The sequence below is a fragment of the Psittacula echo genome, assembly GCF_963264785.1.
Source record: "Psittacula echo genome assembly, chromosome: 2".
NCBI lineage: Eukaryota > Metazoa > Chordata > Aves > Psittaciformes > Psittacidae > Psittacula > Psittacula echo.
The window spans coordinates 57,655,481-57,933,109 of record NC_137737.1 but is presented as its reverse complement, the minus strand read 5'-3'; the positions used below and the strand labels follow the sequence as shown (position 1 = coordinate 57,933,109).

The window sequence follows — 277,629 nt, the reverse complement described above, 5'->3', positions numbered from 1 at the left end:
TGCAACAAGCCTTTTCAAAATTGGATTTGGAAGGCAGTATCCAGTAATCTGCCATTTTTGAAGGTTAGTCCCTGATATTGAGAAATATCTGAATAACTGACTTATTTTCTCCTCTGGTTTTAGTTTTCTACATACCCCTGTCACCTGTTTATTTCTGCCGGTTAGCTTCCCAGGTAACCCAAGAAGGCAATTTATAGAATTCTGACTTACTATTACGCACTGGTTTCAGAGAATTAATATCAGTGCATCCTGAATGAGCTAGCCTTTTTCAGTGTGCTATAAATTAAAATGTCTGTAGGTAAGAGTTACTAGAAGTTTTAAGTCAAAAAAAGCCAAAAGAGTGTTTTTTCTTATGTTTGATTTATCATGCCAAGAAAAACAAGAAATAAACAGGAAATATTTATAGTTTTAAGTCAAAAAGCCAAAAGAATGCTTTTTCTTATGTTTGCTTTATCATGCCAAAAAAACACCAAGAAATAAACAGGAAATATTTATCCTGCCAAGAAATCAGAGATGAATACCTTCAGCATAGAAGTAATAGTACTGTGCGGTGCTGTTATTTATTGTTATGATAGATGTTTATGAAAAGTGTCTATGAGTGATGCTCTGTAGCAGTGAGTTCCTGCATTTTTGTATGGTAACTGGCTGCAAAAAGGCTTTCTTCTAATTTAGTTCAGATGTTTTTTGGAAAAAAAAGAACTTTGTCAGACAGGACTTTATGTCAATAGAAGTTATTTCTGCTAATTATAAAATGAAGCAAATATTTAGCTCTGATCATACTTTATTTTAAGCTTATAATATGTCCCTTCAGAGAATTGTTAATCTGCTATAAGCCTTTGTTCTCACCTCTGAACCAGAGAGGGAAGTCCTATTGAATATTTTTTTTAGTCTGTCCCTGCCTAATGCTATAGTTCAGCAGTGTACCTCAGATATACCTAATGTCACCGCAGACACTTCTTACAGTTGGCATAGGATCATATAGAATCCTAGAATGGTTTGGTTTGGAAGGGACCTTCAAGACCATCTAGTTCCAAACCCCTGCCATGGGCAGAGACACCTTCCGCTAGACCAGGTTGCTCCAAGCCCTGTCTAACCTGGCCTTGAACACTGCCAGGGATGGGGCAGCCACAGCTTCCCTGGACAACCTGTGCCAGGACCTCACCACCCTCACAGTGAAGAACTTCTTCCTCAGATCTCATCTACATCTCCCCTCTGTCAGTTTAAATCCATTCCCCCTTGCCATGTCCCTACCTGCCCTTGTCAAAAGCCCCTCTCCAGGTTTCTTGTTGGCCCCTTTAAAGCTGCTCTAAGGTCTGCCCAAAGCCTTTTCTTCTCCAGACTGAACAAGCCGAACTCTCTCAGCCTGTCTCCATAGCAGAGGTGCTCCAGCCCTTGGGTCATCTTTGTGGCCTCCTCTGGACTTGCTCCAACAGCTCCACATCCTTATGTTGGGACCCCAGAGCTGGACACAGGACTGCGGAGGGAGATTCTCACCAGAGCGCAGTAGAGGGTGAGAATCCCCTCCTTCGACCTGCTGGTCACACTGCTGGTGGTGCAGCCCAGGACATGGTTTGTTTCTGGTCTGTAAGTGCACACTGCTGGGTCATAGAATCATAGAATAGTTAGGGTTGGAAAAGACCTTAAGATCATCTAGTTCCAACCCCCCTGCTGTGGGCAGGGACACCTCACACTAAACCATGTCACCCAAGGCTCTGTCTAACCTGGCCTTAGAACACCCCCAGGGATGGAGCATTCACAACTTCCTTGGGCAACCCATCTCAGTGCCTCACCACCCTTACAGTAGCGAGCTACCTCCTTCTATCCAATCTAAACTTCTGTTTAAGTTTGAACCCGTTACCCCTTGCCCTACCACTACAGTCCCTAATGAAGAGTCCCTCCCCAGGATCCTTATAGGCCCCTTCAGATACTGGAAGGCTGCTGTGAGGTCTCCACGCAGCCTTCTCTTCTCCAGACTGAGCAGCCCCAACTTTCTCAGCCTGTCTTCATACAGGAGGAGGTGCTCCAGCCCCTGATCATCCTTGTGGCCCTCCTCTGGACTTGTTCCAACAGTTCCATGTCCTTTTTATGTTGAGGACACCAGAACTGCACACAATACTCCAAGTGAGATCTCAGGAGAGCAGAGTAGAGGGGCAGGACCACCTCCTTTGACTTGCTGGTCACGCTCCTCTTGATGCAGCCCAGGATACGGTTGGCTTTCTGGGCTGTGAGCGCACACTGAAGCCCACTCATGTTAAGTTTCTCATCCGCCAACACCCCGAAGTCCTTCTCCGCAGGATGCACCCATCAAATGCATGTCTCTGCCATTTAGAGACAAAGATGTTGTGCATTATTTTAATGTAGTTGTCTCTGAAAATCCCTAAAACTCCTCTAGTCTGTTTGAGGGTCCTTCACTGCTCTGTCAGCAGCTATTAATTACCATGGCAGAATAGACAGTTACAGCCTTGAATATTTTCCAGTACTTAGCTGGACAGCACAAGAAGCAAAATATTTCTAGTAATGAGAAATAATATTTGAATCTTCTGCTGTCTTTAAAGTGCAGTTAAGTCTTCAGACAGCAGATTTCCAGCAGGTCATAGATCTTTCTCTCCTAGCTGTCCATCTCAAGCAATGGTAGATAGGCAGAAACGTCTGTCTCTGGAAAACTTGTCTCATATCTATGTCTGGAGATACAGTGTGGGCACAGTGATGTGTCTGCATGTCTTCTGGCCTTGGCAATGCTCAGGAAATGACTGCACATGCTCCTAAGTGCTCTGCTCAGAGTTGGGGCCTTAACTCCCAAGGTCTCCTCAAACCTCAGCTGTTCTGCATTCTCTGCTGTTCCTGGTGCAGTTTACTGTTTATCCAGTCCAGTACTAAGATCCGTAGATTGCATCTGCCTTGTCCGGCCTGGCAGCTGTGCTAGTTTGACACTTGATTGGGCAATGGGATGATAGTAGGAAGATGAGCTGTCCTCGAGGTCTTTGTCCATCTACATAGTAACAGCAGATCCTTAGCATGCAGCCTGGGCGAGCAGGAGCGAAGGAACCAGGAATCAAAAGGGCATCAGTGTGTGGTAGGAGCACAGGACTCGCCTGCAGGTACTGTAATACCATCAGTGCCTGATACCTTTGATACTGTTTATCTTCATGCATATTTATATTTCAAATTTTAACATTATACTGATGGAGTTCCACTCTTATTTCTTCCCAAATAAAATAAATGTTGAAAAAGTTTCTAAATACAAAGAACTGTGCAAGGCTTTTGGAAACAGTGAATGCTTTTGGTAAATGCATCTGTTGGCTTACTCCTCAGTTGTGATGATCTGCTTGCAGAAGTTAAAAGCCGTCTGCATGCATAGAAGATAAGATGTGATTTCACAGTGTGCTCAGTTTCGTACAGAGGGAGAGAGTTTAGTACATACATGTTTGCATTTTATGTGAAAGAACAGAAGCTGTATCTGTTGTACTTTGGAAGAAAAAAAAGATCCATTGAGATAAACCTGTTTAGGTGTAAGTTTTTTGTTGTTTTAAGAGGTAATTCAGTGAAAGCAGCAGCTTTCCCATGATTTGCAGGGTGGAAAGGATGAAGCAAAGCCCTACTGAAGACTGGAGTTGTCATTGGTTGCTTTTTAATTTATTTTTAACTTTTTCTAGTTTTGAAGCAGCATTTCATTCATTCTGAGTGAAACACCTCTGTACCTCTGTAGTCAGTCCTTTCTCTGCAAAGCCATTAGGTTATTAGATGTTGTGACTGCCTGAAATTCAGTGAAGAATTTTGAAACCAAAGCAAGCTGTAGGAGGCAACACACTGTTTTATCCAACTCTTTTCCTTTCACTGTATCTTGTTAGTAGTTCATATATATACATATATTATATATATATACATATATTCATATATACAGCACAGATGAGAATTCATCAGTTATTTTGAAACTCTGCATGACTAGGTAGAATGACAGACTCCTGTGGTTTGGAAGTGCTGAACGGTGAGGCTGTATCTCGGATACATAGAATCATAGAATAGTTAGGGTTGGAAAGGACCTTGAGATCATCTAGTTCCAACCCGCCTGCCATGGGCAGGAACACCCCACAGTAAACCATGTCACCAAGGCCTCATCCAACCTGGCCTTGAACACCGCCAAGGATGGAGCATTCACAACCTCCCTGGGCAGCCCATTCCAGTGCCTCACCACCCTCTCAGTAATTTCTTCCTTATATCCAATCTAAACTTCCCCTGTTTAAGTTTGAACCCGTTACCCCTTGTCCTGTCACTACAGTCCCTGATGAAGAGTCCCTCCCCAGCATCCTTGTAGTACCTGAAGTACCTCCTTAGCTGATCCTTAGTCGTGTTGTCCTGCACAGCTCACATTAGCAGTGATTAATGGCTCTGAAAATAAATAAATAAATCAATTAGTTGCAGATCTTATCTTTAATTTATGCAAAAGTATTTTCTACTGTAACCAAGGAGCGTAATTTATCTCTGTGTTGCTTCTTAATAGACTAAACAAAACCAAGGCCCAGGCATTGTTTTGTGCTTGTTGATACTGCTAGGTTGTTGGCCTTGGTCAGATAGTGCTTTCCTAAATGATACTTGTATGTGGTTCAGGAGGCATTTGTAGCAGATAATGTGGGTACCACCATATTCCTCTACTGCAGGGTAAGGGCACTGTTTAGTCTCTGGGCCAGGAAGTTGTTCTTGTTTCTTACTTAATAATGCAGATATTGATAGTGTGTTTTTATGGAATGTTGCAGAATATGTGCCTAACCTCCGCAGGGTCATAGGAGTCAGTGCCTCCTGCCTCAAATTAGAATCATAGAATAGTTAGGGTTGGAAAGGTGTTAGGGTTTCAGGTGGGATCTGAAAAAATCAATAGCTTGACCTAACTGTGTCTGCTCTGAGCAAGGATTTAGGCTAGATGATGCCAGAGGTTCCTTCTAACTCAAAGCAGGTTTCTGATACTCAGCCTAAACCTTTGTTAATCACAGGTTCTGTCATAGCAATGAGATACTGCGTGAGGTGCGGTTCCCCATGTTCTTTAGATTCCCTATTGCGTATTCTTTGAATAAATGTCTTTTTTGGACCATCACTTAAAGACAGATGGCTTTTCTTACCCATGTTTTGCTCTGTGAAGTTCAGAAGTGTCTCTTTGTGCTTATTGTGGGCACTTTGTTGGAATATTTTATGTTTTCAGGGATAATTTTTCTTCCCTTTGTTTTCTCAGAAGGGATGTGTATGCCTGTGATAAGTGCATTTCCAGTCATATAGGCCAGAAGATTCTGAGCTTGTGAACGTGACATGCAGACACGTACAATGTGAAACCTGTAGAAAAATTCGTGTTACTGCATAGTAAGTATTTTTTTTTGTAGTATTTATTTTTAGCCTACTTTAAGGCAGAGGATGCAACAAGTTTATACTGTATCCTTTTATCATAGCTACGTTCCGTTTTCCTGACAAGTTATGTAGCTCAAGATATAAAAGGAAGGATTTGCTTTGTTGCATTTACTGCTCATTTATGTAAACATCTAATGTTAAAAATGTTTCTTTCTCTTTTCAACATAGGTAAATAGCAAGAAACAAACAATGGACACTCAATTATTTTCCCCATTATTAGGAGCAATTACTAGTACGCCACCTCCGCTAGAATCTTCCCATCTATATAGTAACTGGTCAACATGTGAAGAGGATATTGGCTCTAAAACTTCTTTTCAGGACTGCGCAAAGAAACGGTATGAGCATTCTTGGTGTAATCTTATGGTGGTGTTCTGGAATACCGATATTATGGAGCAGAACAAATGGAATCCGAATCTTTTTAGGAAGAGTTTTGGGGATAACTAGAAACTCAATGAATTTTTTTTTGCTCTATAATAGTTATTATAAAGGTTGTGAAAAAGGTAGGGGGTCTGTATGTGTATAGATGTGTATGTTTGCATGTAAAACATTTTAAAATTTGGGAAGAATTCTACATTTAGGGAATGAAATGAGAAAATGCCATATGTAATTGAAAACTCCTTAAGGAAAATACTTTCCTTCTGTGCCTCCCACCCCTCAGTGCCATAGCTCGTTATGATCCTTCTTGATATATAGAGCATTTCCTGGAACATGAACAATGCAGAGGGTGTTAGAGACAGGTCAAGTGTGGGTGGTGCCTCTGCCACTGAAAGCATAAATTTGCATGCAACTACTCTTGAAAATATGCCAACCTTCTGTCTTCCCATGATATAATGCACTCAAGTTTGATTTTATATATATATAAAAAAAATCAATTGCAGTTTTGGATGCTGAATGAATGCAAAGGGTCTTCGTTACTTGAATCATGAAACATTTTTATTCCCTTGGAGCTCTCCGCTCTGCCCAGGTCCTGACTATTGCAGGCAATTCTGATCATCCAGTCTTAATAATGCGGTAAAATTAGTAAAGGTGCAGAGCAGGGCAGTGAGGCTGGAGAGGGGTTTGAAAGTTTCCACGTCAGTGGAGAGTAAATAAAACTTCTCTTCAGTTTTGGTAAGTCAGCTCTGCTGAGGAATGATTTTTATAAAATCATGAATGATACAAGGGTTGCAAGGAACAGGGAATGATTATAGAAACTGAGAGGTGCCCACTGGTTGCCAATTGGTTCTCTCCTTCATATTGGTGATTTTATGGCTTGTGCACAGACACTGAAATTGTAACATTAGAACTATTCCAGCCTTAAAATGTAAACCATGATTTCATATTAGGCTTCCCTCTCTCTTCTTTCCATCTTAATGCCAAGTGCTGGCAACATAATATTGCTTTTGGGGGGTTGGTTTGTACAGACTGGCACAGCAGCTTTTGACACTGTTGTGATGCTGTTAGCATTGATTATGTCAGTCTCACTGCAGTTTTTTTATCACTTGCCTAGTAAGAAAGAGGAAGTTTTATGTGAGGAGAAAGAGGAGTCCACTGGTTCAAAAGGTGCTGAAAGGGTACAGTTAAAGAAGATACATGCACTACATATTTTTTTTAATAAAAGGTTATATAGCTTTAGTACTAGCTGTAAGTGCTGAGTTTAAGCTCTGAGTGGCAATCCACTTATAAAAATATACAATCTCTTCTTAAAAGCAGCCTTTAGATTATTGTAAGGTAGCAAATGCAGTATGTCCCCAAAGGAAGACAACACATCTAATGTCTCTCCTCAAAGGCTATGGACTTGTCCTCAGCTTCAGTTCTTAAGTTAATCACAACAGCTGGAACAGCACACAGATGTGGCAAAGCTACCATTTCCATTTGCCTGTTGATCTTTCATCTTCTGCAACCCTCCTCCTCCCACCCTGGAAGGCCTTGGAGGATGATCTTGGGTGTTTTGGTGAGGAGCTGCAGGTCTTGCTTCATTTGTCCTGTTGTTCTTTGTCTGCAGGAGCAGGCTTACTTGCTGCCACAAACACGGTGCCAGGCTGGAAATTTGTGTTCTGTTTGGTATAGTTGTAAGCAATTTGGCATGGCTTTGCCTTTCCTGCGTGCTGGTTATTTTCATGTATTCTTTTTATGTTGCTCTGCCTTGGTAGGCAGTAAATTCTCATTTTTGAATTCAGTTGTCCTGTGATTGATGGAGGGTAGTTTATTCAGAGACCAGAAGGCAGGAATGTAGTTGACTTCTTTTCCATGTGTTTTGGTGGGTTTCATGGGTCGTATCTTCCTGTCAGGATATACTGGGATGTTACCTTACAAGATGCTTCCTGACATGTCACATTACCAAGAATTTTCAGGTTGCTGGTAGCGAACAGTGCTGGCTTGAGACAAAAGGCAGGGGAAGGTGTTTCTAGTCCCTTGTTTGAACAAGTGATCGCATTAAGAAATAGAATTTGTCAAATACTCGGTTTCTCCTGCCTTGAATTGCATTTTAATGTTCCTGGTGCCTGTACCAGAAGGAACACACAAGCATTTCATGTCACTTCCATCTAGTGTGTAAAATCTGTTTGGGCAATTTTAGACTTCTGCTGTCCTGTGCTTGTTCTTTCCTACGATTATCTTTTTCATTTATAGTCATTCCAGCTTCCTTCTGACCTGTGTGTGGTTCTAAAATGGCCAGTGATTTTAATTTCTATGCCACACTGTAAATTGACCTGTCTCTTGCTGAAAATCATCATCTAGATGCAAGCTTTCATTTCTGATCTGTGTTTGGTTGCAGCAATTGGAAATAAATAGGCCTCCTTACGAAAAATGAGAAAAAGAAAAAAGTTTGCCATCTGACAAAGGCACAGAAGAGATCTTGACCACCTGGTGGTCAAGGAGCAGTTGCAGTTCATAATACATTCATAAAACATTTTCAAGAATTCTTGCACTTACGCATATCCTAAACAAAAACACACACCAGATTCCTTCTGGAAGGAGCTGTATGGTCAGGAAGTAAGTAAAAAGGTAGTTAGGAGTCAAAATGTGGTGAGGTCTTAAAAGCTAGTAAGGCGTAGCTGTCTAATTTTCACTGTGGCAAGAGATTAACAAGGTGATAGTTGTGGTAGTTTATCCCACATTTTATAGTTGTTAATTAGCAAAATCAGCATGATTATGAGGTAGCATTAGCAGATGATGTAGTTGTTGGGATAAATTGACACCAGGGAAGACTGAGAGATCTTCAGGGACACTGAAATGAATCAGCCGAGTGAGAATAGGATGATGACTGAAATTTATTGGAGCAAAACAATGTGTTAGAGGGAAGGGGATCTTGATGATGTTATGTTTAATTAACTGCTGAGTAAGAGTTAGATGTCATTAGACAGCTCTTTAAAGATCTCATTTTGCACCTGAAGTAAAAGTTGGGCTTGTGTAAGAGTAGTGATGGTTGAGCAACTTTGGTATTTATCTGGAATATTTAATACAGTTTTGACCAACTCCTTTCTAAAGGGGATTGAAAAGTAATTCAATTTAAGTATAACTTAAATGTTTGGAGATTAAAATTACAGTTATTGAATTAAGGAAATAGATAATTTAGAATCCTCAAGATTTTGAGAAGATTGATCATATTAATCCTCTGAAGGAGACACTCAAGGTCTGAAGAAATGTCTATAAACTAAGTTATGTTGTTTGAAAAGAGAGAAAAATCTTTTGCTGCTCCTTACTCTTCACTTAACAGCTTGAGAAATGTCTGGTGAAGTGAGAAGTTAGAGAAGTTGTTCTGCTTCATTTAAGCTATAGAATTCATGAGTGCAGGAGGGGTTTTCTATATATGTGTGCTGAGATTACATTAAATGCAGAACACTTAGCAGATGCTGCTGAAATAAATCAAAGGTTTAATCCTTTACTTTTCCTTTTGCCTGTTTTGTTTAGGAGAAAAAGACTTTCTAAGCTTTTTTGATTTTGTTGGTTTTTTTCAGGGCACCAGTAAACCTTTCTTATTCTGGCAGTGGCCCTGATATGTTTGGGCTAGTGTCAAGCATTTTAGAGGAGCCAAGCAAGCCAGAACCAGTTACAGACTGGTAAGTTTGATCTGAAAGTTCTTATATGTGCGTATTGGGTTTTATGTCCTTTGTCACAGAGATATACGTTTTTAGTTACTTCACAGTGTTGAGTAATGAAGGTTTTATAAATCCCCTTGAAATGTAGAGGTGTTCTTCTTTACTGCAGTTGCCAATAAAAAAAAAGGCAACAAACTGTTAGAAATGCAAATTTTCTAGTCTTCTATCAGTCTACAGCATTTGGGCGGAGAGCGGAAAATCTCATTTTAGCCGGTAGGGAGTTGACTGAATACAGTCAAATCTAAAATATTTAATAAATCTGAATAAACTCTGCAGTTCTCAATATACAGATTATAAATGTTAGAGAACAGCATTAGTAGTCAGATTTCACATAGCGTTTTCTCAACTGCAGTAGGAGTACTTCCACAGCTTATGTTTTAGAGGAGGGCTGTGTATGATTAGCCAAGAATGTAATGGGGGAAACATGCATGTTGAGGGAATGACAGTGGTACGTGAACTGTTTTAATGTAAGAAATTTCTTAAACCATTACAGGAGGCTTGTTTAACTTTGTTACAGGAATTCTCTTTCGAGATTGTTTCCACCTATGTGGGCACCTGACCTTGGAAGCAATGGTGAATTCTCAGGGCTCTCATCTAAGCACTCTGTTGAAAATCAGGATTTTTCAACCCTGATGGGTACACAGAACTGCTATCAGGAGCACTTGCAGAAGTCACATGATGTGGAGATGTTACACAGAGGTTTGGAAGATCTTAATCTCATACAGTCTTGGCTTTCTCCGTCTGGCCCTTGCACTCAGCCTGATAATATTCTGAAGAACAGTTACCCTGACAATTCCTCTTTGCAAAATAATAATGCAATTCATCAAGAAGGGTTTTCATTTCAAAATGTACACTATAATCAGCATTTGGGCAGTTATGATCATGCAAGTTTAAATGGAGACTATGACAAAAATGGTTCCAATTTTAGCACTTTTTCTTCTCAGAAAAGAGTTAAAGAAGGCACTAGCATTCAGAAAGAGTTTTGGAAAGCTGAAAGAGCAAAAGGCAGAGCTCTGAGAAATTGTACTCAAGAACAAGCTAAGTATTCCCCTGCTATTTCCAACCAACCTGTTGATGACTCTTGGGATAAAGTGTCTCAGGACAACCACTTGTTTTCTAAAAGATATGGAAACTTTACAGCTGCTCATAAATTACAGTCATCTGTTCATCCATCACCATATTTTTTCAATCAGCCCCCTAAAGAGAATATTTTTTCTAGAGGAACAGACAAAACAGCACAGGAAAACCATGTGCAAAATGGTCGTCATAGCTTTACTTCAGGGGATGCTCTTAATAATAATGACTGTAAGATCCATAGTAGTCCTAAAGAATGCTCTCATAAGGTATCAGAATATGATTTATCTCTAAAAAATGTTATGCAAAATGGGAGTTACTCATCGTACCATGGACGTACGTGGCTGGATGGGCTGGATGTACAGGCTACATCAGACATCCTGCGTGGAAAGCAAGTGGTAACAAGTCCGCAGTTGTCTTCAGGGGTTTCAGCCATGTCTGTTGGTTATCCCACACATCAGTCTGTAATGCAGTCCTACTACCCACAGATCTTACCCGTCTTCCCGTCAGGGAAGGATGGAAGGTCACAAATACCAAATGGTGTTTCTAATAATTTGGGAGTTTCTAATTCCATCTCAGAAAATCCAAAGCAAATGAAAGCCATTGGACAATTGCAGCACAATTCATTGCCTAATAAGGAGGGGCAATACCACAAATGCCCCATTGATTTTCCATCTGACCAGTTAACTCAGCAGAATGCTGTAAATGAAGACACTGAAAAATACCACAGATTTCAAAAAAAACAGACCCAAGGAAATAGTAATAAAGATGATAAAAGAGGCAGAAGGAATTGGACTCCTCATTTTGGAGATACAACCCCAAATCATCAGCAATTCAATATGTTCCGAAAAAAGCATGAACAGAATGGTGGTAACATGTCAGATTTCATCAATCCTTCTTTTTTTCCTTCTTTCCCATTAATGTCTGATTTTAAACAAAATCCTGGCTTTCCTCCACTTAATCCTCATCTCTTTTCATCAGCAAATAACTTCAGTTTCCCTCCATCACCTTTTCCATTCTCAGAACTTGTTGATCTTTTTCATTACGATGACTTGAGCCACTTGTATCCCTTTATCAATGATCTGTTTTGTGGAGAAATAGCTGCACCGTACTTTCCATTTCCAACATCATTTAACAAGTACAGACCTCTGAGAAATCGCAGTGGACCTGCTAATGAGCTTCACATCCGACTGGAGGAGTGTTATGAGCAGTGGAGAGCTTTGGAGAAAGAGAGAAAGAAGGTAAAACACAATTGACCAAATTTCCCATCAAAGCTGTCACTACTTTGGAGGAGGCGAGAATTCTGGTGTCATGTTGTTAGTTTTAAATACCTAGAACAACATCTGCAGCATCTGCTTTGAATACAATGCTTGTATTGTTTGGCACAACTGGGTTTAAATCGTGTGGCTTTGAGTTTCAGTGTCTAAATCACTTTCCCTTAGAATACAACATTTCCATTAACCCACAATATTTGCTACATCAAATGTAGTAGCAATGTCACTGGCCAAAGCTCTGAGTTATCGTTAGCTTGGATGGTTTTTATTAATATGGTCAATAAAAAGTCATTAGCTAGTTGTTATTAATTCCATAAGCCTTTGCTATGACTCTAGATGATATGATGATATATCAGGGCCCTCACTGCCACAGGTGGTTTTTAAGTACTGTCAGTTTATGGCCCTTAATGCTCTTAAAGGTTCATGTTGCAGGGTTTGGTTAGATGGATTTATCTTCTTATCACATACTTGTCTCTGGCTAAATCTTTAACTCAAGTAACTCAAGTATTACATACCCAGGCTCTCCATTTAAGGAGAGAAATTTTTGTGGTGTGTTTTAGTTTTGTTGGTTGTTTTTTTGTTGTGGGTTGTTAGGGGTTTTTTGTTGTTTGGGTTTGTGGTGAGTTTTTCTTTCTTTTTTTTTTTTTTGTTGTTGTTGTTGTTGTTGTTGTGGTTTTTTGGGTTTTTTTGTTTGTTTTTGTTTTTTTTTCCTGGCAGTGATATAATAGTATCTTTCTCGTATTAGACTAACTTGGATCAAGTCCATTCTCAGTGATCCAACTTTAGCCTAGTGATCTACACAGGCTTTCTCAGTCATTAGGTTTTGTAGTTACAGCCTACTCCTGCAGATAGCTTTAACAGTATAAACTGTTCTCTGCCCCACAAGCCATCTGCCATAGCAGGGCTCGCATTCCCACAGCCAAAATATTTACGCCTCAGAAGGGGATGACTGCATCTTGACTGCCTGAAAAGAATGTGCTTGGGCTGTGTTAATCCGTTGCTTGTAGGTACAGTTTTGGAGAATGCTATAGGTCAGCTGTACGTATGTGTATGGGAAGGGTCTGTCTTCTGACATTCTCAAACTTCTGATATTCTCACCCTACATTAATTTATTAAGAGTGTTGACAGAAAACTCCTCCCAGCGGGACTTGCATATAATTCTATCTAATCTATCTAATCAGTCAACCCTTTCAGCTCTCAGAAACCTGTTCAGTGCAGCTGCTTTGGAGTGCACAGCAACAGTGAACTTACCTGTTAACTTGTATAAATCTCACCTTTCTAGGCATCTCACATTTAAAAAAACCTCATGAATTGCCTGTGATATTAAATGTGCATAAAGATTAATACTGGTAATTGCTTATTAGTTGTTATTCTTAAATACCTGGTGTCATATGAATTTATGTTTTTTTCTGAATGTTAGGCTTCTGAGATGAATGCAGGTGGAGTCAGATGGCTCTTCGAATTCATGTTAGGTGAGGGCAGAGACTAAATACTATGGATGTGTCAGTAAACCAAAAAGAAAAGAGCTTAAGCACATATTTTCAGTCTGAACGTGCACATAGTATGAATATGGACTTAACCTTGCCTTGAACTGCAGTGTGGTACTAATCTTTCTCTCCTGAGTCTGTTGTACACTGAAGAAGGAATGAGATAGAGAATCACCTGATAGTTGTGTCTTTTTTACTTCAGGTGTAAGAAGCTCCTGTCTAAAAGTAGGTGATGTTTAGTCGCTTTCTGCACTGTATAGTGATTTGGCCAGTTCCTTTCTCAGTGGGGAATTTAGCGGCTGTGTTGCTGACTTTCTCAGAGCTGATACCTATTTATGTTAAATCTGGCTTAATCCTGATGCACTTCAAATACAGCTTACGTTGGTGTGATCACCTGTTTCTTTTGATAATAATCATAGTATGTGACATTTGAAAGGAATACCTGGGGTGCTGCGTAAGACTTTTTTTGCCTGTGGTCTGTGTCCAAGATGCATTAAAATACATTACATTGTACAGCTTTGTAAAGCTGCCAGTGAGCATTGTACTCTAAGGTGGAGCTGAATTACAGAAGTGTTTTCATTCTCACGGCATTGTACATCTAAACAGGTATTTGGGAGCATTTTTCTGCAAATACTGTCAGAAGTAAAGATAGAAAATGCACTTCTAATGTATTTGAAAATTCTAAGTGGCCCCAAAATATGGTTTGTAATACTGTAGTAATTTCAGACATGTACAATGGCTATTTATTTCCCTTTCAGACTGAAGCTGACCTTGCAAGAAACTTCCCAGGAAAGCGCATATCTAGCTCAAATACCACTCCCGTGTCCCGCCTTCCTGCTAACCCATCACGAGTTGATCGCTTGATTGTTGACCAGTTGCGAGAACAAGCCAGGGTAAGTCTTCTTGAGCTCCAATTCCTGATTTCTTTTCAGTGTTCTGTTTGTTTAATAAAGATTTATGTATGTTTAGTGATTTTTTGGTGTTCTCAATGTCTGGCAGGTGCTCAATTTAGTAGGAAGGATGGAAAGGCTTCGTGGTACCCCTGTACACAGTAACATATCCACTACATTGAAACACCATATGGAAGCCATTCATGTAACACAGGCAAAGCGTAAGGATGAGATTGTTAGTGCTGCTAATCCACAGAGACAACGAGCACTGCGTTATAGTAATGAGAAAGGTAACTGCTTTCCATTCCTTTGGTTTTAAAAGCTTTTTGAAAGTTTTAATTGAAGACATAAGCCATTTGAAATACGCGAAATAGGCAGCAATTATTGTAACTGCAGAAAAAAAAAGTGTAAACCTACACCTGTTACTTTTTAAACGACTTTTAAACGATTTTTTTGTTCTTTTCTGCTTTTCTATTGGTACTTTGAAACATTTTCCTCTTCACTAAGAGAGCTGTAAAAACTCTCTGGTGATGTTATATAACTAAGTATTTGTCCTAAAAGTGAAAATGTATGTGTTTTTAGCAAGTTGAATTATTTTTTTTTTTTATTAGTGTTATTCCTACTCTTCATCTTATAAAACACACAGAAAAAATGTTGGTGCTGTGTTAATTGGTTATGTCTAATTACCTAAATCACAAAAACACCAGAAATTGCATTTTGTGAATCCCAGTGTCTGCTGAAGTAAAGCCAGAATAATTTGTAGCAGCAATATGTACTTCTGTAGAAGTAATGCAAAATGAGGGAAGTTGCTTTCCCTTTCAACACCACAGTGTGAGTGATAGCTTGCTATTCAGTATAGTGATCATACAGCTGATACCTGTAGGAATTCAGGGTTTGGAGGTAAAGATCATACTATTTTTTCTTCAGAAAACACCTGTGTCTCAGAGAATTATTTCCAAAGAGGAATGCACATCTCCTGCCTCCTCCCATCCGTTTTTTGGATCCTTACTCAGCACTGTCCTGTATTGTCTTATTTCCTGTTGCTGCCATGATGTGTTCCTTTGGCTTCCAGCAATGTGTATGGGATAGTTCTTCCTTGTAAGAAGGAGAAGATAGACTGTAAAGAGAGTCAAGATGTTTTCCTTTCACAAGTTAGGTGTCAATCTTGATGTTATATCCGTAAAAGTGATAGTCCTAGATGCAAACCAGCTTCTAAAATTACTCCTAAAATTGTGTGACATTTCCCAAGCATAAGCCAGGAAACAGGTGAGCGTTAAAAAAAAAAAAAAAAATTTCCTACAAACCGTGTTTTTGATAATGCTTCATAGTAAAGGCATATGGAAGCATTATTTAAACCATCCTGTATCCTACTTGTAGTTAGAAAAATTGCAATTAGTCATTTACAATTAGTGGTAACATCTGCAGTGCAGTTACGTTTCTGAAGAAGAGCTGTGCTGCTGTTGGGTGTCTAAGCACAATCTAAATCACATGCAGAAAAGCCTTCAGTGTGTTTTCTTCACTGTGAAACATGTTTGTTTGAGTTCTGCTGTTAGTGCTTATATACACCAAGTTCAGCATTGAGCCCTTCCTTACTGTGACGCTGGGTGGGAATCAGTATCACTGCAAGGAAGATAACGGAGTTAAAAAGGATTGCATTAAGCTTATCTGGCTGGAATTGAGTGGGCAGTTTTACTAACCGTGCTTGTTGAGTAAAAGTGTGCAGCTGCGGGGAACAAAAGCCAGCAGAATGCTGGGTTACATCCGCAAAGACATCTCCAGCAGAGATAAAGATGTTATCCTACTGTACTCAGCGCTCATCAGGCCACATCTGGAATACTGTGTCATGTTTTGATCCCTGCTGTACAAAAAAGATGTGAACAGGGTGGAGAGGGTCCAGAGAAGGATCACAAAGATTATCCAAGGACAGGGCAGCTGTGTGAGGAAAGGCTGAGAGAGATGAGTTTGTTCAGCCTTGAAAAAGAAGGGTCAGAGGAGACCTTACCACCGTGTTCCAGTATTTAAAGGGTGGATACAAAGAAGGTTGATACTCCCTTTCTACAAGGGGTCACATGGGAAGGACAAGGAGTGATGGGTACGAATTACTTCTGGGGAGGTATCAGTTGGACACCAGGGGAAAATTTTTCAGAATGAGAACAATCAGCCCGTGGAATAATCTTCCCAGGGAAGTGGTGGGTTCCCTAGTGTTCAATACTTTCAAGATTTTGCTGGGACAGGGTGCTGGGCGATCTGGTCTAGGTCATGCTTTGCCAAGAAAGGTTGGACCAAATGATCCCTGAGGTCCCTTCCAACTTTGGATCCTACATTAATTAAATAGGCTTAATTATTGCATCACAAGTGTGGTGGTTATACCACTCAATTCTGGACACAGGTATGGTTGCTGTTAGTGTGAGATGTTAACAGCTAACTGATGGAATTCAACCAATGCAACACCAGTGTATTTTGTTAGCTGTTTCTTTAGCACACTTCGTGTACCAGTGATGGGTTGAACAAACTTACTAATTTTTAAAATATATTAATATTACCAGGCCAGTGTATACAAGCGTAACCTGTAACATATTTTTCCATTGTAGATGTTCTGGCTCTGGCAGCTGCCATTAGAGACTTGGCTGCTTCCACACGCAAGGCTCGTACCGCTTTATGGTGTGCGCTGCAGATGACCTTGCCAAAAAACTCTTCAAGCAGTCCAGTAAAACCAGAAGTTGTTGAAAGGGCATTGCAGGAGCTTTGTCCTCCAAACACAAGCACACAAGAAAAAAAGCAGCATGGAGCATGAAAACAAAAGATGCAAAAAAGAAAAACCTGAGGAACCCAGGAAGATTCTGGAATAATAGCTAATAATAATAATAACAACAACAAAAGGGAGGCTGAGGATGGGGAGGGAAGGGCAAAGTGTCCTGCCCGGTACCATGGATGGTGTTTTTGATAAGCTATCAAAAGCTATCAAAAAAAGCAAAAGGGTTACCATGACTGATTAGTGCTGCAGTTCTGTTACTGTGATTCTGATGTTGAGACACACATCTTGTAATAGTGTTAATGCAATTTTAATATTGCTGGTATTGCAGAGTCTGCTATGTAAGAATTTTGTTATTAAGACGAGTTAAATAGTAGCATTTCCTTGTGTGCTTCTCCAAAGCTATGTATCAGCTGTGAGTCAAGCCATGACCTGAGAAACCGGAGTGTGGAAGAACTTAATTCTCTCTCTCTTTTTTTTTTTTTTTTAAATGTTAATTATGCAATTTAGCATGCTAAAACCAACAAACAAAAAAATCCATTAGAAAGGTATTTCAGAATTGTTCAGGGCTTTTTTTGCACCATTATGTGTTTCTTTTGAGTGCCAAAAGTGATCATGAAGTAGTTTGCATCCCGTCACTGTGCAGAGCAATCCACGTTTCTGTGGTGTTTCTTGTGGCAGGGAGTCAGATAATTCAGATTAGCGCTAACAGAGTTTGACAAGAATAATCAGTGTTTAATGGTGGTTGTGTGAGATGCTTCAGCAGTCACGCTGCCGCTTCAGTTCCTAGCTAAATCAGTGTAAACCAAGCTTTTCCACAGCATAGTCCATTTAAAATTCTCCATAAAAAAAGAAGAAAGGTTTTGTAGCTTTGCAGTGAGTACTGCATTGAAGTATACGTTAGCAGGTGATATAAAGTTGTCACTCAGGATTAGAAATTAGATTTACTGATTCCTCAGTGGGTTAAAAACCAGTAACTATATAACATAGTATGCACTTAATTAAAGAAAATTGCTGTTTGTTAATATAAGTTCATGGTACTATAATTTTCAGAAACATTCCATATTTATTTTAATATGTTTATTGAATGTTTATTTAAAAATCTATTTTAGTAATATGAAGTTGGATATTTTGCCAAATCTTCCGAATAATCAGATTTAACGATTTACTCAGGAAATACATATATTATTATATAAATGTACTCATAGTATGTAGAGATTTTTTTTGGGGAAGGGGTATTTGCAAAATATTTACACAAAGCTAACTATATACTAGGTTACCAAAGCTGTTTAACTGATTTATTTTTTGCATGGAAGATTTAGTAAATTTAATTGCTGTTAACTTGTCTCTGTTCTGTGGCTTAGACAATCAGAGTGTTATGTATCTGTGTGAATGTTCAGGGGGAGAATTAGAAAAGAGTAATTCAAGTTTTGTTCTTAGGGCACTTATAAGTATTTTAATGTTTTACTGTCACATGATCTCTTAACATGTACTAATAACCAACTAAGGTTCTTGGGTATCAGTATATTAGTGAATATATTTTGGACAGTAGTTCTTATTTTAAAATTGAATTAAGTTGGGGATATAAGCAACATTTGAAAGACAAAAATGAAGATTTTTCTGTTCCGTAGTGTTCAATGTTGAATTTGACATTTTGTGGATAAATCTGTGCTTGTTTGCCAAATGTTCCAAATATGGTTCTGTAGTTTTGGATCTGTGGATTTTTCTGGAGCAGATGTAGTCTCAATAGTGCCATTGTTAACTGTAATGAGGCAGCAGCTATATATAAAGTTGCACAAGCCTCACTGATCCACTGAATAAAGTTTAAAACCATGAGTCAATAGAAATCAGAGTCCTAGTACAGTAAGATTATGTTTTTTCTTTCCTAAAGAAAGTTAACTCAGCTTAAAAGAATATTTTCAGACTAAAGAGCAGGTAATGGAGACAACTATCTTAGTGCGAGTGGTTCCTCTGTGCTCACGTGCAATTTGCACAAACTAGCTTAGGAAAGCTAAATTTGAATTTGTGAAACTGATTAACTGTACTCCATGGTTTAAAAAGTGGAGTCTACAGTATTTCAGTCAATGAATGATTTTGGATTTTAATTTTGCTTTCTGTGACAACAGGAAATGAGAATTTTGCAAGTCTTGGTCAGCTTTTCTGTTTACAGAACAATTGTTGTCCTGCAGGATTGTTTTGTAGTGGTGAATGTATAGGGTGTAGTAGATCCTTGTTGTGTTGCTCCTGCGTTACTGTTGTGAAGGAATGTGGTGTTAAATGGTTCATAATATAGTTAATGTGCCTTTAACAGTTAATTTTTCAAAAATGGCAACTAAGTGTATGCTCACATCTGTTTTCAGTTGCAGTTTCAAAATGCATTTTAAAACAGTTACGCTGTGGCTGCATTTGACTACAGCTAACAATTGGCATACACTGTTAATGAGGTTCTTGCATCCTGTTAGTCCCGTTACAGGCTCTTTAACTAGCATGAAGCACAGTAGCTGTGGAGAGTCGCCGAAGGCCAGATGTGTTAGATCATATTTTCCTTGTTGTACCCTACAAATGCAAGTAGCTTGTGTTTCATTTTGCCTTGCTCTGTTTTCTTCATAAAAAAATTGGGGTTTCATATCACCATGATTTGTGCCCTTTTCTTTAAATGGTTTAATTATGGACAGCATGAGGCCTATAAAGACAAATGTCTTTTCAGAATGCCTCAGTTCTTTTCCTTCATTACACACCCTTTTATATTCCAAGGGAAAAAACACTGTATTTTGTGAAGTAACCACCTGGAGTTACAGCAGCTGGGTTAGTCATAAAATTTTTTTTTGCTGCTTAATTTGGCAGCAGTTTACAAATTCTTCAAGTATTGCACTGAATTTTTGGTATGAATAAGTATAATGCTTCTGATTTAGGGACTGATTGTGTTCACATTTTAGTGACGTTGGTGGAAACAGTGTTAGGATGTTAGGTCACACCTAAGCCAGAGAGGTGGTTTTCTTTTGGAGTTAGATCTAATTTTTGAAATTTCCCCACCTGATTTGTGGAGCAATCAGGTAAAATTTAGTTTTTTTCCTCCTCCTTCGTCTCCCTTCCCTCCTCTCTCTTCCCTCTTTGTTCCCTTCCCCAGTCCCCTCCTCCCTCTATTTTGAGATGTAATTATCTTCTTTTTTTTCTGTTTTGATTTATGCAGTTTAATTTTGTGAATGAGATGAAGATTAGCAGGGTTTTAGCTGGTCATGGTAACAGTGATATTAGACTGCTCCATTTTAAGGAAATAAGATACTTTAGAGTCCCTTCTCAAGTCAAAGTTGTTATTAAGGGTGTTTGTTTTGCTAGTTGGTAGTGAATCTTTAATGCTTTAAAATCCCCAGTTGATAGTCTCATACAACATAGATTTACGGTGATTTCTGTATTCAGTATAAATAACCAGAGGCTTCTGGTGATTCAGCCTTACTGATTCCCAGAAAAGAGGCCAGCATTCAGAATAAGAACTTCATTTTACTTGGTTATATGTTTGGTATCTCTGCTTTTCTTCTGTATCCGTATCAGCCCCCTTGCAATCAAATTAGTCTGATGGTATCAGTATAAACTAAAACTAAGAAATAGGTATTAGTTCATCATTATTTTAGTTAGAACAGCATACAGGGAGGTTGTCTGGTTCATGGTGCTTGTCTTGCTGGGGTCTTTCAGAAATGTAAGACTGTCAGTTCCCCAAACTAGGCAATTTTCTTTCCAGACTGAATAGTCTTCTTTTTTCTTGGTATTGACCACCACCACTAGTCTTTAGTCTTTACCTGGATACATGTAATTTGGAAATTACTTGCCTTGCAGCTTGGAAACTGATGCCCTCTTCTCTGTAAGAAGTCTCACTGTTATTCCTGGTACTTTTCTCTTTGGTAAAGTAAATGAATAGTAGAAGATTGTGGGAGGCTTTGCTGAGGTACTTGCCTTTTCGGAGAAGTGTTTTGGAGATACTCTAATTTTGTGGAAAGCTTCCTAGCTTTCCTGTGCACTTTTCTAGACGTGACCTTGAGCACAGCTTCCTGGGGTCATGTTCAATCTGCCACCCAGGCCTTCTCCCGTTCTGTTTGGGGAAATAAGGCAAGGGGAGCTATTTAAAGGAAGCAGACACTGAGCCACTGGAAACCCTAGGTCAGTGGAGAGGGTCACTCCTCCTGGTGGCTTCTCTGGTCAGAAGGGTGTAAGCCTGAAGGGTCAGTAGTCTTCCTTTGTTTAAACTGTGTTTCCCTTTTCCCTGTCTGCTCACAGATGCCATCAGGGTTCAGCTGTTGAGAGTTGTGGCAGAGTTGGCTAGTTCTTGCCCTGGTAGCAAACTTGTCTCTGTTAGCCATCCTTCCACCTTTGTGTGATTTAATCCTATGGAATCAAGCTTGCATATGAGCTTGAAGTACTAGAAAAGGTCTTAGGAACTGCTGGGTCAAACTGGCCGGGTATGGTCACCCTCTTGGATCATGATCACAACCTCTTGCCTCTTAACTGTGAGAGAAGAAAATGAAGTAGGAGTAAAGCTCAACTTTTCTAGATACAGAAAATGATAAATGGCAAGGAGTGCTTAGCATAAAACTTCCATTGAGCTTGTCTGGGTTTTAAATCTGCTCTTCCTCAAGTGACAACATTAAGCTTTGCTTGGTACGATATTCTCAGATACACAATTTATATTGGATCACAGCTCTAATTCCATAGGTAGTTGGATTGTTTTTGTTTGTTTAAATGCTTTAAAGACTAACAGACCTTAAGCCTATATGTATTTTTTTAAAGTTACATTGTTCGCTGCTCTGAAAGCTGGGTTTTGTTTGATCATTTTGGGGTTTGATTATTTTGGAATTTGTTTGATTATTTTGCGGTTTTATGCAGGGTTTGTGTGGTTTTGTTGCTGCTATTTTTATTTGTTGTTTATTTGCTATTTTATTTGTTGCTATTTTTCCTGTTCTCTGACGGGGAGCTGTGATGTTAAAACACTTCATGTGGGAGCAGCCCAAAGCAGTAGGGTTAGCTATCTCCTTTAACAGTGTACGGTGATCATAGCTGTAAAACTGAATTTTACCTTATTTATGGCTACAGTCATCTATAGGGTTGGGTTTTTTTTGGGGGGGGGGATTTGTTTGTTTGGAGGTTTTTTTCTGATTTTTGTTTTGGTTTGATTTGGTTTGGGTATTTTTCCCTAATAGTTAATAGAATCATAGAATGGTTTGGGTTGGAAGGGACCTTAGTGATCATCTAGTTCCAACTCCCTTCCACTAGACCAGGTTACTCCAAGCCCTGTCCAGCTTGGCCTTCATTATATCTCATCTAAGCGTACCCTCTGACAGTTTCATTAAAATGCAAAAACTTGACTTCCTGTTTGTTTAACTCTTCACGATTGTAGATTCTGTTGAACAAGAACAGGGAATCCTGCACATCAGTGAATATGAGAACAGTTGACTTTGGTGTATATATATATATATATATATATATTTATTTCTAATTAGGTGCATTTGCAATTAGTGAGGCAGGTGTGGTCCTGCTTCCACTGGAGCCAGTACCTTTAACAGATTTATCTCTTTATCTGGCTTTGTTGCTTTACTGGCATAATATCCTGGGTTAAGTAGGCTCTTAGTAAATGCTTGGTAGTTCACCCTCAACATTTGTTATCAAGAAACTCCGAAAGGATGCATTCCCAACCTTTTAAATAAGGTTTCTCACTAGACTGACAACTTTGAATTAGCAGGATAATTTTGCTTTCTTTTAAAGCTGAGGAGTATGCCTAGTGGAGAAGCTTTGAATTGAATTTGTAGCATTCTGAGAATTTTGCACCTTGATTTATCCTGATCTGCTTTGCTGGAAATACAGCCTTAACCATGCTAAGAACTTGATATATTTCCTGTGCAGTTTATCCATCTAGGTCGCCAGCACTTTCTGATTCTGTAGCACATTATATAAAAATCAGCCATCTTAATTTTTGATATTGCTTATTTTTTGATAGATATTGCTTTCTAATTTGTTTGTCGTTTGTTGTTTTTAGATAATAACTTTGCCAAACAATTTTGTCAGTTATATGGAATGGAAAGTCCTTATTTTTCTTCATTAGCAATACTGTAATCAGAGGTGCAAAAAAGAAATAGATGCATTTAATGTATGTAGCCTGTGCTGTTAGAGATTGAAAATGTATCAGGTTATGGAGGAACTGGAGCTATAAATCCTCTTTGCTTATTTGCAAGACAAGCTTTATAAAGGAAGATATTTGCATAAGGGGGGGGAAGCTTGTTAGAAAGAATAAAAGAATACATCAAGAGTCAGCTTAAAATCATTGCCAGAGAAAGACTGGGAAGATTGCATTACGGTTTTTTTACTGTAGAAAATACAGCCAGTTTAAAACTTGTTAATGCACAGTAATAACTTAATGAGCATAGTTTTTTTCACAGAATTAGACTATTTCCAATATATATATGGGAAAAATAAGTTTCCTTTTATTTTTTATGACAGATATACAAAGATTAAGAGTGTCTATATTTTAATATGCTATTTGATGTCTGAAGTATATCTTTTACATGTTCGTTGGTCAAGCTCATTTACTTAAAATAGCAAATTTTACACTGCTAGTGAGATATTACTGAAGGAGGATGTTGTGAGTTGATCCATTCAGTAGGCCCAACAGAAAGTTGTGAAGGTCTAATTTAACTTAAAAAGAAGTCATTTGTTCTCTATACAAGATTTAATCATTAATCAGTTCAGGCTTGATTAAGTGTTTCTGTAAAACCACTGTGGATGTTCAAACGCTGCAGAAATCTTACTTCTACCTCTTGTGTAACATTCTTAAAATTACACTTCACAGATGTCTTTGGGATGTACTTTGATGTTACACGGCGTTGGTACACCTTAAGTTGCGAATTTTACTTGCTTTTCCTTCCTGTTTTTGTCCCTGTTAGTCGCTTCTGTGGAACACTGGGATGCCTTGTGGCTGCGGCTGGGTTAGGTCTGCAAGTTCAGGCAGGCTGTTCACACCAGCATGTAGTTTCTGTAAAGGTACAATGGTCAAAAGATTGTAAGGTTGGTGTTACCTGTATGAAAGTCTCAAAAATACGATCATTCTGTAATAAATCATGGCCAGTGTAATTTTCTAGTGATTTATGTGATTTGATTCTTTTTATTTAAATAATCAACTGTGTCATATATATGTCCCTAATAAACAGTTCCAGCTTCTCGTTCGTTAAATTCAACTAACTGTTTATCGGCTGCTGTTCTCCATGTGAGGTGAATTTGGTTTTGATAATTCTGCCTTGAAAAGACATGTTACTTGTTCTGCTTTAACACAGTTACAAAAATTAAAATTCTTCATGTTTTATGTAACTGTTTTGTATTACTTCAGCAAATTCTGTGGAAGAGGAGTGGGCAGTTTGGGTTGACATTTGTTGTTCTTGGGTCTGAGGCATATCCCTTGATCTGGATGCAGGGTCACACGGATGACTTCTGAAAATGCAGAATTGCCTCAAGTAGTCGGAAACAAAGGATAATGTTTAGTACGTACTTCACAGAGCATTTCCGGGAGTGGAAAATTTTGGTGACTTTGGCATGCTTCTCAAACTGAAAAGTGTCAGAGGTCTGGTTTTATTGACATGGAGGTTGGAAGCTAGAGGCAGAAACAGAACTTTTCATGCCAAGTGTCCTAGAAAACACTGAAAGACAATGTGCTTTGCAAATCACGGACATCCAGATCTTGATTCTCCTCTCCCTTCCTTCAGTGAGATGAATTTAGGCAAATCTGAGGTATATGGAAACTCTTTATAGTCAGGAATTGCACATAGTGTGTCTGCATGTGCACAACAGGTAGGTATAGATGGTCCAAAAATACACTGTTGATACATTGCAAATGCTTGCTTAGTTATTTGTGCTGCTCTTTGTGGGCTTCTGAGGATCCCTTCTGCTCTGCATGTAACATCCATTGGTTTATGTATGTCAAAAGCACTGGGAAAGGTTCCTCTTGGTAGCACACAAACATATGGTGCCAGTCCAGCAGGTCTGGTGGGCTGGGATTGCCTTGCCTTTTTTCCACTAGTAAAGGATGGAGCACAATCTGACTGTTGTTACTGGCATTTTCAATGGGATTCATCCTGTCCTGCATAGTCTGTGAATGCGTTACCAGTTGCAAGTCAGGCACTGCATGGGAATTCGGCTTGTAATTTCTCTGGAGTCTGGTGTGAAATTTCAAACCTGATGGGGGGGAAAAAATGTTCCTCAGTTTAGAGTTCACAATTTCAAAGCGTTTCCTTTTCTGGTGACTTGCAGAAAAAAAAATCACAGAATCATAGAATGGCTTGGGTTGGAAGGGACTTCAATACAGTAAAAATAGTTGATAAAATTCTATCAGTGAAAAATTAAAAAAAAATCATGGTACTTTATTTAAACAATGTAATTCCCTACTCAGCTGACCTATACATGTCAAATATCTCAATATGAAGTTACATGAGCTCTTTTTCTGTAGCTCTTTTTCGAAAGAGTTCCTCCCAAATCAACATCCCACAAATTTCAGGTTCCCTTTTCCCTTCACTCACGTCCCAAGTCCATAAGTTTTTGCATTTCCCATATCATGTAGGTGACAGAGGAAGAATGTAGAGAAGCTTTAGCGTGACAGCACAGAGTGCACGCATCCCTACCCCAGGGAACTGAGAGCAGAAGCATCAGGGGTGGCTCACGGAGAGGAGCATGGGGGCTCTGGAGAAGTCCATCCCACTGCTCCTTGGGGGATTTGGGATGCACATGCTTTTCAGTTGAGGAGTGATCAAGGGCTGTCACCTTTGGGAAACCATGAACGTTGTGGTTATCAGATAGCCTCAGTGCCCTCCTAGCCCTGCATGATAACTAAATCTGAAGTCTTTCTATAAAAATGCCTAACTAGGATAATGGAGGCAAATCACATTTGTTGTTTTCTGGACATAAGCTGTCTTCATCTGCTTTTACCAGGTTCCTGTCCTTGCCTGTGGCAGGGGATTTGGAACTAGTTTATCTATAGTGTTGCTTCCAACCCAAACCATTCTGTCATTCTAAGATTCTGTTATTGCTGGTTTGGACCTGTGTTTTCTAAGTTAATTTTTGGGACACTGCAAGAAGCTCCCCCCCGCCCCCCCTTTATTTATTTTTCTTTTATCTAGAGAAGAGGACTTCCAAAGCATTGCTATTTAGCAGATCATTTGAGAAACATCCCTCCACTGATGGGTATCTCTGCGTTTATTCAGATGCAGCTTGGTTGCTTTGATACTTGTTCCAAAACACCTGTAATGGAATAGTTGCAACTATTTTAGTATAACTATGCTGGCGGCTTGCCTGTGAAGTTACTTTGGAAAACAGTTGCAGTGAAATGTTTTCCTTGTAGCTTATTACCCCTGAATTAGTCTGATAACATCTGATATCTTATGTTGATTTGTACCTAATGTTGATTGAAAGTATTTGAAATGCATATTTGATAGGCTGGCCTTTGTGAAGCCATGTAGTTTGGTTGTACTGTTCTGATTTGAATAATAGTTCCATATAAAAAATGAAAGCACTGTGTTTCCACAGTGCTAGCTCTTTAATCTGACTGAGGATACCTTTGATTTCTAGCTGGTGAATCATGCTGTGCATAGGTCAAGAATGTTGGGTTGCAAAAGATGCACAGCCTCGGTAAGTAATGAATTCGGGTAAATGCTCTTGAAGAATTTGGAATCTCAAAAGAAGCAGCGTCTGAAAAATCAATGTCACTGCAAATGGATTATAAACAAATGTAAACCAAAAAGGTTTGCTGGGGGAATTGCTTTAAACTGGCAAGAGGGTAGGTTTAGATTATGTTCTTTTGTTTGAGTTACTGTTGCTGTCCAAACAGGGCAGAGTTAGTGTAGTTCAGTTGAGGCCACTTTTCAGCTGTGAGTGTATGGCAGCAGCAGCTTCTGTTTTCCCTCTGCTCAGCAGAGGCATCACTTACCAGTAAGTTATATTCCATTTTAATCAGAATCAACCCAAAATTCAGTCCAACTATTCAAGTTAGATTCTGAAGGCAGGTGCTGGCACCAATTCTAAAGAAAAGCTGGTCTGTGGATTTATAGCTGTGTAAGTGAAGGCTTTTGTGGCTACTTAATCACCTTGTAAATAATTGACCTGGCTTCCAGCGGAGGAGAATTTAAGGACTGAATTCTGCTGTGATGTGGAAAGAAATTGCCTTACTAGGATTATAAATCCTTTGTGCACACATTTGTTTAAGCGTGGATGTGCAACCTCTTGGGACATAACCACACTAAAGTTCTGTAAATGCCGCTGACTACAACCAATAGTGGTATAAATAAGTGTATAAATATCTAGCATTAGGTAACTGGCAAAAGTTTTTCCTCAAAGTTTAAGGAAACACTAAAGGTACAAGAGCCAAGCTTACACTGACGTGCAGATCAAAGCACACAAAAGCACACCCCAGGTATTTTAGAAGTGACTGCAGGTTTAGGGGAGTAATAGATAATGCGATGACACCCATCCGTGTTCACAGGGAGAATTATAGAAACACAGACTGGAAATCAGAGGTTAGCCATCAGAAGCAGCTTCTCCAGCATGTCCACAACAAGTAAATAAATAGGATAGGCACTCAGTTAGGTGATCCCTGGAAAGCAGAACTCACCTCACCCAATAATAATGCAGTCATGAAAGTTTTATTTTGGTCGAAACAGTCATTGTCACTGATCAGAGGGCAGTGTATTAACAAGAAGGAAAATGCTGTCTCTGACACTACGAGCTCTGCTCTTGGTAAAGTATGAGAGGAGTGAACTGAAAAGGCAGAATAAAAGCTGAAGTGACACCCGGGCATATTTTTTGGGCACCTGTCTATTTGGAGCCAGACAGTAGGCACTGGATTTGTAGGCACTGGGATGAGCTGAGTCATTGGGCAAGGTCTGGAGAAGGTCTGGGATGAGGAAATGGGACAATTTTATCAATGCTGACACTACTTTCCTTTACTGTAACCACTACTAAGGAAGAGATTTATGCATATGACTATCTTAGAGTGTCCATGTAATCCCATTAACATCAGTGGTACTACTTAAGCACTTAAAAATAGACATTACTTTTAGGTAACTTCTTGTATAAGACGTATTCCATAAGGCAAATCAGCTTCTAATGTCTTCTGATGTCCTACTATTGTCTCAAAACCGAAAAATGCTTTAAAATGGGCTGGACTTCACAAACTTTTTTGCAAAGTACTTGTGATATTTCAGCTGGTGAGGAGATCTGAGGTAACATGAATGATCAAGTCCCTGATGGTTGCCAGCATGCCAGGAAACCAGTGAAAGGCAAATGTACTTCTGCCCTTAAAATAGGGGGAAAAATATAGGCCAGGAATTTGGATTTCAAGTCACAGAAAGATATTGAAACAAAAAGTAAATATCTATCTTGTAGCACTGAAAAGATGCTAAAGAGGAGAGTTACAGTTAATCTGTGTGGAGCTCTGTCAGTCCAGTTCCCCTCCATGACAGTGTTATAGAACACTGTCTATAAGGTAGAAACTAATGTGCATCGGATTAAAAAATAAATAAACTTGGTCCTGTTTTCTATGACAGCCTTGTAAATAGCTTTGCAATGAAATCTAGAATGAGTATTGTGGAATGGGTACAGAGCTTTACTCGGTGTGTACCTACTGAAGATTTAATGGAAGGATTTATCAAGCAGGTTGTGCTGCTGTTGCACTGATGATAATTTTACCAAACATATGATTTTGACAGGGTCTCTTGAGACTTTGGTAAGTCAGGCTTAGAGTTCCATCATTGCAAATTCATGAATGAAGAAAATACAGCAAGTTCTCTAAGCGTTAAAAAGTAATATACTGCTCAAGGACAGGATAAGAAAACACTGCTCTGCTGCAGTTCTGTGAAGGATTACTGGGAAGCCTGAGTAAGATTTGGGATCAACAATGCCTGGCTGCTTTGGAATGGGCAGAAGTCCATAGCAGGATGTACAAAGGCGGCGGTAGGCAGCAGCGTGTCCCAAGTAATCCTTGTGATCTTCCCTGATAAGGCAGCAGCCAGAGGGGCTGGCCTGGATTTGGTGCTCGCTTGTCAAATGTATGTAGACAGCTGGAGTCAGTCCAGCTGGGAGTGACGGAAACCATCAGCAGGTCAGAAATGAATTAGGGGCGCTCATGCCAGAGAGGAGGAGGCAGCGAGTGGAGACAGTGGTCTCCAAACGTCTCCAGGCGTCCTGCCAGCGTGGAAGGGCACCACATGTGTCCCCTAGTCAGGGGGTATAGGGTTAAATTACAGGAGGAGTTCTACAGGTTAGGCATTTGGATTAGCTATGTAGAGAAAAGTTTAATGTTAAGAGCAGGGAAGCACATAAGAATATGTAGGAACCTGTATAAGTTTTTTGAAGCCTTTAATACCGGGCCAGGCTAGCATATGCCGTGTTACTTTTGCCTTTTGTTCTTGTCCACAAATCAGTTTTTCCTAAAATTCTGAAAAGCTGCGTTTAAAAGAAAAAAATATTAATACAGTACCTTTTTTTTTTTTTTTTTTTTTTTAACTGACTGTAATAATTGTGTTGGTAATATCTCCATTTTCTATGTCCTCTTTGACTCTGACCCATTAATAACTGCCTTGTATATGTGGCATTTTGGGGGAGAATATGTTCCCTTACATTAGAAGTGCTTTAGGGAGCTGCTCGTGATCCAGTGATGTTTCATGCAGAACGAGGTGGGTTTACTTATCATAATTAGACAGGGTAGGAAAAATATCTCACGTTGTCTGTGGGTCATTTGGGTGTGAAATTGTGATTAGCATTGGCTTTTTGTTTTTTGAATTATTCTTAGTGTTAGATGGGGAGACAAAACATCAGAGTTTTTTAGTTTTCTGTAAAAACTCAGAGGAAAAAATGGTGCCAGCTTTTAAACTTTAGTTCAGTATCACATGGGAAAAAACACCAAATTAAATTCTCCTGTAGGGAAAAGGAGGATTCTTTTTCAGCTAAACACCTGCCTTTTTATGCAAAAAATCTGGCACTTAATAGTAATATTGCAGTAAGACCTGATGGCTTAGGCCTTACCAGTTACAGTAATTCAAAGAATTTAATTTATGTCTTGGAGGAAAACCAAGCACAGCTTTTTTCAGTGTCTGTAGACTATGGTTAAATCCATTTGGTATCTTTTTACTTTCAACTTCAGAATTTAGAATTTTGGAGTTCAAAGATACAGCTTTCAAGCGCAAGGAAAGATATTTCTCTATTTTAAAGCCATGTAAGTAGCTATTTACCATATATTTCCCAGACATTTGGAATGGGAAGAAAACAGACCTATAGAAAAGCTGTCTGTTGGCTTTTTGAAGAATAAGAGACTAGTATTGTGCCTGGTGACATTTAATTGTTTTCATTCAAATGCAGGTTCCTTCAACCCTTTCATCATTTTCTCTATGAATTCCAACTTTTATTAGCTCATCATACATAGATTTTCCTTTATTTTAAACCTGTGACATGTTGTAGGTCCTGCGTAGATAAATAACTCATTGGTACTGTAGGTATTTCATCTTGCTTTTAGTGGCCTTTCAGGGTATCTTGGGTAATCCTCTTCTATCAGGGTAATTAGGGCAAGTCCCAGCATCCAAAAAGGGGGAAACAGAAGTGATTATCACTCATCTGCAGGTTGCCCAGAAGATGCTAGTGCTGAGTGCTGGCATACACCGTAAGATGAACTGCAAGGATCTTAAATGGCAAGATAAATGCTCCATGACCTTATGCCAAGGTGGGAGGCAATCCCAACAAGGATACTTTTTCCCATTAGGTGAAGAGGTGACAATACGTTGGGACATTAAACACAGTTTGGGCAACTTTCTCCTCTGACCACAGGAAGGATTATCCTCCCAGTGTGAAGGGATTGCACAGATTTGCTGACCAGAGTACACTTCAAGGCCTTCCTTAAAATAAAACCCACCTTCCACATGTTTCGCTTGCTGGCTAAAGATGAAATAAAAGTCCATCTCTCTGAGAGGCACGAGGTGAGCCACAGAAACAAGCTGCAAGGAAGCCCTTCCATGAAATATGCCTTTGTTTCAGAAGTGAGCCGCATCAGAGCTTGTGGTGTGGAAACCAGGCAGAGGCTCTTGTATCTGCATTGCCAGGGTTGCCGAGTGGAGCTGATGCGCTTCCATTTGTCTTAAAATTAACATCTTCGAATAACGATTACTGAGGTTTAGAACTGAGCAAAATGGCCTGTGTCTTTAAAAGGGGAAAGGAGTTTCACAGAGCTGTCCTTAAACATTCAGTGAAGTTACTCAGCCAATGCACAGGGAGTTCAAATGTCACCTGAGATCGCTGTACCTTTTTTTCCCCTCAATCCTGTAACTTTATGGTTGGTTTTGGTCCACGCTATGTGAATTCTGACTGTCTTCTGACTGGAAAGGAGTGGGCAGCATGAGGCAGTAGCATGCCAGCTTCCGTTTCCTTCATCAGAGAGTCACTGGTTGATGCTACCCTTTCCCTTCCCCCTTCAAGAGATGGTGATAGATCTTACACTTGCTGCGGCTGTTTCCCTTCTCTCCTTTAGTCAATTCTCCAGCAGGTGACAGCCCTGCTCTCAGCAGGTCATCTGAAAGATGATCTGCTTTTAGATCAAACCACTGCCCAGCTTCTTCCCTGTGGAGAAACCAGTCCTGGGTCAGCTTCAGTGTCTCCTGCTGGCCAGCATCCTTCTCCTTGGTTATACCATTGCATGAAGTTAATGGTGTCCCACTGCTTTTCATCCTTGTCAGCTTCTCCTTGAGCTCTGCCTTCAAGGACATCCCACTAGCACTCAGGTCATGCTGGATCTCTTCCACTTTTTGTTCTTCAGTAGCCAAATGCCCCGCTAACTTAAAGGCTTCAAGGGTTGAGATTCCTATTGAGTGCAAGGCAGAAACAGCACTTCCTCTGCAGCTATTGCACTTCCCCATCTTTGGTCCCATTGACTCTTTCCAACTCCTGCTTCCAAAATCCCTTTTCCTTCCTTAACTGTGTTTTTGTGCCCTGAAAAGTGAGTAAACATAACATGCTGTTGTGTCTTCAGCTTATCCGCATGCTCGGACTATGCAGCACATTATCTGCTTTGTTTACTGCCAAAAATAAGCCTATCTCATAGTTCACTCCTGATCGCCACGCAGTGGTAAAGTGGTTGTGGGAGAGCCTCTGGACTCTGTTCTAGCACCTCTATCGTTAGCAGAAATGACTTTTAAATTCAAAATACTTTGATTGCTAATAAGAGTTGGTGTTGGTTTCAACAATTTCCCGAACTTTATGCTCAAGAAATTGTTAAAAAAGTAGCAGTTTTACTGGCGAATATAGAAAATGTGTTGGTGATTCTCTGAGACATGATGTGTGTAAAACTCATGCCATTTTTGCAGTTGCTTCAGATTCATGTGGTGAAAAAGTAGGGTGACATGCACAAAGGTTAAGAAAGGGAGAGATGCAGTTAGGTTTGTTAACTTGCCATTTATTCACCATTGCCACCACTCTTGCCTGGGAGGTTATAAATAAACCTACTATTGATCTGATGCCTTTGGAAAAGAATTTCTGTCCAATGTGCAATGCTGGTAAGTTGGCAGCTGCCTGTTCCTGAGTCTCCACACCACATTCACCACTTTGGGATGGACTCTTGGTGAGCGGTTCTGACCCACGTGGTCATTGCAGCCTGTCCCCTGCGCCACCAAACACGTATGTGTCTGATGCCTTTTTCCCCCTGCAGTTGCAGGACCATCCCAGTGAATCCCTCAAATGATGCCCTTTTGCCTCTCTCCTGCAGGAAACCTAATCTCCCCGGTAAATGACACCCAGAGCTATTTTGGAGCTGGGCTGCAGAGGGAAAGCAAAGCACGTCAGCAATTTGACTGGAGGAGGACAACCCAGAGGAGGGGTCGGGCAAGGGGAGGCACAGCCTAACCCTGGGCAGCAAAGCCACTGCTGGGGGACTCGGGGGGACCTTCTGCTGCACGTCACTGCCATCGCTGGGGTTTCTGTTTTATTTTACTGGAGGGGTAAGGGGGGGGAACCAAACCCAACATGGTATCCCCATGTCCTCTGTTCCCCTTTTCCCCTTTCCCCCTTCTGTCATTTCAGTAGGAATCGGCTTTTCTTACCCTGCCCAGAGCTTTGTTTCTCCTCAGACTCACACAAGACTCCAGGTAAGACCTAAACCTTCAGCTAAAGAGAAGTAGACTTGGGGACACTGGTGTCCAGCGGAAAGTGGAGACTGTTGTTTGTAGCTGAGAGAGGAGTGAGGTTATTTCTATGTCAAGCTGGAGTATGTGTTGCTTTATGAAACGTATTTGAAGATGGAGATGAAGGTATAGGGAGTTAACCCAGTCCTCTTCTGGTCTGAACTGAGTGTGGATTGCTTTGCTTAGTTACTTTTGGACATGTTACTAAAAGAGCAAACACCAGCCTCCAGAGGAGAGGAGAAAAGAGAGGAAAATCCAGATTAAAGTTGTTAATTCTGCATGATACGTTTTGTCCCCAAGTTGGAGGTAGGACTGTGCATGGGGACCCTGGAAAAAATGTGGCTCCTGAGGAGAGGTGGCAGCAAGGAGTGGAGTTTTATTTCCAGGGCACGATCTTAGTGCTGCTTTTCTCTTCATCAAGGGCTTTTTTAACTCTGAGCTCCTCTCTGGTGTCAATACCGATTCACACTGCAACCCCCCCTCCTGCTCCTCGCGTTTCTTCATATGGCTCTGACGAGAGATGAAGAGATATGGAGCCCAACAGCTGAGACTATTTTCAGCCCTACAGCTCAATGGGGTGGAGTGGCTGTAATGACAATGACATCCACTTGTTAAAATACAAGGGCTTAGGCTGGAGTCTGGCTGCTAATTGTCACCAAGGGAATTCTTTGTCCCTATGGAAGTCATGATCCCGCAACTCCCTAGTGTAGGAAAACACGTGCTAAAACTGGAAGCGGTGTTTCTAGCTTCATATAAGTGAGCTTATTTTTCTGTGAATGCAAAGAATTGAAGAGTTGGGATGGACTGGTTCAGTGCTGGTAGGAGCCTTTTTTATTTGTGCATGGGAGAGAAAGGTGCATGCACTTGTGCATGTGTGCGCATGGGGAGGAAACATTAATGCAGCTGTAGCATAGTGCTGCCAGCTTCAGACGCTAAAGGTCTAGCCTTCTAAACCATGAGGCCAATATAGTAAAGTAAATCTGTGTGAATCCAGTGTTTTTCTGAACATTTAAAGCTCACCTGGCTCAAGCTGTCACTCTGTCAGGGTGTATGTACAGCTGGGATTCTACTTTAGCTGCTTCTCTCCAGGGGCTGTACCTAAAGCAAAATCCAGTTGGGTGAGATTTATAATTAAATTGTTATAATTCACATCTTTTCTGTCCCCAGGGAAGCAAACCCAGAATTTTGTCTTTTCCCTCCATTTGTCTCCTGACTTCTGACCCCCATGGAGCTGGAATGAGCATCACTGTGTGCCCAAGATCTCCCTCATGCTGTAGCCTTTCCATATACACTGTCAGAGAAGCCTGGGTACATTTAGGGAAAGATACTGCAAAGGAGTCTTGATGGGCTGATCCAAGCAGTATTAGCCCTCTGGAAGCTTCTGAGTTGTTATGTAGCTCCATCAAGGGGAGAATCCAAAGTGAAGCCCATATGCTACAGTGAAAACCAAGTAGAAACTCCCTTTGCTGTGTGGAGCTTTTTCCTGTGAAGACAGGTTGTTCAGCCTGGGGAAGAGAAGGCTCTAGGGAGACCTTAGAAAAGCTTCCAGTGCCTGAGGAGAAGAAAGCTGGAGAGGGGCTTTTGACAAGGGCAGGTAGGGACAGGATGAGGGGGAATGGCTCTAAACTGACAGAGGGGAGATTGAGATGAGATCTGAGGAAGAAGCTCTTCCCCGTGAGGGTGGTGAGGCCCTGGCACAGGTTGCCCAGAGAAGCTGTGGCTGCCCCATCCCTGGCAGTGCTCAAGGCCAGGTTGAACAGGGTTTGAAGCAACCTGGCCTAGTGGAAGGTGTCCCTGCACGTAGGGGATTGGAACTGAATGAGCTTTAAGGTCCCTTCCAACCCAAACCTTCTGTGATGCTTTACGCTATTGATGTGGTGATGGAAAGTGATTGCTGGCCATATGGTTAAACGAGGAAAGAGCTTTATGAGTAGTAAGTCTTTCTCTATATTGAAGAGAAGAGATAATATGTGCTTTACCATATAAATCATCTAAGTAGCTTCAGTCTTCCATGTTTTACTTGAAGTGCATGCTTAGTTATGTGGTTGGAAGGTGATCTGACTGCATTGCCTGGTAGCGTGCACAAACCATGTGATTTATTTCTTTTTCTTGTTGGAATGTTCTAATATTTGTTTAATTCTTTTGTTTGCTGCCAGTCATTGGAAATATTTCAGGTTATTGACAAACGATTAGTACTGCGATCACAAGGTGATGCAGGTCCCTTCCTAGAGAGGTGGTGCATGCTTAACCCTACCCTGAAGGTCAGGAATGATTGTCTTGGCTTGATGTTACCTATCTAGTTGTTGAGGACTACTCACCATGTTTAACACCATGTTACCCGCAGACCTGCTGTGAAATTTCCGTTAACATGCCTGGCAGACTTTGACTTGCTATGGAGGCAATAGATGACAAGGAGTGCAAACAAGCCTTATTCTGAATTGAGTTAGAAGCTTATTTCAATAGGCTTAGTTTATCACAGGTACTCTGTGTCAAACATCTCTTACAGACCATGGAGACTGATCCTGCAAACCACCACGGATAGCTCTTCCATCTGCTCATCAAATGACCTTTGAACATGCCAGAATCTGTTGTCCCTCACTGAAGTGGAATTCAGACTAGCCCAAGCTAAGCTCCAAGTGCAGCTCCTTGGTGACAGATACTGTTCCTGCTCTGATGAAATGGGCATCAGATAAATTCTGCTATCTCGTATGAGTGCATTGGCGCAAATCTCTACTTACACCTGATTTAGAGATGTAATGGGCATGCAGCACTGGATGTGCTGGTGTGCATTTCACCTTTAAAGCACGACGTCTGGTGTCATGGCTTGTAGGCATCCATCAGTGCCCATCTGATGTCACTAATCTTGCAGCTGACACGGAATACTCGTGCTATTTCAAAGTTGTCCATTCCCTGGGAGGTTGTTAGAAGTAATAGGGCAGCAGGGTTGCTGCTGTTTTCCCTCAGCAGAACTTTAAACATCAAAGGAAACCCACACTTCCCATTTGATGACCCATCAACTTCCCTTCCCACCCACAGATTCCGTTTCCTGATGTTTTTAGATGGAACAATACATGCAGATATGTCATGTAAACTGCAGTAATACCAGCACTGCCTTGATTTTTATCTGGAGCTTCTGTTTTAGTGATGTTCTTTGAAAGCTCAGGACCCAGAGGTGGGAGGTTCCTTGTGAATCTTGGCTTTCCCATCACGAGCAGGAGTGCAAGGCTTAGCAGTTGGCATTGCAGAGTCCAGGAAACATGAACTCTAAAGGCAAGCAAAAGACCCAAATCAACTGTTTGCTACTTGGGCAAAGAAAGGGTGAAAGAGGATTGAGGAAATGAACAAGCAGGCATGTGATAGGTCTAAATGTGGTGTCGAGAGAATACATGTGCTCCTGATTTTGGATTTTAGTGGTCTCTTAGGTTTAGATGCCTGGCTTTACCTGCACTTTACGTCCTCAAAATCTCTGATTATACCAGTGATTACCTATGGCCACATTTGTTTTGGGAGTATTTTGAGATGGATTCCATGGTGCTCTTTGTTCTTTTCCCAGAGTCATGGTGGACAGGATTCCCTTTCTAACCACTGTATTGAAAGGCTTGGACAGAGAATAATCTGCCACCTCGTCTCATGCCAAAGAGCATCATCACAGGCTGCTGACTGCTTGAGAGGCAATATCCCATGGTGTGGGACCTCTGTCTTCTCAGAAGTTGTTGAAGGCTTTCCAGATGCAGCTCAGCATTGATGAAGCAACATAAGACCAACCCATCAGTCAGCGCAGCAAAATAAATCACAGGAGGTAGAGAGTGATGGCTCTGCCATCAGGATCCTCGGTCTCTTGATGGATCTCCTGATGAGCATCACCTCAGACTACTCCAGCAGGAACTAGAGTCATTTGTGTTCTTCTCACTGCAAGGCACTTGCTTACTTGTCTGTGGAGAAGCAGGTATGGGGCAGAGACTGAGAATGGTGAGGACAGGAGTGGGTAGGAGGCCTTTACCAGCTGCATGGCTGTGTGCTGGTGCCTGGCAGTGATTTGATGTATTTGCATTATCGGGCAGGTCTGAACACTTGTGCCTCTTTCCCCCAGACATAAACCAGTGAAAATCTGAATGAATAAAGACATAAGTAAAATTACAAGTGCCGCTACTTTGCCTTTGGCGTGCTCAGAAATACCCAGATGGGAATGTGATCTCTGCTGCAAATGATTAATCACAGAGGGATTACAAGGAGAAATATGACACTGGTAAATGCCTGAGATTAATTGGAAAGGGCATTTGCACTGACTAGGTTTATTCATGCTTTGTTGTCAGTTCTATCACTTCCAAGGGAGCTGTCCTGGCCCTTGCAGGGAGACACTATTTTTTAAACCTCTTGAATGTACATATAAAGAATCTGAATTAGAGTGTTTACCAAAATGGTTAACAAATTATGCTGCATAAATATTAAATCTCATCCTTTCAGTATTTTCACAAGGCTATTGTTTTCCTCTTCCTCCTCAATCTATTTATCAGTCGAATCTAATGCAATGCATTTTATGCCCTTTAGACTTATAAAATGTGGTTTATCTGGTAAAGCCTGTCTAAAGTGCTTGATCTGTCTGAGTGTTAGTTACTTATGCACCTTCATCCTTGCCACAGGTTAGGATTTCTTGCCTGTTACCGAGTTCATGCTCTTGACACCCATAAGGCAAGGTTTTTACCCTTCTTTTTCAGAGAGGGACTGAAGGTATGAGAGTTTGAGTGACTTTTTCATGCTTGTCAATGTAAGCCAGTGGCACAGCAAGGAATAAACCCTGTTGTGCTTTCCTACCATGTTGGAAACGAATCTAAAATAATATTGATGAGCATGCAGTTCTTTCTACTGATCCCTGGATTTTCTTCTGGCATCCCAGCCGTTCATAGACTTATAGAGTCATAGAATCAACTAGGTCGGAAAAGACCTTTAAGATCATCAAGTCCAACCATTACCCCAGGACTGTCAATTCCCCCACTAAACCGTGTCACCGAGGGCCTCATCTGCATGTATTTTGAACATTTCCAGGGATGGTGATTCTACCACTGCCCTGGGAAGCCTGATTCATACCAACATAAGAACCATTGAACATGATGGCACGTGGTGAAAGCTGGTAGAGAGCAGGGTGTGGTGTAGATCACAGCACAGGACATGGGTGCCTCACCTTGCACCAGGAAGTCTGCGGACACAGTGGCTTGTACCTGACAGAGAGAAGCGAGTTGCAAACACCAGGCGAGTGTCTGGAAGCCATGGGAGAGGGATGCTGAACCTTGGGGCTGTGGCCACTGGAAAGAAGAGTCCTGAGTGGATTTACTGTACCAATATGGTTCAGGAGCAAAACCAACAGGCACCTGATACAGCAGCTTCCGTGTGTTTTGACTGTTCTTGACTACCAGAGATACTAGTGAGCAGCTGGGGGTTGTTTGGGCACTGTTTATCACAGGAGGGCAGGGGAAGAGGATGCACAATTGCTTTAGGAAGTGAGCAGCATTCCTGCTCTCCCCCTTGTAAAAGCCAGGCTTTGAGAGCCTCCACCACACTCCCACAGAGCAGAGCTCTCCTCCAGACATGGGTACGTCTCCTGGGGAGCAGGAGGATGTTGAAGAAAACATCAGGCAGGTGGTTTGAGGGAAGCCACTGTTTGCTGAAAGGTCACCAGTTGGCTCCCAAGCAGGCACCTCCTGTGTCTGCAGCCGTCTCTGTGCTCCAGGCATTTCTCCGTGTTAATGCAGAGCCCACTTTGAAGGAGGACTTTATGTTTAGCCCTTTTAGATCCTATGGATTTGAAGGTGGAAATGAGTCAGAGTGACACATCTGTCAGAAACAATTCAGGATCTAGGAAGGATGAGACATGGTAATGTCTTCTGAAGATGGATGAAAGTGCTTTGATGACATAGTCCAGGCTGAAATTCAAGAAAATGGCTGAGAAAGATAGGACATGAGCTCTGAGTCCATGTTTTGATTGTTAATTCTTAGCTAATGTTGTGATTGTTACTGCTGGATTCTCCAGAGTTGAACTTGAATCCCAGCATCCACCTCTGAACATTGAAATGATCCTTCCCCAAATTAGCAGAAGACTCTGATTGTCAATCAATTGACATCAGTGGAAATTTCCACTGACTTCTATGTACTTTGGCTCAAGCCCAAGGCTTGTATCTGTGTCTTCTAACCATTCATGCAGCTTCTCTGCTTGCAGCTTTGCAAGTGTTTATGGAAAATACATTTTAAAGCTCAAGAGAGGACGGAGGTTGAAGGTAGTAAGAAGGTAGTTGTTGGGATAGTTGAGGGTTGATGTAGTAAGAGGGACAATAAGAGTGTAAACTAGTTCACAGAGTTCTAGACCAGCTTGAGGTCAAGGGAAAAATAGTTCTGAATAGTCATTGCAACTAGTATTGAAGGTGACCACTCTATAGAAAGTCACACTAGTGACCCCAAGTCAATCATTCTTTACACTCTTAGTGTATACAAAGAATGATTTTTCCCCATTACTTCCCCCCTGCCCCCAGATTTAAGCTTTGTAAGGATTTCTGGTGGAATAAGAGTTTTGTATGTTCTGTGGAGGGGGAGAGACAGGAAAGAATAAAAGGTAGTGTGTTTTTCTGTTAGACATAGAAAGAAGACTATGTTTGGTTTTGTCTTATATCTGTGGCCCAAATTAAGCTTAAAGGTTTACTAACCATCAGCCAAAAATTGTAATCTGTTAAACCATCAAAATTATAATCTGTTATTAATTTTCTTAAATGATTTGTCATATATTTCAGTGAGTACATTGTCATATATACACTATGCACATAATTATTTGCAACACCATCCCTGTCTTGATATGAAGAAGAAATGGGAGGGGAGCCAAGACACAGGGAAGATCAGTGATTTTCCCAAGGTCAATCCAGTCCTTCCAGGTGCCATCAGTGATTTGCACATTAAAGTTAAGGCACTGCAAGAGGAGCTGGAGGAGGATTGAGAAAATAGCGAAACCTCTGCTCAGATGGTGACTCAAGAAATGAAAGCAGGATTTTGGCTGCTCCTGCTGATTTCTGCTGGAGGTGGAGGGAGACTGTGAGAGCATCTGCCATTGGGTGAGAGAGTGGGTGGATTTGTGGCCAGCGAGGAAGCCAAACTGCTGTAGGATTAAGCAGGATATTTCTGTCACGGTCACTGGTTATTATTTCCTTTCTGAGTTACAACACGCAGTGCCCTGGTTGTTTTGCTTTGTGTGGCATTTTGCAGGTGAAAAAGCACCGATGTGAGAGTAACACTACAGTCACCCGGAGTAGACACCATTCATATAGCTCAGCTGCATGAGCTTGCTAAGATAGGAGTGCCTGGCGTCACAAGGCCAAACAGTTGCTTGGAGAGAAATGGTGCACTCAGTCTTCTGAGTAGGACTTCCAGAGACGGCTGGAGCTGGGAAGCCTGCTTTCCTTACAGAGCACTATCACCATGACTAATCCTGCTCCCGGAGAGAGGCAGCTGGTGCATGGTTACTGGTGTTAATGGGGTTGAGACCAGGTCTTTAGCTGTGCTATACTTATCAAAGTAAATGCTAGCCAATTCACGGAAAAGGTCTTCTTGAAGGATTAGGAGTAGATTCACTCCAGCAGAAGGCAAAGTACACTCAGGGGTCCATGTAAGGAGTAGTAGGGAAGCAAGAAAAGTTTGTGTGTTATGTGGACTTTCAGGGGACCCTGAAGGTGGTGAGCGCTGTTGTATTGCTCTCCAACTGCACAGGGATGGGTCAATTCTGTGAACATAGCTGCAAGGATTAGTGCCACTGATTGCTTCTGACTTTCTCAGGACACAACAGCACCAGAATTGTTCTGAGATTCGGTTTTGAACACTGTTTAAGACTCATCCCGTTGGCTGGTCCGTGTCATCAAACAGCTTTAAGTTGGTGCATAGCCCCTCTGAGAGCAGTTGCAAATAAGCAGGCAATGAGACATCTTTCCTGTAAGCCCTAAGCTGCGTGGGGTCTTTTTGGAAAAGGCTGGCACTATCTGGATTGCTACACGCATTCCTTGTAGTGGTTCCTTCGTGTGGCTTTGCACGCTTAGGAGCATGATGCATGTGCACCAAGCCATACTTGTGCACAAATGCCCATCCCCACTATAGCTGTGTCAGGCCGTACACCACCTGGGTGTGGCTATCTATAAACCATAGATACTCATTATCTACCATCACTATCAAAATAGCTGCATCTCAGTGGCTGTGTTGAATAGAAGCTGGGAATAAAGAGAAATATCCACAATAATATGACAGGCTTATCTGTGTGTCCTCCTGAAGGCTGGCTTCAACAGTAGAGGGATTTACTGTAACGTTTGTGAGAACATGATTCAGGGAACAAGACATAGGGATGGGTAATGATCAGAGAGGGTGAGAGATGAAAAAAAGAAACCCAAAGAGAAAGACAAAAATTGAACAGAACAAAGGCAATGAGATAGAAAAAGAGAAACGAAAATGAAGAGATGAGCATGATGGAGGAGGTATCTTGATGCTTAGACGCATCTCTCAGAATTGAATGTCTGTTTCTCTGTGGCTACAGAACCAGCCCATATGTTATATAGCATTAGTGCAGGTCGCCTTTCTAGTGACAAAGCTGACAGGGACCACTGTGTTCTTTCTGTATGAGCTTCCCTAAGACTTGTATTTTGCATAGTGACTTCCATGCGGAAGTGAATTACTTTCTTCATCAGCAGTTTATTGAGCTTAAATCTAAGGAATCTGCAAGACCTAAAATATTCCAAGGCCTAATGAGAAGGACAATGAAACCATGACTGTTGTAGCTGACAATCATCCTGATCATAGAACCACAGAATAGTTTGGGTTGGAAGGGACTTTAAAGATCATCCAGTTCCAGCCCCTTATACAAGGAAGTACAGCAATTCATTGCCTTTGCCATCTAATCTGCTTTCTCTTGATATTTTTCTTTGTCACCCTTTAGGAAGGAAATCAGGATGGATTACAGCTCATTCAGTGGAGTTCCCCGGTTCTTGACCCGGCCTAAGGCGTTTATAGTGTCTGTGGGGAAGGATGCCACCTTGAGCTGCCAGATCATTGGAAACCCCATCCCGTCTGTGAGCTGGGAAAAGGATAAACTTCCAGTCCAGTCTGGGGGAAGGTTTAAAACCACAGAAGATGGGGATCTCTATCAGCTAACCATCTATGATCTGAGCCTGGAGGACAGTGGCCAATACATCTGCCGAGCCAAGAACACCATCGGTGAAGCTTTTGCAGCTGTCAGCATCAAAGTTGGAGAAGAGACCACAGTAACAGAGTCAGCCCCATACTTCATCCAGAAACCCTCCTCCATCAAAGTAACACTGGGAGAAGATGCCATGTTCAAATGCAAAATCCAGGGCAGCCCTCCTCTCTATGTGAACTGGGAGAAGGATGGGAAACACGTGAGGAACCGGGCTGATGCTGGGCGCTTCCAGATTGAGTCTGCTGGGGAGTCAAACGCTCTCACCATCCAGTGTGCCCGGCTGGCTGACAGTGGCACTTATACCTGCCGGGCAGAGAACCCCATTGGCTCTGCCAGCGCTTCGGCTGCGCTGGTAGTGGAAAAGCAGGGCTCTTCCAACCCGGGCAGCAGCAGCCACTTCGACACCAGCTGCGGCAAGACGACATCCTTATTGTCCCACTTGCAAAAGAGGCGGGAGGAGATCAGGAAGATGGACATCTCCCATGGGACTCTTGATTCAATGTCTGCCCAGTCTTACTCCATGCCAGAAGGGCTGTCTAGCATTGGCTACAGCCTCTCCCGGGATTATGAGAGGGCTGCTGGACTCACCACCAAAGGGGCTCGCAATGCAACTTTTGGTTCTCTGACACGCGTGTGCAGTGTGACGGAGGGGAAGCATGCCAAGCTGAGCTGCTATGTGACGGGTGAACCCAAACCAGAGATTGTGTGGAAGAAGGACAATGAGGTGATTGTGGAAGGGCGGCGGCATGTCATCTATGAGGATGATCAGGAGAGCTTTGTGCTGAAGATCCTTTTCTGCAAGCAGATAGACAATGGGCTGTACACCTGCACGGCCTCCAACCTGGCAGGCCAGACTTACAGCTCTGTGCTTGTCACCGTCAAAGGTAGGTGCTTGTGTTTCTCACTGGGGTGGACAAGCCTGCTGGTGGACAGCTCCTGGGGTGGGAGCATGAACAAAACTTCTGCCACCAAAGTGCTGCAAAGAAGTGTGTGTTAGACATGGATAAAACCCTCCAGCTGTAAACAGGGTTAAGCACTGGAATAGATGATCTAGGGAGAGAGTCGCATCACTAGAGGGGGTTAGGAAGGGGACTAAACAAGCACCAGTCATAGAACCATAGCATCATAGAATGGTTTGGGTTGGAAGGGACCTTAAAGGTCATCTAATTCCAACCCCCATCTTCCACTAGACCATGCTCCAAACTGCATCCAACCTGGTCTTGAGCATTACCAGGGATGGGGCAGCCACAGCTTCTGTGGGCAACCTGTGCCAGGGCCTCATCACCCTCACAGTCAGGGATAGATGTTGTAGAACTGGCTGGTTGTGGGCACCTAGGATGAACCAGATCTCTAGTGTTCCCATCCATCCTGATTTTATAGTAACCTAGGAGACGTGTTACCACCCTCTGGATCAGTGACTGCTAAAGCCCCGTCTTACCCTCCAGACTTTAATCACATCTGCGTTTATATTCACCACCTGACTTAGTTAAACTGTCATACACGTGCCATTTAAGCAGCAGTAGAGGAAACTCCTCCCTGCAAGCTGAGTGTGTCAGACTGCCTTGGATCCCTGGGGGGACCTACTCCTACTCCAACTCTAGTTACAGTCCATCTCAGTTTTCCTGTACAGTGACCCAACAGCAGCCTTGTTCTTGCCAGGTTCTTCTGAGTTTTCTCAGTTTGTGCTGCTGGATAGCCTATAGTCCTTGTATGCTCCCAGAACTCTACCAGGACCAGGATGCCCCTGTTTCCTGTGGTCAGTGGTGAAGAACTTGCCTTCAGAAGGTCCCTCAGTGCTGGTGGAGGTCAGGCCAAGTTCTTCAAAATAGTGACAAAAAGTGTGACACACACATTCTCACAAAGGAAGTTCTAAATTTTTAAGCTGCTCTTCCATTTGGCAAGGTTACTGTTTGCAACCAGGTAGCACCTGTAAATTAACCCTCAGACTCAAAAGGCTTTGCCACTCGAGTGGAAAGTAGTGGGTTTTGACTGGCAGCAAAATAAATTAGAAGTCCAAATGAGTAGGAATGGTCTGTGTTTCGAAGTCTCAGTTTTTACTTCTTTTTCTGGTTTCCCTTTTCTGGACCTCTCTTTTCATACTTGCCATCTTTCCCGTCAGTGACTCAGTGCCCATGTCCATCAGTGACACCTGATCTATGGAACTCACTGGCATTCTTCCCACTCATTGCTATCTGTTGGAAGTGCTGAGTGACGTTGGGAAGGGCATTTGTCCTCTTCCATAAAGCTGTGATTACCTCATGAGTAGGGACTCGGAGCTGAAGACCGAGCCTGGCCCTTTGGTGGATGTTCGCTTTGAGGATGGTTCAAGCTCTGTTACTTGCCCAGCACCTGTCTTGCAGAGACAAACCCCTCCCCTCTGCCCATGCTTATCTGATTATTCTCCATTGGTGCAACCTGTTCCAAAGGAGATGGGGAAAACATGTGAGGCAGCGAGTCTGGGAGTGAGTGCCATGGGAAAAGGTTATCGATCAATGTCCATTGTCAGGATATGCCTGTGAGTCAGAGGTCTTAAATGGAAATGTTTGTGGTTTGTTTCTTTGTTACGCTGTGCCATGTTTGGCTTTCTGACCAAGGCTGCCATGGAAAATCTATGTGTGTTGGGTATACTTAGGCCCTGAATGATGATTCTCCTTTGTGTCACCAGAATTCCTTCTCAGCCCTCCAAAGGCAGCTCAGAATGATGTAGTAGTGAAGTGAGCTTTTAATTCTGTTGTTTATGCCATTGGTGATGCTATTAGCTCATTTGGCATTGGGTTTAGGGAGACAGGTCATCTTGCCATATAACCTCCCTTTGCTCAGTCATGGAAATTCTCTAAGCAGCTACCCCTGGTGAGCACCATGCTGCTGTGTTGGTCTTTCTGCAGGTAATCCTGTCATGCTGCGTCTATAGCACGTGTCTGTACACACATGTACCAAGAAAGATAAGTTAAATACGATCTGACATTTTGCCTCACACATTTTCAACACAAGAATGCAAGTGAGAATATTTATGGGTCTTTTAAAGGTAATAATAGAAAAAGACTACCTAGCCCAACATCCTGTCTGTAAGTTGGCTCTTAGAAGTGTCTCAAGTCATAGGACTTGGGCACAGGTCAAACCTCTAGAAAAGCCACCTATTTTTGTCAATCTAGATCCTAGATCTAGAGGCCCAACCCATTAGTAAGCACTATGCTGAGCCCATGCCTTAAAGAACATAAAGCTGAAATGAAAGTGATTTTTGGGCTGTTCTGACATGAGATGTAGTGAATCAGACATAAATCTCAAAGGAGAGGCTTCAGGGCAAAGTGTCATTTGCACAATTGAGGAAACCTCAAAGTGTATTGCTCTGATTCAGAAAAGCGTCTAGAGCAGGGATAAAATCACAAGCCATGCACTGAAAAATTCCCAGATAGCTGATGAACAAGATGTAGAATAGATGTAGAACAAGTTAGTAAATGGTTCACAAGGGTAAACCTCTTTGACGAAGAGCAGAGATAATGGAAGAAACATGAATAACCAACTTGAATATCCTGAAGGCTTTGGAGATGTCCCTATAAGCCATGTATAAAGTTAGAGAGAACAGTATACAGGTCTCCATCCTCGGACCTGGGCCAAGCAATGTTAATCTAAGTCCTTCAATACAGTAATCAGATACTGTATGAAAAGGTTAAAGGTTGCAGGCCAAATAGGATAGAGACTGGAAAAGCAGACTCCATGAGCTGCTCTTGCTCCATGCTATCTCTGACCTGGAGTGATTTTGGATGACCACTCTCATGACAGTCACATTTGAGATCTGAAAGAGAATTGCAACTTGAGAAGTTTGGAGGCAGAAAGGAAACTTGGAAAGCACAATAGCTAGGAAAACCAAAGTAACAAAGTGGTGGAATCTTGTCTGTGCACCTTTAGAGAGCTCCTGTTGGGAGGATTTTCCATGTTCTTACTCTCACCGGACCGTTTTTGCTAGGCAGAGGGAAAACTTGCCTTTGGAATAATAAAAGGAATGCCTGTGAGTAGGCCAGAAATAAGCAAGGGGAAATGTAGGCGAGTGAGAAGACCAAGTCAAGCAGGCAGATATGCCTTGAGAAGGTTAAGAAAACATTGGCTTCTTTGCAGGCTGCACCTATTCTTAGCAAAATATGTGTTAGCAGGACCTGCTTTTAAAAAATAACATCATCTCATTGCTAGTTTGCTTGGTATGGACCAAACAAAAAGCCTATGACTCTTTGGAGAAATATGTTCTCAAGACAAGCAGCCAAATTCATGTCTGATCTAAGCTCTTGCAGTTTCCTGCTAACTCCATAAGCTGCTCTTGCTCTGTGCTGCTCCCTCAGGGTTTTGCTTTGCTGTTTCTATCTCACATTTTTCCCAGTAGGCAGGCATTTTGAGACTCTTATTTCTTATGTTTCCTTCTTTAGAAATGTTACTGCCTTCGTTATATGCCTTAATGAGAATTTCTGTTCTGCTTTGACTAAAACCAGATTAATATTAAAAACTATATGCAGCAGCTTTTTCTGATGTGCCTGTAGTAGTTACAGCCCAGAATATTTCTGACTCGTGCTGGGTGCTGTGCAAATAGGTAAGAGAGGATGCCTACGTTAGAGAATTTGCAATGTAAATGTCAAAATCTGACAGACTGCATGACAACATGGGCTGAAAGAGAGTAACAGAGGTCTCTTCTTAACTCGCTATGCTGGCCAGTGGTAGAGTAAGTATATTTGTTTTCACATTTAGCTAGTTAAGTGAACATACACTGAAAGGCTGGTGTAAAGTTTAGTGCTTCCTTCCTCAGAATGTCTTCTTCGTGTAAATATTATCTGGTTATTAATCTGTGTTGATTAGTTCATTAGCAAGGAAGATGAGCCACCTGCCTTTCACAGACCTTTCCTTGAGATCTGGGTTGCCTGTTCATTAGCTGGAAACTCTGTTCCCTCCTGGCCACCAATCTGAGCATCTCTCTGACCTGGGTAAGGGGCTGGTTATGGGCCAGATGAATTGCTTGGAACGTGGTGCTTCTGTAGTCCTCTTACAAAAATTAAACCCCTCTCTCTGAGCAGGTACATATTAAACCATGTAATGAGCATGAAGATATATTCAGGAAGAGGAGGTTTGTGGGGTTTGGAGCCTCTCTCACATTTCCAAAATATAAAAAACAGTGGGCTGGGTGAATCCCAGGCTTTGATTCAGTTTATCAGCTGCTGTGTCTCTGAAGCCCCATTCAGAGTGAGATAAGATGTGTGCACATGTCAGAAGTATGAAACCAAAGTTGTTTTCAGAGAATATCTCTGACCCCAAGTTGTCAAATACAGCCTTGCACCTACTTTCTCTGGTTGGAAAGGTAATGCTGTTACCGCAACACAGACTGAAGAGTCAACCAACAATTCTGCATTTGTACATTTAGGAGCTATTTCCTAGAGTAGTTTTCTTTTTTCTCTTTTTTTATTTTCACCTTAGATACTGCTTAGTGGCTGTAAAGGGAGAGGGGTTAATGATATCGTCAGTTGCTCCAAGTATGAAAATACACTTCTGTGCTTCTCAGGTGCATCTTGTGTTACTTTTTGGCCCTTGGGCATGTCCGTGTGTTCTCAGTGTCAGCTCCAGACTCCTTCCTATCTCATGCAGCAACATTGCATCCAGCTCTCGGAGGCTGACATCCTTCTGATCAATGCTTTCTTGATCTCATCCTCTTGCTTGTTCCAATGGCATGAGAATTACAACTGCTTAATTCCCCCTGATTGCATGGGGCGATTCCGGAAATGATTTATGGGATTGCAGGGCAAGAGTCTGTGTTGCTTGTTCGTTAAAGAGAAAAAGATAGTTAACATGTGGAGTGTGGGTAGATCAGGTCTGTGTAACTGTAGTTAAGGCTTTTCAAGGTGACTTTGACTTGCCTGGAATTAAGGTGCAGTGAGGCAAAACAGTTTTTAAGAAAATAACCAAGTTGTCATGTTTTTTTACAAGGGCAGGTAGGGATAGGACAAGGAGGAATGGCTTTAAACTGACAGAGGAAAGATTTAGATATTTGGAAGAAGTTCTTCCCTGTGAGGGTCTACTCCTGTTTGACTAACACTTGGCATTAGTGACTGCTACTCACTAGCTAACTACAACTCTTAGTAAACATATGCAATTACCAGCCTGGGAGAATGTTTGTGGTCAGGGAGAGGGAGAATGGAGTCACAAAAGAGGGCTGGGAGCTGGTACCGTAGTTATTAGAAGACGAAGGTACATGTCAAGACATGATCTCTCATGAAGCATGAGTGGTGATGTATCAGCACTGACTCATCCAAGTCTGTGACATGACCACGATACCAGTCCTGTGGCTGTGACCACTGGCTGTCCTCTTCAGTCCAATCCCCTTTCTCCAGTTTAGTGCTGGGGTGTCAGGGTGATTTCACAGTGCAGCTGTCAGTGGAATTAAACATTGTTCTGTTTGCAAAATGTCTTCCCTCACTGCCATGCAGCTGTTTCACATGTTTGATCTACACTCTGGTTTCTCTACAAGCCAGAACACAGCAGCTTCACTGCTGGAAAGCAAGGGCAGGAGGGAGACTTGGGCTTTTTTTCTAGTTCTTTTATTGTCGCTGGCAAAAGCTGATGCAGAGCCTTTGCTGCAGGTGGGAAGAACAGAAACCCCCTCAATTAGTTACTCCTGTGCTTTCCCCCGTATCTGTCTTGTACACAGCCACTGCTCATCTTCCTGTGCCTTTTAGATCACTCTGCTGAGCTCGCTTCTGCTGCAAGACCCCTAAAAACATTGGTTCTTACACCAGCTGACCAGTTCAGATGCTCACACACTCACCTAGAATTGCTTTTCCTGTAACAGGTTTGTTTGCCATTTACCCACCTGTAGCATGATTACTTTAAAGGCTTATACTTTGACATGAAATGGCTGTTGTTACCTGTAAAGTTAGGTTGGGAGGCCCTTCCCTTCATCTTACTGGCATCAGTAAATGAGGAGGTGCAGTGCAGAGGTGTTTGTGCTAGAGGTCAAGCAGGCCACAAGAGAGGACTTTATTTACCTGATACTTCACCAACTTGTTCACATTGCTTTGGATTGGAGCAAACACCGCTCTGTGGTGTTGTGGGGCAAGTACTGCTGTTCAGACTGATACCACACTGTTTTAGATAAGTCCTTAGAATACTTCTTCTGGGATCTAAGATTTTTTTTTTACATTAGAGCAGTACACCTGCTGTAGCACGGCTTGATTATAGGTTTAGATGGTGGCTCAGGACAAATTAATATCACAAGGAGTGTTATTGTTTAGATTTTCTTTATTGACTTATTTATTTGCACAGCTCTTACCACAGACCATCAAACTCTCTTGTTTATCCTTTGTGTTTTTACCCTCTTAAGAACCCTCTATACCCTTCAAGGAAAAACTGAAGGATCTTGAAGTGAGGGAGAAAGAATCTGCTACCTTCCAATGTGAAGTGCCCGTTCCTAGTACAGAGACATCTTGGTTCAAGGAGGAAACCAAACTCCGGCAGAGCAAGAAATACAACATTGAAGAAGAGGGCACATATCGCCGCCTCACTGTCCAGGACATCACTGCAGATGACGATGCTGTCTACATTTGTGAGATGAAGGAAGGGAGCAGGACCATTGCGGAGTTGTCAGTTCAAGGTAAGAAAGACTCTCACCTACCAAGTGTGAGATTCACACGTGACACTCCAGACTCAACCTTATGAACGGCATTCACTCTGTGCATGTGTGCAGTGAAGGACAGCAGACTCCCTTGTGGTGCAAAAGGAGAGCCATGTGTGTCAGGCCAGTGGGTCCCTGGGTCTCCTTGCCAGGGGTTTCTGGGACACAGGGGACAGACGGTGTTGCTGCAGAAGATATGTCACCTGGTTGGGGACCTGCTCTTAAAGGGGCTTTCTATAAGGCCTATAAGCTTTAGCCTCACACTGTAGACTCCTTAACATGATCCCAAGCATCAGATGCATTCCCTGGCACTATCTGACACGTATCTTATCTGGTGTCTGGTGAACACAATAGCCAATCTTGTCCAAGAGCGGTGCTGACCACACTGGGAACCTGGTTTACAAGCTGTGGTTGATGGTCTGATATGTGGTGCAGGCTGCTTCCAGGGATGGGGCAGCCACAGCTTCTCAGAGCAACCTGTGCCAGGGCCTCACCACCCTCATAGTGAGGACTTTTTTCCTAATATCTAAATCTCTCCTCTGTCAGTTCAAAGCCATTCACCCTCGTCCTATCCTTTCCTGACCTTGTCAAAAGTCCCTCTCCAGATTTCTTGTAGTTCCCCTTTGTCTCTTGTTGCACGAATTGGAGACTTGTCATAGCTGCAGGATTATACTTCTCCTGCCCCATCTGAAGCCTGACTTTACTCCCAGGGAAAGCAGAAGTTGTTCTTCACTGCTTATATTGGTGCGAGACAGCTGGGTGACACGCATCTTTGATCAGATTCCTTTTTGTCATCATTTGTTACCATAGGCAAACTGTAGAGGGTGCATATGGGTGGAGGCAGAAGGGAAAATTCAGTCTGGACATGTGGGAGAGTTCATGTAGACATCTTTCTGTTCTGCCTTCTGTTAAGTTGAGACCAATCAAACTCTGTCAGTGTGTTTGGCCCCAGTAGGACAGCTGGTATTTTTCACTTGTTTGTGCTATGGTGGCATGTTCCATTAAAAAGAGAGTGACTGAGCCAGGTGGAGCTCCCGGCAGGGAAAGGAGGCAGAGCCTTCCTGCGGGAGCCCTGTGCCTGCCAGGGGGGAGAAGATTTGAGAGAGCAGGGTGGGGTTGGGAGAAAGCGAGAGCTTGGCAGGGTGCAAAGGGCTTGTGGGGATGGGGACACTGCTGAGGGCAGCAAGGAGCAGAAATGTGAGCAGAAAATTGGGGTCTTGAATGCTGCTGATGAAATGTGTGTCTGGTTGCTTCATGAATGGGTTCAGCATTGCTTCTCATTAGATATCTCTAGGTCCTTTGCCTGGGTGAGGGCTCTTTTGCCTCACAAGGACTATTAACAGGGCTGGAGCTAGTCACCATCTGTCACTAGGTGTGGTATCCTGATGAAGAAGTCCAAGCTTTCTTGTGAATAGTTGCAAGGAATAACTTTGAGGTTGTTCCAATAAGTGATAGTCATCATAGTCATTTGGAAAGGACACAAATAAATGAAGTTCATTCCATGTCTATTTCTGGGTTGACTCCAAGAAGACATCTGAGGGTTTTCGAGTATTTTCTATCAATTCAGGTGACTGGTGTGTTTGCCATCTTGGTTTTCTAACTTACTGGTGAATCTGATAGAGGCAAAATCCCAAAGACAGATGAGACAGCTGTGAAGTTTAAGACTGACCCACTTCAGCAACGTTTTAATTTGAATTCCCAGCATATGTGAGTAATGAAAGTTGTATCCCTGTCAAATCTGTTCTTGGCAAGGCTACATACCTGGTGTTTACCCAACAACAGACTCCACATGGTAGGCTGGAAACATGAGTGACTGTAGTCAAACAAGATGGCTTTTCCCTCTTTGCAGGCCAAAATGAGTCTTGGGGATTATCTGTTCTGTACAGCTCAGAGCCTAGGAATTCATTCAGGGGTGTCTGCATAGTGTCTACAATGTTTTGATTAGGTGAGAGCTGTTTGACCAGTCCTGTAGCAGTCTGTTGCCAGAGACTTCAATATCTAGTATTTGCTGATCATAGTTACTTTCTTATTTAAAGGGAACATCATTAAGAAACTTCCGCGAAAGACTGCGGTCTTCTTAAATGATACAGCCATCTTCTGCGTGGAGCTGGACAATGATTGCCAGAATATCCGATGGCTGAAAAATAAAGAAGAAGTGAAATCCAGTGATCGAATCTCCATCACACGCTCTGGCAAGCAGCATACCATGATCATCCGAGAGTGTAAAATGGAAGATGCTGGTGAAATTGTGTTCCTGGCCGATGAAAGCAGGACTTCTACCCAATTCACTGTGACCAGTAAGCTTCACTTTTATTTGGCCTTGGTGTTGTGCTTTCCCCAGCAGGCAGGTATTCCCGTGGTAGTACTGTTGTTTCAGGTATTGCCATGGTGAGTTTGTTGCCCAAAGACAGCAGAAGGTTTGATGTCTGCTGCATAAAGCCAACAGCCTGATCATGAGTGTTATGAGATGTTATGGAGGGATCAAAACAGGGAGAGAAGAGTCCTGAGGAAAGAGCATGGCACAAACATGTATCTTCTCTGCATCATTCTTATTTCATGCTGGAATGAACATAAAATGATAACGGAGTAAAGCATGGGATAAGAGACATGTCTTCTCCCTGCCAGGAGGTGCTTAAAAAACCCAATGTGTAAGTTGCACATATTCCAGTTGCTTTACTTCATTGTATGCAGAGTGCTGTAGGTGCTCCATCTACATGCTGTCATTTTCCAAAATCATTAGTTTCTTTGAGGAGCATTTATCAGTTCTTGCTATTGGGATAATACCTCTCCTAGCAAATAGGGGCAACTTACCTCTTCCTCTCTCTTCACTGAGTATTTGGAGGGGAGAGTTAGTCAACATTCTATTACTTCCCCAGGACTTGAGTCAACAGAAACATGAAGGTGGCTTGCAGGTGTGCTGGATTTTAAAGTAAAGTAGATAGGTGCTCTGAACATTTTTGTCAGAATATGAAGCTTATTACCAGTCTAGCAAGGAAAAGCATTTATGAAGGAACATCTACAAACATGCAGATATTAAGGATTTTGGGCAGTCAGACATCCACTGAACTTGAAACATTGAAACATCTTGCTTTGATTTTAGCTTCTTGAAGTTTTTATTAAAGTTATATGTATAAAATATATAAACCAAACCAAAACTGCAAGAAAAAGGGGAAATGCTTCTTCCTGAAAATATGGTTTCCTTCCTTTTGTGGAGACCAGCAAAGCTATATCCTGTCTCATCCTCTCTTTAACATGACAAAGTTGGGAGGACCCTGTGAATTGATGGTAACTATGCTGAAAGAAGGAATCTTTGTCCTGTTTAGCTTTGTTACGTGTTATTATATGACATACAGGCTGGAGAATTCCTTCAGCTGGCACACCCGACCTGAGCAGGTGCAATTTATTTGAGATCAGATCTGAAATGAAGTTTCTGTTAAGTTGGCTAATTTAATTAACTTTACAGTGCTGCATTTCCCAGGCAGAAGCTACTTAATTTTAAGATGGAGAGCTACATGTACTTTCTGGCTCTGATCAAATTCTGGTTTGCATATGAACAAATCATCCATTGTAGTCAGTATCTGGGAAGAATAATTCTTACTTTCTCCTACTACCACCTCCAAACTGCAATTAGTCAGTGGTAAAAAGAAATATTTAATTAAAGGTTTATATCTGCTGTGCTATCTAAAATTGAATGGGCCATTCTGATCCTATTGAGCTAAAAAGAGGAAAAAAAAAAAAAAGAGTTTAACTGTCACATTTAGCATTGTGGCAGTTTTTAAGGTGTTTGGAAAGCTGTAATGTCCAACCAAGCTGTTATTAATTAGGAACGACAAAGTTCAGTTTGATTTTGGATTCTGCAGTCTAAGCTATGAAGGACAGTATTGATTGATGGAATAGAAAGAGGTAAGAAGCTGTCTTCCCACAAACAGAATTCTCTCAAAGAAAATTACATTACCTTTCTCATGGTAAGGTCAAGATATCTGATTCCAGGGTCTGGTTTTCAGCTTAATGAGACACTAATAGGACCTTTGGCATCTAGCTCTGACCCACAGTAACTGACAGCCTGGTAACTGTGCACCCCAAAACACTTAGGTGACTATTTATGTAATGAAATAAAAGTGTATTGCATTGAGATTTCCTGTTTTTACACTTCATGTGTACTTGATTGATTAGCTGCTTGAAGACCCCTGTGTACTATGTTCACGTTTTTTTCAATTAGCTAGACAAGATTGGTGTTGGCTGTTCTAATAGAATTTATCAGGCAATAGATATTTATATATTACTTGCTTAGTTGCATTGTTACTATGCCCATTTTAAGGATGGGTAAGCTGAAGCAGAGAGAATATCAGTTGTCTCCAAGTTCAGTTTTTAGTGTAGGTTCATCATACAGGCTCCCTCTGTAGTCATGAATACTTGAGTATCTGTAATGTGCAATTTGTTTCAGCCACCTTGTGCACCTTCTTTAAGTTACGATAAATTGCTCCCGAGCATGCTGTTCTTTGTGGGATTACAGCTGACGTCTGGTTGAATGCCTTAAACTGGACACCTTTCAGATAGCCGTAATTAAATGAAATGAATCCTTTACCACGTCAGTAGATATGTAACTAGAGCGTATCAGATAATTCCTGGCCTCTTGACTGTATTAGTGGCAGTACTCAGTGAATAACCCTCATGGGACTTGAGCCTCCTCTAAAGGGTTTCAGGAAGAATGAGAGGGTGAACATAAATCTTCATTTTGCAAATACCTACAAGGATACATTTGTCACCTTAGGTACCATAAAACAGCCACATCGCCTCAATGGTAAGGTGTTGCAGTGGAGACACGACTTTATGTAATTTCTTTTTAAAGTTAATTCCTCAGCACCCAAAGTTGGCTCTGCATAAATTACTAAAACAGAGATCCCCAGTGACAGCTATCACTCTTAGGAGGCAAAGTCACAGCACACCTTCTAAGGGGGAATAACATTATATTCAGAAGCAGGACAGAGGACAGATACCCAGATGAAAGTGGCCACAGAGAACAGCCAAGCCTGTGTAACAAGCAGCTGAGGTCTCCATAACTCTAAACCCCATGCACTGCTTATTCACATCTATCTATCTATCTTATCTATCTATCTATCTATCTATCTATCATCTAATCTATCTTTCATCTCTGAAATGTCCCAGTTGTACGATGTTTAGCTGCTCTGTGCTGAAACCTGTTGCGGATCTAGGCTGAAATGTTTTAGTGTATGGTTGGAATAGGTACTCAAGAAGAAATGGCACAGGCTGCCTTCATGGAGTGGATTCCCACTGCTGCACAGGATGCCACAGCTGTGTGCAAAGCATGGCAAAATATTGCCACGCTCTTCCTGGATGCAGTGGTGCCCTGCCTTGCATTGGCTCTCACAGGCACATCTACATTCCTGACTTTCGGGGATGTGTAAGGTTGAAATTCTGACAGAAGATACATACCAACAGACTTAGAATATTAGTGCCACTATCCCTGTACAACAATGTCTACTAAGCATGGCAAAACTGTGTCACCTTGCCAGTATAATCCCACTGAGGAATTTTAATTCTATTTCTTTTAGCCCGAATTCACACCAGGGAGGTGGACTAGGGATTTAGTGCACAGAATTTTGAACAGCTTCTGGGTGATTTTACCCATCCTCTGAATCATAGAATCATAGAATATAAATAACCATAAATAGAATATAAATAATCATAGAATGAAAATAACCAGCTGAGTATTAGCCTGCTTTGCCCAGGAGCTGTACAGGAAGCAGTGTGGGTCTGTGTCTAGCACTGGACATCTTTGCCTGTGAATTGTTCATTGTAGATGCTTTGTGCAAACAATTGTAATATTGTGTGGAAATCGTGTATGTTTAGCTGTAGAGGTAGGGCTATTGTATATCTTTGTGTAATGTAGCCTAAATGCATCTTCTAACCATTCTGTTGCTTTTCCATCTCACATCAGTGTTTTATGGAGGTTTATTAAGCAAGAATAGCTCTTAGTCCAGTGTAAGCTTTTTTGGTGAGGCACAGTGGCTTTTCCATTCTGACATAAACTTCTCACTCTGTTTTTCCTTGTGCAGCTCCCAAAAAACCTCCCACCCAACCCCCGTCTGACCCTGTGGTGAAAAATAAAACAGAAACCTCAGTGACGCTAGCATGGTCCCCTCCAAAGATGGACCGACCCATTCCAGTTGACGGCTACATCGTGGAATGCAAGAAACTAAATAGCTTAACCTGGGTGATGTGCCATGAGTCTCATGTCACTGTCTCAGAGTATACTGTAAGCAACCTGTTGGAAGAGGCTGACTATCAGTTCAGAGTGTCTGCAGTCAACGCCTATGGACAGGGCCCCTACCTGGAGTTCCCAGGGAGCATGCACCTCGGTGAGCATAAAACCATTATAGAATCACAGAATGGTTTGGGTTGGAAGGAACCTTAAAAAAATCATCCAGTTCCAACACCCTGCCACGGGCAGGGACACCTTCCACTAGACCAGGTTGCTTCAAGCCCTGTCCAACCTGGCCTTGAACACTGCCAGGGATGGGGCAGCCACAGCTTCTCTGGGCAACCTGTGCCAGGGCCTCAGCACCCTCACAGGGAAGAACTTCTTCCTCAGATCTCATCTCAATCTCCCCTCTGTCAAATTTAAAGCCATTCCCCCTTGTCCTGCCCCTTGCCCCTGTAAAAAGTCCCTCTCCATCTTTCTTTTTGGCCCTTTTAGACACTGGAAACTGTGTTAAGGTATTCTCAGAGCCTTCTCTTCTCCATAGAATTACTGTGTGCAACAGGATTGCTTCTATCTTTGGTTCGTTGCACTAGACAATATCCACACAGACTTTGCACAGATGTTGTGTCTTGTTATCGCCATCCTTTTCCCTACCTGTCTGAGCATGCCTGTGTTTTCCTAGAATATCTAGAAGTGACTAGTAGGCTGAGTGGCCTCCTTAGGCTCTTTCTGTAATCTAAGAATAATAGTGGTTGTATAAATAGCATACTTTTTGGGAACTGTTGTGTTTCAGACTTGTTATGCCTTTAAATATCTTAGGGTAAAATAAGTAATATATGCCTGTTCTTTTCCTGCAGAAACTAACCTTATCTTACCAGAGGTCAGCTACTTGCAATTATAGAAATCAAACCCTGCTGACCAACTGTGTATTGCCTTCAGTGCATAGAAATAGTCTAAGACTGCACAACTTCATTCTTGTGTCTTGTTTACACCAAGAACTTGTGTCCTTTGGCCTCAGAGATATATGTTGCTCTTCCCTAGAACCAGTCCCAGCTGTGAAAACACCCCTGACAACTGTTGAAGTTGTACCTGGAGGAGATGCCGTGTTTACTCTTGACCTTACAACAACATGTTCTGGCACTTGGTACCTTAATGGTAAAGTCTTACAGGAAAGTGAGACCTACATCATTAAGAGAACCCAAACTACTCACACCCTAATCATAAAAAATGTTACCAAGAATGATGATGGAGCAGAAGTGAAATTTGTTGCCAATAGCATTAACACCAGCACCAAGATGAGAGTGAAAGGTATGTATTTTCACCAATTGTCCTTATTTCTGCTGTGAAAGGGCATTTCCTGTGACCTGATGATTACGTCTGGGGCAGAGGCTTTCACGGATGCCTGGTCTGTATGATGTGTCTGAAATTGCATCATGTGAATTAACGTGGATCATAGTATGATCTATGATAGTACTGAGTTCAGAATGAGTCGATCTAGCCAGCTGGTTTGTATCTGAACTAGACTGCCTAACATCAGCTCATGAATTTCTGTAGTTCGCAGCGATCAGTCAGTGCATTCTGTCACCAGATCTACCACTGAGTCACCTTTAGCCAGTAATTTCAGCTCCAGGTTTGGCTAGGCTTTTTGACTGTAGTAAGGTCTTTCAAAAGCAAAGCAGTATTAATTGCTAACAGATTTCTTTTTCCTTGGAGTTTTTTTAGTCTACCACAGATGTGTGTGATGTACAAGTTAGTTTAATGTAACTTGACTTAGCATTGAGAGTTGGGTGCTTCAACTGTCCTCTATGAAATGACAATAACATTTGTATGTGCCTACATTGCATGGCAGAAGGTTGTGGAAGGATGTGTTTGACTTTGTGTGAAAATCCCTGCAGAAGCATGTTTAGAGTATTATTATTCAGCAGAAAGGTGTGCGTTTTTTTCCCCTTACTGTCTTTGGCAGTAAAACCAGATCAAATATCCTGAACCAGAAAAAAATTCTCAGTATTGACATGGGTGTGAGGGCAGGAACAGGACTTCATGCTTTTTCAGAGATATCTCAGTCTACAGCAGATTTGTATCAGGGATGTGTTATCTCAAAACAACTTGAAATAACAAAGCCTTTTTTCCTGACAGCTGCTGCAGTGAGATTTACCAACAAGAGCAGAGATGTAGAAAAAGTCTCTGCTCGGCTGCAGGAGGAAGTCAAACTTCAGGCTGAGCTTTCAGATGCAGACGCTACTGTGAAGTGGATGAAGGATGGCAAAGAGCTTAAGGCCAGTGAAAAATACGAACTCCAAACTGTGGGGAAGAAGCACATCCTGAAAATTCGCAACACTGCAGCAGAGGACGCTGGAGTTTACGAGTGTATCTGTGAAGGGGACAAAATGCTCTATCGGCTTTCAGTGGAAGGTATGTGACCGTCTGGGCTGCTTTGCTCTAGTGGCTTCTTCCTACCCTAGGCTGATAGTCATCAAGGGACAGAAAGGGAATGCTCAACAAGTAGTGCAGGGAGTTGTGATAACTCCCTTGGACATCTAGCCTTGACAGTGTCGTCCCAGAGTGGGACTTGGGAGTGAATACAAGATCTCATACTGTCTCAGTGGTAAGAGCTGTGTGTTCACAAAAATTGGTGTCTTGATATTCCATGTGAACTTGGAGTCACTTCTTGAAATTGAGGGCTGGGTAGTGAAAAGGTGCTCTTGTGGTGAAGAAATTCAGCTGGAGGGGTAGGACGTACATGATGCCATGTCTGTGCTATACTTGCTACATGATATTGGATAGGTCACTAAAGAGCTAGTTCAGCTCTGATTAAAGTTCTGATGGACCAAGATCGTCTTAGCATTGTGGGACTTTTCTTTTCTTTTCTTTTCTTTTCTTTTCTTTTCTTTTCTTTTCTTTTCTTTTCTTTTCTTTTCTTTTCTTTTCTTTTCTTTTCTTTTCTCTTTTCTTTTCTCTTTTCTTTTCTTTTCCTTTCTTTTCCTTTCTTTTCCTTTCTTTTCCTTTCTTTTCCTTTCTTTTCCTTTCTTTTCCTTTCTTTTCCTTTCTTTTCCTTTCTTTTCTTTTCTTTTCTTTTCTTTTCTTTTCTTTTCTTTTCTTTTCTTTTCTTTTCTTTTCTTTTCTTTTCTCTTTCCTTTTCCTTTTCCTTTTCCTTTTCCTTTTCCTTTTCCTTTTCCTTTTCCTTTTCCTTTTCCTTTTCCTTTCCTTTTCTTTTCTTTTTTTCTTTTCCCTTCCCTTCCCTTCCCTTCCCTTCCCTTCCCTTCCCTTCCCTTCCCTTCCCTTCCCTTCCCTTCCCTTCCCTTCCCTTCCCTTTCCTTTTCTTTCTTTTCTTTTATTCTCTTCTCTTTTCTGTTCTTTTTTTTTTTTTTCCTTTTTTTTTTTTTTTTGCTATTTGTTTGGTTTTTGTCTGTTTAGTTTTGTGGTAAATACCTTTCCAGATTTAGATGAGATCTGAGGAAGAAGTTCTTCCCTATGAGGGTGGTGAGGCACTGGCACAGGTTGTCCAGGGAAGCTGTGGCTGCCCCATCCCTGGCAGTGTTCAAGACCAGGCTGGATGCAGCTTTGAGCAACCTGGTCTAGTGGAAGGTGTCCCTGCCCATGGCAGGGGGTTGGAACTGGGTGAGCTTTAAGGTCCCTTCCAATCCAAACAGTTCAAGAATTCTATGACTGTTAAGTTTATTAAGTTAAATTCTATGACTGTAAGGTCTTCAGATGGAAGGCTGTATAAATAGCAAAATATAATTTTCTTTTAATGTTTCCTGCTTGTTAGATTTGAACCAGTGCTGTTTTTACAGCTATCCTGTTGTTCAGCTGTTCCAGCCCTTCCATCCAGATTGCCTGCTATCTATCTTGCGGGCACTTCATTCCCAAAGCAAAACATGGAGTTTTGAACCTTTTTACCCTGAAACCACAGCATTAAGCTTGCCTCTTACAAGCCTTCCCATCTGGACAAGCTTTTCTGAACTAGTTCATACAAGTTTTGTCTGCCTTGAATGAGACCAGATTTTGGCTGAAAAGCCCTAGTGTATCTTTAGACCCTTCCTCATGGGTATCATCTGGGTATTGGCTGAGGTTCACAGTGTACAACCTGTGAGGTCAGTCTAGCCTGTTGTCAGACATCATTTGGGGTGAGTTCTGTAGCAATTTTGCTTTGAATTGGCAAGTTCACTTTGGAAAGCCATTTGATTTCTGTGTTCCATATCATACCTCACCCTCTTCCCAGCAATGATCACACTGTTTATATACTGAGTAAGCATGAGGTGCTTCATCATTGTATTCTCCTGGCTTCTCACCCTCCTTGGTCTCTGTGGAAACAACAAAGCCCCTGAGTAATCTGTGTGTTTTACATTTGACAACTTACTTGGTTATTCTCAAAAAGCAAACTCAAAAGAGCTGAAAAAAATAATTAAAAAGTGTGACTAAATCAGTGGAGGAAGTGCTGTCTACGCTTGGCAGCTGCTCTTCATTTTGGTTTTCTTCTCACTCTCTCTGCCTCTCTAGCATCATTTTTCATGCTGGCAGGTCTATCCACAGATTTAGTTGTATTAGCGGTTGGACATTTCCATGTACTTTTCACTGTTATGTGACCATAAAATGAGTAATCAATGCTATAATTTTAAAATCTGTGTTAAGTTGACAAGCTGTAACTTAAACAACTGCTGTTTGTAGCTTGATTCCTGGAGAATCAGCTTTGATGCTTCTCATCCTTGCAAGATGAGGCTCACAAATGCTGTTTCACTATTTTGCATTTCAGCATTGCCACCTTTTATCTATTCCTCCTGTAAATCAGACACAGGTAGCTGGTGAATCATTTGATGAGCAGGTCAGCTGTGTCTGGCTCGTGAGCATCATGTGGCTGCCGAGAGGCCACCGTGCCAAGCCATGTCCAGAGATGTGTCACTCCTGCCCAAATGCGCCCCGCTAGAAAATGCACTTGCCATTTATCACTGCGATCCCTCCACTGCCATGAGGCTTCATGTGCCAGGCATCCCCCAACACGTGATCTCCTGCATTAAAACAAGACATCTGAGAAGGCTCCTTCAGGCTGCTGTGGTTGTATTTTTCACTCTATTTTTCTGAGGAAGTGAAAGGTGCATGAATGAACCCATCACCCTCTTCTTCATCCCCAGGCTTTTAACCTGTAGGCTAAGTTATAGTAATGCTAATGGAGCAGTACTCTACTAGGCACTTGTCAGTACACACCTGGAATACTGTGTTCAGTTTTGGTCCTCACTATGCAAAAAAGATGTGGAAAGACTAGAGAGATTCCATAGAAAACCCACAGAGATGATCCAAGGACTGGGCAGCCATATGAGGAAAGGCCAAGAGAGCAGGGTTTGTTCAGTCTATGGATAAGAAGGCTCAGGAGAAGCCTTATCATCACATTCCTGTATTTGAAAGGTGGCTACAAAGAAGATGGCAACCCCCTTTTTACAAGGAGTCACATGGAAAAGATGTTTTTAGCTAGGATATTGGAGGGTTTTTCAGTCTGTGCTTTGAGGCAATTGGTAGCTCGTTTATTTCACTACATGTTAGTACGGTGCCAGATTTATTGTTTATCTTTGCTCCAGTTAATTTCCAGGAAGAAATTGCTTTTGATTTCAGCCCTATGTGATATTTGCATAGATTTTTAATTTAATATATCTAGATTACATTTTAGCTTCTTTTAGATTCTTTTCTTTGCCAGGTCGTTACAATACAATGATTGAATAACTTTCATTGCTTTCCCTCCAGTTTGCTTGTTTCACTTCTTTCCTCATCTTTCAGATATTTTCTTTAAGCCTTTTTGCTTAGGGCTTCATTGCCCCTTCACGCAACCTCTAGTTGTCTACGTGCTCTGGTTTTTGGACATGTGATAATCAGATATATGGTTTATAAAGACTGCTCTGAATTAGAATCTAGTAATTGGATCCATAATTAAACATGCACATTTGGTCTTATGATAAATTAGTACCTAATGTATATGTAAGCATACATATTTACTAATGTCCCCCCCAATTATTTACCAGCACTATGCATCTATATTTTTTTTAGCATTTGCAAACTTCATAAACAAAGAGAAAAGCGGAGGAGTTATCAGGGCCATCACTGGAAAAAAGGCTGAATTTGTTTCTGAGACCTCTGAGGCCAATGTCATGGTTAAGTGGTACAAAAATGGCAAAGAAATCACAGCCAGCAAGAAATTCACTGTGGAAGATAAAGGAAAACTGCATAAGCTTGTGGCATCAGCTGTGACGAAAGAAGATGAAGGAACATACACATGCAAAATTGGAGATGACACTCTTACTTTTGATTTAAAAGTCTCAGGTAAGTCTGTGATGCAAGTATGGGATCTGAGTCTATGTTAGAAACTCAGGAATTTGTTCATTATATTTGTCTTACCTCGTAAATTGCCAGATTTTGGGGCCAAGATTGCACAGCTGTATTTCAGAGGCTGACCCTTAGTGTGGTCCTTATGCAAATTCATAATATAGGCACATAATATAACGATGCTGTTATGTATTCAAGCCAGCATAAGCTTTTGCTATGTCAGGAGTCATGACTCAAACACCATGCTGGCTGAACAGGCTGAAAGCCACATTCGGCCTTTATTCTTTTAGCTCAACCTGTATATCAAATTTGAACCTCCTGCCTGGGGTCATCCTAAAATATTACTATAAAAGTGCTCTTTTGACAAGTTTAACTCCTGATTCTGAGAGTTAAGCGTCTCCAGCTGTTCCCAAAGGACACTGTGATCTCTGAGACATCTCCCTGTGGTACTGTAAGTGAAGCTGCTAGTCCATGACACGTGCCCATCAGCATGAAGCACGTGCTAAAGCACATGGCTGTCAGGTCAAGCCTAGAGAGAAATGTTTGTCGCTGGTGCGTTCCAGTCCAGGATGGAGCCAGAGTATCAAATGACACAAGAATTTATCTGTGAAATTCTATATCTGAGAAATTAAACTGATTCAATTTGCATAGCCTGGTGGGAGCCTTACTTCTAAAAGTGGGTTAATGTCTGGAGCCTCAGGTATTCACTCTGCATCTCATTTCCAGTTCTTTCTGGTCAAGAATCCAGCATTATGCAATTTCATTTTGAGTGTAATTCATAGTTCCTGACTTTACCCATTGAAAAACTGGTCTAAAAGAGCCAACTAGTCTGAACTGACCCCCTAAATTGAAATTTATGTAATCTAATCTATACCGTCCAATGAGAGCTATCTAAGATGTATTTAAAACCCATTCTGGACCTGCCTTTGTCTGAACATCAAGTACAGAGAAAGCCTGCATGTTTACCTGAGGCTGGATACCTAACTTTGTGATGACCATGTGCAGATTAGGTGAATCTCACCTATGATAAAACTTTACATGGCTCAGGCAAAGGAAACTGGTATCTGCTAAATCACTGTGTGCCCCAAATAACTTTCTGATGAGCAAGGATTAAGTTACAACCTGTCAACAAAACCTTAGCTAGGGCAACTTCCACCTTGTTTCACATGTCACCATAAACATTTTCAAGAGATAAGAAGCAACACTGCACAGTCAGGGGATGGTCTTAGGGCAGGGAAGTAATCTGTCTTTATGGTGATGAGTTACCCCAATAATCTCGAACAGCATTGTGGATGGACTACCCTTCTTTGGTCATCTAATTTTTTAAAGAATAGATCAGTCTTAATGCTTGCCATTTTTAATGAGATATTTGTTCTCTGATGCCATAGACGTGCCTGGCATGGGTGTAGCATAGCAATTGTCCTTGGGGTACTCAGTGACTGAAAGCAACAGTTGCTGCTAAAAGAAATGAAATACTAAGCTAAGGTTGGTTATAGCTCACAGCCATTAGCTTGCTCTTCAGGGGCTGCCTTGATGGAATGAAGGGTATGAAAAACCTGACATGCTCATCAAGTGCTGCTCGTTAGCGTAGGGGACAAGGTGTGTTGGCTAGGTTTGCTCACATTTTATATGCAAGGTGCCTGTCTCCACTTACTTAGTTACCTTTGCTTTTATCTCTATGAATATGCTTGCAAAAAAACTGAATTGATAAGAATGCTGTATTGTTGCTGCATACATGGTTCACACTCTGTGTGTGCACAGCTCATATGTGTGCAGTCAGCAGAGCTTGAGCTGAGGTATCAGAGCAGGAACCTCTTCCGCTTGAGCTATACGAGCTGTGAGCAGTTGTGAGTTCTCTACTGTGAAGACCAGTTTCAGCAGAAAGATGTGACACTGTTGGCTCATATATTAACTTAGTCCTCTTGAAGTTGGAGAACATCATGTCAATGAGATTATCCCATGTGTGCCCTGATCCAGGCTGGGGAAGAATTAGTTCAGAAATTGTGAACATGGGGCTGCAGGAATGGGCTTAGAAACATTGAAAGGCTCCTCATCACTTCTAACACTGCTGTACCTCAGGAGGGACTTTTCTGACTCATCAACACAGTTTATTGCCATAGCTGTTAACACTCTGTCTTAGTTATGTTGCAATAGGATCATGCACATGTATGTACATTTATACCTCCAGAGGTGAAACTTGATCACCCAAGTGGGACTAGCAATGAAATAATGACCAGTAATTACTGTATCTTAACTTTGTGCTGATAAGCCTGAATCCAGCTTTCTCTTTTTCTTTTCAGATGAAGCTGTTAATTTTGTCAACAAGCCCAAAACAACCCCAGAAATATCAGTCAATTCTTCTGACAACCTTGAGCTGGTGTGTGAGGTGTCCGCTGCGAGTGGAACTGTGGTATGGAAGAAGGATCAAAGGGAGGTGAAGCAGGACCAGAGGACAACAATTGTCTCCCAGGGGACACACCGCAAGCTCATCATCAAGAAGGTGACACAGCAAGACCAAGGGAGCTATACCTGTGAAACGAAGGATGATAGAACAACATTCCAAGTCAAAGTCAGAGGTGAGAAAATGATAGAAATGACAAGGATAAATGAATATTCATTGGGGTAGTATCTTACAATCAGAGGACCATCTCACAACCTCATTGTGATAAAATATTTCAGCTGTAGGACTTGCTTTTTAGACCAATTGTCATATCAACATTTTATACACACACTTTTGCACCCATGACTAGTTGTAACCACAACTAGTTGTAACCACAAAAAAAGATGTGGGCAAGAATGATAACTTTTGCACCTGTCACAATTAGCTGGTGTGTCTGCAGAAAATCTGCAGGATCTCAGTGTAAGGACATAACAGAAGTCCAGGGAAAGAGGTGTTTGAAGAGCTCTGTTTAGATGGAGAATGACTGAATTTGAGTGACTCAAATAGGCAGAAAAAGAGCAATGGTTCCTGCATATGAGGATATGAGAGCTGTTGTGTTCTAATTCACTGGAAGCTTAGAGAGACGTAGGAAGACAAAAAGAGAGAAAATGGAGGAGGATTCAGGCACTGTGTGTTGGTGCTGGAAGTCCTAGGTTCAAACCTGTGCTCAAACAGAGATTTTTAACTTTATCCCAGAATTCCTATACACCTATTCACCTCCTATCAGCAAAATAGAGATGAAGGTGCTTTCTGTTCTTGATGGGCCATCATGATACTACCTGTCAGGACAAGAATAGTGAAATACAGGGAACTTGACTAAGCACTGAGAAGACAACTGCAAAAAAGCTATGTGTGGCTATTGTGGCTTTCTTACAGAGACAGAAGATGTGTTTACAAACAAGGACAAGGTGCAAAAAGAGGTGAAAGCTGCACTATCAGAAAATGCCACGCTGAGCTGTGAGGTGGCCCAGGAGAAGACTGATGTGAAATGGTACAAGGAGGGGAAGCTGATCACCTCCAGCAAGAAGTTTAAGGTGGAGTCGGAGGGCAAATGCCGTCGCCTGGTGGTGGGTCAGCTGGAGAAGAAAGATGCTGGGGAGTACACCTGCGAGGCTGCTGGCCAGAAACTGACCTTCAAGATCAGTGTCACAGGTGGGAGACATGTTGGTTCTCATCACAGAGCAGTCCATGACTTTCGTTTACTACAGAGCAAAATGAATCACTCTCTAGACTCCAGGGCCTGTGTAGCAAATTGAGTAGTGAGGTTGATCAGGCAGCCAGCTTGTGTACATCCACTGTCACACAGATGCCTATGGCTGGATGTCTTCATCTGTGAGGTCAGTCCCACTCAGCAGTCCGTGGTGTTTTCTGATTTCCCAGTAAGGACAATATAGACAAATTTACATATGCTGTTGTGATTTGTAACGATAATGGTAGGGCCATCTCCCAGATGTCTAGGAAAATAGATCTGGAATCATTCTCAAGACGTACCTAGAGTGGGCAAGGCTTACATCTAGGTCTGTGTGGCAGATGAGATTGGGTGCTTATTTGTGTATTGCATTAAGAAACAAAGAGTCAGATATCTTGTGGGGAAGGGAAGAAGCTGAACTCCAGGGCATTGATCCATTTTCCTCAGAAATGGCTGATGTGTTGTCCTCAGGTGGTACAGAGACTGTGTCCTGTCTGAGTGTATCTTAGCTGTGGGTGAGACCATTCCGAAATGACAGAGCTGTGGAAGGTGGCATAGTTTTCATTTGGCTTTGTGCACTTTGGACAGTGTAAACACACCTGTGATTTTCAGATTCCTTCTCCCACTCCACAGAAGCAGAAGATGCATTTGTCAACAAAGACAAACTGAAGAAAGAGGTGAAAGCTGCGCTATCAGAAAATGCCACGCTGAGCTGTGAGGTGGCCCAGGAGAAGACTGATGTGAAATGGTACAAGGAAGGGAAGCTGATCACGTCCAGCAAGAAGTTCAAGGTGGAGTCAGAGGGCAAATTGCGTTGCCTGGTGGTGGGTCAGCTGGAGAAGAAAGATGCTGGGGAGTACACCTGCGAGGCTGCTGGCCAGAAACTGACCTTCAAGATCGATGTCACAGGTGGGAGATGTATTTTGGTTGATATTTCATTGCCATTGTGAACTATGAGCTCACTCCTCTAATAGAGATAACAGGGTTTTATTGAGGGACAAAGTCAATAGAGCAAAAGCAACAGTGCTGAGCACGTGACCGTCGCCAGAGGCACACTGATTAGCACTTGTTACAGGTTACTTTCACTATTGCATTAGCCATATACATATTCATAATTCCCACATATAGGCGGGGAATATTATAACTAGCTCCAGGAGCTTATTATCATAAGTCTCCTCCTCTTGGCATCTGAGCACTGCTCTCTGGTAATTGTGGGCAAGGGTCTTGAGGATGAAGTAAGCAGTCTTCCTCATGCAGGCAGGGGTCTTCAAGATGAAGCAAGCAGTCTTCCTCATGGTGTACTTTTCACCTTTGGCACACTTGGATGCCCCAGTAATCACAAAACTAGCTGAAACCAGCCATATCCATAATTTTTCTGATAGCTGGCAAGGATTCACAACAGTGTGACCTTCCTGCAAAATTTATTGCAGGATGGGCAGACAAGGAGTATCGCAAGTTAGCAGATGCTCAGGAGGCACAGTCTCTAAACTAACTGATAAGTAGAAGGATGGTGTGAAATAATTTACTCGTGTTTAGTGGATCCACTAAATTCCACAGACTTACAACATAAACATTGTTCTTTATCTTTGACCTAAGTTAAGCTAAAAGTACTTTAACTATGTTTTCCAGGCACTAGCTTTCCTCATATCAAGCCCCCCTCCTTTTCTTTTAGCTTCACGAATTCTTTTGCTATGTGACTCTGTTTTGCTCAAGAGTTGTGGCCATTTTCAACTTGTCTAATCTTGTGTCTTTAGCAAGCTTTGCAAACTCATACAGTTATATCCACATAGCAACACCTATGATTTGCGAAAGCCAATACATTTATGGGTTTATCACACCTTTTCTTTGTTTCTGGGTGTTTCTGCTTTTTTTCCCTGTCAAATTATTAGAAATGCTGTTAAAGTTCTTTCTGATGTTGCCCTAATCTACCCTTTCAGTGAGGTTGTGTAGGACTGAGCAGAGGCTACATACAGAAATTCTGTTATCAGCTCCTCAACTCTCTGTTCACCTCCTTAGGCTCAGATAGTGAATGAAGATTTTTCATTAGAGGTCACTGTGTTACAGAACCTCTTCCAATCTGATTATCACTATTGGTATTCCTCCTCTTGTTATTCTTCCTTGAAAGTCATTGTATTCTTCCCTTTTTGTTTCATCTTTTCTCTACACAATGTCCTACTTCCCAAAACAGAGAATTGCTTCAATTATTCCAGTCTGGCTGTGCAAACACAGGTGTGAGCACAGCCTCATAACTCCATGCAGCATGAAAATTTTGCGCATGATGAACAGAAATGCATACAGATCTGTGCAATTTGAACTATAATTTCTATTTAACAACATTTCCCCCAGATTTTCCTCTACCTTTTTTTCTTATCTGTCCTTGGATACCCAGTTGTGGTTTGTAAGGCTAAGAGTAGTGGTGAAAATACTTGTCTACCAAGTGCTACTTAAACAGTATTGTTTACAAGACCCCTAATTTATTGTGGCTGCATTGAGAATGTTTTGGAGTTGATACTAGTGTATAATCCTTGAAATTTGGCATCAGCTGCACCACACATATCTGCAATCTGCTGAACCAAAGGTGATGACTGTTCATTGCAATTTCTGCACCTGTAATTACCATTCAGAAGTCCAGGAGTGTTTATTTGTATTTGCATTTCCCCATGATTAAAAACATGACTTAGAGTCTGAGAATTTAATATTGAGGTTGTTCTTTCACTCTAACCACACTAGAGATTTCTTTGGTCTCAGTTTGTTTTGCAAGAGGTTCAGTAAATGTTAGCTCAGGCTCCAGGCAGCCATGGACGCGTTTGGTACATTCTGAGTGATCATTTCTGAACTGGATAATAGGAAAGGGTTTGATTTTGTTTTGTTTTATTCATATTCGTAACACTTCACTGTCTTTGCAGCCAAATACCTCTCTGTTAGCATTACAGATCAGAATAGGGAATCTATTTTCTCCTCTGCTTTCTTACAGCATGCAACACACAATGCTGACAAAGGTCTGGCATTTTATCAGCTATGTAGAAGAGCGACTGTGTTGGGAGTCTATTGACTTTCCTGTGTGCAGCCTTGCTCCAGACCTGAAGCCCTTGCTTCAGGGCATAGCTCAAGTGCTGTTCCCTTGTAAAAGCTATACTGCTCTCCCACTGTCTTGGGGCATTCTCCTCCTTCCATATCCTATGTCAATGTGCAACTGCTGCTATAGCATAAAGCTCTGCTTCTCCCCGTGTCATATATTGTAAGCCATCAGATGTTATGCATCCCAGCTCTGAGTGGTATACATAGGGTGTCTCTTTGTCATGAATTGTGGCACCGGGAACTGCCAGTTTCAGTGAAAGATGGATTATGGTAAGGATACATTTGAGAGGCATCTTTCAGAGAAAATGTACCATGGGCTTATACCATTTTTTTTCTCTTAATGCCAAGCTCATGCTCAGGGGCTGAAATCAGTTCATACATTACTGCAGAGGTGTAGTCAAAAAAACATAGAAATTTGTGCTTTTACACTAAATTCCTCTACCTGAGGGCTATTCTTAGCTATCTGCCTCGGAAACCAAACGTTTTCAGTTCTTTTTCAAAACAGATGACTTCATGACTGAGCAGGGTAATGTAACACCTTCCCCTCTGTTGTAAGTGGAGAGTGCTTGCCTAGCTACCGTTGCTGTATTTCTCATGTGTACAACTGTAACATGACATGCAAGTCCTGCACTCACTGGAAAATGATCTGGTGTGAAAGGCGGGAGGGATTATGAGTACTCTGAGTGTGTGGCTCTTTTGCTGCAGAAATCCTTATCTTACCAGATTATCCCAAAGTGCACTGGCTTTCTGGGTCTTAATTTATTCTGTTACCATTGCACTCAGAAAGTTTTCAGGGTTCCTGTACTCCAGGGCTCCACTAGTAGCACAAAACCTTCCATATATAAAGAAGGTTAGATGCTCAGTGTTTAATACTAGAATGCGGCCATAGATTTTTTTGCTTAATACAAAAAGAACCTGTTGCTGCACATCTTGGGACAGGGCTAGACGTGTAGCCAAGAGCTGATCCTGAAATCTTGTTATTTTAAGATCCATGGTATGCAGTGAAATTCTGATTTGAAATTGGCAAAAGCTCTGTGTCCTGAAAATGGCTTTCCTCAATTTCAATGTAACTTCACTAACCAGTTTCAACAGAAGCTGGAAATGTCATCCACACTGACAGCTTGTTTAACTTTAAAATAAGTTTATAGGACAAATTACTGGCTAGTGTAAGTCACTTTATAAGCTTATTGAAAGTTTTAGTCATATTTCCTATCCCTAAAAAAAATGCAGAGGACAAGTAAGCAACCCATATGGCATATTCCTGCCCTGCTAACATGAAATTTTAAATACAGCCCCCATTGAAACAGACTAGTTTAACTTGTTTAGTGCATTCTGCGTATTTAGTGTCCAAGCTGTAGATGGAAGTTAAAATGTTTATATTTTTGCAACCAGTTTTGAATACAAGCCGTGGTGTGTCCTCAAGCCCTTTTACGTACCAAAATGCTGCTTAATCTGCAATGGGCTGATATGGCCTTTGAGGAATTTTGCACCACCCAGCACAGGCCATGTACACTACCTTGTTAATGACACCTTAATGACGACGATCTCTCCTCACACCCCTTCTACAGCCAATATAAACAGAGAAGCTCAAATTTAAAGCGTATAAATTGTGTTCCTGCTTTGGCTTGCTCCCTGCAGGACATCTCTGCATAGACTGTGTTTTATTGATGGCAAGCCTATGATGTGGCTCCCAGGGCTGCATGTAGTGCCATGATCAGTAGTGTAGGAACCTGACCTGGACTTACCCCTGCTCCTTACCCTCCCAGGCAGCTGCTGCCAGGGTACAGACATAACAGAGATGGTATGCAGAGCAGAAAGTCATCAAGGAGTGAAGTATGGCATTAGGAAGCTGCAGAGAGTGACTGTGAGGAGGAAAGCTGTAGCACAGGTTATGGAAGGAGTTCACCATGACTATCAGGGAGAACAAAGAGCCTCCCAGGTCATGTTAACCAGGTAACCCAGATGTCTGAAGCTGAATGTAAGAATTATCTTTCTTTATTGCGTTGCAACTGGATGGCAATGGAAATCCCATACACTTGCTAGTCAGTTTATCTTTGGAATTTGTGATTTTTTGTTGCACTGAAATCGTGTACTTCAATGATCAAATGCAATACCAAATCAGCATAGGGCACTTATGCTAAGTCCTGGATGCTTGTTGCTATGTGATATCTATCATGTAGGCATACCAGAAATACTTTATATTTCCTGTGCAGTAAATCAGTGGAAAAAAATATGGCAGACGATTTATTTAGAGTCTGTTTGTCCTCCCACATGTCAAATGAGCACTGATATAAAAGCTAACAGTGCTCATGCCAGTTGTTGGCAAAAGGAAAACCATTACAGTAATTGCTAAAAGATGCAATTTATCAGTCTTACTTAGCAAGGTGACAATTGAATCTTTTCAATGCATATGCTTAACTAAATACTAAATACACGATATCCTTTTGATGCCAACTCTACTGGTTGAAATGGAAGTTCTAAGTGGTACTGTGGAAGAAAATGATTTTTAATACTTCATTCTTGTCGCTTATGTTCAGCATTAAGAGAAGATGCCCTATGGCCAGTTTTCTGAAAAATCAGGTTTCTGAGGAAATAAAAGTATACTTCAAATTTTATATGCACATCTTATGTACAATGTAGCCCAAGTATTGCTCCATATTATCTTTGTTATATTTGGGGAATTGAATTAGAAGATATTTTCTGAACAACACCCAGTCTTGATCTAAAACAGCAGATGTAACTTCCTGTAAATGTGATAGTGAAGATGGCAACTCATGATATATTTGACTACTTCTAAATGTGGGGTGTAGAAATATCATAAAAACATGAGGGTTTTTTGTCTTTGTTTTCACTATAAGAAATATGAAAAAGAGGTGCTCAAGCTGTTCATGAAGACTAGTCAGAGAGGTATGATAACTATATAGACTGACTATGTTTTGAGGGTGCATTGTTCTATGTGATAAAAAAAACTGTAAGGCAATGTTACTTACAAGAACCCTGACACAAAATACATGTAATAGCTTCTTGTTGCAAGCCATTTTTATCTTAGGTATTTTTTCCCTGATGCTTCCATATTTCAGAAGCAGAAGATGCATTTGTCAACAAGGACAAACTGAAGAAAGAGGTGAAAGCTGCGCTATCAGAAAATGCCACGCTGAGCTGTGAGGTGGCCCAGGAGAAGACTGATGTGAAATGGTACAAGGAAGGGAAGCTGATCACCTCCAGCAAGAAGTTCAAGGTGGAGTCGGAGGGCAAATGTCGTCGCCTGGTGGTGGGTCAGCTGGAGAAGAAAGATGCTGGGGAGTACACCTGTGAGGCTGCTGGCCAGAAACTGACCTTCAAGATCAGTGTCACAGGTGAGAGAACATGTTGGTTCTCATCACAGAGCAGTCCATGACTTTCATTTACAACAGGTGAAACTGAATCCCTGTCTGGGCTCCAGGGACTGTGCAGCCTGGAGGTTAAGTAGTGAGGTTGATCAGGCAGCCAGCTTGCATGCATCCACTGTCACACAGATGCCTACAGCTAGATGTCTTCATGCACCCAGCAGTCCTTGTTGTTTTCTGATTTCCCAGTAAAGGCAATATAAACAAATCTACATATGCTGTTGTGATTTATAAGATAATGGTAGGGCCATCTCCCAGATGTCTAGGAAAATAGATCTGGAATCATTCTCAAGAAGTACCTAGAGTGGGCAAGGCTTACATCTAGGTCTGTGTGGCAGATGAGATTGGGTGCTTATTTGAGCATTACATTAAGGAACAAAAAGTCAGATATCTTATGGATGCATGGGGGTGGGTAGAACCTTAACTCCTGGGGCATTGGTTCATTTTCCTCAGAAATTCTGATGCACAGCCCTAGACTGTAGAGAGAACTGTGTCCTGTCTGAGTGTATCTTAGCTGTGGGTAAGACCATTCCAAAATGACAGAGCTGTTGGAAGGTATTGTAATCAGGATTTTGCATTTGACTGTGAGTGTTTTGAACAGCCTGAACAAGCCTGTGATTTTCAAATTCCTTCTCCCTCCTCACAGAAGCAGAAGATGCGTTTATCAACAAAGACAAACTGAAGAAAGAGGTGAAAGCTGCGCTATCAGAAAATGCCACGCTGAGCTGCGAGGTAGCCCAGGAGAGGACTGATGTGAAATGGTACAAGGAGGGTAAATTGATCACCTCCAGCAAGAAGTTTAAGGTGGAGTCGGAGGGCAAATTGCGTCGCCTGGTGGTGGGTCAGCTGGAGAAGAAAGATGCTGGGGAGTACACCTGCGAGGCTGCTGGCCAGAAACTGACCTTCAAGATCGATGTCACAGGTGGGAGAAGATTGTCTGGCCTGGCCTTGTTATTTCTAGAATAATTAGGAAAAAAAAAATTATTATGTATCTTCTACATAAAGCAATATAAAATATTTAAGACAGGAGGTTCCATCCTGGATAAACTTAAGAGACGATGCATCTCTGAAAGAACAGGACCTTGAAAAGGAAAGTGTTGATTGCACTTCTCAATCCCCATATGCTGGTGCAGCATGAACAAGTCTGCAGCGCAGCTGATTTTCAGTGAATTTCAGAGCAGGGCAGGGGCACAGTGGAGAGCAGTAGGGTGTCAGTCCAGTGCTTGCACTCACCAAAATAATACACAAAAAAAAACTTTGAAAACCAACCACCACCACTCCCCCTCTTCTCTCCCCCCCAAAAGCACTCACCAAAATAGTTTTAATGTTTTTCCAATAGCTTTATATGTACTATTACCTGTAAGTCAAGGTAAGAGGATTGGGCAACATCGTATTTTTAAGGAACTCTGATTTTCTCTCTCTTTTCAGAGCCAGAAGTTGTATTTACAAACAAAGAGAAGGTGCAGAAAGAGGTGAAAGCTGCACTATCAGAAAATGCCACGCTGAGCTGTGAGGTGGCCCAGGAGAAGACTGATGTGAAATGGTACAAGGAAGGGAAGCTGATCACATCCAGCAAGAAGTTCAAGGTGGAGTCGGAGGGCAAATTGCGTCGCCTGGTGGTGGGTCAGCTGGAGAAGAAAGATGCTGGGGAGTACACCTGTGAGGCTGCTGGCCAGAAACTGACCTTCAAGATCGATGTCACAGGTAAGAGGAGATTCTTTGGCCCATCATTCCCATTTCTAGGTTATTTAGAAAAATTAGTATTATTTCATGAGGTTTTTTCCTTTTACTCTTCATATTTTTGGAGACCATCATTGGTTGGCCTAGCTATAATGTGGAAATCAGTCAAATAGTTGCAAATACAGTTCTCTTTATATGTATGTATGCATGTGTGTATGTCAAACTTTATAAAACAAACATGGAGCTGCATTCTTGGGAGCTACCCATCACTGTAGGAAAAGGGCTATGAAAAAGGACTCACTGATTGCACATCTCTATCCTCACATGTTGGTGCAATGAGAACAAATCTGCACTGCAGCTGATTCTCAGTGCATTTTAGAGCAGGGTTATGGTGGAGAAAAGTTAGGTATCTGCTCAATATCTGTACTCTCTCTCTTTGTCTTGGCCTGAGGGAAAGATGTGGCAATAAGGCTTGATACATGTTAAGTTCTTTAAGGTGTCAGGAAAATGGCAATTAGAGAAGGAATTTGTTGTGGAAACTCATTCCAGATGCATAACCTTACTGGGGCTGTAGAGTGGTAGAATGGATTCAGCTTTCTAATTCCCTCTCTACCTCCTGAACCTCTTTCAAGTTGGATGACTAATGTGTCTTCTGGAGAACAAAAGGAATTTCAACATTTGGATGTAACATGAGCTGAGCTTTTCTCAAGGTCACAGTAAGGAGTATTAACATAGTTCTGAACATGTCAGTCCTGGTCTAGCACCCTTCTCACTTAACAAAATGACCTAAGAGAAAACAGAGGCAGCTATTGAGAACCAAAGAAGCCAACGATACAGTTCTGTGAGACAGCATAGGACAGCTCTTGCCTCTAAAAATACGTTACACTACATTTAACTTCAACCAAAACTTTTCGTGTCTTGACTGGATCCTCCCATACAATGCTCTTATGAACCATCCAGGTGATCTTCTAGCTTACTGATGTTTATGTACTAATCTTTGTGTGATTCATGACAAAGCAACAAGAAGCTTTAAAAAAAACCAATCAATCAGTCAAATGAACAAAAAACCACTGAAACTCCAGCACAAAATGGTTTGCATGTTCTTCCAGTAGCTTTGGATGTTTACTGTCAAATCACAGGGTTGATTTCCAGTGTTACCTGTAAGCCACAATAAGGGGATTAGGCAACATCATATCTTGGAGACACTGATTTTCTTTCTCTTTTCAGAGCCAGAAGTTGTATTTACAAACAAAGAGAAGGTGCAGAAAGAGGTGAAAGCTGCGCTATCAGAAAATGCCACGCTGAGCTGTGAGGTGGCCCAGGAGAAGACTGATGTGAAATGGTACAAGGAGGGGAAGCTGATCACGTCCAGCAAGAAGTTCAAGGTGGAGTCGGAGGGCAAATGTCGTCGCCTGGTGGTGGGTCAGCTGGAGAAGAAAGATGCTGGGGAGTACACCTGCGAGGCTGCTGGCCAGAAACTGACCTTCAAGATTGATGTCACAGGTGGGACATACTTTGTCTGAATTACAGAAGAGGATTATAGAGTAATAACTATTACACATGACACATTTGGAATAATTAGGGCCTTGTTTCTGCCTGTAGAGCTGAGACATCATCTGATTTTCTGTACCTTATTGCCTGGATTTCTAGAAATTGGAATATTTGGCTTTAGCATGACACAAAGGCCTATCTCATTCTCTGTTTATAATAATAGTCACAGATATAAATATAATAGAAATCATAATCAACACATTATTCATATTTCTCCAATTTCTGGGATCCCAAAGGGTTGTTCTTGTGCACTGAACTTCTTAAAAGGAAACAGCCATTCAAAAGTCCTTTTCCTGTTAGACTGCTGATCCATTTCTTAAAACTGAGAGGCTGGAATATGTTTTGTCATTTGCAGTTTTGGCAGCAGCATGCCTTGAGATGGGTTGAAAACTCAGCACTTTTTATGAATTTGGGCTGTTGTCTGTTTAAAGTATCAGCCTTGTGAGATGCCCTGATATTTCTGCCAGGTGCTAAATATCCCTTTGTCATGACAGATTCTCAGCAATTGTGCTTTGGAACAGTATTCACAAGGTGCCCAAACTGCTTCAAGTGTGTGACACTAAAGGGAGTGTTGATGTTGCAACAGTCCTGGTTACCTTGCCAGCCATGATCCTGAAACCTACCTGAGCACTTGCAGGGAGTCAATATTTCCTTTGTCGTTTTGACAGTCATGTTGTGACAGTGGAAAAGACAACGCAGAATCTCTTCCAGAAGCCAATATTTCTATGTTGATGTCAAGGACCGTTTTGGTTCTTTCCCTTCCTTGGCTCTTCCCTGTTTTCACAGGAGGGTAAATATTGCCCAGTGAAGGCAATTGGTTTTAGCAAGTGGCAATCTAATGATTTCCCAAGCCTGTGTACAGAAATTTGTAAGATTGATCTCATTTTAATTCCTTAGTCATTATTTTCTTCCTTTCTGCATTCAGAGCCCAAACCTGCATTTATAAACCAGGAACAAGTCCAGAAGGAGGTTAATGCTGTCCTGACAGAAAGTGCCACCCTCAGCTGTGAGGTAGCACAGGATGCAACTGAAGTGAAATGGTTCAAGGATGGAAAACTGCTCATTAGTTCCAGGAAATTCAAAATAGAGTCTGTCGGCAAAACCCGGCGCCTTGTCATAGGGCAGCTGGAGAAGAAAGATGCTGGAGAATACATCTGTGAGGCTGCAGGCCAGAAGCTGACTTTCAAGGTGGAACCAACTGGTGAGTATTCACTTTGAGGCTCTAAGAAGAAATCTGTATGGCTTAGAAGAAAGCTGGATATTCCCTACCCAGTGGCCATAGTGCAACCACCATTTTCCTTGGAGCAACACCAGTGAACCCCATCACACATCAATTTGTGCTTTTTAATCTACTGGTTTTGGCTATGGAAATGCTATGTAGGTTTCTGCTTATCTCCTTCATACACCCCATTGCCCAACTTGTTACAGTGGTGGGGAGCTGAAAGTATAAGAAATCTTGAAGAGCAGCAATTGAGATATGAGAAAGGTGACTAAGAAAAGCTCATCTGCTGCTTGCGTGTGCCCCAAAACTGTCTGGTTTTGTGGCCACGTGTTGTACAAGATAGAGAAGAAGCCAAGAGAAAGACAGTAGAGAAAACAGAAAAGAAAACAGGCCATAAGTTCAAGGTTAGCACATTAATATTTCTTTTTAATTTGATCTAAAATCCTAAAAATGGAAGAGGAAAGAGTTATACAGGTCATCTTGCTTCTGAGAAGCAATTTTTTTTTTTTTTGGCAGTAGATAAAATGTATATTTACATTTCCTTTCCTTTGCTTCTTTTCTAAGCAGAAGCTCTTGGTTGCCTGGCAGATCATTTTCTTTCTTCTCCCTCAGCAAATTATTACACTAGCCACAAATATTTAGCCATATTTCCTGGGTTATCACAAATTATGGATGAGCTGGTGTTATGAGTCAGGAAAAGAAAGTAATAGGAAATTGCTGTGTTAATGCTCAAATCCTTAAGTTGTTAATTTTCCCATTTTAATGACTTTCCTAGAACCAGAGGCTAAATTTGAAAATAAGGTTGTCCAGAAAGAGCCTCTCATTGTTCAAGAACATGAAAATATCACACTGACTACTTCAGTAACTCCTGAAACTGCTGCAGTAAGGTGGTTCAAGGATGGAACAGAAATCAAGGCGAACAAGAAATATGAGATCAAGAGTGAGGGCGCATCCAGGACCCTGACAGTGAACCTGGCTGGCAGCACAGACACAGCCATATACACATGTCAGACAAAGAGTGACAAGCAAGAATTCAAAGTACAGGTGAAAGGTAAGCTGAGAGCAGCACACAGCTCATGTCCCAGCCCAACAGCTATGCTTCTCTCATGGTACAGTAGAGGTAAAGTACAAACTCTTTCTAAAACTGTTCCAACCTCAAGGCTTGAGTTGCTGTTGCAGCTGCTGTGGCTGCCCTACCATAGGCCAGCAAAGTTCTTCTGCTCCAAAAGCCCAGTTTTATCCTTTGCTGACCACTCAGGGCGACAAGGAAGCCTATGATGGGTACTTCTCCTGGCATCTGCTCTCCACTCTCATCACACTGCTCTTCCTCCTCCTAACCACAGTAGCTGGGGCATGGCAGAGCCTTAGCTCTTCTCCACTGCTCACCAGCATGACAAAGGTGATGAGGATCTAGAGGGGTGTTGTGTGTGTGAGTTAGTCACAAGGGGGAATTGGACCTGAATTGTATCTTCCTCTTTTTGTGGGATGGTGCACCTGGGATGCTGTCCTTTAGTCAAGGCTAATGCTATAAACTGACAAGAATAGTGAAGTACAGCTGATCCATGTGTGGGGATGACAGTGGTGACGTTCCAGAGCAAAGTCCTGCTTTCTTCTCTTCAGACACACTGGATATGTCAGCAATTGAGATGCATTCCCTCAGCTCCTATTGGAGTCATTGCAGAAACATAGTTTCTAGTAGGTCATGATCTCTTAAAGTGTCACTTCAAGAGGAGAGAAATCACACCCTGGATTTCTCTGAGTCCATTGGCTCTGTCTCCAATGATGGAAGAGACAAAGGTGGCTGGGGCTTATGCATCTTTACAGATTTTCAGTCAGGTAAATCAGGCTCTGACATAAAGAACCACATGGTCTCGTCAGGTAAAAGATTAGAAAGGCAATACCTAATCATGTTTTCAGACACTGTGCTTGCTTTACATAATTATAGTTATATTAAAATACCATGCTAAAGGAAACTTCCTAAATTTAAACCTTTCTGGTTTGTTTCTGCCTACCCTGATCCCCAAAAGTCTTCTGGGGTTGTGTATTTTTTTTTAAGGTGTCTGGAACTAGTTTCTTAGAGTACATTTATTATCTTTTTCCTTTCTCCTCATTTTTCCTCCTTCGGGATCTCAGAAATCCCAGTGAAGTTTGTCAAAAAGCTTGAAGCTGTTAATGCAGAGATTGGAGGCAGCGTCACTTTGACCTGTGATGTGAGTCATGCCAAAGGGAGGGTGATGTGGCGCAGGAACAAAGCAGAGATCAAGCCCAGCAAGCGTTTCCAGATTCATGAGGAGGGGGTCAAGCGAACCCTGACAATAACAGGGATCCGGGCTGAGGATGAGGGAGAATACTCCTGCGAGTCCAGAGACGACAAAAGCACCATTACCATCACCCCCAAAGGTATGTCTCCGATGGTGACAATGTAGAGGGGTCCTTGGGTTTTGTCCTCACCTATTGCAACTCCATAAAGCTGAGGTATTTTCAGTGTTTGTGCTGTCTGCTGTGTTAACAGCAAAATACAAAAAATACAAAAAGAAAAACAGTGTCAGTGACTCTCTACTTGTGAAGAACATAATAATTTTGAGACATTGAGCTCAGGTCTCCTAATATGTAGGTAAATTGACCTTCATATTGCATTTGAGGCTGGAATTAAGTATCCCAAATTTAAGTTGTGATTTTATCCCCTGTTTGTTTGCCTCTCTTTTCTGGCATCTTCAGACACAAAAGTTAGACATGGGAAACATGATGATCCATTATTATGATCACTCACTCTAAATAAGAAAAATTGATGCTTCCAGTAAAATTGTCAAAGCTTTTTGCTCTGTGAAGGTGTTTATGCCATGTCTCCTAAATGTTTTATTCCTATCCATCAGCTCCCAGAGTGGTGAAATTTGTTACCAGTCTCATTAGTGTGGTCTCTGAGGAAGGAAAAGAGGCTGTGTTCAAGTGCACTGTCTCTCCCAGTGATGCCGTGGTCACTTGGCTCAGGAATGGTGTCAAGATTGAAGCCAGCAAGAAGTATGTGATTTCACATAAGGACACTAACCACAGCCTCACCATCACTGATCTGACACTGGAAGATGCAGCTGAAATCTCTGCTAATGCTGAGGGTGTAAAAAGCACAGCCAATCTCAGAGTCCGAGGTAAGAGGTGATCATGCCCCTCTCACTGGTGCTACAACCCCTCTTTTCATGTAGACTTCCTTCTGATTATGCTGGTAGGGAAATTCTGCTTTTACATCATGAAATAGGGAAGCCCAGAATGCATTTGGACTGGAGATATATGAGCCACTATTTAAATTTTCTCTGAAAGCCTTTTTCTGGATCCTCTGCATTCTTATTAATATTTCTTTTCCTTTGGCAGAGGCCCCAATCTCATTCAAGAAGAAACTGGAGCCCAAAACAGTTGAAGAAAAGGACATAGTGACCTTGGAGATAGAGCTGACCAAGCCTGCAGAGGTGAAATGGATGAGGAACAACATCGTATTGAAGCCCAGTGAAAAAATAGAGATCAAAGCTGAGGGGACAAAACATATCTTGTTAGTTAAGGACATCTCCTTTGAAGACCGGGGCTTCTACTGCTGTGAGAGTCCTGATGACAAGACCCAAGCCAAGATCAATGTGGAAAGTAAGTTGAATGATCTCCAGTTCTATAAATACCCTGGATAGGGTTTGGAGGTGGATGCTGGTCTCTTCTATTTTCATAATGACTGCTGCCCAACCCACTTGCTATGAGGAGAGAGGGACACAACCATGGGCTTGGCCACAAGTCAAATGACTGAGAGGAGGTGAAAGCAAGAGCAGGAAACAGAGCATGGCTGTGTGGTTCCTATTGCCTCCGTCTCATCCCATCAGCTCTCAGTCATGCTGATGATCTCAGTCAAGCTTCTTAGCTGATTCTTCTCTTTGCTCTGAAATTTCTCACATTGTTCTTTCTTTTGTATGTCTTTTAGCAAACCATTCGCTATTCAGCCACCCATTGCCCTAATTCTGCTAAACCACCTCTTTCAGAATATCTCGTTATAGTCAGTCAGGGGTTAAAAACCTACAAGAACAAATCTTCTACTTGAGAGTGCTGCCCTTTCAAGTAAGCTAATGGTGTCTCAGCTGTAGCCCTCTACTTCTGTCCTTTTTCCAGCATCCTTTTGTCATGATTGTCATAGGATAGATGAAGATAGGATTAAAGCACTTGAGGACTATCTAATTTTGTGTGTAAAGCCCCTGCCACAAATTGGTACTGTGTAGGTCATACATAATAGTTAAGGAGGACTTGATAACAGATTTCAGGTAAACTGAAGCCTGTTATAAAGTGGAAGGGAACAATCTGTTCTCCATGTGGAAATAATGATGGGAAATAATGGACTTCAATCACAAGAAAGATCCAGGTTATACAATGAAAGAGGTTTTAATAGTTGAATGATTTAATAGGTTGTCTGAAGAGGTTTTGGAGCCTTCATCATGTGTTAAAGAAAATGTTAGTGAAATATCTGTTGTGATGGTGTGAAGAGCTGTGTGTGTCCTAGAATGGGACAGAAGAGCTAGATGATTTTTCTAGGTCTTTCCAGCATGATAATCTTGTGGTCTTCTGATGGAATCAAAGAAATCAGAAATTAATGACAGACTGTCTCATACAGAGCAGGGTTTGTCAAATCACATTCATGCACTGCTAAGACAGTTTAATCTTCAAAATCTTCCTGGCTGACAGTTGTCAAAAAACCATGGGTTTAGTATTCATACAGGGATCCATAACACACAGGGCAGTTATCACTTCTGTTGGTGGTTACACATCTTTATTTCCAAACTGAATGGCTCTATCAAAAACCAAACAATAGCTGTGACTAGTAGCTGGTAGATTAGTGTTGGATTCATGAAGCCTTAATCTAGCTCATTACTTTCAGCTCCTTTTGTAGCTAACAGAAAGAAGAAACCCCCGGAGAGTGTTTAATGATTTGAATTATCTTCTGGAGTGTCTAAGATTCAAGGAACGTTGCATGACTATGATCCTGATTTACAGCTAGATTCAGGTTTACTGAGTCAGTTAAATCAGGTGAAGAAGATCAGCAGAAGATAGAAATATAGCCTTTCCGCAGTAACAATGTGTTGGAAGAATGCAGTGCAGTTTGCTGCTCTATCCTCTTTCAAACATTGCATCCCAAGGCATTTTGTTCAGACTTTGGGTGATACTAATTTTCCTTCCAGCAAGATGTTTCAGCAATTAGTTATAATCCAGTTACACCTGGTTTTAAGCACTGACTGTTTCTACAGCCAAGTGGTAGAAACAAAAATGATGGAACAGTGTTTATATAGGAAGTAATTGGGTAGTCCTGATAACTGCCAACAGTGTTTTGTGTAAAGTGAGTTATGCAAGCATAAATGTGTATCTGTTTCTGGTTTATAAACTTCCTATTCTGATGGAGAGAGAGAGAAGATTTTGCTGTGTGCTTCCTAGGTAGCCAGCTGCATTCTCATCGCTTGCTTTTAGTGTCACTCTAAAAAGTAGCTCCTCTGTTGATGAACCGAGATGGTTTCATGCAGTGATGGAAACTCATGGGCCATGATCAAAAATAGGAATCAGCTTGCTGTAGCAGGGAATTCTTTTTGCATATGATTATCCAAGCCTTATTTAAGAGATGCAGCAGGAAAGGGGCCATATACAAGAACCTCACTAGACTTACTGTATTCTGCATCCAAGTCCTCCAACTGAGCTGGCAGTGAGCTCTCACTCTGCTTTACAGGAAAAGCAGGGCTCTAAAAGTAGAAGTCTAAAATTATGCTCCACTTTTTGGCATATAAGCAAATAACCTCTTTTCAGTAGAATGTGTAAGAGCTTACATTGAGGTCAGCAGAAGTTCTTCAAATGCTTACAGTCTGGGGAATTAAGCTACCATTGTTTGATGCTCAGCTTTAGTCTAAGAAGCCTGATTTCAGAGGACCTTTTTTAAAAAAGAAAACCATGAAGCTGGACTGATACTGTTTGGTTTGGGATTGCTTTTGGAGCAAGGTAAATAATGAATAGCTATGTGAAAATCTGTTGATTTACTCCAGTATAAAAGCTGCTTCATCAAAAGATAAGCATTTGTAATGATCTTAAGATGCCAGGAGATCCTGAAAACAACTGAGCTGCTCAAACCAACAACATATCTGGTTGAATATCTGTTTTCAGTTGTGACCAAGAGGAGATGTTTGCGGAAGACTTAAGTCAAGTCAGTCATGGGTAAAGTGATCCTTCCTCTGATTCACCTCTAAGTGTTCAGCAGGGAACAGCATAATTAGGTCAATTAATTATAGTAGAAATTATACTGGGAACATGAGTATGAAATTTCAAATCTCTTGACATAAAATATTGTCTATTAAAGGAAAATTAAAAGAAAAGCTTTACCATCTACTGTTGCTGCCTTATGACAAGATTTTGGAAAAAGTAGTTTGTTTTTTTTCCAATACTATGTACAGGACCAGGTGAGGATAGATCCAGGAGGCCACCTTCTGAGTTAGAAATTGCTATGCTATTAAGGTAATGCTTTTGCAAGTCCCTTTCACAATCTCTTTGGAATAATTTCAGTTTGATCTTTGGTCCATTCTCTGTTTGAGTGGTTGGAGTGTCTACTAACTTAAGGGAAAGGTTAGATGGTAACAGGTCTAAACTGAACACGCTGTGTTTACAGGATAAGGTCACTTGGGGGATAGGAACTGGCCACAAAATCAGATGAGAAATCAGGGGCTGATGCAGCTTCTAACAAGAAAAGCCAGGAGAGCTGCTGTTTAAGTTTGCGAAGCAAAGAATAAGCTGCTGGAAGTGTCCGTACTTCCATCATTTATGTGGTTAAGACATGTTCTTGGTGCAAATTTAAGTGGTTGTGACCTTGGAGAAGACCATGACAGGGGAACCAGTGTGGTTTGCTTGAGAGAGGAATTAAACAGGATCCTGCAAAGGACGTGTGTGTTCCTCCCTAAAGGTGCTATGACGTATAACAGGCAACAGGGGGACACACAAAAAAAAGTAAGAAGATGGCATTGCATGGAGTCTGCTGCCACCCTCCTGGAGATAGCCATAGTGTGCTTTTTTCTATCCAGTTTGCTGATAAGGCCATAGTATATTCACATAGCCTCTGTTGGACCTTTGGAGAAATAGTTTATTCACTGTTGTCACCATGTAGTGTAAGGACAGGTGCCAGTAGGAGATATTTGAGCCTCAGAGAGGCTGTGGTGTCATCAGCTCAGAAGCTGGGTCTAGACCATGACCACAGAACAGAGCCCACAGCCCACTCCTGGTGATGTTTGAATTCAGATCCTGGCTGAATGGAGATTATCTCTGTTACACGTGCACTAGGAAGGTCAAAATAGGAGACTCAGAGAATTATTGTGAATTTATGGGTCTGCAGAGGGTTTTTGGTTGGTTGATTTTTATAATTGTCAACTGAATTTCTTTTAAGGGTGAGAAAAGCTTAAACAATAAATGCATTTTACTGGCTGATGGAATATTAATGTCTTGTAGTAGCAACAGGTAATATTCACTCAAAACAGATGCTGTGAGAGGTCACCACACTTCACACCATGTCATGGGTTAGTTTTTGTTTGGTTTTTTTTTTTTTTTCCTTTTACTAAAAGCTTTTTCTTCTCCCTGCTGTTCCCCTCTCTGCCCTTTTTTATCCTAGTCGAAGAACTGCACAATATTGTGTATTTCTTTATGCTCTGTTAGTGATCATCTTTCTCTTGAATCATACCTGAAGTATTTTCATCAACATCTCTCTTGTACAGCACAGAGATATATAAATAATAAGTTTTATCTTATTTTGGAGTGTTTCTAATGGTTATTGGTGACCAGCTCACCCAGCACAGGAATGTGTCTAGTCCTCTTTGTGTGTGCGTACAACTTCGGAGCTTATTTCTGGTCTAGACAGGGAGTGTGGTGGACCTTGATAGAAAAAGGGACAGTTTGCCCTTTTTCTGCAATGTTTGCTTGACTTGTTAGTCCCAGCTAAAAACACCCATTTTAAGAATAGCAGCCATGCAAGCAGTATAGCCACAGACAAGTTTTATTTCCTGCAATGGTGGTTGTTTAATTAGCAGATACCAACTAATTGGCAGGTACCTGCATGAGAAACAGGGAAAGAACCTGTTTTGGAAGTCCTCAGAGTATTTCACAGCTATCAGTGTGAGATCTCCAACCTGCCTGTGTTTGTTTTCCAGTGAGGCAGATCAAGCTGGTGAAAGGTCTTCAGCACTTGGAAGTCTCTGAGAAAGGGACTGTCACCTTTGAAGTGGAGGTGTCACATGAGGATGTGGAAGGGACCTGGCAGAAAGATGGTGTTCGGCTGAACCCTGCATCAAATATCAATATTGGTGTTCTGGGGAAGAAACATTCACTGACTCTTTCTTCGGTGACTCTTGAAGATGCAGGACTCATCTCTTTCAAAGCAGAAGGCATTTTTTCATCAGGGAGGCTCACTGTGACAGGTACACAGACCTGAAAATCTCAGGCCCTGGTTGGTGTGGGGCATGGCTGTCTTCTCCTGTCCCAGAGAGAGAGCTTCTAAGAGGGCAACAAGCTTTCCTTGTAACTGCAAGGGATGTTAAGCAGTAGACTATCATCTGTAAGGTATCCTTCTAATGTCAACAGGATTATTGTAACATCATTGTCCACAGAATAACTTATGATGATGTGCTCAAAACAATGAGATTTTGTTCTCACAAACATTATTAAGCATGGAAGCTAGGCTCTGACTATATCCATCATTGCTTGTGCCAGATGGCCCAGGAGACCTAATTCCCCACTAACTGGACTTCCTCTTCTTTTGCAGAATTGCCTGCGAGAATCAGCAAGCCTTTGGTAGACATCAGTGTAACTCAGAAGGACAAAGTCACATTTGAGTGTGAGCTGTCCAAGCCCAATGGGATTGTTAAGTGGTTCAAGGTACAGCACTTACTGTAGAGTGGTATTTTAATTTCTAACTTCTCTGGAAGGGAATGGGAGCCTTTGATTTCACTTCCAGGGGGTGTGAGTCTCCACCTTTGCTATACAGCTCTTAGCACTAGTCTTTTGTCCCTACATTCATTTGCTTGCCCAGTTCATCGCTGTTATTTATTTACTGGGTGTGTTTATTGGCTTAAAAGTTAATGTTTTCTATTCTTGGAGTCCTGAGCTTCATGCCTAGCAGTTCTCACTCAGGATTTATAGCCTCACTGGGAACTGTGGTTTAAGGTGAAGTCTCAATTGCCTTTACAGCTGATAGTCATTTTGGGGATCACCTTAGGCATTTCATGTACCTTCCTTTGGGCTCAGCTGATACTTCCCTTAAATAGGGATAACAGTATTTCTTCAAGGTAATGTCTGTGAAGGGGCTTATTGATGACCCTTTACAGTGCCTTAAGCCTTCAAGCAGGTGTCTAAGGTCAACCAAAAGTCGTGCATGTTCTTCAGCCATTCCTACTTCATGAAAACTTTGCACCATACGTAAGTTTCAGCATATGCTCCAGTAAGCACAATTCCGTTAAATTCAATGAAACAGGTGAATTAAGTACAGATCTGAGTGATTGTTTTGTTCACTGCAGACACAGAAGAGCTGACAGTGATATGGGTTGGCTTTTTCTCTTCTAGGATGGGAAGGAGCTCCGGCAAAGTAAAAAAGTGGGGATTATTTCCCAGGGAACTAAGAGAAGCCTTATTATTCACAAGTGTGAATATGAAGACCAGGGAACCTATATATGTGAAGTAGCTGAAGAGAAGACATCAGCTACCCTAAAGGTTCATGGTATGTTTCACTGAAGTAGGGCATTACATCTACTGGTACATTTTTGACTACACAGCAAGAAATGCTTTGTGGACAGTTCATATATCTCACAATTACTCATTTTGGTCTACTTCATCTTCTTAGTGAGAAAGTGCTGGCAGAGCTGTCCAGTGCTTGCTCTATCCTTAGAGGAGCATTTTGGAAGAGGTGCTAGCTTAGTTTTTCCATTTTTCATAAGTGATTCCTGTTCTCTGGAATTTGAGTGGCATTTCTAGATTGTCAAGTTAGCAAACACAGAATAACCTGACATAGAGCAGGTTTATAATGGCTGGTGCTGACATGGTTTGGTTTAGGTTCTGCCATTGTCACAGGGGGACTTTGCCTGAATAAGTACTGGAAAAGCCTTGGGTATGATTTCAGGAATTGCTCTAATTTTTATGTTGTAAATCCTAAGGAAAGGATTGTGATTTATAACTCTGCATCTCCTCTTTATGCTCAAGACAGTTTTTTCCTTTGTGTCTTGCACTGTGCAACTGGTCAAGCATTAGACATACTTTGTCACCAGGCTCTGAAGCACCAGAGAGAAACTAGTGCTAAAGGCCAGATACTAGACATGTCTGCTGTGCCCTGCAGTTGTTTTTTTTGAGCAGGACATCTGAAGACAGACCAGCTTTTATTGCTTACTAGATGCTGTCCTCATGTGGCCACTTAGGTTTAGCAACATCTTCATGAACATCTGTCCTGTTCCACTGCTCTGTTGGACTCCCCCTTTTCTCCATGATGTTGTGATTGGGATGGGTTGCTATTTGAAAGCTGGCTGGTTTTCATTTGAACCCTGCTCCTGAGGCTAAATTGAGATGTATCAAGGAGTTGCTTTTCAAAACGAAAGGGCTGCAACAGCATGGAAATATGGGTTAGTTCTTGCATAAATTAGTGCAAAATTGCAGATTTAAAGAGGATTATACTGAGTTCGGGAGACCTTGGGTAAAAGATATATCCTTGTTAAACATGTGGCAGAGATTGTAGACTCCTATTTAGTTTTCATTTGTAGATTTTCTTATTTAATGTGTTTAACTTCTTTTAAAGCCTGTATGAAGTTCTGGCATCCATAAAACAGTTTTGAAATGAGCTCCACTATAGCTTGTAATTTTACTTGTAGGTTCAAGCAAAAGAAATGTATTTACTGTGCTGAAGAAAGAAACGACTCAGGGGAGAGAGATTGATCTAGGATAAAACACAATCTCTGTTTTTTTTTCCATGCAAGTATGCAGAAAGTAAACATACCACACTCAGTTATGGAGAAACCCCAAATAAATATTTGTCTCTGTGATTTCACAGCCCGAGATATCAAGATTGTTAAACCACTGGAAGATGTGGAAGTGAATGAATTTGAGAGTGCATCTTTTGTCTGCGAGATTTCACATGATGAGGTCCAAACCCAATGGTACAAAAATGACAGCAAGCTGAAGGCTGCTGACAATATTAAAATGCGTCAAGATGGTAAGATGAAAAAGGGGGATCTCATTCTTGAATGGGGATGGGTTGGAATAGGTGCTGGTATGGGAGACTAGGCAAAGAGGTCTGACCTCCAAAACCGAGTTAAAAAGGTTCAGCAGAGAGTTCTGCTTTTGTTCCGTGGCTGCAGCTGGGCTGGGATAGTGACATAGGGGTAACTTTAATAAGGCAAGTTCGGTGTCATCCTACCATCCCATGCTGCCAGCAGTGAGGTAGGAATTTCTATCATCTGGCAGTGGGTGGGATCCTTCTGTTTCAAGTACTGTCCCGATGGTGGTGAGGGTCACATTCTACCAGTCCTTGGAGGGGCTGACGCTGGGTTATCCTTTGATGCAGGGATGTAGACATAGGAGAATGGTAGGACTTGTTGCCATGAGAGCGGGTGGTGATGCTGAAACCAGATGGGTGGTGCTCAACCTGGCAAAGTATCTTGGAGAGCGAAGCTGTTTGCTTGGGTGAAACTGTCTGGTTGTGCATCTCTTCCCAGGAAAGACTTATTCACTGACTTACACGTGTGTCCAAGTCAAAGATGCAGCAGAAATCAAATTTGTAGCAGAAAAGGCAGAATCTCGTGCTCAGCTTACAGTAAAAGGTAATTGCATCTTTCATGCTAGTACTGCTTAAGCTCTTATATGTCACAAACCAACCAACTTCCCTCACTTTTAAAGTGAAGAAGGTTAACCAACACCTAGAGCTTTCAGGGAAAGCAAAAGCTCCTGCCTATCTTACTGCATGTTAAATATCAGCCTGGGAATTTACTTTTGCTAAATAACACAGTTTATTTTATCAGGAAGTTGGTTTTGTACCCAAGGTGTTAAAAGTCATGTTTGAACTTCAAGGGACAAAAAGCTGTAGCTTGACTTTCTCCTGCATTTCCTCTTTCTGGTGTGTGTTTAAAAAGAGCACAGCATTTTTTGTTATTATTTTTTGTTTTGGTGTTAAACAGTGTGGTAGAGACAGAGAGAAGGGAGATGTTTGAATTAAACCACTGAGGAGCTCAGAAAATCCAATATCGGCCCTTGCCATAACGGTGCTGTGTATTGTTGAGTAAATTACCTATTATGTCTACAGTTCAGTCGCTCAAGTGGTAAAATATGTCTAAAAATTTTCCTTGTGTACTTGCTGTGTGTTAGTTGAGTGCTTAGCACAGTGAGGATTCCTGTCATCGTCCAGACAACTGAGTATAAAAGAAATACAGCTAGTGGAGCTTTTGATTGTCACCTTTCATGGAAACTGTACTGTTTATTCCATCTTTTTTGACTCCTTTCAGAGCTGCCTGTGAAAATTGTGAAGCCTTTGAGAGATAAGATTGTTCTTGAAAAACATCGGGGATTCCTGGAGTGCCAGGTGTCTCGCGCCAATGCCAAAGTTCGATGGTATAAAAAGGATGTTGAAATTCACCCTAGTGACAAATATGAAATCGTGAGCGATGATGTCTATCGGAAACTCATAATCAACAATGCAGATTATGAAGATGAGGACATATACACTTGTGATGCCTTTGATGACAAAAGCAGTGCTAATTTCTTTGTTGAAGGTAGTAAACTTTTTTTCCCCGTATAAGATGCACTGGAAGGAGGATTGGGTGATTTCAAAAAGCCCTTACATTTACTTTAAAAAAACAATAACACTTTAAAAGTATTTTGATTTAACATTGATTTATTCTGAAGTCCATTGACAATGAATCCTTTCAGAATTATAAATCAGGAACATCCACGAAAATCAATATCTATATAGTTTCATAAGCAAAGTGATGAAAATCCTGTTCCAGAGAAGTTTGCGAAATGTACTGAAGAAAGTTTGTTGTAGAAAAGTTGCAGTAGCTTGTCAAAATCTTTTCTGCTATCAACACCTGCATTCCAATGAACCTTGTTTTCTATTTTATAGTGCCAAGTGTTTGATAAAGGATAGGAAGATGGCATTAGAAATAGGACTGTAAATCAGGAGATGGCGATTCTCTTGAGGCAGTGCCACAGTCTCAATGTCTGACCTATGACCAGCAGTATATATTTGATTTTATATTAAAAAGGCTGTTTAAAGGCCTTTCAAGCTAATAAATGCAGTATTCAAATGCAGAAAAGGTGGCATGAGTGTGTGGGTTGATAATGGCAGAGTTCCTTTGTGACTCATAAATCCCTGCTTTCTGATTCTATCCAGAGCAAGCCATTAATATTGTAAAGGAGCTGTGTGATGAAGATGTGACTGAGCCTGAAGAAGCCAATTTTGAATGTGAGATATCCATTCCATCTGTGAAGCCCCCCAAATGGTATCTACATGGAGAGGTCTTACAGGCAGGCAGAAACATTATCATGCATCAAGGAGGTACCATCCACAAGCTGACAATACTGAAAACAAGTACCGATATGACAGGCGTCGTTCAGTTCTCCATTGGCAAATCAAAATCCACAGCAAACCTGCTTGTCAGAGGTAATGTCAAGCACCCTGGCTTGATTTAGATCATGAAAGATGCTCCTTCCTATGGTGCCTGCAAAATAATTTTTCATACCTACTGTTTAATGTGGAGGGTGTACTGGGTGGTGTCTTCCAGGCTGTGTACCTGGAAGATATGCTTATTTCCTAATTACAAATTGTTGGGGGCAATGTTGGATGCACTCAATGAAACAACAATGTCTTAGGAAGGGATCTCATTAAATGACTTTGATGTGCCTGGTGTTCAAATCTATTGAGCTAGAATTAGTTTTTGGTTTATTTTTTTGTTCTTGACTTTACCAAAGAGGACAAAATAGATGAAATTTGCCAGGGGAGTTTATTTCTGAACTAGACAAGTTTGATAGCTCATTTACTTAATCCATTTTGTCGTTGACTTGATCTGGGACAAAGCTTCAGGGCTTTTTATCTTCCACTGTCACCATAGTAAAAATCTCCAATCACATTCTGAAGTCCTTGTTTTGTTTTTAATTTGCTCTTATCTGAATTAAAGCTTCAATAAGAGAATAATTCAGTAAGCACTTAACAGAACTGGGCCATGCATTTGGTAGTTAATATACATCATTGTGTTAATAGAAACCAGCATTTCCTATGGATCATCATGCTATTTTAACTTCAAAGCACATCAGCTCCGTACGAGAAACTTGTAGTACAATCTGAACAGTTCACAAAGCAGTTGCGAATGACATACGTGAAATTCATTGGCCTGATTAGGAACATATTAGAAACTTTTCTTCAGATTGATCCTTTCTTCTTTCCCAACCCTGCTTTGCAGATTACCACATCCAGATCACCAGGAAGATGGAGGACAAGACAGCTCTGGAGCGCCATTCAGTCATCCTGTCTTGCGACTTCAGGCCTTCTCCAAAGATTGTGAAATGGTTCAAGGGCCATGAGCTCATCCAGCCCTCTGAGAAATACAAAATCAAGCGGGAGGAGTATTCAGCAGAGCTCAAGATTTTGAAGGTGAAGCCTGAAGATGCTGGTGTGTACAAGTGCAGGGCTGGGAGCGCAGAGACTGAAGCCACACTCACTGTTGAAGGTAGGAGTGGCTTGCAGCAGTGGGAGCTTGCCCATTGCATGTCTTTATAGTTCAGTATTTCACTCTGGGTTTCTCTTCTTGAGTAGAGGTAGATTCCCACAGTTATCTTCTGCTAATTTTATATATATGTAGTATCACAAGAGAACTGATTGTATTATGCACTATGCTGATATTCCAGCACTTGTCATGAAGTAGGGAATGCAGGCAGAAGTGCACCACCTGGGTAAGGCAGAAATTCATGCATCTTTGTCAAGGCACGTTATTTTTCGTTTTATCCAAGGAACTAGAACCCTGGTACTTCCACTTAAAAATGTCCCTTACGTTAAACTGTTACAGGCCTCTGATTCTGGTGCTTTTGATTGTTGTTTTAATTTCCTGGCCGCTGCGTCAGCTTTTATAGCTGCTATATGCTTGTCATTAATAGCGATATTCTACCTTATTTGGGTATGGAACTATTTTTAGGCAATTCTTCACACCTGGTAAAACTGTAAGAAAAGATTTTCACTGTGTCACTTTCAGCAAGACTTGGAGGTGAGCCACAGAATCATTTCTGGAAGTCCAGAGAGCAGCTTTTGGTAACAGTTTGGTGTTGCAGAGGTTCAGCCAAATGACAGAATTATTTAATACTCTTAAACCCTCCTCTGAGTCAGCAAGTCCTTGAGGAACACCATTTCAGAAGCAGAATAGCTGCAAAGGGAAACCTCTGGCCAAAGACTGAGAAAGAAAAGAATTTAGTTCATGTTGCTCCCTAAACCTCAGCGAGTTGCTTAATCTCTTACTCTTTGTAGCCAAAACCATTGTCTTAATCTCGTCCTCTGTATCACAGTTTCCTTGGAAGTGAGTCCGGGATGATTTAATTATAATGTGCTTGTGCGTGTGCAGTGGCTAGCACAGAGGGATGAGTAAATAATCTAATAAACTCTAAACACTATGAAATCTGTTTGTGTTAACAATACTGATTTATGGTAACAGTGGTGATGGTGCACCTTGTTTTTTCTACAGCCCGCAATGTACAAGTACGCAAACACCTGCAGGATGTGGAAATTGAAGAAGAGAGCTCTGCTGTTTTCTCCTGCGAGCTTTCCCATGATGACGAGGATGTGGAATGGTTCCTCAATGGCACCCTCCTCTACACCAACAATTTCAATGACATCAGGAACATTGGCAATTGCTACACGTTGACAATGAAACAGGTCAAGCCTGAGGATGCTGGCACAGTGACAATGAAGTCAGACAAAGTGACAGAGAGTGTGCGTCTGAAGGTGATAGGTGAGTTGTGATTACACTCCTCCTGAGTGTGAATAAGAGATGTAAAGGAGATATTATGCACCGTATCCATGCAGTAAACCTGCTCATAAGCTTCACCTCTCTGGGGCCAAGCAGTAAGTGTATAGGGGCTTTCTTCCAGTGTAAGTTTCTACCATAGCTGATGATTTTTCTAAGGAAGATTGTTTTAGTATTCTGCCAACAATTTCCGTAAATGTTTACAATCTTTTTACTTATCAGGATAGTCTCAAGAGCAATTTCCTTTGCTTGTTTGTCTCTTCAATAGTGTATAGTCTATAAACTGTTGTTCTGAAGATTTTTGACTGCAGGAACCTGAGCTTGAGTTTATGTCTAAGGGTAAGGCACACCTTTAGGTAATCAATTCTGGAGCTGGACTCCAGCAGCAAAGACAAGGCAGTTTGCTGCTGTCCTTTGTATGTCTTGAAGTTCTGTCACATAACTGAGTAGCTGTGGTTTCACATGTTCTTCTGCACTCTCAGCAAGTTTGCAGATAACACCAAGCTGAGTGTTGCGGTTGACACATCTGAAGGTGCTTGGAGAATCATCTGTCTTATTTCCTTTGCATTTTTCCTCCTGATCATGTGTCATTTGTTCTTCCCAGAGTATCTGAATAATTTAACTCTTTTACTCTATCCACTCAGAGAGTCTGAAGGATTTCCTCTTCTTTTTTTTCATGTCTGGTCAAAAATTCCCCACTTTATAAATATCTTCCGTGTCAAATGTATTTTAGACAATGGGAATCAATAAGTCAAAGAGGCAAGAGGAAAAAATGTTCATGAGAGCAAGGGGTGCAGCATATCTTTTTATTGCTGTTCCTACTGCATAAATTGGTCATTGTGAAAAAGACAGTGCCATCTCTCTGGCTCTAAAAGACCTACATCCCAATTACTTTCCTTCACACGTATTTCCTCTAACCACCTGACCACTTTCCATGTGCAGACTGCTGCAAAGAGAAGGGATGTTCCCAGAGAACATCTACTCTTTCACGATGCAGACAAAGACTTCCTTAAATAGAGTCTATCTTGTTGAGTAGCTATTTCATAAAAGCTGCCCTTCTGGCCTTTGCAAGGCCATACATGCCACCTCCAATCACCATTCCCTGTGATGGGATCTCATGTCCCTGACAGATGCCCAGCACAGTGAAAAAAAGAGTTATTGCAATCTCACAGGTGTGCAGTGAAAAGAGGGACCATGATTACAGCACTGAATATCACAATCCATGATATGCAGTATGGGCTGCCTCTCTCCTTTCTTGCATCCTCCCATTAATAAATTCTGATTTCCCTAAAACTTGTGCCAGTCATGAGGTGTGAGACTGTTTTAGGTTCTGTACTGGTATCAGCAGCATTGCCAAGGGTTTACTTAAACTCTTTTAACATTTGCTATCAACTGAAAATATCTTGATTTAAATATCCTGGTTATTTTGTTTTGCTCATTAACCTTCAGAGAAGCCTGCTGTCTTCATGAAATCATTGGATGATGTTTTTGGTGAGGAGCGAGGTATGATTAAACTGGAATGTGAAGCCTCCAAAGAGAAGGTCAAGCCTGTTTGGAAAAAGGATGGTGTGAAGCTCACGTCTGATAACAAGTATGAGCAGATACAGTCTGGGAAGACCCTGAGTCTCCTTATCCATGACCTTGAAAAGACAGATGCAGGTTTATACACCTGTGATATTGGCACTGATGTTGCCAAGTCAAAGGTCAGCGTTCAAGGTAAGTATTGTAGATAATGGCCAGTCAAGGGATGTTGCAAATATGAGTGGGCTTGGGCACTTGGTCTCACACCTATTCCTCCATTAGCTTCACATAACACAGTGGTGTCTGAATAATCCCTGTTACCCTTTGATGGAAGTATATGTGGTGTTTCAGTGACAATCACTTCTCACGAATGTACTGTTTCCTTCCTGAACACTCCTGAGATGCAGAAATCCTCCCAGAAGAGTGAATTATTTCTAAACCAAACAAGCAAACAAACAAAATTTCAAACAAACAAACAATAAACCAACAAAAAAGGAAATCCCAAAACCAAACAAACCCCAAGCAGCTTGTGTTTCACATTTTAAGCTATTAGCTTAAAACAGTGGCTTAAAGCCACTGCTGTGGGAACACAAAAGTAGGACACCACTGTCTATTGAACAACCCAGCAGTTCAGCCTGTCGTCTAGTCCTTGTGGCTGCTTGAAGGACAGAGAATTGTTCATGGCTTTCAAATTTATATTGATAATGAGACAAATTTTGAATTTTTCAGATTTGAACACAAAGAGGGGTATGATGGTAACAAGCTAACAAACATCACATTTCTTGTATCAGCATGGAGAAAAACCTCACACAACATCCCAAAGCTTTTCTCCCTTCTAGCTCATTGAATCTCGAGTTTCTCCAGTGAGTGAGCTCTTCTTCATGCAGTCCTTCCAGAGCAAAGCCAAGAGATTCACGTGTCCCCTTTCCTATAGCTTTGTGGTGACTGAGTGGACAAAGTCTAAGAAATCCTTCCCATGTCAAATACGTCTGTAAAGAATTCAATGGTGTCCTGCCAATACAGTAGATACACCAGTGTGATGAATTAAAATGTTGATACTACTAATGTCAATCATAAAAGTCCTTTCTCCTTATATTAACCTACATTTTGTTTTCCAGAACTGAACATTGGCATCACCAAACGGCTGAAGAACACTGAAATCCAGGAGGGAGAAGATTGCACTTTTGAATGTGTTCTGTCCCATGAAAGCATTGACGACTTCAACTGGACACTGAATGGGAACAAAGTGGAAAGTCGAGGGCGATTTAAAGCCTCTAATACGGGTCGAAAATACACACTGAATATCAAAAGCGTGGTGCTTGACGATGCTGGGGAAGTAATTTTTAGTGCCCGTGGTCTAACCTCCAAGGCTTCTTTGGTTGTGAAAGGTAATGAGATCAGAAAGGTTCTGGGGTTTGATTTCTTGGGTGTCTTTTCATAAGGTGTCAGTAAACCATAAAGGAAAACTCTTGTTATGATTAAAGTGAATAGCAGCCTTTCCTGTGAGCCTTGAAGCACTGAGATTTATTTTTTTTTTTGTCCTTAAAAATAAGTGCAAGTCTGAAACCTTTTATAGATATTTGAGAATGGCAGAATACACTGGGTAACGCAATTGTACAGACAATTACCGCCCAGACTGTGTGCATCAGATACAATCACCCAAGGCTCCCCGGGTAGTTAGTGGAGAGAAGAAATAGGTAGTGTTCAGACATAGTTCATCATCCACAGTTAAACTTACTTAGGACAAAATAAATTGTTCCTTGAACTCTGTTACCTGCACTTAGCAGATCACTTCTGGCTGTATAGCAGCCCTGGGTTGAGCGCCTGTGCTCTCTGTAGTGTAGATGTCTGTTTTCAGTGAGATAGATCCCACCATAACTGCATGCCTACAGTAACTTCAGTGATGATGAAATGCCATCCCCTGAAATGAGTGACATCAGGACAAGTCTTCAGTTCCTGTAATCAATCATAATATGTGCTGAGACCTCATAACTGCAGTTAATATCTACTAAAGAGAAAGACTGTTTTTCCCCCTCCCTTTCCTACCACAATATGAATCACTCATTGCGGATGTGAAAACTTGCTGGATATTTGAATTGCAAAAAACCCAGCCATATAGTGAGTATTTTTAGTCAAAGTTCTTTTTTTGTTTGTTTATTTGTTTATTTTCCCTCTTTCTTCCCTTCAGAAAAACCCACTGAGGTTACAAAGGAGCTGGAGGATAAAACAGCAGCAGCAGGGCAGGACGTCAGCCTGAGTTGTGAATTGTCAAAACCTGATATGAACATTAGGTGGTACAAGGATGGCAAAACAATCCGAAAAAGTCAGAAATATGACTTGCACCAAGAGGGAACAAGGGCTATTCTGATCATCCATGACTCCACAGTCAAGGACAGTGGGGAGTACACTTGTGAGACAGAGGTCTCGAAAACGAAAGCCAGGATCACAGTTCAAGGTCAGTTGAAGCTTGCATAGTACTGGTACAAAAGGTGGAGTAAATATCTAAAACCTGTGGGAAATGATCCTGTTTAGGGAGACAGAAGAGCAGAACGTTTTAGTTTTCTAAAACATCATAGATTAAAAACCTTTTAAAAAAAAAAACCAACTCTGGAAAAAACACCTTGTAGTTACTGAAGAATCTTGTGTGCTCTCTCTCTCTTCTTCCAGAAAAACCCAATTATTTTGTCAAAGAGCTTTCAGATCTGAAAGTTGATGAAAGTGGAACTGCAGTCTTTATGTGTCAGAGTGAGAAAGCTGCATCCTCTGTGGTCTGGCGGAAAGGCATGGCTGAACTCAGGGCTGGTAGGAAATACGAGATCACACAGAAAGGACAAGTCCTCCAGCTGACCATAAAAAACTTGGAGAAGAGTGACAGTGACACTTACACCTGCGACATTGGTGATGCCCAGTCCAGGGCCAAGCTAGTCGTGCAAGGTATGCATGAGAGGAATGTGTTTGTACATCCCGTTCCTCCAGCAGAAAACATCATATGTGTAGACAGATCTATTTCTCAGCATATGGCTAACAAATCCTCTGATTTCTGGCTCTGTCTCATTCATGATGTATGTACACTGCACAGAGCATGGGGACAAAAACATAGGAACATGCAGAGCGATTCGTCAGTTTGAAGCAATTACACACGAAGTACTTTGGGTATGATTTCAAGCCCAAAATACTGATGCAAGGTGAGGCTGGTGTTCCTGTGTGAAGATGTGATAGATATAAGTCAGAATGCCTGCTATTAGATGAAGGAAAAATTATTCTGCCTCCAGGCTTTTCTCCATGTCCCTTGATGCCTCTTTCTGTTAGTAGCTTTTAAGACGAGAGGGGTAAATGAATGGTCCAGGGATCTTTAAGAGCTTGATGTCCCTCTGCACCTTAGAGATGAAGGGTACAACACGATCTCCAGATGAAAAGTACAAACCATCAGCTTTTAATTGAAGCTATGGGCAGCAAATGAGCTGTGGTGGCAGATGTTAACAGCAGGGCAGTGTTTAAGGGAAAGGAGTGAGGTTTGGTTGTTACTGTGCCTCACAGCTCCCTCAATGGAGCCCCAGCTGGGAGAAACCCTTGACCTGAAATTGATGAGACAGTGAATAGCAGGAACAAGTCAAGAATAGTCACACGGAGATGCAGTGGTGGTGTCCACTTATTCATTGTTATAGTTGGTTATTAAAAACTAGGGGGTAAAGGCAGGCTCTTCCACCTCTGATCATCTGATAAAGCAGTCTTGTGAAACAAAGAAGTGTGCTTAATCCCCATCATGGCCTCAGGATCTGATTTACCTGAATTCTCTGTAAGGTTTCTAATACCAGCTTCTCTGAGTGGAAAAAATGCCTGTCTGAAACAAAACTCAAGATAAAAGTAAAAAAACCCCTCTGTACTGGTTTTGTAAGTAGAAGCAACATCAGATTTATCTTTGTATACAGTGATAGCTTTACTTTATTTATTTATGAATTATTAAGTTATTTATTTATTAATAATTAAGTGTACATCTATATCTATACAGGCAGTTTTTTGGGCTGTTGTTTTGCTTCTTTTTATTAAAGCTGCAATCAGACGCTCTCTCCACTTCCCACTGTATTTATTGCTGGACTAAGCTCAAAGAAGGTGGGGCTGGGTGCTCCTGTCCCATAGGAAGCAAGTTATGTTGCTCTAGAAAAACAGAGGGGTTGTCAAGGGAGAGATGCTTGGTGATGTTTAGAGCCCAGTAATGCTGTTACTTCAGCACCCTTTTAGTCTTTACAGGTAGTTTCACAAGGAGAAACTCTGTAACATTGGATTTGCATTGTACTGGCTAGTTGTTCTGCTATGTGTTCTGGTGCTTTGAAGTTGTCTTCATCCTGTTTTGGTGTGCGTCCTGTATAAATTGTTTTCCTGTGAATGGTTTTTGTGTTCAATAACAGGAATTGTGTTTCAGTCTTCTGTGTCATGAACGTATTTCTTTCTTGAAATACTTGCATGGGAAATCTTGAAGTTTTCCGTGTCAATTTTCATGCTAGAAACTGAAGAATCCAGTAATTGATATATCTATGTTCCTTTCAGGCCAGAAAGTGCTAATAACAGAAGACCTGGAAGATGTCACTGTGTTAGAAGGAGAATCTGCCATGTTCAAATGCAGAATCTCTCCTGTAGACTATAGCAAAGTGCAGTGGTTTTTGGATAAAACCCCACTCCATACCAATGAACTAAATGACATCCAGTCTCAGCCTGGTGGATGTCACTTGCTAACATTGAAAAAACTCTCACTGAAGGACTCGGGGGTCATTACATTTGAAGCTGGTGATAAGAAAACATCTGCCAGTTTGATTGTTAAAGGTAACTCCATCATAAAAACTGCTGGAGAAGAAAGAATGGGTAGAAATAGGCATGGGTTAAGGTGGGTAGGTGAAAAAAAGAACAAAAAAATCTACAGGTTTAGTCATATCATATGTATACTGTATATGTTCAAGAATAGCATTACTTATATAATGAAGCTACAGCTACCAAAATCAGGGTTTGGTCTCCTGATTGACTGGACTTTTGTGAATTTAAAAGCATTGAGCCAGGGGGGATAATGTCTACCTTGGCCAATTTGGCTATTGGTATCTAGCTTAGGCTGCTTCTGTAAGCTGCGTAGAAAGACAAGCACTTCCAGGGAGCTGTTAATCTTCTCTGTCTTAATAGGCTATTTTGGAAGTGAATATCTGGTCTCTGAAGGCGTCTGTCCTCTTGTACCCTACACGACCAGTCTGAGCTATCTGCCTTGTTTTTAGAGAGTACTGTTGAGATGAGACCTGCTTTAGACGACTGGCATTGAGAAACCTGTATTTCAACACTTCATGCAAAATGAACTTTTCCATGTTCAGTCAGAAGGTTCAAACTAATCAGCTCACTATGAAAAGGTTTTAGGAGCATCATGGCTTCACCTTGCTCCTATTTAGTGAAATGTGAGAGAGGTCTTATTTATGTTCTTCAACAGGAATATTGTCTTGTTGGTTTCTCTCAGATGACATTGGGTATTTACTAAACAACACTTTATGGCATGACTGGTGCCTTCTTGAGAACTTTATAGTTGTGAACATCAAGTCATTTGTTGTTAATCTCAATCTATAGTTTTGATACAAGTAATCTTGAATGTAAATCTCATAGATTACTTCTGATCTGAAAATTCACACCTCTCCTGAAACATCTCAGATGGTTTTTATGTGATTCTAGAGAAGCCCTACATCTTCACAAAGGAGCTGGTTGATACTGAAGTCACTGAGGGAGAGGATGTGATCCTTCACTGTGAAACCTCCAAATCAGACAGCCCTGTAAAGTGGTGCAAAGATGGGAAGAGCCTTAGGAATTCTTCCAAGTATAACATCAGTCGGTCGGGATTTGAAGCCAAGCTTGTCATTCACAGGGCAGAAGAAAGAGACAGTGGCAGATATGAGTGTGAGGCTGGAGCAGCTAAAAGTAGTGCTGTTATTACTGTCAAGGGTAAGAGCATTTGGAGTGATGTTTTGGGTCCTAACTCGTCATCTAACACCAAGGTCAGAGTAAAAAATTGAAAGGATAAAAATGTGAAGCTATACTGAAAAAACCCCTCATGACTTTGCACCACAGTGCAGGACAAGTTGTCTGGAACAGCACCCAGATAAGTGACAGAATACAAAATAGGAAAATCCTTCATCTTACTTGTTTTTACCTCTATGAAGGTTAAGTGTCTAAGCTCTCTAAAGAATCATAGAATGAATCATTGAATCATGAGTGGTTTGAGTTGGAAGGGACCTTAGAGATGATTTAGTTCCAAACCCCTGCAATGGGCAGGGACACCTTCCACTAGACCAGGTTGCTCCAAACCCAGTCCAGCTGGAGATCCACCCAGCATCAGAGGTAATCCAGAGGAAGGACGAATCGTCTTCTGAAGCTGTCTCCACTGATGGCTTTCTAAATGGAGGGAGCTCACACACCCACACTTGTCTGGGTAATTGATTTAGCCAGCCAAATTTATCAAGAGTAATGCACCCAAATAGTGTCATCACGCAGGAGGTGCTATCTAAAGGACTGTTGTCTGAAATGAAACAAGAGTTCCCTGAACAAGTTAGATGAGCATGTTAGATAGGCGTTGGGTCTGAGCTGTGTCAGAACAGGGCTCATCTACTATACATCTTACAATCATTCCTGCTTGTCTTGAGTCACTGCCTAGCCTCAGGTTGAGGAGAAGCTTGGGTTTCTGTGAGTAAATCACTTGTTCATATGGGCAGGTTGAAGCAGGTACAGGGAGGTTATTAATGTTACAGGCTGTGTTTAGCCTGGCTGGTGTGCAGCTGGTATAATGTATTTGGGAAGGGCAGATCCAAAGCTGCACCTTGATTAAAGTAGTCAGTGTGAACGAAAAGAATTTGGATTGTTGGAATAGCTAACCTGAACCTCAGAACATGGAGAAGGAAGGCAAGCTGCTCAAAGTGTTTATACAGAGCACAAACAAACCAACTTAAGGCTGAGATCTACTGTGCAAGGGAAGAGAAGACCTTGATGATGTAATGAAGAAGAGGTGATGGTTAATGGTCCCAATTTGCTAGGTCTTTCTGTAGCACTAGGATGTTTTCTAAATACACGTTACACACAATAGAAAGATCTGTGTTGACTTCAGTAGGACCTGGATCTCACCCATGACAAAGAACAGTTTTCTGTTAGAAAAAAACCACGTTCATAATGTTACATAAAAGTCCATTTTTTCCTTTCTCTGTGAAGGGTGTGAATGGATATAGGATTTAAACACATGGATTCAAATCACCAGCAGATGTCAAGTCATAAATTACACTGAGTAGCTTCCTTTATATACTAGGGTCACATCAGAACAGCAAGATGCAAAACTAGCACAAAAAAATAAAGTCAGTAGCCATGTGACACTCAGCGTCCCAAACTAGAGGTAACAGAGAATAGGCTGCAGTTTTTCAATAGCCACAGGACACAACATAATGAATCAGTAGCTGACTTGCATATTTGTAAGACAGCAGAAGCCAGAAAGATGATCCTTCATAATCGGAAGGAAAAAAACTTCAATTGAGTTTTTTTCCCCCAAGAAGTGCCTTTCCTACACTAGCTCACATTAAAGCCTGAATGCAGGCTGTGACAGAGCCTGCATAGGAATCTTAACAGGGACGTTTTCGTGTACAGCTGTGCTTTCCTCTCTGTTCGCTCTGTGCTGGTTTTAAGTTTGTATTCATGTTGAATAAAACTACTTTGTGTGTTTTTTACAATGATAATACTGCTGGTCATGACAGTGAGTGCTTTGCTATTCCCATGTCCTCTGTGTTACAGAATCATAGAATGGTTTGGGTTGGAAAGGACCTTAAGATCATCTCGTTCCAACCCCCTGCCACGGGCAGGGACGCCTCACACTAGACCATGTTGCTCAAAGCTCTGTCCAACCTGGCCTTGAACCCTGTCAGGGATGGAGCATTCACCACTTCTCTGGGCAACCCATTCCAGTGCCTCACCAACTTTGCGGTAGAGAATTTCTTCCTTATATCTAGTGTGAGTTATGCTCCGAGAAGTTTTACATTTTTGTGCCAGTGATCTAGCTCTGACCACCCACCTGCAACGCTGCAATGCACTGCTTGTGTTGTTAATAGCAGTGCAGCACCTGCCACTAATGTTAATAATGACAACAACAGTAGTAGCAAAGTCTTTGATAGTACAGATAGTGGTTAAAAGGAAAATAAGCATATGGTCTCAAATCCTGTTTTGCTGCTTGAGAGTGCTGGCAGACAGATGTCAGAATCTGTTTACTCTTTGTTAGTGATTTTCCATTCCTGTGGTTTTCCAGCTTAATAACAAAGTCTGAAATAAAACCAGAAAAAATATTTCTGATCTTGTGTGTTTTCTTAAATACTTGCAATATTCTTTTTCAGAAACACCAGTTCTTTTCAAGCAAGAGCTCCAAAATGAAGAAGCTAAAGAAGGAAAACAAGTCAAGCTGACCTGTGAGCTCAGCAAACCTGATGCCCCAGTGAAATGGATGAAAGGAGACACCATTCTCTATGCCAGTGAGAAGTATGAATTTAAGCAGCATGGTACTGTGGCGGAGCTCATTATTCGAGACGTCAAATCAATAGATTCTGGAGACTATACCTGCAGCACTGGGGAACAGAAGACCACTGCTCGGGTGAAAGTAAATGGTAGGCACAGTTACATATATTGCCACACTTTTTTAATGCATTGGTTAATAGATCTTTTGTTTTAAAAAGTCACATAGCACTTCTCTGTGTTTTCTTTGTGGCAATGTCATCTGCAAAGTGATATGTAGCATTCACAGGTAACATTGCATACTTGTAATTACTTGTATATATTTAATTCATGTAATCTCACATTACATGCCTGGGATTTTAAATATGTAATTTCCCACAGAGCAAAAAATAAATAAGTGCAGAGGGTTCATTTTCTATATCCTACATTCCATAATTCCTGACCTATCAGCTATTTTGCATGGCTGTGATTAAGATTGGAGTTAGACATGGAGACCAGAAGCATTGGGGCACAAGAAGATGAAAACATAAGTCCAGTCACTAGCAAGTTGCAGGTGGTGAACTGATGGATGCTTAGACCCCTGAATTACCCAAAACATACTTTTAAAAGACTCTCAGATGCCATCTGCACTCCACAATGGCCTTAAACAAATACAGTTCCTATAACAGTATAGCAAAAGTAGTATGTGCTAGAGCTGAAAGCAGGAGAGATACAGGGCATGAATGCTGTCTTGGAGCCCTCCAGCTGCATCATCAGCATCAAATGGTTTGGGTTGGAAAGAACCTTAAAGCTCATCCAATTCCAACCCCCCTGCCATAGGTAGAGACACCTACCACTAGACCAGGTTGCTCAAAGCCCCATCTGACCTGGCCTTTGTTAGGTGAGGATGCCCAGAGGACTATGAAGGAGTCCTTATTAAAGATAAAAGAAACCTCCAACATATTCCCAGGAATCTACAGTGAGGTGATAACATCTGAGGGAGAGATTTCTTCCTGCTCCCAAGCAGAATCACCTTGATGCCACATACATGAAGTGCACTTTGATGCCAAGGGAGGGTCTAGGGCTGCTCTGCTCATATGGAAAAAGGCTGGTTTTAAGAAGTAAGAGCTGTAATGGGCCATTTGTTATACAGCAGGTCAAGAGAGCATGTCCTAATCTTTGGTTCTATTTTCTAGCTGTGCCTGTTCTTTTCAAACAAGCCTTGGAGAACACAGAAATGGAAGCAGGGAAATCTGTCTCCTTACGCTGTGAACTCACAAAAGCTGATGCCACTGTGGTGTGGAAGAAGGGAGAAGTCACGCTCCAGGCAAGTGCCAAATATGAAATGAAGCAGAAGGGGACAGTGGCAGAGCTGGTGATTCATAATGCAGAGCCAGAAGATGCAGGAAGATACACCTGTGACACGGGAGACCAGCAGACCACAGCCCAAGTCAAAGTCCATGGTAGGAATAAGACACCTGCTTGTGACCATTTGTTATTGTTCTTGCCATGGTCCTGCCAACTCCTGCACATTTATAGTGAACATTCAGAGAAAAGTGATCAGTACAAGCAAAAGGCAGCTCTGGCCGGGTCTTTTATGTTTTGTAGGATGATAACTTCATGCTAAAACATAACAAACAAATATACCCAACAACAAAATATCTTTCCTTGCCTCTGAAATAACTGTTCTGCTTTCTGCTCTGGGTAGAGGTGTTTGGGTGAGCTCTAAGCCAGGAGGTAAGAAGGGCCTCAGTTACACATTTTGTTAAAGAATATGCAATCCATTTCTGTGCTTTCTTCTCTAATCAGCAGGATTTAGGTAGCAGAAGGGTAATTACTTTGATATTCTAATTATTGGAAAATCATTGTTTTCTTTTTATTTCCCCCCAGACTCATGGTGTGCTATTGTAAGCGCAAGTAGAGTCCTGGAAATGCAGGCAGGTCAGAGCTTATTAGCTGTGTCAGGAGAATTTGTTTCTACTTTAGGTCCCATATAAAGTCACCAGTTGGTAATGATGCTCCAAAGTAAAATGGGAATGCTTCATTCCTCAGCTGTCTCTGTGCTTGTTAAAGAAGAGCTGAAGAACGTAGAAGCTGTGGAAGGTGGGACAGCCACCCTGCAATGCCAGCTGAGCAGAGAGACCCCTGTGGAGTGGAGGAAGGGGCACACTCTTCTCCGGCCAAGTAACAAGTACAAGATGAGGCAGGAGGGCACGGTGGCTGAGCTGCTGATCCACGATCTGGACCTAAGGGATGCTGGAGAATATACATGTGTAGTGGGGAACCAAAAAACCACAGCAGCTTTGTCAGTGAATGGTAAAAAGTCAGAAATAACCTGTGAAACTCTGGAAAGTTTCTGTCCATCTCTTCTCTCCTCCTCTCTGTACATTCCCTCCCATTTTCCTCCTCTCTGTATGTTCCCTCACAGCATCAATGTCATTCATGTCCTGCTTCTACTTTTTTCACCTTTCTACTTTTTCACGTTGCCACGTCACTCCTTTACCCAATTCCCATCCACAATCAGCTTTAGTTATGCCTGCTGTTGAATATGTGTGTGTTTCATTGTCTTCTAACCTTTCCTCAAGTGAAGGGTGCTAACATGCACGTATGTGCTCCTGAACTAGTGCGGAAACATAAGATTCCTTGGGATTTTCTGTTAGGGAGGGTTCATGACCTTTAATGATGAGAATGAGTTTGTCATTTGCATGCATGATCCCAATCAAGATCACGCATGCTTTGATTCCTACAGAACAATTTACTAGATTGTTTTTTTACCATCTACTAAAAAGAAAGGCAGGATGTGCTTAAAGATAAGGGTGTTGGAATAAGGCTTATGTAGTCATACGATATTTCACGATGCAGCCGCTGACCAGAGATCTGGGCAGGGCCTTGGATTGCAACCGTTTTCATTCTGCATCTCTCAGCTCTGCCAGTCCGTTTCAAGAAAGAGCTGAAGAATGAGGAAGCCACTGAGAGCGGGACGGCCACGCTGCAGTGCGAGCTGAGCCAGGCAGTGGGCTCAGTTGAGTGGAGGAAAGACGGAAAGGTGCTGATGCCAAATAGCAAATACAAAATGAGACGGGAAGGACGTTTTGTTGAGCTGGTTATCCAAGACCTAGACTTGACAGATGCTGGGAGCTACACCTGCGTGTGTGGAGACCAGAAGACAACAGCTGCTTTGAGAGTGAATGGTAACCATTCTACCCATGTTTCTCATTAAGCCTGAAACTTAGCTTACTTGGCAGTATTTACTGGTCATCCAAAACTTGGTTAGCGTGATTTCTTAGAGGTTTCATGCTGTCCGCTATTTGGTGTGAAAGAGCCACTCTGTTAGAAAATATTCCTTTGAGCTTTTTTTGCTTTGAGACAGCACAGCTATATTGTATATTGTTTTCTCTAATTTATTTCTTTCTACTCTAGGAGGTTTTAACCACGTTCAACTGTATCCACCTAGCAGTAGTGCGTTTTCGGTTAAATATGTAAAATACAGCTCAGTAACTCACAGCAGAATCCAGTTCATTTCACTATAGTGCTGATTCCTTCTCTGTTGGTATTGCATCCTTCAGCCTTGCCTATCCTCTTCCAAGAAGAAATGTTGAACAAGGAAGCTACAGAGGGGGAGACAGTCACTTTGCACTGTAAACTGAGCAAATCAGCCCTGGTTGAGTGGAGAAAGGGGAATATGGTCCTCAAACCAAGTGAAAAATACAAAATAGAGCAGGATGGGCCCATTGTGGAGCTGATGATCCGGGATTTGGATTTGGCAGATGCTGGTGATTACAGCTGTGTGTGTGGAGATCAACAGACTACAGCCGCTTTGGCAGTTAATGGTAAAAAGAAATTCTTCACCCATCCTCCAAGTAAACCTGCATAGTTCTCTTTCCTCCCTTCCTCTTTCTCTCCTGCTTCATCTGGTTCCTGTACACTTTCTATTCTTCCTCCTGCTGATTAATTTTTCTATCCTATTTTCCTTCTCTTTCTCTCCTTTCACCTGGTGCCCTCTTGATGTGCTATTTGTCTTCCTAGGTGCTATGTTCAAATGATAAGCAGAGTACAGGTCCCTAGCTCAACACAATCTCCCTAGTTCTGTGTAGCTACTTGTCTGAAAGTTTTCCCATAGGGATTGACACAAAAGTGGGAATTAAATTTACTTTTTGTAACTTGCACTGCTAACACTTGCAGCTCCTGAGAGTTACAAGTTTTGTCGATGTAAGATGCTACACAAGGACTATTTTAGCCTTTTATGCTCCTGCTATTCCCGGCCCTTTTTAACCAATTTTGGCCTTCCTCTTCCGAACCATATACCTTGTCTCTGTAGAAAGCTGACAGCACATTAATTACTGCTCTTTTTTCAAGGGGCTCTATTTACAAAAAATAGAGACAGTGCCATGAATCAGACACTTCTGTAGAACTGCTGCTTTTCTCAAGGGAAACAAGGGAAAGCTCTGTGTCTCATATTGAAATGCAGCCTCTAGTTTTTCCCCTTTGATTTTATGGTGTATAAAGTACAGGATAGATGGCTCATCAACTAAGTCTGGAGATAGACAGACTTGCTTTTAAAGCAAGTTTTAAATTGGGAAGACCAAAAATCAAAAATCAGTGTGAGATCTCTTTTGAAATGTTAGATATGGGAACAAAATTCTGGTGTATGAAGGTCTTATGGCTTCAGTGACATGCAGCTTCAAGGAGATGAGAATGAGTAGATCGTAGGTCAGGCTTTCTCAGCTTTGATGCCATGTCTGTATTACGTTTACTCTGCAGTCCTGCCTGCTCTTTTCATCAAAGAACTGATTGATGAAGAAGCCACAGAAGGTAAAACTGTCACTCTGCACTGTGAGCTGAACAAGGCTGCTGCCAATGTGGAGTGGAAGAAGGGACTCAAGACCCTCAAATCAAGTGACAAATACAAAATGAAACGTGAAGGTGGTGTTGCTGAGCTTATAATTCAAAATCTAGATGCAACGGATGCTGGAAATTATTCCTGTGTGTGCGGAGACCAGCAGACTATGGCAGTTTTAACAGTACATGGTAAAACAAACAAAACAAGACACATCCTGAAATTAACTATCCTGTTTTCTCTGTTCATTTGGACAGATACATGGTTACTACTACCATCTCCTTCCTTCTATCAGACCCTTATCCACAGCTTACTGATACCAATGAAGTGCTCACATTGGTGTCAGTGCAGCTGGGGTGCGTAGCACAAGAGAGGTATCAGTGTGCAAGCTCAGAGTATAGGCAACCAGAGTTGCTGCTACTGTTTTTATTAGGGTCCATCATTTTGATTTTGCCTTGGAAGTTCCTTTATTAGATTTCTCATTATGCTCAAGCACACTAAAATGGGTTACCTCAAAAGCATTATGACTTAGGGATTTTAAAGTTTAGTAACATTCTAAAAGGTAGGTTATTCCCTGGAATCTTATTCCTGTACTCCATTCCTGGGACAACAAGGTGCTTTTATACCTATGGCCCAGTTGTCTTTGCATTCAGTTGCTGTCCTGTGTAAAGCAAGCCCAAACCTTCTAAGGGGTGACTATTCTTAGAGAGATCTTTGATTTTTACTGCAACTGACATGTTTGAAAAGATATGTCAGCTCAGGTGAAAATCCTTGTTTGTATTGAAATGAACAATTTCATTTCAAACTGGCATTTAGAATGAAACTCTAGTGTTTCATTTTTTTTAATGTACAATGCCTTTCTGTTTGCTTAAGCATGTGAAAACATAGCAAATGCCCTCCCATTCTGGTTTTAAAAGTCATATAAGAAAACCATTTTTTTCCCCCAGAAATTTCAAGTTAGTATTTGTTCTTTTTGCTTGAAATTTCATAGGAAAAGAAATTGGGTTTTCTACTTCTGTTTGTATTGATTTGTGCTTCTGAGTACATGTAAACCAGCTCTACAGATTACTGCAAGCATTGAATGCTTTCCTGGTTATGACATTTCTTTCCTCATACTGATTCATTGAGACTATTGAGCATCTATGTTCTTGTACTGGTAAATCAGTTCAAGAAAGGAAGGACATGGAATATTAGACATCGATGTTTAATTTTATCACTTCTGAGCATTACATCTCACTGCTCGTATTGCTGTCCTTCAGCTTTGCCTGCATTTTTCAAAGAAGGATTGAAAAATAGAGAAGCCACAGATGGTGCAACAGCCACTCTGCACTGCGAGCTGAGCAAGGTTGGAGTTCCAGTGGAGTGGAAAAAAGGGGAAAAAACACTCAAACCAAGTGATAAGTACAGGATGAGACAAGAAAATACTGCTGCAGAGCTGTTGATCCGAGATCTGGAGGTAGAAGATACAGGAGAATATACCTGTGTGTGTGGAGACCAGAAGACCTCAGCTGTCTTGACAGTCCATGGTAAAAAAGCCATTCTCGGTTATGATAGAAGTATCTCAAGGGGATCCCTTTTCTCTGAGAGGTTTCTTTTCCACTTGTTTTGATTCTGCAGCATTTTCTTGGTTTGCTGGCTGTGTTTCATCCCATCTCTGTTAGTTTCATCCCATCTGTCTGTTAATTTTAAATTGATGGCTTTATAAGCAAAGTAAAGAAGAGTTGTGAGAATTTCTTATCTTAGTGTTCACTTTTTAACAGCGAAAAAGGCACCTGTATCTAAGGCCAAGAATGAGAATACTTCCAGCAGTAAGATTATACTCAGAGGGTTTGTCCTTATATCTCACTGGCATCAGTGGATTTTAGTCCTTAACTCAAAGGAAAATTATTTAAAAATGCAGAGCTCACTTAGTGAGAGGATTTTCAATTCAGGAACGAATGACTGTTGTCTTCTGCAGGACTGTGATATATTCTGTCAAGGCAATGGTACTTAAAACAACCTCACCAAAAATCCAAACAGCACCCCAAATCATTATTTCTAAGGTCCTTATTTAGGGAGTAGTGAAACAGATGTTGTTCCAGTCTCTGACATGGTGAGTAGCGATGGGCTTTCGTTACCCCTCCAGAAGAAGCAGTTCCAATAGATGAAAGGGTAGTTTTGATTTGAGATATATCTTAAGGATAAGGTGATTCTAAGAACAGGGAAAACACTGTGGAGGCAAAACGCACAGATTTTCTGCATGTTTTTACTTCCTCTTCTTTCTCCCAGCTGGAGGTTCTTTCTTCCAGCTGTTCCTCTCCTCCTTTGAGCTGGCTTTTTCTTCCCTGTTCAAGTTGCTCCCTTTTTGCTTTAGTGGCATACCACAAGGCAACTTAGTTAAAAAATAACTATCCTGTGTTCCTGATATTAGAGCAGTTGTGTCATTGGAAATTGTGGCTTAAAGGTGCACCTGAAGCTATATTACTAATTTTTTCTCTGACCCAGGAAGATAAATTATGATGTCAGGAAAGGAAGAGATCTCCAGGTAGAGATCTTGAGCTGGCAGTGCTGTTAACTGAGGCAATAACTTTCAATCGAAAGTCAAGCCATTAATGTTGAAGATAGATGATTTCAGACTAAAATAGATAGAGAGGACTACTGGAACCAGCTGGGAACTGATGAGCAAGCTGCATAAGTCAACATTAGAAGCAGATCATGATGGCAGCTATTCCCATGAGATCCTGCAGTAGTTTTCTAACAGATGCAGTTTTCAAGACTATATGATTTGTTTTCCTTTAATAGCGAAGGACTAGCTGCAGGACCTAATGCTAAATTCCTCAAGGTCTGGTTAATGGTTTTGACATCCTTTCTGTTTATATTGCATCCCATAGCTTTGCCTGCACTGTTCAAAAAAGAGCTTGTCAATATAGAAGCCACAGAAAACAAGACAGCTGTTCTACAGTGTGAGCTAACTAAATCCACTCCAGTGGAGTGGAGGAAGGGGCTAAAGGTCCTCCAGCCTAGTGAGAAGTACAAAATGAGACTGAAGGATACCATTGCTGAGCTGACAATCCATAGCCTGGAGGAACAAGATGCGGGAGATTACACATGTGTGTGTGGAGACAAGATGACTACTGCATCCCTGACAGTGCATGGTAAAATACAGAAGTTTAGTAGGAATTTTCTTCTTTGTCACCTGTGGTCTCATGCAGGATCACAAACTGCTCTTAATCTCATTTATTATTTTAATTTTTTATGAAAGCTCTATCAATCATTGGGAATATCTTTTACTGAAAGTCATTCACTTAGGACAGATAAATAGCATCATATAGACTTTTCTGTCCATTCCCTTTCCTGTAAATGGAATCTGGAAGCACCAGATAATGAAGAAGTTGATGAAGTCATAAATAGCACTTGTAATATTTTCATTAATTAATTTACTTAGGTCATATCACTGAAATGTAACTTTTTTCTTGAATGGAATTGAAAGGTGCTCTGTTACGATAACAAATGAGAAAGGCAGGTGAGCACGATACATTTCAGCCTGTAATTTGAAACAACATGGTGTTCATTTTTATTGTTAATTTCATCTTAAGACAGAGCTGTGCATAGTTCCTTGAAAGCTTGGGATGAGCTTTCTGTTGTTATATCTTAAAATGACTTTAAAGCATACCTTCTACTACTGAAATTTTTGGTTTTCAGTTGTGACATACTGAATGTGGTGTTGCAAAGCAAAAGGCAGGGATGCCCCTGAAATAATTGCTTGCCTCTCAGGTACTATATAGTCTAAAACTTTTAGAGATTAAAGGCTTTTAAACCAGTGGAGCAGTCAAGCCATAGTATTTCATCGATTTTAAAGTGCTCTCTCTTCACCTGTGATCTTCAGCACTCCCTCCACATTTTAAAAAAGAGTTGAAGAATGTGGAAGCCACAGAAAATGGCACAGCGACTTTCTGCTGTGAACTGAGCAAGCCCGTAGCTGCTGTGGAATGGAGGAAAGGAGACAGAGCCCTGGAGACAAATGACAAGTTCACCATGAAATGCGAGGGCACAGTTGCTGAGCTGGTGATCTGTGATTTAGATCTGACAGATGCTGGAGATTACACATGCTGTTATGGAGATCAGAAAACCACCGCCGTGCTAAAAGTGAATGGTAAAAAAGTGTATATATATACATATAAAAAAATAAGTGGATAATTTTCAACCAGCGGGGTTTTTTTAAGAATATAGTAGTATCAGCTTCGAAATTGCAGCCCCATTTCTGATGAATTTAGTAACATGTGTTTGGATATGAGCATGAATGCCTGAATCCGCTGGTCAGTATCAGACACAGAACAAATGTTCATTGCAAAAATTTCAGATATTCATCTGGGTATTAACTCATTTCTTTGATGTTCATGTTCGATAGTATTTGCTAAGAAAGGAAAATCATATTGTTGTGATGTTGGTTGTAAAGGTGCTACAATCCTAAAGTTGAGAATATTACCATTTGGTGATGAGATATTTTTGATATGGTTTTAGGGTTTCAGAATAATTAGATGGTCAAGTTCTGCTAGAACACTCTCTGAGAAGAAATCTCATGGAAAATGAGATTGATGCCTCACATATAGTTTCATTTATGAGCTTTCAGTATTGATTTGCATTGTGGTAGAACTTAGATGCTCTACTTAGGCTTTGTTTTCCATTATGGTAGGTAATACCCAAAGTAAGGTAGGGCTCAGTCTTGTAGAGTCTGAAGAAGTTGAGACTGGTGTGGTTCTCCATTTCATGCCATAGACCATACCATAAAAAAAACCCCTCTGGCTTATGGATAAGGTGGTTTCCAGCTTTCCAAGGTCACTATTCTATGGTTCTCAAAGTGGTTATCGCTCCATCTTGATTAGGGAAAGCTTTGCTTGTCACATGTGGTTGATAATGGTTGATAGTGTTTGATAGACCACAGATAAATCATTACTTGAATAGCTGTCACAGTCATACATTCTGCTCATTTTGAACTCCTCAGCCTTGCCTGCACACTTCAAGACAGAGATGAAAGATGAAGAAGCCACAGAAGGTGGAACAGCCACTCTACAATGTGAGCTATCTAGGACTGCCTCTGTGGAGTGGAAAAAGAAACACAAAGTGCTCAAATCGAGTGAAAAATATACTATGAGACAGGAAGGTACTACAGCACAGCTGCTGATCCATACTTTAGAAGTCAAGGATGCTGGGGAATATACCTGTGTGTGTGGAGATGAGAAGACTACTGCAGCACTGACAGTGCATGGTAAAGAAAACAGAAATGAACAATTTTTGTGTGATATTTCTCTTTTCTCCTCTGGAAGCCTCAATACTGACACACAATGAATTCTTTCTGTAATTTTGCCATCACTAATTCTGTTAGTAACAGATTTTCTTGGGTTTATTGCAATTTTTTAATTTGATTTTAATTAGAATTGTAGTTCCATTGATTATACTAACATTTTCCCTGTTTTCCTTGCTCTTGTTGGTGTACAGCTATACTGCTTTGCACCACAATGAAGGCTAAAAGATGCCACATGCTTGCATTTTTTGTTCTGTTTTACTTAGTTTTGACTTGAGCCTAGAGAGATGGAGCAGCAGGAACACTCATACTTTTTAAAAAGAGCAATCTTAGATTTCAAGTTACATCAGAACTTGACATATACTTTTAAATAATGCGAACAAAACTTGATTCAATGCAACTTTCCTATATAACTCTGATCATGTAGATATGTATTCTGGTATTGCATAATACTTAGTGTTATAGTGTAAGAGTACTTCACAGTCCCCGGTCAAATTGATCTGCAAACTTTCTTTGAAAGAAAGAAACTTTATTTCCACTGTTAACACAGGACAGAAAGAAGTAGTTTTAGCTATCTTTCTCATCTGGAAATTCAGTAGGTTAATAAATCAATTTCATAGAATCACAGAATGGTTTGGGTTGGAAGGGATCTTAAAGCTCATCCACTTCCAACCCCCCTGCCACAGGCAGGGACACCTTCCACTAGACCAGGTTGCTCCAAGCCCCGTCCAACCTGGCCTTGAACACTGCCAGGGATGGGTCATCTACTGTCCATTCCTTCCTTCCCACTATAAAATTGCTTTGCTTTACTGCCCAGACATTTTTATCTTCATATTTACCAATAAACAAGGGTGGCTTCAGTCTTGAACTTCCAATTTAACCGTAGAAAAAAAAATAGGAAAGGGCCTCTACAGGTCATCTACTCCATCCCTGAGCCCCAAGTCACATTCACCCCTATCTAGCCTGCACTTCAAAACCTCCAGTGGTGAATAATCTGCAGTTCCCTGGACACACATTCCACTGCTTGGCTATCATTACTGGCAGAAAGCTCTTCCTTATTTCTGCAAAAGTCTTTCTCAAGCTCATTATTTCTTGTCCCCCAGTAGAAATGGACAAAGTACTTGCTTTTTTTTCTCTTTGTGAAACTATTTTACAGATTTGAAAACTTTCATCATGTCTCCCATCTGTCTTCTCTTTTCTGGACTAAGCCCCTTCAATCCTTTTACTCTTTCTTTATAGGTCATGTTTGCTAGACTTCAGCTCATCTTTGGTGCTTTCTGGACCATCTTCAGTTAATCTACATCTTTGTAGAAATGTGGCCAAAAGCAGACTACAGTGCTCCATCCAGGGCTTTGCCAGTGTGGAGTAGGATGGAAGGACTTCATGTGTCTTGCATGTGACACTTGATTTTATACATCTCTATTATGATGATGGCTTTGTTTACATCAGAGTTGCATTTTTTTGGCTTGCATTTGCTCCATGATCTCTTGTAACTCCAAATCCCTCTCTGCAGATCTGCTGCCTCCTGTTGTTCTCCACCTTGTATTTGTGTTTACTGTTCCTAAATAGAGTATTTTGCACCTTCTCTTGCTAAATTGCAGCCTTTTTATTTTCATTGCTGCTTCATCAAGATCTTATTATCCTAACCCAGTTTAACAAAGTGCTTTCACCTTCTCTCCCTTCTCACCTTAAGATCATCTCCAAAGTTAATGACAGCTCTGCATTTCATTGTCTAAGTCACTAAAGAAAATGCTGAATAACAGTGGACTCCAGAGCATTGAGGAACTCTGTTCAACTTGTTCTTTCATTGTGAGTTTAAATCACAGTTGAATATTATTTGACTGTGTTTTTCGAATTAATAGTGCTTCCTACTGCAATTCTCCTATACCTAAGTTGAAGTAAGAGCTTTACTAAAATAAAAGTGTACAGCATATACTGTGTCTTTCTATCAGTGAAGCTTATTAATCTATGCCAAGACAAATTACACTGGTCCGCTCCTTCACAAAGAGAAAAGTTTTTGGCAAGTCCATGAATATTGCTACAATGTTTTTATAAGAATTAAAGGTAAGCTGAAATAGCTATAATTCCTTGGATCCTCCCTCTGCCACCCCCCTCTTCAGTCTTTTTCCAAGACAAGCACTGTGAATCGGATTCAGCTTGTAAATCAAGACTGGTGAGTACTCCTAAATTTGCATTTTTGTCAATGGAGATCTAGTCGGCATAGCTGATGGAAGTCAGGGAGACATCCAGTTCCCCTTATAGCAGACCTTTAGATTTGATCAGCAGATAGTTCTATTGGCTCTGCTGACTTTGCCTGGATCTTTCTTGATTGTCTGGGAGCTCAGACTCTTGGTTCACATGTTAAGAACTAAATGTGTCTATTTCAATCTGTAATTCCTTTTTTACCACTGAGTTGCTATTTTTTCTGTACTTGTGAAGCATCACCCATTCTCTTTGATTTCTCCAGTGTAATGTTTGATATTGGTTGAGCTTGTAGCTTAGGTGTTCCAGGACAAATTTCATCATACCAGGGTGCTTTGAGAATATTTAGTTTATTTAAATATTCTCTAACCCTTTTATGATTTCCCTAGCCAGAATTTCTATTACCTTCTTAGCTATCATTAACCTTTTATATTAAAGAAGAAAAAGGAAGAAAACACTTCAGCTTTCCCTGTGTCACCCACCATCAATTTACATTCTTGAAAAAGAGCTAGACCAAATACTCCCTTGTTGTTTTTCTTCCTTCTAATCTACTTACCAGATGTCATAGTATTATTTCTGTTTCTTTCTAGTTCAGGCTGGCCAGATTTCCTGGAATTTGCATGCTAATATTTTGATTAAGCCAAGAGCCACAAGTTGAACTGTGAGCTGAGAACACAGAAAACTCCTGGAGTAGTGATCTTGCCACTCAGTTGCTGGATACAACTACACACAGCACACATCTCTGTCTGGAGACATTTGATATTGGCATAATTTTGCAATCACGTTTCATCCCCTTTTTCCTGTTGATCTCTTTGTCCATGAGATGACAGAGTCCAGGAATGTGGAACTGCCCTTGACCTTCTTGAGACATGCAGGGTACCCTGCCTTTCTGGTTTTCCCTGTGCATTCTGCAGTATTTTTTTCCCCCTACTCTCATCAACCCCCTGTATTTTACAGGTATTTTGAGCTTCAAGACATTAAAATGTTTGTGATTTAGTCATGCTATTCCTGATAGTCCTTGGAGTGAGGTAATCTCTGTAATTATGCTCTTAATTATGCCCTTTCTTTGAGAATTTTTCCACTCTCTTAAACTACCTTGTCCTTTAAGTTTGCTTCTGCTTGATCTTAAGTAGCAATTCTTTAATTACTGAAGCTTACTTTCTTGTTGCTCACAGAATTCCCTTTTGCTCTTCTCCATCACTACTTGTCTTAAAATCCATGAGCTCCTGCTTCATCATCGATGTCTGCCCAATTATGCTCCTCATCCATATTCCAATACATTTATTTCTTGCTGGTCAGAGTGAGGACCTGGAGATCCTCATGGTTTTTCATATCTATTCTATACCCAAAAGTGGTTCCCACCCCATTACAAAGACTTAGCATATTTTGTCCCATCCTACTGTTCCCATGGTGATATCTGGTCTGTCCTGGTTTCAGTTTATGCTTCGAATGATGCTGCTAGTTGTTCCAAAAGGGATAGGGTGTTAGGTGAAGGTCTTATGTCATATTTCCACAATGGAGGCATCCTCCTTCTTTTTCCATTCTATTATTACCAAAACATTTTCAAGAGGTCTCTCTGATTCTGCTCTTCAGTGTCATTCTAACTCTCAGGCTATGTCTGTAGATATCCTTGATATGTAAGGTAAAACCTTTTTAATTTTTCCTTTAACTATTTTTCATGATCATGGTGTAACTTGCTATATCAATTTCCCAGGCTTAATTTTACTGAGAAAGTACGTTTTTGGCTGTATGTGGATTTTCCCCCCTCCTGCTGTTTATTCTCCATACATCTCTAAATCAATCACCAAAAAATGGCCACTGTATAAAGTCTTTTTGTGTGTACAATGCACATTAGTTCCTTTCTTCCGTGAGAGGATCGTCATGTCAATAACTAGGCATGGATAGATAATGGTAAATATCAGGTTCATTTTTTTTGGTGGCCAAGAACTGTTTATCATGGAAACATTTGCTCTTCTGTTTCCCAGCCCTTCCTGCTCTCTTCAAAGAAGAGTTAAGAAATGAGGAAGCCATGGAGGGTAAAATAGTCACTTTGCGCTGTGAGCTGACCAAGACTGCTTCAGTGGAGTGGAAAAAGGGGGACACAGTACTCAAACCTAGCGAGAAATACAAAATGAGGCAGAAGGATGTCACTGCAGAACTGGTGATCCATAATCTAAATGAGAGTGATGCTGGTGATTATACCTGCGTGTGTGGAGATGTGCAGTCCACAGCTTCCTTAGCAGTACATGGTAATAACCAATTTCATCTAGATGTCCTCATTATCGAACTTATGGTATGAATTCAGCTTTTCTCCATGTTCATTTTTATCTCTGCATAGTTCCTCTGAGTCTGACTTCGCATGTCATAGTCATGACAATTAATTTGCTTTTTGTGAAATAAGGGAAAAACTCACACCCCAATTCCATATACAAAGTGGTTTTAGCATTTGCTACTTAAAGTAGATGTGAGACCAGGCCTGGAGACAGCTCCCCACTGATGGCCTTGCCTTTCCTTCCCCAACCCCTACCCTTCACCAGGAGGCTGTGTTTGCTGCTCCATTTTAACCCTGTGTCCATTGCACCCTCAGTGCTGCCTGCACGCATCAAGGAGAGCCTGAAAGATGAGGAGGTAACAGAAGGTCAAGCAGCCACTCTGTGCTGTGAGCTGACCAAGGTTGCTCAAGTGAAGTGGAGAAAGGGAAGTAGTTTGCTCAAAGTCAGCGACAAATACAAAATGAAGCAGGAGGGCACAGTCATGAAGCTGCTTATCCATGATGTAGAAATGAAAGATGCTGGAGAATACACCTGTGTGTGTGGAGAACAGGAGACTACAGCTGCTTTGATAGTGCATGGTAAAAAACATGCATGTATATCTGTGTTATTGTGTGGTTCTCTATCAGCTCATTACTATTCATTGTGTTTTCACTTGTGACTGAATTTGTTTAAATTTCCAAGCTGTGTCTAAGGTCTGCTTGCATCCAGACCACTTTTCTGTTTCTGTCTGTTACTTTGTCCAATATCCTGTAATTATGAGAAAAGCAAACTCTTTCCACCCTAAAATGTCACCTGCCTCTGTATCACTCCATCCTTCCCCTCATGTGTGTGCCACGTGTCATTTTTAATGTCCTGTGTCTGTTTTGTGACCTTCAGCCCTGCCTGCACTTTTCAAAGAAGAACTGAAGGACCTGCGAGCCATAGAAAGGCAAACAGTCACTCTGAGCTGTAAGCTGACCAAGGCTGCAGATGTTCAATGGAAGAAAGGAAACACAATAATCAGGGCAAGTGAAAAATATATCATGCGGCAGGATAATGTCCTTGCTGAGTTGGAAATTTGTGATCTGGAGCTGCAGGATGCAGGAGATTACACCTGTGTGTGTGGAGACCAACATACCGTGGCTTCTCTGACAGTGAATGGTAAATTCATCTTGCAGATGACTGCTCATTTTTCTTGTTTCTCTGAGACGTCCTTTTGCCGTACAAAGTGTTCACCTATCAGCTTTTTCCTAGGAATTAATTTGTGTTCAGGAAAGGAGAACAATTTATTCTGACATTTAATTTTAGTCTGATGTTCCTGAAAAAGAAGCAGAGGACATGACCATTTCTCCATGCAGACAAACTTACGTTTTAAGTTTGAGAGAATAGAACTTAGGAAATGCTCCTGTTGGACCAACTGAGATGTCCGGCCTTCTGATGGAGGGTGGCCCTATGATAAATTACTTAGGTTGCCTCTTGAATTCATCCAGCCTGTTGTACTTTGACCTGTGAGCTCAACACTTCCTTCTCTTATTGTCACTGCTGGATTTAGTTTTCCAGATCATCGTAGTTATAACCTCATCCTCAATGGCCAAAGACCCTTACTCGGACAGATTTGAACTTCTGTTGATATTTCATGATGTTGATCATGAATAACAAATGCAGGGGTCTTAGATTAAATGCACTCTCTATTGACTTTCCATTCCCAGCCCTGCCAGTGCTTTTCAAGGAAGAGCTGAAGAATGAAGAAGTTCAAGAAGGAACATCAGTCTCTCTGCATTGTGAATTAACCAAACCAGCTCCAGTGCAGTGGAAAATAGGGTCCAAAGTGGTCAAAGCATGTGACAAATTTCAAATGAGACAATCCGGCACCACTGCAGAGCTGGTCATTCACGATCTAGAAGTAGAAGATGCTGGAGATTATTCCTGTGTGTGTGGTGACCAGAACACAACAGCAACCTTAACAGTTCATGGTAAAAAGACCTTATTAAAATTGATAAATAGCTCTATAGATAGACATTACTCTGAAATTCATCTGTTTCTGCCCTGGATCAGTAGCTTGTCTGGGGTTTTATCCCTTTCTTTTTCTTCATTCTGTGTATAGCTCATTTCTTACTGATTAAAAATAGGTCAGAACAAATTTTTGGGTCATTATTACTCTGTCAGCCTTGAAAAGGAGAAAATGGGATTTTTCTTTCTGTTCAGGTCTGCTCTTCTTGGACATTTATATTTCCCAGCTCTTTTCTCTCCCTCATCCTCATGGTTCATTTGATCCAACCCCAGTTTTTTGTCAAAACACGCATATATAGGTGGTCAGGTCCTCTGCTCTCCAAGCACTGCTCAAAGGAGAAGTGAGGGTTGAGGGAGCAGGAGGAGGAGATGTCGTGCTGCTGGGTGACCTGGCCATGGTTGCTCCTGGGGGTACCAGATCCTTTAAGTGAGTCAGACATGCAGAATGAGATATGAGTTACCATTTCAGAGCTTCTTACCTAGGTTTGAAGGATGCAGGGGTTTACACCTTTATGTGGGGATCAGGTATACCTTAATGGATAGGGACTAAAAGAAACTGAACAACACATATTATTAGGAGCTATAATGTTCTTTATCCTGCTAGCTCCCAATAAACCAATCCATAAAGAAATCCTTGAGTTACGTTAATGATCTCATTACCTCGTGTTCTGCTCTTATTTAATTAATGGGTATCCTTTTTAATGGAGTAACAGTCCTTGGCTCTGAGGAACTTGGTCAGAGATCCAAGCTTTTTCCCAAAAATCTTCTGACCCTCCCCTGAGCTTTCCTGAGGCATGGACTTTTTCTGAGGCATTTGGGGAGTGCTATTTGTATTCTGTACCTGCTTACAGTAGCTGTGCACAATGCACTTCTGTGGGTAAATATTAATAATTTGTTTTCATGCAGGTTGTTTCCTGTAGGTTATTCTGTCTTTGCGTTATGATTTCCAAATAGGGAAGTAATAAGAATCTGTAATTCTTATTACATGTAATAAGCCCTTCAAACTTCTATTCAAAACTAAAAGTATTTTTATTTTGAAATCCAACTACTTTCATGTAGGTGGGGTTATGAATTTTTAGTGAAACAAAACAGAAAATATCAATGCCATCCTTCAAGAAATCATGCCTGTATAGGTAAAATAGTACTGTATCCAGCAGTGTTATTTGTGAGTGCTGTTTACTTGAGATCTGGATCTTTCTATATTGTTCTTTCACTATGAAAAATGACAGACACCCAGGGAACTGATGTCTTATATCAAGTGAAATCACAACACACTAGAAGAAGAATGCTTTCAGAGTTCCTGAACTTGGCTGTAGCCATGCATGTCTATTAAAGGTTGAAAAAAGGAGGCATGAGGGGAAATAATCCCAAGCATGAAAAAGAAATTAAGATTTTAATTCTGTTTTTCTGGTGACCATTTGTCCATGTTACATCCTTCAGCTCTGCCACCGCTCTTTAAGGAAGAGCTAAAGGACAAGGAAGCAGAAGAAGGTGGAAAAGTTGCCCTGTGTTGCGAACTCACCAAGGCTGCTCCAGTGGAGTGGCGGAAGGACCAGAGGATTCTCAAAGCAAGTGAGAAATGCAAAATGAGGCAGGAAGGGACAAAGGCAGAGCTGGTGATTCATGAACTAGCTGAGGAGGATGCAGGAGACTACACCTGTGTGTGTGGAGAGCACCAGACTACAGCTGTCTTAACAGTACAGGGTAAAAACTATTTTGACCCTCCTACTTCCTAACTGGAAACATCTGTCCTTTACTACAAGGTGTTCAGTTTTCCATGTCTGTTTTTTCAACCATATTAACTGAAGTCACATTCATTTGAAGGTATTTGCTTCCTTTAATGACCCATAGGTTGTATTTGTTGGAAAATACCAATCTGCATTTTTCTGTGCCATCCTTTTGCCTTTTCTTTCCTTAAACACAGACCTGCTATCCTTTCATCTTTCCTTTCTGGCATTCCTTTCCTATCATTTAAACCCACTAATCTTTTGTCTTTACCTTCCTGCATTTATTCTCTAAACCACAAATCTGTTTATTCTTTGCCATTCCTTTCTGGCATTCTCAATACTTACCATTTTAATATAGCATAGGGTATAAAAAGCAGTATCCAGAACAAAGCTGTGTTAGTTACAATTTCATCTGGTAGAAAGCAGATGTAAATCTCTTGAGGACAGTGCAATTTTGCTAGTAGAAGGACAGCATAAAACCACCGAATATTATATGTATTATATATGTATAGTCCCACTAGGGTGTTTTCATTTCTCTTGCCTCTCTTTGTTGCTGATCCTTGTCCTTCCATAACCATCACAACTTTCCGCTGTCACTTCCTACTCTCTCCCGTCTCTGGAGATAACCTTAGTTTGTAATACTTTTCACCTGCATCCTTCAGCTGTGCCTCCATTTTTCCAAGAAGAAATGACCAGCAAGGAAGCGGTAGAAGGTGGAAAGGCCACTTTGCAGTGTGAGCTGAGCAAGACGTCTGCCCATGTTCAGTGGAAGAAAGGCCATCGCGTCCTCACTTCGGGCACCAAGTACAGCATGAGACAGGAAGGCTGTGTTGTGGAGCTTGTAGTTCACAATTTAGATTTGAATGATACTGGAGATTATACCTGTGTGTGTGGAGACAAGACAACCACAGCTGCCTTAACAGTGCATGGTAAAGTAATCCTTGGGATTAAGGTCCTCCAAACCTTAGACCTACCCCAGTCTCTATTGCTATGGTCTGTCCTGTTCCCTTTCTGTTTGCTTGGGATTTTTTGTTCCTTTGGACTTTGCTTGTGTGCTTCCTCCTTAAAATAGGAAAGAGAGGTGCCTGCTGGTGTTTGTCCTCCTCAGCTCTTCTGGTTCTTCTCACTTTCCTTGCCCTGATGCAGTGACCAGGGAAGCTGGGGAAGATTTTCCCCATGTGCTCCACTGACCTGGATCAGAGCTCAGTAGCCTATCATGCATCCTCTCCCCCAGGACCTCGCCTAGTTGCTTTTCAAGGGATATTCACTCTCTCTGTGGTAACTCTTTTACTCTTCAGCACTGCCTCCAGAATTCAAGAAAGACCTGAAGGACTTAGAAGCTGTAGAATGTGGGACAGCTACTCTGCTCTGTGAGCTGACTAAGCCTGCTGTGGTGGAGTGGAAGAAAGGGCAGGAGGTGCTCAAAGCAAGCAGCAAATATAAAATGAGTCAAGATGGTGCTGTTGCAAAGCTGATTATCCATGAGCTGGATGTGGAGGACACTGGAGATTACACTTGTGTGTGTGGAGATCAGCAAACAACTGCCACTCTGACAATCAATGGTAAAAAAGAAAAAAAACAATAGGAAAAGTTTGTATTTATTGAAAGTAAAACCTGTGGTTTAGTGTCACTTACGGAGAAGAGCACACTGCAGTTCATAAGGCATGCAGAACAGCATAGTCTGTACAGCCTAATAGAGTGACCAGGAGGAAAATAGGAATTGCAATGCAGAACTAAATGCGTTTTGTCAGTATATCACGGTCAGGTCAATTGTATTTTCTCTTGCAAGTGGTCTGTCTTAAGAAGGAATCTGAGCTCTTACAACTTCCTGCTGATCTTCAGCATACCTCTTCAGTGATCAGGGAAACATGTTGGCTGCTTCTATAGTAAGAAAAATATTCTACCAGTTTTAGATCATAGATTTGATTAAGCTTCTACATACTTCATGGCAAATATAACTTCTTGAAATTGATTTCTTCTTGTTCTGCAGATATTTTTAGTACTTCGCTAAGGAAATAGCCTTTTGGTTTGAATCTAGAGCATTGAGGATTAGAGATGTCTGCAAAAAAGCTCTTCTGGTGCTTTGTTCTTCTTTCTGTGTTTTCTTTCCCAAGCCCCATCTGCAGTATATTGCAAGATATGTTTCTATTTTATAGCCCTACCAGCACTTTTTAAACAAGAGCTTCAGAATACTGAGGCAGAAGAAGGTGGTACAGCATCACTGAGGTGTGAGCTTACCAAACCCAACACTCCAGTAGAGTGGAGGAAAGGAGATATTACTCTCTACCCTGGTTTGAAATATGAGATGAAGCAGCAGGGCTCTGCTGCTGAATTGGTCATTCATGACTTAGAACCGGATGATTCAGGAAAGTACACCTGCAACTCTGGACATCAGCAGACAACGGCTGTGGTAACCGTACATGGTAGGTGGAGTATTGACCTTTGACTCTGTAGAGATGAAGTGAAAGGAGCATCTTAGTGTTCTCTACAGCCACTTACCTGCTTTGATGCCGGTCCATGCCAGAATACATATTCTACTTGAGCATGACACATGACCAAGTTAGAAAGGTTCTTCTTGCAGTATGTGGAGTGATTAATCATCATCAAAGCAATTAAATGTTATCATGATGTCAAGATGTGATGAACCCTCCTGCCCTCTGAGTGAAGGGAGTGTGGCTGCATATGGAATGGATAACAGAAAATAAGCCAGGCAGGCTGATGGCTATTTTGGGGTTGTTGATTGCTTCAGTATGCAAATTGGGCATAATGTCTGATTGGGATGATATGAGATGCAATAATTGGTGGATAAAAGATTTCTATAACATGTGAATGTTCTGTATTATTACTTGAAGTTTTGAGCCTCAGGTATAAACTTTGGCTGTAGTCAATTGCATCCGCATGTGTTTTCCTCCCCCCCTTCTACCATGCAAGAGCAAGACCTCGCTGGAAATCTGAATTCCCTCTCACATTAATCACTTTATTGTCATCTTTTACTGTATTGCCTCTTCTTGTGTTTTGATGATAACTTGACCTTTTATATGTTGATAGAAGCTTTATGGGGGGGGGGTGGGGGGTGGAGGAAATACTCTCACTTCATGTTTCAAACTCGCAGACCTTTATTAAGGAATAAGGGTCCGTGTAAGAGAGAGCATATCCCAGTGATCTTTAACTAAAGCATCTGTAGTTGGCATGGAGACATTTCTTTAGGAAACCCTGATTCCTGCAGATTGCAAACCACACCATTCTATGAAGCATATTAAGACCGGATCTTTCTTAACTTCACCATCTGTCCTGAGCTCTTGTTCACATAATGGTTCAAGAAGGATGCTTCCAAGGCAGAAGGTTACAGCCCAAGGATTATGGAATCATTAGGATAGCCCATTTCTGAAGAATGATGGTAGGACTGGGTCCTTTTCAGACTAAAGCACTCTTAAAACGTTTCCCTCTCAAATTTTGCAGAACTGCCTGTCACATTTAAGCAACCCCTACAGAATAAAGAATCAGAGGAAGGAAGCACAGCTACATTCTGCTGTGAGCTTTCAAAACCCAGTGCTGCAGTGGAATGGAGGAAAGGAGGAGTGGGGCTGCAGCCCAGCCAGAAATATGAAATGAGGCAGAGGGAATGCCTGGTAGAGCTCTTAATACATAATCTCAAATTAGAAGATACAGGAGAATACAGCTGTGATACTGGGGATCAGGAAACCAAGGCATCTTTAAACGTGAAAGGTAGGTTGTATGAGAATGGAAGAGAATGATACTTTGTTCTTCAAGTGCTGCATTTGAGTTTTGGTTTCTAAGCAGAAATAGTTTCTTGCTTTATGGCTGGGGAAAAATTAAAGAAAGAGCAATGCTTTAACATAACATCTGGACATTACATGACATGGTTTAAGTGTTTTAAAAAAGATTTTCTTCCAAATCCTGGAAGAAGACTGACAACGACCTTCCTGATCTGCCAAGGCTGTTGATGAAGTTTTGAACTTCTTTCTCTTGAGACCATTGTTAGGTCAACTGAAGGATAAATTCAAAAATTCCACCCTGGCACGGATGTGAGTCAAGGAGCAAAGAAAATAACTGTTATAACTTCAGATGGCTGCTTCTAACACAGCAAGATCTCCCGGTGGCTCCAGGCAAATTAGAAAACACGGATCTTTCCTAGGAATATAGCACTTGATGCACAGTATTTTGTTCTCCAGAGTGTCAGTCTAACTGTGTTAACCAGGACTTGACTCAGGCTTCAATAAAAGCTCCTGTTGCTTCTTCTTTTTTTTTTTTCCCCCTTCAGCTGTGCCAGTTCATTTCAAAAAGGAGCTGAAAGACAAGGAGGCAGAAGAAGGAGCTGTGGTGAAATTCCAGTGTGAGCTGACAAAGGATAATGCAACAGTGGAGTGGAGGAAAGGCACCATGGAGATCTTCCCATGTGCAAAATATGATATTAAATTAAGTGGTCACACGGCTGAACTTGTGATTCATAATGTAGAACCAGAAGATGCCTCTGATTACACGTGTGATACTGGAGACCAGCAGAGCTCAGCGGTCCTCAGAGTGAATGGTTAGCATTTCATCAAGATGGAAGAGAGGATAAAAGGGATTTGTGAAATTGTGTGAATTACATTCTTTTCTTTATTGGTGACTAAGCCTCTCCAAAAGTTAAGATAACAAGGAAAACAGGTGCCCAGTCATAAACCAGAATAGAACAGAACAGCGGATCTTGTGGGACAGGATTTGTAGAATGGCTATTCAAGCCTGTAAAGCAGAGTGTACAGTGTATTGACCATTTCCTCTTATGTGACAAAAGCAAGAAAGTCTTCGTCATGGGGATTTTGAAGTTCTAATTGATCTCTTTTTTGGTACTTTGCATTCATTGCTGGCTCAGTTGAATCAATAACTAATCATAAGTTATTTACAAAAGAATTTAAAAAATCTACTGTTTTCAATTTCTGTAATGCCTTCCCATGAAGATCCAGAGGACACTGTGTTTACACAAATCAGGAATAGTGTCTGTAAATGTTTGTGGTCCTCTCAAACTGCTGGGTCGAACCTGTGGCTATGGTCTAAGCCATAGCCTGTAAGACTACATCAGCAACCACTGGTCAACCACAAGTGAAAGAGCCCTGTGATTGCCTTACATGTATCTAAACTCTAACAATAGAATTTAGACAGAGGAACTACAAGCACTGAGATTCTTGTTCTCACAACTGTTGTCACACATATGTGATGAATATTCCCTTCTTGTTTTCATCAGTTACAATCTGTTGTCTGAGCTGTTCCACACCCTGCTTGAATAAATGTGGTCCATTTTTTTGTGCGTCATCTGGAAGGACTCACTGTTGATCATCTAGGGTCATGAAAGGAGAGCAGAGAAATCAGAAATATGTTTGAAGCTTTAAATCCTTTACAGTGTTGAGTATTTCTCTAAAAATTAATACATTTTATGCTAGTTTTAATCAGAAAGTACCAGGTTTTGCTTAGGTCTTTATACGTGTTGGCATTTCCAGTATTCAGAGCAGACGTATGAAGGGTGTCACGTGGATGCCTTTGACTTCATGGGAAACAAACATATTTGGTGAACTTTCTGATCCTCTCCTTGTATGCATATACAGAATGTAGATCTGTTTATAGAGCAAAAAGGGTTGTTATCATATAACCACTTAATATGAATTTGTTGTGCTGCATCAGGCCCCAGGTGCCTCATACTGAGTTGTGCAGACCTGGCATTCAAGCTAATGCATCACATATTAATTTTTGCTTTGCAGCCATCAAACCCCATCTGAAGGAGCAGCTGAAGAATGAAGAAGTGGAAGTGGGAGGAACGGCCAGGCTGCGCTGTGAGATTTCTATTAGCAAAGCAGAAGTGGAGTGGAGGAAAGATGGAGTCCTCCTTCACTCAAGCTCCAAGTATGAAATGTGGCAGGATGGCACCCTCCGTGAGCTGCGTGTTCACCGCCTGGAGCCTGGTGATGCTGGAGAGTATTCTTGCAAGGCTGGAGATGAGACGAGCTCTGCAAAACTGACCGTGAAAGGCAAGACCCGTTTATTGGGCAAGGGGGGTTTCACTGTTGGATGCTAAGATTTTGTAACATATTTGTTACCAATTGTGATAAATAACTGTGCCAAACTACCGTGATAAACACAGAGCATATGAAGGATATCATAAGAAAAGTCATGGTAAATGAATGGACCAAAGCAATGATTTGCTTTGTGGACAGGAGTAGATAATGCAACTGTAATTTTTGACTCACGGCTTGAAATATTTGTTTGACATCACACGCATGTGAATGAGCAGATGGTTCACTCCCAGCTTCCAGTCACATGGCAACTGCATCTGGCCTTAATGTTGTTACAGACAGAGGTTGCTTTCAGTTTGGACCACAAGTGTGGAACAACCACCACCAGCATCTCTACAAGCTACTCGACAGTGTAAAAACATCATGACCAGATGCACCATTTTTCATGCAGATGGTGACTTCAGTTGCATGAATATGCCCTGTGTTTTCTCAGATGAATATTGCATTGCTTTTCCTCTGGTATTCCCCAGCAGATTCAGGGTACACACAGCTTCTGCCTGTTGCAGTCTGTATGATCTTTGCACAGATCCACAGGGGCCCAGCTGTCCTAGAAGATGGACTCAAGCTAAGTGAAGTGCAAATGTGCTCATGCTAATCCAGTAAGTCCTGCTGAGAGCACAGAGCCAGCCAGTTTGGAGCATCAGCACAGAGTATATGCAATTTTGTTTCTGAAAAGACAGTAGAGGGGATCAGGTTTTAATGTTATTCTCTGAAGATACCTAAGTGCAAATGTAATAAATTTCAAAATCTTGATTCTGGCATCTGGCATTTGTGCCTCAATCACCCAATTACAATATCAAACATCTAACCAAAAGTAAAATAAAAATCAATATGCAATGTATCTCTGAGAAAGGGCAAGTGATAAAACCACTGACTGAAAAATATTGGCCATGTTACCAGGTACACTGAAAGTAGTGAGCTAGTAGAATTTGAAATATGATTTCAGAGGCTGCGCTATCTCCATCCTTGGAGGTAAAGCTCAACTGGACAAGGTGCTGAGTAATCTGTTGTAGGCTGGTCCTGCTTTGAGCAGTGGTGGGACTAATGACCTCCAGAAGTCCATTCCAACCTATATTATTAAATGATTCTGTCATTTGATCCATGTTTCCCCTTTCATGGCTTGACTGATGGACTCTTTACAGAGCCTGACATAACCATCGTGAGTGGCCTAAAGGACATGGTGGTGTTTGAGGGGGATGATGTAACATTTCGGTGTCAAGTTTCTCATGAGAACGCAAGGGATGTTGAATGGAAGCTGCAGGATGTTGCTCTGCAAAATAATGAAATGAATGAGATCTCAGTGGAAAAAGGGAAGATTCACACTCTAACATTAAGGAAGGTGACTGAGCAGGACATTGGCACTGTCACTTTCCGAGTGGGACCCCACGTGTCGACAGCAGAGCTCATGGTAAAAGGTAAGTCCCTCTGTGATGTGGGAAAGATCCTGATTAATGAGAAAAGGTGATTTTTTGCTTATGCTAATACAATTCAAGGCCATCATTCACTGCTTGTTAACTCATGTGAGTAGGGTGCTTGTGCTTCAAAGCATACATGATATACTGATGTTGTCTCATAGACTGTCATCCCCGTGGATATGTCATCAGGGTCTCAAAGCTAACTGCTTTCTAAAGAAATTACTGGATTGGCTCAAGTGGTTGGATGGATAGATCTCTATTTTTCATTGCTTCCTCTCCCCGTTTTATTTTTTTTTTTTTCCTACTTTGGAAGAAAAGCTTCTTTTTTCTTTCTCGAACATTGTTTTGGAGAAATTCTCAGTCAAGCATCCTTCTCCTTCTTTCTTTGAAGTTTGTTTTAAGCCCACAATATGTAACACAGAAATTAAAGAGGGGTTAATACACAACTGTTCAGCTGTAGCTTTAACACTAGGTAAAGATAAAAGTGGCTGTAAATGCCTTTGCTGTGCCTGTAATTTCAGTGCCACCTCCAGTCTTTAAGGAGAAATTACAGAGCATAGAACTGCAGGAAGAAGAAACAGCCATTCTCCGCTGCGAGGTCTCCCAGGCTGATGTTGTGGTGGTGTGGAAGAAGGGCGCTCAGGTGATTTCACCGAGCTCCAAGTATGAAATCAGACAGGAAGGAACAATCCATACTTTAAAGATTTATCACTTAAACCCAGAAGACTCTGGCAAATATACCTGTGATAATGGAAATGAACAAACAACAGCCACTTTAACTGTTAAAGGTAGGTTGTTTTGGTTTCTTTTGAAGATGAGAAACTTCTTCCACTTCCTTAGCTTAGTACTAGCAAGAGGGTTCTATCTACTGTCCTTGATTTCACATGTACTTTGGTGGCATAAAGCAGCTAAGTCCTTTTGCTTTCAGAACTTAAGTCCTGTGGTGTCCTCAGCAATGAACATGAAGAGATCCAAATGCAGTAACTGCTTCCAGAATCCTAGACCCAAGAGCCTCTTTCTGGTCACTCAGAAAACTGAGGCTGGAACTGAAATTAGCATAAGTCCATTTCTGATGCTTAACCAAACTTTAAGTTCCACCTGGGAAAATGGTGCACAAGAGTAAAGTGCTCAAGCTTACTTGGACACTCAGCTTCAACTGATGAGCAAGGCATCTAAATAATTCCAGTCCTTAGGGTCTTAACAATAGGTTTAATGTGCCAATATGTCAATTATTTAAAATTTACTCTGGTACCAATACAATATTAAGGCAACTTTTTCTGAGATATAAGATCAGTAAAGATAAAGAGGAGCCAGGATGTTTTTGAGAACTGCCATCTTTTTAAATATGCTTTAAGGTCTCTCCCATGAAGGGCACACACCTGCCTACTATCATACTAACTCCAGGATTCCATGATACCAGAACAGTTGTACTTTAAGCAGATTCTTTGATGGTGGCTGTCTGTTTGTGTCTCTATCGCTGTCCTAACCCAAGAGGAACTAAACTTCTGTATGTGGCACATTGTAAGTCAACCCATCAAAACCCTATCTTAACCATCAGTGATACACATCAGTGCAGAGATTTCCAGAGTCCAACTCTCTTCTTGGTCCAGTTGTCATTATATTATGTTTCCCCATGCACCCTCCCAAATACCCAAGAACTTTGATATCAGGCATAGGCTTTTGAGTTGTGCCTTTGGACTTTTGGAGGTATCTGTGCTTAGATGGTTAAGAGTCCATATCCATGACTGCTTCTGTGTAAGAAGAAACACATTCTCAGAGGTGTCCAGTGACTCCTGGGGAGTGCAGTGTGCTTAGTGCTTCTGGAAGCCCAGCACTTTCTGTCATTCGTTGTTTGGGCTTTAAAGTAATTTTGGAATTGAGTTTGGACCTACTTTTAATAACACCACAGTTTCATTAAACAAAAGACTTAGTGACACAGTCACCAATGAAACATATGGGTTTTTTAACTCTGATTTATCTTGGCATAGCTTTGCCGGTAACCTTCACACAACCACTCCAGAACCAGCAAGCTGAAGCAGGTGGCACCATCACTTTGAGATGTGAAATCTCAAAATCAAATGTCGCAGTGCAGTGGAAAAAGGCCGGGACAGTGCTGCGACCAAGCAACAAATACAAGATGCATCAAGCTGGATCTATGGCTGAGCTGACAATTCACAACCTGAGTGAAGCTGATGCTGGGGAATACATGTGTGACACAGGGGACCAGCAAACTACTGCATCTGTGCTTGTGAAAGGTGGGGCTTTGCATGGGGAAAGGCTGAACAGAATTCGGTACTCTGGCAGGGGCACATGATTAAGCAATTTGACAGCTAGACATTGTCCAGTGCTCAAACTGAATCATGGAGGTCTCAGACACAAGAGTGATTTCAAAGGGATAAGAACTGGGTCAGTTATCGCTAGGGATCTGAAATGAGTCTTTATTCAATGATTCTGTGGTTTAATGTTAATGTCACCCAGTAAAATCTGTTGACAATGTTTTCACAATACATAGGTTGCATTATAAATATGTATTTTATACTTATTATGAGGACAATGCAGTAAAACATGCATATTCTATAGACTATCATATATATGTGTGTAATATATATGCACACATGCATTATGCATCTGTAAGAATATAACTTATTACTACATGTCCGTGTAAGTACATTTCCATTTCTATGCGTTTAGTGCTTAGTGCTTTGTGGTTGTTCTTTCAAATAATATAGTACTGCCAAGAAAGAGCATAACAAAATGCTTAACCTAGGAAGCATCACTTGAAAGTAGATATCAAACTCTGTTGACCTTTCCATAAAGAACCAGCAGCCACCATAGTGGAGGTGTTGAAGGATGTCACTTCGTGTGAAGGAGAAGATGCAGTGTTTGAATGCAGGCTGTCCCAAGAAACAACTCAAGAGGCCCAGTGGTTCCTGGGCGATGTTCCCCTGCAATCCAATGAAATGAATGAGATCATAGTCCAAGGGACACGTCACACTTTGATCCTGAGGAAGGTGACACTAGAAGACTGTGGACCCATCAGTTTCAAAGTGGGGCAGCATACCTCAACAGCTCAGCTAACAGTCCAAGGTGAGGAACCCTCCTAGGATGAGGGATTGAGCAGGTATTCGTAAGCACTGTCAACATTACTTTAGCTTCTGGAGAGGTGCATTTGGGATGAGAGGTCTTGGAAATTTTGGGAGATTCTGCTAACCTAATTTAGGCATTTAACAGTCAGAGATATTCAGCTGAGCTAGTCATTTCAGTTCTTCTTTTAGTCCATGGAGTAAAGCAAACATCCTTCTAAGACCATCTAACTTATCCTGAAACAAGCAGCTAAGATATGTCAGAATCTAAAGAATGCCAAGAATATGCTCTGAATTAATCTCCTACTTATGACGGGTTTAGATCATATTTACTCCAAAACCCATGTGAAAACTCTGAAAAACTTTTCCATTAAGTTATATAGAATGTTTTGAAAGATGGGTCATGTCAGTATATTATGTTGTTTTCTCCTCTTTAATCTGATTCAAAATGTAACTATAGAATCACAGAATGGTTTGGGTTGGAAGGGACCTTAAAGACCATGAAGTCTCGACCCCACTGCCATGAGCAGAGACACCTTTCACTAGAACAGGTTGCTCCAAGCCCTGTCCAACCTGGCCTTGAACACTGCCAGGGATGGGGGAGTCACAGCTCCTCTGGGCAACCTGTGCCTGGGCCTCACCACCCTCATAGTGAAGAATGTCTTCCTACCCTCTCTACCCTCTTTCAGTTCAAAGCCATTCCCCTTTGTCCTATCACTACGTGCTCTTACAAATAGGTACCTAGTTCTGATCTGGGGGCAATGCTGGATTAAATGGTTGCTGCAGTGTTAGTATCCTCTTCCCCACAGTTGCTCCAGTCACATTTTTGAAGGCACTCCACAGCTTGGAGCTACAGGAGGGTGACACAGCTCAGCTGTCCTGTGAAGTGTCCAAGCCTGATGTCCCAGTGGAGTGGAAGAAAGGAACATCAGTGATCCGCTCCAGCCAGAAGTGCAGCATCAAGCACGAGGGGAATGTGCACACGCTGGTCATTCATGATTTGAACCATGCGGACTCAGGGGAGTATAGCTGCCACACTGTTGATGGGAAGACTACTGCCAGGCTAGAGGTTAAAGGTATGTTTTCCTCTTTGCTCAGCAGTGGTGAGAGATGTGTATGTCTATTTTTGGAGCTCTGTGGTACAAAACAGACATTGAGGTAGTGGAGCGAGTGCAGTAGAGGCCACCAAGTTTGTCATGGGGCTGCACATGGTGTATAAGGAGAGGACAGAGCAGCTGGGTTTGTTCAGCCCAGAGAAGAGAAGGAGGAGGGGGGAACCTCATTGCTGTTGTTTACGGCTTCCTAGTGGGGGTCTACGGAGAAGACAGATTTTCCTTGCTCAGAAAACAGATGAGAGGCAACAAGTGCAAGCTGCAGCAAGAGAAATCCAGCCTGGGGAAAAAAAGCCCAGCCTTTAACAATGAAGAGGTGATCAGACTGTGGAACTGGGATCCAGAGGGGTGGAGGAATCTCCATCCATGGAAGACCACCAAAGGTCCTGTCAGCCTTAATTATTCTGGAATTCATCCCTAGCTTCACGATCTGAAGCCTTAAGTTTGCAGTTATATATTCTTTGAGTGCTTTTATCCTGTTCCATGGTTATATTTTGGGGAGGCAAAACCATCTGGGCTTCAGAAATTATTACTGAACTTATTTGGGAATTCTTTGTGAAAAGAAGCCAAAGATTCAGGGAAAGAAATGCAGCTCCTGCAGAACTGAAATTTTTCATGCTGGTTAACTCCTCTCCCTCTTCCTCCTTTCTCTGGCTTAATGCTGACAGTAACAGAGATGCCTTCATCTCCTTAGGTAAATGCAACCAGAATTGTGCATGAACGTAGTGAATGGCATTATCAGCACCTTAAAAGTAAAACATTCCTCTATTTTCTATTTTTTCTTCACTTGTTTTTTTTCTCTTGGCATCATCTCCCCTTTCAAGCCCTGCCTGTGCTTTTCAAACGCTGGCTGAAAAATGAGGAGGTGGAGGAAGGTGGCACAGTCATGCTACACTGTGAGCTGACAAAACCCAATGCACCCGTGGAGTGGAGGAAAGGAGATAGGGTGCTGCAGTCAAGTGACAAGTATGAGATCCGGCAAGAGGGGACACGTGTTGAGCTCTTCATCTATGATGCTGAGACACAGGATGCTGGCGATTATACATGCGACTCGGGGGATCAGCAGACCACTGCATCATTGCAAGTCAAAGGTAGGAGAAACCTTGCTTGAAGGCAGAGAAGTTACGGCTGTAGCTGCCCTCGACTGGGGTGATATGGAAGTTTTATCACTGGATTATCATTAAAAAGTCTGATAATTTGTGAATAATCTGTGAATTACAGCTGCAGGAAGTTGTTTGATCTTCAATCTATTCTTCAAAGAAGAATTTAGTGCCTTTTAAACTCAATTCTATTTCTGCAGTTGCAATTTTCATCACATGAGATCTGGGAGCAAAATTTCAGCTGCTGCTAATGACAAATATGTACAAAAGCAGTCAGAAAACTTATCTGTTGCCTAACAATAAGACACTGGAGTATTTCACCATACCTAGAACAGGCTTACTTTAAATTAAGCCGTTTTACCTATTTGTGCCTGAGCAGCCCATGAATTGTGGCTCTTTGCCTTTTTCTAGTGACTGTGTTTTTGGATTTTACAGTTTTATTCATTTTATACTAAGAGTGCTTGATCATACTAAGTTGACTTGAGCAACAAGACCATGCTTTCAGATCCTGAGTTTAGCCATCATAATGAGCTCCTGCTCAGAGCGTGTGGTTTCAGCCATTAAATGTCCAAATATTGTGATTGGTACTGTTGTGCCTCTACCTGCTCACATTGAAAATTGTGGGTTTGCCCATGTGAACCTCCTTAGAGGTCCTGTGATCTATGACAATCCTTTATGGAGCAGCAGTGGACACCCTTATAGTATCAGCAGCTGATCCCATGAGTGTCTGGCTAATGGCACAACTTAAAATCCTGCTCTGAGCTTGGCATTACCAACAGGGAAGTTGTGGTTCAGAAAGAGGGGAACTGCAAACTCGGAGAAGTTGCAAGCAAGTTTCTCACCTCTGAGCAGTGTCACTAATGAGCTGCTTCTGTACTACAGTACTACCTGTGCTGTTTAACGAAGAGCTGAAAAATGTAGAGTCTGAAGAAGGGGGAACAGCTGTCTTACGCTGTGAGATCTCCAAGCCTGATGCCCCTGTTGAGTGGAGAAAAGGAGGGGTGGTCATTCAGCCCAGCGACAAGTACGAGATGAAGCTGAAAGGCAGAATTGCTGAGCTGATCATCCATGGTGTAGAGCCTGATGACTGTGGGGATTATACCTGTAGCACTGGATACGAGATCACTACAGCTTCTGTGTATGTGCAAGGTAAGGTGAAATGTGGTGGAAATGTTCCAATTTTGAGGTCTGGATTTCTTGTTCCAAAATCTTTGACAGTAACTGGCCAAACTTGTCTCAGATGCAAACAGTTGACAGTTCTTTCCTTTCCTGATTTCAATGATGATTGAAATTTCCTTTCCTGATTTCAAACTCTTACCTCCAGGCTGAGGTTGGACCAACCTCAAGTTAAAATAGTTCAAAGTAATGACCTTACCATGTACCATAGCAGATGGTGGTACTGCTGAAAAATTATTTACTTGAGCAGTGGTCATAAAAAATCATGGAATTCTTATTATTACTGATTACAGCTTCTGTCACTGATATTCTTAGTATTCTTTTAAAGTACTACAAGTAAATACTTAAATCTTAAGCTACCTCTCTGCCCCAACCTCATACAATGTCAATGCAGATCCTGTCATGGAGTAGATTTTCCTCCCAAAGGAACAGTGTTTGCAGACACACACACTGCGCTTGCAAGCAGGTGAAGAATGGAGGGTGGTTTCTAAATCCCTTAAAGAAGGTTTTAGCTCTTTTTTTCCCTGGAACAGGATTACAAATTTATTCTTCCAGATACCTTGCACTGTTGCTTGGGCTAGTCTGCTGGAAGCGACACGTATATGTTTATGCTTTTGTTTTCCTTTGGCACCTTCTCTTGCTCTGTTATACAGAAGAAGCAGCAGTCATAGTTTCTGGTTTAAAGAACACAGACGTCTTTGTGGGTGAGTCAGCCACGTTCACCTGCGAGCTCTCGCACCCGGGCGTGAAGAACGTGCAGTGGTGGCTCGATGGATCTCCCCTTCACAACAACTTTGTGACTGAAATCTCTGAGCAGGATGGGATAATTCACACTTTAACCCTAAATGACGTGGCGTGCCATGACTCAGGCACTGTCACCTTCAGAGCTGGGTCGCTTATATCTACAGCTAAATTATTAGTCAAAGGTATTTCTTAGAAAGAAACACATGGCCACCTCTGGACTTGCTCAGTGCGCTAGTGCTTCTGCCTTCCAGGCTACCCTTACCAAATCCCTTAACAGTTCTTCTGTGTCCTGCAACCCTCCGCTTGTGCAAGTCACCCATACTTATGCCAGAAGTCTTAGAGGTACAACCAAATCAATTTTTAGAGTGGTTCAGGTGAGGAACGGTTGCAGGATCAGGGCTGCTGCTTTCACCTGACTTCTAAGTAGAGCTGAACATAAATCACTGTGGTAACACTTGATTTCTCTTATTTCCCCTGCAACTGTTTCTCTAGTACCACAAATATTATGTAGCTGGAAATTCACAAAATTACCACTGTGCTGCTCCATGACTAGGCTACTGGTGCTGAGCTCAGTATGTTCCCAGGACAAGACTTTGGGCTGTTATATTGATGGCTCCAGAGGTCTTCCTGGAAACCAAAGAGTATAGAACATTGCGGTGACACTGACAAAATGAGCCTTGTTTGTTGACTGCCAGAATAGTAATGGTCATCACTGCACTAGTAAAGCTTTCTTGTCTGTTGGATAAATATTTTTCTCATTTGGTAAGGGTAGCCACAAGCTGCAAATAACACTGAGCTCCAGACTTGACAAAGCAAGCTCCTTCACATCCAGTCCTTTTATAGCCATCGGGAAAAGCTTTAATTTTTCAGACAAAAGTAATATTTATTCCTAGCTTGGAAAATGGATTTATATATAATGGAGATATGAAGGGTTAAGAGTTCTTTATTGAAATCTACACCAGTGCTATAGCTGTCTGTCCTGGTTTTGGACTACCGTAATATGGTAGACCATAATTTGGTCTACCATAATATGAATGATCCACAGCATGGGATTGTAGGTGGTGGTTGATGTTTCCTTCTCTGTATACTGCCTCTATATTTAGCTCTCAGATAAAATGCCAAATTCACTTCTTCCTAATAACAGAATGAAACAGCAACAACATAGAGTGAAGCCCCACAAATCCCATGTCCATTTGTATCAAATTCGAGTTTCACATTTTCAGAGACAGAACCTGGTTCTGAGCTATCCAGGCAAAGAACTCCACTGGGCCTAAAACATGAATGAAAAATAAATGCATCAAAATAATCATTAGGTATCATTAGGGCTCCTGAGAAGTTTTCATGTCACAGAATCACAGCATTATTGATGTTGGAAGGGACTTCTGGATATCATTTAGGCCAACCCCACAGTTCATGCAAGTACTCGTATATGGATATTTTGTACTTCTTTTTAAGCAGGATTTCATTAATGTAAACATGAATCACAGTAGTATGTGACTATAAATGGATAAGAATGTGAAAGATATTTAAATAACACTCCAGTTACACTGTGCTCAGTAACACTTGAATTAATAGGAAAGTAAAATTTGTGTTTGTGTTAACAGGCAATTTAATGCACTTTATTTTGTCCTGATGTTTAAAAATAGATCTGTCTTTGACTGACTTAGGTGTATTTCAGTCTGTCTAGCTATCCAAGCCTTTTTCTTCATCAAGGAACAAACCGTTTTTCTCTCTACTTTATGTGCCACATTCTCCTGGTGTAAAGCGTACTTGTAAATGGATATATCCTATAGCATCATGACAGCTTTCCTTCTTGGGCCTTCACAGTATCATTGCCCTACAACTGCATTCATTCAGTGGCCCAGCATGATGGCATCTTCATGTGTGGGTGGGGGAAAATGGAAAAGGTTAAAGGCTGCTGCCTTCTGACTCTTTTGGGCAGTGTGGGAATTCCAGGCCCCAGTGTACATGCCGGCTTCCGAATCCCAAAAAGCTTTCTGCCATTCTGCATCAGTGAACCACCAAGGTCTTAGCCTAGCAGTGGCAAAGAGCAATGGGACAATGGAACCAGGACATCTTCCTTCTCCAAGACCACAGGTGACATTTGCTATGAGGAGCACATCTGCATCTTATAAAAGGAGATGGTATTTTCCTCCCCAGCTGCAGGATACCTCCTGGCTTCTTCAGTCCTGGTGTAATCAAAACATACCCACAATCTGCCACTGATGCCTCATTTCCATGAGCACACATGGCAGAAAAGTGGCAGAGGAAGCTTTAGGGAGCAGGATCAAGCCTTGCAGCAATTTTACAAAAGATATTTGCAACACCATCTTTGCTTCCCAAAGTCTGCTAGTAGCATCCCAAATCCTCAGCCTGATGCACCAGTCTCAAGAGGAGCATTCCAGACAGAGGTCCAGTGTAGTTTATTATAGCTGGCTTATGATCAGAACAACTATTTGAAAGATAAGGATGTAGATCAGCTTTCTCTTTCATCCTTTTTGTGTCCCATTATAGCCCTATCCATTTGGAAGGCAAGTTGACATAGTTCTGCTGAGAAGGATGTTCAAAGAGACTTCCATTTTCATATTTCCTTGAAATTTTTCTCTTAGCATATGTGTTGTAGTTGTATGTGGATGGTTCAGTTTGGTTTCTCAGGAGGAACTCCTTGAGTGCTTTCACAATATTTTGAGGTTAGATATATCTGCTGTGCCCTACAGCTACCTCCCAAGAAGCAGAACTAGTATTTTAAGAGAAAGACTGCCTGCTTAAAAGCAGCCTCATGGATCTGACCTTTTCAGAGCAGCTGCATACCCAGCTGCTTTCAGCATTTTATAGGCTCTCTGAGATTGCAATGGTTTATGCCACAACTCTACTTTCAGCTGCTGTAAATAAAATCATATTACTTTTCCCCCAAACTATGTCTCTGCTGCAGAGGAATACATGGTTAACCAAAGCAATAGGTACCTGTCTCCTTTGAAGTGCTCTTTTTTGTTACAGTTGTCCTGGATCTTTGCTCCTCATGCTGCCAGTGACTCCCGATGTATAGCCAGCACATGACAGGAATGAGTATTTGCATTTGAGTACTGCATTTCTTTCCAATGAGTGATTGCAGTTTGCTCCTACACAGGTCCTCTAGTAGAGTTTGTGGCATTTTCCTATTGCTATATGAGGTTGAAAGTTGCAGGAACCATTCACAGCAACCCATTCATAGCAGTCCTCTGTCTCACACATGTGCTCCTGCTACATTCTGGGAAGCAGAAGTGTTTCACATCCAGTGCTTCCCAGTCTAGAGGATTTCAGCAATACTGGGAGAAAAAATAAGGGAACTCCAGCGGATGTTATGCACAGAAGTTCATATTCAGGACTGTTAAAGCACAAGCCTTAATTGTTGGTGGCCCATTTTCCAGTGTGATTGTTATATTCTAATGTACCTGTTTTGCTTCAATCCTGCTTGATGCTGACACAAGCACAGACTAAACTGCTAATCCCCAGTTTGCCCAGTCAGCTTCCTGCTCTCACTGTCATTCTGCTTGCTTCTCACAGGCTCTGTGCTTGTCAAAAACTATTAAGTTGCAATTTTCATGAGGATCCACTAATGCATGTCCTTCCTGACGTGTTGGTTAACAGATCCAACCATTGAAGTGGTCAGTCCCATGCAGGATATAACTGTTGATGAAGATGGCACAGCAGAGTTCATATGCCAATATTCTAGGCCAGTACACGCCATATGGAAGAAAAATGATCAGGAAATACATGCAGATGGGCAGCGAGTGATTATCGATCAGGACTGGAATGTAAGCATGCTAAAAATTAAACCTACGGTACCAGAAGACACTGGCATCTATTCATGTGAAGCTGAAGGCATTAAAGTGATGGCTACACTTGATGTTCAAGGTGAGGTCTTCCAGCCAAAGAGGAAGACTATCATGGGTTCCAAATAAAAGAGGTGGAAAAATCATGGCAGCACCTCTCAATAAGTGCCACATAAGATACCTGCTCTTTGGTGTCCACTCCAGTGCTGATAACGATGATGAAAGTAGTTGGGAGTTAATGGGAACTGAACATGAAACTGCAGCATTTGACTGAAGCTTAGTTCTAATTAACGCTCACTTACTGCAGTACTTGCACATCATGCCTCTTCTACAATGAACTGGAACATCAGTGCAATGGGATGTGTCCTGCTGAATTATTGCAAAATCACAGATTAATGTTGGTCCAAAAGAATGATCAGAGTACTTTTTGCTGTTCCAGAGTGCCTTTTACACACAGTAATGGGTAGTGTGTAAATTAATCTTCTTTTCAACTAAGCTAAAGTAGCTAAATATTTTACTTATTTCAAATACTGATCACTCAGGGATTACCTTCCTTCTCACTTGGCATCAGCATTTGTAAGGGCCCTGAGAAACAATAAATAAAAATACTAACAATAGGATTATGGTATTATAATTTATGTTTCTTTTTTTTATCCTGCTGTTTATGGAATAATTGGTTTTGGTCAGCAGGTGGGTCAATGTAACCAATGAAGCAATAGTTCTTATTTGATTTCTGAATATTTGTGATAATTATTCCTTCTTCTTGCTTGACCAGAGTTGTTAGTACAGAAGAGCAGGGTACTATTTATTATAATATTGCACCTTCCATTTTAGGGATTTTAAAAGCTGTTAATGAATGTAATCTAAAAGCATCCCAGAGGAGGCTGGATTTACAGTTGGCTGCTTTTTGTGGTTAGGGAAACCAGCACTCAAAAATTGCACAAATAAACAGCTTGGATTTGTTCTAACAAAATTATACTTCCTCCAAGGATTTACAAACCCCTCATTACTATTCATAAGTATTATTATGACAAAATACAGTTGTGTTTATTTTTTAATAATTAATGGTTGGGTTTTTTTCCTATTAAATAAATTCTTCAGGGTTTTTTTTTTCTTTTCTTTTTGATTAGAACAATTCCAGATAATAGTTACAAAAATCTAAACAGGAATGTCTCAGGGCACTGGTTTATATCATAGATCATGCTGACCATTGTATGGTATTGGTATTTGTGTAAACAGTATTTACTCAAGCGTGTGTTCCCACTGTTGTGCATGTGTTTGTCCATGTAACTGGTCTGACACGAATTATATTGGCATGCACCGGCCCACATTTAATTTTGTGTCAGTCTGATAGAAATGACAATCAATGCATGCAAATGGTTGTGGAGATACATGCATGTCTCTGACCACACCATTCACTACACATGCACGTGAAAATAAACCTAATACATTATCACAGAGCCTTTGTAATAATTCAGAAATCTGCCATACAAAATACTGTCAATACAGATTTTAACTTCCTGTGGGTTTCCTAGAGGCAGACTTGTTAATGCAGATTACTGTCACTATGGCTTAGCCAGCTATAATATTCTCTCATACTTGCTTTGCAAGAAAAGTAGAAAGATTCCATCATGAGCTGTCAGTGAATTCAAATATCCCCAGTTACGATGATGATAGGATGCTCTTTTATGAAGATAGGCTGAGAAAGTTGGGGCTGTTCAGCCTGGAGAATACAAGGCTGCGGGGAGACCTCATAGCAGCCTTCCAGTATCTGAAGGGGACCTACAAGAATGCTGGGGATGGACTATTCATCAGGGACTGTAGTGACAGGGCAAGCGGTAATGGGTTAAAACTTAAACACAGGGGAAGTTTAGATTGGATATAAGGAAGAAATTCTTTACTGTGAGGGTGGTGAGGCACTGGAATGGGTTGCCCAGGGAGGTTGTGAATGCTCCATCCTTGGCGGTGTTCGAGGCCAGATTGGATGAGGCCTTGGGTGTCATGGTTTAGTGTGGGGTGTCCCTGTTCATGGCAGGGGGATTGGAACTAGATGATCTTAAGGTCCTTTCCAACCCTAACTATTCTATGATTCTATGATTGTGCTCCCTGGCACATATGTGGGAAGTGTTTCCTACTGTGGGACAGAAGGAGTTTGATTATACTTTATCTTCCTGAGCTATCTGCTCCTATTGACTATTGGCCTGATTTATATAAACACCACCCTTTTGTTCTTCACTTGTAAAAACAGAAGTCAAGTTTCAGGTGGAAGCCTAGACTAAATACTAGACATTCTAAAGGTTTATCATTATTTTTAAACTATCTCACTACTTAAAATGCTTTTAAATACAGTATTGTGTTAGAGAGTGGTTGAAATCAGTAATTAAACCTACAAGCACAGGTTATCACATCCACATCCTTTCCGTCAGCTTTCCAGCAGTGGGAGTCATCCAGTGCTCCAAGGCTTGTTAAATTCAGTTATGCATGGCCAAACAATTAATACCATTCATTGTCCTTCTTTGCTAGCCAAGAACAGCATTGTCCAGGGCTTGGAGAATGTGGAAACTGTGGAAGGAGGGGAAGCCCTGTTTGAATGCTATCTTTCCAAGCCTGAGTGCTACAATTACAACTGGTTGATTGATGATGAACCTGCCAAAACTACAGAAAACACTGAAATGGTTTACTTTGAAAATGGGCTCAGGCATCTTCTGCTGCTGAAGAACCTAACTCCCCGGGACAATTGCAGGGTGACTTTTATGTGCAGCGACGCAGTGACCTCAGCCTTCCTGACAGTGAAAGGTAACTGAAGTGCTCATGCCCAGGAAGTCTTAATTTCTGGGTGGAAAGAGCAAATGAAACAGGAAAACATGATGTGTGGCAGAGAGGAAAAATTGCATTAGTTACTTGTTTCTTACCTAAATCTTCTTCCCACACAATACATGGATGATGTTTTACAATTTCCTTTTTTTCCTCTTGTTCCATATGCTATGACATAGATATAAGCAGCATCAGCTGGTAATGAATTAGCAGCAAAGGACTGTCCGACAGTTGTCATTATTCTGTTGAGTTGGGTTGTGTTTATAAGTACTTGAGGACTTTAAAGGTGAAAGTTATATCAGTAACAACATTATCTGCATGATTGTCTTTTATGCCATTACTGGAGACCCCTGTGGAGATTAGAACCCCTTCAGAGTACAAGAACAGCCATCCTTAGTCATAGCATAGTATCGTCATTGTGGTTTTCTACTACTTGGAAGGAAATACACTGCTAGGTTGGGTTTCGCTCCTGTAAATTTTGGGAAATTTCAGTCCCCAGTGATACCTTCTGTCCTAGTGATATCTATATAACCTCTCTTTAAATGATACATTGGTTTTCAAGGCCTGACTGTCCAGAGCTTCAGCATAAATATTCACAAAATCTCTTGCTTTTATTTGTTTCTCTAACTGAGGGCTTGATCACCTGTTTTTATCTGCAGAATGGCGCCTACAGATCTTGCAGCCTCTCACAGATGTAGAAGTCCCTCTGGGGGAGAAAGCTACATTTAGTTGCATTCTAAGTGAAGCTGTGCCAATTACTGAAGTTGCCTGGTATAGTAATGATGTAGAGATCCAGTCAGATGAGGACTGGGAGGTGCAAGCAGATGAAAATAAATACAAACTTATTCTGAAAAATGCCCAACCGCATCATTCTGGAGAGGTGACTTTTGCTTCGAGGGAAGCAATTGCATCAGCCAAGTTATCTGTGATAGGTGAGTGTCTGTTGTTCAAGACCAATGGAACTTGAAATCTCAGACTTCATTGAGCTACAACATTGACTTTTCTAATCTTTGTGCTGATTCTTTTATCTTTGCCTTGCATCCTCAGCTAGTGTTCTTAGTCAGAGAAGATGCTGCTGGGTAACTTGTTCTTTGACCAGAAATAGTCCGCCTCATCAGAAGAAAGTTATATCAGGCTAGTGCTGGTAAAGATGTTCAACAACTTTCTTTACCTGCAGTCTTCTGTAAAATGTAATGTAGAGTTTGATGGAAATCAATTTACTCAGTTCATCACCTTCAGGGCAGAAGCTGAGCTAGAGCACATCCAGAAAAATTAGCCAGAAGGCAGAGAACCCCTTGAAATATGCTAATCTTCTCAAATGAAGGACAACTGGTTTTCCAGATTAATGCATTGCATATTAAAATCTTCATGTGGGTGAGATTCATTAAACATGTACTTTATACTTCAGAGATATAAAAGTTAATAGCTCTTGAAGTACTTCACAATTAGAAAAAATGATAGTTCCCTAATTCCGTCATGGGGCAGTTTATACCCATGATTCATCAGTGTTCATTCCTGCACCCACGGTCTGGCTGTTTCCCACAGTGACATAGGTCATCCTGCAGTGGTCACTCCAGCACAACTCCAGCAGTGGTTGTAAGATAATTGCAATGTGTTTTAGCTGCACACTGCAGTTGAGATGTTCAAGAGCCACTGACTGACCATCCATTCTTTAAATCATTATGGGTAGTCTGTCTGTCTAAAGATTTCTGAGACTTGAGAGATTTCTGATATATTCCAGCCATTTCAACAACAACAACAACAACAACAACAACAACAAAAAAAAAGTTGCTGACAGATTTAAAGCAGTGATATTTTATTTTGGACACCTACATTTTAGGCACTGCAAAATATTCTCTTCACAAACTCCTCCTGTTGACTGTTTTTCTGTATGAAATTTGGCTAAAAATGCAAAAAAAGAAGCTTTTATGTTATGTTTGTGGTGTCCAGAATTTAAGAACTTGCTGTTGACCTTACTTGCTGTTAATTTGTTGGATTGGTATATTGTGGCAGGTCATTTACTTGGTAAATGCCTTGGACTTGAAGATTGAAAGAATTATTCTGTCTTCTAAGCCAAAGCATAAATTAAGTGAGGAACATTTTCCAGCGTACTGAGTATGACCATCAGTAGCCAGTCTAGTAGGAGAGCAGACCATTCCCATTATGTATTTATTTGTTAGTGCCTGATGCTGTGACTTATATAGCAATTACACAGAAATTGAGTGACTTGCTATTAAGTTACCAGAGTTACTCTGTAGTCAAATAATAACTTGAATTCCATTAAGGCCAGACATGAAATAAATATGATCAAGGCCCAAATGTAATTGAAGTTTTCAGCTAAATTCCTTGATAATATGGACAGTATAGGGTTATCTTTATTTTGAGCGAGGTGGGACAAAGCATCAGGAAAAATTTACAATATGTGACAATAAGTATGTGAGCTGACAGCTGGAAAATGGATGTTTGCCATTAGCAATGCAGATCAAAGGAAAACTCAGTGGTGCACATGTATGTCTCACAGTTATGGGCATGTACCCACTCAACTTTACAATAAGACAAATACTGACTCTGTTTGCTCCCTTCTCATTGCCTGTAGAAGGCTCTTGTTTGTTTCAGTATAAAGCATTATTGCTTATGTCATACATTCCGGAACCTCTGTTGTGCCTTCAGCCCACCCTGATCCACCTGAAGAACCAGAAGTTTTAAGTAAGAACAGCCACTCTGTAACTCTGTCTTGGTACAAGCCCTTGAGCGATGGTGGTTGTGACATCCTAGGCTACAATGTGGAGAAGAAAATCCCAGGTATTGGCTGGCAGTCATGCAGCAAGGGCATTATTCAGAACACGGAGTTTATGGTGGACAATCTCACCCCAGGTGAACCCTACAGATTCCGCATCTCAGCTATAAACAAAGTTGGGGCCAGTGAGCCGGTGCACTTCCCTCAGATGGTGCAGCTAGGTGAGAACAGAGAGATGCACCCATGGAGGACTGCAAGCAGCTGTAGACCTTGTGTTTTGCATGGCATGCCTGCTTCATCCATTCCAGGCATCTCCTGGAAGAGTTCAGCCTGCAACGTCTTTCAGTGCTTTGCTGCCAACACAATAGAGAAGAAAGTGCTTGGAAAAATTGTTCGGGGCTGCCATGAACAAAACAGTCTGTGTTATTAGTAATCAACACTTATTTTCTCCAACCTGCAACAAGCTGTCTGCATCCATGTGTTGCCTGGTCTTTTCAGGTGGAGTTAGGATAGTATGAGTCAAAAGGAGCATGTTGGGATGCATTCGGGGGTACCAAGACCCTGGTAAAAAAGCTGTGGGTGTGCAGTGTTGACTTCTTCACCCATCTTTCTCTTTTGTTTTATTGTTTGTGTATCTTTTTGTTTTATTTATTTGTGTATCTTTTTCAATAACTCCCACAAAGAAATGATGGAGGATGCAGTTCTGCGGTCTGTTGGTGTAACTCTGGAAACCACAGTGGGACGGAGAACCGCTTCCTCAATCTTTCTTTTCTTGCAACTCTTTCTGTGATGGCAGAGTGCACAAAAAATTCCTCAAACTCAGAATAATAATAAACAAATCTTTTTCTTAAGGCTCAGACACATAATGATGTTTTCGCAATATAACAGCTGCCAGTGCTGGACCCTGATAAATCTGCGTATGCTGACTTTGCCTACAAAAAACCCAAGGCATTTTCAGCAGCGGCCCCCTCACACTGGTGAAATGTGGAAAGGGGCAGATCACATTCAGGAGTGTGCTGCTTTTGGTAATTCACCTTTGTACTTTACATCCCAGGCCACATCTCCCCATTTCGTGAGTTTGTCTTGACTTCATTCTGAGTATCACAGTTGTACAAGCAGCATGCCACTAGCAGGCCTCCTTCCAAAGGGCAAAAGATATAGAGAGAATTTTTAAATTCTTTATGCTTTTTGAGAATTTTTACTCTTCCTAAGCTACCGTAATTCTTTCTTTTTATTATTTTTTTATTTTCAAGAGTGGGATGAATGCTGCTTTTAATAACGTCTTTTTTAATTCTTTTTTATTGTTTCTTTATTGTCTTCAGAACTGCTTCACTTCTAAACATTAAGATCTTCTAGAATCTGTAGAACTGCTTGAATACTGGTGATGGGTAAATGAAGATCAGCAAATAAACACAGGAATGCGAAAAATGCAACCAATTTGCATGTATATATTTAAATGGAGCTGGTTTACCTGCTGGGTGATCTTGTAAAGTTGTGTCGCTGTTATCTTTGGAAGTGCAAATTTTGAATGTTACCATATATTTTTTTTCTCCTTTTGGTTGTCTACAAGAACTAAAGAATCTATAAATGGAGGATGGGATGCTTGGATATTTTATAGAGTGGTCTTGAGAGTCTTAGGGCCAGATTATTGTATGTTCTTTGTGCTAATTCAATTTTTTTTGTAATTACAGAGCCTCCACTTACAGTCACACATCCTTTAGTGGGAGGATCAGTCCCAGAAGGAGAGGTGGCTCGCTTGGAGTGCAAATTATCAAGTGAAACTGAAAAGAAAGTTACATGGTTCAAAGGAAAAGAACAAATAGAAGCTGGAGGGAGATATGAAATCCTCTCTGATGGGAAAAAGCAGATACTCATTATTCATGCATTTAAACCTGAAGATCAGGACACATATACCTGCATGGTTTCTCCAGAAGTCAAATCTGTTGCCAGCTTGTGTCTTGATGGTACGGAGCATGCATTCTTATGATGTTAAATAGTTCTGTTTATGGACATCCCAGGGCATCTCCACAGCTTGGACTGGAATTAGTTTTCTTTTACAAGCTGTGATAGCAATCCACAGAGAATTGTTGTCTTTCTATTCAGTATTGCTCAGTACATTTCTGAATCCCTAACAGCTTCGAGCTGCTCGGATAAGATTTTTCTGAGTCATATGTTTAAGTTGCAATACAGTTGTTTCTACATAGGTTTCTGGTGTCACTTGACATCAGGGTATTCTGCCTGGCCTTCAGCTGCCATTTCAGAAAGTGAGTGCTGTTTTGTATATTCTGCATGGTATCTGCCAGCCCCCTGTCCTAGGCATCCCAAATGGCTTTGGATCATAGTGCTTAGGAAGCAGAAATGTGGCCTATACACAAACATCTGGTGCCACTGAGGCACTTCAGGATATCACCTTTGGACTCTGTCTCTTTCTCCAAAGGGATCTAGAGCACTCATGGGTCCTATGTTGTATCTGAGAGCCACACATGGATGTCTCAGAAGCCTGGAACATCTCAAAAAGCAGTAGGTACTGTGCAGTAACAAGTCAGTGCGTCCCAGGGAGTGAGTTACAACCTTCAGACTTAGATACACTTGAGCAAGCACGTGTCTCCATGTCAGGTGGGCATCTTGGCTCCTGTTATAGCCAGTGGAGATCTATTCAAGACAGTCAGTGAAGCCCTATCTACCTGTAAAGTAGGATGAGACTGAACAGTTTTCCATCCTCCACTGACAGCCTTAACTAGATATTCATCAACTGCAACATTTTAAAAGGGCAGAAATTTATTTATTGGGTTCAAATCTGTGAGGAGTAAAAAAGTTGTTGTTTGGCCATGTTCTAAGTACCTGCAAAGAATCATAGAATTGTAGAATAGTTAGGGTTGGAAAGGACCTTAAGATCATCTAGTTCCAACCCCCCTGCCATGAACAGGGACACCCCACACTAAACCATGTCACCCAAGGCTTCATCCAACCTGGCCTTGAACACCGCCAAGGATGGAGCATTCACAACCTCCCTGGGCAACCCATTCCAGTGCCTCACCACCCTCACAGTGAAGAATTTCTTCCTTATATCCAATCCAAACTTCCCCTGTTTAAGTTTTAACCCGTTACCCCTTGTCCTGTCACTACAGTCCCTGATGAAGAGTCCCTCCCCAGCATCCTTGTAGGCCCCCTTCAGATACTGGAAGGCTGCTATGAGGTCTCCACGCAGCCTTCCCTTCTCCAGGCTGAACAGCCCCAACTTTCTCAGCCTCTCTTCATACAGGAGGTGCTCCAGTCCCCTGATCATCCTCGTGGCCCTCCTCTGGACTTGTTCCAACAGTTCCATGTCCTTTTTATGCTGAGGACACCAGAACTGCACACAATACTCCAAGTGAGGTTTCACAAGAGCAGAGTAGAGGGGCAGGATCACCTCCTTCGACCTGCTGGTCACGCTCCTTTTGATGCAGCCCAGGATGCGGTTGGCTTTCTGGGCTGCAAGTGCACACTGAAGCCGGCTCATGTTCATTTTCTCATCGACCAACACCCCCAAGTCCTTCTCCACAGGGCTGCACTGAATCTCTTCTTTGCCCAACCTGTAGCTGTGCCTGGGATTGCTCCAACCCAGGTGTAGGACCTTGCACTTGGCATGGTTAAACTTCATAAGGTTGGCATCAGCCCACCTCACAAGCGTGTCGAGGTCCCTCTGGATGGCATCCCTTCCCTCCGGCGTATCAACCGAACCACACAGCTTGGTGTCATCGGCAAACTTGCTGAGGGCGCGCTCAATCCCACTGTCCATGTCACCAACAAAGATGTTGAACAAGACCGGTCCCAACACCGATCCCTGAGGGACACCACTCGTTACCGGTCTCCAGCCGGACATTGAACCATTGACCACAACTCTTTGCGTGCGGCCATCCAGCCAGTTCTTTATCCACCGAGTGGTCCACCCATCAAATTGATGTCTCTCCAATTTAGAGACAAGGATGTCGTGTGGGACAGTGTCGAAGGCTTTGCACAAGTCCAGGTAGATGACGTCAACTGCTCTGCCCCTGTCCATCAGTTTCATAGCCATGGGATAGTTGAGGTTGGAAAGGACTTCTGAAGATAGTGTAGTCCACCCTCCTGCTCAGACAGGGTCACCTAGAACAAGTTGCCCATGACCATGTCCAGTTGTATTAAAATTACACTTTGTTCTCAACAGAATGCTTAGTTAAATGCCACTGATGCTTTCCTTCTCAGGTGTTAGAATAAGCTTTCTATGTGCTTTCTCAATGCTTACTCACAACCTTTGTGTTCTAACATCTTAACAATTTAATTCTCCTCAGTTCCCACAGTGTCAATGCTTAAAGAGATTGCCAAGGAAGCACCCCCTGCAAGTCAACCAGAAGAGCTGGTGGATGGCCATGTCCAGCCCAGCTTGCCCCCTGAGGCTGCTCAGGAGGGAGATCTTCACCTTCTATGGGAAGCCCTGGCCAAGAAACGACGGATGAGCCGGGAGCCCACCTTGGATTCCATCAGCGAGGTTCCTGAAGAGGATGAGAAGAGTCAGAAGTTGAGGAAGGAGGAGGCAGAGATGTCTCACTATTACTCAGAGGAGTACTCCACATGTGATGAGCTGGCTAGGACAGGAGAAGCAGATTTCTCTTTCACCAGCTCAGATGATGAATCTAGAGCTGGGACTCCTTCACTAGTAAACTACCTCAAGAAGGCAGGGAAGACAAGTGTTACTAGCAAGGTTCAGTCCATCTCCACAGGCAAATTATGGAAGCAGTGGGAGGAATCCAGCGTGGAGACTGTTCTGGCTGCCCCAGCTGCTAAGCCATCTGAACCAGAAATGCCAGATTTAGATGACCCTTCCATGAACAAAGCTGCTGTGAAAATCCAAGCTGCTTTCAAAGGCTACAAAGTCAGGAAAGAGATCAAACAACAAGAGTGCCCAGTGTTTACTGAGACCTTCAAAGATTTCTCTGGTGAGCCTGGAAGCACTCTTCATCTTGAGTGTGTGGCCCACAGCAAAACTGACATGAAAGTCCGCTGGTTGAAAGATGGGGAAGAGCTTTCAGATGGTCGCTACTATCACATAGACAATTACACTGATGGGACCTGCTCTTTGATTATCACTGGCCTGGACAGGAAAGATGCAGGTAAATACACCTGTGAAGCATCCAATAAATTTGGCAAGGTTTCACACAGTGCTAAGGTGGTTATTGGCACTCAGGAACCTCACGTTCTTCCTAAGGAGGAGCAGGTTAAACAAAGCACTGACAGTGAGACAGAGAGCTCATCTGGCAGTGAGCTGGATGATGCTTTCCGTAAAGCAGCAAGGAGACTTAATAGACTCTTCAGGGCCAAGATCTCAACTGAGATATCTGATGTGGAGGAAGAGCTCTTTGTCAGTGCAGATGAAGGGGACATAGATGTGGTTGACCATCAGACCTATCGTGAGGATGACCAGTACATCTACATTAAGTTTGAAATCTTGTCTGAGGCAAAAACTGCTGCCACTCGATTCAGAGAGATGTTTGGTGCTCTGGGAATTCCTGTGGAGATTGACATTTTGGAACAAAGCCCTAAAAAAGTTGAATTACGCATCGGGAAAGCAACACCACCCACCCATGGGAAGTTTGCACCACCATTAGCGAGACCTCCACCACCTTTGCTGACTTCTGATACAGGTAGGTGAAGCAAAAGTGTTTATTCTTTGAAAAAGACAGCTAGAGCAGGTCACAATGTTACATTTTCACTCCCAAATAGCTCCCAGTTAGCCTTTGTTTTTAATTTGGAGCAGATATTTTCCTGGAAACTTTGCACTTCTGCAAAAACTGCTGAATTTTTTATTCTTTCTCATTTTGAGGAAGAGGGAGGTTAGTGATGAAGGAGGGGGGTGCAAAGTATTGCTTTATCTACAAAGCTGCTTTCCACAATAAAAATATCCCCTACTACAATAATATGGCTATGCTATGATTAGTATACTCAATAAATGACACAGTTTTCAAACCTTCCTGAGGGAAACAAGATACTTTGGCAAAGAGAGGAACAGAGGCAATGTATAGTTTGCAGCTGTGGTATTGCAATGCTTGTGGTGTTACAGAATATCTTCATAGTATTTATCAGGGAGTTTCTACTTGAGCGTTTTCATAGAGAAAAGATAACACTCTGCAATAAAAAAAATAGAAACAAGAAGTCTTCAGGCACTGAGCAGCAGTGCTTTTAAAATACATCTTTTATCACAACCAAGTTTTTCTTGTCTTCTTTCCTAACAACCCTGACTTTAGCTCCCATGTTTCTGACTGAGCTCCAAAACCAAGAGGTACAAGATGGATATCCAGTCAGCTTTGACTGCATTGTTGTTGGCAAACCGCTTCCCACGGTTCGCTGGTTCAAGGATGGGAAAGCTATTGAAGAAAATGATCATTACATGATCAATGAGGACCAAGAGGGGTGCCATCAGCTGATCATCACAGCTGTAGTCCCCACAGACATGGGTGTTTACCGTTGCCTTGCTGAAAACAACATGGGAGTTGCTTCAACCAAGGCTGAGCTTCGAGTGGACTGTAAGTCTCAAAATCACTGCAGAAGAAACAAGGGAAGGGGTCCTGCTGAGTGAGGGATATTTTGTAGTTTGTTGGGTTGGTTTTTTTCCACAAGGAAAACATCATTTACATTAAGAAAATAAATGCATTTTCCACGGAATGTTTCATTTGCAAACCTCTTGGGTTCAGTTAGGTTTTGCTAACTCCAAGGTAAGGCTTGGAGCAAAGCATTTCAGACAAACAGAGGTGTTTTCCATAATCGAGGGGTGTATGGGATCCTGCTGCAGTAGCAGTATGAAATTGATCTGTTGTCACTCAAATTAGTAGGGAAAGATAGTTCTAGTAACAAAAAGTTTCAAAGCTCAGATTATAGAAAACACTTCCTTTTCTATTTAACAGTGACCAGCACTGACTATGAGACAGCAGCAGATGCAACAGAGACATCTTCTTACTACAGTGCCAAAGAATATATTTCAAGGTAAAATACAGAACTGTACCTCTTTCTAAATTCTGACTTGGTAAGATCAATATGTATATTTATGGTTTTGCTGTATTTAGCAGGGCCAGTTTAATGTCATAAAGGAACAGCCAGACCAGCTGAGATGCAGTAACTGCAACAGCTGGACATTTATCATGTCCAAACTTGCTCTGGCTGCCTTCAGGCTAGTCTGAATATTTCTTCACAGTATCATTCTATTACTTTTAATGTCATATGGTGCTGAATCTGTTGCCATGATGAGAAAGCCCATAGACCACATTAACCTGAAATAGTTAATTCTGATTCCTAACTCTTTTCTGGCTCGCTGACTTTCTTCTTTCTGAATCTAATTGCTTCTTAGCCGAGAACAGGAAGAATCTACCACTGAGGAAGAGCAATTGCCCCAGATCTTTGATGAGCTTCATGATATTCATGTGGCACCTGGAGCACCACTGGCTAAATTTCACCTGAAGGTGAAAGGTGAGGGAAGCCCACAGCACTGTCAGTTATCCCAGGTTTGCTGCCAGGTTGAAGTGCTGGACAAGGTTTTCCAATGTGCTTTTCCGCAGCTGTGTCCCCAACCCATGAATCTTGCACCACATTTGCACCACACAGCTAGAAGAACATGCTCATGCTGATGAACATTGGCTTTTGCATCAAAGTCAGAAAGATCAAGTGTCTCATTCTGTGTCCATGTCTCCAGGCACAATTACAGGCATTTACTTCTGAAAACTAAGTCCTGTAATTCTCTGAGCACGTTAGTTATGGAGGAGCAATAAGGAATAATAAAAAAAAAAAACATAGCGAGGGTTTCCTCTATTCTCTTTAGCAAATGAACAGTCCTGGACTTGCCTTACTCTATGAGGGGGTTGCTGCTACAACCTAAAACTGCAAAAACATCCTCCTGGTGTGGGCTGTGGTAGGGCGAAGCAAGGATTTTCCTGTTTTCTCCAATTGCTGCTATAAAATTGGTGAGAACTCTTTTGGATTCAATTTTTCTCTTTGCGTACATTGCAAGTCAGACTTAAGTGTTACCTGTCCAACCTGAAAGGTACTTGCACATGCAGTCAATAATGGGCAGTGCCAGAAACTGAAGAGATAGGAAAGAAATTTAACAGAATTTAATGAATTTGCAGACATTCTTAATTAGGTAAATCCTTGAAGTTGCAGCCCTGGGCAGAGCTGAGAATTCCTTGGCTCTTGCTCAGAAGGACCTGCCTCTTTGGAGATGCTACGAAATCAATATTGCCAATGCATTCTGTTCTCCATGTCTGCAACTGCTTCTTGCAGGGTACCCGCAGCCGCGTCTGTACTGGTTCAAAAATGGACAGCCATTAAAGGCCTCAGATCGCATCCTGAAGACTGATAAACAGGAATTCCATTCACTGGAAATTCGCAATGTCACTAAGGCAGATGCTGGCCAGTACTCAACATTTGTCATCAACTCTGCTGGTTCTGCATATTCATCAGCAAGGCTGGTAGTCAAAGGTAGGTATTGCTCTGATTTTGGCACCTGCTTTTCTCTGTTCCAGTGTTTTTTTCTATTTTATAAAGTTCTTTTTCTTGAGAAAGAAAGTCAAGTAAAGTGGGAAGTCTGTAGATAAAAAATTATATGCTTTAATCTTGGTTCACCTATAAATTCTCTGTGTGTCCCAAGGATGTCACTTCTCTAGGGCCTGACTGTCATCTCATAAACATGCATTTCATTCATGCCCAACTTCAGCAAATTTAATTGTTCATTTTATTAAAACTGAGGGCCTCTCATAAATTATACTAACATTTCTGCATAGCATCTCCTGCAAAGAGTAATCCTCTGCAGTCATATTTTTTTTTGTTTTTAATTAAACTCATGGGCAGAAAGGTACTTGTGTTTGTCATTTTGTTTTTTCTCCTTGTGTTATAGATCCTGATGAGAAAGAAGAGCCATCAGAAACAGGTGAGAGAAGCCGTAGCAGGTGATAACAGAACCCCTAGGAATTTTTCAGTCACCTAAACTCACCATGTTTGATCAATAATGTCATTTTCAGATTCCCATGAGCAGCTGATACCACCACGCTTCCTTGAAAGATTTACTAATAAAAAGGTGAAAAAAGGTGCAAGCATCACATTATCTGTAAAAGTTGAAGGTAAGTGGATAGATACCTTGCCTCTCTGCATAACAAATTCGATAACTTCGCGGCACATTCTAGACTCTCTCTGGCTCAAGTCACTGTAATCTCGTCTCCTGTATATGAAGACTGGGACTCTGCTCCCAGCTATGTAAAATACTTTTAAGTGCTTTACAGAAAAGCATCTTATTCATCTTAACTTCCATTTTCCTGTGTGTAAAAACAGGGATAACAAGACTTTTTGGTCTTCTGAAGATGTGTTGATTAACAGTTTTGATTTTTGAAAAAATTTTGATGTACTTTTGAGTGTGTTGTAGAAAGACAATTTTCTAAAGACATCCTTTAATATATATTATGCCTTTTATTGTTGGAAAAGAGTCAGGAAACAGATCAAAATAGCATTTATTCACAGCATGGCTTATAGTTGTAAGGCAGGAACACCAATAGGAAAATTAAAGCTCTTTGCATTGATTTTTCTTTAGGATATCCACCACCAACTATTACTTGGCTGAAAGAAGAGTCTCGGGAAGACATCCTGTGGATCAAACCAGAAACTCCTGGGTATAAACTTGCCAGTTCAAATATGCACCACAGTCTGATCCTGTTGGATGTGAAAAGGAAGTACAGTGGAGCTTATACATGCATTGCTACCAACAAGGCTGGCCAGTCCATCTGCACAGCCACCGTGGAAGTTTCAGATGGTAAATCTTTGTTACAACACAAACACATTCTCTATTTGATGTTTTATACAGTCCCTAAGAGAAGAACAAATGTCACTGGTAAGGAAATTAATCAACTTACAACTTCAAAACCAAAAAGCATTTTCCCAAGATTAGCCATGGCTTTGCTTGCCTTGCAAATGATTACACTCTTTTTTTCTATTTAAGATTTCTGACCCTATCTTGGATTAACAGCAATATATTTTCTATATAAACAGAAGACAAGTTCCAAGAAACAACCAAATTAAGCACAAAGGAAAAAGAAAGGAAGAAAGACAGTGTGAAGTAACTAGCAAAAGTCATAATTCGAAAAATTACTTAGAATTTTTCTCTCTGATAAGGTATTTTGCATTGTAGAACTGCCTTAAGGCAGCTGGAGTTATTTGATTCCCCTTTTACAGATCTTTTCAGCGCCTCTCCTGTCGCAATTCATTTGGTAAGACAGGAGACAAGCAAATACAGACTGGGAGTAGGGTCAGCACTGTGAAGGACTTAATTTTTCTGTTATCCTTCCTTGCGTCCCACATTTTTACTGTACCAAGAGCTACAGGAGCATAGCTTGAGCAATGTAGACAAACAGGACATTCACACATCTACATGAACAGGGAGAGAAGCAAACTATTTGCATCATATTGAGTGGGAGTATGTCTTCAAGGTCAGGAGCTGCTAACAGGGCAGATTCAGTATTTCAGTGTTCCTGGTAATCCACATCTAGAAAACATACCTACATTAATTCTCTGCCTTCTGTCCTCTAATGATAAACCCTGATCTTGCAGTGAAAGAGGCTGAAGTTCTGACCCAGGAGCGTGTGATGGTGTCAGAAGCCATCATGACCACACTGGGGTAAGTGGTTGGTCACCTGTGGTGCAGTGGAGCAGTGCAGGTACCAGTTCCCATGAGTCACCTTTAGGCTATGTTCACTTTGGACATCTCATATTCATGTCTTGGCACCAGAATTAAGGTAGTTTGAGGTCCTAGGATGGGAAATGCTATGAATACTATATACTATATCTAGTACTATATATTCTACATATAGTATCAGTGACAGTCATTTATGCTTGATTATCAGTGGTGATAGGAACAAGGACAGAAAAGAAATGGGTGGGCCATATAAAACTCTTGCTACTATTTCATTTCCTAAGCAGAATGTAAAAAAAAATAAATTTAAAGGTCAAGGTTTTCTGACTGTTACTTGTCAACATGGATGCTTCACAGAAAAAGAAAAAGCTGAAAAGGGTCTGCTCATAAACTTTTTGTTTACAAATGCATCTGAAGAAAAACCTCTTCAGTTCACCATCCTTGGCTTGGATACTAGGCAGAGAGAGTCTGAAAAGCGATATCCACCTGAGCACATATTAACTTCTAGAATATGTCTAGCCTAAAACCCTTGACCAGTCTTCCCCTGAAGTGTGAAGAAAGCCGCAATGTGAATTCAGCTATTCCACTGCAACCTCTCCCAAGGATGTGCCCAGGCTCTGTTAGGCATACTTAGTGGTATACAGTTCATCACATATCAAGTGGATTGCCTCCTGTGTACTAATAGAGAATTAGGGGAGATCAGCCTCTGCAATGAAAGTTTATATCTTGCCTCCAAAAACAACAGGAAAGCAGAGATGTTGACTTCAGGATTTTAGTGTTTTGGCAGAGCTGTAGTCTTGGGAAACAACACAAACACTCTTCATCAGATGCAAACAATGCTGGTAGCTCTTCATGCTGATGAAGTCATTTTCACTCTGTTAACAATACAGGCTCCTGCCCCTTTCCTGCTAGCATGAATTAATTTGAACCTGGTAAAAGCTGTCAGTGTAGCAAGGATCTCTTTGGACCCCAGAACTACTGCAGTACGAGTAGCCAGCTTGTTTCCCAACACACTGGCATCCTGATATGATGGGAGCAGATCTCTTGGACAACCACAGCATCTACATGTTCTCTGGTCCTTGGTTTCCTAATAAGCATTAGTTCACTGAAAATTAACTGAGAATACAGATCCCACTTGACATAATATCTCCAACTGTAATAGCTTTATTTCAGAGTCAGCTGGGAATAAAGTCCAGTAGCACCATGGAGGTGGAGGTTACTTGGTTATACAATCCACTCCCCGAGCTGCCAGACTTTGTCAAGCAACAGTTTGTAATAAAAGTTAGGAATAAGGAGAACTGTCAGATGGGATTTGTCTGAAAGACTAAGGCACATGAGGGGTTCTGTGCCCGTAAGAGCCACATGCTCCAGTTCTCATTTGTCATAGTGGCCCTAATGAGTATCGACTACTAACACCTGCAGTCAAGAGCAGAGTCCTAACTTACATATTCCCAGACTTCACCTACAGTGTGTTAGAAGGGGGGATTGTTTTTTTATTTATCTCTCTTTGCTACACATTTTATGTTAACTTTTAACTCTGTTTTATTCTTTCAGAGATATTCAATCCTCCGAAACAAGAGAAGGTAAGAGGCTATTTTTTCTCTCCTACTCCTGCTCTTCACATCTACAGTTGAAATCATCTATATACTTCATGTTTACCACCTACTTTTGTCCTGTTTTCTTGAAACTGTCTGAAATGTTGGAATTTTTTAGAACTGGTCCCTCTTTGAGGGTGAATTATTTGGATGAATGTGAGCAAGCACAGTTTTAAAAACAGGGAAAGTGAAGAAAATTAGACCTTCTTTCCACAGATGCTTTTGTTACTCAAAAAAGATGACTTTCCAGTGTCATTGCCTGCTTAATAGCAAATTCTCTCTTTTCAGGAGACTTTGAAGGTGGTAGAGAAGGTATACCCAAAAGCCCTATTTCATTAGCTGACGTTGGCTCCGAAGAGTTCTTTCAGAAACTCACCTCGCACATCTCAGAAATGGTATCTGCAAAACTAAATCAGGGTAAGGAACCTGTCAAACACAATTTAATTAGTGTAGAAAAATATGCAATCTTTTTTTTTTTCAAGTATCATTTGGACTTTAAATATCAGTGAGCAGGATGACTGTCTCAAAACTGCTTCGTAAGCATATGAATATTTGTAAGTGCTTAGGACTAAGGATTTTTAGTAAAAGTCCATCTAAACTGCATGTCTTAGTCTACAGTTTTGAGATAGAAAAAGCCTATTAGAGTAAATGAAAATGGCTGATGGCTAAAAATGAAATTTTATGCATACAGTGTTTGTTTAAATAAGCAGGAATAACTGTAAGCTCTAGAGTGGAGGGCAAGTTGTAAAAATGGAAGTGTATTTTGAATCTCTAAGGTATTTCAAGTTCTTCAGAAATTCATTACTCCTGAAAGCAATCCTATTTTGAAGACTTTCCCCATCTTCAAGTTTTAGCTCACAATAGGGTTTTAAAATCAAGTTAAGTCAGAAAACTGTGAAATTCACAAAAAAATTCACAGCTGGGCAGTAATCCAATGATGTGTTGAATTAAGTGAAAAATCATGGTTTGTGTACTATATATTTATTATCTTGTAGTAATGTTTTATCTTCAAGCAAAAAGAGAGGCCTTACGTTTCCTACAAACATTCTTGCAAAGCAGTGGCAATACATGCAGTGAGAATGCAGCTTCATGTATTAAAACATTTCAATTATTTGTTTAATCCTAAATACAAATAGGACTTCACACTAAATATTACAAATGCTCTTCCTAGGGAATATTTGTTTGTATGAAATTGAAAATTATTATAGATTTAGTTCATGTTAAAATAGGAGATCTTTATTTCATGTACTGTTCTTGCTCTGCTTTTTAGCTAAGCTTCGAGTGCCGGGTGCAGAAAGTGATGATGAGTCAAAAACACCCTCTGCATCACCTCGCCATGGACGATCCAGACCTTCCTCTATTGTTCAGGAGTCCTCCTCTGAATCTGAAGATGGGGATTCTAGAGGAGAGGTATGGTATCTTTATGGACAAGTTTTCATAAGGAGAAAACTTTACTTAGAATGACCAGTCTCCTATGGCTTAAGGATCTCTATCACTTTAGGGATGTACTTCACTTCAGCAGCTATATTTAGTAAATACTGGGTCTGTGATATAGAGCACAGAGAATCAAATTCTGATGCTTATCGTGTGATCTTGAACAAGTTGTTCAAACCAACATATCCCGTATTTGGCATCTTTTTCTTTCATGGCTGAACCTAAGAAAACCAGAGCCTGATTTTCTGTGGTCTTGTGGCCTTGGATAGTTGGTCAGAAGAATTTTGTTAAGAATTTCTTCTTGAGAAAAATGAGAATTTGGTGAAAATTAGAAATTTTTGGGGATGTCATTTTAAAGACTTCCTTAAAAAAAAAGTAAAAAAAAAAAATTCAGACTTTGGAAATGTTAACTGATTTTGTCATTTTCAGGACCACTGTTTTGCCTTGGGAGAAAGGCAATACTGTTTTATGGTATAAATCCAAAACACCTCAAAGAGAGAGAGAGACTTGAAAATATGGTCTGAGCCTCCTAGAGACTTAGTCTTCCACTTGCAAAAAGTGAACAGTGATTCTCTTTGCCATACAAGGGCTGTAGATTAAAACATTAAGCACCAATAAGCTCTTATGTTCTGCTGGTGTTACTGTATTCTATTTTCAGAGCACAAAATAACTGTCCTTTTGTACTTGCAGATCTTTGATGTCTACATGGTCACAGCTGACTATTCGCCTGCTGCACCTGACAAGGAGGCCATCACTTTGAAGGAGGGCCAATATGTAGAAGTCCTCGATTCAGCTCATCCTCTGAAATGGCTGGTCAGGACCAAACCCACAAAATCCAGCCCCTCTCGACAGGGTTGGGTATCTCCAGCTTACCTGGACAAGAAATTAAAGGTAACTCACCATGCTGTGTTTAATTTTTGTGTAAAATTATTTGTTCCTGGTGCAATTTAGAGCCATCCCTTTTGCCAGGAGTGACATATGAAGAGGTGTTGAAAAGGTCTGTAACATGATTGGTCTTTTCCATGTCTTGACTAGACAATATTTCCGTATGTTTGCAGCAGTGCCTGGGTTTGAAAGACCTAATCATCCTCCAGCAAAAAATAAATTTCACTCTAGCTTAAGAATTCTTGAAAGGGACAGTGAACACAGAAGGGATATTCCTCAATGTGCATTCACAAAAGCACTGTTAACTTCAAAGTATAAGGTTTCTTTTTTCTTGTATTTTAGTTGTCACCAGAGTGGGGAACAACGGAAGCTCCTGAGTTCCCTGGAGAATTTGTTTCTGAAGACGAATACAAAAGGAAGCTCAGGTGAGCTCATGTTATTTGGTATTTGTGCCTTTGAGTTTTCCCGCCTATTGAACTAACACAAATGTTGGAATCTAGGTCCCTACCATCAGAGTCACTGCTTTTGTTATTCTGAGCCCTGCCACCTCCCCTTTTCCAGAATCAAGCAAACCCTTGATTCTCTCAGACTTGTAATTTGTGGTCTTTTATTGCAATTTGCCATTGATTTCATCAAAGGAATATTCCAGACAATCTAAATCACACTGGATGACTTGAAAGGAGGAGTTTACATTATGCAATTCTGAAGCTCTCTGATTTTACCACATCCTGAATTACACTACTTTGGGGGATGCCTTATGTCTGAAAACGATGTTTAAAGAGGGTGTGAAAGCATTCAACCCAGTGTTACTCCCTTGCAGTGCAACACACTATTTCAATGTGCTCTCATGGAGATACTTGCTTCTTGATTGCATAAAGTCGCATCAAAGTTGTTACCATCTACTTTACATAGATCCTTTTGTTGCTCACTCTCTCTTTTATCTGCCCTAATAGTAGTAGTCTGTAAGGTAGAGTGAGCAGGATGTCTAAGTTCCTCTTATGGTCAGAGGGTATCTAGTAAACACACTTGAGGGAGTCTGCTTTTCTGATCATGTATCTCTACGTTGGAGCCTCAAAGTCTGTCAGCATTTCAAGGATAATGATCATGATTTTTCTGTGATTTCTTTTTGCCTATTTGTTTTCCCTTCAGTGTTCTTATTCAAGAGCTGTTGATCTCAGAAGAAGATTACATTCAAGATCTACAGTTCCTCCTGACTCATCACCTTAAGTACACTGAGACCTGTTCCAATGTCCCAGGAGCTGTTGCTAGTCAGAAATCCACCATCTTCAGAAATATTGATGACATTGCTCGCTTCCATTCCAGGTGGGCATTCCCATGTGCCTTTATTTGAGACCAAAGAGTATCTCACATATGTGGTGTCACAGCCACAGTAAATATTATTACTATGAAGGATGTGGAGCACTGACAGTGCTGAGGTGCAAGGGAATTGACAGTCCTTTTGGGATGATAGGTGATGGGATGGCATGGCTTACGTCAGAGCACAGGATTGGGACTCCTATAATATCCTTTCTTACCATTTTAAGTGAATTAATTTAAGAAACAATGAATTATTTCTAAAAGGCATCATACTCTTATAGCCACTTTAGTGGCATCTTCATAGAGACACACATTCATTCAAAACTGATGCCAGTGTCCACGCATTCGAAACAAACCCAGCTGTAGCAGGCTGCCCAGGCACAGTGCCGTGGCACAACACCTCTGCCTATTCCAAGAAAGGTTTAATGCAGATCTGCTATTCACAAAAAGACTTACCAACATCCAGGCTGAAATACTTTTATTTGCCCGAGTGAGGAGGTGGTGTACAATGTGCTATGTGCCTTAGGCTTTTGCTGAGGGCCTTCCTTTTGCATCTTGATACCCTTGCTCTCATAGGAGATAATTGTTCTCATGGGAAGTCCCTTCCAACAGCATGAGAATTCCTTTTGGTTTACCTTGGGAGAAGGGTCAATAATATGCACGCACAAAGCTCAACAACCAGTGAGTGGTGCAGCATCTTCCTCAATCAGCATGTGCTCTGATCAGTATTGATAGCACCGTAAGCAAGAGCAACCAATAAGGAGTTTGAGCATGTTGCAATGAAAAGTGTATAGTTACTTTGGGAAAAATATTATGGGGAGGACTCTTATTTGAGATGCTGGCACTTTTCCTGCCTGGGCCATGAGAATAGATTTCCCTTCTCTTTCCTCACTCTCTCCTATTTCCCCATCCTTTTGTTTTTCCCCCTAAAGCAACTTCAACTGTGAGTGGTGGTGCATGTTATCAGCTGACAGTGCTGAAAATCTTTGTGCATGTGAATCTGTCTCAACATCCTTTGTAAAACAGAGTGGGGATATCTGTTTTCACTCACATGGATGGCTCATTGCTCCTTAAACTGAGGCATGAGGATCTAGGGAGGACTTAATTCACAACTTGAAGTGAGCCCTACAAAGTTATCCTTGCCTTCCTTGCAGGGCATTTCATACATTCAAGCTAAGAGGAACAGCATCATGATGGATGAAGAGGCATTGAGGAGTTTAATTCTAATGTGGCACATCTCTCATGTTCCCCAGTCACCTCCTTTAATATGTGTTAACCTGATTTAAGTCTGTCTGCTGGGACTGTGCTCTAGTCTCATTCCATCCCCTTCTCCTTAGATGTCTTTTTTCCTTTGTCTCCACAGTGTCTTTCTCCGAGGCTTGCAGAAAAGTGACACTGATGATGATGTGGCCATGTGCTTTATCAAGCATGAAGCAGAGTTTAATAAGTACATCCAGTACCTGGTGGGGAGGGTACAGGCTGAGTCGATTGTTGTCAGCAAAGCTGTCCAGGATTTCTACAAGGTAAACGATAGCCAACGTACCTGCAGAACATGGATCCTATAATCCATTTCAACAGGAAACGTAGCTATTAATCACAATCCTGAGAAGGATTTTTTTTTCTTTTTTGCGGGAAATCTTTCCTAAATATAATAATTTCATGTTCACTGTCTAGCTTTTCCTGGTGGGTACAATGAATATGGGAACATGTTTACATATGCTTATGTATTTATGGATATTATAAGAAGTATACAGGTATGAATGTGGCTGTGATTATGTAATTGTAATTAAGGGATATTTTAAGGACAAGCACATTATAAAACCAAGCAAACTCACATAAATCAGAAGGATAGATAGGCAAATCCTGTTTCTCTGCTCCAAAACTGGAGTTCACTAGTGAAAACACACACACAATAATCCAGATCCAAGAATACATGCATGTTTGTGGATCTCCTGAGCAGCAAGCATTGCCCCTCTGTCCATCCAATACCCGTGTCCAGATCCTCAGGGCTTTTACCTTCTCCATGTGCCTCCTGCTCAGCACCTGGTCCAGCTTTATGCTTGCTAGAAAACATATGCATGCATTCACACTCCCCCCACATTCACAGATCCTTCAAATTATCAGCACAAGCTCCCAGCCTCCCTAATGCCCACGCCTGGACCCTGGGTACTGTACTTGCATCTAGTCCAGCCTGAAGCTTGCTGGTGAATTTCACACATTTGCGCCCACACGCACTAGGTCATTGGGAAAGGATGAGCATCCAGCTAAATGCCTGACATCCCAGCACATGGACCCTGTGAACTATGCTTCCTGTTCCAGGTGTTGGTGCCAAGACCCTCATCTCTCCAGTTGCTGACACTGCAGACACACAGACCACCCTCGACTGAGGTCTGGCACCAGTTTCTGGCACTGAATTCTCTCACTCCTGCCCTCCCACCTGCTGAAAGCACTCATCTTTCACATCACACGATCTAGTTCTGCAAGCTTTGGATCATGGATCCCCAGTGTCAATCCTGCACTGGAGAAGCAGAAAAATTCAGAATTTCAGTCTTATTGCAGTGTGAAATGATAACTAGCTGAGAAGAGACAAGGGAGGGCTAGAGGTGTCTAAAATACGTGGTAGTAAGGTCTGGTAGAGCTATCTAACTTTGGCTTTTAGGTATAGCATCATATGGGTATTTTCCAGGGAGTAATCTTTTCCACTGTTCTTTATGACAACCTTTCCTCATTCTTCTATGTATTTTTTCAGAGATACACAGATGAAATTTTAACTAATGAAGATCCTTCACAGCCACTTATCCCACCTCTGCAGCACTACCTGGAAAAACCCATAACCAGAATCCAGCAGTATCAGACTATAATCAAGGTGAAGACCTTTTGTTACACATGTATATCTGATAGGTTTATGTTCTGGTTTGTGAACCTTGTGTAGAAAAAGACTTCATTTTTATTTTGTATTTCTTGGCTTTCTTCTGATGCAACTACAATTGAAAGCTGCTTGAGTAAAAAAAGACAGTAATCATTGCCAGTGATAGGGCTCTCTAAATAGTTTTTGAAATGTAAATCCAGATAGAGGTTCATGGTCTCCAACTCCATAAAGTTTAGCAAGCTTTATCTGAGCAATCTTTAAATATATGCATATACATGTATAAAAATATATGCCTGTTTACATATATATATGAATACATGTATGTCTATATCCATGACAAGTATGAATTTGCTTCACACACAGTAATAGGTATGTTATAAAAATAAGCAGTTTACAATGTGTAAGATATTGACTAGCCACTTTATTTCCTTTTGGTTTATACTGGTATTATAGTAAGACGAAATTTTTGTTTTTGTGAAAAGTTTTGCTTCATTCTACCATCCTGAATGTTTCATCTTTCAAGCTTTCATCTGTCCTATTATCTCAGGTTCTAACCCAGGCCACAAACAAACATTTAAAAGTAGCCTTTAAAATAGTATTTTTCATGGGAAACAGAGCTAGGATATCCAGGAAGAAGACAGTCATGCCAACGTATTTCTGTATTCTAGTGTTACCTAAGTGAGACATTTGAATAGCTCAAAGTACATTAACTTTCTAATTTTGAGCACATGCCTGCACACAAACAACAACATTTTTAAGGGTCTCTTAGAAGAGAGAACAAGCATGGGCACTTTCCATAACTTTATAGCTAAAAGAGAGGAACAGGAACAAACGTGAGAAGAACGAGATAACTGCCATGTTGTATTTTTTCCAACCCCTCTTTATTAATCTAGTATAGACTTTTCATTTAGCACTGCCAACTGCCACATTTCTTGCCTCCTGGTATCATCAGGGTAAGCACCAGAGAAATGTAATGGATACATTTAGGATTGTTTTGGAGGTTTTTTGGTTCTCAGTCACTGAAGCATATCTGGTAGTTGCTTCAACTTTGATTAATATCAGCTGATATGAGGAAAAGTCAGGCTGGTTAATCATTAAGGCTGCAGAATGGGAAGGAAAGAAGAGACTTCAGTAGCTAAGCAGCACATGGTGAAAGAATGGGATAAAAGTTGCTCAGATGAAAGATCTGGAACAGATATGGAGAAACTCACTGAAATTTATTATTTTTTTTCTGACTGACTGGTAACATTTTCATATTCATCTACAGGAATTAATCCAAAACAAAGCAAGAAGCAGCCAAAACTGCACTTTGCTTGAGCAGGCTTATGCCATTGTGTCTGCACTCACCCGAAGAGCAGAAAACAACCTTCATGTCTCACTCATTGAGAATTATCCAGGCACCCTGGAAAGCCTTGGTGAACCCATCCGACAGGTAACTGACATTTCTCAGCTGGTGTTAGTGCTATGCAAGCCCTCACTAGTTTCTAAGTAGCCTTAGGTCCTACAAGAAACTCTTTTAGAAATCATATCTGAAAGACTGTACTGGCTTATTGCCTTTCTTACTGTACAAAGAGATGGGTGTCCTGGCTTGGTTAAGGTTTGAAGCACAACAACATAGATACTTACAGAGCATTTCACACACAATGCGGTTACTTGCCTTTCCAACCCACTCATCAAACAGGAGCAGATTTGTTCTGAGCCTCCATATGACTTTACTGCATTTTATATTTTCCTCCTCCTCTCTTATTATTGGCAAGCTGCATGGGCCATTTCCTGAAATTACCAGCATCAGTGGGTTTTTCCTGTTTATTCCTCAGGAGTTACTTACTGAGCTTTTTCAGTCCACATGGTTTCAAATTTACACAATTCTTTTGCAGAGCTTAGTTTGCTGGGCTAGTAAGGTAGCATAGCATATGTTGCATGTGCTCTGTGTGAAAACATCACATGAACTCACAGATGTTCTCCCAAGCTGTTCATATCTTTAAGAGAACTGCGTGCTCCTTCAGGTCTTTGTCCTGAAATGGATGCATGGTTTAGGAGGACAGAGGAAAGAAAACCCTGCTATCAGGACATTAGTCCTGTTTCTTTGTAGACTTACTGTGTCATGCTGGGCAAGTCATTTACTCTGCCTGTTTGTATCCCATGTCTCCCATTGAAATCACAGTGTATTGCTGAGTGGAGTTGTGAGGCTAAATTACAGTAATTCTCTGATGGGCATCCATCTACCCACATTTAGACATCCAAAGAGTCCAGTCCCACCCCAAGAGTTCTTACTTCTCCCTAATGATGTCAAGGGGAGACCGATGTCACTCACTGAGCTGGATATGTCTGATGGTGTGTAGCACAAATGTCCTGCTCTGGTGAAGGAGAACAAGTGAGCATACGAAGTGTCCGTGTAACACACAAAAGACAATTTTCATTAGCATTTCCATTTCCAAGAGTGTGCCTACCTGACAGGAACTCTGTGTTTTTCTGGCAACACATAACGCCATTCAAAGGACAGCATAATGACAAGCACTGTGTGCACCCCTGTTGGTGCTGTCAGTCTGATGCGTCACCTTTGGCATTAGAAGCAATCTGCTGTGCTGCAATAAAACAGAGGCACATAAGATGACAATATAACAGTAAACATTTGCTTTCTGTTCACTGAAAAATGATGGTGAGACATCATTGTGGTAATTATTCCAGGTTTATTGCTATGTATGCTTCCTTCTTTTTCCTATCAGGGCCACTTCATTGTGTGGGAAGGAGCTCCAGGAGCTAGAATGGCCTGGAAAGGACACAAAAGACATGTCTTCCTCTTCAAAAACTACATTGTGATCTGCAAACCAAAACGGGACACAAGGACAGACACCTACAGTTACATCTTCAAGAACATCATGAAGGTCTGATCACTTTGTCCTCACCTAGAGCATTTAGAACTTCATGCTTATATCCAGTTTGGACATTTTACTATTCTTTTGAGCTATTCCTTTGTTTCCAAAATTTTTTGAAGCACAAGTAGAATCTATGTCTATCCCAAAATCTCTCTTTTATACCTGTCAGAAACATGTCAGAAGCAAGGGTGGAGTTTTACAGTGCAACAATGAGATTACATGTACAAGTGTTTATTCATCTCTGTTACCTCATTGAGCTAATTGCATAAGTATGAAATATTGATGTGAATTTTTCTGTCTATAGTATTTGCTAGCATTTGTAGATCTTTGGTTTTGGCAGACTGTAATGTTGGGAATAAACTGGAGGAAACAATGTTTTAGTCATAAACTAATTCCTAGTGATTCTCTCTGTGGGTTATGTCTTTTCCTGACACTAATTCCTGTTTAGAAAAGAAAAATTGAGAGGATTTGACCAGCTCATCTTCGAACATTCAAGGCTCAGATTAAAAAGGCAGAAAACTGAAGAAAGAGTTTTCCCAAGGCAGTAGATGCCTAACTCCAGTAAAAAACAACCAACCAACAAAACCCACCAAGGAGTTCCTGACCAAGCCCAGTCAGGACCTTCTGAAAGTCCTTATCTCTGTCCTCATTGACATTCACAGGTGGATTTCATTTTCCAAAAGAAAAAAATTGATTAGCTGTCCAGGAAGTGCCTGCTCTGTAATGCCTTTTCATGTAGTCCCTAATTGTGCAGATCCTTGGCCCAACAATGCTGCATTGTAGGGACAGTGTGTCCCACCCTTGCGATACCTTTTATTGCTGGATGTTACTTACATGAAATCTGAGAATTACTCCCAGGGAAATGTCTGTTTGGCAACCAGACAGTCAAGTATACTGGTGAAAGGATTGCCAAACAACCCTAATTGCTGTTCAGCCAAAGCCACATTGTGTCTCTCATACAATCTGAAAAATCTTTAAAAACAGTGTAAATTACCCTTATTGCTGTTGGCAGAACTCATGTCCACTGGAGAGGGTACACGCTGGCAGCAGGAGACTTGCTAGTGTTTGATAGTTGTTTCCATTTCAAACCTTGTTTGAAGATGGTTCTGGTTCACAGAAGCTAGGTCCAGATCTGAACTGTCTTAAACTCTGGGATTTCAGCTGTGGGAAAGGTTCTGGCTGAAAACCCTAGGAACGTGAGATGTGTGTTGACTTAGCTGTCCTCCTGTCACGCAGCTGAACAACATAGATGTGAATGACCTTGTGGAAGGAGACGACCGAGCATTTGAGATCTGGCACGAACGGGAAGACTTGGTCCGCAAGTACCTTCTTCAGGCACGTACAGTGAATATCAAGAACTCCTGGGTGAAAGAGATCTGTGGCATACAGCAGCGGATCAGTGAGCCTCTCTGGAGTGAGTATGCCCTGAGATAGCCCAAACCTTCTTGTTTTTTCTTAGCTGATCTCCCTGATTCAGGAAGGAATTTAGCAAAGGAGGAAGAAAAACCTTTAGGACCATCTGCCACCTCTTAAACTGAACTTGGGTTGGAGGTTTTCCTTTAATCACATCACAGACTGCTCTAAATAACTCGCATGACTTGACAGCAAGCAGTAAGCTTAACTGGAATGATTATAGCAGTGCTAGGTCCTCCACCTGAGCTAAGGAAGGCATCTTTATCAGAATGGGACAGTGGTGTTTGACGTCCCATCTATTATCAAAGGAACCAAGACAGTGTATCACTGAACTGATTATGTTCACGTGACAGAGGTCCTACAGGACAAGTATAAGTTATTAAACAATAGCAGAGCACATGAGTAGCTCTCTAATTACTCTTCAATGTCTATAACAAAAGTGTGGAAAACACAGGCTGATGAGCTGAGAAGTGCTGGCTATCCCTGGTCATTTCAGCTGATGTGGGTTGCTTTTGATGGAAGATTAATCAAAGACTAATGGAGTTGATCTGTTCCCTGTCTTTATATCCGTGCATTTTTGTCAATAAGCAGAGGATGTTTTCCAGCAAAATAGCCCAGAAAATGTGTGTCACTGGGGAAGACAAACATTAGTGAAACTTCTAAAACAAATTTCAGAGTTGTCACTAGAGATGGCACTTAGGGGCTGTAGTGGTAGGACAAGGGGTAATGGGTTCAAACTTAAACAGAGGAGTTTAGATTGGATATAAGGAAGAAGTTCTTTACTGTGAGGGTGGTGAGGCACCGGCACAGGCTGCCCAAGGAAGTTGTGAATGCTCCATCCCTGGCAGTGTTCAAAACTGGGCTGGACAGAGCCTTGGGTGACATGGTTTAGTGCGAGCTGTCCCTGCCCATGGGAGGGGAGTTGGAGCTAGATGATCTTAAGGTCCTTTCCAACCCTAACTATTCTATGATTCTATGTGTTTGATCTGGTAGGGATTGCAGATAGACAGATGACCACAGAATTTGGTGGTAAAGGCCCTGGCCCACTGCGTAAAGAGTATGCTCCAGAGGGAAAATTAGTCTCGGAACCTGACCAGAGTTGTACTTACACTAGTATAAAGGCCCCTATGACTTTGTTGGGTACCAAATCCTCCTCTTGTCTTCCGGCTTATGGTGCTGCATCTGGGCACATGCATTTGCTTTGGATTTTTATCATGTCATTCTGGCTGCTTTGCCTACACTGTCATTAGAGATTCCATCAATTTTCCATTGACAAAATTTATCTGCAGGCATATTGCATCTTTATTGTCTAGGCATAAGCTACAAATGGTGTCCTTTACAGCATAAGGAAGTTTAGTAGCCCAAAATGCCAGAACAGAATTAGGTTTAGTGTAAATGCACTGAAGACAAGTCTGGACATTTTATTTTTGTGTTTTTAATGAGGTGTTCTAATGAGAAAGATTATCAGAATAATTTTGCACAGTTTCATATGGTAGTAATAAGTTGTAAAAGTCCCTTAACAATTCGGGAAGGAACTTAGCAAAAGAGGAAGGATTTTATTTTATGGAGACCAACAGGATGCTAGTTTGGATATCAAGGACACATTTTAATTGGGGAATTATTTTAACTGTGACGGCTCTGTGGTGTGTGAATAATGGATGTGTGGATGTGCTTATTATAATCATGGCCTAAAATACTTCTAGATCAGCAACAAATCTTTTTTTTTTTTTTTTATGGACTAACTTTATAGCCAACAACAGACATTTGATGGACTGAATTTAGTTTCAGATAAGCAAAGACAGCATGTCACTTATTATTAGCTGCTTACTATTAGCTGCTAAAAATTTCTGTTCGGCTTTCCATTGTGAACCTCACAGTTTTGCAAAAATTAAACCTATTTTTCTACTTTGCAGCAGCCATCTCATGGACAGATCTCCCTTCTTCTAGACTAACACGTTTATTCTGATGTTTCAGTACCTCCAGACTTTGAGGAAGAGCTAGCAGACTGTACAGCTGAGCTGGGAGAGACAGTCAAGCTGGCCTGCAAAGTTACAGGAGCTCCCAAGCCATCTGTCAGCTGGTACAAAGGTAAAAGCAGCAAGTCTTGAAATGCATCCTTCAAATTTATATTGCTTTCTACTAATTGATTAGTGGCTAACCTAAAAATTGACCCACTAGAGATACCCAAGTCTAGTCTTAAAGCTAGCTACTAAGCAACCTAAGTAATGTAGATCTTCCTATGAGCTAATATACCCTTCATTTTCAGGTTTGCCAATTGACATCTAGCAAGGCACATCTTGTGGCAGTTAGACAACTTCTAGTAAATGAACAACTTCTTTTAACTAGCTCAGATGTTTCCATGTCATAGCACAGGCAGCTGTGCAGACAAATATTACTGTATTGCAGAGGAACCAGCTTTGCTAGAAGCTCACACCTTGTAAAGATGTGTTCTGTACGTTTATAGTCACTTTGGAAGTGTTCCTTTGGCTAACAAATCAGAGCTATAAATGGACGGCAGATACTTTGGGAGAATTTCACTTTTAAATGAGGACTGATGAGGTTCCTCAACAGCGCTTTGCCCAGAGGATGTTTTGTAGAGACCTGGACGAAGTTAAAGAGCTCATTCCTTAACTACCAGCATCAGCGGCAATAAAGCAAGCTTTCTGCTCTTGGACCTTTCAAGTTGAAAAGCTGGATGGAATTTCCAAGGAGAAAGCATAATCAATACTAAAGTGATTAAAAAAAATTTTCCTTTGTCTTTAAGATGGAAAGCCTGTGGAGGTGGATCCCCATCACATTATAATAGAAGATCCTGACGGCTCCTGCACATTGATCTTGGACAACCTAACAGGCGTTGACTCAGGACAGTACATGTGCTTTGCTTCCAGTCCTGCTGGAAATGCCAGTACCTTAGGAAAGATCCTTGTTCAAGGTAAAGTTCGGCACAGATGCATTGTTTTAAAGGGGTCTGCTATATAATGCCTCAAACATAAATAATAAGACGTTCCAGAAGTCCTATATAACATATACTGAATAATACTTAAAAATAATCATTTGATGTAGAGGTGCCATCAATTATTCTTATGTCAAAAAGTTTGGTCTTTAGTGTCTTGTGTGCAAACATCATGAGAATTACCTGGTCAGACACACATCCTTCTTTTCTGGTCACATTTTCAGCTACTAGCTACATTTATCTTTGCTTTGCAGTGCCACCACGGTTTGTGAACAAGGTTAGAAATGCTTATTTGATTGAGGGTGAAGATGCTCAGTTTACCTGTACTATAGAAGGAGCACCTAGGCCTCAAATCAGGTCAGTTCTTCAAGTCACACTGGAACAAATCCCATTTTCCGATCTTGCATGGTCAGGAGAGTCTCCTACCCTTTCTTTCAAGGTTTTGACCCTTTTCCCTTTTTGCTCTGTGTCTTCCACCTTAATCCGAACCCAATGCTAACTCTTCCCAATCCAAACATTCTTGAAATACTTAACAATTTATTCTAGCAAGCATCTGAAAAGAAGTACCTACAGATAATCCCTGACATGAGACTGTATGAGATCTAATACCTTGACAACATTTTACCGTTTCTTTATCCGCCCTGCCTTACACCTGAATTGATTTTATCAGCAATCAGTCTAGGGTATTCAGACAAAAAGCTCAGCATATCTTCTCATGATTTGAAGCCCGTTTTCCTGCATTGACTTACAAGAAAAATCTCATAAACCTGTGCAATTTAGTATCCATGTGCGATCTACCCACCCGCAGACCTATCTTCCAGCATCCAGAAGTCTGGTTAATGATTAACTCTTGAGTTGTTTGCCCACTGGTCTGATAGGCAGATTACTGAGGGTACTTCTTCACAGTGCATATTGTTTTCTGGCTTATACTCAGTGTTTTCGACATGCAGGTGGTACAAAGATGGTGTATTGTTGAAGGACACAAGTAAATACCAGACTTTCAGTGAACCACGGAGTGGAATGGTAGTCCTGGTGGTCAAGAACCCTTCCAATGAAGACATGGGACACTATGAATGTGAGGTAAGTATGGAAAGATTTAAAGATCTGCTGTCTGACATGACATAGGTAGAATTAATTTTACTGGGAGAGTTTTGTTGCATGAGATTAGTGGCTGAGTAATTGCTGCTTCCTGTCATATAGAAGTCAAAAGTCAAGTTCTCCTGAGCCAAATCTGGATTGTGGACATCCAAAAGCTTCGTAATATTCTGATCTGAGAGTCTGGTGGCTCAAACCGTAATTGAGTGAGCTTGTTCTATAGTTTTAAATTCACATTCAGATCTCTAGAGGTACCTCTTACAAAGTCTGAGACCATTTTGGTGTGATTTTTTTTTCTGGACTGTCTTTAAATTAGGACAGATTCATGCTGCTGAAAAAGAAAAAGCATAAATAAAAACCACCCAAAGCCAAAAGAGAGAAATTAAGTCTGAACAGAAGTATAAACCACTGAAATTCCTGTTTGTTTAGCAAGCATACATGGAAGCATCCAAGAAATTATAATAAATGTACTGTAAAATGTTTTATAAAAATTAGTCATAGTCTATACATTCATTGTAATAAAACAGGGGTCAGCAGCATTCCTTGTTTAGGAAATTAGCATGGGTCGCTGTCCGTGGTAAATGGCTCAGCTCACAGCAGCTTCACAGTTATTCCACAGAAATGTTTAGGACGTTTGATACCATTTAAAAACTTCTACTAGAATTTTAGCAAAATCAGGTTATCTTGCATGTGCTGTTGGATAAGGTCCCATGATCCAGGATGATCCCATTCCCTTGGCTGAGTAAGACTCAGTAGATTAACAGAAGATAAATCAAAAATTCCTCTTCAATGACCACCTAAATGGCATCCAGCAGGAATCTGTACCTGTTGGTATAGACAGAGCTGCCTCAGGACCATGTTACAGGCCACAGAGCAAACTGCAAATCACTGTAAGGTAGCTAATGTGCTGTAACTTCTCCTTGCGAATTGTTTCTGGTAAAGCATTATCATGAACTCCACTGAGCAGCAGTGCGTTCATTCAGACTCTAGCTTAGGTTTGGGGTCGCATCTTCATCCATTTCTGCTGTCATGTAATTGTAATGAATTTATAATGTAGTATAGGAAGTTTTTATTATACAAAACCCACCCAAACATCCTGCATTTCATTTGGTACTGCATGATTCTCTTCAGCTGGTGAACAGATTAGGGTCTGCAAAAAGTGGGGCAGAACTTTACCATCACAGTGCTGCAGCCCTGACCCAGGAGAGGAGAGGAGACCAAGCCATTACTATAGAAGGTATGAACCTTGACCAGCTCTGTAAGTATGTCAGTGAATTATTCTAAATCCACCTCATTGAGGATCAAATATATTTGCCATCTTATCCATGTTAATTGTTGGTGTATACGTATCTGTACGTCTATCAAGATGTGCATGGGTATACTGCAGCTCAGCTCTATACCCATCACCATCTGTTGATTTGCAAACCTGGCAAATCAACTTCATCATATAATGCTCATAAATGCATTATATGAAAAAGGAGGAGCAAATGAAGGGTATGTCACGCCACCGCTAGTGCAAATAAAATATTTCTATTCCTGTTTGAACACTTGAAAATGCGTGTCAGCCTCACAGAACGTGAGTTATATACTGCTGAGACAAAACAGGGGCCAGTAAGTGAAGCTGCAGGGATATTGTGATCATTTCTGAAATACTACTAAAGACCATCTGGAATGACTGAGAAAGCAGCACTGACAGCAGTATGTCCAGAGCAATATTAGTTCATCCACTGAACCTAGGACTGTTCAATCCTGTTCAGGCATTACACACCACGTAGTTATAGAGTCTATTCCTTTTTTCTCTGCATGTTTCACCTGAATTGGTAGGGTGATAGGAACATCCATCCAACAGCATATCTCTTTCTTCACACCTTTAGAATGAGACTGTCTAAAGTTACCTTCTCATTAAAGGGATTTCCACAAGCAGTGTTAGACATGCTTGCTATAAACCCATCAAAACCAAATTTAAATCAGTGGCTACATCTGCATAAGGAACATTTGTTGGCATAGGAAATTGGTTCTTTGTACGTCTTGAAAGTGTTCTTGGCTGGCTGAGGATGGGCCAGCCAGCACTGTCTCTCTTGAAAAGTTCCAGCAGCAGTTCAGGAGGTAATACAGCCAAGGGACTATCTTATAACAGATAATAGATAGCTTACCATTTTGGAGGGTAAGAGAGAGGCCTAGGATAGGCACAGGCTATGTTTTCAGAATGCCAGAAAAACTTGGTGCCAGATGAAGTTGGTGGAGACATGGCCAAAAAAGCCAGAGGTTTGAAAACAGCTGTAGAACCTTCTTTCTCATCTTCATTGTTTTTACATAGTCTTGTGATAACAACAGGCTTTCAAGTGTGCTTTTGACAGCGGATAAGTGTTATTACCAACATTCACTAAAAGCCATCAAATATAAAGGCACTCTGACTGAAGTCTGGAAAAATATTCAGGGGAAATGGTGATCCCCTCATATTTTAATTCAGCATTTTCTGTGGGCCTTTTCTCCTGGCCCTGTCTGAGACATCTATGTTATATTCTTGCATTAAGAGCATGCAGACACAATAGGCTATCAGATTAGTATCCTGTTCTATGTACTAGCTTGTCATCCTCTTATACTTGCTTTCCTTTTAGTCCTTTCCCAGAGTGCCATCAAATCATTCAGAAACACTATAGGGAGAATGGTATTAGTATAGCAACACTATAATTGTTTCAGCAGAATAAACCTTGAAGTACTTCAATACTTCATCCTTGCTATGCCATAAATAGACAAAAATAAGTGGCATTCAGGATGCAGAGGAATGCAAATCACTGTTAGGGTGGCATATCTTGATGAAGTTCCCTTGTACCGAGGTGGAAGATGTTATAAAATCAACAAGGACCGTAAAACAGTGTTAGGAGCATTGCTCAACTTTTGGGGTTACAAATGTGTATATATTCAGCCCCAAATTACTCCTCTACTATCATAAATAAAAAAAAATAAATAATTGTGAGCTTGGCTGAAGAAATATAAATGGAGTTTGCCTGGAAGCTTCAGAAATGTTATGAAATAGTTTTTGTTGTATGATGTGCAGCTGCTTGAACTTGATAATAGGGAAGGAAATAGAGTTACCTCCAGGGAGGAACAGGGGGAAAGCTGTTTCAAGCCAATGGAGCAGAGAGCAGGCTTATCCATGGAGCTAGACAATTGTTCTGAGCAGAATTACATCAGGGATGCATTCATCATAATGCACTTGACCAAGGAGGGAATTCATTGCTTTCTTGAGAATCAGTAACCAACCTTGACCTACCTATGGAAAAATCAGGTTCATCTGACTGGAGAACAGATGGATCTCATGAAGGCTTTCTCTTTCCATCCTTTCAATTCTTTCCATTTGTGCAAATGGGATTATTTGTAACTTCACCAAGAGGGCAACATTACTGCTGTGTGGTGTTATTACAACAGAAAATTGATACTGTCTCTTTCCTAGCTCACCAACCTGGTGTGTCCAAGTTTTACCCGTTTATCACTGGCTCTCTATTGTCAGTCTCCTGAGGCACACAAGGGGCTGTAGTCGCAACTGTTTTAGTTTTTATCCTCCTGCCTTTCTGTACTGTTTATTATGCTGAACCAAACCTACTGTCACAATTTGGAGATACCATTAGTACAGTGGTTTTCGAGCCCTGATCTGCAGGCAGTGATGGTCCACAGTCCAGCACCATGTGTCTCAAAACCAAACTGCTTGTCATTAGGTTTAAATGGTTGGACTTGATGATCTTAAAGGTCTTTTCCAACCTAGCTGATTCTATGAAATTCACACTATGGAATTTGCAGATCTACTGGAAGGACCAAATCTGAAAAGGATGGAAATCACTGGACTAAGGGGTGTCCTTGTGAGCAGCTGCACCTTGAGCTGCCAGCCTGAAATGCTGAGATCTGCCTTCAGCTATACTGTCGCTGAACTGAAGTCAATGGAGGGTTGCTTCAAAAATCCCTTTTTATGGACATTGGAAATCTTTTAGATATTAAAAAAAATGTAACTGAAAGAAGATCCTCTTCTTTGACTTGAAGTTGTCTGACTGCTTTGCTCCTTGCTGCTTAACATACACATGGCACATCTGGGCTGATGTGCTCTGGCATCCCTTTTTAACATGTTACTGTTGTCATTCATACATCCCAGGCTCACTAACTTGCTCCTTTTGTTAAGAAAAATAAAGCCCAGTGTTTTTGAAAAGTGTTGCATTTTCATTTGTTGGGCAGATCCAGGCCATAGCATGAGACAGTCAACAGCAGAGCAAGAAGACAGCTACACAATGGAAGATAGGCAAAACTATGAAGAAAAACAGCACATGCAGTTGCAGAACAGGAATCTCTTCATAGTTTTTACTTAGATCTCATTCAGAGCTTTGGGCAACTTTAGTTGCCTTGTTTGGTGATATCCACCTTTCAGAGAAAAGCTAAGCATTCCAAGGCTCTCAAATATTTCGAGACTTTCAAATGGAAGATTCTTTAAAACACAGAGGAACATTACATCTCTGTCCTTGAAGATCCCTGGCTAGGCTGATAATTAGGATATTTATGTTGTTATTATTTTTCTGTTATCATCAGCTAGTCTTATTTTTGTGCTGACCACTTGGGTTTTAGTGCAAATTTAAGAGAGCACAATCTGCCTTTAAAACCATCTCAGTGGCTGCAGGAGCGGAGCCTTTAATCTAGAGAGAGTGCAAACCACTTTCATTTCATTCACACAATTTAGCAAACTGCATTCTGGCCATGACTTGCTCATTTAAGATCAGCTTTAGCAATTCACATCAGATTTGTGCATCCCCTGTTGCAGATTAACCTCCAGAGCATAGCAGAAGACGGGTGAAAGCAGAGCAGTGCTCTCATGGCTTATGCCAGCAGCATGTACTGTGCAGGAAAAATAGGTTTGTGCTTCTCCTAGTGGAGAAAGCAGACTTAAATTTTGTAATAAAGGCCATAAATCACCCTTCATACATTCAGGGATACAAGAACTGACCTACCCTATATGTTTAATCACTTGCAAGTGAATGATTTCATGTATTAACCAAAAAGGAGTCAGGTCCTACAGAAGCACTGGCTGATCCTAATGCTTACAGCTTTTAACCTGCCTATCAGGGGCTCCTGCTTTGCAAAGCTGTTTTCCTAAAATGCTACCAAACAAGTTGAAATGATAAATCCAGTGTTAAAACAGATGCAGAATATTTTCCTCTCAGGGAAAAAAAAAAAAAAAAAAAAGAAACCCAAATTCTCTCATCCTACTTTCATGTGGTTCTGTCCTTCATATAGGATTGTTTAAATCCTCCCTCACACTTTAGATAGCACATATAAAATCTCTCTGTCATGCACTAAATTGGAAGTCATCAGGACCCATTCACTATATGCCATTTACAGCTTTCTCATCCCATGCCAGCTGAACTTTTGTATACTGAATCCCTTTGACATGTGCTACGTATAGAAATATTTTGATCCATGTCATTTGGGAGGACTTCAGAACATTGAGTAAACATTAAAGAGTTTGGGAGATTTAATTAAAACATATTTCATTAAATACATATTTCACTCTCATCTAAATACAGTTGCTGTTAATATAATTGTGCAAAACACCTATGTTTATGTGTATAATCAAATTCATTCCTATTTACATCAGAACTGATACTCTTGATGCTTATGGATGAATCCTATGATATTATTTGATGATATTTTCTAAAAAATTCTCAATATTAAGAGTTTAAAAATTCAGGAAAAATTTCTAACCTGGGTGCATTAAATTGTTCAAGCACTCAGTTCATCTTCCGTCATTGTACAATTATTAGTGTACCATTTAAAATGGTTTTGAATTATTTAAAAAATATTAAGGATAGGTAAACACTTGTAATTGTGTTCAGGGATAAACACGCCCTTGACTTTGCCAGTAAGCTATAAACTCTAATTTCAAAAGAGATTTTGTTTAAACCCACATAATTCTACAGTAAGTCCTTTGACTCTATTAGAAATTATTCAAGATTTTTTACATACATAAATGAGACAAGGCCCTGCAAAGAAAACATAGAGCTCTACATCAGATATTAACATCTATGTTTGCACAAAATTAGTTTTCATTATGTTGGGATTTGTTGTTATGCCTAGCAGCAGAAGAGAGCCCTTGGAAGTTAAGTGGAAAGAAAATTCGGTTAAATTATTCCATCTAATATTGTAAATGTATTTTTAATTTTCAGCCAGTGCAGTTTTGGGGCACTATTGAAAACATGAACACTAATCATGAGTTATTTAACAAATAATACAGATCCTATAAGTTCCCTGGGCAAGAACTGTTTGTGATTTTATAGATACATTTTTAAGTTGCAGTTCACTTTCAGTCGTACCAACTGAAAATTACCAAAGCTTATTTATTATAGAAAGATAGGCTGGAAGATTGCAAACTGAATGCTCGACAAATTACTTTGAGATTAAATTCAGGAGCATTTTTGAACTTCACCAGTTTATTCAATAAAAAGTGGGGCTTGCTGTTGTTTTTTCTAGATCTCAGATAGGTTCAGCAGTTTAGAGTGTGTTCAAAGCAGTCTGGTTTAAGCAGTGTCTCAATTTTATTTCAGCAGATAGGATGGGGACCTGTCAAAAATATCTATTAGCTCTTCAAATGGTATCTTTCTTATTTTTTTAATGTTAATTTTAAGAACTATTTGAAAAAAATCATTAAATTATTGCTTTTCTTATGATCTTGATATGCATCGACAGCTTCTATTTTGTTATTGGACAAGGGTCAGGAAAAATTGCAAATTATAGCAAAAAAGAGATGGAGTAGACATAGATGTATTACAGGGCTCTCCTGGGTTTCCTAGTTGTTGGGTTTTTTTAATGCTGATTTTCTGTACTGATGATAATTATTTTAGTTTTCATAGTTATCAGCTTGGATTTTGCATCTAGACCACAAAAGTTTGGAAACTGTTCTGTGTTTGGGGAAACTCTTTTTCTAGTAAGTGAGATCACAGTTTAAAGAATTTCAGCTCTCCAGGATTATCCAAATCAATGCATTTCCAGGTTTCTCACACCATCACTACATTATTACAGAAAAAATAAAAATTAAAACCCAAATTATTTTCTAGCTTTCACCTGTGAAACAAAAATGTCAGAATCTCATGGTACAATAAACAGACTTAGCAATATTGTTCTCCACAAAATACTTGATTTCAAAGCTAAAATCATTCACTGTTCAGAAAGCAGTTTTCATTCTTGGTCAGGAACACTAAGACGATGCTGGAAGTAACCACAGAAAGCATGGATGGGATGGTACAGTTGGGGTTTTTTTTCACTCCAGTTTATTTGGTTAACTGAGCAAAGTTAATTTAATCATTTCAGCTTTTGCCTTTCTTTAACCCCATGCTGTTCATACTGTTTTCTTTGTAGTCACTGAACAAGAGACTAAAGTGCCCAAGAAAACCATCATCATGTAAGTGCTAATTATTTTTTTTTTTTTGTAACATTTGTGTTTTGCCTTGCTGCCTATGCATGATCCAATAACAAGCTTGTGTTTATTGGCCATGCAAGTGTGTTCATTCCCGTCCCAACAGATCTCATGGTATTCTGTGCTATGCAAAGTGACCACCTGAAAAAAATCTTGCTATCCCTTATAAAACACAGCAGCACTGGTGTTAGACACAGCCTGGGTCAGGTTTTTTAATGATAGTACATGCGGAAAAATTACACAGAATACTGATAAGAGTTACACAAGACTTCAAGAAGTAGAGTCTGACTCTCAGTGTTGAAAAGAAACTGGCTTTGAGAAGTGGCTACTTGAAAAACTGTACAAATTTAACAGGTATATCATAGTTTACAGCAATTTCTTCTGGCTTTCTGTTTTTAATTCTTGAGGAAAGCTTTTTATGATGAAGCAGAAGGAAGATACGTATTTTTATCTCCTTCTGTCTTTGTATTTCTAATATGAAATTTTGCCCTGATAATGATGACTTCTTGCATACTTTGAGCCTGGATTATATTGGGTGGGTGCCTATAACATAGAAAGATTAATTTCAGCTAAGAGCAGTACTTTCTCAGCCATGTGTAGACCAACAGCTCATCAGCCATTAGAACCTTAATGTATCTTCTTAAGTATCATAGACAAATAGATAACAAAATTGTTTCATGTGCTGGAAAGGGGACATTGTCCTTCTGTGGTAGACCTTCAGAGCACCTCCAAGCTATTCAAATCATGACCAGATGGTAGTGGGTGACTATACAACAGATATTTTGGGGCAATGCATTCCCTCAAGAGTTGTACTGTTGCTAAAATCAGTCATTGACTTGGACACAATGCTAAAATTAACTTCTTTTGGATGCTGAGGAGGATGTGTAAAATGACAACTATAATATGGGTAAGAGCTGCTTACCTTTTATCTCATTTTCTATGATGACTATTTCTGATGATCCATACACTTAACCCATTTGGAGCCAGTGGCTTATAGGAAGACATGTCCCCCTCTCCTGAGCAGACAGGAGAGGCAGGAAGGGGTTCTGCCTTTGCCCCTCTCCTTTCCACATCATTTCAGTTAACACCTCCAGTCATTAGACATTTTTTACCTTGCAAAGACCAGAAAATAAAGGTATTTCTGTACTGTCTGTACTGTCTCAAGGATCAGGGTTCAGATACCAGTGGGGTAGCTAAACAGAAATATATTTTTTTATGCAACATTCAGAAACATCCTAAGAAAGTCAAGGAATCACTCAGTCAAACCATGTCTAAAGCTTAGTAAATCTCATCCATCTACATCTCTGTATGTGTAAATCATCTGGAGAGATGCTTTTATTTTACATTTCTCTTGTCAGCTTCATGATTTCAAATCACAAGCAGCGACATTACAGTTGATGAAATAATATTAAACTGATACAAAATATCATCAATTAATCTGATTTTTACATTTCTGACGCATAAATTCCATAGACTATTGCTTTGGACAGTTCAAGTAGTAATTCCTAAATTAAAGGCTGCAGTCCCAAAGGAGATTGGTATATTTATGAGTGGAATCTCAGAACAACACAAATTCCCCTCCTTTTGCTAGTGGATGTGGTCACGAACTCATTAGAGTGGACCTCAGCCGGAATTAGCATGGTGGTAAGGTAAAGTTTGGGAACAACTCTCTAAGGGCACATCCCAGTTCTCCTTAATATGTAGTGAGCTGAGAAACAGAAGCAGCTTTGAAACCACTTGCAGAAAATAATGGATAATTTAGAGGTGGGATTAATAGTCTCTATATATGCAAATCCCAGGCCCCAAAATGCAATTTTTGTAATGTAGAGCACAGTCAAGTGCAAGCACACATAGATTCATTCTCATCTTTATCTAAAATGATTTAGCTTTGTGTAATTCAGAAAAGCACCATGGGCATAATGAAGGCTCTGCATATACCTTAAAGCTCTATAGAAAAACTACAGAAAACTTAGGGGGAAGAATAAAGCAGTGGAAATGAGCAGTAGCAAAGAGAGCGCTCTGGACAAAATCTGATTGTAGCTGGTCCAGTCCTGAACTTCACTGCATCCTCAAAGGGAGAGAGTGATGATGGAAAGAAATCTGATCTCCACAGGAGAAGACAATAATAGTGTCCAAAAATTAGACCAATAGATGAGAAAGGCTACAATATATCTAAGAGGATTAGCCTTCCATGATGGCTAGACAAATGCAATAGGAGAAACAGGCTTTTCTTGTACAAGGACTCCTTCCACCTTCTCTGTATCTCAGTGCAAAAGGCAGAGTAGAGGTAGCTGGTGACTTTCAGCCCTGTGTGCTGCAATAAGAGACTGGTGAAGAGAAAAAGAGAAATGAAAAAGCTGTTGTCTTGATTCATAATCCCAGTCTAGGTCACTGCTTTACACTTCAGCTAATCCTATTGCTTGAAGGCAGTGATAGAATCTCAACGCGGAAACAAAATCAACTTTGCTTGTTAGTTTCACTGAATCAACTACCTACGCTGTAGAGCATTGGCTTCCTCATGCTTGCAAAGCAAACACTGTCTTTACCTTCAAGCTTTTCCATGTAAGAAATGCCACTGAAAAATCTGCAGGAAAAACTGCATGTTAAACGTATAAATTAAGAGCACTGAAGTCTAAATTGAGGTGTTCTTGTCCCCAGATTTTAAAGCTATTTGATCCAACTTCATCTGTAGCTCATTTAAAGTCAAAGTTTGTCCTGCCATGGGAGCAGAAGATTGTTTTGACACAAGATGTGTGTACACAGATGCTGACAAGTCCCAGCTGCTTTGAATATGTCAAAACATTTAAAGTGAGCTCAGCAGAAATATACTTAGAAATTATAATTGTGCATCCCAGGTTGGTTTGGTACTCCTATGTCAATTAGTAGTAATAGGATCAGGCTGTGTCTGCAATGATATTATGAAGACAAAGAATAAGTGTATTTGGGTATAGATTACTTGTTTTCAGGAATGCCCTTTAAATATAACTGTTCTCCATGTGAAAATGCAGCTCTCTAGTCTCAAAAGTCTTTAATAAACAAATTAGAAATACATTACGTTAATTAAAAAGACAAGCTGCTGACCCTACTGTAATAAAGGCCATTTTGCCATTGAGTTTGATGAAATCAGGAGTTCAACCAAGAATACTCAGGAAAAGGTTAAATTCTTTGAGTCTTTAAAGTCTTTGGGTGAAACTGCTACATGGGTACAAAGTAGTGTAGTGGGTGGTCAGCTGAAGTCACATGAAATACAGTAACCCCCAGAAGAACATTTCTTAGATGGGCATACTCATTGCGTGTTCATGCACTAAAGGAGGTTAACGGAGCTATGGTCCCTCTGGGGGTAAGGGCACTGATGTTTTCCCTGGATCAGAAAGTAAGTGTAGATGGGCATGTGGGTGTGTGTGTTGCGTGTGTATCCCTTCCGAAATGACATGCTTCACCAAAAGCTATAGTGCTCACAAAACTAACCCCACTGTAGCGCCTTGACCGACAATAGCATGTGCTGATGGAGTGTGGCTCCCCAAAAAGTCTCATCTTCCTGCCAACTCCATTCCAACCCTTTCTGTCATCAGAGAGGAAACGATAACCACTGTGGTGAAGAGCCCAAGACAAAGGGGAAGGGTTTCTCCTGCACGTTCTTCTTCAGGTCATTCGCCTTCCCGCTCCCCAAGAGCGGAGCCAACTCCAGAGCCAGTCTATGTTTCAAAGATCAAGCAGCCTGTCCACAGATATGAGCAGGAGGCAACACCGAAGTCTGCTGTCCCCATGCTTTTTGTCACAGAACCAGAGGACAGGCAAGGAGCAGCAGCAAGAGATTTCACCGAAGAGACCAAGGTAGAAGAGAAAAAGCCCAAATGGGTTGAAGTGGAAGAAATAATTGAATTCAAGGTGAAAAAATCACCAAAACCTACAAGGAAAAGAGGCTCTTCCCCAGTAAAACAAGAAAAAGATGAATCAGGGGTGTTAACATTCACTTTTCCTAGCTCAAGGCCTAGGCGCTCCCCAGAAGATGATCCAAACACAAACAATTCCAACAATAAATTGGTGGAACAGTCAAAATCTTTGCCTAGTGACAGCCTCTCTGAAGCTGATATCCAGCCCCTGGTGTATGCAACTGAAGAGGAAGAACCTCAAGTCAGCAATGAGGACAGAAGCTTCCCTTGTGGGTCTGAACAACTAGGGAATAATTCATTTATAGACTACGGAACAGAAGGAAAGAGCTTCCCACAGGAAACAAGCGCTCACTGCGGGTCAGACGTCGCTTCCCCGCTGCTTGCCTGTGGGGGTGAGCCTTTGATCTTCAGATTTGAGACAGCTGCTGCAGACCAGCATGAACTTCTGTTCTCACTAGCAAGTCCAGAGGTTAAGGAAGAGGCAGATGAATTAGACATATCTTGGCCTGTTGAAGAGGAGGTACCCGAAGTAATACAAGATGTCCTTCCAGAAGAGGATAATGTCATTATAGTAGATGAACCTGAGGAACTACAAGCAGATGACATTAGCACCCGGGACCGCAAAATCTTAACCCACAATGGAAAATTATTAACTTTGGAGGATCTTGAAGATTATGTTCCTGAAGAAGGTGAGACCTTCAGGTGTGATGACAAGAACCGTACGGCAGAGAAACCCTGCGAGATCTCTGTGCTCCAGACAGAGATTAATGAGCCAACAATTGGGAAGCCAGTGCTGCTGAATCTGGGAAGACCTGTGATGTCCAAGCCCAGGCAAAGGTTTTTCAGCCAGTTGGAGGAGCACATTCCTGGGGGCATGTTCATGTCAGCATCTAGAGTAACCGGTGTGCAGTCTGTAGGCCCCTCAAACATCTCTTTCCATGTGAGCGATACCTGTATGTCAGTGACACCCGGAGTGCATGCAGCAACAGTAGCAGCTTCTCCTGGTCCCACCTTCACAGTGAAACCATCTTTCTGCACTGAAGTCCAACTTTCAGCGGACAACGGACAGTCAAGCTTTAAAACTGAAGTTTCCACAAGAACCCTCAGCTATGGGACTGTTGGCGAGCCTGTTACTTTGCACATCAGCACAGAAGACCTCTCCCAAAGCTGAGCAGATGCAAGCATAATTTTCAACACAAAAGAAAGCAGCGTTTTAGAAAAAAGAACTGATCAAATTTGTTGTAGGCGAGGGGAATTGGTGGCAAAGATTACAAGGTAACATGTACAAGGGAATACCTTTGAGGGCAATATATTTAAATATGTTATGTTGGGCTTTTCTAGTCTTAAAGGGAACATGTCTGTCAGAACAGTTTGTAGTTTTAAAAGTTTTGATCAAGGTGAACATGTATCATTCCATAGTGGAGCGGTGATGGTAGGTTTAGAAAAAGCCTGATTCTCCTGCCTATGACAGATAAATGAATAAGCACATTTTTGTCCATGAACTAAGAAATAATTTCAAGAGTCAATTTGTACATTATTTTGTCAAGAAGGTGAAAGTATCTAAGCTTTTCAGCATCCTTCAGCAGCCCAGGATAGGAGGACTGTTTCCAGCTAAAGCAATCTCCTGTCACTCTGTGTGCCCAAAGGACCTGAAGCTTCACACTGTCTTGACTCTGCTATACACTTTTGACACCAATTAGCTCTAACAAATTTTATTCATAAACCTTTCAACATGCATAGTGTGGTTACATTATTTTAAACTTCTGCCACAGAATGAAAAATACAGAAAATACTGCATTTACTCAGGATGCAAACGGCTGCTCAGACATTTTGGTTGGATTCCTAATTTGACTAAAGTCAGTGGTGAAAGTTCCACTGACTGAGGAAGCAAGGATTTCATTGTTCTCTTCTACTTCAAGTGAAAGCAAAAGTCTGTCTTGTTTAAATGACTGCTATTTTCAAGTCCACTTCCCAGTTGTCTAAAGATGCAGGTTTCATTATTCTGCATTCTAGTGTAGTGGATTTATAAGCCATATATTTTAAAATACCGATTTACTTAATGTGCAGCAAAAGATTAAAGTGCTGCACAAAATTATTCTTGCATCTGTAATCAAATGCTAACACAAAGAACCACAGATGTGGTCTTTGTCAAAAACTATTACCGAAAGAATATTTGGTCTCCTGTACATGCCAGTGGTGAAATATTGCTGTTAACAGACTGAGGGATAATGTCTGCTGTACATGCTAAGAGGAATTCACCACTGAGCTACAGCAAAGTAGCAGGAGCACAAAGAGAGTTTAAAAAAAAAAAAAGATAAAAAAGAAAAGAATTTTTTACTATAAATGCCTTGTTGAAAAATACATCTGTTCAAAATGTATTTGGTTGCTTGGAAGCACTGCCAGTTGCAATTGCATCATATTACTGTAACCATGTAGGCTGACTTGTCTTGTAGAGGTGCTTCCTTCTGTTGAGTTTCTCTGGAGCTTTGCAGTGGGATCAGTGGTTGAGGGGAAGGCTAAGATGCACAGAGCATGGCCCATTCCTTTTGGCTCACCAAAAACGGATGTTGCATAGACATTCAAGTTCCTCAGCCCTGGAAAGAAATGAACTTGTAGGCCCAAATATTGCTCCCAGTTGAAGTCAGCTGAAGAGTTTGTCATTGATCTCAGTAGGACCAAGCATTGGCCCTCTTTATCTGACAAAGATATGGGGTGAAAATTCCCAACACCTTGTCTCAGCTGAGTTGTGTAGAACTGTTGCAATAGAAGATGTTTTCATTTAGATGGTGTTGGGAAACCAGAAATGCTCAGTCACAGCTGAATTTCTAAATAGCATGAAGAGAAAGGATTGAGTGAGTTTCTGTTTTGGAAACGTATGCATGATGTTGTCTCAGTGTTTCCCAGCTAGGTAATTCTGTGGAGCTTGTTATGGAGTCCTATGGGGAATATTCCCGCTAACAGGGACTGAATTTACGAAAGGTGCTTGCAGAAAAGAATAAGTTGTTGTTTTTTCCTTCTGTGGCTGCACCTTGATAATGTGCTGACTAAAATGAACATATTGCTTTCACAGCCTTTTACTTTCAATATCCAAAGAAGATATTACATGCAATATCACGTTCACTGCCCTCATGATAAAGGATGCTTTTCCAGTGATTACATATGGTGAAAGAAATCAAGCCTCTTTTATGTTACTCTCCTGGGTTTTTTTATAACATCTCCTTGATTTATACTGTTTGTTTTATAATTAAGCAATATGATGGATATATATTAGTGCTTTTTTCATATATTGCACTGTACATTGGAAAGTAACAGACATACAACAGGGAAATACTTTCAGAACTAAAATTATTTCTTTTATATTGGGCCTGATTCTGATCTCAGTTATTCCAGTATCAATCTAGAATAATTTCACAGAAGGAAGTGGATTTCGTTCAGATTTACAGATACCGCTGAGAAAGAATTTGCCCTATGATAGACTTCAAAACCATAATATTAATTCAGAAGATAATGCAGTTGTGTAAAGGAATGTGGAGGTTTCCTCCTGTTGTGGTTAATGCTCAGGTTTTTCTAAAGAAGTTAAAAGATTACAGTTCAGATGTTTGTAGAAGAAATAACTATAGTTTGATCCATTAGCTCAAAGCAATTAACATCTGTTTACATTTTCTTTCAAAATTTAATCAAAAGACAATCAATTGAAAGGAATTTTTAAAATTCTATGCAGGACTGTTCAAAACATGAAAGGTTTATGAAAAGTTCATTACAAATATTTTCAAAATGTTTTCCTAGAGGTTAAAAAATATGCTTGTAAGTGATTAAACTGTGTAGATAACTAATGAGACGTGTGGGGGTTTGTTTCTTGTAGATGCAAACATACAGCTGTATTAAAAAAATTAATACAAAGAAAGTTTTACTAAAATTCCTGCAGGTAAATGGGTATTGATAAAGTGGAAACTTCAGTTTGCTTGACATACAAAAAGAAAAAACACATAAAAAAATCAAATATGCTGTTAGATGCTGAGTTTATGTCAATAAACATCTTGCATCAGCTGTCACTGAATTCAGTGGGTTTCTGTGTTCTTCTCTGTTCATGGCACTTGATAGTCCAACAGCTCATCCTCTTCTCCCATTGACTTCAGCAAGATCTGGGTGGCAAACCAAAGAACATTAATGCAGTTGGGCTCTGGTTCCTTTTTTTATTAACTGCTTCAGAAGTGTTCACGTGAAAAAACCTGGTATTAGAGATACTTTCAGATCTGTGAGTCAATAATTTTCAACTATGCTCATCCTCTTGGGTCCTTCTTTGAGGCTGGATTGGAACTTCAAATATGTGTCAGTCTTGTGTTCCTTGTTATTGGCTAAAGGAGATGTGAGGCAGAAAAGTTCACAGTTGGGATTTTAGAATTGGGAAACAGACTGTCCATCACAGGTGTGTCATTACTGTGACATTAGTTTGATGTACCTCAGCTAATATTAAAGTTCCTCAGGTCAGCAGCTTGACTCAAAGTGTGCAACAGCCTTAAACAGGGAGGAAAATAGCATGGGTGAGACCTGTGGTTATGTGTAACCTGTATATGTACACCTGTGAATATATTTTCTCATTGAGAGATACCAAGAGTGTTTTATACCTTTCCAAACAGTTCACATGTTGGCAGCTGCCCAGCTCAGAGGACATCACCAGTTGGCAGCAATCACAACAGGAACACCAGACAATCAAAGTAGTTATCTAGGAAAATATTTAAAGATCTTCTGCCCAGCCCAGCGCTGATGAACGCTGATGGGCAGTCTCACATGGGAAATCATGTGATCAAAACTTGCCTTTTCCATCAACAAACCCAGAACTGAAATATTTCATAACCATTATGCTCACAGGGAGGACATTGAAAACAAAAATCAAGTGAGATGTCTTCAAAGGGAGCTGATCCAAATGTACCTTCAACTTTATATGCTAAATCTATCATGGGAATTTACTTTCTTAAGGCTGGTATAGCAGCAGAATCAAAACAGCTACAAGACATGCTCCTGTGTGAACATTAAGTCAGAGCCATTTGTGTGCAAGTGCTCTTATTTCTTCTTGAATCACATGATGACTCCAGTTTGCACTCTTGGCAGGCAATCATATCATGATCATGATAAATTGTCTTAGTTTGACATGCATTTATCTGTCTTAATGGTCACTTGAGGGTTGCCCTAGATATTGTCTGACTCTTTGTAGTGCCTTTTCAAGATTTGTAGAAGGTGTATTGGGCAGATCAGATGAGATGAGCTCCTGAGTTCCTATGATCCTAGCCTAGCCTAGCTTCTTCTACCAGTACTGACTGTGGATGAGACCATGGTATTTCTCTCCTGGGTGGCCATTATGGAAAGACATATGCTTGAAGATCACATGCTTGATGTGTGGGAAGCTTTTGTCTTCTCTCTGCCTTCAAGATAGTGAGTTTCTTGAGGCAGGAGTTATATCTTTCTCTGTATCATGCTTCCTTATACAAAACTGCTCTGAATTACTGTACAAACCAGGTGACTTTGCCACATGAGTCTAGAAGCACAGTCCGGTACTAATTTCAAAGTCCCAGGTACCTTCTAGTGCAAATCCCACCAAAAATATTCACATACTGTAAAGTAGGAAAAATACATTACTCTAGAGCAAGGAGTAGCATTTCTCTCAGACTCATGAAGCAGAATAGCCCTCCTTTCTTTCCTCTGCCCTTCCCCAGAGTCATTGATGAGGCTGGTACTTGCTAACTCCTTCTCCTCTCCTGTGAGAATAACATCTTCCTTGCACATAGGGTTTGTATCAGTGCAATGGGTCGCTGCTGGGTTCATTTCATTGATCTTAATAAAGGTATTTTTGACAGAGCAGCTAACGTAGTGTTGAAGAGTGGAAGATGGATCCTTTGTTCTGCTGCCAGAGAGAGGGTGTGTGTGTGTGTGTGCAGTGTTCTCAGCCTGGTGAGATATGTCTTTCTGATGCATGTTGTGCCAACCTTCTTATTTGAAGTCTTAGCTATGTTCCCTCTTGCTGGACTAAGCATTTCTGCATCAGCTCTTTGCTCCAGGAAGGGAAAATAATACTTCTGCAAATATTTCCATGGGTTAGATGATACTGCTGTTTTCTTTTTACCCTAAAGAGAGAAAAGCTATTGTTCTTATCTGTAGGAATGAATTCCCCACAGTCAGAGATGGAGACTTCTGTCCAGGCCTCACTTCAGCGTGCTGATAAGGAGATCAAGAAAGCTCTAAAGAAACTCGTGGACACAGCATCAATGCTGGTGACTCTTCCCCCGGGCATGCAAGAAGAAACTGGTGGCCTTGGCCTTCCTGGGTACATTCCTTCAGGCCACTCAGAAGCAGCAGCTTGGCCCTCTGGGGTAGTTCATGAAGCCAGCACCCAAACCCAGACTGCTGGAGGGCATGGTAGGTTTGGCATGAATGTGGAAAATGTCCCATGGGAATCAAGAGAAAGAACAAACCAATAATGATTTTTTTCCCCCTCATTTTTCTGTTTTGTTGTATTTTGAGCAGTTGAAGATAAAGAGAGGACATTCAGATCCAAAGAAACATGGGGGTGTGGGTTGGGGTTAGGTTGGACACAAGTTTGGGGCAGATCTTTCTGGAAACAGAAAACTATGTCCAGAGTTTGGTTCATCACCTGCCCAAAATGGAGGGATAGGGTATTTTTTTCCACATTCAGGCTTTTGACCCAGGGCTTGCTTCAAACTTTTTTTGGGGAAAAAGGGGATGGGAATCCACCTTTCCATTTATAGAAGTAATTTGCTTTTTTATTTCGTAGGGAGGATAAAGGAGGTTGCTTTTCTTTTGTTGTTTGCCATAAACAAGCTGAAAATGTGTTTAACATTCCTGTATCAACTGTCAGACTTTATAGGATGTTGAGTGTATCAAGTTCACCTGCATGTTACTGGCTCTGGAGCCTTGGTAGACTCCTTATCAGTTTCTGTGTGACTAACACCATTATGTGTGACTGTGTTGCCAGAACAAGTCTTCCGTCTTGGCATTATTGAAAAAAAAACAACAAAACAAAACCAAAACATGAATGAGCAGCAACCCTTCCACTTTTCCTCCTTTTCTGCCATACCTACTTGTCTAAGCTGTCTCTGTGTCAAGTCAGAGTAACTGTCCTTCACCAGTGTTGACTTAAAACGACAATGTCAAGTAGCCTTCAGCCCTCGAACTCCAGAGGCTGCTTTAAAAAAAAAAAGATATTCTTGTCTAAAACTTAACAAGGGTAAAAATAGATTTTGTGGAGTCAGACATAAAATAACTACTTTAAAAAATAGCAGAGCTTTAAAATCTTTTTTCCTTTCTAGTAGGAAATCATCTATGGAAATAATCCTCTTATGAAGTGGGATGACTCAAAAATCATAATTAATATGTCAACTGGCAGATTATTTCCTCAGTCAAAACTACAGAGATAGGATGACAACGAATGAGGTGGTTTTGCAGTCCTTTCATCCTTTCAGTTTTAGAGAAAACTAAACATATTATTAACATAGAGAATTATTTAAATAAGAAGGAGACTTGACAATTGTCCCTATCATCACATGCTTTGAATAAAAAGAAGGCAAATTTTTTATCATGCTGGCGATAGAAAAGCACAATCCCAATCAACCTGGGATTTCTGACCCTGCCAGTAATGCCTTATATAACCATGTTTTCCATCCCAATAGAGCTGTTTTATATGATTTCTAGAAAACTGATGCTTTTTTTTCCAAAACCAGTCAGCTCCAAACGTCCCTTGAGTGCTCCCTAAAGAGGCCCTTCCTGCTGGGCACAAGACTCCTCTTGATTTAATCTTTTCTCCTCAGATGAAAAAAGAGATGATGCACTTTATCCTGTAGGGTAACTACAATGAACAATACAAGACAACCAGGTACTTCTGGAATGGAAGATCAAACCAGGTTTTTAAGATATATCTGATAAAACAATTAATAATAAAAGAAGAACAATACCTGAACTGCCATCAAGCTGTACCACCCTTTTGTTTTCTTGTTCCTATAAGCCCCAAATGCCAAACCTCGTTCTAGTGTAACTTAGAGTTGTACAAGGACATTTTCAAAGAACCCAGCAGAGGTGCACCAATGCTGACTTTCTAACACCTAACATCTTCCATATTAACAAACCTCCATCTTATCTCTGCATTAGTTGTATCCCCAGCCAGGACCTGCCGTGATCACCAGTTCTACACTGATGGAACCTTACTCGTTTCACTGATGCTGTCTGTGATTGCACCAATGAGTCAAGAACGCAATGTTTAACTGAAGCTAGCATTGGCATCCCTGGAAGTATTTAAAAGATGTGTAGATGTGGTGCATTTGGCAGTGCTGGGTTAATGGTTTGACTCTATGATCTTAAGGGCATTTTCCAAAATAAATGATTCTATGATTTCATCATAGCCATGAGCTGGAACTCAAATACCATTAAATTATCTCCTATAAAGGATGCATTGAGCTCATGCTATCCTTCCAGTCATCCCGTTTGTTCTTGTCCCTACTGACTGCCTTTCTTATTTTTGTGTCTGTGTGTTTCCTTACAGAATATTTAGTTTTTCTCAGTCAGCAATGTGCGACTGTTGAGTCTCGCTCGTGTTATTCAAGCCCTTTGCTTAATGTGGTCAGCTGACAGATGTGGTTCTGACACAAGGCAGGCTAGAGATGGCTCCAAAGGTTTGCTCTGGGTTTCAGGTGTGCTGTCATAGATGATGTGTATAACTTGCCCTATTTCTGCTGCCAGACAAAGCACAAAGGCAGATTCCAGCTGAAGAACCAAGTGTGCCAAGGCCCACTCCCAGTCCTGCCAGTGAAAACATAGCTGATGGAAGTGAGGAAAGCACTCAGGAGCGCACTGTTCCTATCACCAGGTAAATACTCATCTCAATATACAGATTACCAAATGTGGCAGGCTTTGTTGTAAGAAAAGCAAATCCTCTGTGGTGGAGGAAGCAAGTGGTGACTTGAACTGATTCTTGTAGGTTTGTTATTTTTATTTTATAGTTCTGTTCACACGTGCATTATGCAAGAAGGATAGAAAAGGTTGAAGAGAAAATAATTCCCCCCCAAAAAATTCTTCTTGCATTAATTTTAAGTAAATAATTATTTGTGTGGTGGTTAAACACACAGATCAATGGCAGGGTGTAATCCTGTGTGTCTGTAGTTGTATGTGACTATGTAATGATCTTTTCTTTTGGGCTTTGTGAAAGAACATCACCAGGGACAGGAGACTGGTACAGAAGAGAAGGAGATGTGGTCTGGGATGTACACAGTGAAGTTTATATTGAGACCACGGAAAGAACTTGTGTGTATAAGACTGAGGAGAAGACCCCAACAAGTAAGAAAACCTTGTTTCCCTTTCCCACATCCCAGAATTGTCTTTGTCTTCTCTTTGGGTAATAAATTCTGATGACTGCTGTGGTTTGGTTTTTTTTAATAGTGCTTCCATTTCTACAGCAGCAACTGTTTATTAAACAAAAAGTAATAGACCATCATGAAGATAAGAAGCCTAAAAGTAATGCTGGTATAAAGAAATGTAAATATATTGCTGTGATATCTCTTGATTTGACATTAAGCTAATGTTGTGTCCTAAATGGTCAGTTCAATAAATCCCATTTGAGTAACTCAACCTATGTAAGCACACTATAAGTAAAGCTATTGTGTCGTGCTTGCGGCAAAACCTTGTGTCTCACCAGGTCCTCCCTATATGCAAGTGACAATAGAGGATGTGCAGGTGAATTCTGGTGAGCGTGCCAAATTTCAGGCAGTCATTGAAGGAACCCCTCAGCCCATCGTTTTGTGGTTTAAGGTAAGTGCAGACTTTTCTCTGGCTGAGAATAAGGACTGCGGAAAGGACTGTAGGGCTGTATATCTGTGGGGAATTTCTTTTGCTCTTTCATCCCACACATCTTACACTGATTCTGGGTCCTATCTATAGACTCCATTGAACCAACTGCAGTTCTCACCAGCCATGTGTCTCATCCTGTGTTGCCTCCAGTGACACTGTAGCTTCTTTTGCCAAGCGGGCAACCAAGATGATGTACACACAGTTTTATTTCAATTTTTTTTTTTTCTGTATGGGAAGTGCAAGGATGGGCTACTCAGACAAATAAAATAACCTTAAAAAGCACAAGCAAAAATACAAAGAACCCCCTCCCACATGCACACTCCTGAACAGCTTGAAAAGAATAATAACAAGGCAACAGTGTATGATACACCCTGTCAATATTCTTGCAATAGCTGACATTTATCAGCTCAGAGTTATGGCAAGCAAGCTGAACTTTTACACAGTAAAGTTCTCTGCATGCTTATCTCTTCTCCTCTTGCACCCATGCAAATGCCTTGCATGTACAGCATCCATTGTCAAGGAGTTCAACCCAATGACAGTGTGCTGCCTGAAGTGCCACCTCTTTGTGGCTGTTGTGTACGTATTTGCCACCAGCTTCATGTGTTGGTTTTTACATCTTGTATGAGGAAAAGTTATCCCTGCCTATTCACTAGGCTATTCATAATTCTGCACAGCTCTATCATGTCACACTGGTAGACCCTCCTTCCAGGGTGAAGAGCTCCAACTTGCTCTGTCAACCCTCATCCTGAAGATGCTCCAGAAAGAACATTGCTGCAACAGTACCACACACTGGGCAAACCAAGGATTTGTAAGATGGTATTTTCTGTCTTATTCATCATTTCTTCCCTAATGATTTCTAACATCTGCTACTTTCTGATGGCCACCAACAACTGAGCTGGGGCTGCCACAGAGTGTTTTACTGTAACTAGAAGCTTTGCTCCAGTGTAATAAGCAACAGCTCTGGGACCAGCATTTCATGTGGGAGAATAGGGTTGCATCACTTTGCATTTATTGTATTATATACATTTATCTGGCACCTTGCTGCCCAGAAAGGAAGTTTCATAAGGTCCTTTTGTAAATCTACATATCTACTGTATCACACATTCTCCTTCTTGTCCCTTTTTTCCATAGCATTTATGCATATATTGAACAGCACAAGTGCCAGCACAAGCTGGAGACCAGCCAGGAGCACAGAAGCTGATCCTTGTGCTCCCTGGGCTGACTGCTCAGGCACAGTGTGCTGGGAGAGCTGAAGAATAGCCCTGGAGATCCCTCCCAAGCCTGTATTCCTACAAATGGGTTATGAAATGAAAACATCATTGGGTGATGTGAAAGCAGAGAAAGTTTGATGTGAGGACTTCTTCAGCCAGTACTTTGTTAGTGAGATCTCCTAGCCTAAATGGTCTGTGTTGTAGCTGTGCTCATGTATCCTGTTTCTTGAAGAGAAGAAACATCCATTTCCATCTTGTTTTTTCCAGTGCCAAACTGTCATTTCATTATTTCAGGGCACTTCGCTGCTGACAGACAGCAACAGGCTCCATCAAGGGAATGAAGGAACAATGTATTTCTTAGTTATTGATGATGCTGTCTTTGAAGATGGTGGTGTTTATACCTGTGTTGCCAAAAATACAGGAGGGGAGGTTTTGTGCAAAGCAGAGCTTATCGTACGTGAAGGTAATGTCATTCTTTCCACTGCAGGAGTTGCTTCTATAGCCATTGCAGTATGTATTCTGTTGCAGTCATCTTCTGGTGCCCATGTGGTATCGTCTCTGTATTCCTGCATAGCATTTGTCTATTACCAGTATGTACTGGTATACATATATATATATATATATACACACACACATATACTGAGATTTTTTTTCTCTGCTTCAGATTACATGATGAACTGGTACAATGTGCCACAGAAATAAGTGGGGCCATGACAGGCTGACAGAGTTGGGCTTGTTCAGCCTGCGGAAGAGGAGGCTCCAGGGAGATCTTAGAGCAGCTTCCAGTGCCTAAAGGAGACCTGCAAAAAATCTGAAGAGGGATTTTTGACAAGGGCATGTAAGGGCAGGACAATGGGGAATGGCTTTAAACTGACAGAGGAGAGATTTAGATGAGATCTGAGGAAGAAGTTCTTCCCTGTAAGGGTGGTGAGGCCCTGGCACAGGTTGCCCAGAGAAGCTGTGGCTGCCCCATCCCTGGCAGTGTTCAAGGCCAGGTTGGATGGGGCTTGGAGCAACCTGGTCTAGTGGAAGGTGTCCCTGCCAACGGCAGGGGTTTGGAACAGGATGAGCTTTAAGGCTCCTTCCAATACAAACCATTCCGTGATCCTATGTCTTTGGTGGTGTTCTGCTCTTCAGGCTGTCTCTTCTATTTATTTAGGTGAAGATGCAGCCAAAGAATTTGTGTTAAGAGGCTCTGTCATCAAATGGCTCCATTTAATTCTGTGTACAAGTTTAGAGGACCCCTGTAATTTTACTGGCCCTAAATTGCTGTTTTATAACTTTGCATGTTATTACCAAGGCATCGTTGTCTGAACATTAACACTTATTTTCCTCCGTTTCCAAAGCTAAGAAAGACCAAGCAGCAAAGAAGGTGGCCACTAGGAGAAAGCTCCATTCCCTGTATGAGGTTAAACAGGAGATTGGAAGGTAAATGAATTTTCCAACTTCATGACATCACTGCTGGAAAATGTATAATTGCCCATCTGAGCTGCTGAGTATATATGTAACCTAGCTGTGATAAAATATGGAAAGGTGAAAGGCAGAACTGGAAGGTCACCCATTATAGGTATGCTGGAAACGCTTCCCTGAAGTTTCTGACAGAGGATGGGAGAGTCCATACAGCCCATACATAGGCCTAGGTAGCTCCAGCCAGAAAAAACACCAACCAGAGGCTGGCAAAATAGGCTTCTTGACAGTGTTAGCATCACAAGCCTGTATCAATGTATGGACAAACAGAGTCCATCCAAGGGATCCAAGAGCATCAGCCTTTGTCAGCACAAGGCTGTCACCTGAAACAGCTTTTTCCTTGATGTGAACTCGTTGCTTAGATTTGGAGACAGCCAGGAGAGGGCAATAGCACCTCACAATCAGGAAAATAAGCTTTTTATGTTGGAGAATTTAAGCCCTGAGCAGCAGGGAGCTCTCAAAGGCTGGGATGTGGGAAGGTCTACACATGCTGGGCTTTGAACTGAGTCTGAACAATGCTTGTCCTTTGATTTTTACGCAGGGGCTGCTTCAGCTTTGTGAAACGAGTTGTACACAAGGGGAACAGAGTGTCTTGTGCTGCCAAATTCATACCTCTGCGAAGCAAAACGAAGGCTCGAGCACATCAGGAGAGGGATATTCTTGCCTCTCTGTCCCATGACAGAATTACCAGGCTCCTGGATCAGTTTGAAACACGGAAAACACTGATTTTGATTCTGGAGTTGTATCCTTTTCTGTGCTGCTTGTCTGAAGAGGCTGGGGAGTACTAGGTAGAGCTCATTTATTAAAAACTAAGCAATTAACCATTTTTTTGTTTTGCTTGAGGTAACAGGACATGCACAATCTTTCTCTGCACTACAGGATGGCATAGCTCCCTAAAATCTTCACAGAGGTACGATGTTTCTGCTGTTTTAGGAAAAAAATATACTTGTATATGCAAGTGTAAATGAGTTGTTAAGCACCAAAACTCTTTTCTGAGATGTCTGGAAGTTAAAATCTCTTTCCGTGAGATCCAGTCTGGGTGAGCAGGAGGAAAATGCAGTGCAGAGCAGAAAAGCCCATAGCCAACAGATGGATGTTAGCACAGGTGACACCATGTTCCTGCTTACAGGGAGCACAAGTTTAGAGCAGCCTAATTCTGCAAGGACATGGTTGTAATAGAGATTTTAATGAATTATATGCACATCATGTTGCCTGAGATCCCCTTCTGAATTCTGCTGTTGGCTGGATAGTGGTGGTTACAAAGTAAAAATAAGCATTTAACTGTAGTTCTACTTTCCCTTAATGCTGTTGTCAGATGCTCCAGCGAAGAGCTCCTTGACCGTTTATTTAAGAAGAGTGTTGTCACTGAAGCAGAGGTAATGCTTCTTTCTCATTTGAAAGTTCAGAGTTGGTGGTACCACCAGAGTATCTTCCAGCTACATTTTCCTCTTTGAATGAGGAATGTCTTTGAACCAATGATAATCTGTCAAAACAGAGTCAGACTTTAAAATGTTTTTCCATCCGTGTTCACTACTGAGTTGAGTTTCTTTGGGGAATAACTAGACAATGGCAGTGGTTTTGACCAGCAGCATTGCATTGAGCCTAATACAGATGACATTTGCTCTATTATCATCATTTTTTTGCTAGCCATCACCTGGAGCTCCTGCACCTTCACTTGCTTAATACCAATTTATCACCTTACAATTTTACTTCTATCTACTCCCTTTCAGTCTCCAAACCAGAAGCTGAAATTACAGTTTCTGAGGGTTTTGTTGAGATTCTTCATGCCCAAAGTTCAAAATCATAGGCTGGTTTGGGTTGCAAGGGAACCTAAGTATCATCTAGCTCCAACCCCCAGCTCTCTTCTCCAGGCTCAACAAACGTTTCACATCTCCCATTTAGTAGCCAGGTGTACCATATTTATTGCTAAAATGGACTTTTCTTAGGAATACTCAGAGGGAAACATCATAGAATCATAGAATGGTTTGGGTTGGAAAGGACCTCTAAGATCAAATGTCAGCTAACTCTATAGAATATCAAAGATAGAGGACTTCCAAAGCTGAAGCTAGCTGTAAATCTTCACTCCTTGTTCAGTCATAGTCAGATTGGATCTACATATGGTCAAGAAAACAGGTTTAAAACATAGCTGCAAAATGGTAAAATGTATTTGTGTTTTAAATGTGTTTGATGAGTTTGAGTTAGATAAGTTGAACAGTTGGTAAGAGTCATTGAACTTGAGGATTTCCATATCTCTTTTTTGAATGTTTGTAGGGTTGTGGTTTTTTAAAAATAAGGATTTTTCACATATAGAAGGTTTCAGTAGGATAACGTGTGTCACACAAGAAGCACAGCTTCATTTCACAGGTTAGGTTCACATCTTTCAACTGCAAGACTAATATAAGAATTTCATTCTGGTTTTAGAAGTATTTCTAGTTCAATGTCTTCCACTCTCATATATTAAGAATGTTGGTGGAATCAGGGACCCTCTTATTTACTATTAATGTTTAGCAATTAATTAATAATTGATTTAATTTTTAGGTCAAATTGTATATCAAGCAAATTTTGGAAGGAATCAAATATCTTCATGACAACAACATCCTTCATTTGGACATTAAGGTAAAGTGCAATGGCAGGTCTAGCTTGTCATAACTTCTTGTTGGTCAGGGAATGGGTGCTCTCTATTCGAGTTATTCTTGCTTACAACTGAAAATATTGCCTGCTTTCAATGAAAGTTTCTCTGTTTGTTTTATTTCATTTACTAGCCACTGAATATCCTCATGGTTTATCCTGAAAGGGAAGACCTTAAGCTCTGTGACTTTGGATTTGCTCAGAAGATCATGCCCTTTGAGCCCCAGTTCAGCAAATACGGATCCCCAGAGTTTGTTGCCCCAGAAATTGTTACTCAATCTCCAGTGTCAAAAGCAACTGATATCTGGTAACTTGTCATCTTTCTAAAAAGCTATTGCCCTGAGCATCCATTAATTTTTAATAGGTAAATTGAGTAGTGATAATAACACAAGAAACTGAAACTGAACACTGAGAACCCAAAACCCACCAGGGCTCTTTTAAGCTCCTTCTGTCTGTTTTATTTAACCATAATTGAACTCTGACAGCTAATTAATGAAAGGAGCATCTTAGAGAGGATGATCTTTATTAGAGGCAGCAACTAGGGAGAAGGATCATAAGGGGTTTCCTAGAAAAGACAAACAAACTCAAAAAAGGTATTTTTAGTCTTCTCCTCTGTGTTTTAAAAATGAAGGATTATTTGAGAACAATTTTTTTTTTTAATGTTGAATGAAAAAATGAAGGGTGAAAAACATACCTTTTGGGATTTATTTTGGTTGGAAAGGAGAGGAGGATGAAGAAGGATGAAGAAATAGTGACAAAAACATTTTGTTTCCTCTTTCCTCAGGGCTGTTGGAGTCATCACATATTTAAGGTAAATAAATCCGCTTGAAGATTCATTCAATATCCCTTTGTCAGTCAGAGCCCTCCAGTACCTTCAAGTGAAGCACTTGAGTAAAGCACTGAGTCCTTCTATAACAAGGGCAATTCACTCTTTCCTGGTTTCCCAGGGCTTGGGTCACTGTCCCTGCCTGAAGACCTGAGAGTTGCTCTCCTTGCAGTTAGCAATGAAAACGGTGGATGAGGTTCAGACTTCCCCTTGCCTATTTTAGCTCACACCCTACTGTAGCTGTGCAAAAGCAAACTCTTAATTCCTTATCTGTGAAACAGGGATAAATAATTCTGTTAAGTACCATGTAATGCTGAGGTAAAAGACGTTCTGTTAGTGGATATACTGCTCACAAGCATTGCAAGTCCCATGCATGGAGTCCCTCAAGCATTTTAAAGCCCCTTGTAAACATTTGTTCTTCTGTCATTTGAATAGCAAATAAAAGTCTAAAGTCAGTCTCCTTTTATTTTATGTTGTTTGATAAATAAGCCTAACATGCAAGTCTCCATTTGCTGGAGAGAACGACAGAGCAACCCTTCTAAATATCCAAAATGGGGAAATTTCATGGACCATTCCTGATTTTGTTCACTTGACTGAAGATGCAAAGGACTTTATGAAAAGGATCCTACAGCAGCACCCCAAGTGAGTGCACTTTCATGCTTCCTACAGCCAGTGTGCAAAGACGTTAGTGTCTCAGCAGGCAGACCTCAGCTCATCAGAGCTGTGATTGTTTATAAAAGTAGAAATCTGAGTGAGATGTGGTGTGTTACGCTATAACACTTCTTTATTATTCCTCATTACCCAAAGCACAACTCAGCAATTCGTGAAATTGGCCCAGTTCTGGTATGGTGATGTCCTTACTCACTCACTCTTCAGGGCAGATGAGTTTCTGAAATGACAGAGAGAAGTAGAAAGAGCAAGGACTGGTTTAGAGGGAGTTATGAGAGAATTAAATAATATTAACCACATTCATTAAGTAATTTCAAGTACAAAAGGCAGCTTGAAGGCATGTTTGCAGGCATTTGCTTTTTAATTTAATTTCTATCCTTTCTGCCTGCTGCCAAAGCTCTTTTTGCTCATGCCACCTAAAAAGTCAGAGTCACTCTCAGGGCTGCTCCTGACACTCTTGAACAGGCTCCCTGCAGAGTGCCATGGGGTCTTCCTGGGGATCTGTAGGGAGTCTCAGGCTGAAAAAGAATTGTTTCACCTCAAGAGGAGGAAACCTTGGGTTGAAAGCCTTTGTCTCTTTGGCTTCCGGCTCTAAAACAGCAGCCTAAGGATACACATTAAAGTGTATGTGTGTGCCCGCCTTCAGGAAGATGTTATGTTTGCTGTTGGAAGTGACTTGCTACTAAAATAGTGATCTTTTCTCTTATCAGAGCCCGGCCTAGTGCCTTGGACTGTCTTTCACACAAGTGGTTCATGGTAAGTTTGTCCTGGGTTTTTATTAGACTTATTAGAAATATTGATGTTGAAAGAGACCTTTGGAAGTGCAGCCTTTAAAGCTGCTTGATATTATTTGCCACTTCATTTTTTCTCCTGGTCTCCTACTTTTTATCCTACAGAGAAGCTCAGGCATGGCTCTCCAGAAAGAGAAGATACATTGGTGCTTACATGCCAAGGTATCTTTCCTTTCAAAAGATAAAGGTTACTGCTGACATGAGCTGACATAACATGTCTGTATAGAAAGGAAACTGGCTTTGCAGAGCAAAGTTATGATTTATATTACAATGCCTAAAAAGAAAAGCTAAAAACTAATAATAACAAGAAATAAATAATAATTTAATGGCATGCATTAAACAGGGTTTGCTTTTATCACTGAAAAGCTGAGATTGTCTACAATTTAGCCAAGAGGGAATTGTAGCATTTAGTCTACTGTAACTTTCCTGAAATAAACAATTCTGGAAGAAGGGGATCCTAAAAAAGAAAATCTTCTCAGGTAATGCAGTCGGGATTTTCAAACAATTATTTTTCAATCTTAGTTTCCTATCTTTCCACCTGGCAGAATAATCCCCCCCTTGAAGCAGCTCATTTCATTAATACGAAGCAGCTCAAATTCATTGTGGCTCGGAGCAAGTGGCAGGTGAGTTGGCCTTAAACTATGCTGGTTCTTTTTAGTTAGACATATTTTTAATTATATTTGTACTTTTAAAGTCTATCATGCTAGAACAGCATGCACAGCAGAGATCTCAGCTTGGCTAGGAATGGGGAATAAGCCCAGGAGAGAGCAGTCAATGGATGTGGCAGAAATAAATTATCTATGCTTTTACTGCCTGAAAATCATCTGATTTCATGCAGGTACTTGTGAAATGCACGGTTACGTCTAAGTTAGGTACCCTCAGCCACCTTTGCAATTGGTGCTGAATTACAGACAGCTCCCAAGAAGACTCTTCTTTTCCTGAAGTTTTCTAAAATAACCAGAATGATTGCCGTCTGGAGATGCCTGTTTCTCTCTGTTAGCAGTAAGGCGAAGCCAGCTGCTCAACTGCAACTAAGATGCCTTACATGGCAGAAGGTAGAGCAGATGAACCCTACCTCCCACAGTATGACTTAAGTCACTGCAGGTTGTACTGCAGTTAATGGATTAATTTACTCCAGCTAGGCTCTCATCTGATGTGCTCCATTAGAAACACTTTTCCATCTGCTTTGAGTGGCCAGATTGTCTTTGAAAACCTCATGCAGGGTCCTGCTTCCCTGTTAACAACAGCAAGTGTGTCCCCTGAAGTCAGTATAGTTTCACCTCTGTGAATGAGAAAAGAGGTAGACTTGGAGACCAGTGAGGCCTGGATTGATGATATGTACAAAAGGGTGTACAAGGCAATGTGCTATTAAACTAGTATGTGTGTTATTTAAGATGCAGAAGTTCCATTTGGTATGCTTGCTTTACCATACTCCTACCACGTTTCCATTTGATTGTGCTATATTTTGTTCTGCTTTTCAGCGGTCTCTGATGTGCTATAAATCCATACTGGTAATGCGGTCAATCCCAGAAATCCTAGAAAGGACTCATGATAACACCTCCCTGGCCATCTCCCGACATCTTATTGAAGAAAGCACTTCATCCAGTACCAGTGGCTCCTCTTCAGACAATGAAAATTCCAATTTCCCCAAGAAGAGGCACTTTGGCTCTACACCTGAACTCCATTTGTCCATACTTGATGCACCAAGCCACCAGGAACCTCCAAAACATGCAAGTGAAGAGAAGCACTCCAAAATCTCAGTCCCTCCAGTAAAACCTATAAGGAGGAAGTATGCTTCAGTGAAAGCTGAGGTGAGCGAAAAATCACCTACAGAAAGCAAAGAGCTCATGGCAAGTATCTTAATGGAGAAAGAGGAGGGGCTCCATCCCAGACTTCAAGATGAAAGAGCAGAACAGTCCCAAAGAAGTGGTGCTACTGAGCCTTCATCAGTGAGGACTTCCACAGAAAGCACTTTACCTCTGTGTCAGAAAGAAAAAACAGATGTACTTTTACCTGACAAGGACAGAGTCGAAAAAGCTGAGGATGAGACAGAAAAGCCACCCGTCTGTGTTCCTAGACAGAGTGTCATTAAAAGCACTTTCTACAGCCAAGCAGCAGAGCTACCTGCAAGGGGGCCTTCCTCACCAGGCAGGGAGTTCAGGAGGCACCTGGACAGAGCCAGAAGGACTTTCCGGAAGGCTGGATATTCAAAGGTGCCCCTCAGTGGTCTCCGTGAACCCCTTCTAGAGCAGTTTGAACTGGAAGAAGAAGAAGAAGGAAAGTCTGATTATGGAGGTGATCACAGGGAAAATCTGCTTGGTTCCTTGACCAAATCAGCTTCATTTGATACTGCAAGGAAACCACCACATCCTGCCATTGCTGGTGCTAGCCGAAGCCATTCCCTGGATGACTACAGGCTGAGAGCCTCAAGATCACTGAGGGAAGAAGATATTTTGGAAGAAGACTGTGATGTATTGCCACAGGAAAGTTGCCCTGAAGGCAGTGGCCACTGTGACATTTCTGCAGTGCCTGGTAAGGGATATTCTGTAGACGCTTCAAAGCAAGAGCACTTAAGGAGAGTGAGTAAGGATTGTTCAGAAGAGAAGCCCCCTCCTTCCGCACAATGTGAGGGTAATGGGTGCCCAACAGTTTTTGTGCAACAGCTAGACAGACTTCCAGTGTCACCTCCTAGGAGCGAGAATAGGAAACCTTTACTAAAGAAGTCAAAAGCTACTTATATTGAGGAGGAAACTGGCGATTTGGAAGGCAAAAGCCCCATTCTAACTGCCCAGTGCTCAGATGCGGCTGCATCATCAGCTCAAAAACATGAAAGCATGCAGGGTGAACATCAGGTGTCCGAGCAGCACCAGGCCTCCTGTCCCAGCAGCAAGGTTTCTGATGATCTGGAAGGTGGACCTCCAGGTGTCTTAACTGCTTCTCAAACACAAGTTGCTCCAGCTTCAATCTATGAGCTAGAACATGAGGAATATCCAAAGGTTCATGGTGAGGCTAGAGGTGCTGCCTTAGAAGGCGGAAGCTGTGATGCTGGAAAGACTGTCCCACCATCGCTCCACAGCGATCAAAGACAGGAGCTCTCACATCACAGGTCTTCTTTTTACAGTGACGAGGAATCTGCTGCACTGGAGGGCTTAGTGGATGAGATGGTTTCCCTCTCTGAAGAGATGAATGTTTGGGCAGATTCAGTTTCTGGTGAGGAGGAAAACAGGAAGAACATCTCTCCTCACACAGAAATGGTCTACCAAGGTAGCCAAGCACCCACAGAAACTTCCTTTCCTTCTGTACAAGGAGGTAAAAGTGGAGAAATCTCTAAGCTGAACCTTGCAGAACCCTATCCTGTCGTGAGTACGGAGCCAATGGTTCTGGAAGGGCAGGGAGCACAGATGGTTCCTCATGAATGTGAGCATCTGGAGGACTTGGCATTTGAGAGCGCCACTTCTAGCCAAGCGAGTGTTTCCTCAACAGATAGCTTGGACACTGGAAAAAGACAGAGTCACGTGTCAGTGAACAAGGACACTGTTAAACATCCAGAAGTTTCTTTAGTGAAAATCAAAGACCTGTCAGATGAAACACCCAGCCTTGGCAGTGGAACTCCAAAATTTGACATATCAGAAGTAGAGCCTGCCTATTTGAATTTCTCTGACTTGTATGACATTGTCTATTTTCCATTTGAATTTATGAACTATAGGAAGGCTCCACCCAAACCAACTGGTAGACGGTTTATTCCTTTTGGGGAAAGGGCAAGATCCCCTCCTGCAGGACATTTGCACAAGGATAAAAGGCTGTGCATCAGAGAACAGGCAGAGGACAAGAAAAGGAAGAACCATTTGGAAATATCTGAGGATTCAAAGGCAACTAACTTATTAGCCACTGGGAAGGAGTCAGAGAGTCATAAGGAAATGTATGGCCCCCAAAAGGACTCAAGTGGTAAGCAGAAAAGCTCTGTCTACAGCAAGCCAGGACTCTTTAAGCCATATGCAAGGTCTCAGTCAGTGGAGCAGCCAGTGGAGCAGAGTCTGAAGAAGAAAGTAAAAGCTTCTGTTGCCCATATTTCAAGAATCCTAAAAGGAAAGATATCTCCTGAGCCAGAGGCAGGGGAAGGTAAGTATTTTATTCTGTGACTTCATAGATTTGTTCCTATAACGGGGTTCTGCTAGATCTGCCTTTTCCCTTCTCGTCAGCGTATCTGAGGCTGTGGTTAGACTGTGACTGCAAAACTGGCAGTTGCAGGTTATGAAATCAGTGGTCTTCAGCTCCACCAGCTCTGTTACTGGCTCACTTCAGTGCAGAGTCAGCTGGGTTAACTGCTGATGGAAGTGTCTTAAATTCCCCTGTCTGAGTTTGTACAAAAGCAGATCAGGGCTGGGTGATGCCTTCCTTGCTGCAGTTTCTTCTGCAGTTATCATCTGACCATGGTAAATCTTTAAAGCTAACGTTGCTGGGAGAAGTTGGTGAGCTCAGCCTGACTACTAAGTTCATGTCACTGGACTACAGAATCTGTCTTTTCTTCTCTGCCACCCCTAGATATGCCCTATTGTTTGAGGACATCATTCTGTTTGTAATAGCTGTCACAGCTTTCTCTGTTGACTGAGAGTGTGTTAATAAAGAAACCTGTGATTGCTGAGCTATTTATGTGTTAACAGCAGAACTGTGTGCTCTAAATGGATACCCCAGGGAAAAGGATGGCCTAGAATGACTTCTCATCCTTTCTCGAAACAGAGTTTGGTGAGCTGGGAAGTGAGGCAGTAGAGAAAGAGCTGTTAACAGGGGCTGAAGGATCTCTGAAGAGGAAATCAGCACTCTCTTCATTCAAGTTACCAAGCCTCATGCCAAAGGAGAAAGGTATTGTTATTACATAAGTCATCAGTTAGTTTTACCATAAAAGTTAGTTTTAACCATGCCAACTGCAAGGTCCTACACCTGGGTCGGAGCAATCCCAGGCACAGCTACAGGTTGGGCAGGGAAGAGATTCAGAGCAGCCCTGCGGAGAAGGACTTGGGGGTGCTGGTCGATGAGAAAATGAACATGAGCCGGCTTCAGTGTGTGCTCGCAGCCCAGAAAGCCAACCGTATCCTGGGCTGCATCAAAAGGAGAGTGACCAGCAGGTCGAAGGAGGTGATCCTGCCCCTCTACTCTGCTCTCGTGAGACCTCACTTGGAGTATTGTGTGCAGTTCTGGTGTCCTCAACATAAAAAGGACATGGAACTGTTGGAACAAGTCCAGAGGAGGGCCACGAGGATGATCAGGGGACTGGAGCACCTCCTGTATGAAGAGAGGCTGAGAAAGTTGGGGCTGTTCAGCCTGGAGAAGAGAAGGCTGCGTGGAGACCTCATAGCAGCCTTCCAGTATCTGAAGGGGGGCTACAAGGATGCTGGGGAGGACTTTTCATCAGGGACTGTAGTGACAGGACAAGGGGTAACAGGTTCAAACTTAAACAGGGCAAGTTTAGATTGGATATAAAGAAGAAATTCTTTACTGTGAGGGTGGTGAGGCACTGGAATGGGTTGCCCCAAGGAAGTTGTGAATGCTCCATCCTTGGCAGTGTTCAAGGCCAGGTTGGATGAGGCCTTGGGTGGCATGGTTTAGTGTGGGGTGTCTCTGCCCATGGCAGGAGGGTTGGAACTAGATGATCTTAAGGTCCTTTCCAACCCTAACTATTCTATGTTTCTATGATTCTATGAAGTATCAGTAATGAACATGACAGTGCTGTGTGAGGCCAGTTTCTAGGGATGGATCTGCAATGAATGTCTGGAGATGACCTGGACCAACACATGCAATATGAGCCAGTCTCCTATGTTTACATCATAACTATGTCCTTGTTAAAACTGCCTTGTCTTGGCATCGCTTGCGAATTAGAGCCATCCTAGGAAGCCACTGCAAAGGAATAAAATCTATGTGTAAGCTGGAAAGAGAATAAATGGAGTATTCAAGGGTGGGATGGCAGAATCAGGTAATTGTGAATTCCTGTGCTCCAGTCCTGTGTCCGCATGTAAAGGCCACATAAGGTACTGTAGATCTATAAAATGAAAAAAATTGGGGCAGGCAGAAACAGTGTCAGCACAGCTGAATTTGGTTTTGCCCATGCACATTTCCCCTGGACTCTAGCAGGAGTGTTTTCTGAGGTCAGGTTAATGCCCCAGTATTCAACAGAGCCAGCAAAAGGGCATGTGTGTGCGCTGGCAGCTCCCGGCCACCGTGGAGATAAAACCCTGGACAAACACAGACAACCCGAGCTTCTCCTTTCCCCTGGAGTTTGCAATGGATCTGGTGCTTCATAGGGCTTTTTCCTCCTTCCATATCCATCCTTCATGCTACCTTCTGTCTTCTTTGTTTTGGCTTGATATGACCACCTTTGTCCTTGAAATACTATCATTTAGTTTTGCCCCCACATTTAAGCTAGGCAAGAAGAAAACTCCTGCTGTGACATGCTCTCTCTCTCCTCTGAGCTGTTCTGCGTGCCTTAGATGTACCAGCAGTACCATAGAATCCTAGAATGGTTTGGGTTGGAAGAGACCTTAAAGCTCACCCAGTTCCAGTCCTTCTGGCATGGGCAGGGACACCTTCCACTAGACCAGGTTGCTCCAAGCCCCATCCAACCTGGCTTTGAGCACTGCCAGGGATGGGGCAGTCACAGCTTCTCTGGGCAACCTGTGCCAGGGCCTCACCATCCCCACAGGGAAGAACTCCTTCCTCAAATCCCACCTAAATCTCCCCTCTGTCAGTTTAAAGCCATTCCCCCTTGTCCTACCCCTACATGTCCTGGTAGAAAGTCCCTCTCCACCTTTCTTGTAGGACCTGGAGCCTTTTCTTCTCCAGGCTGAACAAATGTTTCACATCTCCTATCTAGTAACCAGATGTCATGTATTTATTGCTAGATATAAATAGAAATACTCACAGGGAAACATCATAGAATCATAGAATGATTTGGATTGGAAAGGTCCTTTAAGAACAAATGTCAGCTAACCCTATAAAATGTCAAAGGTAGAAGACTTCCAAAGCTGAAGCTAGCTGTAAATCTTCACTCTTTGTTCAGGCATAGACAGATTGGATCTGCATATGGTCAAGAAACCAGGAAATAAGTTCTTCCTAATATCTAAGCTAAGTCTCCCTTCTGTCAGTTTAAAGCCATTCCTCCTTGTCCTATCCCTGCAGGCTCTTGTCAAAAGCCCTTCTCCAGATATCTTGCCAGCCCCTTTAGTTACTGGAAGCTGCTCTAAGGTCTCCCTGGAGCTTTCTCTTCTCCAGGCTGAATGGAAATATTACCCGTGGAACCCCAAGATCCATCTGGGTTATTGTGTATGAGCAGGCATGATACATCTGTGGGGCTGAACAGGGCTCCTGCACCTGTGTGCCCAATGCCCAGGGGATTCTCCAACCAGTGGTCAGTGGAATGTAAGAACTTGAACCAAAAATGTTCTTGAACCAATTAAAAATGCTTTCTGATGTCCTGTGTGCACTTATTTTTCACATAGCCCTCCTGACCATTCTGAATCAATGCTTTTCCACTTTTTTGCAGCACCACTGTTCGTCGAGGATCTCATGGATCAGGCTGCTGCCGTCGGACAGTGTGTGACGCTGTCGTGCCGGACTGCAGCTCACTCCTCCCTGCACATCAACTGGTTCAGAGGTGATTTTGGCATCCCTCTAGGGAGTCCTTAACATCAGGCAGGAAGGAGTTTAGATACCTTAGTATAAATTTTCAGGGTACTTATCTCTCCTATCTTCTGCTTTTCAGATGGGTTACCTGTCCAAAGCAGCAGCCGGATCCTCATCTCGGCCACCCTCAAAAATTTCCAGCTCTTAACTATTCTCTCTGTTAGTGCTGATGATTTTGGTGTTTACACCTGTGTGGCCACAAACTCCCTGGGCTCAGCATCCACCTCTTGCATCATAAGGAAAGCAGGTAAGAGAAGAAGTACCTACAGAAAAAGGCATTACAAGTACTCCTGCCCAAAAGTGTGAACTGTAAACATCTGTCAGGTGAGATTTCTGCAGATAGGTTCAGAGGACAATTCTCATCTGCTCTAGTCCACAGCCCTTGCTGTGTTGGTAGCATGGCACATTATGCAGGGTTTGTTTCCTCTTTTTCTCTGTTTAGTCTCTCTTCTGGATTCAGAGACACTCCAGTAACCATGTGGTTCTAGAACCAAACTCCAAAATCTTAATGCCGAGGTTAAATAAGGCATGGTTAAATTGTTGTTCCACTAGGTATGTGTGTATACATATATACATTTAAAAAACAAATATATTTTATACATATATATAAAGAATATCTATAACTGAGAAATGCTGGGTGACAGCTATGTATCATAGCAGTGCCATTGCTAACAGTCACTGGGTCTTGTGCTTCCTTTCAATAGAGGTTCCTCCCAGCCCTTCACCTCCTGACATTGTGGAGGTCTACAAGGATGGAGTGCAGATGGTCTGGAGACCTGTGGAAACCAACATCCCCGTCCACTACAGTGTCCAGTGCAAGAGCGAAGGTAAAGTGGAGTGCTGCCCTTATTCCTTATGCAAAGAACATCTCAATCAATTTGTGTGGTCTCTTCCCCAGCCTGATTTTAGCCCTATAGTTTAGATTTAGGGATGAAATTAATACAGCCATCCTTTAGCCATCTAAAAGTTAGCTGTTGTGCTGGCTAAATCAGCAAAGCCTTTGTGTAAGTATACATTTGTGTGAATCAAACTAGGTTACATGGAAGCTATTACCAAAAAGTGAACAGCTGCAGAAGAACATATATGGCTGGAGCCAGATTCACAGTCTTGACTAATCCTCACCAATTACAGTTCTGTCAATGTTATACACTAATAATGGCCAGCAACAACAATCAACAGATAATATCATCCTATGCCCAGGCTTTCGGTACAGTCTGCGGAGAAAGGAGGTCTGTCAAAAGGACAAATCCTGTGCTAAAAAGCCATGCTTTCTTTTTCCATTGATTATACAGGAAGGAAACTTAGGGCAAACAGGTAGGACAAGACAACAAAAGTTTGGCAAAACTGCATCATTCCTTTGATGCTCTCTTCCAAGATATGGTCCAGAGCCCGATGAAGTCGGTGGATGTTTTCTTGTTTAATTCCATGAACTTTGAATCAAATCCCCAAGCCTGTTCCATCTCTCTTGGGGCAGCTTTTGCTGTTATTACTATTATGAATACTATGTCTAATGGTAGTTTCTACTGCAGTCACACATACACAGCCCTTTGGATTCAACTGCTCCATGCCATGTTCCTTCTTTCACTTCTCCAAACATGCAGGCACAACTTTCTGTATTAGCCTGAGCATGGGCAACAGCTTTCTGCCTTTTCATTATGGAGCTGGTGTCTGTTGGTTTTTCTCCCCAAGACAGCTCTTTCTGTTGGTATTCCTTTTGCCCAATTGTAGGAGAGGCTTTGGGGAGGATACAAACACAGGTTGTTCCAATTAGAAAGAGAAAAAGGAAACAGCATCTACAATCTTCCACTGCATTCCGTGTATTTGGCAGGAACATGCAAAGTCCTGCTTTCCTGAACACAGGATTAAAATAATCACCAAAAAAATAATTCCTTGTTTTATCCATTACTTGACAGTAGGCTTCTGCATGCTGCTTCTGCAGATGCTTTTCTCTGTTTCTCAGCTGTATCTGCTCCTTCTTACTCATACACCCTGATTCAGCCAGTACCCTACAAAGGCATTGACACCTTTGTTTTGAATGACAAATATTTTCTTGTCCTATTGGTTGAGGCTCTCTACCAGTGTTTATTTGAGTGAAAGGATGGATTGAATCTCAGGCAGTCTAGTGGAATTGAGTTCACCTTGAGCACAATAGCAATGGCAAAGTATGGGATACAGCATCATGTGAAATGAATGATCATTAAATGTTTGCTGGTGATTTTCTACTTCACACCTTAGTTCCATGAGTAGTAAGTCCAGAATCTATGTACAATTTCAGTTCCCTGAGAAATCATCTGAGTTTCATAAAAGCTGATTAAACCTGCCCAAGTTTTAAACATTGGGTTTGCTAGGAGGGTGTTACTGGGTAGTTCTGTCCTGAAACCCTGCACCTCATGCTTTCAATTGGATCCAAGACAAGAGCAAAGGGAAAAAACCACTTATTTTGCCAGGCTTTTGTGTGGAGTTCTTGATGCATATCTGCATTAGAGATTGGTGGCATGAATTAGATAAACAGAAACTATCCAGTAAAATTTCACCATTGATCTGAAGCAATATTGCCACACCTTGGACTGATTTCACAAAAGATGAGTTTGGCACATGTACAGCAAGCAGCACCAGGCACAGAAGTTGGTCATAGCAAGTCAACTTTTCCTTCACTCTGTAAGACTCCAGCGTTTCTCCATATTTCCAGCACATAAATAAAGCTGATGAAAAACAACCAACCAACAAAACCCAAAACTTCAACACATGCAGCCCCCAGTGTGACCATATTAAATGAGTCCTAATCTGATTTCTGTCTTTCCTTGGTTAAGATGGGGAATGGACAACCCTTGCTTCTGACATTGCTGACTGCTGCTACAAAGCCAAAAGTCTCTCCAAGGGGTTTACCTACTGCTTCAGGATAGCCTGCACCAGTAAAGCAGGAATGAGCCCTTACAGCGACCCATCTGCCAAAGTGAAAATCATTGGGAAGGATCAAATGGGTAAGTTCAAATGCCAAGAAAGCATTGTGCTTTCCCTACATCAAAACAATTGTACTCTTTTGGATGTGGGTCCAGAAGAGAAGAAGAAGTGAATCAAAACCAATTCCACTTGGCTGAGGGTAGTTTAAGGCTTCCTCCTCTTTGCCTTTCTTATTTAAAAGGAAATTATTTTCTAATTCTGGACACAGTTAGGGGACTATGTGCAAATATATAATAAATCCATAATAAAATAATAACTATGTAAATAAAAATAATATGTAAATATATAAAATAAATATAACAATTGAATAAAAATCTGGAAAATCTAAATTACCCACTGAAGATATATTCTTTTTTTTTTATGTGAAATCATTAAGAAACAGGTCTGTGGCAATGAATGTGTTACTGAAAGCATTGATCTATTGGTATAAAGCTGCCACAGGTGAAAGCTCTGGACCTGTTCTTTGCTATGGACTCAGTCCTAAGTTTGGTAATTAAATTACACATTCTGGTGTTTGCTACTGGGAATTAGCACCCTACTGTGATGCATTTTCAGCTGTATTTTGTTTCTGAAGTAAAGAAAGCTGGATTTACTATTTTTTTTTTACCTGTTTGAATACTTCGTACTATTCACATGTTTTTAACATTAAGAAATCTGTAACCCCACAGCAAATATAATCTTGTAGCAAAGGAAGCATCCTTTCTGCCAAGAAGTGGAAGGATGGTCTAACTGGAATTTCCTCCCAATGGAGAGGATTTTTCTGTAAAAATCAGTTCTCAGAGATATTTTTAACTCACTCTAAATCCTCTGCTTTCCCAGGGTTCATTAACATATCTCAATGTGTTTAGCATTTCCAAGCAGACGCTTGAATGTGCCATGGGATGCTTTAGTATTTCAGGGAACACTTGGACACAACCACATACCAGAACCAGAGCAACATGTTTCAGCTGTTGACTTGTTATGTGGGAAGATGAGACCCATAGCTAAGTTGTTTGCTATCACTGCACACAACATAGATCCATCTCATGTAGTCTGGAGTGGTCACACCAAGGAATTACTGGATGGACAGTCCAGAATCTGTTGCATTCAAAGAGCCTTGGGTGCTGCCGCTGGGAGACAACCTGCAGACTTGCCTGGAGAAAGCTCTGCTGTAGCCTTTGTAATTGTTCATAGATAGCAGACGGTGGCTTAGAAAGGCTTCAGTTTCCACACAGAGAGGTTTTCCCTTGTAATCCCTGTTGTTTTTTCTCTGCAGAGCTCCATGCTTCAATGCAGAGCTTCCCATCAGCTGCTGCTGAAGAAGAGGGTGAAATAATCACACCATCAGAGCCTTTCCCAACCTACCAGACCTATGCCTTCCAAACAGAGATCAAAAGGTAGTGAATCCATCTGAGCTCTCAAACAGCCAGAGGGGAATGCTGCATGTGGCTGGAGTTTAGAAAAATCAGTTTTATAATTGTGCTGCTCACCTGGCGTCATGGTGTTTTGTTGAAAACACCTCCACAGTAATACATATAAACCTGAGTTCATTGGTTGAGCAATCGTCATCTTGGTTTGATAAGTATGGATTGTCTGGGAGAGCAAAAGGGTCTGTTCTGAGCACTATGTGCTGGGCAGCACCAGATATTATGAAGAAAGCCCAAGGCAGTGAACAGCTCCTCTTCTTGCTTCATCAGTCTTTGCAGCCACCAATTTCAGACATGGGGGTGGGATTCAACTTTCTTTGCCTAGAAGATAGGCACCAACTTCCGTTGCCAAAAGGGGGTAGTTCTCTTGCTTGAGACAGGATGAGCCACCTCGTCTCTCCCCAGAAGTTCTCACTCCTGCAATTGAAAGTGACTGTACAATTTAGAGTCTCAGGAGGATGTGCAAACTGTGACAATAGATGTGATAATCGTGCACGGATGAAAAACACAGTACCAGATCCTGGTGGTTTTAATGAACAGGAGCTTCCAGCTCTCCCAGGAGTAGCGGAGAAGCTTAACTTGCCTTTGTGTTCCTTTGTACCAGGGGGCGTTTCAGCATCGTCCGACAATGCAGGGAAAAAGAAAGCGGCAAGACTTTAGCTGCTAAAATTATCCCTTACTGGCAAGAGGACAAGCAGAATGTGCTCCTGGAGTACCAAGTCCTGAGGAAGCTTCATCACACAAACATTGCTCAGCTGAAGGGAGCCTACATCAGCCCACGGCACTTAGTGTTGATCCAGGAGATGTGTGTGGGACCAGAGCTACTCCACTCTTTGGCATTACGGTAATAACGAGTGGATGGAAGAGGTTTCCAGTTAGGGCTGGCGTAGAGAGCAAAACACCTATTGCTTTCCCCTGACAAACTGGATCATCTCTCTCCATTTGTTACAATGTGTTGTCATCATGCACGGGACTTGTGATGCAGTTGTGACAAACAAAAATAACTTCAGCTCCTTATTAGGTTGGGGTAGGGGACAATTCAGGGCCACCCAGCTGAGATGTTGAAAGCAGTTTACTGTAGTTGATACGTACCGCCATGTCCCATAACATGTTGCTCGGGAAGCCTCATTTCTCTCCACATTGTTTCTCACAATGTCAGAAAATGGATCTGTTGAAATCCTCTGACTAAAGGAGAAGGAATGGTGAGCATCAAACCTGTCATTTTGATTTCTGCACAACCATTGCCTTCTCTGTCATACAGCTCTACAGCCTCCTGGACTTGCATCTGTAAACCTGACTCACAGTATGGACTGGCCTCTAAATATACAATAGATTTGCTAAATGAATAGATCTGTTTCTTCTTGACTCTCAAGGGCCTCATAGGATTTTACATCCAGAGGAGGATGACAGTGGGTATAGAATGGCACTCTTCGGCATGCAGAATAGGACACCTCTGTTTTCTATTCCTTCTATCAGGACATCATACTCAGAAGTGGAGGTCCGGGATTACCTGTGGCAGATCCTCAGTGCCATTGAGTACCTCCATGCACACAGCATCCTGCACTTGGATCTCAGGTCTGAAAACATGATCATCACTGAGCCCAACCTGCTGAAACTCCTGGATTTTGGCAACGCACAGTTCTACACACAAGACAAAATTATTATCATGGACAAATGCATGGACTATGTTGAAACCATGGGTGAGTAAAGTTCAATCACTGCAACCGTGGGGCTTGTATTATCCAATCTGTGGTAAACAGAAAGGCACAGCCATTGGTCAAGGCAGCAGCTGGCCCCAACAAGCAGTCTCCCATGTACTGCCCTCTGTAACTGTGAATTTGCAGGAGCAGCTCGGGGTGACAGCCCTCCCAGCTAGAAGTCATGGCTGGCATACATGTGCCCAGAGCTCAGGCTATAGTATTACTGCCATTTGGTCTCATGTTCATTGAACTTGTCTACCTCAACCAGCTCCCTAGTGCTAGAAGCTTTTCCTTCTTCACTCTTGGGAAAGTAGCAGAGCATAAAATTACCTACTGCTTTTGTCTTGGTCTCAGTGCATTGAAAGGGAGCTTGGCTCACACCAGTCTGCTTTTCTAGCTCCAGAACTGCTGACAGAGCAAGGAGCCCTCCCACAGACTGATATCTGGTCCGTTGGAATCACAGCCTTCATCATGTAAGTCAATCTGTCCTTCCCTACCCTACAAGTGGCTTTAAAAGTGCAATTTGAGAGTCATCAACCAAGGGAGATGCATTGACTCAGAGAGTTAACCTCAGTTGTGCCCCCTGTCATTGGCAATGCTGCAGAAGACTGTGTGATGGAAGGTATGGAGCTGGCTGCAAGGATGCCTTGTCCCAGAGATATCTCCACTTAGACTAAGGAGGCAGTTTTACAACACAGCAGCTGCTGGTGTTCCTCACTCAGCCTCATCTGAAAAGCCTTGACTTTACCAAGAAAATTCAAATCACACCAAGTGGAAAAGCAGCCAAAGTAATGAAACTCACTGAAGCACAGTGGCCTTTGGGGGGTTTGTTTTCCCATATGATATTTCTGTGCATCATTGTGACTTTCACTGTTGGGTGGGAATTCCTGGGAGAAGGAATGATGCCCTCCATGCTAATCAATTCTCTTCTTTTGGGGCAGGTTGAGTGCCAACTACCCGGTCAGCTCCGACGTAGCCTGCGAGTTCTTGAGAATGGCCAGGAAGGGTAAAGTGAAGCTCACGCGGTGCTATGCAGGTCTCTCTGGGGGAGCAGTGTCCTTTCTCCAGAGCACGCTGTGTGCAAACCCCTGGTAAGCTGGTGTCTGCTCTCCCAACAGCACAGGTGGTGCAGATCCAGGCTATTGCCCTTTTTTCTCTCCATTTGCAAGAAGCCTCCTCAACCAACACAGATCCCCAGCTGACCTCCTCACCTCATTTCATTCTAGGGGAAGGCCATCAGCCTCGGAGTGCCTTCAGAGCCCATGGCTCCAGGAGACAGGCTTGGACAACAGGCAGCAAGCACTGGTGGCCTTCCCCACCACCAAACTGAGGAATTTCCTCACCGAACGGGAAAAGAAAAGGGGTCTGCTGTGCTCCAAGTATGGCCTCATGATTGCACAGTGATCTGGATGTGGCGACAGATGTCTCCCTCTCCCCTTCTGCATTTAGTGCTTGGTACCTGTCCTGGGTTCAGCAGTAGCAGTCATTTTTCTCCTTCTTAGTAGCTGGTGCACTGCTGTGGTTTTGACTTTCAGGCTGGTAACAGCGCTGATAACACCGATGTCTTTAGTTGTTGCTAAGTAATGTTTACTCTGACCAAGGACTTTCTGAGTCTCATGCTCTGCCAGGGAGGAGAGGAAGCCGGGAGGAAGCAGAGACAGGACACCTGACCCAAACTAACCAAAGAGGTGTTCCATATCACAGCACATCATGCCCACTATATAAGCTGGGGTGAGTTACTCGGAAGGGCTAGATCACTGCTCGGTTGAGCTAGGTATCGGTCAGTGGGTGATGAGCGGTTGTATTCTCTTCCCTTGTTATTTCCCTTATCATTATTATTATTGGTGGTAGCAGTAGTGATTTGTGTTATACCTTAGTTACTGGGCTGTTCTTATCTCAACCCATGGGAGTTACATTCTTTCGATTCTCCTCCCCATCCCTCGAGGAGCAGGGAGAGGAAGGGGGTGAGTGAGCAAGAGGCTGCGTGATTCTGAGCTACCAGCTAGGCTTAAACCACGACAGTACCAAATAGTCCTGCCAAGTTATTGTGCATTGCCTGAGCTGGGGTAACTACTCTCTGTGAATGCAATTCAACACAACTGAGCAAATTAATCCATATCATTGCCACAAGGTAAGAACAGAAATACAGACTGTTAACATGGCTCAGCTGTCCAATGGTAACTTGACAACACATGTGTCACACTCCTTGGAATAACCAGGGAAGGTTTTTGAATGGGTCTAGCCACCAGCCCCAAGCAGCTTTGCAAACCCTTCCCTGAGGTCAGAAAAACTCCACGCATACAAATGGTGGGCACTGGCTTCAGCCCCTGGCCGCAGACATGGTAACGCTTTCAGATGTTACTGTTCATGCCACTGCAGCAGGATCTGAGTGACTGGTGGGTTTCTCACCTGCCTCCAATCCAAAAGAATTCAATGACCAGTTATGAAGGGAAAACAGGGAAGAGTGAAGCACTTTTGGGGAGCTAACATTAGACAGCAATGTGTGGAAATAACCTGGCCACCAGACAGTAAAGGCAGCAAATGCAATAGTGACAATGAAGTCACTACATGCAGATGCTGTATTACTAAGAGGTTTCGCCACTTTGAAGCCAGGCTATTCTTCTCCGGGGAGTGCAGAGGCATATCTACCAGGAGATGTGGCAGCAGCATCAGTGGCAAATGCTGCATGGTTTAATACTTTAAAAAAAAAAAAAAAAAAAAAAAAAAAGATAGAAAAAGTGCTGCATGGTTTAATTCTTAAAAAAAAAAAAATAATAAATAAAATAAATCCTGAACTTTCATGTTTCTCTTTTTCCTTCAAAATCCGCTTTCCTTTGCAATGGATGGTGTTAGCTGTGTCATTGCTTTGTACTTATAACCTCAGTGTTCCTTTGAGTTTCTTTGATGTGAATGATGTATTTATTTGTGCTGCTGAGTTTCTTCAATTTCCCCTACAAGCAGCAGTAAGTGGAGGCTTTCTCAGAGCCGTGCCTGGCTGTGTTTAGAGGAGCAAGAACACAGTTCCTAATGCATTGCAGTTTAATACTAGAAGTGATGCAGTTTAACGAGGGATGATCTTTTCAAATATATTGTTCCAAACCTGAAGCATCCAGCATTATGACTCCTTCCCTTGCACAGTGTGCAGAGGAGGCGCTGTAACTGGCAGCAGAAGAGTTTTCACTGTGCTGTAGAGAGCAGACACCAACTCAATACATCAAAAAGCTTTGAATGCCAAAGTAATAATTGTCTTCACTATGCACTACAGAATTGAAAACCAGGGGTTTAGGGCCAGACTCCACACTCAGTTCTCTTGGGGGGATAGGTGACTTACAGGAGACACACAATGCAATGAGGTCCATCCCCCAGTAAGCTATTCAAGACCCCGTATTCCTTCTAATTTAACATTTTACAAATCCAGTAAGGTTTCTGTTGGCACAGGCTGGTTTTTTACTCTTGCTGGTACACTTTGGGGTGGAAAGCTCAGTGCCTGGGACAACTCATCTAAGCATAAAACTTCATTGCAGATTAACTCATTTGGAGCTTCCACGCTCTTCTGTATATGACTCAGATTAAGTTATTCTTATTTTTTCCTTTTATTTATCCCATTTGAGCATGTCTGAAGTCATAAAACACTCAACATTGTTTGGTTAAATAAGCCATTCTAATGAAGTAAAGTCAGATTTTTCTGCTGAATCATGGTCATAGTCATTATTTTTATATCCCTTTCCCAAGCTCAGTCCATGTTTGTGCAGGACCCGTCTCTCATCCCTCAACTCTAAGCTGGGGTCCCTATAAATGATAACCTACAAATAATAACCACAAAGGATAACTGTGCCTTAGCCGTGAACAACCTTCATGCAAACCATCCACACAAAGAATCCTCTTGCTAGAGCCTTGGAATGAGGATGTCTCTTGGGCAGGATGTCACTATGGCTCTGACCTCCCCAGCTATCCCAAGGATTCCCGCACGTGGTTTGGAGCTTGTAAAGATCAAATCATTGGCCATAACGTGGGAAGAGCTCCATCTTAATTCTTGGTAGCAAAGAAATGAACCCAGAGCTGACAAAAAAGAGGTAAGAACTCTAGAGAGGGAAGATAGAAGTCGGGAAAAGGTGCTGCAATTGCTAATGGGAATATTAGCTGGCACAGTCAAGGCTTGTGCAGCTGCAGGTAGCTTTTGTTTTCCTTGGCTCTGCCACAGCTACTGGATAAGTTTTTGCCTGAATTTGCACCACTGTAAGGTCTGGGCTAATGCCCACTTTGCCAATACAGGATAGTTTGCCCTTGACATGCGGTTACAACATAAGCCTGCCCTCTGCAAAACAAAACACAATCTGGATTTGATGTTTGGACACACGTGCAAATGTTTGAGTTTCATTCTCCAGTCACACAAAACCTTCAATGTCCAAGGTTAGCATCAGCGTTAAAATCAACCCATTGTTGTCTGTGTGGTTAAGGCTGTGATTTAACTTCTGTAAGGACTGATGTTGTCAGAGCCCTGATTATTGAAGGGAGAAAAAGCCAACACAGAACTTGCAGAGCAAAAATTTATCCTGCAATAGATCCAGGGCTAAAAGAGATGTTTGGGGGCTTATAAGGTCTCAGTGGCTATAGCCTGTAGAGGATTGAGTTTGTTTTCTCAAAGAACCATAGAATGGTTAGGGTTGGAAAGGACCTTAAGATTATCCAGTTCCAACCCCTCTGCCATGGGCAAGGACGCCTCACACTAGACCACGTCTCTCAAGGCTCTGTCATGCCCAACTTTGGTTTTCCAGCCTCTTCCCATCACTCCATTCCATTCCTGATAGCCTCCTTTGCATAGGATGAGGTCTCAATTTGGAGAGGAGGAGGCACTTTTCGATAGGCATCTTCTGGATGCACCATCAGCCCATGTGACTCAAGGAGAGGGTGGAAGATCTCACCCCCGACCAAGGCTCAAGCACTGCAACCCAGACAGCCTGCAACCTCGCAGGAGGACAGGCCTGTTCTCAGCCAGCAGGCAGAGCTCAAAATTCCTGGGCTTGTGCAATGATTTGGGTTAAAGCAGGAGCTGGTTTGCTGCTGGGTGTGATCCTGCCTCAGCTGTATGTACCCATGCTCCAGCTGTGTTACAGTCAGTAGGATGAAACCAGACACACACACAGACAGCTTTTTTATCCCCAGAAAAAGAGAGCTTGAATGCACAACCTACTGCAGCCCTGGAAAGGCAGATGACTGCATGCATTCCCATAGATATGTGAAAATGGTACTGTAGGTTATTAGCAGTTTGCAACTCCCTTCTCTTGCATGGATGTGGTAAACAAAATTGGCAAGATCTCTCCTTTTCTTAAACATGGAATGGGAAAGAACTGTTGCTATATCCTTTCTCAGTGCATTCCACCTCTGCTCCCTTGCGGATCTCCTCTCATACAAGAAGGGAACTAAAGACAATTTGAAATCCCCAAGTAAATTCTTACATTTCTAGAGAGGATATTTGTTGTTCTGTATAATTTCAAGGGTTTACTATAAGCTGATGCCATCCTGCAATGATTCATGCAGAAAACAAATGAGCTGGCAAGGAGCCGGCAACAGAATAATGCAGTCCCAATGCTGGTGTGCAGCTGGGCTCACCTCCAGGCTCCCAGGACACTTCACTTACATGCCAGCTCATCTGGCCTGATTACTGCTTGCACACTAGTGTCAGCTGCCAGCCCCATGGACACACGGGTCTTCCAACTCATGGTCTTTAAGGAAAGGATTTTAGTAAGACAATAGGGACAGACTGTGCTGATCAGGTGCAGGGTGTATCTACCGGTGTACTTCTCTGATGCATGACCAGACAAGTGTGTGGACCAGCCGACTATTTTCACACAATCAGCTCTCCTTTCCTCCCCACAATCAACTCTGTTTTCCTCCCCATAACCCATAAATCCCTGCTTTTCACCTTTGGGTTTCTCCCCTACACATCCCACCGTGAGTCCTGTGCAAATGTTCTTCCCCTGCATGCCATAACATGTCCCCCATCCCTTGACAGCAATGCCCCTTACTCCAGATGGCGATCCAAAGAGCTGCTCTGGATGCCACATCCTAATAGGTCTCATGCTGGGACCATGGAGCTGATGGCTTTGCTGGGACAGCCCTGGGAGGGACCTGGACAAAATACTTGTTTCTTGGAAGCCCTTAATTTGGGTTCCCACCTGTCAGTAAGTCCCTGTGCTCCTCTGGGCATGTGCAGATGGCTTTTGATGGGATGATGGCCCCCCTGGATGGGGCAAAAGAAACACCTCCAGTGGTTGCTTCCAACCTCAACCAGTCTGTGATTCCATGACCCTGTGCTATCAGTGTTGGCACCACACTGATCTGATAATCGAGGGATCATGCAATTTATTTCACAGATAACATCAGAACAAACAACATAAAGACTACCTAAGCTAAAAGCGTAACCGGTATCTAAACCGAACATCGCGGACAGGCTGCATTGTCCCAAATCCCCAGCGGCTGATGTCTATTGCTGGGATCTCCTCTTCTCTGTTGACCAGCTCCAGGTCATACAGACTCAGCATCAAGAATACAAACATTTTAATTTCAGTGGAAGCGAAGAACCGCCCGGGACAGATGGATACTCCTGCCCCCCAAGGCATGTTGAAGTATTTCAGCCTCTTCCCATTTTTGTAGAAATATTTCTTGGTGCCATCTGGGTTTATGAAGCGATCGTACTTAAATTCATGAGGCTCAGGGTGAATTTCTGGGTTCATCTGCACAGACATGTGCGGGAATAGAGCCACCCTGTCTCCTTTGCGGAGGGTGTACTCTGTCCCACTGCTTGTCTTAAGGCTGATGTCCTCCAGAACAGCTCGGACCAGTATTGGGGCTGCAACCAGTCTCAGGGTCTCCTCCAGAGCACTGTCCAGAACTGGAGTCTGGTTTAACATGTTCCTAGTGACGTTAATTGGTGGGCTCCCTGACTTCACTTCTTGGGCACTCTCCCTTGAGACTTTATCTACCTCATCCTTCACAGCCTTCATTGCTTCTTCATGTTTCATTAGGTACAACAGAAGCCAGAAGGCAGTTGGGCCTGTATTGCCTTGGGATGCCCACAGTAGCATAAACATGAAACGATCCCGCATGTACTCGGGGACACCATTTTCTGCCAGAATCTGGTTTTGATCACTTATCCACCCACTGATATTGTCCTTTTGCCAGCTTTTCTTCACAGACAGCATGCTCCAGAAGAGCCTCTTCAGTCGTTCAGCTTCTATTTTGTCCTTGGGAGGCAGCACAGCAAAGGCCAGGCGAGGGAAGAGGCGGTCGTACTTCCGAAACTCATGGAACATCTCGTTGGAGTGGATGCGATCTTGCTCATTAGCTTTCTCCTTGTTATCTGCCCCCTGGTGTGGCTGGGTGCCATATAGAGCCAGGTACCCAGCTCTGAACACAATATTGTAGCAGTAGTGGAAGAGGCTATCCTCTTGCCACACTCGCTTCTCCTCTCCTGAGCTCAGGTTGAAAAGCATCAGCTTCTTAAAGTTCTCCATGGTGGCTTGTGTCATGACAGTGAGTCCGTCTCCCATCAGATGCTTCGTGCTTGATGCATGAATTATGCTGTGGTTGGCTTCAATGGGCTTGTAGCCAAAAACCTGCAAGACGAGTTTCGATGCAAAAGTCCTAAAATCTAATTTAGATCGTGATTCCTTCACAATGGCTCCAAAGCAGGATGGGTCCAACACAAAGGTGAAGTAATAGCCACCAATCAGCACCGTGAAAATATCCCCATGTTTTCTCTGCATCTTTTTCAGAAACCTTGAAGTGTCCTTTCTGAAATCTACAGCATACCCCAGCCAGGGAATGATACCTTTGTCCAGAGGTGGCTCACCAGGTCTCCGCCTCCGAAACATACCTAGGAGGTAAAGCCCACCGAACAGTGATGCTATCAAGGTACAGAGGAGAATCTCACAGAGCGCCATGAGAGCTCTGTGCCCATCCAGGACGTTGGACTACAACTAGGTTGGGGCAGAAACGCGCTTTTTATTCCCATCCAGCGACTGATATGCAGATGTGAAGCTGACGACCTCTGTCCCTATTGGCAGCAAGCGTTCACCTTTCCCCTGTAAAGCACTCCAATGTGTACATTTCCCTTGATGAGCACAGATTTTTAAGGTGGAACGTATGTTGTAATCAAGCTGGAGTTACCACGCTGCTGTGTAAGGTGGATGGGTTTTGATGTGTGCTCTGTAGCAGCTTAAAAAAATTCCCTTTCCTAGGCTGCATGGAGCTCAGGTTTTGAAAAAGAGGGTTCAGAGAATTTCAGTCAGTGATTTCTGCCATTAAGATCAGGCTATGGATACATGCTGCAGGCTGGAAAACTGAAAGAAAGAGCAGATGTTGGAAATACTACTGGAAATGAGCTCAGGACCAAGGGAAGGGGGTTACAGTTGAGCTAATTTGGTCTCAAAATAGAAGGAAAGGTCTCTAATATTCTGATATTCACCAGCACACAGTGCCCCATGAGTGCTTTCCCAATGAACACTGCAAGCACTGCTAACCTGTATGAGGGTAAGCCAAAGCAGGTCTGCTTGCCCCGTTAGTGATGAGGGCTTCAATCAGTTGCGTTTGCTTTGCACCAGATGAGTCTGGAGTCTGCAAATGGCCAAGCCTGCCTCCTGGCTGTAGAGCAGTAGTGCCTAGATGGATGCCAGCACTCTCTTCTGGGCCAATGCATGCACACTCGGCACCTGCAAATCAGTCATGTCCCCTCCAGCCAGTGGAGTACCCTGAACTCTCTGCCCTCCTGCTCCCACCCCTGTACTTGTCAGTTTTACTCATCTTCCCTTCTGCTTCCTCATCTCTGTTGCTCCCCATGCTCTGGATGGAGTTCGGGGGTGATGCCACGGACCCCATGCCCCATCCGGCACTATGCCTCTGGGTGCTGCCACCCTGATCTACACCTCCTTGGTCCCAGCCACTGGCACTTGGACCTCACAGCACCCTAATGCAGGATAGAATGACATTGTCACTCTCTATATGAAAAGATGTAGTAAACCAAAAAATATTTACTAGAATGTGAAAAAAAAAGTATTTAATAAGGAGATAGGACAAAGTGCTGTGAGCAGGCATGGGGAATGCTGCTTACAGCCCTTTTTACATCCCCCCCTTCCCCCATTCCCCCCACCTTTGCCCTTCCCCTGAGCATCCCATCATAAGGTTTGCCCAATCCCATGAGCCCTACTCTGTATGGGATCACAGTCTTTTTTGTTTTCAATTCCCAGCTGCATTCTCCTTCCACATTCCCTCTCAGTGACCTGACCCCTGCAGTGACGGACACATCACAGTATCAGATAAATATTTACTCTGGGTTTGTTGGTTTTTCTGTTGGGTTTTTTGTTTGTTTGTTTTTTTAAAAGTGCCCAGCCCTACCATTGTGGAAACCGTTGGCAAGAAACAGCAGTGAAAACAATCCACCTTCCTTGATTAACTCAAAGGCCTTTTTGATCCAGTAGTCTTGTCTAGAGATAAAATTAAGGTGATGAGTGTTTTCTCTTAAATTATTGATTTTATTTGTACAATTCTAGGCAACTCCCAAGTTCAATAGCTCTCCAGGCTGGAAAGGGCCCATGTAAGGTTCAAGAGTATCTGGGGTGAATAGTATCTTTAAATAAAGGTCAGCAAATTAGTAACTTTGAATTTAAAGGCTATATTGGCTAATAAGGATTGGCTAACAGCTATACATGTTCTTCTGTTCAAGGCTATGCCTCTCTCTGTGGTGTTGCAAAGCCAATATTTATATTAAAGATGGTATCCGTGGGTCTTTCTATCTTGTCAAAACAAATCTTTGAGAAGGCAAATACCTCCACCACTGTTCTGCTAAGCACAGTTGTTTTTTTTTTTTCTCTTTCTCACTGGTTGTTACTGGTTTGTACTTTGTTGTTGATCAAACTGATCTCTAATCAAGGATCTGTCCCTTGGAATGACACAGTTTCCTGCTCAGCAGATCTGAGTGTGACACAGCTCTCCATAACGGAGAAACCTGTCATTGGTCAGATAGCTCCATTTAAAGGTGCCTAATTCCTCATGTTGCCTCTTCTGGTAGACAAAGGGATGAGCCCAGTTGAACACAACTACCTGGCAGATGGCGAAAGCCAGGAGAAGTAAAGCCACCCGTGAGGCTGAGCTTCAGGCCACCTGTGTCTGGCCTGAAGAGTGTGGCAAATCCATTTAGGCACATGAAAAACAAGGAGGTGGTTGGTGACAGCCAGCATGGCTTCACTAAGAGGAAATCCTGCCTGACCAATTTGGTGGCCTTCTATGATGGGGCTACGAAACTGATGGACAGGGGCAGAGCAGTTGACATCATCTACCTGGACTTGTGCAAAGCCTTCGACACTGTCCCACACGACATCCTTGTCTCTAAATTGGAGAGACATCAATTTGATGGGTGGACCACTCGGTGGATAAAGAACTGGCTGGATGGCCGCATGCAAAGAGTTGTGGTCAATGGCTCGATGTCTGGCTGGAGACCGGTAACGAGTGGTGTCCCTCAGGGATCGGTGTTGGGACCGGTCTTGTTCAACATCTTTGTGGGTGACATGGACAGTGGGATTGAGTGCGCCCTCAGCAAGTTTGCCGATGACACCAAGCTGTGTGGTTCGGTTGATACGCCGGAGGGAAGGGATGCCATCCAGAGGGACCTTGACACGCTTGTGAGGTGGGCTGATGCCAACCTTATGAAGTTTAACCATGCCAAGTGCAAGGTCCTACACATGGGTTGGAGCAATCCCAGGCACAGCTACAGGTTGGGCAGAGAAGAGATTCAGAGCAGCCCTGTGGAGAAGGACTTAGGGGTGTTGGTTGATGAGAAAAGGAACATGAGCCAGCAGTGTGCGCTTGCAGCCCAGAAAGCCAACCGTACCCTGGGCTGCATCAAAAGGAGTGTGACCAGCAGGTCGAAGGAGGTGATCCTGCCCCTCTACTCTGCTCTCGTGAGACCTCACTTGGAGTATTGTGTGCAGTTCTGGTGTCCTCAACATAAAAAGGACATGGAACTGTTGGAACAAGTCCAGAGGAGGGCCACGAGGATGATCAGGGGACTGGAGCACCTCCCGTATGAAGATAGGCTGAGAAAGTTGGGGCTGTTCAGCCTGGAGAAGAGAAGGCTGCGTGGAGACCTCATAGCAGCCTTCCAGTATCTGAAGGGGTCCTACAAGGATGCTGGGGAGGGACTCTTCATCAGGGACTGTAGTGACAGGAAAGGGGTAACGGGTTCAAACTTAAACAGGGGAAGTTTAGATTGGATATAAGGAAGAAATTCTTCACTGTGAGGGTGGTGAGGCACTGGAATGGGTTGCCCAGGGAGGTTGTGAATGCTCCATCCTTGGCGGTGTTCAAGGCCAGGTTGGATGAGGCCTTGGGTGGCATGGTTTAGTGTGGGGTGTCCCTGCCCATGGCAGGGGGGTTGGAACTAGATGATCTTAAGGTCCTTTCCAACCCTAACTATTCTATGATTCTATGATTCCCCAGCCCATAGCACAAGCTGGAGGATGATAGCATGGCTCTCCTCCATCAGATCCTTCAGACCCCTTGGGATCTATGAGGGGAGAAGTTCCACACAAGTTTCAGTTTGCATTTTAATGGCACAACATCTAGACAGGCTGCTCCTTCATTCACTAATGCCTCACTTACTCCAGACAGGAGCTGGGCTTCTTCCACATTAATAAAACCTGGTCAATCCCTTTATAACAATACCAGTTACAACAGAAACAAATCTCTCACGTACTTTTCCAATTCCAGTGTGGAAAATCCTCATCTCGATGCCGGTGCTAAGATGAAATATCCAGTTACTCACCAACTCCATCACACAGCCATGACCAGTAAAATACAGTATACAGGGCATACACACAGTGTAAATAATGTAAATATTTATCATGCATTTGTGATACTCAACATTTCTATCTCAGCTGCGTATCTGCTGCAAGACTGGCTTGTCTCTTGAAGGCTGGATGTCAAAGAAAGCACTTCTCTGGAATATGGCCTGGGGGATCTTCCATATGACCTGAATCGTTTTTTCACAAAGGCATATAGAAAGGGGTTAAGACAGCAGTTGACAAAGGACAAACTCTCCATGATCTGCATGGCATAGTCCAGTTGTCTACTGCTTTCACAGCTCCTGATCATGCCAACATCTTGCAGGGAGTGAAGGATGAGGACAATGCTGTAAGAGAACCACAGGACAAAGAAGACACCCACCAGAGTAAGGACTAAGCAGAGTGCTCTCTTTGAGCCAGGCATCTGAGACATAGTGAGGACACATGCTGTGCGGGAATAGCAGAACATCATGAAGAGGGAGGGAAAAAGGAAACCCAGGGTGTTTTGCATGACCCAAAAGACAACTTTCCAAAATAAGTGATTCTGGCCATAATCATGGGCACACACGATGGTTTTGTTGTGGATTTGTGTTGTGCTGGTGAAGAGACCATCAGGAATGGAGAGAAGTATTGAAAGGACCCATCCCACCAGCAAGATGAGGATGGACTTCCTCCATGTCATGGAGCTATTTGGACAGCAAGCATGAACTATCTGCAGATACATGTCCAGACTCATGCAGCTCACAAAAAAGATACCACTGTAGAAATTCACAGTGTACATGGCATTTAACACTGGGCACAATATGTCCCAGGTCACTCATTGAGAAATGTACAGAGCCCAGAAAGGAAGGGTTAATAGCAAGAAGAAGTCTGAAAACACGAAGTTCAGCAGATACATCTCGGTCAACTTTTTTTCCTTTTTGATGTACATAATGAGAACAATAAAGAGGAGGGCATTCCCGGCCAACCCAACCAGGAAGACCACAGTATAAAACAATGGCAAAAGTACTCTGCTGAAGGAGAGTACCTCTTCATTTTTGCAGAGGCCATACTGCTTGTAATCCTCCTCGTCCAACTACTCATACAGATAGTCACTTGAATTGGCAGCATCCATCAAGGCTGCAGCGGTTGTTGTTGCATTTGACAAATGGCTGCCTAGAGCAAAAGACAAGTGAAGGGGATCAAAATGTTATTACAACTAACACAGGAAAGGCAAGCATCACATTATGGAGCATTTTCCTTTAGTTCATAGGTTTAAATTTCAGCCACTTTCTGATAAGTATTTTGTATCCTCCACTCCTTGGCCTTTCCCTATGGCATGGGGACAGCTGTCTACACATAAATATGCAAATAAAATAAAATAAAATAAAATAAAATAAAATTAAATTAAATTCTGGTTTCTTTACTCTAACACATTAAAACTTGAAAGCAAAAGAGCAGTCTCCTCTGATATAACTCCCCACTTCCTCCTGATGCCACTGCAAGCTTTTGAGGCAGTTTCTGCTCTAAATTACAGGAATCCTCCACAACACCTTGTGGTGAGCTGCTTTAGATTCACCCAGGTCACTACTGAGAAAGCAGCATCTCAGTTCTTGGTGAAGCAGAACCTGCCACTGACACCTTTACGCTGATCCAGCTGCTCCCTCAGGTGAAATGCTGAACATCTCACTCCTGGTTGAACACTGATCCCTCTCAATGCCAACTCTAGGACACCAAGCTATGGATTTTTGTAAAAGGTATTAGGAAGTGGAAAATATGGTTTCATAAAATCATAGAATGGTTTGGGTTGGAAGGGACCTTAAAGATCATCTAGATCCAACCACCTGCCATGGGACACCTTCCACTGGACCAAGTAGCTCAAAGACTTAACGAAGGTAAGGACATGTAGGCATCAGAATCAACTCCTGAATCAAGGTCAGAGGTAGAGATTTAGCTGGAAGGATGTTGCTGGAGTTGATCCTGCATGAGAGGATGCATGGGCTGAAACACTGCTGACCGAGGAGGGCGAGGGCCATGAGGTCGGCCACTCCCCAGGACTGAAGGGTGGTGTCAGTGTTTAGACAGCTGCAATCCAGATTTCAGGAAATAATGACTGATTTGGAGAGCTTCCTACTTCTGCAATCTGATTTTCAGAAAAAAAAAAATTAAAAAAACCCACACCAGAACACTAAAAGGGTTTCATTTTCTAAAAGCCATCCCAACTGGGCAATGGCTGTCACTAAAAAGCCTGTCTCGTGCAGTGGGAGATGGGATCTGCCTGAGCTACCTCCCGTCAGTACCATGAAGTTTATTGTGGGGTTTAAAAATCAAGCCTAATCTCCAGGCTCTGAAAGTAAACCAAGGCTGTCACAGAGAAAAATGGTGCAGATACCACTTCACCCCTAAACCATACCATTTTTCAGCCATGGCCAAAGATGCCCATCTTTCTCTTGGGGCTTATTCTTCCAGCAGTCCAAAACCAGGCATGACTGTGTAGCTCCCTGCCTGCACTCACTCCTGCCTTGCTCTCTTTGACAATATTTCTCCCACTGCCCAGGAGACCTGCAGCCACCAAGTAACGAGAAAATGAAACTGCTGGTCCTTGGTTGTGCTACACATCCCAAGGGGTTCATACCCCACGGTGGCTCTGCAACTTCTAGGTATGGCTCCCTCCCCACAAACACCCCAGGAAAGGGGGCACCCCTCAACACAGGTTAAGCAAAGCACCCAAGGCTCAGAGTGGGGTGCTGAGGAAGCCTGTGGGTGTGCAGCTGTAAGGGGTGAAGTTGTGGACATACCTGTTGTGGTCCCATGTCTAAAATTGTTTAAATACCCATTCCAGGCAGTTCCAGGCAGCTGAAAAGAAAACAAAATTTGTTTTGGGCTGGATTGAAATGTTTTCTTGATGTCTTGCAGTTCTTTGGTGAGTGCCACAGGGCACTCAGACAGAGCAGCCACAGAGAGCAGAGATCTGCTACGGGAGAGTGATATAATAAGACTGTTCTGGGAATTAGCTTTTATATATATATATTTCAGAGAAAATCCATGCTTATCTATATGCAGCTCTGACTGTATGCCTTTGAAAGGAAACCAAAGCTTCCCACCCTTCTGAACACAGCAACATCCACCAAGATTCGCAAACACCTCTCCCCACACATCCTCTGCTCCTACAACAGGACAAACCATCTCCAAAGTTTCCATTTCTGGGTCTCTTCCAGCCCACCAGGATGCCTTTTCTCCCTTTGCCGCATCTTCCCCTCTCTGCACCATGCTGGCACTGACATACACATGCCCATCCTATAGCTCATAGTGGAAAACTGACAACATAGACTGAGCTCAGAGATCAATTCCAAGCTTGCTGAAGCACCAGTGCCTAGGAGCTGGCTCAAGAAGAAAATGGAATCTCTCCAGGTTTCTAATGCTGCTTTGTCTACAAGTAAGAAGGAGAAAATGCACTTACAGGAGCTTCTTCTCCTGTTCCCATGCTGCCAGACGCTTGAATCAGCTTTTAGGAACCTCTTTTACTTGTGTAAGAGCATGGGCAGGAAATGTGAGCTCAGCGTGTCCTCCCTGGTTTTGTTCTGCCTTTCCTGGTGTTAATCAGTGTGTGACAGCACTGAAGGAATCATCTCCACCCCACATTTGAGCATGAATCCCTCTACGATATCTAGAACTGGCACCTGCACCCAGAGTTGGGCTTTGGCACTTGAGATACCCCTCAGGACACAGCGCCTTCTGCCACAGGTGCCATGAGGACCCAGCACCCATCCTTCATAAACACAACCTACTCTTGTATAGCTGGAATCAGACTTCACATTAGGGATGGCCCGAGCTGCAACGGCCAAGGATCCATGTCAGCACAGTGTGAATATCACTAATGGATCCCGTGCACCCCAACATGTGTGGGCTGAGTGGTGAGTCCACCCACAATATAGTCTGAAGTAGGTTCTTCTGGGATGTGCCAGACCAGGGTCATCCAGACAAGCACACAGACCAGCCACTTGCTTAAAGATAACCAGTTGCTTTTGCTCTTCTCTCCATTTTTCCATGCATGCTTTTCGCCTGTGCTCCCTGATCCTTCACTTTTCTTTGCCCCATCTCCTTCCAAATAAGCCATATTTTTCTTTCTCCCTGTTCCATCTGGATTTGCTGCATACCAACCCCAGATGTGGCAACAAGTTCCCTCTTGTTATTTTGTTTTCTAAAAGCTTTCATTAGTGGAAACATTTGTGGCTGTAGAACAGATGGACATTAAGATTAGATCATGTCCACCATGCTCACATCCCAGCTCCCCTGGGCAGGACTGGGTCTGCTTGGTCTCTGCACTGAGAGGCTCTCAGGGCTGAGCCCCTGCTGTAGAAATCTGCATTTTTTTCCAGGAAATCTGAATAAGCCACATGCTACTTGGATGGTGCAGAGTCCTCCTCCCTTGCAGAAAAGAAATGGTTACCAGTGGGGCTGTCGGGCCGTGGCAGCTCTGTGGGGACAATCACAGTATCACAGTATGCTAGAGATTGGAAGGGACCTCAAAAGATCATCTAGTCCAATCCCCCTGCCAGAGCAGGAACACCTAGATGAGATTACACAGGAATGTGTCCAGGCGGGCCTTGAATGTCTCCAGAGAAGGAGATTCCACAACCTCCCTGGGCAGCCTGTTCCAGTGTTCCGTCACCCTCACTGAGAAGAAGTTTCTTCTCAAGTTTAAGTGGAACCTCTTGTGTTCCAGTTTGTACCCATTACTCCTTGTCCTATCATTGTTTGCCATTGAGAAGAGTCTGGCTCCATCCTCGTGACACTCCCCCTTTATATATTTATATACACTAATAAGGTCCCCCCGCAGTCTCCTCTTCTCCAAATTATAGAGACCCAGCTCCCTCAGTCTTTCCTCATCAGGGAGATGCTCCACTCCCTTAAATAATCACATGTCTTTGCAGGCAGTGACAAAGCCTTGAAAGTGGTACCAGAATAATGAGCTTATTACCGTGGTTGAACATGCAGAGATCGACAACAGCAGAGATGTGCCAGCCTCCTGGCACTGCCACAGGGACTTTGGGGGAAGCTCCACGGCACAACCCTTTCCTTGCCTGTCAAAGGTGTCTCTGATGAAGTGGATTATTGGAGAGGTTTTAGAGCATCACTATTGTTGAGTGGTCACCCTCCAGCTCATTTCCTTCATCTCATCATCAAACAGGGCCACAGGGAACACTCTGACTGTGCCAAGGCCATCCTCCATGCCAACTCTGGTGTGCTTTATAAACCCCAAGCCACCTTGGTAAAAATGGGAGAACAGAGCAGCAGCGATCAGCACAGCTCCAAATCCAACCTGCCCCATGGTAGGTGAATTCGTAGAGAGAAATATATTATTTTTACCCATCTTTGTGTTTGCTGCCATCAGCTGGTGCACACGTGTGCCTGCATTTAAAAGATAGCCTATAATATATATATATAGGCAGTGTACAGATTAGCAGAGAGCAAGAAGCTGCTTGCAAACCTGAGGCGTCAGCCACACACACAAAGGTGCTACAGCTGACAACAGTTTCATTAGCCCAGCAATTAAAATGAAATAAGTTTTGTGTTTTAATTGAGTTTCTCCCCTACAGCACATATTGCACAGATCAGCAGGGATTTAAATGTGCCTCTAAGAGTCACTAGAGAAATTAGCCTTCACGGTAATCTATTACAAGATTTTAACTCAATTTGGGAGCTGGTAATTGCATAGATCTTTTAAATCTATTTTATTTTTTAGACTCTGCAGAGCCCTAATGGCTTTGGCAATTAAGCTAACCAGATTACTGGTAATGGTGAGCACATTAGAGAGATACACGGCTACCTGAGCTGTTTTCTTTTATGTTTCTGAAAATGCCATGTCAGTGGTGGGGTGGCCCTGCAGGAGCAGCAGCTCTACGTCCCCCGCTGCTCAGAGATGGGGAGACACAAACACTGCACCGGAGCACTGCAAAACCAGTCAGGGGGTTGGGAGAAAAGGACTCTGCTATTTTGCTCTGACAAGCTGTCCCCTGGTTTATGTGAGGGAGTTAGGCATCTTCAGGATCCTAGATTTTTCCACTTGCTCCAGAGTCTGGTTCGCTTAAAGTGAGAAGCAATTTGTAGATTGTCTTCAGACTTCAGAATCCACTGCCTGGCATACAGCAGGTGCAAAACAAGCTCTGCTTGACAGCTGGAATGCAGGAAAAAATCGTCAATGAGACAGTTGACTATCAAGACAACCAGATCAGGGGAAAGCTGGCCTCTGACTTTGCTCTCTGCTACTGAGCTTCCACCTGATGTCACAGTGTGGGTTTATATTGACATGAGAAGTTTTGAACTGGAGTTGTTTATTCTGGAGAAGAGAAGGCTCAGGGGGACCTTATCACTCTCAACAAGTAACTGGAAGGAGGTTGTAGTGAGGTGGTGTCAGTCTCTTCTCCCAAGTAACAAGCAATAGGTCAAGAGGTAACCTCCTCAAGGGTAAGTTTAAGCTGCATATTAGGAAAAATTTTGTCACTGAAATGGTAGCCAGGCATTGGAACAGGCTGCCCAGGGAAGTGGTGGAATCACCATCCCTGGAACTGTTCAAAACCGTGTAGATGAGGCCCTTAGTGATACGGTTTAAGGGTGGACTTGGCAGTCCGGGTGTAATGATTGGACCGGATGAGCTTGAAGGTCTTTTCCAACCCAAATGATTCTACAGTTCCAAGTTACAGGAAAACAGCAAAGCTGTTTTCCCATCCTCCAAATGACAGCCTAAACCCCTACTTTCGGGGGTGAAACAAGTCGCCGAGTTCAACACAGAGCCTGTGTGTTTTGCAAATCCTAGACGCTCGTGCCCGGCCGCGACGGCGAAAAGGCTCAGCCTCGCGCAGGGCCCCGCCCAGCTGCCGGTTTAGCAGGTCTGAGGGGCGGGAAGCGGCTGGGCTAGGCGCGGCTGGGCTGCGCTAGGTGCCGGGTCTGGATCCCCGCCATGCCTCCACGCCCATCGCAATGCGAAGAGTCCCGTGAAGGCATCCCTCCCCGGCCCGCGGTGCTAGCGGCCGCTCTCTGGATTGGCTGTCGGCGGGTGGCTTGCCGCGCGGCATGCTGGGAGTCGTAGTTCTTCGGCCCGACAGGAGGGAGCCTAGGGCCACGGAGGCGGGGCGCGCCCTGCCAATAAGAGGCGGGGGGTGGGGCCAGGCGCGCATACGCCGGCCGGTATCGGGATTCGCGAGGGCAGCCGCGGCGGTGGTAGCGGCATTGTGGTGAGGACTTGTCCTTGGAGGGTAATTGGGGAGGGGACTCGAGGTGGAGACCCGAGAGCTGGGGGAGGGCATCGGGGGCAGATGGGCAGAGGCCCGCGGTGGAGTGAAGGTGAATGGGGCTGGAGTGGGGCAGAGGCCTTGTGTGGAGTACGAGGGCCTAGTGCGGGTCTGGGCGGGGGGAAGGCAGCCCCGTGGTACCATGGGGTGCTAGGTCCTGTCACATGCCTACCCGTGGCAGAGCCGCCCCCTGTGGGTGGTCGCACGGGTGCCCCGCGCCTCCCTGCTGCGGTATGGGCCAAGTCAGGGCAGTGATGTGCCCCACGGCCACACGAGGTGAAGGTCACGGAAACGTCTCACGGTGGACAAATTGCTTCACTTCGCGGTATGCTTCCCTTGTGTGAATCTCACCTCCGGCTGTTTCCGCCTCTCCAGCGTGACGGAGGGGTGGGGGGTTTGTGTATGCGCTCTCAAGTTTCCTTCTCCGAATGAGTCAGGCTAAAATATAACTTCCATTTATCAAATAAGGGTAGCGGTAGGAGGCACAGAAAGGCCAAATCCTTCGGCCTGCAGAGGCTTGCGTGTTTAGTTTAAAACCCAGACAGTCTGTCTGAAATGGCTGCTAACCGGGGAATACTGCCACATTTGAAGTGTATCTTTTGCATGTTAATTTAAGCCCGTGCTTAAGTTAAATTGTTGATGGCTTATTTTAAGAGCTTGGAGTACATTCATGTGCCCCCAAGCTGTACGTGGCTGCTGAGCCTGTTTATGGCAAAACGGGAACAATACAGGTAGAGGTTTTTCTAGCAGAGACCTTTGTGATGTTGTTGAACTAACTGTGCTGGCAGAAACAGTCACTGATTGAAGAATGATGCTTGTGTCAAGCACTGAAGGAGGAGCAGATTCTCGGGGCAGCTGCAGTGGGGACAGGACAAGAAGCTGGCAGGTTTTGGTGGATGGTCTCTCTCTCTGGTTTGGTGATGATGGCTCTGGGAGTAAAGCCCTCCTCATGGCCATTGCTGCTTTTTCTTTAGCTAGGGGGCATGTGATAAATCACCTGTGCTGCAGTGTAAACTCTGATCATCCTCCTGATGTGCCCCCACATGAGTCTGTGCCAATCAAGGGCTTCAAGACTTGCTCTGGCTTTTCCACAGCTGCCACTTTACATTCTTGAGTTCTCCAGTAGGAGTTTGAAACCTCATTGAAGTGGTGGATGAGGTGGTAAGAGGTGTAGTGACCAACAAGCTGCCAGGTAGGGCTGACCTTCTGCAGCAGCTTATGCTTTCCCCCTGAGTGCTTCAAGTGCCGCTCTTGGCAGGGAGTGAAAGAGAAGAAATGAACTTCCCTGAGGTCAGAGCTGCTGTTAGGGAATTGTCTGTGGAAATAAAGCAGTGTGGTGGAGGATGAAAGTCCTGAAACGGAATGCAGGCAGTGACCAGAGCTTTCAGTGGCTTTGTGCTGCTCATGAGGGGCAGCTGGGGTCTGTAATTGTGTGAAAACCATGGCAGAAATTGTTGCTTCAGCACTTTCTCTTTTGTCCTGTCCTTCCCTTTCCTGGTATGCAATGGTCTTGCTTTCCAGGACTTCACTTGAATTAATTCATCTATATGTAGCTCATCGGCTCGAGTCTAGCTGTTGTGCTTTTATCTTGCTACTCAGTTCATTCATGGACTATGTAAGGGAATTTATTTTTCTAAAAGTTCTCTTAACTTGTTATTTCTAAATCCTGAAGAGAGACTCTTTGTCTTCACAGCCACTATGTCGTCTGGCCAGAAATCCGTTTTCCCCGAGTATGAGACTGAAACCAGTCAGACGTCAAAGCTGTTAAGAAAATTTAAAGAGACGCCATTTGTACCAATTGGTAAGTATAAAGATGAATAAATGTGTTTACACATAGATCTTTCATGGCCAATCAGTAGGGTTAATGCTGTTTACCTTTTTCCCCCATTAATAGGATATTACTTTGAGATTACTTTGTTGTGTAGGCTTTTCGTATGCTGACAGCAGTATTCCTTCTGCTCAGAATGATGTTTGCTCTGCAAGAAACAGGGAAATTAATGAGGCTTGTTAGCTTAAGTAGAAACCTCAGAAGGTACAATTGCAGGTGGAAAAAAAACCCAATCCGAAACAAAAAAAAAACCAGCCAGCCAGTAAACCCTGAAAGATTGATTAGGTGAGCTTAAAAAAGGACATTTACATGATCCTGTTAAGTGGTAAAGACTGTGTTTTCTAGCCATTCTGGAGTGTACGGTTGGTGGGAAGTACGTGATCTTTACAAAGTGACTTTAAAGCCAACAAAATACAAACTAGAAGTGTCTAAAATACAACCTGCCAGCTAGATGTGCCACCCTTCTCTACTGCTATCCTTAGTTTAAAATGCATTTTCTTAGTAGGTTTTGCTGTGCCCCAGCTTGAGAAGGCTGTTAAAGTTTTCAGCCTCTCTGCTGAGACCCTGAGAAAGCCTCAGAGGAGGGAGAGGGTCAGTTGTGTTCATCCCAAGAGCTTTCCTCTGACTGAGAACCGCCTCTGACATGAGACACGTTTTGATTTCCAGCCACCTAAAATGGAGAGCAGTCAGGTCACTTGGGGTGAACTCTTTCAGGCGTTTGCCAGCAGATATCTGTCACCAGTCTGTGTGGTCACAGGACTTTGCTTTCCACTTCCTAGGGTGTACTGTGAGCTCTGTGAGTTCAGGTTCTCCTGAGCGGATTGGCATAATTTAACCTTCAGCCTATGCTGGAGCTAGTTTGAATGCCCAAAACCTCTTAATTGGTATTTAATGAAGCTGCCATGTGGGTCATGCACCAGTGAAGGGTTTATGGCTTCACAAGTGGAACTGGTAATACTCCTGTTCAGGGAGACAAGCTGTCCAAGCTCTCATTGGTAAAATATACACTACACTTAAAACTTGTCAGCCTCCTTTGTGCTGTGTAAATAATCATCCTAACTAGGAAATGAAGTGGATGGAATTGGGAAATCTTGTGCATTGGCGGTCTGTATTCCATGAGACCATCAGTATACACAGGTTGGAGCTGGCATAGCCAGGGCTATAGTTGTTCTGTTGAAGAACAAAAAGTTAATTCTCTCCCTGTGAAAAACATCTGGCTGAACCTCCCGCCCCACATCACAGGACCGGTAATGCAACTTGTCCTATCCCAGTGAAAGCTGTCTATGTGTGACAACACCTAAAATAGCAACCTCAGTAGGACAGTGGATATGTCAGGCTACACCCACATGCTGGGGGTCAGAGCTGCAGCTGAGTAGGGTTCTTGGATGTGAGCTTCTGTCCTGGAAAGAGGATGCAAGCAGCACTTACTCCTGAAAAATATCCAGGGAACTCTGAGCTACTGCTTTGGCATTTTAACGCTAGTGGAAATCCTAGAATGGTTTGGGTTGGAAGGCACCTTAAGGATAGGAAGAAGTTCTTCCCTGTGAGAGTGATGACTCATTGGCACAGGTTCCCCAGAGAAGCTGTTGCTGCCTCATCCCTGGCAGTGTTCAAGGCCAGGTTGGACAGGGCTTTGAGCAACCTGGTCTAGTGGAAGGCATCCCTGTCCATGGCAGGGGGGTTGGACCTAGGTTATCGTCATAGAATGGTTTGGGTTGGAAGGGACCTTAAAGACCATCCAGTTCCAAATGCCCTGCCACAGGCAGGGATACCTTCCGCTTGACTAGGTTGTCAAAGCCCTGGCCAAGTAACAGCTGGAGTTCAGACAGCAGGCAAACAAGAGATCTGAAGATCTCTAAAGATCTGTATTCTTGCCATTGTTACCAAAACAGTGAGGCAAATAGCTGCAAAAAAGCAGGGGAAATTTTAATAATTTATTACAGCAACTAGCTCATTAGCTCATGTTTGGGAAGGATTTATTTGATCATGTAAAGGCAACCACGAAAGCCTTTAAATAACAAAAATAGAATTTTTCATTGTCTAAGGTTGCCTCATAAGAGTGCCCCTGTTCTGCCCTAGCCATTTTTATGTGAAATTTTGTGTGAATGGCAAAAGGTGCCTCTGAAACTGCTCTTTTCTTGTAGGAAGCAGGAAATCTATGGAAAGTATATGAAGATCTAAAATGGTATTTACCGCTACAGTCTTACTTAGTCTTGGGTCATTTTCTATTGTATGGATTTCAGTTGAACTGTTTTGTACCATCACATGGTTGACTGGTTTTGGCCCCATGAAATCCTGTTTCTCCTTGATGTCATTTAATTTAAAAGCTATTTTTCTATTTCATAATGTAACATAATCTAGGAATTATATGATGTTCTCTGTAGCTTGTCTCTGTGTATGAAAATGACAATCTCTTGCTCTTCCTTTGCACTGACTTGTGCATAGAATGAGGGGACACTTGAGTGGAATCAGTACAAAGGGCAAGACTTGTCATCCACATAGAAACAGCAATTTGACCAAAGCATGCTTATTTTAGGACTGGGGAAACACCAGGGGATGTTTAGCTTGGATATTAGGAGAAATTTCTTCATCAAAAGTGTTATCAAGTATTGGAACAGGCTGTCCAGGGAAGTGGCTAAATGGCCATCCCTACAAGGATTTGAAAGACATGTAGATGTGGCACTTAAGGATATGGTTCAGTGGTGGCCTTGGCAGTGCCTGGTTGACAGTTGGACTCAATTTTCAGGGTCTTTTCCAACCTAAATAAGTCCGTGATTCCCAGACTATTTTGTTTAGATGGGTCACTTCACACATCCCTGATGTTGATCTCGACTCAGAAGGATGCTTGCCTCTTTCTTGCAGGGATGGCTGGCTTTGCCGTGTTGGTTGGGTATGGACTGTACAAATTGAAGCACAGAGGTGACATGAAAATGTCACTTCACCTGATTCACATGCGTGTGGCAGCCCAGGGCTTCGTCGTGGGAGCGCTCACGTGTGGTGCGTACTGAACAGGAGGACCTCTCGCATCTCTTCTCTTAGTGGTTTACAACAGCGTGCATGAAACGTTGGGGTGAAGTGTGCCATCTGTTACATTTTTAGGATGTTTATGCTCATGACTGGTGTTTGCTCAGACTTCCTGGAGTAGTGTGGATTTTAACTACACATTTAATATTAAGCTGTGCTAACTCTGAGAGTAGAAGTTTTGACTGCTCTTAGATGTGGAAAGTATGTGAGGTTCTGCAGATGTTGAAATTAAGAGGCAAATAAAATGAAAGAATGGTCTGACAATATTTCCCCTTGTAAATATGTTGCTGTTCCTGAATGTAGCACATTGGAAGATCAGTTTATGTAGAGTGTAGTATTATATATTTTTGTATATATATTTTCTGGACTGAATGTACCAGTGTATACATCCCAGGTCTCACCTAAGTATTTCAGCTATGTATGTGTGTCAGTGCCTATCCCGTGAAACACTATTGATACTGTATTCCCAGAAGTTACAACAAAGAAGTCTGACTACAAAGCAAACTAGAATTGGCTTGGGATCAGCATTTTCATATACAGTATAATTTCATATCAGATTTCTCTGTATATGAAGAAGTCAATGTTGATCACTGCTATTAAAAAAAAAAAAAAAAGAGGAAGGGAAACATATTTCATGGCTGAGACTCTCTCTTACTGTTCAGATTGAAACCCGTTATTTCTTGTTTAGCAAAGCTTTCTGATTGTGTTTGTGTCTCTAGGTGTGCTGTATTCAATGTTTCGGGAGCATGTGCTGAAGCCCAAGGAGTAGCAGAAGGCTGATTGAAATCTCTGTCCTGGTGGTGGCCTGTGTACTGCAGCTACAAACCTCCTATCAAGGGGTTCTTGAGGAAAAACAAAAAACATGATATTAGAGAATTGCCCTGTTGTATATATTTGGTGTACAGAACACTGTCTTGGAGCTGGCAGCCTAAATGATTGTGCAATGGGGTAGAGGGTGCCAGGGTCTGCTTCTTTGATTGACATTAGCATATCCCAGCTTTTAGGGGATATAGTGGAGTACAATGCCTTTACCTTCTCCTCAACTATCAATTCTTTCCTAAAATTGGTGGCTTCTTTTGCTGCCATTGCCCAAAACCACAGTCTGAACTAGCTTCTATGAGGCCTTGGGCAGCATGTGGAGGCCAGGCCTGTAAGTGTTGTGAATGTTTTGCTGTCATTTTCTGTCTTTTGTATTTGTCAGCCTCCAACTTTGTAATTTAGAAGCTTCTAGTAGCACTAAATGATTTCTAAAATATTGAGAGAGATATGAACATCTATTTTTTATTTAAGGCATAAGTATTCAGTATGTTGCAGCTATTTAAATGTTATATTTATTCACTGTTAATGAGGACACAGGATCCCTATTTTTACTATAGATTTTCAGCCTCTTGAATTGCTATATTTTGTAACTTTATTTACAGTGCTCTTCTGAATAACATTTAAATGTAACATTTAAAATAGATATTGTGGAAATTAAACCTTTATTTGGTGTTATAACGCTTTCAGCTGAAGTATATGATCTAGCTCTGATTTCTGTGGTATCATTCCCCATGGAAATTTTTAACCATTTAAGTCTGAAAAGGCCCCATAATCTTTGAGGTGTTAAAACCCTTCTCTGTCAATTGCTACTGTTATTTTACACTCGGACCCCTTGTATCTCCAACAGCAGTCACAAAAATAAATATGTTGAGAAATCCAATTTGTAAAAACCTCATTTTCTCCTCTTAGCTTACATTCCATGGTGACAGTATGATGTCTCTGTAGCAAATACAAAAATACCACAAAGTCTATACTGCACCTCTGTCTGTGACATTGTACAGCCCAGTGGGAGATAAAACGTGAATAAATGTATGAGCACTAGAGGTAACAAGTGTTTGGCTATGGATTTGTTGGGGGGCGCGGCCCCTGTGCGTGCCTCCTCTTGCAGAGGGATGAGGTGAGGTCCTGTACCCGGATAAAAATCGCTTTAGAGGGTGCTTTGCTCCTGGAAAGGGTATTCTCAGCCAGTACAACTTCCCTGTTCTCGGCTGCTCTCGCAATTCTCCCTCACTGGGGACGAGCGGCGAAGGAGTAAGGAAACGCCCCTCCACCGCGCAGAGACCATTTCCAGTCACCGCCTTCCTCCTCCCCCTCCACGGGACGGGTTAACGACCACCCCCATTCCCTCCACCGCCATACCCCAAGAGGTCGGGCTTCTACCGGGAAGGGGCGGTCTTGTGGGCGGCTCATTGGAGCTATCATGGCGGCTGGCCTGAGGGGTAGGGCGCATGCGTGGCCCTACCCTTCCCCTGCTCTGATGGCCTGGGCATCGTTGCTACGGGAACCGCGTGGGGCTGCGGCCGTGCCGGGAGCCGGAGCCTGAGCGGCCGGGCCCAGTGGGCAACCAACTGCTGGGGGTTCCCTGCAGCTGCCCTCGGGGCAGGGGAAGGCGGTTTCGGTAGGCAGAGGGGTGGAGAGGTGCGGGGGAGGCAGCGCGGTCCTGCCAGGCCGCAGAACAAGGCGGGCTTTGCGCGGGGAAGAGAGGGACTACCCTCTCCCCACACATCGGACCTGCAGCACAACCCCTAAGCCAGGTTTGGACTCGGCGCCCAGGCAGGTTGTCGGGCTAAAGATTGCCCCCTGGCCATCACTCATACCCACGGGGCTTGTAGCTATGCAGAGGCGCCGGACTCTGCTCTCTGCACTTGTCAGTCCATAGTGCACCCTGTCCCGGTGCAGGTTGCAGTGCGTCCCTGCCCACACAGTACAGACAGGCACAGAGGGACGTGGCCCGTGTTTCTGCACTTTATCAGGGTGGTTGCTACCCTAGTGTCAGAAGGGGCGTGTGTTAGTTACTCAGCAGATAGCCTTTGATAGTTTTTACTGATTGTTCTTCCTAGACCAAAGGTGCACTTAGGTTTTTTGCTGACGGTAAATGTCAGACAGAAGGAGAGGCGGCTGGAATACATCAGAAAACTGCTCATCTTTAGTCATACTTAGTAAAGCTCTAGACATTTAAATGGGTAGCAGTATTATCGCTTTAATGTTATCACTTAATGCTTAGAAATCTGGGGGGAAATACAAGTCACGCCCTTGGTGTCTTGTGCCCAAAGGGAGCATTAGGATAAACAGAGATCTTCATCCTTTGTCAGTTCCACATTAACCCAAAAATGGAGGGATCTGCACCTTTCTTTGGAACATGGGATGGTTGCCAATGGTTTGTGTTCACTTTAGTGAGTGTACCATGGTGGCCTGCTGCACTTTTGGGTTTGACCCCAGCTTGCTTTTCATTTGTTTTCATTAAAAATGTTTACTTAAATGATGTGTTTAAAAACATTTGAAAACATTTCTTTTCGGATGCTAAAGTGGAAAAGGCCCCAAAACTTTTTTGAAGAGTGCTTGAGAACTGTTTATAGGAAAAGGCACTTGAAGCAAGGCAGTGGGGTTGAGGATCCCAGTGACTGAGAGGAGGAGGTGACAGGGAGGCTGTGCAAAGGTCAGTGAGGGAAAACTGCAAAGCAGTTGCTAGAGGAGGATGTTTTTCAAAGAGATGTTGATCTCTGCTTGCTGTCGATTTTTATCTTCTTCTTGTTATGCTTTCAGTAAACAATGGAGTCAAACATAAAAGAGAATGAACATTTTAAAAGCCAATTTAAGGCTTATCAAGAGCAACAGCAAAGGCGGCTGCAAAATCTAATGGAGAAGAAGGAAAAGCAGAATGGTCAGAAAGGTGATAATGACAATACAAAGGAGACTTTCAGAATCCCGAATGATCTAAACCTCTTTGAAGCTGGACAACCTTTAAATGAAGATGGCAGCAAAAGGTAAAGCTGTAGCAGCACCATTTCTTCAGGAAGTCACAGAAGTGTATTTAGCATATGGTCTTATGAAGCTCATATTAAGTTGACAGCACGCTTTCTCTCTTCACATATCAGGCTTTCAGTATGCTAATGTCATGGTTCCCAGGCTGAAAGTCAAAAACACAGCACTGCACCAACTACTAAGAAGGAGAAAAATGACTGCTACTGCTGAACCCAGGACAGCTGAGAAGACTTTCACTGTCCCTAAAGTGTCTATCCTTAGTTATGTTTATCCCACTATGATGTGCACTTTATTTTCAATGTCTCACAAATGAAGTGGAAGGACAGAGGGGTTAGGAGTGACATGCTAGGAGCAGCTAGGTACTATCTGTCAAAATCCAGTCATTCAGGATCACTAACTCTGTTGGTTAGTTCCTATGTAGCCTTGTAAACAAACAGGTTCCCTACGTGAATAATTTCCAGAGACAGATAAGGGCAAAGAAGCTAACACGTGCACCTCGGAGGCTTGCAGAAAAGTATTTCCCTGGCTATCTTTGCACTACAACCTGACTTAGTAGATGAAAAGACAGCCAGCTATGTAGGAGGGTGTCATAGGCAGAGTTGCCTCATGGTTAAGATACTTGATAGGGTTGTACAAGGTAAGGTTTTAAATCTTACTGGGGACAGGGGGTTGGGTCTTACCTCACCCATTGGGGCAGTATCTGGATTACCAGGACATTGGACATTCTGGTGTGGATCTCCTTTGATCTTGTTTTTAGAGCTGAGTTACTGGAGCAGAGAATTGAAACTTCAGCTGAGATAACTTATCTGCCTCCTAGGATACAGTTGGTCAGTCTTCCCTTCTTACCCAACTAATGTTTTTTTTCCAAACTAGAACAGGTCTGAAGTTGGATACATCCCAAAGATGTCTGCAGTGTTGGCTGGTCAGGGATATGCTCCGTGTTAGTGGTAAAGCCAGCTGAAGAAATTCCTGCTTCTGCTTCCCCCTTGCAGCTGTGCTGATACAGCTGTTTGCTGGAAACTGGATTCACTTTCTGGAGCAAGTGTACTTTTATCTCAGGTCATTTCAATGAGGAGGAGCTGGCAGCTTTGCCAAAACCAGCAGATCATGGGTGGAAAACCACGATTAGGCATATATCTTTGCAACAGTTTTATCTCCCAGCGTCTGGAGTGGGGAAGGGCACCTCTACCAAAGTTTATCAAGCCACTCACTAAGGTTTATTCTTTCCTAAATGCTGATCTTCCCTCAGTGTTACTCTGGGCAACTCCCTGCTCAGCTTGTTTCTGAGAATTGCTTCCTGAAATGGCCAAGTGCATTAGCTGCAGCAGAGCTTCTGTGCAGATGCAGGGAGTCCAGGGGTGAACCACTGAAACTTGTAGGTGCTTCTGGAAATGTAGTGTTCATGCTGCTCATGAAGTCTGTGTGGAAACAGGGAGCTGCTCTCTCCATTGCATCATACATTGCATACTTCACACGAGTCCCTCAATATGGCTGTTGGATTTGCCAAGTTTTGCTCCTGATGTGACCTCTACCAGCTCTCCTCTTCCCTTCAACATTTTGTTCTGATAGTATATGGAAGATTACTATGGAGATGTTATTTTAATGTATATATATTTATTTTATTTTTTTAATGGAGAGGGAGACTGATTCCCATAGCTCAGATATGGATTTGTCTAGTGGAGGAGAAGGCGTAGGTGCTCTCATAGCACATCCTGGTGCAGTGTGCATTCCCTGACATGCAGAGTATAGGAGAGTCCCAGCAGTTGTCTGTTATTTACAGTCCAGTAGTTTAGGTCTGAGTAATTCAAGAGCTGTTACATACCTCTGTTTTCAGTGACACTGAAAGTCCCCATTTGACATTGCAGGTGTAGCAGATTTATCTGGATTGTCCTTTGCTTATGTACTTCTGTGTTCAGCAAAAAAGGGGTTATGAGTGTGTCAAATCCAGGCAGAATTTGCTTCTGGAATGGATTCACCAGGATGTACTTTGCAGTATTCCCATGACAACACATTAGAAATTTGTTCCAGAATAACAGGACTCCATATGGTCCGCAGTGGCAATGATTTCAGCACGTCAGTGTTGTTTATAGCAGCAATGGAAAACATTCTCCCCTCAGAAGTTTTGCTTCCTCTGAGCCTTGGGAGTTTGTTTTACCTTCCTCTGTCCTACTCCCAAATTTTGTTTAGGCGAGTGGTTAGCTGAAACTTCTGTCTTTCTGGTTTGTTCTTTCTGTCATGTTATCCTCCCTACTGGAGGAATGGTTGGACTTGATGATCTTAAAGGCCTTTTCCACCCTGGTTGATTCTTTGATTCTATGATTCTGCTCTGTTTGGTATATTTAAGATTAAGTGATTCTTGACATCACGTGAAGAATTTATAACAGAGTTAAGAAAGACACCTGAATTTCAGTTACAGACCCTGCTCATAAGCTTCACCTGTCTCTATTTCCTTGAACTAGAGTGAAAAGGACTACCTTTTGGCAGTCTGTTTCTTTTGGCTGACTTTCTGTAGCTGAGTCACTGGGGTGGAAACTGCTGCCTCCTTTGTAATTTGTAGAGTCACTCTGGGATAGTTGGGATGGAGACGTTACTCAGAGGAGACTCCAACTCTGTGCAGCTGAAATTTGTATCCATCCTACTGTAAGTGCTTTTTGTTAAGACTTGGAAGCCAGCTCTGAGGAAGACATCGCTGCTCAGGTGTGATAAGAGCTGAGAGCCTTTTTTCATGTTAATTCGCTAACTGTTAAAAATCCTTTTGGCCACATATCTCTAATTAGAGCTGCACACTTCTATGAGGGGTTGCATGTGGGAATAACTTAGTTTTGCCTCTTTTCTGCTCAGAGTGATGCTTGCTTTCTTCTCTTTTGTAAACAGCTGCCTTTTATCTCCCTTTGATTTGTAGCTTTGAAACACAAGTGCATTTCTTATTATCTCATAAATTGACTGTGCTGTTTATGGCAGTGCTTTAAGGGGTCGTTTCTTTCTGGTATGTACTTATGGACTGAGCAATTAAAAGTTTCAAAGTCCAGTTGGAGCAAAAAGCTTGCTAACACTTTTGAATAGAAAAGATTTAGGTGACTACTGAGGTAACTGACTTGCCTGGCTGTGGATATGTTTAAAGCCACCGATATATACTGTAACAACTGGGCTTAATCCAAATCTCTGTGATCATCCAAGCTACCTACTTCTGTTGTAGTCTGGAGCAGTCACTGTATAGGCCAAAGGGGTGGAACACTGTTCCAGATTGTCACTAAAATGCAAACATTTAGGGCCATTCTGTAGATAATAGGAATCCAGGGGTCAATTCATCTGGCTGATTTAGGTGTCTAATGATATCTGAGATGCTGTAGAGTATCGGGAACTTCCATGTGGGAAGGATAGGTAGGACACGGAAGACCTGCGCCCTTCAGTAGCAGCAGCTAGAGGTTGAGTGGGCAGCCCAAATGGCACCTGTGTATCGGTAACTGAACTGAGTCCCCTTATCACGGCACTTAGTGGCACTGAGAAAGCAATTCAGATGGCAGCCAGTCTGTAGGCAGTACTGGTTGTATTGACTGGACCTTCTCTGACTTTTGTGTGCATTTTACCTTGCTGCTTACAGAGAGATGCCCATGTCTTGATACAGAGTGGGACCCCACCATGAAATTCAGTTAGAGCAAGATGAAGAAACCCAGATGGCTGGGGAGAGGAAACTCAGAGGCTGTGCAGGCAGAATGGGAATCATGGACTTGAGCCAGCAGGGTCTCTACCACAAACTTATTTACCAAAGACAGTGTCAGTACAACTTCTCTAGCACATTTGGTTTCCTCCCTGGGGAATGGAGACCCGTTCATTGCTTGCTGCTGGCCAGAAGGTGTGTTTAAAGTTGGAGGATGTTAGTAGCTCCTGGGTTGGCTCATATGTCTTCACATAGGTGGCAAGTGCTCTCTGAGATGCTCTTGATTCTTTCCTTGGGCTCCGGTCGTTTTCCTAAGAACCCTATGTCATGGCTGCTGGCCTCATGTAAGAAGCTCAGAAAATTCTGGGGCATCTCAGATGCCTGAGTGCTCACAATTGAATTGATTCCTCAAGGCCTTAGCATCTAGATTTTACATGCAGAGGAACCATCACATGAGGACAGCAAAGAGATTGAAGCTATTAATTCTCTGGATGTCTTAGGGAAATAAACCCCTTAAATGTCACTAAATGTACTGAAGAATAAGAGAAGCAAAACTATTTCCTCCTGTTCAGAGAGGGTTTTGAAATTCTTTATTTCTAAATGAATTCCAAAAAGCAACATTAAGAATGCAAACTGATGCCAGTCCCTGCTTTTGGGGTTCAGAGAGGGTTTTGATATTCTTTATTTCTAAATGAATTCCAAAAAGCAACATTAAGAATGCAAACTGATGCCAGTCCCTGCTTTTGGGGTTCCAAGCAAATCAGATGAGGACACAGGAAATGGATCTTTTGTGAATTAGATAAAGCATTAACTTTAAAGAAAGAACATCAATAACAGCTTTTGTAGTTAGTGCTTTGTTTGCTTTGGTAATTATGGAAAGTAAAGCCTGAATGTTATGGATGCTGAATGGTGAGCCTGCCTGGTTTCTCCTGAAGAAACATGTGAGTAAGACTGAGTGGGATGAGGTTATTCAGTGACCTCAAGACCACTGAAAATATGCCTGTTCTGTGATGGTTTGCCCCAGACAACCCAAGGAAGTGCAGAATTTTTTAAGAAGAAATGTTAACTGAATAAGTCAGATCATCAGATTGTGTTCTGATCTGAACTTTGGGATATGCTTATTTCAGTAAACTCACACCTGGTAAGCTCAGCTTATCTAACATGCAGTCATTTCATTCTTTTATTTCTGGAAGCAACTATTTGAAGCACGTTACAGTGACATTTACATTTGCATTATGGTTTATTTTTTCCCAGGTTTCTTGAGGTCGAGAATAAGCAGCTCCAGGATCAGCTTCGAGAGGTCCGAGACGAGAACTGCAGACTGTACAAACTGTTGACTGATAAAGATTTTGAAATAAAGCAACTCCAGAAAAAAATACAGGAGGACAGATTGGCTTTAACAGGTAAATGCAGTAACTTTGTATTCTCACTGTGTTAGTTTGCTTGATGCTGATGACAGTAGAGGTAGGGTAAGAGATTAATTGTGAGCTCCTGGCAGTGAAATGTTAATGTGACATCTCTTTACCTGCTTTATGCTAAAAAGGAGTGTATTAGTCATATTGTGGTCACCTCTGTTGCATGCCTGTAATGAGTTTCTTCTAGGAAGAATCAAAATTCAGGTTTCAGGTGAGAGAGACTTGTTCTTTGTTGAGCTTGCAGGAATTTGCACTAGCACTGAAACCACTCGGCTCTGACGTATGAAAATACTTAGACACCTGCATATAGATTTAGACAATGCTTAGAATTGCTACCTAAACTTGGCAAGGATCTCAACTGACACAGTTTTGCATTTGCTGAGTTTACAAAGCGTCTTGCTCGCGTAAGAAGTCTCATGGCTTTATTTGCAGAGGGAAGTTCCTCGCAATGGTTTTACATGATAGCGCTTACACATGGAACAGCATGTATGCTTAAAGATCTGTGCCTTCCTCTCTCATTCAGTTTCACAATCTACAAAATATGAACACTACTCCTCCTCCTCCCTGTCTTACAGAGCTGTTGAAAGGACCAAATCACTTCTGGTAGTCAGACAAGTCAGATTTAAGGTGCAGAATATTGTTATTGATAATTATATGGCCTTTGAAAGAAGTATCAGGCCCTTTTGGGGTACACAGCGATCTCTGTTCCTTACAGATCTTCTGCAAACTTGCTGTTATTGGCACAAACCCACTTACTATTCATAGACATCTTATTTTGGAAAACGTTCTGTTAATATCAAAGAGAAGTGTTGCAGCTTTCTCGGCTTTGTGGTGCTAAATTCCTTATTCAGTCTCCTTTTGTTTGCGTGAATAGGGCACATGCAGGATGCCAGCTGAATGCTAAATCTGGCTTCTAAAGTGTCTTGGGCGTCCTTTGAAACTTGGACTGTGCAGGCTGCATTTCCTCCACTGGGTGCCACTGTTGTTTAGGACAGCAGAGATGATCGGGCTAGCGGAGAAGGGGGAAACCAGCAATAAGCAGACCTAAATAACATTTAAATTACACCTTAATTCTTAAAAATTGCCAGTGCTTTGCACGTAGGAAAGATGGTGAGCTATTACTGGGTCAGGACTAGGAGCCAGATATGCTGTTGCAAGTTCTCTGGCTGATTCATATGCTAGCTTGCAGCAGTTTGCCCTGTGCTTTTGTCTTTTCGGTCTAAAATGTGACAAAAGACTCATCCACATTGCTTGGGAATTAAGGGCTTTGATTAAATATGTGCAGTGCTTTTGATAACCATCACATGGAAGCACTAGCCTGGCTTTTGGTTAGTTTATTACTTACCTTGATCAATAGCGGCCATTGTTTCTCATGAAAACTAAGGAAAATGCAACTTATAGGGGAAACACAAATCAGATAAATGAATAAGAGCAGTGGAAATGCTTTTAAAAATAATAAATTTATGTGCTCTACACGTTTTTTAAATGGTGACATAGGGGCATATTGTGTTCTCAGCTGTATTCTGCATACCCCCTTTAAAGTCTCTGAGGGTTTTATGGGACTCAGAATTCACTTAAAAGTGATCTGTCATCCTTGCATCTCACCTTGGGTCTTGAACATAATCTTCACGATGTCAGCAGAAAAGTTAATCCTTCAGAGCACTGAAGGAGGATGAAAAAGTTAAAAAGAACGACAGCAGCTGAGTTCAGTCTTCATATATCCCACAAATGTTTTGTTATTGTAGGCTCATATTTATTGCTGAGCTAGAGGTTTCCATGGACGTAGTATGCGATTATACTGATTTTACACTCGTGTGAAAACTTTTCTTCACCTATGTGATATGTGTCACTTAACAAAAGCCAAGAGACACACAAGCCAGTCCTGGGGATTGCTGTATTCGTGACACTAATAAAACCCTCTCTGATGAGGAGGTGAATTAAGTGTCTGTTTAAAAAAGCAATTAAGAGAGTAATACAGTAAGGCTCCATGTATAATCTCAAGGGATGTATAAATAGGCACAATGAAATTTCTTGAACATTTTCCAGGACCCAACTGTAATAGTGTGTCTGACGTTTCAGGGCAGATGTCTAAAAAAGTTCACACCTCTGTCTCAGCAACTCCTCCAGTAGTAAACAACCAGCATAAAATAGTGTGTTCTCTTTTCCTATAATTCTCCTCAAAAATCTGTTCACAACTATCCTTCACAGCAGTGAGCAGGAGATATTTCTACCTTTTCTATGTAGTAATGTTGCTATGACCAGTGTTGTGGCCTTCTGACATGTAGCTGTTGCCGAAGTGTGAAATGTGGCTTTGCTAACCACAATGTGATGCTGACTCAAGGGACCAAGCAATCCAGCTGGAATCATTGGCGCCTCCTTTCCTTCTCTTGTTCATTTAAGTGCCTGGCACAGCTCTGAGAGAAATGGATTAGAAAATAAAAGTACATTGTGCACTGGACAGAGAACAAAAGCATCATCTATTCTGAATCTTCCCTGTAAGATATGTCCTTTGCTTTTATGTATACTTTTCAGGGGCGTCTGGTTTAGCTGAAGATGTTGCAGCTACTAAAATAGTTGAATTAGCCAGAAAGAATCGTGAGATAATTGCTGAGGCTGAGACTGAAAAAGCCAAAGTGAAACAACTGAATAACAAAGTCAAAGAGCTGGAAAAAGAAGTGAGACATTTTTCTTGTTCTTTTTTTGCATGCTAAAACGTAGAAATCTAGCTTTTGGGATAGAGGACCTGTAGAAACTGAGTTAAATTCATGTTCCCATTTTGTATTTGCTCTTACATCCATGCTTACTTTGAGTTCTTGTAATTTCTATCCACAATAGGAGAAAGGGATGTGTGCCCTCAGCTGTGTTTTCACCTCTGCAGAAAGGAGGAGCTAGGAAAGCTCCTAAATCCATAAGTTTCAATCACCCAAGAATATATGAAATAGTGATTAGGAATGTGTATTTGCAGCACAGAGGCTTTTCTAGCACTATGGGAATGATATTTTTCTGATTTTATTTTTTTGTGAGGAGAAGCAAATTTCATACCATTATGTCTTACATTCCCACCTCATTAATGCCAGCTGTGAACTGGTATTCTATTCTTCTAAGCTGTATTTGTCCACATAATGAAAGCTGCTTTCTAACATAAGTACTCCCAGAACTGAGACAGTAACAAACTAGATCATGTAAAACACCAAATCTTCATTCAGGGAAACTCATTTTTCTGGTTTAGTATGAACTTTTCACATGTGCTAACCTATCACAGGAATAATTTTACTCAGGTGACTGCTAAAATGAAAATTAGGGGCCCTGATGGCAGTGTTTACTTTGTTCATTGGCTACTACTCCTCTTTCTTACACAATACTGGTAAATTTTTTTTGTAATATTTAGTCCTTTTTTTCTGCACTTTGCTTCCTTAGAAGCATAATTTAAATGGATCAATAACGTTTATCATGCTGACAAATGTATTCTGACTTCATTGTTCACAATCAATTATCATAATAATTATTTGTAATATATTGTATTATATTATATTATCTATATAATATATATATTTATATTATATATTATATATATTATATATTATATAGTATATATTATAATATATTATATTGTAATATTTATAATATGATAATTATTAATTATCACAATAATCATGCATTTATCTGAATTGTACCCCATTTACCTGAAAGTTGAAGAAATAGTAGATTAAAACTTTGAGAACACCTGCATAAATCCAGAATGTTCTGGTCAAAAGCTGGCTAAGAAATGTCAGGTGTAGCTGGGGACCTACAAAATCACACAAGGGGAGCAAGCCATGAATAATTTCAAGAAAAATCAAGATAGTTATAATCCCCTACTTTCAGAAGTGTAATGATCATTATTCAAACAGAAACTTAAAGTATTGTCAGATACTGACCCAAAAGAAAGGACCACAGACATTTCAGGAAAGGAAATCAAACTGAAAGCCAACAGAAATTTTCAAGAAACAATAATTGCTGGTCAAAGCAGAAATGGACATGTTAAATGTGAACTAATCTGCTCTTAAGACACTAACACCATCAAAATCAAAACTCAACACAGCAATCTGTCTCATCTGAGATAAAAATAACGGCAGCATGAACCCCACTGAAACCATGCCCTGGTCAATGTTCTACATTTTCTCACAACCTCATTTGGAGTGGCTTTTCTCTAAACTAATGGTGACTGGATGAGTTTGTGGATTGTACTTGCTCAGTAGAACTATAGGAAGATAAGTGGGCTGACAAGAAAACTGAAGAGGAACTTCTTACAAGGGCATGTAGAATGGAGTAAGGGGTAATGGCTTTAAACTGACAGAGGGAAGATTTAGATTACGTATTAGGAAGAAGTTCTTCCCTGTGAGGGTGGTGAGGCGCTGACACAGGGTGCCCAGAGAAGGTGTGGCTGCTCCATCACTGACAGTGTTCAAGGCCAGGTTGGATGGGGCTTTGAGTAACCTGGTCTGGTGGAAGATGACCCTGCCCATGGCAAGAGGTTGGAACTGGATGAGCTTTATGATCCCTTCCAACCCAAACCATTCCGTGAAAGAGAAGTGCTGTCACATACGGAAACCTGCAGTGATTAATATCTCTTTAGTAGTTCTTAAGCTAAGCTAGATCACTGTCTAGACACACTCATCTTTTTCTATTGATTGTAGAAAGAGCAAGGACAACTAAAGTGCCATTCAGTTGCCCATGCGTAAGTATGAAAGTACAATCTGAGATGCCACTTAAACCTCTCAGACACTCCTGACGGGCTGTTGGACGTGACAGGACTGGCAGTGCTAGCAAGTGGCTGAAGGCCTGCTGAGTACCCTCAGATGCCTCAAATAGGACTAGGCAGCTGTGGACTGGATGGGCGACAAAACCAAGTCTGCAGCCAGTTCATGCACTTGATGTAATGTAGGAGCCTACTGTAGAGTGGGCTGAAGACTTACCTGATTATGTTGGCCAGACTCCATTCTTTATAAAGACTCCCACATTAAAAACAAGGAACATGTTAATTTGTGATTTGAATCTCATTCCCTATGCTGACTTCTAGATGCCTTAAACCCTGCAAAATGAATTGTGGTGACACAATTGCATCACAATATGTACTTTCATGGGTTATTTTATGTAATTGTTAACTCTTTGCTTGTATGAAAGCTGAAAAATATGTAAATCAGAAGTGTTTTAACATGACTCTCACAAACAAATGGCATGTGTGGCCATCGAGCAATCACTTAACAAAGGGTGGTACATGTAAACAAACACTGCAGACAGATGTTTGCAGAAAACCGCCTTAGAATTTAACCTAGCAGCTGCCAATACCAGTTGAAATTTCTTATTTTCAGTCTGTTGATTAAAAGAATTTATGAACTATATAGAAGGGGTGGCCTAACTGTTGATTTACGTGCAAAGAAGGGGTGACATTAGAGCTGGTTCCAAGTTACACTCCATGTTTCACCAAATAATCATTTTAATGAAGAAGCTGTTCCTTAGTGCCTTTTTCCACTCGGGCAAATAATCAAGATTTTCCTCCCACCTCAAAGAATGAAGTCTCAGCCCTTTAAAGCAACATTTCCTGGCCTTTTTAGCTCCAAATTACAACACTCCTGTCCAGTAAGAAGTCTTTGCAACCTCAGTATAAGACATGGTTCAGATGAGAAGTGGATTTATGTCTGCCTGCCTTTGCTGTGGCAAGCAATAGGATACATATTCTTCTACCTTAGAGCTACCAGCTGAAGAGAAATGGCCTTAACATCATTGCTAAATGTCAACTGTATGGTGATAGGTAGTCATTCCTTCTTTTACATTCCTTTGGTGAGTAGGCCTATATGTTTTTTATTAAATATCCTGTACTGTAGTGGATTTACATTTATGTATATAAACACTTATTTTATGAACCTATGGTAATGAAATCCCCCAGAAGTCTCCATACTTGATAACTGATCCTGTCTCAGCAAGTCAGAGACGTTTTCACTGAATTTATTCCACAGTAAAGTAATGTATTTTACTTTGGGAAGTATTTCAGGGAAAAAAAAAAAAATGCTTTCCTACTGATTGTGTTTAAAAACAAGGGAAAATGAAGTTGTTGTTTGGTTGCGCTTTTTTTTGTTTTGTTTTTTTTTTTTTTCTAGAGTAAATAAACATTCATGTTGTACTTTTTTGCTAATTAAGATTCCATGGAGATATGCTCTTCACTGCATTCATTCTATAATAACAGTGCATTTTCTTTACAGTTACAGACAGCCGTAGAAAAAATACATTGTCTTGGTGGTGATGATGCAGGAATCAAGCAATCAACTCTGAAGATGATAGAAGGAAACTTGGTACGAGTTGTAATTGAAGAGAGGAAATCAGAAGCTGATATTTAGTTCTCTCCTATTGTGCAATCGTTTTCCTATGACAAGAACATATCCCTGTCACTAGTTTGTGGCCAAATTGCTCTGTATTGCCTCTATACCCTCAAAATTAGGGAAGGCATGGGTCTGGAAAAAGAAGATTCTGTGATCCTGAGGGGTCTGTGGATCTTAATCACTTCAGGTTTTCCTTGAGGACTGTGTTCTTACCAAGTACATTCTTCTCTTCAAAGGCTGAAAGTCCAGAGGTGAAAGCATTGCAAGAAAAATTAACTGCAGCCAACTTTAAAGTGATAGAATATCGTAATCAATTCCAGTCTGCAAAGCAGGAACTGAAGATGACCCAAAAGGTACTGTTGCAGGATGCAGTCTGTGTCTGGGATCCTCTGCAAGAAGTATATTCTTGTGAAATCAGGAGGCTTCTTTTCTTCTGAGCTTTGATGAGCCTCCATGAAATATTTCAATGAACTGTAAAGAGGTAAAGAAAGAAAGGGGTGTAGTGGTTACATTGGGAAGATATACACATGGACACACAGATTTCACGCTCTGCCACCATAGCTGGATGACTGTGTCTGTTATTTCTACTGCTATGATAGGTACAGGTTCTTCAAGGTTTGAAAGTCCCAGTTGAGCAGAATAGGTTCAAAGATATATTCAGGCACAGTCCTCCTTTCCAAAACATTTAATTATGTGTTTAATTTAAACGTAGGCTTCGGTCCCATGGAAATCAATGGGATTAAAGACCATGCTTGAACTAAAGTACAGTTTGTTGGAGTGACGTTCGGAGTAACCTTTTTGATTCATGATGGATTTTAAAGTGTTTATGTGCTCTGTTTCCTTTGGTTTCCCTACTTTGCGTAAGAACCTGCAATGCAGATCAGAGTAGAAATATGGTCCTAAAAATAGAATTCTGCTGACCTTTTTATAAATAATTTAAATGCTCTTCATACTAACTTTAGCTCTGGTTAATGTGGCTGTGTTGGAATTTTGCAAGAGAGATTGGCTCAATTCCTGATTTGCAAAGGTGTATATTAGGACAATACTCTGTTCCTGTTTAGTTCTGGTTAAGTATTTATTATATCAAAAATAATTACATATGTTGACAACTGTTAGTACTGGTTAGTAAACCTTGGTGATGAATTTGAAATCTTTTTTACAGAAGTAGCACAGTTTGCCACACAGCTATACAGCTAGAGAGTACTATTTGACACTCTCCATAGGCAGGCAGGAAAACACAGATTCACATTTTTTTAAAAAAGCAAAGAATAATACTCAAACGTATCAAAATACTGAAATACCCACCTGAATAAGTAAAGCTGTTCATGTCAGCCAAACTTCTCCTACCCACCAACAATATGTATTGAAATGCATGAAAATATGATGAAAATATCATGAAATAATGATCTGGAAGAGTTTATACCACATGAAATGCTGAGTATTGGATGCAGGCCACTCTGTATAGATTGTGTTTTGTGTTTATTGCTAGAGTAAGCAGCTTTTCTATGCCTCTCCTCAACCTGTATTAAAGCCTAGGCTTCTTGTTTATGTTAATTCTTCTTTCGTAGCTTTTAGCAAATGAAGTTGGTGAAGATGTGAATATTCAAAGTCTCTTGACCAATTCTGGCAGCTGGCGTGGACGAGCCCAGCAAATTCTTGTTCTCCAAAGCAAGGTGAGTTAAGACCCTGCATGGTGCCATGTAAGCTGGGTACCGGGGTGCTCTTTCTAGGTACAGATATTACATCAGTTTAAGGTAAAGATACTGTTAGTTCTTCATTGTGTAACTCCTAACATCTATACTTGCTTATAAGGTATGTCCCAGTACAGTGTTTACTGCAACTACATGGCAGTTTTCTATGTTGAAGAAAGCAACTGTTAGAATAAAACACTTCATGGTAACTTCTGTAATAGTTTTTAGGTATATTTATATGTATCTGCACATTCATGTGTGTGTGGTGGCAGGGATGTTATATTTTAAATACGTGTTGATGTGTGCAGGGTCTTTCAGAGTTCCTGCAAATTATGTTAATCAGTCTATTGCAAACGTGCAAGCTTCAGTATTTAAGCTGTTAATCTTTTGCATCTGTGTCTAAGGAGAGAGTTCAGTGACCTTAGAGAGTTCTGGCAGTTAAAATCCCAGGATGTTGTGAAGGTGCCTCTCTCCACTGAGTAGAGAAGAAGCCCTGTTCATTGTCTATGCTCTGGCTTAGACACCTTCATTCAGTGCCTAAAGTCAGATGGGAAGAATTGAGGTCAGATAAGATTTTCAAGTTGTTCCCCCAGGAACTTTAGTAAAATCTTTAATTCTTAAATCTCCTGAAGGGCACAGCCTAGCTGAAATGTCAGCTCCAGATGGGGAGGCAGTTTTTTCTGCTGTTTAATTCTATGCCAACAAACTGATTTTGCACTCTGACTGAAATTGTTAACCTCTAATTTCCCTGGAGGAAATTACATTTTCCTTCCATTAAGGTCCCCTGGATGGGATTCACGTGAAGACCATAAGTACTGTACTCTAATGAAGAAATTTCTTTCTGAGCCAGTATCCTCAAGCCCCTTCAGTAGTCAGTGGTGATCTTGTAAATACAGTCACTTGATCAAAAGTGAGGTAGGTGCATCTTATCTTAGAAGACACCTCCAGAACAAGGCAGAGGAACTGTGCTGTAGCAGTGCCCATTTCCTTCTACTAACTGTAAAATAGACCTATAGCAAATAGCTGAGATGCAGGGGCTTAGTTCACTTGACTGCACATAGGTGTTTAATGCCAGCTGAGATGCCATAGGGTGTCCCTCTGGCTTCTGGTCATCTCTTCAGAGGAGTATGGATGTCTTGTAGGTCCTGCATCATGTATGTCTCCAGTATCCCAGGACATCTAAACCAGTGCTAGGTACCCATGTTCAGCTTAGTGATCTGTGTCTTTTATTGTGGACATCCTGGATGGTGATTCTCGTAAAGACCAAGATGCTTAAATGTGGATGGATGAGTGGGTGTTTGCTCTTTTAGAGGAGATCTAAGATATTATTCTGTTGTGCACATGTGTGTTTAGTGGCATTCAAGATGCTTTGGAGTTGTTTGCCTGACCTCCACATATGGCCCCAATAAAGTACATATCTCCTATGTGTCCTGAGTCTCTTGTAGGTCTGGTGTTACATCTCCTCTCTGCACAGATGCCCTAGATGTCTGCATATTTGTTAGCAGGTAACAAATTTAAATTTGAAAGAGCAGACACTGCTCTGTGTTAGTTAACCATGATAATGTCAAGACGTAATATGGTGCTACTCTGAGGTCCCTTTGGTTATGTCCTCTTTGGTGCTGGACTACCATACTCCTGGAGAGGGCTCTGGATGTGTTGTCATTATTGACCCCTAGGTACGAGAGCTGGAGAATCAGTTGGGTCAAAGCAAGACCAGAAAATCACTGAGCAAGGCTGATGAGGAATTGCTGGCACTTATTGATCCAAGGAAGTTATCAGCCCAAGAGAAAAACTTGCTGAAGATTCGCAGCTTAGAAAAAGAAAAGAAAGAAACTTTGGAGGTAAAACACTGTGAGCTGAGAGAGTCCTGTTTGGGTATATAGTATGTAATAACTTGCCTTACCTTACCTTCAAGGTGTATGTTATACCCCACCCAAGGATCATTTCACCCAAAACCCACCTGGTTTTTGATCTACTGGAGGAAATTCTGCCACGCTCCACAGACTGCTCAAAAGGCTTCCACACTTGATGTCTTGCGTGGACAGGATTGTACACGCCTCTGCAGTACAAGATTTGGTCTTCACCTCTGCTTCTGTCTTCAGCTTGGGGGCCTCAGCATGAGAAGAATATGGGCCTGTTGGATTGAGTCCAGAGAAGGCCATAAAGATGATTAGGTGCCTGGAGTATCTTTCCTGTGGAGACAGGCTGAGAGAGCTGGGCTTGTTCAGCCTGCAGAAGAGAAGGCTCTAGAGAGACCTTAGAGCAGCTTCCAGTGCATAAAGGGTTGACAAGAAAGGTCGAAAGAGGCATTTGACAAGGGGAGGTGGGGACAGGACAAGGGGGAATGGCTTTAAACTGACAGGAGAGATTTAGATTGGATATTAGGAATAAATTATTTACTGTGAGGGTGTTGAGACACTGGCAGAGGTTACCCAGAGAAGCTGTGGCTGCCCCATCCCTGGCAGTGTTCAATGTCAGGTTGGACAGGGCTTGGAGCAACCTGGTCTAGCAGAAGATGTCCCTGCCCATGGCAGGGGGGTTGGAACTGAATGATCTTTAAGGTCCCTTCCAACCGAAACCATTCTATGATTTACGTGTCAGATGCATCTGTTTAGCCTGAAATGCGGCCACGTGACAACTGTGCTTGGTAGGTGATGTTGGGAAAAGGGAGAGAGACCCTGGGTTGCAATACAGCTGGTACTGGCTTTATATTGAAGGCATATGTAGAAAGAAGCCCTGCTACAGCTGCATCCAAACTCTGTAGCATCCCTCTCACACTTTGACCAGATGTGCATTCTTCATGCACTATTAAATACAAACCAGGAGCATACAGAATTAGGTTTTAATACAAAATTATCATTTGCTTCTCAGCACATACTGAATTAACCCAGTCCACTTCTATTCCTGAGCAGACAGTTTTGGGGTTTTTCTTTTTTTGATACTGGCAAGCAGGCAATGAGTTGTGGCATTTATAATTTCTACTTTCTTTGGGATGATATGGAATGCCAGTGCCATTTTTCTATATTCTCCCAGGAAATACATGATTCCTCTAGCTCATCAGAGCACCTGGGGCTTGGTGGTAGACTGTAACTGTCATTTCCTATGATGTGTTTGCATCTCTGCAGAAACTCACTGGGGAATATGATGCTCTCAAAAAGAGTCATGAAGAAGTGAAAAAAGCCCTTGATGCATCAAAAGCCAGGAACAAAGTACTGTGCAGTGAAGTGAAAACCCTGAAGGGACAGATCGTAATCCTGTTGGAGAAAGGAAAACATGACAATGAGCTCATAGACGCCTTACTGGTATGGTCTGACTATTACTGTTGGTCCCAGCCCCTGCATATCAGCCCTCTTTCTATAAGTGATGAAACATGATGTCATTTAATGACACAATGACACAGACAACCTTAAGGTGTACAGGAGCCTGATAAATCAAACTGTGACAGCCAGAGGTTTCCTAGGTAGCTAAAGCACTTCTGTGTTTTGGATCAGATCATGTAAAGGCTGCAAGACAGCACCGGGCATGACACAGTTTCAGTGAAGTGGCTCTAAGCTGCAAGTATTGGAAGAAACATTTTGCAGAAGGAGGACTGAAATAGGGTTGTCTAGTATGTAAAGGAAAGGCTTCATACTTGGCCCATGAAGCTGGACAATATTCTCTGTTCTGCTTTCACCTCCATTGGTAGGTTTGGTTTGTTTTTTTTTTCCTTAGAATGCCTGCAATTTTGCGCTTTCATTTGTTGTGTTACACAACCCGAAACACACAAGCTAAGCCATTAGTACTAATCCATATGCACTATTCGCTTGCAGTAGCTGAAGATGAGATTTGACTTCTTCAAAACCAAGAGTATTAGCAGAGACTCAAGCTGCAGTTATGCTAAAATAAATAGCTGCTGTCATGGTCTTGCAGGATGCTTTTGTCCTGCCATGGTTCTAAATAGTGTTCCCCAGTTTCAATAGTTTTTTTTTTAAAAAAAAGTAGAAAATATGCTGCTTTTTAGTAGGGTTAGCTCTGTGTTTCCTGATCTAGCTCCTCACAAGTTTCAAATCACATTTCCTTGCTCCTTTAGGTTTTAGGTAAGACATGCTTATGACTGAGCTGGCATTCACCTTTCTGCACACCAGGCAACCGTGGGGAGTGTGGGTACTGACCAGCACATTAGATAGATTACAGAGGAGTCAAATAATAGTTGTCACTTCTGCCAAGTCTTAGTATCTCACTAAAATTATTACAGAAAGACACGAGTTTACTTGGGAAGGAATGGTTGAACTGTTTTATGCCTTACATCAGAAAAGCACCTTGCTTGCAGTTTGTTGGCCTGGCAGAAATAACTGTCTGACAAGTATTAGATTTGTCAGTGTGAGAAAAACTCCAAAAGCCACTGATAAAACAGCCTAGTGTTATAGCTGTCATCTCATACTACCCTTATCTTTTAATGTCGCTCACACAATCTGATCATGTTCTAATTTCATGAAAAGCACATTGAAATCCTTACTTTTATCCACTTTATGAAAAAAAACACCTTCATTGTCAAAGGCCAGCCTTTCTTGCTTTATTTTCTGCTACACTGAGTAACAAAGCTGCCAGCAAACTGAATCTCCCAGTTGCTTAGGTCTTTTCTACTTTCACTGTCCAATCACTGAAGTCTTGATATGACCAGCAGGAGCCAGTGGGGATGGACTGCCTTACCCAGGCACATGTGTCTGGGCATTGCAAGTAGATGTATCAATTGATAAATGCTGATGCGGTGATCTCATGCTTAAAACATAACAGACTCTTGGAGTACCACTAGTGATATCAATGTGCTTACACCAAGGAGTGGGTTTGGCAGAGCAGAGTCTTGCCCTAGCATTTATAAACAGGTATCTGACTTGGAGGGTGTAAAACACCAAGGGAGTCTTAATAATCATTGTGTATAAAAGTGAAGATCTCACTTATTGTTTCTATTTTATCAGACCCAGCAGAAGCAAATGCAGGAGATCTTAAAGCACCTGAGCCATCAGGATGAGGAGAACAAGGAGTTCAAGTACATGCTAGGGCAGAACTTGAACAGTGAGGTTCAGAAACAAAACTGCCTTATAGAGCAGCTCAGACAGATGGTGGCGGAACGAGAAGCAATGGTTAAAGAGCTGGAAGAGGAGATTGGGAAACTCACACTTCAGGTAGACAGAAGAAATTAGCTGGTGGAGCATGCTTTGTAATCATTTTAGATCTGCTCTCTCACTTCCTTCTCCCTTGTTATCTGAGTTGGCTGCTAGCTTGAGACGTTAATACCTGTCCTACTGACAGTCTGTCCTCTTGGAATGAGACAGGAATTTTCTCTTGTAACTCTTAAATTTCTTTCCTATATGTAAGTTTTCTTCAAGCTTTTTAAGCAGCAGAAAACAGAAATATCAACCTGTGGCTCCATGTCAAGAATGTCACACAGCTGACAGCAAGGGTTGGGCTGCAATGGAGACTTCTTGGTATTGAGCATCCTTGACTGCTGAAGGAAGCGAGCAAACAAATAAAAGTGATGCTGACATCAGCAGGCTGCCATGGTACTTGCCATGGTACCCATCTACATCCCTTTATGGTGTAATGGGGCCCCTAGTAAGTTATTCTCATCTCCCACTGTAAAACACTTCAAAAATTTTCTTTACTTCAGATCTCTAAGCTATGGATATGAGTCTGATGATCCTCAAGCATATGGAAATTTAATTGTACAGATGAAAGAACTGGGGAGGTTAGCCCCTTACAAACTAGTGTGTTAAAAATGTTTTAAACTTTTATGGTTTAGTGTCACAAACTGACACAGGCAAGATGGCACTATTGCCAGAGCACAGGCACAGGAGTTGAGAGGAAGTCCACTAACCTTTCAAAGGCTTCTCATGTGATCTTATATTTTACAGTCAGGTTTTGTTAAGAGTATTTAGGCAGCCAATTCCTGTTGATATAAAACCCTCATAGGATTATGGTGAGATAGAGGTATCTGACAGATACCTCAGTAATGAGGGCTAGAGCATTGAACCTGAGGTCAAACCTGGGTTAGGGACACAAACCATCTGTGCTGGCAGCTGTAGTGGTGGTGCTGCACTGTGAGTTCTCTAGTGAGACTGTGTGCACCCTATGATTTCATATGCAACTTGCTTTGTTTTCATCCTGCAATGGATAGAAGCTAAAGGAAACTTTCTGAGGAGGTCATATAAATCAAAAGTTCTGGCATGCTCGGTAGCAATAATTATAAGCTGCTGATTAGGCATTAAGGCAGCTATTTTTCTTCGAACTGTGTAATCAGTTTTATAACCTACTCCATCATTAACAGTTGAAATCTGCCTATGAAGCGGACAGTTCGGGAGCTGCTGAACCACCACCACCTTGTGAGTCCTCAGAAGATCCAGGTTCTGCTCTGCTTAAGCCTGTGGCATCAGGCAGCAGTCAGGTTGGAAGGACTGGATCTGCTTGGTAAGAAGACCCTAATGTCAATGTTTACAACTGCTGTGAGTTATTCAGAAGCATGGTTTCCCCAAGCAATTGTACGAAACCACAAGTGCTATATGCCAGCAGTGTTGGCACCCTGTTTGCAGTATATGGGAATCTCTAAGCACATTATCTCTTGAATTTTCATCCTGGAACAGAGAAAGATCTACAGACTTGCAGACATTACTACATTTGGCGTGATGGTAGTGCAGCTAATTCTCCTTCTGCAGCTCAGATAATGTTCATGTGGCTAGCTTAAGTGCCTGTGATTCTTCTCTCTTACGAGAAACGGGGTTTCCACAGAGGAGACTTCTGAAAGCAGGGTGGCGAAATTAATGCATAATGCCATTTTAAGTATGCGCTAAATCACTGGTTCGTTATTTAAATCAATAAATACACTTGGAATACGATTTACTTGCAGAAATGTTGAAAACACACCACATCATTTGTTCTTAACAAACACCCTTTTTAAAACCTCACTGAAGACCATGTAAATTACACTAATCTTAATGCAGCAGTATGTCCGATTTTTGTTTACACTGATGTGGCTCTGTGTCACTCTGTCTGTGTAAAGGGACCGTAATACCGAAGCAAGTTGTATCCTCTCCTTTTAAAATGCTGGTTTTGATGCTAAAGAGTTCATGGTCTAATTGACGATGAGAATTTGAGACTGGTCTTCTGAGGAAGGAGGAAATTTTTCATCAAGTTAAAGTTGCAACTGATTTGTTCTATGTAATTTTAACTTGCCTACCATATTACTTTAGACACTGAATGCGGTTTTAGAAATGACAGATGTATCCCTGTCCATCAGCATTAAAGTAGAGCATTACTATGAAATTTAAGAGAAGTTCTTCTCACTGTTTTTGAGTTACAGTTAAAACATCCTTTATTTGAAAGTTTCCGCATCTCCATTGGTATGCCTTTCTGACTGACTTTATTCTCCCACTTCTAACTCTGCAAAAGCTGAGCTCTCAAGGAGTAAATCATAGAATCATGGAATGGTTTTGGTTGGAAGGGACATTAAAGCTCATCCAGTTCCAACCCTGCTGTCACAGGCAGGGACACCTTCCACTAGACCAGGTTGCTCCAAGCCCCATCCAACCTGGCCTTGAACACTGCCAGGAATGGGGCAGCCACAGTTTCTCTGGGAAACCTGTGCCAGTGTCTTACCACTGTCATAGTCAAGAACTTTTTCCTAAGATCTCATCTAAATCTCCCCTCTGTCAGTTTGAGTCTATTTCCCCTTGTCCTGTCCCTACCTTGTCAAAAATCCCTGTCCAGCTTTCTTGTCAGCCTCTGTAGGCACTGGAAGCTGCTTTTAGGTGTCTCTGGAGCCTTCTCTTCTCCAGGCTGAACAAGCCCAGCTCTCTCAGCCTCTCTGCATATGAGAGGTACTCCATCACCCTCTTTGTGGCCTTCTGTGGACTTCATTTAGGTAAAAAACTATATTTTATCAACTTTTTTCTTCATATATCTGCTGAGATTAAGCAGGAAGGCAAGCAGGAAAATTAGGTTGGGTAATGGCTTTGAAGAAGCCACTAAGTGCAATGCATAAATTATTGCTTGTATATGTGGCTACCATAGCTGTGTCATGAAAATAGCTGACATGTAAGGTGAGCAATGAATGAGGCTGGAAATTGCAAGAGCTCTTAATAGTTTGGTCAGCAGGCCTCACTCATTCCATTAATTTTAATATGCTGATGAACTCTCTATTCCATTTTACCTTAGTGAATCATCTTTTCGTATCAGGAAAGATGAAATGAAAAATGCTATAAATAGGAACTAAAGCTCCTTGGAGATGTCAAAGTAAACATCTACAATTTTTTGAATGAGCCAATTCTGTCATTACCAACCTTAACTTGATTTTAGGATTAACCACTCCTGACTTAGGAGGCTCTGGAAATCTTTTCCCTACAAGGCGACAATAAATACAGACATTGCAAAATGACTGGAGTTCTTGGAAGACTGCCTTCCGCAGAGTTTAGGGACTAATACAGCTTTCTTCCTCTCAGCACAGCGTCCAAGATGGGCCATACACTTGTAGAGTCAGCAGCTACTAAGCCTTTCTATCTCAGTAATAACGTCACACCTGGAAGGTATGTATATATACTTCCTTATAAACAAGGGGAGGTTTCCTGCCAAGCTCCACAAGCTGCTGGTCTTATTCTTGTGTGCCTTGTTCTGTAACAAACAGCTTCTTTCACCATCCTTTCTACTGGATACTGCCAAGGACCTCTGACACAGGCTTTAGCATCTTCTTGCTATCTTAATCTTTTTAATTGAGTGTTAGCTTTATGCCCCATAAATCCCATGTTTCCCTTTTCACCTCCAACCACCAAGATTTCTCCTGCTTTTTGCCCTCAAGGAGATATTCCCGAATACTACTCCTATGTGGAGGGGTCAGAGAAGTAATGACGTACATGAAAATGGGATACATGGGAGAACTGCCTCTTCCTTTCATCACATCAGGCATAAGAACAGCCATTGTACTAATGCTGCCTGAAGCCTTTCAGAGGGAAAAAATCAATAGCGTGCCATTTAACAGCTTAGCTAGCACTTTAGAGCATCCACATATGGGCTTCTTTTACTTTGCCAGTAGCAATGGGAGGAGAGTCAGTGATAGTGAATTTATAGGAGGTGGAAGTGTGTTTCCAGGGGTAATGGGAAGGGAAAGCACCCTTGTGAAGGAAAAGACCTTTCTAGTGAAACTCATGGTAGCTTTATTTCCAAATATTTCTGTTCCATTTATTGCAGTATAGAGATTGGTGCTGGGGGGAGGTAGTGAGCCTAGCTCTGCATTCTGGCTTAGTCTTCAGACAAGTGTATTTTGATATGTTTTTCAAATCCTGTCTTTGTTTCATTTCTTTCATTTCTGAAATGGGAAACAGACTCTCTATGCTTCTGCTGCTTTTAGGCTTGCTGGCACTAACAGTCTGGATTTGAAAGTGTTGCAGACACAGATCACAGAGCACAAGGCTCTATGCCAAGCTGCTGAAGTGGAAAGAGACAGGCTCCTGGAACTGGTCACTGTGCTGCAGAAAAGGTAGTGGCTGATGCTTTGTGGGATGCTGCGATTAAGGAGTGCTTGAGATGTGTGAGAACCTATAGCATGCAGTACAGTATGCCATGTGCTGCCAGTGTGATCCTTTCCTTAAATAGGGGCTTTTAAATTTGTTCTACTCAATTTCCCTGCATAGTTGATGATTCACTTTTTTTATTATTATTCTTTTAGAATAAAGAGCCAAAAAAAGGAGTCATCTTCAAGCTTGCTGCACCTAGATGAAATTAGAATTCGTGTATTTACATATGTATGGTGTTATTTAGGCAGCAATATTACTCATCAGTAGTAAATACTGTAATTATAGTTGTAATCTGACTTCTGTTCCAAAAGCTTTTCACATTCTTTTAAGTTGCACTGTATCCTCTTCTAAATGAATTTATTCTGCTTTAACTGAAGCATAGCTGTGATTTTTTTTTTTTTTCCTTTTCTATTATTCAGTTCAATTTAAGATGATGTTAAAAACTAACTATGTTTTAAGGGGGCAGAAAAAGCGAAGTCCTTTCTCTTTGGATGCTTTTCAGTTACTGCTTTTTGTTTGTTTGTTTGTTTTGAGGGTTTTTTTCCCAGTTAGTTAAAGAATGTGTATTGTTTGATTCCCAAATCTGTATTCCAGCTTGTAGGAAGGCACACTTTTATCTGTGTGCTTTTGAATACAATAGGCACTGTTTGCTTACTTTCTTTATTTTACAATAGTTATAATTTCTCACTTGTCCAGCTTTTGTCCTGTACAATTCATCGCAGTCAGAAAAATGCATCTTTTTTATAACTGCGATAAAGGTGCTTTTAAGAGCTAAATCCTGGAAATACACACTGGGAGAATCTTACTTTTCTTTGTAAGCCCAGTGATTTTAATAGAGCTATGCAATTAGATAAGGATGGAGGTGTGAGTGATAGCTAAAATGAGGCCATCACGAATATGGGATAATGAAGAATACGGAGCCAATGACATGCACAGTTGCTTGTAAAATGTACCATAGACTGATGATTCAGCAGCTCCACAGTTATTACACATATATCAAGAGCTCCTGCAGGTAAAGTAAATTTTGTGAGATTGTGTGCAATTACTCTTGGAAAACCTCAGGATAATACAGCATCCAGTCGTATTTCAACATGCATATATGTAAAAAAAAATCAGGCATTCTTTCACTTCGATGTTGGAGTGTGGGTCAGCAAAGCTCAAGTAACATATAATGCTTAAGTCAAGAGGAGAGTGCTGGGAATGGTTACATGAGTGGGATTTTTGTACAGCAGCTGCCAGGATTTAGGACTGTGTTCCACAATCGCTTACTGTGGAGCAGAATATACTCTCAGAAGATATTCCATGGTAAACGGTTTGTAGGATTGGACCCTGCTGGGGAAAGAGCAAGAGCTAGAGGAACCTTTTTATTTATTAATATATGGCAAAAGATTTCATTAAAAAAAATCATTAAAAAAAAATTTCTAGTCTTGTTATTTTTCCTCCACTGTTTGTCTAATGTGGATGCCAGGGGAACACCTGATCAAATGAAAGTTGAGTGAATTCAGAACCACTGAGAGAAATATAATTTCTCATAGCATGTCACCAGCCTGGGAATTCACTGCCACAGGAGGTCAGAGTCTTGCCTGTAGCTAATTTTTAAGACAATGATATAATTTTATTATAGTTGTAATAGTTTTTTAGTTATGCCAGCTAGGAGGCAAATAAGACTAATCAGGTCTCCTGATTAAAACAGTAATCACCTATCGCCTGTGGGGTCAAGAAGGAAACTCTTTTATTCTGCACTATACAACACAGTGAGTGAATTCAGGTTTCTCTCTAGCTTTAAACTCCTCTAAATCGTTTGGTGTCAGGCGCTGCCCCACACGAGATGCATCACTGACTCCCATCTGTGGGCACGCATCAAATTTTTGTAGTTAATTTTCTAAGATACTGTGAAGGATGAATAGAGAGTCAATTTGCTCTTCTGTATTGTACTACAGAATGACCCATCAGTTTCTTTTCCAGTCATTTCTTTCCAGAATATTATCTAATGGCCAAGTTTATTAAAAGCAACATCAAGTTTGCTCTCACTTGCAGATAACTGATGCAAAACAGCTAACTGACACTGTTTTTATTTTCCCAGTGTTTTTTTAAAAATGCAGTTTATTATTCTTGTAATAAAAGATCTTTCCTCCGCAATCTACAGCTTGCCTGCTCATCTGAGTCGTAAAATCCCACAAGTAGCCAGTGTTAAGGGATTTAGGCAACCTCCATTAACAAACCCGTTATTTCCAGCTGTACTCATTAGTTAATTCTGTTCTGCAAATTTGGAGGATGTCATCTGGAACAATTTCATTGGGATTTCTGCCTTTGGATGCATGAAAAATTCTCTTTTTCCCTCTGTTGGGAGCTGTGCAGCATGAAGCAGGATTCAGTACCAAGACTAACTGATCCTTAATAGTCATGACATAAATAAGCTGAACTACCCTTTTTTTTTTTTTTTTTTTGCCTGTCAGGGTGGAGGAAAGCAGCAATAAAATCTTGGCAGCTGAGAAGAGTCTTCAGGAAGAGCGACAGCGATGTGTCATCTTGGAACAGCAGCTTGAAAAACTGCAAATGGATGCAGGGAGTGACACAAGTGAACAGAAATCTCCCATGAGGAGCAAAACAGGTAAAGTGGAGCATTTGTCCCTCATCCTACCTTTACGGTTAATAGCAACAACATTTGGACATTCATCTGTCAAACCTACACAAGTGCTTGACCTTACACATGGTGATTTGGACCTACTCAGACCAGTGGAGAAATACAGGATGTAAAATACTGACCCCCACTTAATTCAAGAGGATTTTGCCACAGATTCAAGTGGGATCAGGATTTTTGCAATACGTCATTTTCATAGAATTACAGCCTACAGAAAAATACTTGACACTGCTCCATGTTGCAACCATGCCCACTGCTGTGTTCCCTTTACACTTCTGCCCGAGAGATTCATCTGAAGGTTAAGAGCAGAATTAAAGGACGCATCCCAATTTAAGGCCTGTCAGTGTCTATGAAAAACTATTGCTGGTGATGAAGTAATTAGATCTGGTGTAATTTATTATCCCATGAACGTGATAATCTCCTGCTATAAATATGAATGCCTCACTAGCATAGTTAAAGGAGGGGAATTCATGGTGGATGTTAAATTTCTATTTCCCCGAGCAGATCCTTTTATTGCTTAAGGACTCTGATTCTATAAAGTGTCTAAACCAATAAAATGGCACATATTCTTAAGGAAACTTTTCCAGTCGTTTCCCTTTTTATGTGTATTTTCATAAAGTAAAAAGACTTTAAGTGCCATTAGATGAACAGTAGGGACAGGAATTTCAGTTTGGCAAATACTGGAGTGGTGTCAGGTTGAGTTAGGGTGACTAGAGAGATCACAAGCCTCATCAAAGACCCTGTGAAAGCTCTTGGGCCGTAGAGGGGCTGCCCTGAAGCTCAGCAGATGGATGGTGTGGCTTTCCATCATTACTCTGTCCAGCGCTACAGTGTGTACTAAGCTACCTCACCAGCTTCTTAGAGCCGCTCTGTACTGAGAATGCTAACCTGCATGAGCAGTCACCTCCTTTTGCACCCACACTGGGGTCTTGTTTCTCCTTAGGCATGGGTCAGACTGAGGTAACAAACACTGCTGTAACTGCATTGCGTCAAACCTACCCCTCTCTGTAAAATATGAATCTGTTCCTTGAAGTAGAACTGTTGTGTCCTTAGCAAGGGCTTCAGCCAACATTGACTCATCCGCATGTGTTTTTCTGTGAGCACTGATTTTTAGAGCTGTCTTACATATATTAACTGAGAGCCTGACAGGAGAAAATGTAGTGCAGAGAAACTTAGATCCTAATAGAAACCTAGAATTTAGAAACAAAGTGCTACAGTCTTTAGCCTTTAGGATATATGATATTCATCTTGATAAGAGAGCAGTGCTGACGCTCACAAAAGTGGTATCATGGGATGCCCTTTGTGATTTCCAGGAGGGTTTGGAGGTGAGAGGCTTTGGAGCCCTCATAGGGTTCTGCAGACACCCAGAGGACGAAATCAGGGGGTCTGTAGGGACAGGCAGTATCCAGATGAGAGCTGTGGGAATACAGTTCTCAATGGTACACTTCTACTGACTGTGCCTTAAACAGTATGAGAGCATTTTGGTGCTGTCTTCTAGAGGAGAATTTAACTGAATTTTTGAGTGTTCAGACTTTGATACAACCTGGCAGTGTAAAGTGTTGATGTGTTGTTCTGTTATCACACATGTGCTCCACCTACATTTCCTTGCAACCTCAAAGAGATACAGCAATAAACTCTCCAGGTTGTGAGCTATTTTGGCCAAGTTGTGCTGTAGTAGCGCTTTGGTAACTCATCCTCTGCGTAGATTGGCATTTAATAGCTGGAAGAAACAGGCTATTCTTACCAGTGTGACAGGTTCCTTCTTACTAAATATTTCGTTTGTTAGTCGTGTCTGCTTAAGGACCAAAAGCTAATGTAGAACAGGATTGGCAGTAAGACCAATGCAAAGAAATCCTCTTTAAGTCCATGAAGAGTAGGTAACAATTTATTTCACCACCTATCTTTTAAGAGAGTTCAGCCCCTTGCAATGTGCCAAAACTCTGGACTTTGTACAAGAAACGAGTATTCAAGCCCATAATACACCTCTTCAGCAGAGCATGAAGGTTATCTAAATGCTTTCATGCCAGATAGTTGTGGAAATATGAAGGAATGAAAAGCTTGAATATAAAATAGAGACTAGAGAATCCACCAATTGACATAATATTTTCTTTTCTTTCTGAAAGGGCAAAATTAGAGAGAGCTGATGCAATTGCTAATCTAATGTTTCTAGTCTCTTCAATTCAAAGGAAGTCGATAATGGTGCTGAGTCACTAGACACAACCATTTGTGTTTTAAAATTACACATGTTTTTCATTTTTCTGGTTTTTTTTTCCCTGTTTTATCCAAATTTCAAATTAGCAAAAAATAATCCCAGATGAGAATAAGAAAGTAACAGCAGGTTTTCCTCAGTCCTGTAAAACACAGCCTCAAGATTGAAAGCATTTCTTGGTTATACAACATAGCCTCTTTCTTCTCATATGTTTCATCAGAGTCCAGTACTCTCTGACCAGATATTTTAGATACTCCACATGAGGAGGATTTAGTGTTTTAGTACCATTTACTCAACTGATTCAGCCATTTATCTACAGCAGAGACCACCCTCCAGTTCCCTCGGTGTTGGAATAAGTTCAGCATCCTGTATGATAGCTATGGTCACTTCCTGCATCACTTTCTTAGCTTCTTGAGCGTATCATCCTTGCCTGTCTTCTCTGAGCCTTCTTCCGTCATAGGGGTTTGCTGGTTGGTCACACTTTTCTGCTTCTCCAGTCCCAGTGGTAAATTTGAATTATATTTCTCTATAACCGTGGAAAAAGTTTTTGTGCCCTTTTGAAACGACAGGAGCAATGCTGCATGTTTTGGGTAGGCCTTTAATGAGGAAAGCATTCCTGATTCAGAACCTTAGTTTGAGGTGCATATTTAAGTGCTTTACTGCATTTAACCTATGTTGTGTTTATGCTGAGGATCAAGGTGGTTTACAAAAGCTGCTTCAGTGTGTGCCACATGCAAACTTTATTACAGGCATCCAAGAAGCAATGGTTGTCATAATCTTAAGTGAAACACAGTGACAAGATAAACATCAAAATAATTCTTTTCAACTGTTTCTATCACCTCTTGTTTTGTCCATTTAAATACTTCGCTTTAATTCTTCTCTGAATAGGTAGGCTCACAAATTACTGCATTTAACCCTAAAATGCAAACTCATCATGTTTTAATTTCACTGAAAGGAGATTAAAATAAATGGCTGTTCTATACATTTACAGTATCTTCGTGGATATACATAGAACTTTTGTTGAATGTATTTATTAACTGTTTCCTGAGATTTACTCAGCGTGCTACCAAGTGAAAATGGTTGTTTGTTTTACTAAGACTCTATTTTGTGATTAAATTTACAGGCCAGACTGTGAGTCACTCAAGGCTCACCTTGGATGTGAGTGATAGGAAGGAGCTCTCTGCAGCTCAGCTTTCCAAGTTGCCTATAGAATTGCAGGTAGAGGAACTAAGCAGAAGGTATGGTTTCCCCTCCTCCATGCTATGTTACTCACAATAGCTAAAATTCGTTGCTGTCCTTTTAGCAGTGATATTACCTACACGTGCTGCGCAGAAGATAAAACCTAGCAAAATCTATAGAAACCACAGGTCATCTGGTTTGAGCTTCTCTATGTCATTCTTACACAAATTTCCTAATAATTATACAGATACCCAGAAATGTTAAGCTAATGCAAATGTGAAGCAACGCAAAACATGTGCAAGGAAGACACCTTTTTTTTTCTTTTTCTTTCCTTATGCATTGATTGCAAGCTTATTAGTGAAAATAGAATTATAATCTTTAACAAAGCAGATCTGAAAAGTATATTGGCCATCTAATACTTGTTTCTATCTCAAAGGGAGAAGGAACAAGGAACAAGTAACAAGTCTGCTCCTTCTCACACCTCTCATAAAATTACCAGTGAGCATGTGTTTCAACGTTTTCTTCCCCAGAGCTGAAGCACTGTTTTAATTTGCTTTAAAGCTCCACAGAGCACATAAAAGTTTTCCTTTTGTTTCCTCATAGGCTTGTGATGCAGCTGAATGAGAACAAATCTCTGAAGGCCGCTTTGGAGACTGCCCTGAGAAAGAAAGAGGAAGACTTTAAACTGTATCAAGACACAATGGGCCAAGTGAAGGATATCTTTTTACAGGCCATTCAGCAGCAGAAATAGGAGAAGAGTTAAGCAAGATATTCAAGAGTCGTTTGGACTGCAAAGCAGGGAGAGAGCTCAGGCATCGTGCCCATGTAATGAAATGCAGTGGCAGTCTGGTTTTGCAGCCTCAGATCATGTCATTTCTTTAGCATTTGCAGAAGAGGATGAGAAGTGGAGATAAAATACAAAAAGAGTGAAGGTTTTGCATGTCAGCAAGTTCTTTCTTTAAGAGTTAGCTAACCAGCAACTGGCTCTCAAACTGCACATGCCATAGGTTGATGCAGTTTAGGAAGCTGCAGGTCTGCAATGTGATTTTAGACAAAACCTCCCTAGTTTCAACAGAATTTTCATCCAAAGGGCTCAATATTCAATTCGCTGCTGCCTTTATGAGCTCTTGAAGGAATTTGCTCTATAAAAGTTGTGCCAGCCCCCTTTCAATTTGTGCCAGGAGCAAACCAAGTTCTGTTTTTATCAGCACATTGATACCTGTCTGTCTGAGGCTTTCTGTAGCACATAAGTGCTGAGGGAGAGATTTAGCCTGCCCTGTGAATATCTGCAAGTGAATTTCACGTAGGCTCCACTTACCATTCCAACCTGTTTCTTTGCTTGAACATATTGGCAGCAGAGTTTTCTGAAACTCAGTGGTTTCCACTGAAAAGGTAGACTGTGCAGATTACCCCTGCAGTCAGTCAGACCTACCTTAAATTAGTTTATACCATATGAAATTTGCCATCCAGGTTAAGAATTCCCTATTTCTGTGACTCTGCATTCACCTGTTATGCAGGTCTTCTCACTAAAAAGATGCTAACAAAACTAACAAAAGGTCCTCACTGCAGTAGTGGTGGGACTTCTGGAGATGCTGAAAACCCTTTCATCTCTGTCCTTGTCTCCTGCAGCATGGTGAGAACACCAAGCGCAAGCTAATAAGGCATTAGCATGCAGCCTGCCGTCAGAGAGCTAGCCTTGGGGATTACAAGCAAATGGAGAGCTAGCCATTTTTGTATAGTGCTGCTTCGTTTGTTGGTGGAAAGTCTTGAAAGCTCTTCTTTTTTTGCTTTGCTTTGTCAGCCTCTTTTTGTGAGCGTGAAGTTGGTCAGATTTTAACCCCAGCCACCATTAGCACAAAGTGGATTTGTGTCCAGCCAAACCACAGCTCCCTTCCCTAGCACGGGGCTTGTGTCCTGACTCTGCTTGCATTGAGATGAGGCATGTGGAAAAGAGCAGAGCGGGAGTTACTGCAGATGCATCAAGGGTGGTGTCATTCCTGTGTCTTCTTTTCCTGCTTATGTTCAGAGATGTCTCTCTTCAAACAGTTTGCAGAGTCCCTGATGGAGGAGCTCGGGGTGCTGAGGATAAGTTCAGCACCCGAGAGTTAGCCCTCCCTGTATTTAAAAGACCTGCTCTGCTCCCCCAGCACTGGCCATGAAAAGTGGGACCAGAAATGTTCATTGCCATATTCCTCCTGCTCACCTTGCTGATAGCATCAGGAAAAAGCATCTTGCAACCTACAATCCTCTCAACTCAAGGAATTGTAAATCCTGGATTGAGAGACATGCACAGCCTCGTCCAAGAGAGCTGTGGTTTGTTTCTGTTCAGCTCCATCCTGATGGTTGCAAGGTGAGGGGTAGAGAGAGCAGACCTAACAGAAGCAATCAGCCCACCTCTGATAGATAAGGACATGCAGTAGCAAGCAGATCCATTTAAAAAGCTGCCTGAGCTGTGGCAGAGGTGTGGAGATTTTGCTATGCGGTGGCTGCTGCTAAATTCAGGCTGGTAGCTTGCAGCTAGCGATTCTGATTTTACTTACATAGAAGTGTGAATCGATAATATTTTCATCTATGTACAGGAGAGGCAATCTGCTGTCCCTTCTAATACATGGTCAGCATTTGTCTCCTGTCTCGTGATGAAGCAGTGAAGCTCATACCATTTTCCAGCAGAATGGCTGTGAATCAACCCATGAAACAGAGATATGAAAATTGGAGTGTTACATGTTACAGAACACATATGGCTTGCTAGCACATGGTGCAAACCTCTTCTCTAATGCTGCAACACTCATTTCTTTAAACATATGTTTGTTGGGGGGGGCACAGAATCATTTTTTCTTTTTCCGCACACGTACCCACATGGCACCTCTGGACACCTTGACAAAGAAGAAGTTTAGATACTATAAAAGAAGTTATTTAGAGATCCTGTACCTGTAGGCAACTGTTTCTCATGGAAATGTGCAATCTGTTGCATATCGCAGAGTCGGGAAGGGTTTTTGCATACAGGCCAAATTGTCCAAGTCTTCTCATTTTTCACCTTAGCTTTGAAATAAATTCCCTCTGCATTTTCACAGTGACCTGCCTTTGAATTAATCCCCATGCTGATTCTTGCAGCAGCTGCTTCCCAGATTTGCAAGGCATGAGACTGATTTTCTTGCAGTGCATATCATTTTGTTGCTGAATGTAAGAAATCCTGTCAGATCTCAGAAGCAGCAGCCCCAGGTACCCCAACCCACCGCTCAGAGAACAAAACCAATGACAATATTTTTCTCACTGCCTACGAAAACCCATGCCACTGGTACTTAGCCATAGGATCTCTCCAGCACGCTTGATATGCTGTTTGAACTACAATATTTCTCTTAGGGATGTAGCTGGGCTTGATCTGAAGCCTCCACAACTCCCTGCTTTCCTTGGAAATTTGATGGCTTCATGGATAATTACCAGCCCATTAAAATCCTGTACTTTGATTCTTATTTGAATTTCTCTGGCTGAAATTTGCAGCCAGTCATTGTTACGCCTTTCTTTGCTAAATAAAGGCAGTGTGAATATGCAGCATTTCCTTGCTGGGACAGCCTTCATCCTGTGCAAAGTCATGTCACAGGCTGCTTTTGATAAGCTCAGAGTTTTTTCAGTCTCTCATTGTAGCTAATGGTGGTGACAGGCTGGTGGTGATAATGCTCAGCACCACTGGCACAGACTGGTGGATACAGTTAAGCTGTGAAGAACAGCATGAGGTTAATTTTGCTGCAAGCATTTGAGGCTATGGGCATTCCTTTTTAAGATTTGGCCAGCTTTTAGCTAATGTATGCTAAGAATATGAGACCTCCAAACACTTGGGCCGAGCCCAAGGTTGTCTTCTAGCCTGAAGAGGGACAGAGCACTTCCACAAAGCAGTCATAAAGTGCCTGATGGATGCATCTGATTTTAGAGATACAGCTGAACCTCTGGAATAAATAGTATTTGACAAATTGTCATCATTTTACTTTCAGCCTGTTGCAAGGCGCCTACCTGCAAAGAGCAGGCAGTGTGAGAATGTAGCTTTCCAAACTGGTCATAACATGAATTCAGTTGCATTAGCATGGTTAAATACAGATAGTATTGACGCAAGTGAGCTCTCCCTAACATGGTGTCTGCTTGGCCAAGTGGTGGAGGATCAGCCAGCAGGTTGAAGCCTCACTGTTAACAGCTCCAGTTTAGAGACATAGATCAGGGCTGTGGGTGGCTCATGCCCTTCCCAGTGCTCTGAAGAAAGAAGACAGATTTCAGTTCTTCACATGGGTGACATGGGAAAGAAGTTGGTGTCAAAGGGGAACTGAGTTGGAAATTGCTTTGCCAACCTCTCCATCAGCCACAGCCAGCAGCTGCTACTGCCCTGCAAGGCACAGGGCCCTCTCCCTGTGCATGACAAAAGGAATGAGGTTCAGCTTGAAATGGAAAAATACTCCAGCAGGGCCCCCATGCTCTAAATTAAGCCACGGCTGAGCCAAGAGGGATATTGGGTTTCTCCACTCGTCCTCTCCCTCCGAGCCCAGCTCAAGAGCTGACTGCTCCCATGGGACAGAGCGGTCTCACTCAACAAATGCCACCTCAATCCCATGCGTCTCTGCTTACAGCTCTGAAACCCATCTGCACGCAGGGGGTGAGGTCCTAGGCTTTAGAGCAGCTTGTTTGTCATCAGGGATGGTTATCTGCAGGGTGCAGATAACAGATAAGGTCATTCGACTGCGTAGCTGACCTAATTGGGGCATTTTTTTCAGGAATGGGAGGGGATTGTTGAGGAGAGGAGCTGAAGGCTTTGACCTGATGCCGGTTGTCCCTGACAGGTGGTGGGAGCCTTCTTCAGAGTCCTTCCCCAAGGCAGCAGGAGGTCCTGGGACCTTTGATGGGGTTGGTGTGTCATGGTGGATGTGCAGAGCCATCCTCGGGGAGCTGAGAGGGGTCCTGGGGGTGACCTTGGATGGATCAACATATGGAGAGAAGGATGGGGCACACATCCCCTTCTCCTGAGCCATCCTGCTAGCATGGAGGAGCCTGCTGAAGTCCTTGTGGGGTTGGCATGTGCCACTTTTGCATAGGGAACCTGATGGGGCAACCTAAGGCAGTATAAAAAATGAACAACTGTGGGTTATTATAAGCCTTTTTCCTTCTATTTCACCCCAGAGAGTGCAGGGAGACAGCAGCGTAAGACAGGAACCAAGAGGAGTCTCTTTTGGTGTCCCCACAAAACATCTCCCGTTCCATCACCATGGGACAGAGCCAAGCACCTTCTGTTGAACCCCACCACCTTCCACTTGCTGGTTAGCACACTACATCAAGGTCTGGCCACAGCTCGTGTGCCACAGCTTCCAACAACTATTAGAAAAAAAGCTATAATTAAAAGCAGCTCAAAGCCATAAACAGTCCCTTGTCATAAGGCACTGGGGCAATAAAACACAGAGGTGTCCTCCGTACTGAGGCAGGCACACTGGTCACATTAAAAATAAATCTTTTTATATTAGAAATCAAGAGTGAGGGTTTTTTTTTCTCCCATTTTTTTCATAATATCTATAAATCAAAGCTAAATAACTTTTATCACCACAGTTCTCGGAGCCTCATGAAAAACTGGTACCCAGCTCTCCACTTGTGTTGTTCTTTCAATCCAACAAGATCACAAATTACACGGGAATTTAAAAGAAAGAAAATAAAAATCTATCATTATCCTGAAACTTGGGATGCTGATGCTCAGGGAGAGCAGCACAATGGAGCTGGAACCTGCTCCCTGGAGCCTCTCAGCATCCCAAAAGTGAGATCCCCATCTCCTCAGGCTTCCAACACGCTGAGCTTCCAACACTGGTTGGGATCCTGGGGCGTGAGCTGTTGGTTCCCCTGTGCCCCTTTGCTTGTTGCCTTCCTGTACCACCCTGCCATCAAGCAAGTCCACGTCCATCTGCACCCGCTGGTGGGGGCAGAGCCTCAGCCTTCCCTCCTGCAGAGGCTCTCTGACTTACGGCCATGACTGGCGGTAAACCCCTGCTCTCCACAGGCACACAGAGCGTGATGAATTGTGTTGCTGCACTTATCTGCACTGATCGCTTAATTACTTTGCCTGTAAGCACCCAC

The 277,629-nt window shown here is 41.8% G+C and overlaps 6 protein-coding genes across 6 annotated transcripts; 4 read left to right on the top strand and 2 right to left on the bottom strand.

Moving 5' to 3' along the window:
- The first annotated feature begins 5,223 nt into the window (after positions 1–5,223).
- Positions 5,224–17,896, top strand: LOC308218053 (uncharacterized protein). Its single transcript, XM_080611629.1, is given in 8 exon segments — positions 5,224–5,346; positions 5,560–5,726; positions 9,330–9,431; positions 9,988–11,785; positions 14,064–14,198; positions 14,305–14,485; positions 16,787–16,983; positions 16,985–17,896. Coding segments are annotated over 7 exon segments (2,619 nt in total). The 5' UTR covers positions 5,224–5,346; positions 5,560–5,580; the 3' UTR covers positions 17,045–17,896.
- Positions 17,897–42,094: 24,198 nt separating this feature from the next.
- OBSCN (obscurin, cytoskeletal calmodulin and titin-interacting RhoGEF) lies at positions 42,095–216,488 on the top strand (the record flags this gene model as incomplete). The annotated part of the gene is made up of 119 exons (XM_080609638.1): positions 42,095–43,226; positions 49,694–49,963; positions 52,021–52,281; positions 56,062–56,364; positions 57,249–57,515; positions 58,344–58,619; positions 62,241–62,513; positions 64,817–65,092; positions 65,833–66,108; positions 66,779–67,054; positions 72,304–72,579; positions 73,256–73,531; positions 74,038–74,313; positions 75,517–75,792; positions 76,766–77,041; positions 77,838–78,113; positions 79,196–79,462; positions 79,936–80,205; positions 80,426–80,689; positions 85,249–85,515; positions 85,860–85,972; positions 86,657–86,810; positions 88,128–88,289; positions 88,792–88,896; positions 89,575–89,841; positions 90,462–90,731; positions 91,528–91,794; positions 92,797–93,063; positions 94,528–94,794; positions 95,718–95,987; positions 96,788–97,054; positions 97,267–97,533; positions 99,145–99,417; positions 100,297–100,563; positions 102,984–103,250; positions 104,274–104,540; positions 105,130–105,393; positions 106,002–106,268; positions 106,644–106,907; positions 107,839–108,105; positions 109,174–109,440; positions 110,785–111,048; positions 111,780–112,046; positions 112,896–113,159; positions 117,383–117,646; positions 117,985–118,248; positions 118,547–118,810; positions 119,359–119,622; positions 121,100–121,363; positions 122,049–122,315; positions 122,685–122,948; positions 123,543–123,809; positions 124,846–125,112; positions 125,669–125,935; positions 127,140–127,406; positions 128,594–128,866; positions 129,388–129,654; positions 130,855–131,121; positions 131,684–131,953; positions 132,759–133,025; positions 133,886–134,152; positions 135,044–135,310; positions 135,991–136,263; positions 139,709–139,975; positions 142,417–142,689; positions 143,367–143,639; positions 145,378–145,665; positions 147,136–147,408; positions 149,752–151,101; positions 151,702–151,980; positions 152,359–152,437; positions 152,799–152,917; positions 153,728–153,925; positions 154,341–154,373; positions 154,465–154,563; positions 155,028–155,246; positions 156,041–156,107; positions 157,677–157,705; positions 158,006–158,134; positions 158,988–159,127; positions 159,842–160,042; positions 160,379–160,461; positions 161,186–161,359; positions 162,717–162,876; positions 164,103–164,219; positions 165,490–165,654; positions 166,949–167,107; positions 168,335–168,512; positions 170,486–170,599; positions 171,276–171,443; positions 171,719–171,821; positions 172,415–172,544; positions 173,691–173,796; positions 190,056–190,313; positions 192,648–192,774; positions 193,114–193,241; positions 193,600–193,712; positions 195,257–195,425; positions 196,309–196,390; positions 196,971–197,171; positions 197,745–197,805; positions 198,968–199,045; positions 199,192–199,364; positions 199,842–199,868; positions 200,373–200,525; positions 201,263–201,308; positions 201,889–201,966; positions 202,825–205,462; positions 206,081–206,203; positions 208,878–208,988; positions 209,097–209,264; positions 209,722–209,844; positions 211,828–211,998; positions 213,234–213,354; positions 213,989–214,228; positions 214,861–215,084; positions 215,482–215,557; positions 216,026–216,175; positions 216,311–216,488. 119 exons carry the CDS (start codon positions 42,095–42,097, stop codon positions 216,486–216,488), a joined length of 29,268 nt encoding a protein of 9,755 aa, XP_080465764.1.
- Positions 216,489–221,494: 5,006 nt separating this feature from the next.
- On the bottom strand, positions 221,495–223,027 carry CYP8B1 (cytochrome P450 family 8 subfamily B member 1; the record flags this gene model as incomplete). The annotated part of the gene is made up of 1 exon (XM_080610866.1): positions 221,495–223,027. One exon carries the CDS (start codon positions 223,025–223,027, stop codon positions 221,495–221,497), a length of 1,533 nt encoding a protein of 510 aa, XP_080466992.1.
- A 3,952-nt stretch (positions 223,028–226,979) lies between these two features.
- ACKR2 (atypical chemokine receptor 2) lies at positions 226,980–234,336 on the bottom strand (the record flags this gene model as incomplete). The annotated part of the gene is given in 10 exon segments (XM_080609637.1): positions 226,980–227,045; positions 227,047–227,108; positions 227,111–227,738; positions 227,742–227,996; positions 228,000–228,076; positions 229,699–229,756; positions 230,361–230,407; positions 230,410–230,490; positions 233,657–233,775; positions 233,861–234,336. Coding segments are annotated over 10 exon segments (1,869 nt in total).
- Positions 234,055–240,743, top strand: HIGD1A (HIG1 hypoxia inducible domain family member 1A). The gene is made up of 4 exons (XM_080610765.1): positions 234,055–234,135; positions 235,886–235,993; positions 238,883–239,017; positions 239,764–240,743. Exons 2-4 carry the CDS (start codon positions 235,891–235,893, stop codon positions 239,811–239,813), a joined length of 288 nt encoding a protein of 95 aa, XP_080466891.1. The 5' UTR covers positions 234,055–234,135; positions 235,886–235,890; the 3' UTR covers positions 239,814–240,743.
- A 1,889-nt stretch (positions 240,744–242,632) lies between these two features.
- On the top strand, positions 242,633–272,284 carry CCDC13 (coiled-coil domain containing 13; the record flags this gene model as incomplete). Its single annotated transcript, XM_080611516.1, has 14 exons — positions 242,633–242,847; positions 247,758–247,906; positions 250,451–250,593; positions 254,158–254,247; positions 254,511–254,627; positions 255,843–255,947; positions 257,642–257,806; positions 259,091–259,267; positions 262,270–262,409; positions 264,437–264,520; positions 265,339–265,467; positions 267,961–268,115; positions 271,478–271,592; positions 272,137–272,284. The coding sequence occupies 14 exons, from the start codon at positions 242,633–242,635 to the stop codon at positions 272,282–272,284; spliced, it is 1,932 nt and encodes a 643-aa protein (XP_080467642.1).
- Between the last annotated feature and the right edge of the window lie 5,345 nt (positions 272,285–277,629).

What these genes read in the sequence shown, in the direction of transcription:
- HIGD1A (XM_080610765.1), top strand. Translation starts at nt 235,891, where the DNA reads ATGTCGTCTGGCCAGAAATCCGTTTTCCCCGAGTATGAGACTGAAACC. An exon ending in GACGCCATTTGTACCAATTG is followed by an intron (nt 235,994 to 238,882) that starts GTAAGTATAAAG and finishes TCTTTCTTGCAG; the next exon opens with GGATGGCTGGCTTTGCCGTG. An exon ending in CGTGGGAGCGCTCACGTGTG is followed by an intron (nt 239,018 to 239,763) that starts GTGCGTACTGAA and finishes TTGTGTCTCTAG; the next exon opens with GTGTGCTGTATTCAATGTTT.